At 41.2% G+C, this 278,811-nt stretch overlaps 2 protein-coding genes across 4 annotated transcripts; one reads left to right on the top strand and one right to left on the bottom strand.

The window, feature by feature from the left end:
• Positions 1-52,806: 52,806 nt before the first annotated feature.
• Positions 52,807-111,472, bottom strand: rnf126 (ring finger protein 126). Its single transcript, XM_059991153.1, has 9 exons — positions 111,388-111,472; positions 94,248-94,309; positions 91,125-91,188; positions 81,079-81,329; positions 78,732-78,800; positions 74,485-74,554; positions 71,292-71,385; positions 65,646-65,761; positions 52,807-56,518 (listed from the first exon to the last, which is right to left on the bottom strand). The coding sequence occupies exons 1-9, from the start codon at positions 111,457-111,459 to the stop codon at positions 56,369-56,371; spliced, it is 948 nt and encodes a 315-aa protein (XP_059847136.1). The 5' UTR covers positions 111,460-111,472; the 3' UTR covers positions 52,807-56,368.
• fstl3 (follistatin-like 3 (secreted glycoprotein)) lies at positions 111,169-204,546 on the top strand. 3 transcript variants are annotated; one of them, XM_059991156.1, is made up of 6 exons: positions 111,169-111,465; positions 115,062-115,217; positions 187,357-187,542; positions 196,032-196,250; positions 198,462-198,689; positions 200,474-204,546. In XM_059991156.1, the coding sequence occupies exons 2-6, from the start codon at positions 115,199-115,201 to the stop codon at positions 200,545-200,547; spliced, it is 726 nt and encodes a 241-aa protein (XP_059847139.1). In that variant the 5' UTR covers positions 111,169-111,465; positions 115,062-115,198; the 3' UTR covers positions 200,548-204,546. The 3 variants fall into 3 exon arrangements, with proteins under 3 accessions (XP_059847139.1, XP_059847140.1, XP_059847138.1); XM_059991157.1 differs by lacking the exon at positions 111,169-111,465 and adding an exon at positions 111,625-111,828; XM_059991155.1 differs by lacking the exons at positions 111,169-111,465; positions 115,062-115,217 and adding an exon at positions 172,910-173,065.
• The last annotated feature ends 74,265 nt before the right edge of the window (positions 204,547-278,811 follow it).

Raw genomic sequence — 278,811 nt, 5'->3', positions numbered from 1 at the left:
CCGCCTGTGAAGAGTTTGCACATCCTCTCAGTGACTACGGGGTTTCCTTCTGGTGCTCCGGTTTCCTCCCACAGATGCACCAGTTAGTAGGTTAATTGGTCACTGTAAATTGCCCTGTGATTAGGCTAAGGTTAAATAGTTGAGCTGCTGAGCAGTGAGGCTCGGTGGGCTGGAAGGATCTGATCTCTGCTGTATCTCTAAATAAATAAAAATAATAATAACAGGGCAGAAAAAGACCCTTCAGCCTATGATGTTGTACCAAAATAAGTAAATGAGTAATTAAATGCCTAACTAAATGAACCCCTTTGATCTACAAAGTCCATATACCTCCACTCTCTGCACACTCGCATGCTAATTTAAGAGCCTTTTAAATGTCACAGTCATATTCACCTCCATTACCACGCCAGACGTGCACTTCAGACTGGTAATTCCAATCCAGTTCCCTACTCACCATTCAATCAACAACAGGTTTTGAAATTTCATCATTTTACTATCCCTGCCTTCCCAGCACTTAAAGGATGTCTTCCAGCTGTGATCCAACATGATTGATGAGATTTGTGGTGTTTACTTGTAAAGGTTCTTTTTGCTTCATTGACTGCCTGACCATTGTACTCTACGAGTGAGATATGTTCTCAAGAAGCTTCGGGGATTTAATGTGACTTTACTGATTAAAAAATTCATAGTTAGCTTAATGTTAGAATTCCTGAAAATGTTCTTGCAGCCTCTCTTAACTGAACACAAACTATATGTGTAGCAAGGCTTCAGACACTTGAAGTTGCTGTCGTCCTTTGCTGAGTTGAATCACTGAACTACATACAAATTCAAGTTCAAGTTTAATTGTCATTCAACCATACATGAATCCCTATGAACACAGCCAAATGAAACAGCGTCACTTCGCTTCCGTTGGCTTCACAGCTGTGCCAGACTTTGAACTTCATCCACCCAGGAATTTCTTAAAGCTCTTTAGAATCCAAGGTTCAAACAGAAGACTAACCATCTGTTCAAAGATACAACACTTCCTTAAACTCCAGCATTAAATCTGTGCCCCAGAATGGAATCCTTTGACAGAAGTGTGGGGTCTTATTCTTTGAAACATTTGAGAATGACCGTAAGATATATAGGAGCCCCCTCTGTCTGCTCTGCATACTCAAGAGAATGGCTCGGGAAAGATGTACATATGAAAAATGAAGAAGAATTCCACTTGCAGTTTGGCTACAGCAATCAGAATAAAGTTGATTTTACAAAATTTGGTTTAGATGATTCCTCACTAATGGTACAAACAGCCTGATCTGTTTTCATTGAGTGAATGTGTGATCTTGAATGACAACTTGGATCAGCTGCTCAAACAGCTATATGCAAAAGCAAGATGTAATTATTTCAAATGCACCCATTGCTGTACTGGTGACCAGCAGTTTTGCTTTAATCATATTCCTGAGCAAAAAAATAAAGGTTATTGACTGCCGATCATAAAGAAAATGGGTCACATTTACAGCTAGCACCTTTCTGTATCACAGTCAACAGTCAGTGGGTTCAAGCCTAATGCTGGAGAGCTGAGGGCAAAATCTAGCCTGATGTTGCAGTGTGACACCATTACCACATTGCCAAAAATGCCATGTAGTGAGATATTAAGCAAAGGCCTCGCCTGTCCTCTCAGATGGACAAAAAGAAGATCCAATGGCACAGTCTCAAATAGTAGTACGAACTCTCCATGTGCTTCCTATAGAAGTAAGATTGTTTCTTATTGACTACAACTGTTGCCACATCTTAGGTTACTATGGTAGAGCCGTTCAGTTACTTGACCCAGGACCTAGACCCTTTGACTCATTGTCCAGAGTCCCAAGATCAAATTCCACTATGGAGTTTCATTTTTAATAGTTTGAAAAAAGCTTTGTTTTAAGCAATACTGATCACAAAAAAAACTGATCCAGACTCCTAAGATCAAACGCCATCACACACCTGTGGAATTTAATTTTTAATAATTTAAAAAGTAATATTTTTAGCAATATTGATCATAAAAATACTGCAGGATTGCCATTAAAATGGACTTATGGAAGAAATCTGCATATGTTACCCTGTATACCCCATGTACAAATCCAGACATTGGCAGTCTTTTCTTTAAGAAAAATGATCTAGGAGCCATCAAGTCACTTAGTTACCATAGCATCATTTTAAAGGGTAATTCAAGATGGGAAAGAAATGCTGACCTTGCCAACAATGCCTCAGTCCTGAAAAATAAATAAGTAAATAAAACCCTGTCACTCTGGTACCATTCAGTCTTTCTGGCAGGCTTTGCCTCCGATTCATGCACAACTGGATGGTAGAATCGGGTCAGTCATCGGGGAGATCAGACTATGGTGCAATACAAACTTACAACCAATTAAAAAAATAGTTTTTAATCCCTGTCATAGGAAGGACAGGAACATCCTCTGGTACTCCCCCAAAACCTCCATGTCTGAGTTCGAACAACACGCACAAAATGCTGGTGGAACACAGCAGGCCAGGCAGCATCTATAGAGAGAAGCGCTGTCGACGTTTTGGGCTGAGACCCTTGGTCAGGACTAACTGAAAGAAGAGATACTAAGAGATTTGTAAGTAGTGAGGAGAGGGGGAAATGCGAAATGATAGGAGAAGACCGGAGGGGGTGGGATGAAGCTAAGAGCTGAATTCATTTATGATTCATCCCAAGAAATCCGGCAGCACATCACCCTATGGTCTTGTTGCGTGGTGAATCTGTGGAATTCATTGCCACAGATACTATGGAGGTCAAGTCTTTGAATATATCTAAAGCAGAGGTTGATTAAGTTCTTAATTAGTAAGGGTATCAAAGGTTATGAGAGAAGGTGGGAAGGATAATAAATCAGCTATGATGGAATGGTGGCGCAGAGTCGATTGGTCAAATGGCCTAATTCTGCTCCTATATCTTATAGTCTAAAACTTAACAAGTAAGGCTTCTGAACTACACATTTTCAAGGTTTTTTTGATGAGCAAAAAGTGACCAGGTCACAGGAGTTCAACGATCAATGGCAACTTGTCTGCCATTAAGCAGGAAACATTTGCAGTTGAATTTGCAACCAAGATATATTTAGCACCTATTGTCCCTTTCATGACTGTCACTTCTTTGAGACAGGTGAATCCCATGCAGTAAATTTACGAAAACATCCTTCTCTTGATGAGAGTTAAAAATCCTGCAATAATTGCAGTACTGACGGAACCCTGCTCATTCTGCTTGCAACCCTTTAAGTGGGTAGGAAACCGTCCATACATTGCAGTCCATTAAAATACATTAAACACTTTGATATTGCCGATCATCAACATGAAAAGTTAACTTGGTTTCATTCTCCACAGAAGTTCCACGACTTCTGAGTGTTTCCACCAATTTCTCTCAGATATGCAACATTTGACATTTTTAAAAAATCCTGATTGCTTAATCTACTGTTTCAGAGATTGGAGGACTGGACAGCAAAATAAACACTGTCCCCATGGAAGTGAATAAGTCCAACATGGACTAATCAATTCTTCCCATTTCCTTTAGATTATCAACAAGTATCTATGTTAAAGGGGCAAAGAAGAAACAGACCTTTTAGGGGGAGACCAGTGAATTTCTTTGTAGATATACATGTATGTTCTTGACCTTCTGCTGATGTACCCATCCACTTCAAGATTTGATGTGTTGTGCATCCTGAGATGCTCTTCTGCACACAACTATTGAAACAGTTTGAAACATTCTGGCCATTCTCCTTATCCTCTTCTCATTAACAAGGTGTTTTTTTTCCCTAATAGAACTGCCACTCACTTATGTTTTTTTTTGTTCTTCACACTGCTCTCTGTGAACTCTAGAGATGATTGTGCATGAAATTCCCAAGAGATTAGTAGTTTCTGAGATACTCAAGTCACACTATCTGGCACCAACAAACCATTCCATGGTCAAAGTCATATAGATCATATTTCAGTCCCATTCTGACATTTGGCTTGAACAACAACTGAACTTCTTGACCATGCCTGCATGCTTTTATGCATTGAGTTGCTGCCACATGATTGGCTGATTTGCATTAACAAGCAGGTGTACAGGTGTACCCCTTGAAGTGGCCACTGAATGTAAGTTCATGACATGAAGTTCCAATTATGCCAAAGCATTAAAATTGATGTATTGGAGGTTGCAGGTGATACTCCTGAACAATTTATCTTTGTGTGGAAATGCATTTACATACTTTGGAAAATGTTACACAGCAATGCAAATGGGTCTTCTTGCCAGTAGCTTGATGGAATCAGCAACAAGTTCATTTTATGACAGAAAATAACATCAATCACATACCTACGCAATAACTTGTCAGTAAAAGATATTTAATTTACTTAGTAGGAGTTATAAAGCAGCACCATTTCCTCTTCATTGTCCATCTGGTTATTTTCCACACAACCAGGAAGGCCGCATTTATGAAGAGCAAAGCAGAACATATTCCCATTAGCCTCAATGATCAGACTGAGAGCAAAAGAATACAGGGTGATGATCCAGTATAGTTCTGAGGGTGCGTGGCACAGCTGGCTCTGTCTCAGAACAGCAAGTCCAATATGGACTATCAATCTACTGCCCGCTACACTGCTGGCATTTAGGGCACCAGGTCTGCCATCTCTGGTGGCGTGCTTTCCACTATTGTCAGTCATGCAAGTCCCAGGTGGAGAGTCAGGAGTACCATCGTGCAAGATGTAGAAGGATTCTTCATTGTTGCTTCCGTAACAGATTTGTTTTCCCAGTCTTGGCTGTTAGACCTGAGCTGAATCCCCGAGCCTGGGGGACTGGTGGACCACTTTTAGTCTGTCCTCCACCCTTTTTCCTATTCGGCATGGGTGATGCTACCAAGAGTTACAGCATAAAGCGCTGACTCCAGCCTCCATAGCTCTCTGGGTCGATGAGGCACACAAGCCTCCAAACCCTATAACAAGTTTGCGTCCCTCTTGGCAGCCAATATGCACTGGCATATGTAAAATATCCAGTCATGTTTCATCAAAGAAGGGGAGCTATTTGCTGCATGCTATCTATAACAAATCTTCTTACAATGCCACATTACCAGATTATTAATCATTAAATCAATTTTGTGGGAACTTGGATAAATTTGCTGCTGCATTCCTTGCCCTGCCACAATGACTACACTCCAAAAGACCTTGATTAGATTTAAAGAACTTTGAAATACCTTGATTGACAGATCAAGAAATTAATGTTACTTCTTCTTCTGATTATTTTACTTTATTTTATTTAAAAATACACCATGGTAACAGGCCCTTCTGGCCCTATGATCTTGCACTGCCCAATTAGGATTCAAAGATTCAAGTTACATTTATTATCAAAGTGCATATGCTGAATACAACCCTGAGATTTGTCTTTCCACAGACAGCCAGAAAAAAATCAAAATTTACACAATTTACAATTATATCCAAGTGACCAATTAGCCAACTAATCTGTACATCTTTGGAATGTGGGAGGAAACTGGAGCACCCGGAAGAAATCCATGTGGCCACGGAGAGAACGTCCAAACTCCTTACAGACAGCAGTAGGAATGGAACCCGTGTTGCAGGCACTGTAATAGCATTACACTTACCATTACGCTACCATGCCATGCATAACTTCCGTGTAACTCCCCTAGATTGTAAATGCAATTGTAAATTTCTGCTAAGAAAGAAGTCCCTTAAGTGCAGTCACTTCCATGTCAGTGTGTAGCCCCAGCAAGGTAAGGTAAATGCAAACCAGGTATGCATTCAATGGACTTCATCATCAGTGAACAACAGGCTATAAGGAAAGCTTATCTGTTGCCTTGCTTTGGATTTTCAAGTCCTGGAACTTGGTGTGATTTAAGGTTAATTTCGTCATCGTCGTGGCTATCCCTCGAGGTCAAGGATGATGGTCTTTGTTCTGTTGATTGTGTCCCACAGAGCGAAGACGCCTGTGCGTGTATTTGTTTAACATGTACTTGATGTTGCACTCCAAGAAACACACGATACTTCACAAATCAACCAACTGATTCCAATGGCATGGAAACCACGACGATTGGAGCTGATGGATTTGTTGCAGCCTTCATCTGTCTTCACAGCTGTTGAGTTCGAAGTAACTTTGTCCACCTGTTCCACCATTGAGGTCTTGGCTGGATTGGTTAATTTATCAAATGGGTGATTCCATTATTCATCAGAACAGAACATTTTTATTCCTCAACTTGTGCATAAATGTCTCTTGCTTAATTTTTGAATTTGATATTCAGCCTTTCCCTTCTCTGTAAATCTTATTGCCTTTCAATACTTTCAATAGATCCGTTTAATATAAGAGAATGAATCCAATATACAACCTGAAATTCTTGCTCTTCACAAACATCCACAAAACCAGAAGAGTGCCTCAAAGAACGGGTGACAGTAAAAACATTAGAACCCCAAAGCCCCTCCTCCCCCTCCCCTGCACAAGCAGCAGCAAAGCATCAACCCTCCCCCACTTATTTCAGCAAAAAGCATCGGAAGCAAAGACAAAGCCCCCAAAGACAGAGCATGATCTGCAGTACTAGGAAAACTAATTGTTCGCCCAACAATTCTTCATACCACAGGCTCCCTTTCTCCCTAATAATGGGGCAGAGAGGTGTCACACAGTGAGGGGGAGACAAATAAAAACAAAACAAATCGCTAATTACGATGTTAAAGCCTGTGCATCGCTTTTTTGCGAATGATAAATAGCATCTGGAAATTTATTGCAAAAACTATATCCAGTTCCAATGAAAACTTTGTAAAGAATCACATAAATCTTTTACTATTATATTAACCTTACACATGTAGAGAAAGCTGATTGTTTATTGAAAATACTGGCAATCTATTTTATAAACATATTGGCTTTGTCTCCATTTTGTGTGTTTCTTAAATCTGGGTGCACACGTTTAGGATAATGCATCAGAGCTGGAGGGGTTACTCTTAACCACAACAGAAAGGCAAAAAGCTTTTCGACATCAGTGAGAAACAGGAAATTTATTGGCCCACCATTCATGAAATGCAAAGGCAGAGTCCAATTTTCCTTTGCAATTCCTCTTTCAATCAATATTACCAAAGTGATGCTACAGCTTATTGTTGCCTGTGAGACTAGGATGCATAAAACATAGTCTCTGCAGGCTTCCCAATAGATGAGGTACAAGGCTTGGACATTCCCTAGATTTCCAATTTTATTCCTCATTCCTTCCATGGTCACACTACAAAGATCAACCTGAGGAAGATCTTCAAGAATGAGTTGCAATTGCATTACCAAAATAGTTCTTCCTCCAACCCTCTCAAAGTTTCACGCCAGTGTGTAATAGAAGTTAGAATGATCTGCTCTATTTGAAGTCCTGAAAGTTATCTTCCCCACTACCTGTGGGTTTGCCTGCAATTTTTGAGAATGTAACCAACTCAAAGACAGAATATTTTGATAAACCTTGCAGCCTCCAATAATGTATAATTATTTTGTTTACAATGACTTTGCATTTCAGTCAGCAGCATATAAAATAGAATTCTACACTTAGCACTTAGCAGATCAAAGTGGCTCTTTTGATGTAAGTTATTTTTTTAAAACTGCAGTCGGTACACCAGTCTAAATCAAAAGGGATGTTCAGATGGTATGCTCAACCAAACATACACAACTTAACAAGTGCAGGTGCTTTCTGTGGTTTTACATAGGGATAAACACAAGACCATTATACTAGGATGTTCTGCCTACTGTGTATTAAGTAGTCATTATTCATTTTATTGGATTGTATTTATAAGGCAGATGTGGCCAGTGTTGGAATTGTAACTTAGGTATTTAGTAAACTGTAAAGTTTGTGCTGCTTTGTTCCCAGTGGCAGATGTTTAGTTTCATGACCTGACTGAATGAATAAATCGAACAAACCCTTAAAAACCACATTCTTTTTTTAAGAGTACTGAAGGGTTGAACCACTCTATACCCACAGGGTCTATGAGAGTGACAGAGTGCCACAAATTTAATTCCCCAGCCATCACAAGCACAAAAAAAATTCTAAATCCCTCGTCTATGGTCTGCAGTTGTTCCTGCTTTTCAAAGCACAAGAACTTGGGATTAGGCTTGTTTTGTTTAAAGAAAACAGTTCTATGGTACTTTGTGAATGAACCTTTGGACTCCCAAGCATAAAACGCTCTTTAACCACTGTGCGGTTTCTTTCTACAAAATATACAAGTCACTGTTCTACAGCCAGTATTGTGTGTGTGTGTGTGTGTGTGTGTGTGTGTGTGTGTGTGTGTGTGTGTGTGTGTGTGTGTGTGTGTGTGTGTGTGTGTGTGTGTGTGTGTGTGTGTGTGTGTGTGTGTGATATTTCAAAATAATACCTTTTCAATTTAAAATCTTAACATATCTTAACTTCTAAGTATTTACAAGTACTGCCAATGTCTTGTCTTCGTGAAGTTTGTATTTACATTTAGTTCAGTGATACTGGAAATCCATTCTGAATGTTTCTTAACATGTTCATTCAAATTACTTTTTCTGCAGCAGGTTCCTTGTGCTTTGTTAATTTTTATTAAACATAGATGTGCAGGAATTTAAATTGCATGTTAATCTCATCTTCCCTCTTTTTGTAATTTTCATTGGTAATTTCAATCTTCTGCATTCAATAGAGCAAAAATATTATTTTTCATATTTCCTCATGTCAAAGAGAATGGCTATTCAGTCCATCAAGTCCACAATGGCTCTTTGTTCAATACAAACAATCGCATTCCTCCTCTCCTTTCCTCGTCGTCATCATCATTATTATGTGCCATGGCATATGATGCAGGCAATCGTAGTCTTTGACCATAGTCTTTGACTGTTCTTGGCAATTTTGTCTACACTCCCTTCTTCTGGGCAGTGTCTTTACAAGATGGGTGACCCCAGCCATTATCAATACTCTTCTGAGATTGATTGCCTGGCATCAGTGATCACATAACCAGGAATTGTGATATGCTCATACGACCATCCACCACCTGCTCCCATGACTTTGCCTGACCCTGATTAGGGGAGTGAGGTCCAAGCATTTGCTACGCCTTGCCCGAGGGTGATATGCAGGCTAGCAGAGGGAAGGAGGGTCTTTCACATCCTTTGGTAGAGATGTATCTCCACCCCACCACCTAACCTTTCCCTGTAGAAAGTGGAATGAATGATTCCAGGACTTGAGGGCTGAGAGTTTAGTCAGACCAGGACTTTATTCATTGCAATGTGGAAGACAATGTGTTGAATTTCCAGGGATCTATAAAATCATGAGGGACATAGCTAGGGTGTACAGTCTTTTTCCCAGGGAAAGAGAGCCTAGAAGTAGAGGGCATAGGTTTAAGGTGAGAAGGGAAAGATTTAAAAGGGATGTGAGGGGTACTTTCTTAGATGGAGTGAGCTGCTGTAGGAAGTAGCTGAGGCAAGAACAATAACAACATTTAAAAGACATTTAGACAGGTACATGGATAGAAAAGCTTCAGAGGGATACGGGCCAGTGACTGGGAGAAGGTGCAAACTCCATTAAGATAGTGGGAGGATTATCCATTACAACAAAATTTATCAATCCCATCTCAGAGATAAGCCTACACCAATTACTTCATTTACCCCGTTTACCAATACTTGAGTGTCTCTAGCATTTTCTGTTTTCAGTTCCAAACTCTGCCAGAATCAGGTTTTAATATCATCGGCATATGTTGTGATATCTGTTGTTATGTGGCAGTGCAATGCAAAACATAGAAAGACTGTAAATTATAGGAAGAAATATATTATATATATATATATAGTACGTAAGTTAAATTAAATAAGTTGTGCAGAAAGAGAGGCAAAAAAAGGTAGAGAGGTAGTATTATAAAACAAAAAACACAAAATGCTGGCAGAACTCAGCAGGCCAGACAGCATCTATGGGAGGAGGTAGTGACGACGTTTCGGGCCAAAACCCTTCATCAGGAGAGGTAGCATTCATGTGTTCAATGCCCATTCAGAAATCTGATAGCAGAGGGGGAGAAGCTGTTCCTGAATCGTTGGCTCTATTCATTTTAGAAGCCCGGTAGCATACTGGTCAGCATTTTGCTATTACAGTGACAGTGACCCAGGTTCAATTCCACCTTTGTCTGTAAGGAGTTTGGATATTTCCCCATAACCTCATGGGTTTCCTCTTGGTGTTCAATTTCTTCCGACATTCCAAAGATATAAGGGTTTATAGGTTAATGGGTCACATGATGTAATTGGGTGGTGTGGGCTCGTTTGGGACAGAAAGGCCTGGTACAGTGCCGTGTCTCTAAATAACAGAACAAACACAAAGTGATTCTTTAACAAAATCCCAGTGCCTCCTTTCTGTAATACGTAAATGATCTCTCCCAGGCTGGAAATGGGATCTCCCTGCTTCTGCAACAGACATCCATCTGTGTTACTTCTGGTAAACTGACCTGACTGCTGGTATGGATAATAAATGGACTCCCTCCTCCCACCACTGTCGGCGCATGTTGGGCCAGAAGGACCTGTTACCAAGCTGTATTTCAAATTCTGTAAAAAAAAATACACTGAAAGGAGATTTGATAGCAATGTACAAGATCATGGCTGACTTAGGAAGGATCAAATAAAATGTAGTTGTTCCCAATAGTGGATAGCTCAAAAACCAGAAGGCATAGATTTAAAAGATGGGCAAACAACCGAAGGACGGGGATGAGGGAAAACAGGAGAAGACATTATCTTCTGATGCAGAAAAGAGGTCTTGAATTCAGTGTCTTATGGTTGGTTGAAACAGACGATCTGGGGTTTCACAAGGTTGTGTGAACCTTTGTGGATAGCAAGAGGTTTTTTCCCAGGGCTGAAATGGCTAACACGAGGGGGCCATAGTTTCAAGGTGCTTGGAAATTGGCACAAGGGGGATGTCAGTAAGTTTTTCCACACAGAGTGGTGGGTGCATGAAAAGGACTGTCAGCGATGGTGGTAGAGGTGGATGTGATAGGATCCTTTAAGAGACTCTTAGATAGGTACGTGGAGCTTAGACAAACAGAGGGCCATGCAGTAGGGAAATTCTAGGCAGTTTCTAGAGTAGGTTACATGTTCACCACAGAATTGTGGGCCGAAGGGCCTGTAATTTGGTGTAGACTTCTATGTTCTATGTTCTCTGAAAGTAGGTAGGCATATTAGAAAAAAGTAATTTGCTGGGCCTCAGGGAAAGAATTGAGTGCATTCTTTGAATAGGCAAAGCCATTCTTCACAGAATGGAGTGAAGTCATGTAGGATTGGCATGGATAATATCTGATCAATGGTTTCCATTCTATTTTGTAACTGGCTAAAAATGAGGTCACAAGAGTCAAAAAGACAGCATCTATCATTAAGGACCCCTATCACCTAGGACATTCCCTCTTCTCTTTGCTACCATCAAGGACAAGGTACAGGAGCCTGAAGACACACAATCAACATGTTACGAACAGCTTCTTCCCTTTTGCCATCAGGTTTCTGAATGGACAATGAATCTGTGAACACTTGCTCACTCTTTTCATTTTGTTTTGCTCTTTGTTTGTACTACTTTCTTTGGTTTCTTTGGTAACAGCGATGACCATTCATATGTAATCCATAAACTCTGTAAGGCTTCATAAGATACTTCCCAGGATGGGAAGAGATTCTATATAAATGCAGATGTTTTCTTTGCCAACTTACATCTCAACACAACTTCTTTTTAACAATGTGAACAGATTTGAAGCTAGACCAGAATAACAAGATCACTAAATAGAAATGATCACGAGAAAAGAAAAGAAAATGTTATTATGACAATGAGAAACAATTCTGAATTGCAATTTGAGTTAAGTTTGAAGTTCAAAGTACATTTATTATCAAACTTTGAGAGCCGTCTCCTGACAGGCAGCCACAAAACAAAGAAACCCAGAAGAACCCATTAAAATCGAAGACCATCAAGCGTCCAAAGTGAAAAGAGAAAAAAAAACAAATCATGCTAACAATAAACACAAGCAAATAGTAAAAAGCAATGAATAAAAATAAATATTTAAAAATTATAAATCACATAATGTGTGACCTTGGACTAAAAAGAATATATAAAACAACATCTCTTTTCCAATGAATTCTTCTGCCAAGATAAGAAACTCATTCACAAAGAAATACTTTTCTTGTATTTTTTTAGTATCAGCATATGTCATCTAATGAAATTCAAACTCTGCAGTTCCACAACTTATATGTAGAAAGTAGAGGCATTATTGTGCCTTTTTTGTAATAACATTTATGTGCTGGTCCCAGGACAATTTGGGGCAATAGAATATCTTCCCCAATATACATTCAGTGGCCACTTTATTAGGGTACACCTGTACACCTGCTCATTAATGTAATTGTCTAAAGAGCCAATTGTTGTAGACATAGTCAAGAGGTTCAATTGTTCCAATCAAGCATCAGAATGGGAAAGAAATACGATCTAAATGACTTTGATCATGGAATTATTGTTGGTGCTTAATGGGGTGGTTTGAGTATCTCAGAAACTTCTGATCCCCTGGGGTTTTCATGCACAACAGTATCTAGAGTTTTCAAAGAGTGGTGAAAACAACAACAAAAAATCCAGTGACCAGTGACAGCAGTTCTGTGGACAAACAAAACCTTGTTAATGCGAGAGGTCAGAAGATAATGGCCAGACTGGTACAAGCTGACAGGAAAGCTACAGTAACTTAAATAACCATGCATTACACAGTGTGTGCAGAAGAGGATCTCTGAACATACAATACATTGAACCTTGAAGTGGACGGGCTACAACAGCAGAAGACCACGAACATATGTATAGAAATATATTCACTGACCTCTATTTCCTAATAAAGTGACCTCTGAGTGTATGTAAATACCCTGCATAAAATGGGAACCTTCTTTCCTTCCTATGTCATCCCTGCCTTCCCATGCCCATGGTCCTTCACCCATAATTATTCCCCTTTCCTCTTGTCCTTATTCCTCAAGAACATCCATGCCAATGGCTTATTCAGCTTATGTGAGCTCAGACATGGAATTAGATGCAACAGATGAAATACATACCGAGCCTAGTACTGCCTTCAGCCAATGTCCTCTTTTCTCTGGAGATCACTAAAAACTGAATTGGAACAGGAGCCCTGGCTGAGATGCTGTCAGTTCCAAGGCTACCGTGCAGGCTTATTAGAGCCTAGCATATCAGCAAAGATGGCATAAACACACAAAAGAGTGCTGATGCTGGAATATGGAGTGAAAAGCAAAACACTGGAGCCACTGAGTTCATCCATCAAATTGTTTGTTGCTCCAGGTTCCAGCACCTGCAGTCTCGTGTCGCAAAAGGCTGGAGGAACTTATAAAGTCAATCAGGTAGTATCTACAGAAGGAAATGGATGGCCAATATTTCAGGTCGAGATGTTTCATCGGAAACTGATCTCCTGAATGTTTCAGTATTGCAACTACTTTAAAGGTAAAGATTTAAAGATTATTTAATTCATCAACATGAGGAAGTCTGCAGATGCTGGAAATCCAAAATGCTGGAGGAAATCAACAGGTCAGGCAGCATCCATGGAAGTGAATAAACAGTCAACGTTTTGGGCCAAGACCCTTATCAGGACTGGAAAGGAAGGGGGAAGATGCCAGAATTAAAAAGTAGGGAGACGGGAGGGAGTGTGGCTGGGTGGGTGGGAAAGGTCAAGGCCTGGAGAGGAAGGAATCTGATAGGAGAGGAGAATGGACCACAGGGGAAAGGGAAGGAGGAGGGTCACCGGGGAGGTGATGGGTGGGAAAGGTCAAGGCCTAGAGAGGAAGGAATCTGATAGGAGAGGAGAGTGGACCGTGGGAGAAAGGGAAGGAGGAGGGTCACCGGGGAGGTGATGGGTGGGAAAGGTCAAGGCCTAGAGAGGAAGGAATCTGATAGGAGAGGAGAGTGGACCACAGGGGAAAGGGAAGGAGGAGGGGACCCGGGGGGAGGTGATAGGCAGGTGAGAAGAGGTAAAAGGCCAGAGTGGGGAATAAAAGAAGAGAGGAAGGGGAGGAATTTCTTTGACCGGAAGGGGAAATTAACATTCATACCATCAGGTGGAAGTTCTGTTTTTGGAGGATGGAGCGAAGGTGCTCAACGAAGTGGTGTCCCTCTTCAGGACGGGTCTCACTAATGTAGAGGAGGCTGCATCAGGAGCACTGGACACAGTAGATGACAACAGACACAATTGGCTTTTACTGTCACACGTACACGTACATCCAAATGTGTACGGTGTACAGTGAAGTGTGTTGTTTGCGTTAAGGCTGTGCTGATAGTCGTCACCTGGCTCCGCACTTCCACTGCCAACCTAGCTTGCAAATTTCACTTGCGTGTTTCAATGTACATGCAACAAAGAGAGACAATCCTTATCTTATCTTTCTTTAAATCTTCCTTGGCGGTGAATAGAACCATTGCTTAACCACTGACCACAGATTGTTGGCCAAAGGTGAATGCATTTTCTTTCGTGAAGTGAAGATGGCAAGTATTACTCAATAGACCACTTTGGAGCAGAGACTGCAAATACAAGATCTAAGAAGCCAAGGCACACCAATAAGGCAGATTTTTGGACGTACTTATCTTTGCCTTTATCAGAGCCTCTCCCCGGCACACTTACACATCAATAACACAAAGCAAGATAGATAATAAAACATTTTTAATAGATACTTGTTTCAATTATGTTAGACAACAGCAAGATCCCACTATTTAAAGTTCAAAGTAAATTTATTGTCAAAATATATAGTATATGTTACCATATACTACACTGAAATTCATTTCTTGTGGGTGTTCACAGTTAATACTGAGAAATACAATAAAATCTATGAAAAACTACAAACAAACAAAGATGGGCTATATCCAATGTGCAAGAGACATCAAATGTGCGTAAATAAATAAGAAAAATAATGATAAACACATAGGCAAAAAAATTGAGAACAAGCGTTATAAAGTCTTTCAGAGTGAGTCTATAGGTTGTGGAATCAGCTTGGTGATGGGGTGAGTGAAGGAAGCCACACTGGTTCAGAAGCCTGATGGCTGTAGAGTAATAACTGTTCCCGAATCTGGCGGTGTGGAACATAAGGCTCCTGCACTTCTTTCCTGATGGCAGCAGTGAGAAGAGAGCATAGCCTGGATGGTGGGGTCCTTGATAATGGATGCTGCTTTCCTGTGAAAGCACTCCTTGTATTCAGCCTTACTGATGTGTTTCTGGCTTATTGCCAGTGTGAGGATCTTCATCACTTCCGAACTAAAAATTTTTGACCATATCTACGTCCGCCTGGTAGAAACTGAGCTACGTTCCCATCTTACGAGGAGAAGTAGAGGACTGCACCCTCTCAGCACCTGTGCTGAATGGAAGCCAAGGTTCCAGAGGTGAACGTCGTGAGCTCTGAGTCATCAGGGTATGTCTCCTCAGAACTAAATCTAAAACTAATCACACCCAACGCAATTCCATTACTCTGGAATCATTTCACAGATGTGACAGCAGCATTTCTGCATGTTAAATAAAAAGATTAATATGGAACTTATTCTAAAAGAACAATAATAGATAAACTATGTTAATAAGAGGGACGGAGTGTAGTGTAGTACGATAGTGTTGCGGCTAGCGTAACACTTTACAGCATCAGTGATTTGGGTTCAAATGCCAGCACGGTCTGTAAGGAGTTTGCATGTTCTAATAGTGACTGTGAGAGATTCCTCCAGGTGCTCTGGTTTCCTCCCATAGTCCAAAGATCGGTGTGCTAGTAAGTTGTGGGCATGGTATGTTTGTGCTGGAAGCATGGCAACACATGTGGACTGCCACCAGCATATGCTTGGATTATCTTGTTCGTTGACGCAAATGGTGCATTTCACCGCACGTTTTGATGATTAAAAATTAATCTTTATAGAACTTGTCATTGTTATGCCATCCCACAGCTGAAAGACAGTGGACAGATTTCCAGCCAAAGCTTTGGAGTAATTGAAATTTGCTGCAGGATTCACAGTGACATTCCTCTGCCTGAATACACTGACTACCATGCTCCCTGTTTTCATAAACCACATGAGCAGGGTATAACAACAGCCAACGTGTTCTTGAGACTGAGATGCCATTACATTAGCAGGTAAAATGGACTCCGATTCAAATGAGGGAACTCCACTGACACCCTAGCAATCAATGCCCCATCATCGTACTGTGGTAACATGGGGTCCCCAGTGTAAGGGTCTCAAATTATGATACAGCATTCTTATGGGGGGGGGGGTCTTTAGACCATAAGTCATAGGAGCAAAATTCAGCTTATTGAGTCTGCTCTGCCATTCCATCATGGCTGATTTATTATCCCTCTCAACCTCATTCTCCTGCCTTCTCCCCTAAACTTTGATGCCCTTACTAATCAAGAACCTATCAACCTCCAATTTAAATATACCCAATGGCATGGCCTCCACAGCCATTTGCGGAGATGAATTCCATAGATTGGCTAAAAAAAGAATTCCTCATCATCTCTCTTCTAAAGGGACGTCCTTGTATTCTGAGGCTATGTGCTCTGGTCCTAGATTCCCCCAATATAGGAAACATACGTCCACTCCACACTAGGCCTTTCGATAGATTTCAATGTAACCCCCCACATTCTTCTAAACTCCAGCAAATATAGGCTTAGAGCCACCAAACACTCCTCAAATATGAACACTTTCATTCTGAGGATCATTCCTGTGAACCTACTCTGCACTGCCTCCAACACCAGCACGTCCTTTCTTAGGATGGGTCTTTCCTTGAATGGGTCTGTGGGCAATGAAAGTGCCGCTACATGGCACTGCTCTGATCAGATCATTAATTCACCGTTTAATTTACTCTGATCAGTTAATTCACACAATTTTAGAAAATGGGCAATAACTGTTTGAATTTCAAAGCACAAATGAGCATTTTCACAAAACGTGATTTATACAAACTGCTTCTCGATTATAGCTGTTCAGACGGTAAATTTGACTTAAGACTGCTGCATAAAAAAGGTCCTTATTTGCCGCTGTAAATTATGTTACTGTAGTGATTAGTGTAACACAATCACAACAGCAGTAACTGGGGGTCAATTCCCATTACTGCCTGTATGGAGTTTGAATGTCCTCCTCGTGACTGTGAGTGTTTCTTCTGGTTTTGTCCCACATTCAAAAATGAATGGGGTAGTAGATTAATTGGTGACATGGGTGTAGTCGGACGGCATGGGCTCTTCAGACCAAAAGAACCTGTTACCATGCAGTTTTATCATGTGTAGTGAAGATGATCATTTATGTTGTAACATTCTTAGAGCACATGTCCATTTTTAAAAATAAGTTGCAGTGGTGTAAATTAAACACCTATCTGATCGGGGCAGTAGCATGTTACCTCTCGGTTGGGATCGACCATGGATGTTGCGTCCTAGCTGTCTAGATACGCAAGGCAGGGCAGTACAATACGGAGAGCAAGCTGTTGCCCATGTCGCAAGCTCCCCCTCTCCACGCATCTGATGAATCCAAAGCAACATCAGAGACCGACACAGATGGCCACCAACAGCATCACAGGATTTGCCAGTCAGCGTTGAACTCAACACAGGCCTGCCTTAGGGATTCCCATTCCAGATGCTCCCTCTGGGACGTTAGCATCCCTCCAAGAGGACCACAACCTTGTTTTTTTGGGTTTGGAGGCTTGAGTGCCTCAACGATCTGGAGCGCGATGCTGGCTGGAGTCAGGACTTTACGCTTTGATTCTTGGTTGGGTCACCCAGGTCAAAGGGCCAGACTACCAGCGGTCCATCAGTCCTCCACATTCGGGGGGTTCAGCTCAGGGCTAACAACTCGAACTGGGAAAACAAAACTATTGTGGAAAAAGCAATGAAGAATCCGGTATGCCTGAGTCTGCGGGACTGACAGCAGTGAAAGCTGCAAGAAAGTTACTGTCATGATGAAAGAAACCCTGAACATGGCCAGAGAGGGAAGACCAAAGACCTTCATCGCTGCCTTAAACACAACTGGTGTTTTTTATATATATAAAAATATATATAAAATATATATTTATATATATAAAACTGTAGTATAATGCCAAAGAAACAGAAATAAAATTAAAATAACTAACTGTGATCTCTTGATTTGTCCAATTTTGCCCCGGAATAAAACACATTGGAAGAAATACAAATAAAATACATTGGCCAAGATTCAACATGGTTTAAGTTAAATACCTGCTAAAGTTGCAAAAGTTAAATGTGACCATCTGGCCTCAGACTCAAAACACCTGTGTTGGTATCTGTAAGCACCTGAATCATTAATATAAAACACTGGATAACGTGAAAGCACCTACACTCCAGAAGATCATGTTTACTCCCTTTAACGGTATGTTTTCATTATAACAAATCATTCTCTATTCACTAATGATAAAAGCACTCATATACACAGTACACCCTCATGGTGGAGTACTCCTGTTTGATCCACCTAAGGTTTTACAAACCATCGTCTTCTCCAGACAGATTTTAAAAAAAAATGAGGTTCCTAAAACATCTGTGTGATCAGTGTCACACGCGAGCCTTTTGACTGCTCATCAAAATAATGTGTTATCACTTTGTTCATAGTGAATGTCAGTTTAATGTGGCCATCCTTTCAATACCACCAGTACATTCTATTTTACCGCTGCAGAAGGTTTTAATCAGATTGCGTCAATCCCACTTAAGTGAATTTTGTGCAAATATTTCTGCCGTTCAGTTTGAGAGGCATCTGAGAGATGGCATAAAGATACATTAAACAAAGAGGAGCACGCGAAAGGCAATTTTGTTTTAAATCATGTTTTGAGAGGGTGGTCGAGAGCACGAATGTTCAATCTGAGAAAAGTTTTTCTTATGAACAAATGCTATTGGGTTGTAACTATTAGGCAACTGGAATGGAAAATCACAGAAAGCCCTGAAGATCAAAATTGACAGCAACTTGTACTTGAAAGTGTCCTAAAGCATTTTGAAAATATGAATCAAAATTTTAATCAATCAAATTTTATACCGAGTACGATAAGAGAAATCAGTGGTAGATGACAAATTGCTTGGCCAAAGAAGGGAAAATCCCTGTAAAATTTGAAAGAGAGACATTATAGAGTGATTTAGAAGACCATAAGACATAGAAGTTGAATTAGGCCATTCAGCCCATCACATATGCTGATTCCATCGACTGATTTATTATTTCTCTCAACCCCATTCTCCTGACTTCACCATGTAACCTTTGATGGCCTTTCTAATCAAGAACCAATCAAACTCCACTTTAAATATACCTAATGACTCAGCTTAGCCATCTGTGGCAATGAATTCCACAGATTCACCACCCTCTGTCTAAAGAAATTCCTGCTCATCTCTGTTCCAAAGAGACATCTTTCTATCCTAAATCTGTGCACTCTGGTCCTAGACTCCTATATTACAAAAAACACGTTCTTCACGCTCAGTAATGGTCTTTCAACATCCAATATATTTCAATGAGATTCACCTTCATTCTTCTAAACTCCAGTGAATACAGGCCCAGAGCCATCAAATGTTCCTCAAAGGTTAATCTTTTCATTCCCAAAGTCATTCTCATAAATATCCTCTGGACTTTCTCCAATACCACTACAACCTTTCTAAGATAAGGGGTCCAAAACTGTTCACAATACTCCAAGTGCGATCTGACCAATGGCTTATAAAGCTTCAGCATGACATCCTTGTTTTTATACCCTAGTCCTCTTGAAACAAATGCTAACATTGCATTTGCCTTCGTTACCACTGATTCAACCTTTAGGGTATCCTGCAAGAGGACTTCTAAGTCCCTTTGCACCTCTGATTACTGAATTTGCTCCCTGATTAGAAAATAGTTAATGTCTTTATTCCTTCTACTAAAGGGCATGACTATACACTTCCCTACAAGTGCATAGAACAGTACACTATAGTACAGGCCCTTCAGCCCACGATGGTGTGCTAACCTTTTAAACCATTCTAAGAAAATCCTAACTCTGTCCCCCCCACAAAGCCTAACGTTTCTTCCATCTTACACAAAGTACACTGCAGATGCTGTGGTAAAATCAACATGTACAAACAAGCTGGATGAACTCAGCAGGTCGGGCAGCATCTGTTGAAATGAGCAGTCAAGGACTGAAGGACAGACTCCCTGCTTCCCCTCACCACCCCTTGATCTGTCCTCTGATTGGTTTTCCACCCTCCCCCCACCTTCTTTATGGGGCCCCTGCCCCCTCCTTCTTCAGTCCCGACGAAGGGTCTCGGCCTGAAACGTTGACTGCTCATTTCAACGGATGCTGCCCGACCTGCTGAGTTCATCCAGCTTGTTTGTATGTGTTGTTTCTTCCATCTATGTGCCTGTCTAAAACTCTCTTCAATGTTCCTAACATATCTGACGCTACCACCATCTCTGACAGTGTGTTCTATGCATTCACCAGTCTCTGTGTAAGCAACCTTCCTCTGATATCCCCCCTATACTTTACCCCAATCACCTTAAAATTATGCTCCCACCCCTTCATTTCTGCCCTGAGATACTGTATCAGCAGCTGCATATACGCCCACCAAATATCAGAGCAATTAGTTATCAGCAGCACAGTCTGAAAGTGGCTGCCAAGCAAGAAAGACAGTGAAGTCTTTTCATAGTAACATTTCTTCCTTAAGTTTATTGTCAAGTGGTCTCTTGCATGGTTAAAAACTTGAAATTGATTACCCAAAGGTTCATCAGAACTGATGAAGTGTCACTGTCCATTTCCCTCCATAGATACTGCCTAACCCACTGAACTCCTTTGTGTGTCCATTACAAATGGTTTTGCTGATTGTAATGGAATCCATGCATATCTTGTCTCATTAGTGTTTACATCAATTCAGGATTGACACCTTTCCTTAGAGTTTATTCGCATGGTGTGCAATGTTCCCTCTAACTTTTAGTAGTCAGTGTGCGCAAAACTCTTATGTTGTGCAATTTTTTCCCCGTGACAAAAGTATGTGCGTACTGAATTCCACACATGGCATAGTTTATGTAGGTTTACAAACTATTTGACATAAAACTCCACAGATTAACAACAAAATAACATACACATTTAAGTCACTCAGTTTTTTTTTCTCTCTCTCTCTCTCCTGTCTTTGGCATTTAGCCATTCTTCGTAAACTCTGTCTAGGCTATTAGATCTTTTGTGCGCACATTAATTTCCTTTGTGCGCTGGTGGAGAGATGTGTGCACGTGCACAGCTTAGAGGGAACATAGGTGGTATTCACAGTCTTATTCCAGTCACCACATCTCAGAGCTGGTTGGAACAGGAAGTTTTCAAACAGTTAATAACAGCAGGTTCCAACTCTCATCACCAGGACAGTTTCTACCAGTTGTTACACTTATCACTGCCTGCTACGCTGCTGGTGTTTAGGATGGTAATGAAGGTCCTCCATCTCTGGCAGTGTTCAGAGCTTTCCTCATCGTGTCAGTAGCTTGGTTTTCACCACTGTCAGTCATGTAAGTCACATATGGAGAGTAGTATTGCACGCCAATGTAGAACGATTTTTCATTGCTACTTCCATAACAATTTTGTTTTACCAGTCTGGATTGGTAGACCTGAGCTGAACCCCCAAACCTGGAGGACCGGTGGATCACTCTTAGTCTGACCTCTACCCTTTGACCCTACCAAGAGCCAAAGCATAAAGCTCTGATCCAGCATGCAACCCTCCAAACCATGACAAGTTTATGGTCCTCTTGGAGGGTCAGATGTTATGGCCCGTTTTGTTTACCAAAGAGGAACATGAGGGGAAACTTCTTCACTCAGAGGGTCACGAGAGTGTGGAACAAGCTGCCAGCACAAGTGGTGTGTGCGAGCTCAAATTCAAAGTTTAAGAGAGGTTTGCATAGGTACATGGATGGTAGGAATATGGAAACATAGAAACATAGAAAATAGGTGCAGGAGTAGGCCATTCGGCCCTTCGAGCCTGCACCACCATTCAATATGATCATGGCAGATCATCCAACTCAGATACGTTTCAAAAAGATCCCCCTCTCAATCTTCTAGTATGGCTATAGTCCCAGCGTAGGTCAACGGGAGCAGGCAGCTTAAATCGTTTGGCACAGACGAGATGGGCCAAAGGGTCTGTTTCTGTGCTGTCCCTTTCTATAACTCTGTAACATTTTGTGCTACATTAACTGAGAGCCAAAAAAACGAACCAGCTCCCAAATCTCAAGTCTGCCTGGCATGTCTGAGTGAGTTTCACAGCGAACAGAGAATTTACCACCTACAACACACTGGTGAGTAAAATTGGGTTAGTGAGGGTTGGTCTTTCATCAATACCACAAATAAAATAAGGCAAAGTTGCAAAAATCCAAACACTGGAAATTAAAACCAAATAACTGGAGACTCTGCTATTATTTAAAAGCATTGTTGTTATATGACACCATGTCTTTGTGAAAAGCATCTACAGACTCATCAATTCCACCTCTCTCTATTGCTTATCGATCTGCTGTATCTTAAAGACTTGACCTCTAAATATATTTCAGACCCAAAGAAAGCCTTCAAAGGGATCTTTAATCATCTTAAACTTATTTATCTCTTTTAAAACTTTTTTTCAAAATGCCCTGAGCAGACAGCCCCTCCTCCCCGTGCATAATTAGCCACCACGTCAGTTGCTCTGAGACACAGTGACCCAGACCGTCTTGTTTCTTCAGACACTATTCTTGCCGTTTCTTTTGTCTCGTTTTCTTCAGAGCGCTCGGGTCCCCGAGCGTAACAGTGCCCTGAAATATCGTACATTCGGGCCCATGCTCTGCCGCTCAGGGAGGCACCTTCCTTTCACCCATACCTGTCTTTTCAACCTGGCACTGAGACATTTAGCCTGTTCAGGGAAGAGAGTGGGTGAACTGATGAATGGCTGGTTCTAATGTTATGTGTCTGGATTAAGGGTTACAGGTCTCTGGCCTGTTTGTGTCGCTTTGAACTTTCAACAGAGACACAGATTTCACCCCCTGTCCAACCGTGTGCGCTTTCTTCCATGTCTTCAGCATAAAGCTGTTTTCAAAACAAAATCACTTTCTTTGAATTAAATAGTAACCCACAGCTAATGTTTAAGCAATGTAGAATTACCATAAGGAAAAATTATGAAAGATTTAATAATGCTTATTATTTATATTTTTACTATTTCTGTTGCCTTCCATAGCTTCATACAGCTTAGAAGCAGGCCATTCAGCCCACCCAGTATATGCCAACCATCAGTCACCTTAGTTCATCTTAGTTTTTATTCTCCCCAACACATTCCAGATTCTACCTGTCACCTATACACTCAGTGCAATCATCTCCATCATGAGCACTATCCAGGATATCTTCATGGAGCAATGCCTCAAAAAGGCAGCATATATCATTAAGGACCCTCACCATCCAGGACATGCACTCTTCACACTTCTACCGTTGAGTTGGAGATGCTCAGCATCCAAGTCATCTTCAAGGAGCGATGCCTCAGAAAAAAATGGCATCCATCATTAAGGACCCCCTTCACCCAGTACAAGCCCTCTTCTCAGTGCTACTATCAGGAGGTACAGGAGTCCGAAGGTACACACTCAATGATTCAGGAATAGCTTCTTCCCCTCTGCCACCCAATGTCTGAATGGACATTGAAGACATGAACACCACCTCACTACTTTTTATTTCTATTTTTGCACTACTTATTTAACTATTTAATACATATACATACCTACTATAATTCAGTTTTTTTCTGTTATTATATATTGCAGTCTTCAGCTGCTGCAAAAACGACTAATTTCATGACGTATGAGGTGATATTAAACCTGATTCTGATTTACCTATCAGATTGCATACTTTTGAGATTTATTTAGAGAACAAGGAATGAGAGAGGGAGAGAGAGAGAGAGAGAGAGAGAGAGAGCTAAAGCTTGCACAGTTCTGTATTTGTCAACGTGGAGTGCGAGTTTGTAAATCTGGCAGGAGCAAAGGACATTGGGAATGGTGAGGGTGGAGTGGTGTGGGACAGGTGGCAGAGGAGTGCCAGGGCTGGGTCTGGCACCAGTGCTGATGCACCCAGCCCTGAGACACCAGGCAAGGTGATTTGATTTATTGGTCATTACAGAATGTCTCTCTTGCCTCTCCCTTGATGTTTTCTCAACCATGATTCCCCTTTCTCTGCCCCCTTCCTACTTTCAGTCCACAATAGAGACCCATATCAGAATCAGGTTTATCATTGCTCACATATGTCATGAAATTTGTTTTATTTTTGTGGCAGCAGTACAGTGCAATACATAAAATTACCGCAGAATTGTGTAAAAGTCTTAGGCACCCCAACTGCATATATGTGCCTAAGACTTTTGCTCAGTACTTGTTAAGGAGTGAAGTGCTACCGTAAAATGGCAGTGCATGAGGGTGATGAAGGGTATTGAGAAGAGGGGCTGATGTGTATGTAGTGGAGGTGGGGCAGGTTAATTGGTGAAGGGGTTGATCAGCCTGCTGGCTTGGGTGAGCACAGGGTACACAATCCAATCTTGTTAAATATACAGTGGATTCCGGTTAATTAGGCCTTTGGTTAATTGAGGCAGCCCTTTATCTGGGACAATCCTTAAACTAAGTTGATAAAATAGCTGGGATTCCTTTTGTTTATTTAGGACAGAATGCTGCTTAACTGGGACGGGAGCCTATTGTCAATCGCGTGCACTTGTGAGGTCACTGTGCTTAGAACAAATGGTTTTTAAATAGCAACAGTTGCATGCATCTAAGTTCAAAAAGCAGTGATTTTTGTTACTAATGGCAAGAAGTAAGCAGTAAGAGAATTCAGAACTGTTTTGCTCAACACAGTTTCAAGTATTCAGGTTTGGAAATGCCAGAAACGGGCAGGAGTGAAAATGAAATGTTTTCGCTACTTCAACAAGTTAGGAATTAAGGAGAGTTTGAAGGTATCATGAATATTGCAATGAAAATAAAGATTTAGGGGATTCAATTGTCTAAAGCATTGTATGAAGGCTTCCATTATCTGCATTAGGTGTCTGCATTGACTTTGTTCATTTACAGTCAATCAAAAGAACATGGCGGATGACTTCGTCCGTCGATAATTATTAGGAACTAATACACAGTTTTCTAGTACTGTAGAGGAATTGGTAGGACTCTAATTTGTTCTGTGTTTCATTTAAATGCATAATTTGTCACTCAGTTAAATGGTAGTTTGTCTTTTTTCTACCTTTTAACTATTTCCATGAAGCTTCGGTTAATTGGGGCAGCACTTAATTGGGCCACAATGTACAGGTCCCATTGCGTCCCAGTTAACCAGAATCCAATGCACTTAAATAAAACTTTGTTATAATTGCAATTAAAGATTGCAATTAAATTAAATTGCAATTAAGATTGCAATCAAAATCACAGGGATGTTGAGGAAAAATATCTCCCTTACTCTGGAATAAGGGAGAACAGAAATACAATTAAATGGGTATAGAGAACCAGATGTTTTAAAGGGAGGTTTCCTATTATGTTCTCTTTATAGGATATGAATAAGATTGAAAGAGTGCAGAGAGAATTTACAAGGTTATTGCTGGGACTTGAGGACCTGAGTTATAGGGAAAGGTTGAATAGGTTAGAACTTTATTCCCTAGAGTCTAGGAGAAAGAGAGAAAATTTGATACAAAATTATGAGGGGTATAAGTAGGATAAATGCAAGCAGGCTTTTTCCACTGAGGTTGGTTGAGACTTGAACTAGAGGTCATGGGTTGAGGGTGAAAGGTGAAATGTTTAAGGGGAACATGAGGGGGAGCTTTTTCACTCAGAGGCTTGAGAGAGAATGGAACGAGCTGCCAGCAGAAGTAGTGAATGCGGGTTTAAGAGAAATTTGGAAACGTACATGGATGGGAGGGTTATGGCCAGGGTGATTGAAGTAGACAGAATAATAGTTCAGCACAGACTAGGTGAGCAGAGAGGCCTGTTTCTGTGCTGTACTGTTCTATGACTCTCTGACTATTTAGATGAATTCATGGAGAGGTGTTCCTGGTGCCTTGTATACACATAGAAATCTGACTTCACATAATGAGCATTCAACATCCCGGCAACGATACATCAAAATGATTCAGAATTTAAACCAGACAGCATCACTTAACTGAAAATATTTTACAAAATTGAAACTTTCTTTTCTCTTTCTAAACATTTGAACATTTCTACAGAGGTTGCCTGACTTGCTGAGTTCCTCCAGCATTTTGTGTGTGTTGCTCTGGAGTCCCAGCATCGTCAGATCTCTTCGTGCATGTTGATATATTTGCATAATTGCTGCCTTCAATTCTGGAGACAGACCAGCTCTCAGGGCAGCTAGGAGAAACCTCATGTTAGGCACCAAGAGGGCGAAGACCGCCTACACACAAAAAAAAAACAGGGTCACTGGTTCGATAACAAACCCTGGCGTATGTGGCTAGGCACGAAGGACATTACTGACTATGCGAGGAAATCCAGTGTTGACTGCACCAATGATGCCTCCTTCACCAATGCTCTAAACACTTCAAGGCTTCCAACACAACGTCAGTCCCCTCCCAGGTGAGCGGCCACCGTAAGAGAAGCAGAGAGTCAATCCCTGCAAGGCTCTGTGCCAGGCAACATCCCAGAAGTGTGCACACCAGCTCACTGGCATCATCATGGACATCTTCAATATTTCACCTGCCCAGGCTACTGTCCCCACATGCTTCAAATCAGCCATCACCATTCCTGTACCAAAGAACTCTAAAGCCTCAGAACTAAATGACTACCGTCCAGTGGCATCGGTGCCAACCATCAAGAAGTGCTTTGCTGGTAATGGCACATAACAAAATCTCAGTACCTGCCACACTGGACACTCACCAATACGCTTACCGACAGAACTGCTCTACAACGAACGTGGCATCTGTCACACGTCTGGCCCTGACACACCTAGAAATCAAGGGCACTTATGTCAGAATGCTGTTACTGGATTTCAGTTTGGCACTCAACAATATTGTCCAACAGACCTTGCTGAACAAACCCCTACTGTTCGGTCTAAATACACCACTGTGCAACTGGGTGTTGGACCTCCTAGCGAACGGGCATCAGATAGTCAGGATATGCAACCACTCCTCCCTCCCCATCATCCTCAACATGGGTGCCCTCCCCCCCCCCCCAGGGCTGTGTGCTGAGCCCATTCCCGTTCACTCTGCTCACACCTGACTGCACGGCCAAACACTCGAGCAGTCACATTGTCAATTTTGCCGATGACACGACAGTGGTGAGGCTCATCCCCAACGATGATGAGACGGCCTGCAGAGAGGAGATGAAAGAGCTCGAGCCCTGGTGCCGGGCAAATCACCCCTTCCTCAGTGTTAACAAGACGCGGGAGATGGCAATCGGCCTCGGGAGGACTCAGGTCACTCGCACCCCACATTACATCGGCGGCTCAGCAGTGGAAACCGCGAGAAGATTCAAACGCCTGGGAGTACACACATCTTGCGCAACCTCTCATGATCAATGGGCATGTTATACACTATCAGGAAAGCTCATCAATACCTCTGCTTTCTGAGGAGGCCGGAGAGTGCTGGACCATGCACATCTATACGTATGTCCTCCTACAGTTGTACAATAGAGAGCATCCTAAATGCTTCATCACTGCACTGTATAGAAACCGCATTGCGGCAAACAGGAAGCATCTACACCGGGTAGTCTGAACTGCCCAGTGAATCACTGACACATCATCAAGGACATATATACAGAAAGGTACTGGAAAAGGCCAATAACATCATGAGGGATGGCACCTACCCTGCTCATGGACTGTTTGTCCCACTCCCATCAGGGAGGAGACTGTGTACCATCCACACCAGGACTACCTGATTCAAAAACACCTACTTTCCCCAAGCAGTGAGGCTGACCAACACCTCCCTCCAGGATCACACCCTACTACACCTTCTATCGTCACTATGTCATCATTTCCTGTCAGAGTCACCTCATGTACAGATACACCTGTGCCTAGTGTCAACTATCTATGTTATAAGCTACTTTAGGAACTTATGGTTGGGTTGAGTCGTTCTCCGATCTTGGCAATCCATTTGAAATGCTTTGTCACCATGCGAGGAGACATTATCAGTGCACTGTTCACTTGTGGTCTGCCCTCCAAATGCTTGGCCTTTAAACTTATCAATCAGTTGTTTGGTCGTCATTACGGAAATTCAGTTGTGACATAGGGAGAGTCTCGTTGCCGATTGGGTGTGTGGCGAGCTCTGTGCGTTGTCTGGAATTTTGCCCACATTGGCTTATAAATGGGATTGAGGTCTACGTGTCTGTTTATAGAATAGTTTGTGAAAAATCATGCTCCTAGGAATTAATATTTATTGTTTTCTTTCTATCTTTATTGTATTGTGTATTATTTTGTGCTGCATTGGATCCAGCATAGCAATTATATCATTCTCCTTTACACTTGTGTACTGGAAATGGCATTAAACAATCTTGAATCTTGATCAGAAAATAATGCACATTGAAATTTTTACAGAGCTTGCTGAAAAGGATACAGACCACTCCATGAACAAACAGGCACCATTTATGCAGACTTTCCTATGTCAATTCTGTCTATAAGATGGAAAATACTCAAAGATCACTCAATATGGTAACCATATCTCCACAGTATTATGATGACTGGCATTAAAAACATATTAAACTGATAAGAAAGAACAATTACTAAAAGGAGAGAGAGAGAGAGAAGAAACTAATTTTGGCATTCATAGGAACAGAGATACATATATCAATCTAACTTTTAAACTTATTAACATTCTGAAAATGTAATTGTACATAAGGGACATCGATAAGTTAACCATTCTTAACCCAAGAGACCTGTGAATTTTTCATATTAGCTATTTGGTCACTGCCTGAAGTATTTATCACTGCTTGTGGTATACTGCCATCTGCTGGCAAGGAAGACAGCAGCTTGAATCTGCACTTCACCAACCTAATTCTACCTCATAACACACAAGTTAATTCCTGCAAATCTTCCTTCAATTCAAAAAGTGTTTGGAAAATACTTAGATATTTTAGTTGCTTTTCTAACCTAATTGAGATAGGTTCAAGCTGCCTAAACACTTCATAAATGCTAATTTAACATGCTAACAATTGTAGAAGTAGAAATTCAAAATGGTGGAAGTACTCAACAATTCAGGCAGCATGGAAACAGAAATAAAAGATAAATGCTGATTCAGCAAGAAAGTTCTAACTAAATTGAAGTTTACAGCTGTGCTCCAGCTGCCTCTGGTGCTGTCTATGTGGAGTTTGCCTGAATTTCCTCCAGGTTTCCTGCCTACCTCCCACATGCCATTTGGTGTGCGGATTGATAAATTAGTTAGCTGCTGGGAATTGCTTTGTGTTCACAGTGAAGATGCAGAACCTGTAGAATAAATGGGAATGCTGGGAAAATAAAGTGGCATTGCAGTAAATGGGTTCTCAATAAGATGGGGACCTTTATCTACATTGTATCATTAGGCGAGCCTCTATGTGTTATGTTATCCTGATTTTATTTGGTGGTGTGGTGGAGATATGTCTTTTCCAGAGGAGGTGTAAGGTGCTTCTTCCCTCTGCTCGCCTGCAGGTCATCCTTAAGCAAGGTGTAGCACCTGCTTAGCTTGATCCTCTCAATCAGGGTCAAATGAAGCCATGGAGCAGCTGGTGCATATCGTAAGTCCTGGGTATGCAACAACTGACACCAGGCTGATAGTCTCGGAAGAAAATTGATAATGGCTGGCATCACCCATCTCGTAAAGACACTGCCCAGAAGGAAGCAATGGCAAACCACTTCTGTAGAAAAAATCTGTCAAGAACAATCATGGTCATGGAAAGACCATAACAGACAGACAGACAGACATACTTTATTGATCCCGAGGGAAATTGGGTTTCATTACAGCCGCACCTACCAAGAATAATGAAGAAATATAGTGACATAAACCATAAATAATTAAATAGTAATAAGTTAATCATGCCAAGTGGAAATAAGTCCAGGACCAGCCTGTTGGCTCAGGGTGTCTGACACTCCGAGGGAAGAGTTGTAAAGTTTGATGGCCACAGGCAGGAATGACTTCCTATGACGCTCAGTGTTACATCTCAGTGGAATGAGTCTCTGGCTGATTGTACTCCTGTGCCTAACCAGTATATTATGCAGTGGATGGGAGTCATTGTCCAAGATGGCATGTAACTTGGACAGCATCCTCTTTTCAGACACCACCGTCAGAGAGTCCGGTTCCACCCCCACAACATCACTGGCCTTACGAATGAGTTGCCATGATTGCCCTTGTCATACAAGATGGCACAAAACGAATGAACAATCTTAATCCAGATTTCCTCTAGTAATTGAGCTTTCAACCAACCACATCTGCTTACAAATTCTACCTGAGTGTTAAAATAAGCAATAATATTAGCGCATGGATTAAATGGTCATGTGACAATAGCAGTCATTGGAAATTATGCCTCTTGCTCATTGGCTGAAAAGTTGGTAGATGGAAGAAAAGATCACAGCTGACCAAGCTTGCCACTTCAGAAAAGTTCTCCAACAGGGCAGCGAGACCCTGCTGCTGCCTATAAAGAGTTTATATGTTCTTCCTGTGACCGCACGGATTTCCTTTAGGTGCTCCAGGTTCTCCTCCCACAGTCCAAAGGCAAACCAGCTGGTAGGTTAATTGGTCAATGTAAATTGTCCCATGGTTAGACTAGGATTAAATCGGTGGATTACTGGGCAGTGCGGCTCGAAGGGCATGAGGGCCTATTCCAAGCTGTATCTCAATAAATCAATCAATCAATCAATCGGAAAATTTAATTGGAGTAATATGCTTATACTTGGCAAACTGGTGCTGATACATGACAGTGACTTCAACATTGCAAGATACAATACACAATAGATTCTGCAACCTCTTTGGGCAACACACACAAAACACTGGAGGAACTCAGGCAGGACCTGTGGAGGGGAATACATAGTTGGCGTTTCAAGCCAAGACCCTTCATTGAGAGGAATTCAGATTCTGTATTTATACACAGTGCTGAATTAAAAGCATGAAAGAAGTCAAGAACAGCACTTATTTTCAATTTACTTCAATCGGTCTCTCACAAAATAGAACAAAAGTACACACCTCCCTCACAATCTGTACTTCCCCTTAAGTGGGTATGTATCCCACTGGTGTACAATCACCCTAACACTTGCAGCTGGATGGAGGAACAAACTTATGAGCCCAAGTAGCTGGAGTCAGCAGGCTACTCAAAACACGCAAAGCATCACCACCCACACATGTCTTTGCCACCAAGTCAATGCAGCAGGAGCCCGAGATCTGGAGAACAAGCTGTGATCAAGCTTCTCCTTATTGACCTAGGGGTCAATATGAATTTTTTTTAAAACCATTGCTTCAAATGCAGCCAGCCACCTCTAGCAGACTGGGAATCAAACCAGGAAACTACTGTTCAGCATTACTAGGCATATTCATAGATTATCCATTCTTGATTTTGTTTTTAAGATCACCATTGTAAACCATGCTGGTAATTCAATGATATGCTTCAGTGAGAGTTAATGGGTTGCAAAAGTTTACCCAACATTCCCTGTGTTATATATTAATACTTCTCTAAATTGTCCAGTGCACGTTAAAGGTTGTGATTGGTCCTTAAAGGGACAGCCGATGTCTCATGATGTCTGACTCATCAGAAAGAGGAAAGCCAACCAACTGGTGACTGAGGATCTGATATCACAGTATCTTGGCCGACTGGAGCACCGGTGATAATGAGGTAGTCTGTAATGCAAAATTTTGAGCTGGAGATGAAACTCAAAGGCATTGCAGTCATTGTCACAAATTACAGTGGGATAGAACCTTTTTATCATTAAAGGTTTCAGATTCAAGTTTATTTGCTGTACATCGAAACATGCAGTGAAATGCATCATTTGCGTAAACGACTGGGTTGCAGGGGGCGGTGTGTGGGGAACACACAAGTGGCATCACACATTCTGGCGCCAACATAGCATGCCCAGAAAAGACTGGGAAGAACACAGCAGCGTAGTGGTTAGCACAACGTTTTACAGTACAGATGACGAGGGTTCAATTCCCACTGCCACCTGTAAGGGGTTTGTACGTTCTCCCCGTGACTGCGTGGGTTTCGTCCAGGTGTTCCGGTTTCCTCCTACAGTCCAAAGACCTGCTGGTTCCTTGGTTAATTGGTCATTGTAAATTGTCCCTGTGATTAGGATAGAGTTAAATTGTTCTGCACTGTATCTCAATAAAATTTTTAAAAAGAACACAAAAGCAGACAACACAACTACACAGAACATAACAAGTAAAAAAACTACAACTGCAAAACAAGCTTCAACACTCCCTCCCACCCATGCATGTACGCAGTCCTCTACCTCCAAGAATTCCATATTCTTTGGCCTCCAGCCTCAAACTTTGGATTGTAGATGTGCTAACATTGGGCCTTCAACTACCCCTCTGGATTTGCGGACCCAGGACTTGCGTCAAGAGGCCTTGATGTCTAGACTTTGGATTTGATCATAGCCTGGGACAAACTGGTCTTTTGAGATACGTAGTTACCTTCTGCTGTTCTGCTATTGATCAGTACGAAGTCAGAGAGCACAGAATAAGACCCTTGTGCCCATTGAGTCCATGCCAGCCCTCTTACATAAATTACACAAGGCCCAGACTACAATTCAGATTTAGAGTCATTAATTTGTCATATGCACATTGAAATGTTAACATGCAACACAACCTAAGGATGAACTGGGCACAGCGACTCCCACTTGCTCTCCACACATTGGCCTTATCTCAAATAATAACGAGGCTGCCTCCAGAGAAGAAGTCCTCACCCTGACGCAGTAGTGTCAAGAAAACACCCTCTCCCTCAAAAACAAAGGAGATGGTTGTGGACTACAGGAGGAATGAAGACAGGCTCAACCCTATTGACGTCAATGGATCTGAGGTTGAGAAGGTGAACAGCATATATACAGATGTATACACGTCACCGAGGACCTCACTTGATCTGTACACACTGGCTGTGTGGTGAAAAAAGCACAACAGCTCCTCTTTCACTTCAGATGGTTGAAGAAGTTCAGCATGTGTTTCCAAATCCTAGGGACTTTCTACAGGGGAACAATTGAGAGCATCCTGACTGGCTGTATCACTGCCTGTTATGAGAACTGTACTTCCCTTAATTGCTGGACTCTGCAGAGAGTGATGCGGACAGCCCAGCACATCTGTGGGTGTGAACTTCCCATTATTCAGGACATTTACAGTGACAGGTGCATAAAAAGGGCCCGAAGGATCATTGGGGAACCTGAGTCACCCCAACCACAACCTGTTCCAGCTGCTACCATCTGGGAAATGGTACTGCAGCATTAAAGCCAGGACCAACAGCCTCCAGGACAGCTTCTTCTACCAGACCATCAGACTGATTAATTCCCAGCTGACACAATTGTATTTCTAAGCTATGTTAACTATTCTATTGTGTATCTTACTGCACATACAATTTATTACAAATTACTATAATTTGCAAATTGCACATTCAAGTGGAGAAGTGAAGATTTTTACTCCTCACATGTGTGAAGAATGTAAGAAATAAAGTCAATTCAAAAATCAAATTCAAATTCATTTCCAACAACCATCTCAGTTTCAACCACCCACCTACACCAGGGATCAGGGGTCTATTAATCTATTAACCTGCAAACCTTTGAGGAAACCATTCACCTGGAGGAAATCTGCTGGCTCATGGGGAGAGCAGGTAAACCTCACGCAGACACTTCCTGAATTGAGGCTTGGAACTGGGTTACTGGAGGTGTGGGCCAGCCGTTGAACTTGCTGCAACATTCTGCCGCCCTTCCCGTACACTTTGCCAAGTGCTCCTGCTGCTGTGGCTGTCAGTGTCGCCCTATCCTGCCGATGGTCAGTTACCAAGACTACTGCAAGCGGATTTGGGCCCTTTATCTGCGAAAAAATGTGCTGACATTGGGCAAAAGAGACAGGATTCCCTAAAGGTCAACTTGCAAGTTGAATCAGTGGAGAGAAAGGCAAATGCAATATTAACATTCATTTCAAGAGGACTAGAATACACTGTAAAAGGAAGGATGTAATGCTGAGGCTTTATAAGGCATTGTTCAGACCACACAAGTACTGTGAGCAGTTTTGAGCCTCTTATCTAAGGAAAGATGTTTTGGCATTGGAGAAGGCCCAGAGGAGTTTTACGAGAATTATTCTTGGGAAGAATGAGGAGTGTTTGATAGCTCTGGCTCTGTACTCACTGGAATTTAGAAGAGGGGAGATCTCATTGAAATCTATCCAATATTGAAAGGTCTGGATAGAGTGTCTGTGGAGAGGGTTTTTCCTATACTGGAGGAGTCTAGGACCAGAAGGCACAGCCTCAGAATATAAGGATGTTCCTTTAGGAGGAACTTCCTTAGCTAGAGGGTAGTGAAGCTGTGGAATTCCTTGCCACAGATGGCTATGAAGGGCAAGTTATTAGGTATATCTAACATAAAGATTGATAGGTTTTGATTAGTAAGGGTGTCAAAGGTTACCGAGAGAAGGTAGGAGAACGGGGTTGAAGGATAATAAATCAGCCATGATGGAATGGCAGAGTGGGCTTGATGAACTGAATGGCCTAGCTACATTGCTCCTATGACTTATGGCGCACACAAACCATGCAACATCCCTCTCTATCAAATTCATTTTCTCCCTGTGGAGAACTACGTGTGCCTGTCTGGACACGCCCCCTGCAGACTGCTCCTGTGGCTCCTCCCACAGGCCCCGGTATAAAGGCGATTGAGGCCTATGCTCTGCCTCAGTCTCCAGGATGTAGTATGATGGTCACTCACTTCTGGTTTCTTCTTCCAGTCAATAAAAGCCAATATCTCGCCTTACTTCTCAGAATGAGTTATTGATGTGCATCACTCCCCCTCTCCTACACTGCTTTATAGAGTTATTATGAATGGCAATCAGTCACAATTAGAAAATGCAAACAGACAATGGAACAGTCAGCACCTGAACACATGAAATAACGTGAAATAATCCTAGTTACATTATATGAAGGATCACTCCTGACATAATCTTAATTCACTAACTCTAAATTTGATTTTTGCCTTTGTTAGAAACCACTGTTTTTTAAAAAAACATACATTTTAAAAGATTTGTACTTTTTAACAAACCCATGCATTTTTCACACTCACTGGCCGAAAACGGTATAGCAGCTAAACTAATGGTTTATCACCTTTCTCATTTTTAATTGGCTAAGTATTAGCATATTACCCACATGATGCAATTGTTTTAACTATGTAGCCTATTAACTAATTTATCACTATCTAAGGAATTTTCATTATCTAATCTATAAAAGCGGTAAATTTTTCTGAAGTGCCATCTTTTATTTCTTTTTATTCCTTTGTCTTACACCCCAAAGCACTAATTTCCCTCTTAACATTGTTTTTCAGCTCTTTATCTGGTTGGCTTGGTATTTGTGTGTTTGCTTGTACACTAAGATAAACTGAAATCTTGAAATTCAGACTACTTGTGGCGACCCACTTTCTATGCAGGCGAACCAGCTCACAAAATGGCGCACGCGTCGGCAAAGAGGCCAGCCCCAAAATGGTGCTGGGCCGCCTTCTTCACCAGCAAGGGGAGAAAGCCCGAGCACAGGAAGAGACTTCTGTAATGCACCTCTGACATCATTTCCGCTCGGGGAGAGCGGGAACGGAACTGTGTAAGAACCAGTGCCGCGAAGTTTGAATAAACTAGTCTGTAGTGCAACTTACAGACTGTGCGCCATTATTTCTAGCTCTGCGTGTAGCACATCGCTACGTACTCATCTTTCCTGACCACCAGGAGAACCCTAGTATCAAAAATTAAACAGAAACCCAACAAGTTCATTATTCCTAGCTTTGAGCAGTTTCCCTCATGCCATTAGGAAAATACAAGTAAAGTCAATTTTTGCTGCACACACAATTTGTGCTTAAAATTTTAAGCAATTTAGAAAGATCCACGCCATGAGCTCACTGCAGGTATGATGATAGAAATCTGCCTTGTTAAATTCTCGATGAAATTCAAAAGGATGGAGAAATCTGTTGTAGATACACAGAAGCCACAAAGACCAGCACAGCACAGATCATTTTAGTCTGAAGATTCTCACCACACCTGTCTCGGAGTTGCCTTCATGCTGAAGCCCTGATCGGATGTTCTCTGAAAGGGAAGCCTGTTCATCTTGCTTGTGGGTGGTGATATTGACTGCAAAGACAGATGGAAAGAAATCCTTATTCAAGAGATTCCAGCCTCAAAAAAAAATCAAGATGCAGCTTTAATTACTGCTGAAAGATCTGCAGAACCTGAACAACAAGGACACTTCAACCCCAGAGATCTACCCTCAGATCAAGCAAATACTCCTTTCCAAAACTGTCAGAGGGCAAAAAAAAAATTCAGCACCGTGTGCCATAAAATCCCATTAATTTCATATCAGTGAATCTATTGTTTTGGGTTTTTTTTCCGCTGCTTTTGAATCCGGTAAAAAAAAAGGGTTTGCTACAAAAAAGCATGACCATGTCATCGGGTACCCCCATTAAAGTGTCTGTGGAGCTGTCAGTGAGCCTGAGCTGGTTGCTTTTACCAGCATGCTTCTGACAGCAAGAGCAGATGCTGAACATTCTTTTAAATCAACAGCGTTTATCCCCTTCAGATAGAATGGTGCTGATATGATTTTAAAGTTTCAACCTCCTTCACTTTCCACCCCCTCTGCAGATGAAAGCTATTACTTAGAACTTCCAATGCAGCAACCCAGTTTTAATCATCTTCCCCGGTCTTGTTGAAATTTCTATCGAAGACATTTTTTTTTTCATTTTAGAGCACATTCGGCCCAGCAAGTCAGCTCTGCCATTCCATCAAGGCTGATTTATTATACCTTTCAACCCCATTCTACTGCCTTCATAGCCTTTGATGCCATTACTTATCAAGAACCTATCAACCTCAGTATATTTAAAGCTTAAAAGGAAAAAAAAGGGAAAATAAACTTGATGTTCTATTTAGAACTTTCGTAAGACTTGGAAACATATTGACACTGGCCTTCTGGTCCTTCTGCATTAGAATGTCTCCACTCTACCGAGAATAACAAGCTGCCGAGATAAGGAAACTCAAATATTTCAAATACAAAATGAAATATTAATATATTTTGACAAACAACAAAGAGCTTGAGACCTCCAAGAGAACCACAACATTGTTGTGGCTTGGAGGCTTGCATGCCTCAATGACCCGGAGAGTTGTGTTGGCTGGAGTCAGGGTTTTATGCTTTGGCTCTTGGTAGGGTCACCCATGCCAAATGTCAAAGAGTAGAAGGGTTCACCAGTCCTGCAGGTTCGGGGCTTCAGCTCAGGGCTAACGACCCTGACTGGTAAAGTAATGTTGCTATGGAAACCGCAATAAAGAATCCTTCTACAGTGGCATGCGAAAGTTTGGGCACCCCTGGTCAAAATTTCTGTTACTGTGAATAGTTAAGTGAGAAGAAGATGAACTGATCTCCAAAAGTCATAAAGTTAAAGATGAAACATTCTTTTTAACATTTTAAGCAAGATTAGCGTATTATTTTTTGTTTTGTACAATTTTAGATTGAAAAAAAGGAAAGGAGCACCATGAAAAAGTTTGGGCAACCCAAGAGATTTGAGCTCTCAGATAACTTTTACCAAGGTCTATGTCTTGTTCACACTCATCGTTAGGAAACATAGAACATAGAATAGTACAGCACATTACAGGCCTTTTGGCCCACAATGTTGTGCCGACCCTCAAACCCTGCATCCCATATAACCCTCCCACCTTGAATTCCTCCAAATACCTGTCTAGTAGTCTCTTAAACTTCACTAGTGTATCTGCCTCCACCACTGACCCAGGCAGTGCATTCCACGCACCAATCACTCTCTGAGTAAAAAACCTTCCTTTAATATCCCCCTTGAACTTCCCTCCCCTTACCTTAAAGCCATGTTCTCTTGTACTCAGCAGTGGTGCCCTGGGGAAGAGGCACTGGATGTCCACTCTGTCTGTTCCTCTTAATATCTTGTACACCTCTATCATGTCTCCTCTCATCCTCCTTCTCTCCAAAGAGTGAAGCCCCAGCTCCCGTAATCTCTGATTATAATCCATACTCTCTAAACCAGGCAGCATCCTGGTAAATCTCCTCTGTACCCTTTCTGTACAAGGTTGTTCTCTGTACAAGAAAGGCCAGGTGATGCAAATTTCAAAGCTTTATAAATGCCCTGATTCCTCAAACCTTGTCCCAACAATCAGCAGCCATGGGCTCCACTAAGCAGCTACCTAGCACTCTGAAAATTAAAATAAATGATGCCCACAAAGCAGGAGAAGGCTATAAGAAGATAGCAAAGCATTTTCAGGTAGCTGTTTCCTCGGTTTGTAATGTAATTAAGAAATGGCAGTTAACAGGAACGGTGGAGGTCAGATTGAGGTCTGGAAGACCAAGAAAACTTTCCGCGAGAACTGCTCGTAGGATTGCTAGAAAGGCAAATCAAAACCCCCATTTGACTGCAAAAGACCTTCAGGAAGATTTAGCGGACTCTGGAGTGGGGGTGGACTGTTCTACTGTGCTCAAATATGACCTTCATGGAAGAGTCATCAGAAGAAAACCTTTCCTGCGTCCTCACCACAAAATTCAGTGTCAGAAGTTTGCAAAGGAACATCTAAACAAACTGGTTGCATTTTGGAAACAAGTTCTGTGGACTGATGAAGTTAAAATAGAACTTTTTGGCTGCAATGAGCAAAGATACATTTGGAGAAAAAAAGGTGCAGAATTTCATGAAAAGAACACCTCTCCAACTGTTAAGCACAGGGGTGGATGCTTTGGGCTTGTATTGCAGCCAGTGGCACGGGAACCATTTCACTGGTAGAGGGAAGAATGAATTCAATTAAATACCAGCAAATTCTGGAAGCAAACATCACACTGTCTGTAATAAAAATGAAGATGAAAAGAGAATGGCTTCTACAACAGGATAATGATCCTAAACACAACTCAAAATCCACAATGGACTACCTCAAGAGACGCAAGCTGAAGGCTTTGCCATGGCCCTCACAGTCCCCTGACCTAAACATCATCAAAAATCTGTGGATAGACGCCAAAAGAGCAGTGCATGCAAGATGGCCCAAGAATCTCACAGAACTAGAAGCCTTTTGCAAGTAAGTGTTCAGCACGGACTAGAAGAACCGAGATGGCCTGTTTCCGTGCTATAATTGTTATATGGTTATATGGTTAAGAATAGATGAAAATCCCCCAAACAAGAATTGAAAGACTCTTAGCTGGTTACAGAAAGCTGTGATACTTGCCAAAGGGGATGTTACTAAGTACTGACCATGCAGGGTGCCCAAACTATTGCTTTGGGCCCTTTTCCATTTTTTGTTGTTTTGAAACTGTAAAAGATGGAAATAAAGAAGAAATCTTGCTTAAAATATTAAAGAAATGTATCATCTTTAACTTTATGCCTTTTGGAAATTAGGTCCCACGTTCCAAAGATGTACTGGGTAGGCTAATTGGTCATTGTAAATTGTCCCGCGATTTGCTAGGATTAATTGGGGCTGTGGGATTGCTGGGGTGGCATGGCTCGAAGGGCCAGAAAAGCCTATTCCTTGTTGTATCACTAAATGAAAACTACAGGTCAGTACAATGTAACTGAATGGAGTGACAGCACATCAAAGGGCTGAATCAGTGTGGACATAGTGGAGGATTACAAATACCTGGGGATACTGAGGCTGTCTACAGGAAGGATTAGAACTGTCTCTATTTCCTGAAGAGACTGAGGTCCTTTAACATCCGCCGGATGATGCTGAGGATGTTCTACGAGGCTGTGGTGGCCAGAGATATCATGTTTGCTGTTGTGTGCTGGGGCAGCAGGCTGAGGGTAGCAGACACCAACAGAATCAACAGACTCATTTGTAAGGCCAGTGATGTTGTGAGGGTGGAACTGGACTCTTTGACAGTGGTGTCTGAAAAGAGGATGCTGTCCAAGTTGCATGCTATCTTGGACAATGACTCCCATCCACTCCATAATGTACTGGTTAGGCACAGGAGTACATTCAGCCAGAGACTCATTCCACCGAGATGCAACACTGAGCGTCATAGGAAGTCATTCCTACCTGTGGCCATCAAACTTTACAACTCCTTAGACACCCTGAGCCAATAGGCTGGTCCTGGACTTATTTCCACTTGGCATGATTAACTTATTACTATTTAATTATTTATGGTTTTCTATTGCTATATTTCTTCACTATTCTTGGTTGATGCGGCTGTAACAAAACCCAATTTCCCTCGGGATCAATAAGGTATGTCAGTCTGTCTGTCTGAATAACCTTCTCATGTTCCAATGTTTCAAAGAACATAGAGCAATACAGCACAGTACAGGCCCTTCGGCCCAGAATACTGGGCTGACCCTTAATCCCTGCCTCCCACATAACCCCCCACCTTAAATTCCTCCATATACCTGTTTAGTAGTCTCTTAAAATTCACCAGTGTATCTGCCTCCACTACTGACCCAGGCAGTGCAGTCCACGCAACAACCACTCTCTGAGTAAAAAACCTTCTTCTAATATCCCCCTTGAACTTTCCACCCCTTACCTTAAAGCTATGTCCTCTTGTATTGAGCAGTGGTGCCCTGGGGAAGAGGCGCTGGCTGTCCACTCTATCTATTCCTCTTAATATCTTGTATATCTCTATCATGTCTCCTCGCATCCTCCTTCTCTCCATAAAGCGCTAGCTCCCTCAATCTCTGATCATAATGCATACTCTCTAAACCAGATCAATTAAATTTATTTTACTGAGAAACAGTTACTTAATTGAGAGCAGTTACCCCTCAACCATCAGGCTTTTGAATAACTACATTCAATTTCACTTTTCCCTTCATTGAAATGGTCCCCCTACCAATGAGCTCACTTTCAAGGACTCTATCTCATGTTCTCTTTTTTTTTATTGCAATTTATTTATATTTGCATTTGCACAGCTCATTGTCTTCTGCACTCTGGTTGATCTTTCATTGAACCTGTTACAGTTACCATTCTATTAGTTTATTGAGTAGGCCCACAAGAAGATGAATCTCAGGGTTGTCTATGGTGACATATATTTTATGTCCTTGTCAAATTAATATATACTTTGAACTTGAAAATGCATTTTTCAATTTAACATTTCTAGTTGCACCTCTAGATGAATGTCAAAGATAGCACTCCTAACACAAGAGATTATGGTTCATGTCAATTTTTACATATCTGAGCATAAGATCAAGTGCAGGACTGAGGGAGTTCTGTGCTGATGGAAACGTCTTTGGATGAGATGTTAAACTTGATTACTCTCTCACTTGTACATATGTAGTGCCACTAATTTTGAAGAGAACAGGGACCCTGGCCAGCATTCATTCATCAACCAACATTATTAAAAACAAACTAGAACATCATCTGTCAAAATCTACACTGAATTGCCAGCACAATTACCCGGAACTGGAGAGAGCAGAGGAGATAATACAAATTTCAACCCAGCGGAGTATCAACCTGTTGATGACTCCTAATGGGACTTCTGTAAATGTCTGCAGTCAGGAGAAAGATGAATGAGATGTTTCAAAGTTCAAAGTTAAATTTCTTATCTAATCACGTATATGTCACCACATACTAACCCGAGATACATTTCTTGCAGGCATTCAGAATAGAAAATAGAAATACAACTGAATCAATGAAATGCTACACACAATGAATGACAACCAATGTGCAAAAGAAGAAAAATGGTTTAATGGTTCAACTTAATATCAATGCATACGGTACACACGCCTGAAATTCTCACTCTTTGCAGACAATCACGAAACAGAAACCCCCCCCCCAGAACAAATGACAGAAGAATGTTAGAACTCCAAAGCCACCCTCCCCATCTCCCCCGCATAAAACTGTGCAAATACAAAAATGAGCAATAAATAAATACATATATACATACAGAAAACACGAGTTGTACTGAGAAAGTGGATTGGAGAGTCTTTGAAAGTGAGTCCATAGGTTGAGGAATCTGTTCAGAGTTGTGGTGAGTGAAGTTACCCACACTGGTTCAGGAGCCTGATGGTTGACAGGTAATAGTTGCTCCTGAAACTGGTGGTTTGGGACCAAAGGCTTCTGTTCCTCCTTCCCAATGGCAGCAGCGAGAAGAAAGCATGACCTGGATGATGGGGTTCCTTGATAATAGACGCTATTGCTTTGTGGCAGTACTTACGACAGTTTCGTTAAATTAGTTTAAATCTTTTCAGTAGTTTTTAAATTAGTGTGCATTTAAGTTAAAATGTTATACAAGTTATTTAACATTTCTGTTCTTTTAAATAGGTCTTAAGTGATCTCGAATGTTGTGACTACGATATTCACAAACATTCAATGTAAGCAACCCACTCATAACACTGGAGGAACTCAGCAGGCCCAAAATGTTGACTGTACTTTTTTCCAATAGGTGCTGCCTGGCCTGCTGAGTTCCTCCAGCATTTTGCGTGTGTTGCTTTGATTTCTAGCATCTGCAGATTTGCTCTTGCTTGTGATTCAGTGTAAGCAGAAGCTTTGATGGTTGGTGAATCAGATCCTGGGCGTAGCCACACATCCCAGTGTTGTTCTGTCTGTTGGTTCTGTGAGCTAGCAGCAGCCCTTGGAAGGCTGATGAGCTGGGAGCTCATCCTCTAAGTGGGATCATGCTGGAAGAACCAGATTCGATTAAGGCAAGGCAACAGGTTACCAAAGATGATGTCACATGTCAAAGTTGAAATTTTAAAGTAAAGTTATTATCAAGGTACATATATGTTAACATATACAGTACTATCTTGAGATTTATTTTCTTGCAGGTATTTACAGGGAAAAATAAATACAATAGAATTTATGAAAATTGTACAGGAACAAAGATTGACAAACAACCAATATGCAAAAGACAAACTGCAAATAAAATAAATTACTGAGAACATGAATTGTAAACAGTCCTTCAAAATGAGTCTGTAGGTCATAGAATCAGTTCAGAGTAGTGGTGATTGAAGTTATTCGCAGTGGTTAAGGAGCCTGATGGCTAAGGGCAATAACTCTTCCTGAACCTGGTGGGTGGGGAGCTAAGGCTTCTGCACCATATATCTGATGGTGTCGGTGATATCAATGGAAGATTCAAAGCAATCTGGTCATTATTACATTACTGATATTCCCCATATCAGTGACGACATGTTGAAAGTATATAGCCAATTGTAGAACACTGAGGCATCGTGAAACTCAGTATCTTCTTTAATGGAGCTTAGATTGTGCAGCTCTTTAACACAAATGGTCTTGTTTTGATATAGATTAGTTTGAAGGAATTTTAGACTAGGACCATGTATTACACAACCAGTATGAGGGAAATGAAGAATGTGTAAGGTAAAGCATGTATTAAGAGAAGGACTAGTTTATCAATGTTCATTCGTTATATGCCATGTCACATGACATGGGCAAGCATGGTCTTTCCATGACCATGATTATTCTAGGCAAATTTTTCTACAGAAGTGGTTTTCCATTGCCTTCTTCAGGGCAGTGTCTTTACAAGCCGGGTGACCCCAGCCATGATCAATGCTCTTCAGAGATTGTCTGCCTGGCATCAGGGGTCACATAACCAGGACTTGTGATATGTACCAATTGTTCATACGACCATCCGTCACCTGCTCCCATGGCTTCAAGTGACGCTGATTCGGTTGGGGGGGTTGTGGCTAAGCAGGTGCTACACCTTACCCAAGGGTGACCTACAGCACAAATGTAAACACGAGAGATTCTGCAGATGCTGGAAATCCAGATTAACACACACAAAATGCTGGAGGAACTTAGCAGGTCAGGTCAGGTCAGGCAGCATCAATGGAGAGGAATAAACAGTCGATATTTTGGGCTGAGACCCTTCATCAGGGCTGGAAAGCAAGAGAGAAGAACACAGAAAAAGGTGGTGGTGAATACAAGCTGGAAGGTGATAGGAGAAGCCAAGTAAGAGGAAGGTAGATGAGTGGGGAGGGGAATGAAGTGAGAAGCTGGGAAGTGATAGGTGGAAGAGGTAAAGAGCTGAAGAAGGAGGAATCTGATAGGAGAGAACAGGGGACCATGGCAGGAAAGGAAGGAGAAGGGGTGACAGTGAGGAGAAGAGAAGGAGTAAGAGGTGAGCCAGAATAGGGAATGTGGAATGGAAAAAGTGAGAAGGAGAAATGACCAGAAGTTAAGGAAATTGATATTCATGCTGTCAGGTTGGAGGCTACTGGGAGGCTAAAACATAATTGGCTTTTTTGCAGCAGCAGCAGCTAAGGATATTACAAATGTAAGTTAACATAAACTTAAATTAATAAATGATGCATAGATTACATGACAAAATAAACATAACGATGTTAGTGCAAGTTGTGAGAGGGGGCAAAGAAATATACTCCAAGACAGCATGAGGGTTTTGCATTGCAGTTCAGAATCAGGAAGAACATTTCCTTTGTTTGTAAAATCCAGTATTAAGGGGGCAGAGTTCAAATTCAAGTTCAAGTTTAATTGTCATTCAGATAGCAAGCACCTACAAGATATCAGTAAAATGTAGTCATACAAAAAATATATAGTCCAAGACCCTGACTCCATGAACGTTGCCACAATTTGCAATCAGACACCATATGGCTTGTCTTCTGCCCATAGAAAACTGGGACCAGCATTGAATCCAACTTCACGCCACAGCACTCTGCCTATGGTGTCCAAGGACTAACAATGTCCAAGAGGATCTGGCGATCAGCCGATGTTATACTGCATGCCTCCTTCATGCACCAACTCCTCTCTGATGCAGACAGCAGCACAATCCGTTCCTTCAGTTTCTTTGCCAACAAGCAATTCGCTGACAGTGTAGGCCTGCAGTACTCTAAGCTCTTAATACCCAGCAGGGTCTTGTAATCATAAAAAGCATGTTTAACAATGACAATAATGGCTTTGATTGACCTGGTAGAAGCTGCGACTCCACCACCTTACTGGAAGAGTTTGAAAATCAGATGTTTTAACAGTGGTATTAAGAAACACTTCTACAAACAAAAGGTAGCAGAAATTTGGAACCTATTTCTATAAACAACCATCAATGCTTTGTTATTTGTTAATTCTAAACATGAGTTTGTAGATCATTCACATTAAAGAAAGATGAGGAAAGACTCACATAATTTTAGTTCAGTACTCCTCTGTTACTGCATTGCACGGTACATTTTAAACCACATTTTAATGAAGTTTGTATTGTACATACATACTGTGCTATACATATGTGCCTCAGACTTTAGCAGAGTACTGCATTTGCCAACATGGAGTGCCACAGGAGGGTGTGGGACAGGGGGGACGAGTGCCGGAGCAGAGGGCGGCACAGTTGCAGACACACCCAGCCCTGAGACAACAGGCAAGGTCACTTTAATTCCAAACAATTGCTTTATTGATCATTACAGAATGTCTCTCTGATGCTTCCCGCTCTTCCCCTCTCTCAACTGTGATTCCTCTCTCCCTGCCCTCATCTCATTCCCAATCCACAACAGAGACCCATATCAGAATCGGATTTATCTTCACATAAAATGAAATGAGTTTTTTTTTTGCGGCAGCAGTACAGTACATAAAATTATTACAGTATTGTGCAGAAGTCTTAGGCACCCTAACTATATATATGTGCTTAAAACTTTGCAGTTCTGTGCATGCTGTTATTTATTGTTTTATGCACATTTATTCCATATCGGTCCTTTAACCTCTGACTTTATTTTATTATATAATTCCTAATTGTTAAATATTGCTTGTCACACCCTGACCAGCACACCACTGCAAATCTCTAATACATACAAATGTAGATAGCCAATAAAGTTGATCCTTGACCTCGCTGAAGGTGCAAGATACTGCAAATGCTGCAGTCTGGAGAAAGACACAACAATCCCTGGAGGAACTCAACAGATCGGACAGCAACTGTAGAGGGGAATGGCCAGTCAAGACCCTTCATCTGGACTGAAAGGTAGAGTGGAAAAGATGGAGCAAGAGCTGGCATGAGATCGGAAAATCGGGGCAAGGGTGTGCGATGGACCTTGGGGGAGGGGAGAGTGGAAATAGCGCCAGAGAGGGTAAAAGTGAAAAAGGACTGAAATCTGACATGAAATCTGACGGGGAAGGAAGGGGAAAGGGTGAGAATAGTGGGGGAAGGGAACCAGTATGAGGAATGTGCATGTAAGGAGCAGGTGAAGAGGCTGGAGGAGGAAAAAGATATAGGGTGATGGCTGTTGCTGCAGAGTGTAGGAGGGACTGGGTAGATATAGAGGAGAAATAAAAGAGACGGTACACTTTTAAGGGTAAGATCCTTATAAGTGTTGATGAGCAGACAGATTTCAGGAGTGCAGGTTCATAGCTCCCTGTGGTGAACTACATATACCTGTCTGGACACTCCCCCCCGCCCCGCCCCCCCCCCGCTGACTGCTGCTGTGGCTCCTCCTGCAGATCCCTGTATAAAGGTGATTGGAGGCACTGCTCCTCCCTCAGTCTCCAGGATGTTGTGTGATGGTCTCTTGCTGCTGACAGTGCTTTCTTCCAGCTAATAAAAGCCTATCTCTCGCCTCACGTCTCCAAGAGTTATTGACGGTGCATCACTCCCTAAAAGTTGTTATACAGATTTATAGAGTGGTTAAGAAAGTATATGGCAAACGTGCCTTTATTAGTCGAGGCACTGAATTCAAAAGTCAGTAAGTTATTTTGCAGTTTTATAAAACTCTAATTAGTCCTCATCTTGAATATTGCATGCAGTTCTGGTTGCCATGTTGAAGCTTTGGAGAGGACACAGAAGTGGTTTATTTACCAGAATGTTGCTTGAATTAGAGGGCATGTACTATCATAAGTGGCTGTGTTTTCTCCAAAGCGGTGGAGGCTCAAGGGAGAACTAACAGAGGTTCATGGTATTATGAGAGGCATAAATAGAGCAGACAGATGATACCTTTTTCCAAGAGTTGATATGTCTTATACCAGAAGGCATGCATTTAAGGTGAGCGAAAGTAATTTTAAAGGAGATATGAAGGACAAGATAATTTTGTTTTTTTAAAAACTCAAGAGAGTGCCTGGAACACGTTTGCTGGAGTGGTGGCAGAGATAGAAGCATTAGAAACTTTTAAAAGGTGTTTAGACAGAGGTATGGATGTGAGCAAAATGGAAGGATATGGACATTATGTAGGTAGAAGAGAATAATTTAGTGTGTGTAGGCCTGTTAGTCTTGATAGACCATGGATTTGCACCTTGGAAAGTTTCCAGGGCGCAAGCCTGGGCAGGGGTTTTTTTTAATGGAAGACCAGCAGTTGTCCAAGCTGCAAGTCTCCCCTCTCCACGCCACCGATGTTGTCCAAGGGAAGGGCATTAGGACCCATACAGCTTGGCATCAGTGTTGTCACAGATAACGTGTGGTTAAGTGCCTTGCTCAGGGACACACACACAGCCTCAGCCTAGCGACATTCAGATTACTAGACGAGCGCCTTACTTACTTGGCCAACACAATTAGTTAACTAATTGATTACTAATTTAATTGGTTCAGCACAATATTATGGGCCAAAGGTCCTGTTCCTGTGCTGTACTGTTCTATGTCCTAAAAAGGGACAGAAGGGGAGTAATTTATTAGAAGTTGGATAATTCAATGTTCATGACATCTGTTATAGATTACCCAAGTGAGATACGAGGTACTTTTTCTCTAGTTTGTGTTTTTCCTCACTCAGGAAGCACAGGAGGCCAAGGACTGACATGTTTTAAAATGTCCTAACCCAGGAGATCCAGCCTGCCACAGCAGACAGGTGCTCAATGGAGGGGTCGTCCAGTCTGCATCCACTCTCACTGTAGATGAGGCCACGCTTTATACACCAGATGCATTAAATAAGGCCAGAGGATATGCAGTTGTGCGACTTATCTCCCCTGGAGGGCTGTTTAGGGTCCTGGAGGCAGGAGGTGTAGGCACAATTTTTACACATCTTATAGTCATCATCTACCACCACACTAGCCTAAATATCCAGCACATCATTCTTCACAATTTCTGCCTGCTACAAAGTGATCCCAACTGCATCTACATCTTCCCCTCCCCACCTCTTTCTGCTTTCCACAGGATAACTCCCTCCATAAATCCTTGGTCCACTCATCCTTCCACATTTACCCCTCTCCCTCCCAACGTATTTTCCCCTGCAACCACAAGAGGTATATCAAAGGAAATATTTTATCTTTGGAACACTTTAACTGGGTATAACTAGACCGAGAATATATTATACCTCATCTTTTTAACTAACTCAAGGTCACTGCAATCATTATAAAACCACTTCTGTAGACACACCCTGCCAGTCAGTATTCACATTAGAAACTCTTTAGTTGGCAACTCTACATAGTTTTGAACCTACCACCTGCTAGCTTATCGTTCTCCCTCTCTCTCCACCTTCTTAATCTGGCTTCCTTTCCAGTTCTGATGAAGGGTCTCAGCCTGAAACATATAGACTGTTTATTCGTCTCCATAGATGTTGCCTGACCTGCTGAGTTGGTCCAACATTTTGTGTGGGTTACTCAAGATTTCTCCAGAACCTCATGCCTCAGCTTTGAATCAATGTTCTTTATTGGCAATGCCATCTTGCAAGTCTATTGCATATCCCAGGTGTACGGGACATTCCGCAAACTGCATCCTTAGCACCATCTGTTGGATCAATTTTAGACTGCGATATAATGAGACTCTCATTACACAGAGGAATGCTTTCATCAATATTATCAGTGCCATCTGTCGAAATAGATAGGATCAGCATCCTGTGAACTGAAGCACTGTGCAACTGGTAACAGTAGCAATTGATGCAATTGCTAAAATAGGTCAACCAAAAAGTGACACTGGTTACACTCCTACTACAGAAGTATCAACAGCAGTATCAAAGGATGCTTTCATTTACTAAAGAACTACAATATGATCCTGCAGGGTCTGTTGAGCTTGTATCACTGAAGCTGAAATTCTCAAAGCTCATTACAATGAACAGAAAGGTCACACTATCACATTTCAAAATATTGTGACATTCAAATACCTGTCAGTTTTTACCGTGACAAAGTGGATCTGTGCGCAGTGAGCATTCAGTCTAATCTCTGCAATGATTTTTGTTTAATTGCTATTTTAATTACAACAAAGAAAACAAAAGAACTTTATCTTAAACGCTTTGGATGCCTAACAACTCATAGAGAGCATGGGAAATACAGGGCACAATTACAAAGTTGCATTTTATCAGTTTCTCATAATGAGTAATTAAAATAAATAGCTTATCTTTTAGAGAATAAAATTTTCTGCAATTTACTGATAAATCTTTTCCTTTCAAACAGAACTTGCATTTATATAATCCACACACTTCATATAATATTGGAATATTAAACTGTTACTTCAACCGCAAAAAGATTCTACTACATTATTTCAAATAGCTGTCGAGTTACCCCTGGGTCCACTATTTGTTCCTCTACCAATATCAAAACTAAGAAGTATATGGTTATTATTACAATAGTAATTATGGTTGAATGGTTTATGAGAACTTGTGTGAAAATTGGCTTTAATAGTCTCAATGGGTTGTTATTACTGTACGTCCTGTGGTTGGGCCCAAATCAACAAATTTCTGATTTACTGGGATGAAAAAGGTTGAAGTCAATGTGGTGATGCTTCATTTCCAAATGAAACACTGATCTACAGATCAGGAGCTGGTAGCAAAGCTGGTTTCTACTTATTTTGAGATACAGTGCAGAAAAGGCCATTTCCAGCTTAACGAGCCATATCCAGCAAACCCACCTATGAACCCTGCCTAATCACAGGACAAGTTACAATGGCCAATTAATCTACTAACCAGAGGCAACACGAGTGAATCTGCAGATGCTGGAAATAAATAAAAACACAAAACGCTGGCAGAACTCAGCAGGCCAGACAGCATCTATCTACCTCCTCCCATAGATGCTGTTTGGCCTGCTGAGTTCTGCCAGCATTTTGTGTTTTTAACCTACTAACCAGTATGTCTTTGGAACTTGGAAGGAAACCAGAGCACTCAGAGGAAGGATGAACAAACTTCTTACAGACGGTATTGGTGTCGATCTCTGAACTCCCACACCCCAAGCTGTAATAATGTCAAGCTAACTGCTTTGGCTTCTGGACCCCCTTGACAATGGTGTGACACACAGTCTTCTCTGCCACATAACTACAAATGCAGATCAACAATGAAGCAGCATATTTTTTTTTATTTGATGCAGTGATTTAGTTGTAATTTATGATTACAAATCAGATCTGTCCTTTTCAATGCTCACTCAACCAATGACCCTAACTAACTACAGCACACAACTACAGTCTGACATGGAATCAATCCTGGAATTTCTACTTTTTATAATTCATTTTTTTTTGTTTTTAATGTACTGCTTTGCAATAATACTAAGCCAGTAAGGTCTAAATTGTGACATTTCATTATATTTAGATTCCCCAAATTTAAAAAAAGCTAATTAAACAGACATGCACTGATGTGCATGAACTTTGGGAGTGCTAACAATACAACTGACTTGGTCACATAACTTTTTGAAGCATATAGTAATCTGTATGTAAAAGGAGAGAAAAAGATTAACGGCTTCTGAACAAAGCTAAGTTTTAGCAGCTCCTGCTGAGTCATTTTCTCTCCTGCCAAAATAGCACATGATCAGGCAATATGCAAACAAAATTATTTTCCCCTACATTGGAAATGGTAAAACTCATAAAATAGTTAAACTATTAACCATCCACTTAATTTTTAAAGTCGTATGATGAAACTAAAAGCAAGTTAAAATGCAGCTGAAACATTTGCTCCCTTTTCTTAGTATGCAGAATTAATGTGGCTTTCATTTGCTATTTGTTACCAGGTCAATAAGAGTGTTGCAACAACAGAAAATGCTGGGAAAACTCAGTAGGTCTGGCAGCATCTGTGGAAAGGCACTCAACATTGCAGGTCCATGCATACAAAATACTGGAGGAGTTCAGTAGGTTGGGCAGCATTTATGGAAAGGAATAAACAAAGTTTTGGGCCAAGACCCTTTAGCAGGACCTGTTGTTTATTGAGTTTAGACTGTTTCAGGTCTGAGAATCTGAAGTTCACAGTGATGTATGATAGGGAATAATAAAATAAGTATTATATCTACAAGTTTTATCAAAACTAGCAAATACCTGGTAGTTAATTTATAATAGGAAATACTATCAGTGACTTGTCCATCATTTTGTAAGATACCTATACTGTATATAATCTTTCTAGCAATAAAATCTATGGGGCTGAGAAGTGCCAGATGGAGTTCAGTCTGGAAAAGTATGAAGTGATACATTGAAGGACACAATTGTAAGATTGAATTTGAAAGCAGAGTACATGTGTTAATAGCAGGATTCTTTGCAGTGTGCAGGAAAAGAGGGAGTTTGAAGTCCAAGTCCATAGACTGCAAAGTTGACACACAGGTTGTTAGGGTGTTTAAGGTGTATGGTGTGTTGGTCTTCATTAGTTGGAGAATTGAGTTAAAAGCCACAAAGTAATGTGCAGCTCAACAAAACCCTGGTTAGACCACATTTGGAGTACTGCGTTCAGTTCCGGATATGGAAGTTTTAGAGAGGGTGTGTAGAGATTTACCAGGATGCTGCCTGGATTAAATAACATGTCTTACCAGGAAAGGTTGAGCAAGCTATGCCTTTTCTCTTTGGAGCAAGAGAATGAGAGGCAGTTTGACGGAAGTGTATGATTGTCAGAGGAATAGATACGAGTGGATAACCAGTGAAATTTACCCAGAACGGCAATGACCAATACCAGAGGTTATCTTTTTAAGGTGAGTGGAGGAAAGTTTAACAGAGATATCAGAGGTAAGTTTTTGTTTTAAACCCAAACTGGTTGGTGTTAGAGGCTGACACAATAGGAACATTTAAGAGGCTCTTAGATAAACTCATGAATATATAAAAAACATGAACAGTTATGGGTCATGTGGAGGTGAAGGCCTAGAGTGATACAGAATAGGTTTAAATAGGTCAGCACATTACGGGCTACATTTTGAAAGGATTAGGAAACATAATTGCCGGACTTTCTCAGCAGATTTGTGTTATTGTGCACTTGCATGGCACAGAATGCCTCCACTTGAGAAGTCATATATTGAATAGAAAATGTTTAAATTTGATAGAAGTGCTGTCTGAAATATAGTTTAATTCAAAGTCACAAGGCTACCTAAGAAGTGAAAAAAAATTAAAACTCATTATAAATCATGTGGTATGATATAATTTACCTTTACACAAGGTGGTGCTGTTGGGCTGATCTGACAGCATACTTTAGACCTGAAAACTATCCACCCCTTCAGGAATAAAATGTATTCCAAATACTTTACTACCAAAGAAAATTGGGTGGCACAGTAGGCCAGCAGCTAGCGTAATGCTATTATAGCGCCAGCAACCCGGGTTCAATTCCACGCTGTCTGATAGGAGTTTATACATTCTCCCGGTGACTGCGTGGGTTTCTGCCTACATTCCAAAGGTGAACGGGTTAGGTTGTTAATTGGTCACATGGGTGTAATTCAGGAGCACATGCTCATTGGGCTGGAATGGCCTATTAATGGCATCTCCAAATAAAATAAAATGTCTGGCTATTAAGTTTAGCCTTAATGCTTAAAATTCAAAGTTAGTTCTTCAACGGGTCAATACCACTGAGCCAAAGAGCTGAGGAAGCACCAAACCATTTGAGGGCTATATTTGCTCTAGCTCAGCTCCATCTGCTATGGCCACATCTATTCTTCAGGTTGGTACTGGGCAATAAATACTAGATGACCTAAAGTCCATGAGCATGTCTTAATGAGGAAGCAGGGAAAGCATTATTGGTAGAAGCAAAGTTGCATTAGCAGTTACACTGCAGTAACCATTGTTGGAAAAAAAAACAAAATAATTTCCTTAGGAAAGTTAAATTTTGACCATTTTATTAATTAAAACGGTTGTATTTATAATACATTTACAAGCATTGCAGTTACTTCAACTGCAATAGGAGTGTTGAGTACTGGACTTGCTAACAGTTTAGTGATAATTTAATGCACCCAAGTCCTGAAAACACCCTTACATTGTCCGTGGATATTTACATATACAGTAAAAAATGCTAGCAAGTCAGTTCAACCCATTAGATCATAGAATTGAAGAATTTCTGGTTTCCCTTTACTTCCTACAGAAGTTCCTCTCATTAAACCACAGCTCTATTTGCATGAAATAGATGTGTTACACTTCAATAGAAAACACTTCATGATTTAAAATGGAAAGTTAAAAAAGGCAAGAAAATTCCAGAGATTCTTCCAAAGGAAAGCTTTAAATATATTGATGCAGTGAAAACAAGAAATAAATATCATTGCATCTGAGTTCAAATATTGCAAATCACTGAAGAATGCCTTTCAAAAACAAAAGGTTTTGGGCAATTGAGCAATCGGTGCCACAAATCCATTTACTTTATTGGGTCTTAATGACAATTTCAATTATAAAAAGCAGCATGCAAGCTGATGTACTTTTATAGGAATCAGGAGCATCAATATGCAGGCTTCCACATAAATGCAGGTGGTTGACAATTGATCTCTGTCCAAAATGATGTGATAAAAAATGTTTACATCTTTGTAATGTCTACTTGTTGATTATCTAGGAGGAGATCATATAATTCATATGACACCCTCTTAACACTAAAATAAACCCCAATAGAAGACAATTCCTCCACTTCAGAAATTTCAGAATAAATTAGTGTTTCCTTACATGAACTGAACAACTTCAGGTCTTCCAATCCCACAAGATCACCCTTAACATTCAGGATCAAGCAGAGACCTGTATTTAATGCATTTACTATTGAGATGTTGCTTCTTAAGAACAATATGAAAATTGGAATTTAAGGAGGTAGCTAAAGACAACATGCAGAAGTTGGAATGCATTGTTATGTAAATTAATCGGGGTTCATTATCATTTTTGTTTCACTGAACATTAAACAGGCAAAATGAAAAGAAAGCATCTCCTTTTTCAGGAAAGAAAGAACACAAAGTGGAAAAGTCTTTATTTTGCTTTAACTTATATCATCCTTAAAATAGCCAACCCAATGCCATTTTGCAATGTATTTTTTAAAAATCTTAAAATCTTGCCCAATATCTTAAGGGAAACATTTTCTGTTTCATGTTCCATATTGCAATGATACAATGATACAAACAAAGGATACCAAATGCAGAATATAAAAATTTAAAATATATTCCCAAAATACCTAGAGAAGTTTCAATGGTGTTAAAAACATCTTTCAGATGCTAGGTAACCATATATTTCTGTTCCCTATTAAAGAGACATTCATCTGTTGATATGCATTGATATACTTGTCAGTGGGTAATGCAACAGAAGAGAAATGATGCAAAATTCAAAAGTCAAATCAAAAATGAAATGCTTAAATCTGATAGAGACCTTCCCCATTTGTGTGGAACACCTATTATCCTACGAGATGAAGATTGATAGAAGTAACATGGGTTTATTTTTGGAAAGTGAGGGTGGGCACAAAACTTATTTTGAATTAAAAAAACAACTTCCTTTTATGCTCATAGAGGTTACCAAAAACAAAATTCTTTTACATTCTGAAAAGTGACCCCCCCCCCACCAACCCACAAACCCCAGAGATCACTTTAAAACTTAGAAATGGAGAGTCAAGCTCTTAAACATTATAAATTAGTAATAATCAGGTGTATTCACATATATTCATATACACAGTTTTTAGGTATATTTATACATACATGCTGCAAGTTTATCAAGGTTGCCCAGTGAAGTGTGGGTTATATGCAAACTACCGCTTTGTTATAATCAAAACTTTAAAAAAAAATTCTCTACAAGGCCATTTAAAATTTCATACAATTTCACCATCTTTACCAAGTCTCACCATTCAGGTCCCAGTATTCTTGTTCAGGGATCTTAAGCATTCAGACGCAGATGCTTCCTTACACTAATATACAACTGAAAAATAAGTGCATCTTGTGGAAGTTTGATACCCTTTAAGATTCTGTTGTCAGTTTGGGACTTGCAGTCTGAATCATCAAAGTGCATGGTAAAAATTTTAGAGCTTCTCCCAATATTGATTTTAATTAAGCAGCAGACAAGTTTAAGAGGCATAGAATTGTAAACTACCAATACATTTCCCTTTAATCTCATCTTATTTTACACTAAGTGTATACCCTTCTCGACTAACAGACACTTCAAATCACCTAGATACTTACAAAATATACACAAAAATTTCATTGACAATGTATCACTGAAGTATACAGGCTTTGTTATAAAAACTGTCAATGAAAATATCTAATTTTCTATGATTTTAATGATTATAGCTGGAGCTTATAGTCATTGATCAATAATGTTGGTGTCTTAGAAGTGCTGCTCAGATACCAATTGTCATTACATTTATAAAAATTGCAATGATTGTTCAATGACGTATACAGTTGGTGGTGATACAATATTAACAAACTTAGCGAATGCCACAAGTTTGCTCAGTATTTGTTTGCATCCCATTCTTGTATATTGTGGTGTTACCTACTGACAAGCATACCATTGGGCTTATCTTTTGATTTCATATCTTCCTAGGACATACCTAGGAATGGTGACAAAGTAAGCCATTCCATTTTTTTTTAGTACATATACAAAGTGATAGATGGTCAACAGGCCAGACGCTGATTAATTAATGTTATTGGACTGCACCTTAAATCATTTCAGGTAAGTTAGCAGAGACATTGCAGTTAGTCCATGATTCAAATATTTTCAGATTTCAAGACAGCGAGAACTGGTTAAAAATCATTTAGCAGATATGCAATCACCATTTCAATGTGTTACAATAGATTTTCATTCTCCAGAACCATACAGCCTTTGATTTGACTTGAAGCAAGCAATGACCCACTTTCTATTGGGGCAATGTTGGGTCTCACTGAGGCTTTCACAGCAACTATAAAATGGCTATCCAATAAAAAAACATTTTCGAAAAAATAATCCCTTTTTAGTATGAGAAAAACAAAGTTAAGGACTATAAAAGTGAATGAAAAGATCACGAGATCCAACAGCTGCGTTAACCTTAAAATGCATATCAATGGTTAAAGCATCAAATAAGTTTGCAAAGTAACAGCAGAAATCTTCCACTGCTTAAAATAATTCACAGCAGTATGATCACAGCAATGTGCACACAGGGCTTGTCGACCCACAGTGAGATGAAATAAAATAAACATAGCAGCTTGTCAATAAATGTTCTAAATCGGTCCCGTAAGTTAGATCTATAAATCTATGGAAAAAAGGTGGGTATTCATGTTTGAGTTGACATTTTTTTTTAGAAAAGAGTCCTTGGTTAAGAACCTCTATTTACTCTGGCTTTCTTTGTGCCATGCATAATACAATAATTTAAATTATAAAATGTATCACGGTAGTCATAGAACACTGTTGCATTATGAAAACAGTAGCCTTGGACACTGTCTTTAAAAAATAATTCAGGAATTGTTTGTTGAATTCTCATTACTTGGTGAACTTGAGGCTGAGGATGATGATGAAGAGGAAAAGTTCATCCTTGATACATCAGGAGGATTTGTTGCTGTGTTTTGTCCACTTAAGCTTTTTCGACAGACTGGACAAGTGTCATGCTAGGGTAGAAGAAATAATGAAACATGCATTAACATTTCCAGTGAAGCAGGCACATCCAAAATATTTTAATACTATTTTCCCCAATACCACACTCATAGATGTTGTTGAGATCTCAAATTTTCTCATTCTTACAGATTTACAACATATATTCGATTGTAACATTTTACACCAGCCCATCTTCATTTCAGTAATTCAAAACACAAATTTTATTACAATTATTCAGGATCACCATGATTCTTCTAACTTGCAAAATATATCTGAATTGGTAAAATGAACACAGGGGATAGGAGGAGGAAACAAAAAATAATAAGAGGCATTAGCGAGGTATCAAAAAACCAAAAGGAATTCTGAGCAACATACAAAATGCTGGAGGAACTCTGAAGGCCAGGTAGTTGAAGAGTAGATTTAAAAGGTGGGCGGGGAGAGAAACACCAGATGATAGGTGAAACCTGGAAGGGGAAGGATGAAGCAAAGAGCTGGGAAGTTGACTGATGACAGACACAGAAGGCCATGGAAGAAAGAAAAAGAGTGGAGGAACACTAGATGGAGGCGATGGGTGGGCAAGGAGGGAAGATGAGAGAGGGAAAAGGGGATGCAAAATGGTGAAGTGGGGGGAGGCATTACCGGAAGTTTGAGAATTCGATGTTCATGCCATCAGGTTGGAGGCTACCTCAACAGAATATAAGATGCTGTTTCTCTAACCTAAATGTGGCCTCATCATGACAGTGGAGGAGGCCACGGATGGACATATTGGAATCAGAATGGGAAGTGGAATTAAAATGGGTGGAATCCTGCTTGTCCTGGTGGATGGAGCATAGATGCTCGGTGAAGCGGACTCCCAGTCTACGTCGGGTCTCACCAATATACAGGAGGCTACACCAGGAGCACCGAACACTGTAAATGACCCCAAAAGAATCACGGATGAAGTGTCACCTCACCTGGAAGGACTGTTTAGTGCCTTGAATGGTAGTCCGGTAATGCCTCCCACACTCCCCCTTCACCATTTCCCATTCACTTTTTCCTCTCTCACCTTGCCCCCCGCCAATTGCCTCCCTCTGGTGTTCCTTCCCCCCACCTTTTCTTTCGTTCATGGCCTTCTGTCCCTTTCACCAATCAACTTCCTATCTATTTACTTCATTCCTCTCCCTTTAGGTTTCACTTATCACCTGATGTTTCTCTCTCTCCCCTCCCCCTACCTTTTAAATCTACTCCTCAGCATTTTTCTCCAATCCTGCTGAAGGATTTCGGCCCTAAATGCCAACTGTACTATTTTTTTCCATAGATGCTACCTGACCTATGGAGTTCCTCCAGCATTTTGTTTGTGTTGCTCGGACTTCCAGCATCTGCACATTTTCTCTTGTTTGTGAAAAGGAATTCTGAGTAAGTTTTTGAATGCAGGGAGTGAAGTATCCAAGATAAAGAAATGAAATATAAATGTTTCAGCCACTGAGCTCATTTAATTGATTAATGTGTAGATAGAGAAGGAAGAGCAGCAGTTTGGCATTTATGAAGCATGCAGAGACTCCCGACTGTCCTCACAGCACATGTTGCTACCTCATCTATCCTACCAACCCGTGCCTCAACTACGCATTCATATCTGCATTTACCTAAGCACCTTCCATCCATCTCATTTCCTCAGCTTTATTCCTATTTCAACTACCCATACTTCACCCTGAATTAATGTTTGCCGGATTACTCCAGATTTTCCCATTAAGGTGGTCCTCTCCAAGACCTATCCTTGGCCTTAACCATATTTCAACTTTCCCTATTTCATCCAGTATGGAAGCTATCTACCTCTCTTAATGATAGGCCCATCTCTCAATATCACTATGTGTGGTTTCTCATTAGGCTGCTTTATCTGCTTCAAATATTTATGCTTTTGCAAAAAATGACAATGTTGTTCTCCTTCCAACAAACTCAAATAGCTACCTAGCTTTTCAATCCTCCTCCTCTTCCTAATTGCTAACAAGACATCAACCATCTCGACCACCACTCCTCTCTCCAATTCCAACCTCACTCCACTCTCTCCATACTAATCATAACCTCATCATCAAACTGGCAGATAAGGTGGGTGCTGTAGTAGTCTAGTGGACTGACTTCTACCTTGCTGAGGCCAGGTGACAACAGTCAGACACCTCCTTTTATTTACCTCTATTTACCTCTCTAACAGGACCCCACTACGGTGCACCAGGCCATTGCCCCCATACCATTAACAGTCTTATTAACTCTGGGCATTGCCCATCCACTGCTTTCAACCTCACTCTCCCGTTTCTACCTCCTACCCAAGATCCACAAACTTGCCTGTCCAGGTAGACCTATTGATTCTGCTTGCTTCTACCCCTCTGAACTTAAATCTGCATACCTTGATTCAGGTTTATTCTACCCCCCCCCCCACCCCATTCAGCCCCTTCCTATCTATATTCATGACACTTCATACACTCTTGATCTTTTCAATGATTTGAAATCCCCCAGCCACTATCATCTGATTTTCACTATGGATGTCCAGTCCCTAAATACATCAGGGAGGCCTCAAAGCTCTCAGTTTCTTTTCTGAACAACCAGTTCCCCTCCGCCACCACTCTTCTCCTTCTGGCAGAGCTGGTCCACACTCTCAATAATTTCTCCTTTGGCTCCTCCCACTTCCTTCAAACAAAAGTTGTAGCCATGGGAACTCACATGGGTCCCAGCTATGTCTGCCTGTTTGTTGGCTACGTGGAAATCTATGTTCCAATCCTACACTGGTAGCCCTCCCAAACTTTTCCTATGCTACATCAATGACCGCATTGATGCTGCTTCCTGCACCCACGTGGAGCTTGTCGACCATTAATTTTGCCTCCAACATCCCCTCTGCCCTTAAATTTACCTTGTTTATTTCCAATACCTCTCTCCCCTTTCTTGATCTCTCTGTCTCTATCTCTGGAGACAGCTTATCTACTGATATCTTTTACAAACCCACTGATTCGCACAGCTATCTGGACTTTTCCTCTTCCCACCTTGTTACTTGTAAAAAAAAATGCCATCCCCTTCTCTCAATTCCTTCATCTCTGCTATATCTGCTCTCAGGATGAGGCTTACATTCCAGAACTAAGACGACATCCTCCCCCTTCAAAGAAAAGGGTTTCCCTTCCTGCACCATCCCACCTCTCTTTCATTTCACACATATCTGCCCTCACCACATCCTCCTACCACTCCATCAGGGATAGGGTTCCTCTTGTCTTCATCTACCACTCCACCAGCCTCTGCGTCCAGCACATGATTCTCTGTAAGTTCCACCATCTCCAACGGGATCCCACCACCAGTTTTTCTGCATTCTGTACTGATCGCTCCTTATGCTCCTTCCCTTGTCCATCCATCCCTCCCCAATGATCTCCATCCTGGCACTTATCCTTGCAAGCAGAATAAGTGCTACAGCTACCCCTACACTTCCTCTCTTACTACCATTCAAGACCCCAAAAGTCCTTCTAGGACCTATGAGTCCGCTGGGGTCATATACTGTGTCTACTGCTCCCAGTGTGGCCTCCTGTATATCAGTAATACCCAACTTAGATTGGGGGACCGCTTTGCTGAGCACCTATGCTCCGTCCGCCACAAAAAAGCAGTATCCCCCAGTGGCCATCCATTTTAATTCTACATTCCATTCCAACACGTCAGTCCATGGCCTCCTCTACTGCCGTGATGAGGCCATGCGCAGGTTGGAGGAGCAACATCTTATATTCCATCCAGGAAGCCTCCAACCTGATGGCATGAATATTGATTTCTCAAATTTCCGATAATGGTACCCTTCCCCCCTTCACCATTCCCATTTCCCTCTCTCACCTTATCTCCTTACCTGCCCATCACCTCCGTCTCCTCCCCATCTCCAGCCTTTTAGCTCTTTCACCAATCAACTCCCCAGCTCTTTTCTTCCCCTCTCCCAGTTTCACCTATCACCTACTACCTTGTATTTCTTCCTTCCTTTCTTACTCTAGCTTCTCATCTTTTTCTCCCAGTCTCGATGAAGGGTCCTGACCCGAAACATCAACTATTTATTCTTTTCCAGCCTGGCCTGCTGAGTTCCTCCAGCATTTTGTGTGTTGATTGGATTTCCAGCATCTGCAGATTTTCTTGTTTGCTAACTAGTTCTGCTGAAATATTCTATAAACCTTAATTCATCTGCTTCACTACGTTTTATAGACCTGTTACATCCAAACAGAGAGGTTTTTGGTGTCTGTAGTGATGCCATGTTCCTGTCTAATCTGATTTGCACCATTCTATTTGTACAATTCTCATCAACACATGGTTTTAAGCATACTTGGTGCATGTCTGTTCTGGTTTTTCTTTACTGATCAATGCTATGTGTGAACTTATTGCTTTAATTAACAAGGACCAAGAAAATTTTTACCCTCTCCTGTGACAAACATGTGAGAACATGTACCACATGCTGACTGATGACCAAACAAGCCTTTAATTAAAAACCAACAAACTGACTATTCTAGGTTCTCCTGCAGATCTGTGCTTGATGGCATAATTAAGATGCATTGATGTTTGCATATATAGTGAATTTTGATTAACTGGGACACATCGGGACCAGTACATTTTAGTTCAATTAAGTGGCTCCCACAATTATCCAAGGTTTCAAAGAAATTGTTAAAAAGGCTTTAAAAGGTAAAAAAAAAATTCAGTAAAATCCTATCAAATATCTCATTAAATTAACAAAATTCTACCCTAATCAAAAAAAGTGAGAGCCACATTCAGGAGGAGGAAATGATTCGAAGGTAAACTATGTGAAATCAGATTAAACTGAAAACAGAGCTACACCATCACTGTACACAGATGCAAGCTATTAGTTTTCAAAGAGCATTCAATAAAGCTACATTTATGAGGGCATTATACATAAAAATGGGCTTGTGAAATTTATATGTGGTTATCACCATCACTTTTGGCAGAAGGGAAAAATCTACCTTCTACAATTCAGATGCACCCCGAATAACAGTGAAGACAAAAGCAAAATATATTATTCTTGAAACTTACATCTCCCATAACTCCTGACATTAAAACTACTATAATGCAGAACAGCACACACAAAATGCAAGAGGAACTCAGCAGGTCAGGTAGCAGCTATGGGAGGAAATAAGAAGTTAAAGTTTCAATCTGAGATGCTTCAGGACGGATGCTCTAATGGAACTAGTTGTAATCATAAAGATGTCAACCAAAGAATGCCAAGAGATAGATGGAAGCACCCCCACAAGCAATTCAATCCCAACAGCCGATAAATGTATGCACAAGATGCTGTCGTGGCAAAAGGCAAAATCAATTGAAATGAGTCATTGAACTGGATCATGTATTTGACAAGGTACCCCATTGCAAGGTTTATTGAGAAAGTAAGGAGGCATGGGATCCAAGGGGAAATTACTTTGTGGATCCAGAACTGGCTTGCCCACAGAAGGCAAGGAATGATTGTAGACAGGTCATATTCTGCAAGGAGGTCAGTCACCAGTGGAGTGCCTCAGGGATCTATTCTGGGTTAGTAAATTTGCTGATGTCACAAAGGTTGGAGGTGTTGTGGATAGTGTGGAGGGCTGTCAGAAGTTAAAGTTAGAATGCAAAAATGGGCTGATAAGGGGCAGATGGTGTTCAACCCAGATAAGTGTGAGGTGGTTCATTTTGGTAGGTCAAATATGATGACACAACATAGTATTAATGGTAAGACTCTTGGCAGTGTGGAGGATCAGAGGGGTGTTGGGGTCAGAGTCCATAGGATACTCAAGGCTTCTGCGCAGGTGAGAAAGCACATGGTGCTTTCATGACCTTCATCAATCATGGGATTGAGTTTAGGAGCAGAGAGGTAATTTTGCAGCTATTTAGGACCCTGGTCAGACCGCAATTGGGAGTACTGTGCTCAGTTCTAGTCGCCTCACTATAGGAAGGATGAAGAAACCATAGAAAGGATGCAGAGGAGATTTACAAGGATGTTGCCTGGATTGGGGAGCATGCCTTATTGGAATAGGTTGAGTGAACTCAGCCTTTTTTCCTTGGAGCGACAGAGGATGAGAGGTGACCTCATAGAGGTGTACAAGATGATGAGAGGCATTGATCGTGTGGAAAGTTAGAGGCTTTCTCCCCAGGGCTGAAAAGGCTAGCACGAAAGGGCACAATTTTAAGGTGTTTGGAAGTAGGTACAGAGGAGATATCAGGGGCAAGTTTCTTTTTAAAAACGCAGAGAGTGGTGAGTGCATGGAATGGGCTGCCAGTGACGGTGGTAGAGTTGGATACGATAGGGTCTTTTAAGAGACTCCTGGACAGGTATATGGAGCTCAGAAAAATAGAGGGCTATGGGTAACTCTAGGTAATTTCTCAGGTAAGGACATGTTCGACACAGCTTTATGGGCCAAAGGGCCTGTATTGTGCTGTAGGTTTTCTATGTTCTATGTGAAGAAATACTAACAAAAGAGCTGTCAACAACAGTCTCTTGACTCTGGACAAAATGTTTTATCTGTTAAAAAATGTGAGCATACATCAGTGTCACACTAAAAGTCAATAATTACTGAAGCTACAATAGGACACTAACCCAAAAAGATGCAGAAGAGAAGCAATATTGTAGAATTCAATTTAAAATAGTATAACATGTGAGCAGTAGATTCTTTAAACAAAACTATTCCACAGAAGTGGGTAAATCCTTTAGGGTTTATTCTGAAGTTCACAGCCAAGTTAAAACATTTGGATTATACATTCAGTGACCACTTTATTAGGTACACCTGCTCATTAATGCAAAATTCTAATCAGCCAATCATATGGCAGCAACTCAATGCATAAAAGCATGCTAACATAGTCAAGAAGTTCATTTGTTGTTAGACCGAACATCAGAATGGAGAAGAAATGTGATTTTGATCATGGGAATATTGTAGTTCCAGTGTCTCGGGAACTGCTTATCTCCTGGGGTTTACAGAGGATGGCGTGATAAACAAAAAACATCCAGGAGCAGCAGTTCTGTGTGTAGAAATGCCTTGTTAATGAGAGAGGTCAGAAGAGAATGGCCAGACTAGTTTAAGCTGAGAGGAAGGCGATAGTAACTTAAATAACCACGCATTATAACTGTGGTGTGTAAAAGAACATCTCTGAATGTCCAACACTTCAAAACCTGAAGTGGATGGACTACAGCAGTAGGAGTCTACAAACATACACTCAGTGTCCATTTTATTAGGTACCTATATTAGATATTATACAAATGCTTAGCTTATGAAATTAGTATGAATTAAGGATGAACAAAAAAGAAAGAAATGGGTTGACTTAAATACATTTGGAAATTCAGTAGTGCTAGATTAACGGGAAAAAGAAGACATATTTCCCCAAGCAAGAATCAAGAAACAGGGGTACAGATTTATACTGGTAGATTCCTAGGGGTAATGAAAAACATTTTCATACAGAGAACACCATGGGTCTTGAACTCATTTCCTTTAAGGGTCGTATAGTCAGCAACTATCAACGCATTTACAAAGTACCAGGAGGTGTATTTAATAAGCCATGAAACTACAGGGCAGCAGCTGCCAGCAAGTAGTGGAACTGAGCTGCACAGGGCTTTATTGAGCCACGCTGACACTGCCTTCTTGATGGGAAGAACAGAGGTCTCAAAAGAAGACTAAAAGATTAAGTAGCAGTGGAAACTTATGGGCAAAAATGTGAAAACTAAACATAATACATAATACATAATACTTTTAAATTACAAGAGAATATTATGTAGGTGTATAAAAACAAAGAAAATGTAGGAAAATGTAGTGAAAGCTTGTCAATTGCAGTGATCTGTGTGTGGGAGATACAAGTAGAAGATGAGATGAATGAAGGCACAGGAGATTTTTAAAAAGCTGGAACTGTGAGATATAAGCACTGCAATTGCTGAAAATCTGAACGTAAAAGAGAATGCTGAAATACCCAGCAGATCAGGAAGCATTTAAGTTAAAATTGCAGGCCGACTACTGCTCATCAGTTCTGATACCAATTGGAAGGATTCAATATCTAATATTATTGAATTCAGTATTGTGGCTATCAAGACTCAATATTTCCAGTCAGAAGATACACTTGCAATCTGACATCAAGAGATAGAACAAGAAACAGGTTAATTATTTTTTCTTCCCAATATCAAGCAAAAACAAGCAAGATATCAGAATGCTGAAACAAGAGCAGTTCATTCAGCCAGTACAACTGATTTTTTCTGTATTCCAGTTCCTTTAAACAAATTTAGTCCAGAACCTTTGATTGTAGTCAATCTCACTTTTGAAAAATTATAACGTATTGTATCTTTCATGTTTCCTTCATTCATGTTTTTAAAACTTGTTTCCAACTTTACTACTAAATGGAGATCATATTTTATGATGTCTTCAGTTGGGTACTTTCACTAGAAGAGCATTTCTTCCAAATTTTGCCAGTCAAAGAATGCTTTATCTATACAACAAGCAATTCTACAAATGGTGGAAGTCTTGAGGAAGACAAAGAAAATGCTGGAAGTACTCTGCAGCTTAGGCAACATTGGCAGAGGAGAATAGACAGGTTAACATTTCAGACAAGGGTCTTGGCCCAAAATGTTTATTGATTATTCCACTCCCTAGCTGCTCTCTGACTTATCCAATTCCTCCAGCATTTTGTGTGTGCTGCTCCTTTTATCTATATTGTTTCCTAAACCAGCAAGTTACAAACCATTTCCATTTCTGCAGGCTTTTGTTTTTAACAGTGGTCTCTGAGTTCATGCAAAGGAATGGTCCATAGACAAGGCACTGAATTACATCAGCCCAATCAAAATCCTCAGCCAGGTACTGAAGATGTTAGAAGAATTGGAAGAAAATAAGCATACAAAGTGCAAATAAAAACCCTAAACTAATATAATGCTGCTGATTAATGACAAGGATACACATATAATGCTCTTTGAACATGTATTTAAAACTACATTTATGGAGGCTACAAATTCTTCAGCTTATTAATAATGTATCCTGCTGTTTGACTACATTACAGCTCAGTGCATAAAAATGTGTAGAATAATGTAACCTATTATGAAGGTAAACAGATCAAAACCAACAGTCAGTTTACTTCCATGCAGATCACAATTATACAAATTTGTTACCAATTTTTAAAAAATCTTGAACTAACATTGCTACTTACCATTTCTAGCCAAGGTATTATACAATCATTGTGAAATAAATGGTTGCATGGGAGTTGCCTAACTGTTTCTCCAACACTGTAGTCTTCTTTACACACAGGGCATTCTACACCAGAACCTATCATCAAAGGAAAAAAAAGACATTCAATTTGCTTATAATCCATGACACAATGAAAACCACACTAAAGCAAATTAGCTGTCTAACTGAATCTGCGTTTATAAACTTGATCACATTCCTCAGGTATCACTTCAGGGGCTGTTTATGAAGCAGTTTTGGCTAAAGTAGATATTTAGTGACCTCAACATACATTAAAAAAAAAATCACTGGAGGAATTTGCAATTTAAAGATATGCAAAAAAAAACTGAGGTGGAAGTAGATGGTGATAGGTGCGTGAGAAAAATATAGGTGCTTTTAGAACTTGAACTCAAAACTTTTTTGTTAATTACAAATAACATTTTGAATGAGGGCAGCTTTTTCCCATTTCCCCCAGTCAAAGGAATAACAGATTAAAAATAGATCAAATAGATTAAAATCATGACATTAAGATCCTAAGCAGAACTACATTTAATATAACCCATTTATGTCATTCAATTCAGGAAAGCCTAGCTTATTCACACATAGTGTTCAAAGGCAAAACAAGTACTGAAAAACCTAAATTATACAAGAACAAAACAAAAAGTAGGCCGATCAAACCCACTGCCTGCTCCAATGTTCAAAATGGTCAGGACTGACTGACCCTTCCAGAACTAACCTCAAATCCCTAAATTCTCTTAATATCTAAACATTATATTCAAAGTAGATACCAACCAAGCCTTCATGACTCTCTGGGTGAAATGTCTCCTCAGACCTGCCCTTAGATTCTGTCACCCAGCCAGAGGATGCATCAACTCTGCCTCTACAAAATCATAACTGCTTTAAGAATTCTGTACCTTTCAGGATTTATTTTTCTAAACTCAAAATATGGGCCAAGCCTGGTTAAACTCTCCTCATATGTCTGGTAATCTTTGTAATCATTTTTGCTGCACTCCCTCCATATAACCAGTTTCTAGTTGAGAAATCAGAACTGTACACAGTATTTGAGATGCAGTTTCAACAGAGCTCTGTATAAATGCAACAAGACATCTTTGTTAGTGAACTCTAATCTTCTTGCAACTAAGGCCAACATAGTCTTTGCTTTCCCAATTGCTTGCTGAATCTACATGTTAGCAGTCAGTTACTGCGTACAAGAACACCCAGGACAAACACTATCACATAGCTTTCAGTCAGTTAGCAATTAAAAAGTTACTTCAGTTCTCTACTAAACTGCATGACTTCATATTTTACTGCATTATATTCCATCATCCCTCTGATTGATATAATAAACCATTCACCTAACCTGTTTATGTTCTGAATTTCACCTGCATCAAGGGCAATATAGTGGTGTAGCTAGAGGAGCTACAGTCTCATAGCTCCAGTGACCAGGTTCAATCCTGACCTCAGGTTCAGTCTGCATGGAATTCACATGTTCTCCCTTTTATTGCCTGAGAATCCATGTGGTCCAGTTTCAACCAAATCCCCAAGACATGAGGGTCAATAGGTTAATTCACTACTACAAAATTGCTCCTAATGTTTAGGTGAATGGTGGAACCTGGGATTGATGGGAATAGGGGAGAATATACAGGACGAGTGTAAAATAGTTGCTTAGTGGCTCAAAGAATTTGTTTTCATGATTCTCTCTCCAAGGTTAAGTTTGGATCATTTGAAAACTCAAATATTTTACATTTGATTCTTTCATCCAAAATACTGATAAAGTTTGTGAACAGCTAGAAGCCCAGCACAGATACCTACAGCACCCAATAGCCATAGCCTTGCATCCCAAAAGTGATCCATTCTCTTAGATATCTTCTGTTCCATTAACCAATTTTCCATATTCTTCCACAATATATGCTATCATACGGCATGGTAGCATAGTGGTTAGCACAATGTTTTACTACGCCAGTGACACGGATTCAATTTCTGCTGCTGCCTGTAAGGAGTTTGTACATTCTCCCCATGACAAAGTGGGATTTCTCCGGGTGCTACGGTTTGCTTTCACATTCCAAAGATGTACCCATTGCTAGGATAATTGGGCCATTACAAATTATCCCATGGCTAGGCTAGGATTAAATAGGGCTATTGCTGGGAGGCACAGCTTGAAGGGCCGGAAAGGCCTATTCCAACCTGTATATCCATACAAAAAAAATTGTTCAGTAATTTCTTTCATGGAATCTTTAAATACCTTCTCAAAGTTCAAATACACATCTACTAGTCTACCCTTGCCATTCCATTATAATTTTTTTTTAAGATTTATAAAACATGACTTCCTTTTCATTAATACATTTGACCTATTGTTATTTTCCCAGTGCCTTTTAATCATTTTCCTTACAAGTGATACCATGCTAATTGGTCTATTGCTCCTGGTTTTCTCTTGATCCATTTGTAAAAAAGAGGAGTGAAGTTAGCTATCATTATGTGGAATTGTTCTCAAATTTATAGGAACTTTTAACAAGCAGTTTTTACATTTCTCCTTGGCCTACTTTTGTATTTTATCTTTCCTTCATTATCATTACCTTGACTCTCCCTTGCTGAATTCTTAAAACTTCCCATTCCTCATAATATTTCCAGAAAAAAGTAGCAGGTCTAAGTGAATTCCTGCTATCAAAGATGAACTTTAACTTCTCTATGTTACCACTACCAATCACTTTATGCCTGTTCAGACTAGAAAGTAAAATAATTGCTGAATCAACATTAGGTGTTTTGGAATTATACCTGGGCTATTACCTAATCAGTCATCCAATGACTAATTTGTCAATCTCATATCAAATGTATCCCTGTTGCAGAGTGTTTAGTTTTCAGGGACGGAATCACAAAGGATATACTCCCTAATTAAAGGAAATTATCTTGAACTATGTGGCTGCAGAATTCCACACCTGTTAAAAGTCACACATACACTCAGTGGCCATTTTATTAGGTCAGCTTGAACCAATCTGGCCATTCTCCTCAGACCTTTCTCATTAACAACATGCTTTCACTCATTGAACTGCTACTCACTGGATTTTTGAGAGTTTTCTTTTGCAGCATTCTCTATAAACTCTAGAAAATGTGCATGAAAATCCCAGGAGATCAAGTTTACAGTTTAGTCTGAAAACTGCACCTCTTGACCTCTTGCATGATCTTACGCAGAGTTCCTGCCACATGATTGGCTGATTACATATTTGCATTAACAAGCCGGCATACCTAATAAAATGGCCACTTAATGTCTATGTGACACTATATGTCAGCATTATCTCAATATGCATCAAGCGGCAAATATTTCACCCTAGAAATCATGCTTTATTACTGACCACTCGAGTAATTTCACATTCCATCTTGCCACTTCAGGGCACCCTTAATATCAATCAGTCTGCTCACATCGTTTTATCAGTAATACAGAAGCATATGAGCATGAAAAGGAAAGAGTATCTGGAATGTCGATTTTAAATTTCTGTGTGCAAATTGACAGTTTTAATCGATCTGGCTACACATACAAATGCTGTCCTTCGACCTGTCAAGATTCATTTATGAAACCCAGTCAAAAATTCAAGGCAGACATCTAGTTTTTCAAGGGATTTGCTTTACATACAAAGTGGAAATTCTTCATCATTAAGTGGAATGAGTTGGGCGGCCTGAATACATTATTTTTGGGGTCAAACATACTCCAGGAGTAATTAATTGCCACAGATCTGTTTTCAATGAGTAATAGGAAAATTCGTATCATTTCAATAGTGGCGACAATTTAGGTGAATCACAATATGTCTTGCAGAGAAAAGGAAAAGGAGAAAAAACTTCGGCAGTACACAGAATTGGCCTGTTCTTTGTTCTACATCTGGCTGTTCTGCAGCCGACCATCATCATGCCAATACAATTCTTCCCAGTTCCATCTCTTCCGATATTGCTGCTACAATAGGTATTGCACACTATTTGCAATTTTCAGACATCAACGAGAGCACTAGTTACAGCCAATTCCACCAGACCCAATTATTGATGAGTAATAAGCATCTTAATAAGGCACAGCTGTATCATGTTACATAACTTCACATGGATCCATTACAGCCTGAAAGAGACTCACCTAACAAAATGTTCTCCTTCGAAAGAAAAATGTAAAACTAGTTATCAGATTTGCACAAATCTCCCTCTGCATCGATTTCAGAGCCCAGAGGCAAAACCCATCCCCCATTCCATTTTGTGAACAGAAATAAAAATAAAATTGTATGACCTACTTGTATACCAAGTGGAACATTGAATTCACACTGAGCATTACCTTTTGGGATTTCAGCAATAGGCCACCATCACAGACCAGCAGAAGATAACTGTACAAACTTCAATTCAAAAAAAAAATCGGAAGCTTTGCTCATAGTTAGATGGTGTTCTTCTCTTGGACAGAATGCTTTCAATACTTATCAGTGCAGAAATAGGCCCTTTGCCTCACTAGCTGTAGCTTACCATCAAGAATCCATCATAAACTAAACCTACAGTAATCCAATTTTTTTTTCTCTCCGCATTCCCATCAATGCCTTCCAGATTGGGGATATTTAACCTACCAACCTGAATATTTCTAGGATGAGGATGAAATCAAGGGAATGCACTTGCTCACTCAACAAAGATTGCAGAAGTCAGAAACGGAATGCAAGCTGGTGTTGCCTGGCAACAAATCGAGCACTTTCTTAACTGGTTTTAGTGATACACGTTTCCACATGGTCACAAGGCACATTCATCAAAGAGAAAGGTTGATGGCCAACTAGTTCTAGTCTCAGTGTCTCTGTTTTCTCCTTTCAAAAAATTATATTCTTAAACAATATCTGAAACAAATAGCTAAATGACTTACAAATATACCAAGGTCAAAAATGTATTTAATCCATTGCATGCACAGCATTCAAGTACTAATCATTTAACACTGTATTCGGTTCCAAAAAGTACTACCACTGGGAGCAAGTAATAATGTGACACCTTAAAAGGAAGCTTATATTGCTTATATTGCTTATATTGCACTTTTTCTCTACATCTCATCCAAGCCACTTAAGATTGTGGTGGTGAGTTCAGATTTCTATAGGTTAAATTTCATTAATTACCATGGTGAAGTTCACTAAATAGAACTCAAATACATATCTGAACTTCCATTTACCACAGCAATGTTCATTTGCCTTCAGCAGTTTTCCCTATAGGCTATGCTAGATTCATAAATCAAAATCTGTCAGGTAATTGAAATGCAGTGACATGAAGAATGCATGCTCATGGGCTGAGGAGTCACAAGTATTCAGCAGTTGTTGCATATTCTAAAGGCTGGCTTAAGCAAAACACAGAAACAATGTGCAAAATGCTGAAATGAAGGATAAAAATCACTAATGCCCTAATAAATCAATACATATTTTATGGAAAGCAGCTATTTTTCCCCCAAAGATTTCATTCTTCTCAACCAGCAAGCAACCTAATATGATCTGAAGCAAGAAAAGAAAAATCAACTAATATCCAATTCAAAATTTTAAATCACTATGTTTATATTTTTCACTAGATTTCATGGTGCATTCCTGACAAACTTAAACTAGAGGAGGAAATACAATGAGATGATGGAACTAATTAGAAGTATACCCACCTACATGTTCATCTGTTATTTGTACTGTGGGAAGTGTCTTGATTTTCTCTTTGTCTGCAGGAGGTGGGCCGGTATTTTCAAATTGATTCAACAACTGGAAGGAAACAGTTAATTTTAAGTGTGCAGTAAGTTTTATTTTAGTTATATATTAATTTTCTAACAGCAAAATCTAATTACTTCATAACAGCTGATTTTAGAAATCAGAATAGCTGAAACAAGAATTGAAACCACAACAAAATTTTAGGCTGCAAACAGGCATTGCATTCCTGGCTAGTCACACCTTGCTACTATTGCTACTATCGTTCACAGCTACTCTACCTGTCTACCATTTTCTTTTGTGATTCATGCATAAGAACTAGATCATCTCTATTTCATTAATTTGTCATCTCCCTCTATTAAATGATAGTGACTTAATTCAGACCCTTCTTCCCAAAGTGCATTACCTCAGACTTTTACAAATCAACTTGTATTTGTCAAGCTTTCACTCAATGACTCAGCCTATCTATTTCCTGCTGCAGAGTATAAACATCATCATCACAGCATGTCCCCCACCTCAATCCCTTCTATTTTTGTGTCTCAGCAAGGTTAGATACTTTAGACACTGGCTGCAAGGTATCTTGTGCAACAGCCTATGATATAGCTCAATTACCCTCTGGAAGCCCCAAATGCAATACATCAATCAGTTCCCCTATATCAGCTCTGATTGTTAAATCCTCAAAGGACTCTAGCAATGATAGACTTTTTCTTTCATAAGATTTGGTTTGATACTCGAATGACTTCCTATTTTTTTCTGGAGTCAAGACCCTAGGCACTTTGCCAACACATTGAGCTATATTACCTATTGCTTCCTGCTTTTTTTTTTAAAACACTTCTTGATCAAGGAGTTCACTTAAGCAGTGTATCATTCCACTGGAACCCATGAAGAACTTGGTGAGTTTTTGGTTTTGGTCCAAAATGTTGACTGTACCTCTTTTCCTCATATATGCTGCCTGGCCTGCTGAGTTTCTCCAGCATTTTGTGTGTGTTGCTTGAATTTCCAGCATCTGCAGATTTCCTCTTGTTTGTGACTCTTGCCTTTGGTCCCATTAGGTTCTGCAAAGCCTTGTCCTCATGATAGAGATTGCTACAAGTTCTTCCAAATCATTTGAAAATTAGCCTATTATCTTTAGGGTGTTTGCAGTATCCTCCACAGCTGAGATTGACATTAAGTACTCATTTAAATCATCTGTAATTTTCCCATGATTAATACCGCATATTCCACATTCTCACCCTTGGCTATACCAGACATACCCAGATACCCTCTTTAATAACAAACTCTCGCTCTATCCTTTGATGTTTCTTCTCTCCTTATCAATGTTTTTTCTCTTAGCTTTTTAATTACACATTGTTGATTCTTGAAGAGTTCCCCAACCTTCTGTTTTATTACATTTTTGCCACTTTGCACGCTCCAGTTCTTGTTTAAATGCTTTCTTTGATTTTGACAACACATCTTTTTCCTCATTGAGTCTCTCCTTCTAACCGGGATAAATTTCTGCTGAGTATTATGGATTTACCACATTATCTTCCATTGCTTCTCCTGACCTTTCCTTTAGCCTATCTTCCCAATTCACTCAAATTGGATCTAATCTCATACCTTCTTAATTGTGCTTATTTAAAGTAAGGACATTGTTTTGGACCATAGTTGTTCTCCCTCAAATTGCACCTGGAATTCTATGATTTTATAATCATGATTCCTAGGGGATCCTTAATAATAATATTGTTTATTAGCAAGATAGGATCTGTAGATGCTGGAAATCAGAATACACACACAAAATGCTGGAGGAACTCAGCAGGCCAGGCAGCATCTGTGGAAAAGAATAAACCGTTGACGTTTCAGGTAGAGCCCCTTCATCAGGACAGATAATCTTTTCCATAGATGCTCCGTAGCCTGCTAACTTCCTTCAGCATTGTGTGTGCGTTGCTTACTAATCTCATTTTACAGATGACTAGAAGTAATATGCTCTGATTACACTTTACAACATACCGCTTGAAGAAACAATTCCTGATCCACACAACAATTTCTTCCATATCTTTGCCAGTTTAGTTAAATATTTATTTATTTATTAAGATTAAAGTGCTGAGTAGGTCCTTCTGGCCCTTCGAGCCACTCTGCCCAGCAATTCTCCAGTTTAATCCTAGCCTACTCACGGGACAATTGACAATGACTAATTAACCTATTACCCAGTATGTCTTTGGACTATGGGAGGAAAATGGAGCAACCAGAGGAAACCCACACAATCACAGGGAGAATGTACAAACAATTTACAGGCAGTGACAGGAATTGAACATCAGGTCGCCTGTACTGTAAACTTTAGTGCTAAACACTACATTGCCGTGCCTCCCAATATGCAGATTAAAATTATCCCTTCTTATGTGACCTTGATATTTCCTCATTATGCCTTTTCCTATCAAGAGACAAAACATTCAGTGCTCATACCCTAATCTCACTCGTGTCTTCTTTCCCCTGCTCTTTATTTCCACGTAAACTGACTCCATATCACAATCAACTACATCTATTTCATGACTCATCTTGCTTGATTACAACACTGCCTTCCCCTTTCTGCCCATTATTTTACACCATTAAGTTCCCACTCCTGGTCACCTTGCAACCACATCACTGCAACAGCTATTAGATAAAGTAAATTTATTAGTACTATGCCATAAACATCTATTTTATTACCTGAATGATAGTAACTTTTGTAAAAACCTTGAGCTTTGGCTTTTTACAATTTACTCTACCTACTCTCAAGTTCCAATTCTACCATTCACTTTTAATTTCTGGCCCTTGTCATTATGCTTTCATTTTCATTTTACACTTCATCAGCCTCTACCAATGGACATTCTTACTTCTTTTTAAATTATTAAGTTTCCTTTCATGAGAACCCTACATCCCAAATTAGTTTAAACTCCTGTTGATTAAACTATTTATGTAACAGTTCTGGGTTTGTGTTGGCATGGACGTAGGTTTGTGGAATGGTAGTAGCAGGTAGAAGGTGAGCAGATAAAAATAATTTTACAATTTGTTGTACTACTTCAGTTAGAAGCTAGGCCAAAAATGCATGCTTTTTTTCAAAAAACCGTATTTTTGATTTAATCTCAAAGTCAGTCATTATAGTTTCTAAGTGAATAGTATCACATTAACCAAATTAACTACCTGTGTAATGATTGTGTCCAAACCATTGGCGCCCCATGCATAATCCATTGGATTTGAGTGCAAGACACCCCTTTAAAGTACAGAAAACAACATTAAATATATACATAAATAAGAAACAATAAGCAATGGTGTTATCTTTAGTCAGTAGGTTTCAAACTATTCAAGATGCAAAATAAATGGGTAACTGAATTTTGAACATTAGAGTCCACTGTAGTGAGTTTAAATTGCTGCATTAAATGTAATCCAATAACAAGTTCCTTCCCATTCCTTTATCCACCATTTCTGGAACTAAGTTCCAAGCTTCTCTGTAAATAAATCTTCTTATCTTAGCCAAGTAACCACTTCACAAGAGCCAGATCAAAGTACTGTTTTCATATAAAATTCACATGCAACATGTCAGCAAAAGATCACTGGACAGGAACAAGTGACTAATCTACACATATGGAAGCAGATTCAGGTACAGGTGGCCCCCGTTTGTTGAATGCTCAATTTACGACAGCTCGCTGTTATGAAAGACCTACATTAATACCTGTTTTCACTAACCAGAGGATTTTCGCTTTTACGAGAAAAAGATGCCCACTTTATACGTGTGTTACCCCGAGAAAGACCACCATGACCGTGAAGCCCTGTGCGGGCAGTTGTGCACACATGCATATGCGTGCGTTTGTGCGTAGGCATGTACGTGCCAATTTTTTTTCTCCACATCGATTTTGGCTCACTGTCTTCCCGATTTTGATAAGTGAAACTACACCGTACATACAGTATTTCTATTTTATATAGGCTGTGTATTTATCATATCATTCCTGCTTTTACTATATATGTTCATGTTATTTGGTTTGATTTGGTAGGTTATTTTTTGGGTCTGGGACACTCAAAAATTTTTCCCATATAAATTAATGGTAATTGTTCCTTCGCTTTATGACTCCTTGGCTTACAAATGGTTTCATAGGAATGCTCTACCTTCGGATAGCGGGGGAAACCTGTACTCCAGCTCAAACAACGATTAAAGTAGAGAACTTCCCAAGTTTGTAAGGTTAAATACAATTCACCAGATTTATCTACTGAAGCATTTGAAGTTTCTCTTTACATTTTAGTGTACATTTAAGATCAATTTATCGCAGGAGACCAACTATTTGGATGAACAATAGCATGCAAGATTTACAAGTTAAAACACATGACTTTAGTATCCAGGGCAAGAAGATCCAAACATATGATGCAGAGGGCATGGAGTAGTAAAAACTAGAGGACAAGCTCAGACTGTGGACTGATGGAATTGTTGATATAGAGGTGGATATCAATGCTGATCGGGAATCAGACTTCTGTGCATTTTACCAGCAACAGCAGTTTACTTTCTCAAAATCAGGCTTGGTAGCTGACTGAGTAGTGTTACGTACTCGTGGCACATGACAGTGGAGCCCTTGTCAAGTGACTGGGGTTGAAGCTGTACTGGACTTGAGGTGATGGTCTTGTGATGGTGGAATGACGTCATTTTCCCGCCAGTAGAGATCATGTGACGGGTTTTTTTTTTTTTTACAGGTTATAAAAGATAGACCCCACCCTGTGAGGGGGGGCAGTTCGTGGCTGGATTTGCCAGGTTGACTTCATGCCATTGCGTGCTTTAAGTGATAACGCAGTTTAATTGAAGGATGAAGTTTTTATTTAATGCCTAAAGTTTAAAAGGTCATTGCCAGCAGGTTCTTTATGATTCTGTTAGTTCGAAACAGTGGAGAGTGAAGATTGGAAGTTCGGAAGGTAAAGATCGAGGAGAATTGCTTTCTACGGTGAAACGGGGGCAACCTTTGTTTGATCCTTATTTGGAAGGATTTCATTGACTATCTTCGTGTTAATCCCTGGGTTTAACCAGAAAGGATTGAGGATAGTGAGGAAGGAAAGGTCAGTGCCTTTAAGCTGTTCTGTTTCGTAAATTCTTCGTGGGAAGTTCGACGTCGGGGATCGAAGCAAGCGATGTGAAAGAGAATTTAAATCATCTTATAAAGTCTCTCCTTTTAGATGGACTGTGAGCATATCGAACTTTTGGCATTAAGACTTTAAAGAACTGTTTTTGCAATATCATTTAAAGAACTGTTTTTGCAATATCACTTTAAGAACTGTTTGGGCTGCCGCTCAGCAGCTGTTTCCAGTTACGGTAGTGTTTGTTTACTTTTGGGGGGTTTGTTTTCGGTGTTTAATAAACGTGTTGTTTGTTATAAGAAACCCTTGCCGAACTCATATATTTATTGTTGCCTGAGTACATAACAGTAGATAGAGAAGGTGTACACTATACTGTCAAAATAACAGGAATGTAGATGATGGGAGATGATGGCTATATGATGGATTGTGAGTTATTATCAGAACAAAGTTTGAATGCACCAGGTCAAATTCAGTCTTCTTCAAGGTGCTGCATTTCCCAGTTAATGGATATTTCTACATACCATTCGGAAATATTAAGCCAGATTAGTCAAGCTAACATTTAAAGAGGGTGCAAAGGGAGTCTTCATCAACCCCCCCTCCAGCTTCATGAAAGAAAATAGTCAGAGTTACATGATGTACTTCAGTGCATTATCAATGTGGCTGGATGTTCCAGAAAAGCAAACAGCTTATCACCTCCTTCGGTCAAGGACAGAAATTTGTGACATCTTCAGTAACTCTACAGATGGAACAACATGACCATACACCTTATCATGACCAGATCCTGTACATCAGTCATCAGATCTCATATAAACTTATTGCTCACATCCCAAGTACTCACAGTGAGACCCTTCAAAGTCACACTTGTGTTCCCCCAACCACTACCTCTTACTGGCTATCACCTATGAGAAGACCATAAGGCCAGAAACAGTGTTTAAAACTGGTGATCCCAGACTCAAGTGGGTTAGAGAACCAGGGTGCCACACTTTGATTTCCCCAATGCACTGATAGAGAGCAAACAAAGCAAATATCAACAGGAGCTTAATCCTCTAAAAATACTCAGAGAGCAAGAGGGAGTAGAGGGTACATACACCAGCTCCAGAAAAGAATGTAAGCTGTATCCAAGAGTTGCAGATCTGAAATACTAACCATTTCTCATTACACATGTTGTCTGACCTGTTGAGCTTTTCTGCTTTTGATGCAGATTCTACTCTTGCAATCAATGGAAGTGGGCACTAAGTAGGAACTTACACTGTTACCTGTGGATAGTATCTCAGAATTTAAGACATGCATCATCACCCTAAGCTACATACAAGTGGGAGAAGACAACGTAAAAAATTAGCTATCGATCTCACTGCTTAATCTGGATTATGAAATTTGGTGAAATGATCACTGTCAGTCAATTTAAAGGTGTTCTGAACAAAGTGGTTTACCAGGATCAACCCTGTGCAGTAAATGGAAATTTTCCAGATCATTCCTAGTGTTAAGCAAGGCTTTTTTTCTCCTCTCCCTGCCCTCCTCTATTTTGTATCATTGCTTTCATTGAGCCCATCAAGAAGGATGGAGGAATCAAAAGGATGTGGTTGTATCAAATAGTACATAGGTTCTGGGCAAATAAACTCCAAATGATAATGTGCTGATGTTCCATCGGCTATGGCTTTGTCAGGATTGGAACTGGTAGTCGTCTGCACCAACTGACTTCAAGACAATGAAGGAAAAGGAGATGGTGGATGCTTGTATGATTATTCTCCAAGAGGATAAAGTTGTTTGCAAAATACTCCAGCAATATGTTTGTAAATGTCCCATCACCACAGTTTTTGAACTAATGCCTTGCTGGCCTTATTGTCCTTTGCAAGCTGCCAAAGATTGAGGTTGGCTGAAGCTCATTCTTAAGAAATCATGGGAATGTACATTTTACCGGTTGCTCACAGGAACGAACACACACACACAGCTGCTAGAAGAAAACTCTGGAAAATAACAGAAGTAGGTCATCTGTCTCTGCAAGCTTGTCCTGTCATTCAATAAGAACATGGCTGAGGTACCTCAGGCCTCATCTTCTCTTCGAGACTAGTTCCCTATAGCCACCTATTTTCAGACTTTCAATAAGTCTAATTATTTTCAGGAATTTATTGTTTTCTAGAAAACATGTCCTTGAATCTCAGAAAGCCATGGATCAAGTATTGGCTATAATCACAAAGAAACTGACTAAAATTTAAAATACTTTTGAGTTCTTCATTTTAGATGAGAAGGTTTCAAAAAAAAGGTCTTAAAATGCTCCTTAATGAAACACTTCAAGCTTCAATACAAAACTAATCAGTAGCTTTTGCAATATGTCTTACCATGGACCCAATCCTAAATGTGGCACTGCTGTAGGTGCAATGATTCCATTAACCAATTGCTGGATAATTCTGAAATAAAAAGGCAAGTTTGAGTAGTCTGTTATTACCAACTATTCACAAGCATGTACAAGCCTCCATTGATGAAAATACTACATGGAAACTATGATAATGCATTATACACAGTTATCAGAATAGTTAACCTTTTGTATGAAAAAGATGAACTCTTGGCATAATCCACCTCACTATGACCTCACACTTTCATTTATCTGTACTGTACTTTTTTTTGGTAGCATTTACACTTTATTCTGCATTGTTATTTTTTTTACCTTATCTCCCTCGATGCACCGTGCAATGATTTGACTTGTGTGAAGAGTATGCAGAACACAATTTTCACTGCATTTTGGTACATGTGACAATACTAAAGCATACAACACCATATGCATCAAAAATTTTCAATTTACTGCAAGTTAAATCTAAAATAGTCACAAATGTTCAAAATGTATACTATTTTTTTATTTCATTCAAGTGCACTTGCTTCTTTTGGAGCAATTTTTCCCAATACAATTATATTGGACATCATAGAAATACCACTAATAGACAGTGGAGTAAAATAAATGACAAATGACAGCCAAAGGGAACGTAGGGGACACTTGTACTTGGTGACAGAAATCTGTTCGTACAGAATTCACAAATCACTATCCAAAAATCCAAAGATATAGAAAATAATTCACTCTCACAGAATAGGGAAAACAATAAAGAGCATTAAACATAAGAATAGAATTAGGCCAGTTGACCCATCGCGCCTGTTCCACCATTTGACCATGACTAATCTTTCACACTGAGCCCCATTCATTTGCTTTCAATTAGTAACCACTGATACACTTATTTACCAAGGACTTATCAACCTCCACTTTTTAAATAAAAGATTAGTTTTATTTGTTACATGTACATTGTAACATACAGTGAAACAATCATTCAATAAATTGGCCTTGCCAACCATCTGCGACCATGAATTTCAAATTGATCAACCTCTGGTTAAAGGAGTTCCTCCTCATCTCCGTCCCATAGGGACATCCCTTCAATCCCCCCACTTTCCACCTGAGGCTGTGCCTTCTGGTCCAATCCTCTCCCACCACTGTAAACATCCTCTTCACATCCATTCTATCCAGGTCTTTTAATATTTGGTGAGTTTCAATTAGATCACTCCTCCTACTTTTAAACTCCAGCAAGTAAAGGCCTAAAGCAATCCTCATGCATTAACGTTTCATTGCAAAGATCAGTCTTGCAAACTTGGACCCTCTCCAACATCAGCACACTCTTCTTTGGATATGGGCACAAAACTGCTGACAACCAACACAGATTTTTTTTCCCAATTCATCTTTCTTGAATCATGCACAGATGATGTGACGTGATTATTGACTACAGGAGGAAAAAAAAAGGTCCTTGAGCCACTCCTCGCTAGGACAAGGGAGGTGCAGGGTATCAGCAACTTTAAATTCCTTGGTGCTATCATATCAGAGGACCTGTCCTGGGACCAGCATGTAAGTGCCATCACAAAGATGGCACAATGCTTCTACTGTTTTAGAAATTTGCACAGATTTAGCATCCCATCTAAAACTTTGACAAAGTTCTATTGATGCACAGAGGAGAGTATCTTGACTGGTTGCATCACTGCCTGGCATGAAAGTACCAAATGCCCATGAACAGAAAAGCTTACAAAAAGTGGTGGAGCCAGTCCAGTCAGTCACAGGCAGAGCCCTACCCACCTACCACTGAGTACAGCTACAAGAAGAACGGTCACAAAAAAAAGCAGCATCCATCAAAGATTTCCATCATACAGATCATGCGCTCTTCTCACTGCTGCCATTGGGAAGGAGGTACAGGAGCCTTATAACCCACACCAGCAGGTTCAGGAACAGTTACCATCAATTATCAAACTCCTGAACCAGCATAGATAACTTCACTCAACTCAATGGCCTCACTTTCAAGGCTTCTACAACTCATATTCTTTTTTATTGATTTATGCAGTTTGTCTTCTTTTCAACATTGGTTGTTTAGCATGTGTTTGTTACAAGTTTTTCCACTGATTCTATTGTATTTTTCTGTTCTACCATAAATCCTGCAAGAAAATGAATCTTAAGGTAGTATATGGTGACATTTACTTACTTGGATAATAAATTTACTTTGAACAATGTCGCATTATAGAAAATCACGATACTGCCCATCTTCCAAGAATGCAAACCAATGCCCCCCACCGTTTGCCCTGCAAAGTGGGGACTACCTTTAATATAGAGTCAACAGCATTTAAGTTAGTTGACAAACACTGAACTCTGAGGAGTACACTTACCCTTCTAGAGTTGGCACTCCTTCATTCCGTGTCGTAGGCCGCCGTGATGGGAAACGGGGTGCTCTGGGTTGCCTAGAACTATATCGTGGACGTGATTGGTGCTCCCGCTCTCTCCTGTTTTCAGAGTCTCTGTTTTCATCTGGTGTTTGGTTTGCCCCAAAGGAAAAGGGATCAAAGGGATCATCCAAAATACCAAATGTAAACTGTCCATAGCTTCCTTGCGGTAAGGTAAGTAGGTGCTGGTCTAAACCCTAAAGTAAGCAGAATTTTAGACAATTAGGAATAAAGGTTCAACTACCTTATTAAAAAAATCATTTTTCATTTGGCTCCTTTTTATCCTTTTTGTAAGGCAATTTACCCTTGGGCCAGTATGAAGGTTTAGGTATTCTTTTTTCTCTCTCTCCACACATTTCTGTACAAGAGCCAAATTAGCTTAATGTAGAAGTGACAGAAGCAGAAATAGGAAATAAAAATAAAATAATTTCTACTTGACAAAATCGGCAACAATAGGAACACAAATCTGATTCCACAAGTCTGTTCCATCATTCAATATGATCTTGGCTGACCTGCCCCAAACTCAACTCTTCTCTGAGATTGCCCTTTAGCAAAAGGGCAATATTGTTGATACAAAAAAAAGCCAGGATACCAGGCTAATTTGTTCAACATGCATATAAAATTATTAATTATTAAGACATCAATAGGTATTCAGAAACAAGGCAAGAGCACACCTGTACAAAGTAGCGATAATATTTGGTTCATATTCTTTCATATTCTCCTGTAATCTATAATTGCAATGGAAAATCTTAACTTTATTGTAAGTGACATGCTTCATTCATGTAGAACATCACTTTTGGTGAACAGCAGTTCAAGAAATACACCCCAAAAAAAGGGGTAGTTTAACCATTTATGGAGCAACTGAAATTCAATTTTTAATTCAATATTTGTAACATCATTTGGCTTGTGGATAATTTACCAGAGAAAATCTATTCTGCTAAATTCAGCCACACATTGGTCCAACAGAGACACATTTTATGGGTTTCAACTCCCATAAGGACCATAAAATAATGTTGGATATCCAACACATTCTTCAATGATTCATATATTTGAGCTAGATCTTAGCTGTTAATCTAAAATACAATTAATCTTTGACAAGCAGACAGAAAGGATGTTGAACTTGGATCAAAAACAGATTAGTCAAAATATGAATGTTTTAATCAGTAGAATAAATAATAACTTCTGTCAATAGAAGTTAAAGCATAATTTACAGAATTATTCCTCATATATGCTTAGTTGTGCGCATCAGTCTTTGGGTTTATTTCTATTTGTCTTTTTAAAATGTGGAAGCATACTTTTTCTATCTACATTTCTGAGATCCAAAGCAAGGAGCAATATATTTTCTGTTTTTTTTAAACCTAAGAGTAACACTTAGCTCCCATCTGTGTTAAATGATACTAAGTCCAATATGATATTCCTTTTCTTGCTCTAAGCATAATACATGCTGTTTGACAACCAAATGGTTATAATTCAAAAGTGAACGTTAATTTGTATTTCAAACAATTTAACAGTAAGTCCTAGGTGTTCACTATCCTGTCCTTACCAGATGATCATGCACAAATATACTTTAAACTGAAATCCCTTTATTCTATTTTTTCTCTGCCACTGGATTTCAATGGTTGACACTTTATACCGACAGAGTAACAAATTGCCTCGACAGTGTTTACTTCATTTACAGTATTGTATGGAAGAAATACTCTTCAGCTGTTTCCCTTATATGTTCAGCTCCCCACAATAACAGCCCAAATACAGCAGTTCTATTTATACAATGAGATGATACTAAAATAGAAAAGCAGAAAATTCTACAAGTACTCAGCAGCTCAGTTGCTGACTTTGGAAACAAATAGTGAATATTTCAGGTCAATTACCAAATAACAGACCTAACATCTAGAATTATCTGATTTTTTTTTCAACTTGAACACTGTCAGAACTAGCAAATGAGGAAAGTATTAAATGCAATGTTTTTTTTTTAATTTTCGAACACAACTCAGCGCCAAACCACTGCAAATCTAGGTCTTGGATTTTTAAGAGTCTCCAAACAAAAAGAGTTTCTGTAATAAGCCAATAAGGCATAGGAGCAGAATTAGAACAAATGACCCATTGAGTCTGCTTTCCCATGGTTGATTTATTTTCTCTTCAAACCCATTCTCCTGCCTTCTGCCTGTAAACTTTGATGCCCTTCCTAATCAAGAACCTATTAACCTCCATTTCAAATATGCCAAATGACAAGGCCTCCACAGGTATCTAGATTCCCCCACTACTGGAAACAGTCTTTTCACATGTACTTTGTCTGGGCTTTTCAATGAAGTTTCAGTGAGATCAGCCCTAAAGCTCCAGAGAGTACTGGCCCATATGTTAACCGGTTCATTCCCAGGATTATTCCTGTAAGCCTCCCCTGAACCCCCTCCAATGCCAGTATATCTTTTCTTAGATATGGAGCCTAAAACCACTCACAATACACCAAATGCAGTTAGACCATTGGTATACAAGTATTATATTTGTTATTGAGGACTAAGGCCACAGGAATATTTGGCACTATCTGTCTATTGCCTTTCCCTCTCCTGACTGTTACCCAACTTCCTGGCTCTGCAATCAAGGTATGAGTATCTTCCCGCAGCTCTTATCTATTACCTCCTCATTCTCGTGAATGAGCCAAAGGTCATTCAGCACCAGTTCCAGGTCCCTAACACAGTCTGTAAGGAGATGCACCCAGATGCATTTGTCACAGATGTAGCAATCAGAAAGACTGGAGATCTCCCAGATCTTACATTAGGAGTACATCACTGACCTGGAATCCATTTTCACTACTCTAGCTGGGCACTAATAGACAAAAAGAGAAACTTGACAGAAACCTCAACCTTGTCTCCACCTCTCCTTGCCAAAATCAACTGAGTCAAAACCTCTGTTCCCTACTCTTCCGTTGACTCACTCTAACAATGTCTGCTCTGCTTAAACCTAAATTCTTTTTATTGCCCCAAACTATCTCAAACATCACAGGAAGTCCCAACATATCCCACTCACTTTTAAAAATCTGATGCTTAAATTGATGCTAGAGATTCTATAAGAAACTTCAGTAGGTGGTTGAAGATGGAAGAAAAGTAAGAGGAGTAGTCATTCTGTGGCACTGTATTAATAATGAAATCTTAAGTATTTCTTTAAAAAATTCTATCACATTTTTTGTAATTGGCCCACAAATTATTGTCTCAATCAATTAGTAACCTGCTGTTAAGCTGCAGGCATTTCTAGAAATTAAAGCCATTAAACATAATGGATTAAACAATTACTTTGGGAAATATACAATTAATTTGAGATGTGCTGCAAATGCAAACATTAAATAGCTGTACCAACTACAATTACACTGGACAGCAAATTTTTTCAAAAGTGTTGCTTCCTCAGAAATTTTTTGCAGTTATGATGGACCGGTTGAAGCCGGACACAAATATAATTTCAGACTACTTGCATCACGTAGGAATTTTGAGAAACATGAAATTGACTTTCATTGAATATAACGCATGTAATTACATAACAGTGCTGATGCTTTGCAATAGTTTAACTATGCTAAAAATGTTCTGTTTATGATTTTTGTTTGCACTCAGCATCTGAGGCTTCTCGCTTAAATGTCCAACAATAATCAGTCGGCATTGTAGGGTTCTAGTTGCCCTGGTACCGTTTCTCCATGACTGCAATGTACTGGTGAAACCTTTCACCATGCTCATTACTGATGGCACCACTAATGAACAAAATGAACCTTTAGTGACATGATGCACTTCATGGTTTTATATGCTCAAAACATGTTCTCAACTAGCTGCAAATAGCTGCAAGAAAAACTTCATGAACCCTTTGCAGTTACTTGATTTTCTACATTAGTTACTCATAAAATGTGATCTGATCTTCATCTACGTCACAATAATAGACCAACACAAATACACAAACAACTGTCATTCTTCTTGGTATACTGAGTATACTATTTAAACAATCATAGACTAGGTTAAAAAAAATGTGAATCTCTGGGGTGATGCCTTCTACAAAATCTATTTGAAGTCAGGTGTTGCAATCAATGAGATTGGAGGTGTGGGTTTCTAGAGATGACCTGCCCAATAGACACACAAAATTACTGACAAAGCCTATTCTTCTCAAGAAAGATCTCTTTATGTGCATCAAGCCTTGATCAAAACAACTTTCAGAGAAGTTTAGAAGAATTGTAGAGATGCATGAAATTGGAAAAGGCTACAAAAGCATGACTTGAGTGTTCATCAGTCTACAGTAAAAAACAATTACCTTCAAACAGAGGAAATTCAGTACTTTTGCTTCTTTCCCTAGGAGTGGGCTTCCTGCAAAGTTAACGCCAAGATCACAATGTGCAATGCTGAAGGAGGTGAAAAAGAACCCAAGGGTATCAGCAAAAGACCTGCAGAAAACTCTAGAGCTTGCTAAAGTCTCTGTTCACGTGTCCACTATAAGAAAAACACTGAACAAGAATGATGTTCATTTTGTCCACAGAGGAAACTGACACTCTCCAAAACCCACCTGTATGTTCCATAACATTTCTGGGGCAACATTCTGTGGACAGATGAGACAAAAGTTTTACTTTTTGGCAGAAATGCACACCAATATGTTTGGAGGAAAAAGAGCACTGCACACCTACACCAAAACCTCATCCCAACTGTGAAGCATGGTGGAAGAAGCTTCATGGTTTGGGCTAATTTGCTGCCTCAGGGCCTGGATAGCTTTACAATCGTCAAGGGGACAATGAATCCAAAATTGTATACAAACATTTTACAGGAGAATGTCAACGTAACTGTCCGTCATCTGAAGCTTAATAGAAGTTGGATGATGAAACAAGACAATGATCCAAAACACAAGATTAAACTAACAGAATGGTTTAAAAAGAAGAAAATTTGTGTTTTGGAATGGCCAAGACAGTCCAGACCTTAACCCAATTGAAATGCTGTGGCATGACCTGAAGAGGGCTGCTCATGCAAGGTATCCATATATAACCATATAAGAATTACAGCATGGAAACAAGCCATCTCAGTCCTTCTAGTCCATACCGAAAACTTACTCTCACCTAGTCCCACCGACCTGCACTCAGCCCATAACCCTCCATTCCTTTCCTGTCCACATACCTATCCAATTTTACTTTAACTTACAATACCGAACCTATTTCTACCACTTCTACTGGAAGCTCGTTCCACACAGCTACTACTCTCTGAGTAAAGAAATTCCCCCTCGTGTTACCCCTAAACTTTTGCCCCCTATCTCTCAACTCCCAGAAATATTGATGAACTGAAGTAGTTTTGTATGGAGAAATCGTCTAAAATTCCTCCTCATCATTGTGCAAATCTGATAAGCAGATGTAGGAAAATTGGTGGAGGTTATTGCTGCTGAAGGAGGTTCTACCGGTAATTAAATACAAGGATTCCCATAGTTTTTTCAGCCTGGACTGTGAATGATTAAACAACAGGTTCAATTAAGATATGAAAGTACAATTATTTGTGTGTTATTAGCTTAAACAGATTGTGTCTGATTATTATTGTGACTTAGATGAAGATCAGACCACATGAATAATTAATGCAGAAAACCAGGTAATTGCTTAGTATTCACAAAGTTTTTCTTGCAACTGTAGTTTGGCGCTCTGTGGTTGTGAACAGAATTTTCAACAACAGCCTGGAAGACCTTCCATGTGATATTCTCCACTCTTTCTAATTGCCTGACACTGACGACCTATTTGATTTGTGAACCAACAAAAATGCCTTCTTTAGTCATGGCATCAGTTATTCTGGGATCCTTGCTGACAATCAACACTGGCGCACTTCAGGGGTGTGTGCTTAGCCCACTGCTCTACTCTCCATATACACATGACTGTGTGGCTAGGCATAGCTCAAATACCATTATAAATTTGCTAACAATACAACTATTGTTGGTAGAATCTCAGGTGGCGACAAGAGGGCGTACAGGAGTGAGATATGCCAACTAGTGGAGTGGTTCCTTAGCAAAAACCTGGCAGTCAACGTCAGTAAGACGAACGAGCTGATTGTGGACTTCAGAAAGGGTAAGACAAAGGAACACATATCAATTCTCATAGAGGGATCAGAAGTGGACGAGTGTAAGCAGCTTCAAGTTCCTGGGTGTCAAGATCTCTGAGGATCTAACCAGGTCCCAACATATCAACGTCTATAGTTGTACTGTGGAGAGCATTCTGACAGGCTGCATCACTGTCTGGTATGGAGGGACTATTGCACAGGGCCAAAAAAAGCTGCAGAAGGTTGTGAATCTAGTCAGCTCCATCTTGGGTAACTGCCTACAAAGTACCCAGGACATCTTTAGAGAGCGGTGTCTCAGAAAGGCAGCGTCCATTATTAAAGACCTTCAGCACCCAGGGCATGCCCTTTTCTCATTGTTACCATCAGGTGGGAGGTACAGAAGCCTGAAGGCACACACTCAATAATTAAGGAACAGTTTCTTCCTCTCTGCCATCCAATTCCTAAATGGACATTGAATCTTTGGACACTACCTCGCTTTTAAAAAAAAATTTACAGTATTTCTGTTTTTGCACTTTTAAAAATCTATTCAATATTCATTATTGATTTACTTATTTATTATCATTACTTTTATTTTTTTTTTCCTCCCTGCTAGATTAGGTATTGCATTGAACTACTGCTACTAAGTTAACAAATTTCACATCACATGCCGGTGATAATAAACCTGATTCTGATTCTGAAAATCCTTCACTGAAATATTTGTGCCCGGTGACAGCAGATTCCACCCATGCAGTCTTGAACCCAGTAATTCTGCTTTTGCCTTTGATGAAACCAAGTCTCTGACTCAGACTGAGTTATCAGATGAGGCCCACTTGACATTAAAGGTTCAAAATCTGTATCAGCTTCAGTGTCATTTTCCATTCCTGGCTCATGCTTCTTGGTCTCTTTGTCTGCCTCCTCCAGACTCCATGCCTCTGGTGGCTTCGGTACTGGAAGACTATTGTCAATAGGCACAGGTCTCATGGCTGAAAAGAGGTTAGGCTATTCAGAGGATTTCTTACGCATGTAGGAACACCAAATGTAAGGAGCTCATGCTTCGTCTTGGTCACCAATTTTACACTTATAGTAGAGCTCATCTGCTTTCTTAATAAGAGGAGTCATGCTCGGTCTTTGAGACTTAAGTGTATACTCATCACAAATATAACAGAAAATATCACAGCTGTTGCAACATTGGCAAGATATTTTTCTATCACAAGTACTTCCGAAAACACAATTATTTTATTATAATGAGTACACACAATATGCTATGCTCGTAGAACAGGTACATCAATGTGCCTGCAAACTGATATGGATGTAAATGCAATGCATTGAACAGTGTGTGTGTGTGTGTGATGTTTTTAATTGCTTTCTGACACTTGTCTTGACATGCAGCATCCACCTTGCCTAAGCATACCCAGTAATACCTGAACAAGATAAAAAAAACTTTTCAGTTTACATTGTGGTTAACATTTTAGTTGACTTGAATTATGAAATGAAATAATAAATGTTGATGATTTCAATATAATAGTGCATGATAAGTAAATTTCACAGTGATCTTCATGATCAGCTGCGCAAAATCCATAAAATACACCTAAAACTATTCAGTAAGCAAAACCCTTGTTGTCCAGTGATATTAATCTTTTTCAATGAACATTCAAGTATAGGCAGAGAGAAAAAAAAATCAAGATATCTTCCTTACTTTCTCCCTCAAGTGAATTCTCATCCTCAGAGACGTCAATTCTTATCACAATTTACATCAATCCTTTCTGCTTCAATTCATCCTGTTCTCTTCATTCATTTTATTTGCACTATTATCCTCCCTTCGTTTCTCCCAAAACATATTAATACCACTTCCTTGACCTTGTAATCACACATGGGCATGTTATCTATTTTGGCTTGATCAGAGAAAAGATCAACCCTGATCAGTGTCCCCAGCCTTTCCCAAGGCGTTCTGGCCCCAGGAATAGACATGTGAGTAAGTAGCACTAAGCAAGTAGAGGGAGAGGAGGTAAACAAAGTTTTTATAATTCACTCATATCTTACTTTCAATATCACAACTGCTTTGTTTTTGGCTGTCATGAACCACAATGTTTTTATAACCATTCATCAGCCAAACCTCTTACACCTCCAATTTGATAACCCAGCCCCAGTAAAACCCATACTTTCTCTCACGTTGATCTTTTCACTGGTATAACTCTTGCTCTCCTCCTTAAATCTAAGGGATAAATTCTTGAACAAAATTGACAAACAATTTGCTTAGCCACTCAAATTCAGATCTGTCTGGACTACAAAGCAACAGCAGGACCTGCTCATTTTATTGTGTTTCAAACACAACACATGGGTAATGTTTGATACTTGTGCTGGTGTCATGTATCAACATTTTCATGTTTACTATAAAGTATAACACAGAAACAGGCCACTCAGACAAAGTTGGTGTTTATCTTTGCAATGGGCAGTATTATGCCCACAATACAGTATGCACATATTGGTGTGAAATTCTAAGTTCACATCTTATTACAGAAAGGAATGTAACAATTGGACTAAGGAAAAAAAATAGATTAAATCAAGCATAACATCTAAGAGATTTACCAAGAGGGTTAGTGGCAAATAGCCAACAGCTTATGGTGTTTAATAAACATTGCACATAGCTACATCTTGGAATGTGAACAAAGATATAACTCTTGATTGGTCTTCATTGCCATGTTACATTATTTATTGACATTAATACATGATCTGCCATTCTATACAAAATGTCACTAAGATTACATGCTCATTAATGATCATCAAGATAGCAAATTTCAGTTATGATCAATTCATTTTTGATTACCTTAAGCAGCTGTTTAGAACAAGATGATTGACTACAAGATAGAAGTCAAGTGTCATTGCCATAGTGGTGAAAGAAACAGCATCACTCTCTGGTTGGCAAAAAGATTCTTGGCTATTACAAAATGGAATCATATCCATTTCCACTACAGCATGGTAGCCAGTGAACGCTGAAGAAAAAAGATAATTTGGCCCTAATATCTTGTAACAAACTGCAACTGTATACACAGTTAACATATCGAAGTGTACAAGGCACTGAAAGGGTAACCAGAAAAGATTTTGGAAGGGTTTACTTGGTGGATTTCAAAGGATGTCTTACAAAGTGGGGATGCTGAGAGTTTCTGCAGGTAACTCTATTAAACCTAAAACCTACACGCTGGCTTACTACATTAAATTTTATATAAAATGCTCATTTCTTCATGCTTCAGTGGTGATAAAGGTTCATAGATTTTATAACAGATCGTCCAACATTGAATGACAAATGTGTGATTTTCTATGTTGACTATACTGCTAGAATGTATCCTATGACAACTTTTCCAAAGAGCATTGCTGTGTTCAGCCACATTTTGGAAGGGCTCCTATTCAGGCATAAGAGCCCATCAGTTGAGCAACTACCACTGGACTTCACTGCAGGCATTATCCATCCGATGCCACTATACTTGCCCATCTGCCAGTTTCAGCTCGTGTGCGTTCTATCCTGGCCCACCAGTGCAGAGGGCCCTCTCATCAATGAGGCCAAACAGTGCTGAATGCCCAAATTCCGTCAAAGCCTAAAGCCTTCTTTCCCCAAAATGCCGACGCTCTCTTTGAACAAAAGTTACTAACCAGATTTCAAAGCGCAGATCTCTACACAAGGGTCAGCCTATGATCAATTAAGCTTCTTACAGGAAATTCAATCACCAAGTGTTTCCAAATAAGATCCACAGTTGGCACTACTGCATTTTAAAAACATTTTTAAAACACATTTTAATGAATTCTATTGTATTTTCTAGAGTTAAACACAACAAACTGATAACATTGGACACTAAAAAAATAACTATTCGTTGAAAATGTTGTTCTCTCAGAAACCAGAGTACATTCATTTGAACATTACTATGCATGGCAAGGTCATTAAATACACTTGAAACCCTGGAAAATCATGCTACCAACCTCAAATAACTGTCGAGTCTGGTCACTTGTGGAAGCTGTTGAATTCGAGCCATTTTCAGCATTTCTACAAGAATTCCAAATATTGCATAATTAACAATGTCATAAAGTATAGATGCCATAAGAATTTCCAACTAGCTATAATGCACAGCAAGACGGATGGCTTCATCTGTATCATTTGCTGTATTAAACCCAGCATCCATCTCAAAAGATAAATATAGTAATATAGTAATACTATTCCCTAATGGACCCTAATATACTGTGCATCTAATGCTATTGGATCCAAGGACACCTACATTTTTCTTTCATATCTTTCCTTGGAACACTACAGACTGCTTACTCTAAACAGAAGTTTACTGATCATTAATGGCTCATTTCATTAAATCACATATTAATAGAAGCAGCAATCAAACAAATGAACTGGCCTATTCTCAGCTGTGTGCTGTTATTTAACAGGATAAAGCTTGGGTAAACCTTCAGTCAAGTATTTAATACTCCTTTCCTTATATCAACTCAGAGTTTAGTTAAACAGAAATTTAGTTTAGTTTTTTTAAAAGCAGAATTAATTCTACCATGCTCCCTATAAACTTATTCTCCACTCATCAGGAAGCTGATTAGGTGGCAGCAGGATATCTGAAGTAGTTCTATAGAAGTCATTACAATAGAAACCAACATGGAGGGAAGAAAGACAAATCAGTGATACACTTAAAAATCTTGTTGGTTTGGGTGCAAAATCACTATGTAGATATGATGGGTACAGGTAGGGTAAATGCAACTTGGCTTTATTTGCAGAGTTTGGGTGGGACTACAACTAGAGGGTATGGGTTAAGGGTGAAAGGTGACAAGCTTAGGCAAACATGAGGGGAAGCTTCTTCAGTCAGAGGGCTGTAAGAAAGTGAAATGAGCTGCTAGAACGAGTGGTGAATGCAAGCTTGATTTTAGTGTTTAAGAGAAGTTTGGATAGGTACATGGATGGTAAGAGTATACAGGATTACGGTCCTGGTGCAGATTCATGGAAGTAGGCATTTTAAATAGTTTGGCATGGAGTAGATGGGCTGAAAGGCCTGTTTCGCTGCTGTGCGTTTCTGTGACTCTGAGTTTCTATTGTCAGATAACATTCAAAATTACATTGGAAGCTATATATACAACTAATCTTTTTCAAAACATACAACATCCTAAGCCAAATAACACAAATACAACAGCACAACAATTTCTATTCAGCCCTATTCTAACAAGTCCATGAGATAGCAGTTACTCTTTCCACCTCCCTTCATTACAAAGATAGAAAACTCGTGCTTGAATTAAAGTTAGATATGCAGTAGTAGGTTTCCACTTGTTACCCCAAGGAGCCTCTCCTGTTTTTACAGGACTTTTACCCTGAGGTGAAGAAAAGACAAAACAAGTGGAAAATCAAACAACACATGAGACACTTTTAGATCTTACAACTCATTTCAATTCATAAGCTCTTAGTGACTGAACATTTTTTGTTCTCCAGGCACTTAGGCCATCAACTTGGTCATTCAGACACCAAGAATTAGCAGAGTTATTAATATGCTATCACACATGAAAAATGTGCATCTTATTTATCCTGTTGAACTGTTCCTTCTGGAAATATTCATTTTCAATTCATCAGGACAGAAAAATTATGTTATCTTTCAGGCTTTCAACTGCTTAGCACAATTTGCAGAGGGCATGTTAGATTAAGACGAATTCTTAGTTTAAATGCATCAAATTACAATAACAAGATATAAAGATGGGTTTAACACAGCCTACAAAAGAAATAACATACATCTTCATTCAATTTAGTATATATTATGTAGATACAGAGGCCAATTCTTTTGTGTGCCTAAATACAACATTGAAGAATATTCAGTAACAGAAATGCACAATAAACAAGAACCACATTTATTCAGTCTAAGACTTTCAAAAGATATTGTAAATAAACAGTATCCTAATTCCAAATAATAATGTTATTAGAGGGGAAAGTTTGTTGATAAAAAAGCAGAGAGAAAGTAGAGGAGCCTGAAGATCTACAGTCAAAAATTCAGAAATAACTCCTTCCCTTCCACCTTCAGATTTCTGAGTGGTCAAACCTTGTAACTCCTTTTTTGGAACTATTTAATCATTTTTGTAATTTTAAGTCTTTGTTACTGCTGCTGCAAAACAACAAATTTTATGTCATATATCAATGCTACTAAATCTGATTCTGGAATAAAAGCATAAGGTATTCCTTAAAAGCTTGCATATTATCCAACTCATCTGGTTCCAACTTGTTTTAACCTATTCCGGCCATTGTCACCAACAAAGACCTCTTATTGGCACCATACAATTATCATTTCTCAAATTTCCACCAAGCCCTCCCCTTCTCCACTGTTTCTTATCTACAGGTTGCTTCTCAGCATATCACCCAAACCAACTTGAGTATGTATTCCTAAGTGGAATTCAACTTCTCCATCTCATCCACCTAATGTTCAAATGGCTTCACTAAATGAGCAGAAATTTTCCTAAATATTACACTAACTAAAGCCATCACAATTCCATTCCCCAGCCACAAATTTGACTTGATATAACATTAGACCACCTTCACATGTAGTATGTCTGACAGCTTTTTCTCAGCTCATTTGCTGCTTACACCCTTATGCACATCTTTGTTACTGCATGACTGGTTCATTTTAAATTTTTCTCCATAAACTTGGTCATCCAAACATTTTAAATGCAAGTTCCTCTCTTGCTCAATTTTATTTGCAAGTTCTCCCTTTTAATCACAAACAGGAAGTGTTCTAGAAGATCACCACAATTACAAAGCCAGTAATTAAAATAGTACCTCAATAAAATATAATATTTTGCCGATATCTTGCTTATCATCATTTATGGGGCAAATGGGAAAATTATAAAGTAGGGTTTTCAAGTAAATTTAACTAAAATCCATAAATAGAAAGTGTTATCTGACTAAATCTCTGTAGTCAATTTATAATTTTCCACATAATTCAAAATTATTATTCTAGATCAACACCCATTTTGGGGGGCTTTTGTTATGTCACAGAATTTCTTGTCCAATTATAAAAACATATTGAAAATTAAGAATAAAACTAATTGGAATATTTTTGAGCAACTATACTGTTTTACCTTGGTGTTTGTTCGAGTAATTCTTCTATAAAACCAGAGTCACATCTTGGACATGTGTATTCCTGGGGGCAGAACACAATAGCATCAGACTTATTACAAATAACATCATGAAATCATCAGCAGACAACTTTCTTCTGGTGCTACTCTTTAATTATGATAGATGAGGAAGTGAACAGATGATTGTTCAACGTGGTCATGATTTTATGGTGAATTTTTTTGCCGTCATCTCAAATACTATAATGGCAGCAAAATACAAATAAATAAACTGCTTTTAGAACAAAACTCAAGAGTGTCCATTCAGCTGGCATCAAAATTTAATTACTTGTTTTTGAAAATAGTTTTCTTCGGGAAGGGTGGGTATCATATTTTCAACATCCTCACCAAGCAACATAAAATGCTGTAAAGACTTTATACCAATTTTCCAACATTTTCAGATAACTAAATAATTTAGATGTGAATATAGTTTGTAATTTTATATAAGACACTTTTAGAATAATTCTCTATATTCTTTGCATATTAATTTAGATAAACAAATTATTCCTGCCAGGAGAGATAACAGATGGCATATGGTTTGCCGCTAGTATTCCAGAATGTTCAAACATAGCCACAGACTGAATTATCAATTTGCTAGTTAACCAATCTAAGATTAAATATTTTTTTTGAAATTTATGAAATAATTTTTAATTATAACATTTTATCAACAAGCAGAGTTGGCTACAAAGTAATGGCTTAAAATTCACATGATTCTGCACTGTCATTTTTTCTACCTGAAGTAACAACAATCACTCCCTTTAGATTTGAGAAACAGCATTAAATTCATAGCACATTAATTAAAATTACAAAGTATATAATTATTACTCAACAATAAAAAATGTGATTGAGTAATATGCTTTAAACACAAAATCCCTTTAGCATAAAAAACAAATCTGAGAATTAAATGCAAATAAATGCAGAAAAAAATAGTAGTGATCTCAGAACAATGTCAGCAACATTTCAAAATTAGCAGACTTAAAGAAATCGTTCTCTTTCCTATATGCACCTTGAATAGATTTTTGTTTTTGAAGATATGGCGAAGTATAGTCACTTTAGCCTCTGTATGTCAATCACTCACTCCTTCCCTGTACGTTAGAGTTACTGCACTATTTCCCGGTGATTTCACCTAGTCTCTACATTTCTGTATATGTAACACTGCAAAAGTTTCCATCTATTGAAATAAATTATTTTCATACTTAATCAATTAGAATCAAAATGCCATTCTATTCTTCAACAAACCAGTCAAGGTAAATGTTATAGATGCAGAAAGTGCAATTGTTCATTGGATTGCAATGAAATTCAAACTTATGGAGAACCATTAAAACAATACAATTTGGCTCATCTAACATAAAATGTACTAATCCAATAACCATAGTAAATCTGTCTCTTTGCTAAATATTAACAGTAAATTTCTTATTGCCATTTATTTAAAGATCTTCTGAATTAAAACATATAGCTGGTACAACTTATTATATTACAATTTCTGGAAAACCAAGACTTCTCAGCTAGAAATAACCTAGTTGCCAATTGGAGTTCGGAGGCAAAAAGCAAAGGTGACTTCATCCAGGTTGAGAAGGGAACTTTAAAAATCAACGCTTCATAGCTGGGTTTTTTTTTTCGGAGTTTCAACAGTGGTCAATCAGATTTTTGGGATTATTTAGCAAGGTGAAATAAAAACAAGGAAGGGCAAGCAGAGCAGCCATTATTGGAGTGCAACAATGTTAGAGTGGGGAAACTTTTGGATTTAGCTTAACAGGCTTGGCTGATAACAGGCATGGGCAACGCAAATATCTGGTAAGCTTTTTCTTGTTCATTCAGTATACAATATAAAGTATATGATCTTGTAAGACAGTTATAGAGATTGGCAAGGATGACATTGTGGTTATGGTTGAAAGACGATTGTAGTTGAGAGCCTAATATCCAAGGATATACAATCTATCAAAAGGACAGGCAGGTAGGCACAGGAGGAGGAGTGTAAATAAAAATGAAATAAAACCTTTATAAGGAGGTGCCATAGGATCGGAAGATGTAGAATCCTTTTGGGTAGAGTTAAGAAACTGCAAGGGTAAGAGACCCTTAGTAGCCAGGATGTGATCTATAAATTACAGCAGAAGATAGAAAAAACATGTCAAATAGGCAATGTTATGTTAGTCGGTGGGGGGGGGGGGGGGGTGGACTTCAATATGCAGATAGATTGGACAAATCAAGTTGATGCTGTACCCCAAGAGAAAGAATTTGTGGAATGCATCCAAGATGATGCAACTTTTGATTGAACCCACTAGGGCAAGGGTCGGCAACCTGTGGCTCCAGAGCCGCATGCGACTCTTTGATCTCTGTGCTGCGGCTCCTCGTAGTTTGTTAGTTTTTGAAATGTAATTCGAAATTTGAAGATTATGGTGATCTTGTACAATCTAAAAACGTTGTGGAGACCCCATTTCCTGGCACATCCGAACCGGCTCACAATTAGCCACCGTTCCAGCTAAGGGAGATAGCCTACGGGGGGTTGTGAGTACGTGTCTTTTGGAGCATCCGCGCCCATGGGGACGGGTTGAGGGAGGCTTTAAATCAAGGCTGTTTAGTTCGAATAAAGTTACCTTTGACTGCAGTGTCTTTATTTTAGCGCTGCGTGTAGCGCTACACCGCTACAACTTGTTTTTTATCGCTATTAATATACATCACCACTGCCAATGCCTGACACCCGCCAGTGCGCGCTTTCTTTTAATCCTTCGATCCAAGGTAGGCTACCTATGGAGTAACCTTCAACCCAACGTCTTTTTTTCGGAGTTCAAAATGTTTTTGTTGCATGCAGAAATGTAATTTTGTTTTCTCTGCAGGAGTTCATCAATTTCATAAATGCAACACATTATAGTTTGTTTATACATAGCATAAAGGCAAAAAAAACCGTTGTATGCAGTGTCATTTCATTTTAAATGTCAAAAGGGTTTTGTGGCTCCCAGTGTTTTCTTTTCTGTGGGAAATGGGTCCCTATTGGCTCTTTCAGTGGTAAACGTTGCCGACCCCTGCACTAGGGGATCAACAATCTTGGATTGGGTATTGTGTAATGAACCAGGTATGATTAGGGAGTTTAATGTAAAGGAACCCGTAAGAAACAGTGATCATAATATTATATAATTTACCCTGCAGTTGTAAAAGTCAGATGTGTCGGTACTACAGTGGAGTAAAGGGAATTACAGAGGCATGAAAGGGGAGCTGGCCGAAGTTGATTGAAGAGTACACTGGCAGGGATGACAGCAGAGTTTCTGGGAACAATTTGGAAGGTGCAGGATAGATACATCCTAAATAAGAGAAAGTATTCTAAAGGTAGGATGACGTTACATGGCTGTGGCTGACAAAAGAAATTAAAGCAACACAGTGGCTATATAACATAGCAAAAATTAGTAGGAAGTTAGAGGATTGGTTATTTTTAGAAACCAACAGAAGGCAACCAAAAAAAACCATTGGGGGAGGGGGAAGAGTTGTAATATAAAGCTAAGCTAGCCAATAATATCAAAAGTGATACCAAAAGCCTTTACAGATATACAAAGAGTAAAAGAGAACTGATAAAAGAACTGATATGTAAAAGAGTAGATATTGGACAGCTGGAAGATGATGTTGGAGAGACAGTAACAAGGAAATGGCAGATGAGTTGAGTAAGTATTTTGCACCAGTCTTCACTGCATGCCAGAAGTTCAAAGATGTTGGGGGCAGAAGTTAATGCAGTTGCTATTACTAGGGAGATGGTGCTTGGGAAACTGAAAGGTCTGAAGGTAAATAAGTCACCTGGACCAGATGGACTATATCCCAGAGTTCCAAAAGAGGTTGCTGAAGTGATTGTGGAGACATTAGTAATGATCTTCCAAGAATCAATAGATTTTGGCATAGCTCCTGGTGACTGGGAAATTACAAATGTCACTCCACTCTTCAAGAGGGGAGGAAGGCAGAAGAAATGAAATTATAGGCCAGTTAGCCTGACCATGGTGGTTGGAAAGCTGTCGGGAGTCAATTGTTAAGGATGTGGTTTCAGGTTACTTGAAGGCACATGGCAAAGTAGGCCATGGTTTCCTTAAGGGAATATTTTGTCTAACAAATCTGTCGGAATTATTTGAAGAAATAACATGCAGGATAGACAAAGGAGAATCGGCGGATGTCATATACTTAGATTTTCAGAAGGCCATTGACAAGGTGCCTCACATAGGCTGCTAAACAAGGGCCAAGGGTATCACAGAAAATAAACCAAACATGGATAGAACATTGGCTGATACACAGGAGGCAAAGAGTGGGAATAAAAGGATCCTTTTTGGTTTGGCTGCCAGTGATTAGTGGTGATCCACAAAGGTCTGTGGTGGACTGCTTCTGTTTACGTTGTATGACTTGGATGAAATTGATGGCTTTGTGGCCAAGTTTGTTTAATGATGTGAAGATAAGCAAAGGGGTAGGTAGTGCTGAGGAAGCAGAGGCTGTAGAAGGATTTGGACAGATTAGAAGAATGGGCAAAGAAGTGGCAGATGGAATACAGTGTCAGGAAGTGTATGGTCATGCACTTTGGTATAAAAAATAAAAGCACAGACTATTTTCTAAACTGAAAGAAATGTCAGAAATCTGAGGTGCAAAGGGATTTGAGAGTCCTTGTGCAGGATACCCTAAAAGGTTAATTTGTAGGTTGAATACAATGGATGGAAAATACAATATTAGCATTTATTTCAAGAGGATTAGAATATAAAAGCAAGGATGTAATGCTGAGTCTGTACAAGGTTCTGGTAAGGCCTCAACTGGAGTATTGAGAGTAGCTTGGGGCCCATTCTTTGAGAAGGAACTCCAGGAATAAAAGGTTATCACTTGAGCAGCAATTGCAAGCTCCAGGTCTGCACTCTCTGGAATTTAGAAACATTATGCGGAGAAGGTACAAGAATTGGGTTGAGAGGGAAATGGATCAGCCATGATGAAATGGTGGAGAAGACTCAATGGGCTGAATGGCCTAATTGTACTCTTATGTCTTATGGTCCTATGGTGTACATAGACATTAAGAATGCAGTAGTTTGGAAAAAATAAAATATACAATTGGAGTATCTCTTGAATTGAATAATTTCAGGCAACCAGCCAAAGAAATCTGGCTGCAATTTTTTGGTTCAATTTGCTATTTTTCTTTACTGTCTCCTGTTTTAAATAATTGCCACCTTAACAACTTTAAGCTAGAATACTGTTACGTATAGTATATTGCTTTCTCATTTTTATAGTTCTGCAAGGTCCTTGACCTGAAATATTGACCTGGTTTCTCTCTCCACAGCTGCTGCTTAATTTACTGTTTTCAACATTTTCTAGCAACTGCAGTCTCATCTCAGTCTTTGAGTTTACCTATCTCGTTTCTCACATATACCTATTCAGTTTACATTTGAAAGCATGAAAATCTCACATTCCATCTACTTGTTAAAGAAAAGCAGTCTCCCTTTATTTTCAAAGTTCAAAAGTTCAAAGTAAATTTATTATAGTTGGAAAAGTTTGTGAACCCTTTACAATTACCTGGTTTTCTGCATTAATTACTCATGAAATGTAGTCTGATCTTGACTCAAGTCACAATAATAGACAAACACAATCTGTTTAAACTAATAACATACAAAGAACTGTCTAATTTCTTGTACATGAACCTCTGGGGGTAATGCCCTCTAGAAAAGCTATGTGGAGTCAGTTTTCCAATCAATGAGATTGGAGGTTTGGGTTCTACAGATGACCTGCCTTATCAAAAAAAGACACACAAAGTCAGGTTACTGACAGAGCCTGCTCTTCTCAAGAAAGACCTGTTCATGAGTGCCATACCTCGATCAAAACAACTTTCAGAGGACGTTAGAAGAAGCATTGTAGAGATGCATGAAGTTGGACAAGGCTAAAAGAGCATTTCTAAAGACTTGAGTGTTCATCAGTGCACAGTAAAGAGAAATTGTCTGCAAATGGAGGAAATTCAGTAATGTTGCTATTCTCCCTAGGAGTGGGCATCCTGCGAAGATCACACCAAGAGCACAATGTGCAGTGCTGAAGGAGGTGAAAAAGAACCCAGCAAAAGACTTGCAGAAATCTCTAGAGCTTGCTAAGGTCTCTGTTCACATGACCACTTCTAGAAAAACTCTGAAGAATGGTGCTCATGGAAGGACACCACGGAGGCAATCACTACTCTCCAAAAGACATTGATACACATTTCAAGTTTGCAAAAGACCACTTGAATGTTCCACAACACTTCTGGGACAACATTCTATGGACAGATGAGACAAAAGTTGAATATCAGGCAGAAATGCACATTGCTATGTTTGGAAGAAAAAGAGCACTGCACACCAACACCAAAACGTCATCCCAACTGTGAAGCATGGTGGAAGGAGCATCGTGGTTTAGCCCTGATTTGCTGCCTCAGGGCCTGGCCAGCTTACAACCATTGAGGGAACAATTAATTCAAAATTGTATCAAGACATTTTACAGGAGAATGTCAAGGTGGCTGTCCAGTCATCTGAAGCTTAATAGAAGTTGGATGATACAACAAGACAATGATTCAAAACACAAGAGTAAATCAACAGCAAAATGTTTTAAAAAGAAAAAAAAAATGCAATTTGGAATGGAGTCAGGACGTTAACCCAATTGAGATGGTGCGGCATGACCTGAAGAGGGCTGCTCATGGAAGGCATCCCAGAAATAATGATGAACTGAAACAGTTTTGAATGGAGGAATGGACTAAAATTTCACTTTGCCATTGTGCAACTCTGATCAGCAGCTACAGGAAACATTTGACGGAGGTTATTGCTGCTAAAGGAGGTACTACCATTTATTAAACAGAAGGATTCACATACTTTTTTCCAGCCTGGACTATGAATGGCTAAACAATGTGTTCAATAAAGATAGGAAAATAACAATGTGTGTTATTAGCTTAGGCAGATTGTGTTTGATTATTATTATGACTTAGATGAAGATCACACTACATTTTATGAGTAACTAATGCAGAAAAGCAGGTAATTGCAAAACAGTTCACAAACTCTTTCTTGCAACTGTATGTGTCGCCATATCCAATGCTGAGATTTGTTTTTGCAGGCATCCTCAGTAAATCCAAGCAACTTAATAGAATCAATGAAAGGCCACCTCCAGCAGGACCGACAAACAACCAATATGCAAAAGAAACAAACTATGCAAATACAAAATAAAAATAATACATGAATAAACAAGCAATAGATATTGAGAATATGAGATGAAAAGACTTTGAAAGTGAGTCCATAGGTTGTAGGAACAATTCTGTACTGGAGTGAGTCAGAGGAGTGAAGCTATCCCTATTGGTTCAAGAGCCTGGTGTTTGAGGAGTAATTAATACCGTCCTTGAACCTGGTGGTGTGAGTCCTGAGGCTCCTGTACCTTCTTGATGGCAGCAGGAAGAAAGGAGCATGTCCTGGGTATTGAAAGTCCTTGATGACGGATGCTGATTTCCTGCGATAGGGTTCTATGTAGTAGATGTGCTCAATGGTGGGAGAGCATTAGGGTTAGACTGGGCTGAACCACTACTTTTGGAGGACTTTCCATTCCATTGTAGGACTTTCCATAGGCACTCCTTCTAGATTCTCCTCCCAGATTAACTTAGCAATCACTGTAGGTTTGGATGCTCTGTAACAGGAATATTCTATATATCTTGAACATATCCAACACAATTACCTCGATTTACTCATTAACAAATCAGGTGTTGCTGCCATCAATTTCAATAAAATGTGTCTTTAGAAATTGAATTTTTAATATTTGTAATGTCACTAGATAAGTGCTGCATAAAGTACACAAAACTGTGACATGCTTCAATCTCTTAAAACGCAGCTCATTTCATAGTCTACTGTTCTCTATCAGATTTCTTCTTCTTCAACCCTCTTCTATAATGCCCCTGCTTCTTATTTCACCCACTCACACCTTTCACCTCACCTAATTTTACCTGTCACCTGCCATCTCGTACTCCTTCCCCTTCTCCATCTTCTTATTCTGGTTTCTATCCTGTTCTCAGGCTACCCTGTTTCTTCAGCAATTTGTGTGTTGCTCAACTATCTTTTGATTTGGTTTGTTACTTCTACCTGTCTAGATTCAAGGCACGTCACAATTTCACATGAAATAACATCTTGACACGTAATTACTTAAGCTATATATTTTTTCCAAATACTCTTCTCGGGCTTCCAGCTGGGTACAGGTATTGATCATAACTGACGTTTCGCTGACAAACTCTGCCACCTTCATCAGAGATGAGGCTGGTTTCATCTGTTGATAGCTGTACCCGGCTCAAAGTCCAAGAAAAGTTTATTTGTCATAAATGCCAGGGAAGTATTAGATCCTTTTTCCACTATATTTTTTCCTTGAATTCTTTTGTCATATTTGGTCCATCTGTGGAATTCTATTAGAGTAATCATTTTCCAATCCTTTAAACTTCTTGATTATAGTGCAAATTACAAACTTAACCAAATTAGATTACAATTTTTAACCATTAGTTAGTGCATGTAATAGCCTACATCAGAGGGCAAAAGAGTCAACCAGGTTAACATAGGTCTGGAGTCAAATAGACCAGTCATTTTATAAAGATTACCTTTTGCAATCACCAGTTGTTATTTCTCACTAGTTTTATGCCAACTTTAATTGGGCCATTTTTTTAAAAGTTAAAATAAACTGAGTTTCTCCAAACTGTCTGAATTTTCAACTTGTATTTTAGATCGTCTCACATAGCACATTCATGTTTTTGCAGTATCACCTTTTTGTAAAATTATATCCCAAACTGTACCAACTATTTCAAATGTTGTATGCATCATTTGCCACCTAATATCTTAATTCAATATTCACAGACATCAGTTGAGAAGCAACACAAATACATTACCAATCCAATTCTCAACATGTCACAAATCAAAAAGATTTAATAAAAGAGACCCAACACTAGAAAACACAAAAATGATTCCTTCTTCTCCAGCCTTTGACCCTTCCCACCCACCTGGTTTCACCTATCACCTTGCAGTTAGCCTCCTTCCCCTCCCTCCATCTTCATATTCTGGCATTTTTCCCCTCCCTTCTCAGTCTTGAAGAAGGGTTTCAGCCCAAAATGTCAACTATCTATTCACTTCCATAGATGCTGCCTGACTTGCTGAATTCCTCCAGCGTTTTGTGTGTGTTGCTTTGGATTTCCAGCATCTGCAGACTTTCTCACATTAATGAAAGCAGTACCTGGAACATCACTTCCTCCTCTGTTTAAGATAGACTAATCAATTCTAGTATGCCAAAGGGTATATAAGCATCATTATGCTTGCTAAAAACACAGACCAACTGACTGAAGCTAAATTCCACGTCTCTATTCATGTTAAACATTTGAGCCAGCAATCTAAATAATGTACAAAATCATTTAACGTCAAATTTCTGCAATGTGTTTATACCCAGATGTGATTAGTGATTAACCATTCACTAATTGTCCAGGTGGCTTCACAGAAGTTTCATCCTAGTTGATGGCAGAGCAAATCAATATAAGCTAAGTTTGAAGCAATTGAGAGCATCTTTAGCTTGTTTCCAAATGAATGACCTGCCATGATTACCTTAAGGTTTCTGCCAAAATAGATGCCCGAATTCAATCAATTCATACTCACAGAAAGTCATCTTCCTGACATGTTAAATTTTTCCTTTTAAACTGTTTCCTGTTTATTGTCCAATTTTGTGTGGTTTTCAGGAATCAACTGGTTTAATTTTAGTTCGTGCTTTCTAATAAACAAGCTCTAAAAATATTTCATTGTGAGACCCATAGTTCTAGCAACACATCTTACATTGGACAACTTATACAGACAATACATAAAAGATCAAATTTACTAGATTTCAAATTGTTGTTCCAATTGAAATGAACACAAGAAAAAAAGCTTACATTGTCTTCATCATGCTCTGACTAAACAGTAATAACATTACACTTTGATATGGTGCAGTGTTTTGAACAGTGTCCACATAAGTCTAGTAACTTTGAAATGACAATTCAAAAAGATGTCTGCCAAAAATAAATTTAAAAAAAGATCATTGCAAACATTCACTATACTTAGCTCCATCTATGTAAATTTTGAACAACTAATAATGTTTTTCCCCTTGGTTTAAGTCAATGTAATAAATTGCCTTTATTAAGGGGATACAATATGGACATTAACAATAAAGTCTGATGTCCTTGCTGGCACCAGATTTTCTACTTTATTCGAATAAACAGCTAAAATACAAGACTGGCAGGAGCACAGAATATTAGCTATTCTGAAAGTACTTTCCACTGTCAGCATAAAATCATCTTTCAGAGCATAAACAATTTCCAAATTATCTATAGATTTTCACACCCACTAAAATGCGGATTGACCTTGCCCCAATTCAGTTCAGAGAGAACCACACACATAGTCAGAGAAGAAAATTAAATCCCAGCTGCCAACTCTTCACAAATCATCTTACCTCCCAGAAGTCCCTTCTGTATCATTTTTATAATTTTTTTTAAATGGAAAACCTCACACTAGAGCAGGAGTTCCCAACCTGCAGTACATGGCATAAAATAGATTGGGAACCACTGAGCCAGAGGGAAAAAAACCATCAAAGAAAGATCTGATGAGCTCTTTCAACTAAAACTAAATAGGCCATGAAATGGTGAGTAACTTAATTAAAAAAGGTGATTTGCTGCAATATAATCACCCTAAGCAGAAATAACAGAAATTCAAACATAACATGAATCACAGCTAATAATACATTAAATTAGTTCATTACTAATCCAAGTATTCTATAACAGTCATTAAACTTAAAGTATATGATCTAAATTAATCAAAGAATGTGGCCAAGTGGTTAAGGCGTTTGTCTAGTGATCTGAAGGTCACTAGTTCGAGCCTTGGCTGAGGCTGCGTGTGTGTCCTTGAGCAAGGCACTTAACCACACATTGCTCTGCGATGACACCGGTGCCAAGCTCTATGGGTCCTAATGCCCTTCCCATGGACAACATTGGTGGCGTGGACAGGGGAGACTTGCAACTTGGGCAACTGCTGCTCTTCTATAAAATAAAACCTTGCCGAGGTTTGCGCCCAGGAAACTTTCCAAGGCGTAAATCCATGGTCTATCAAGACTAACGAAGGCCTACATACATACTTGGGTTCTTAGATCATTAAGATATCCATTTTAAAATTCTCATCATGATTTTCAAACGCAACTCTCCCTCCCCCCAAGTTTCTGCTACAATGGTAACTGAACTGTACCAGTGTCTTCCTCTCACCATGCAAAAATTGTTTTTGATATAACTGCACAAATGACACAGGAACTTTAGTCATATTTGTGTGGGATACTGATAATTTAAGGGAAAAAGATCAGCAGGTGAGATTGCTTCAGTGTGGACAGAATTCAAATTAACTTTAAGACTTTAAGATTTTAATGCACTATCTTCTACAGAGTAAAAAAAATACTCAACAGTTCAAAAGAATTTCAACCATGGCACACACACATAGTCATGTATTAAGTACATTGGCACAACACACACAAAATGCTGGTGGAACACAGCAGGCCAGGCAGCATCTATAAGGAGAAGCACTGTCGACGTTTCGGGCCGAGACCCTACATTGTTGATGTTTTGACACCCTGTGAATGCTATTCTGCAAGTGAAAATAATGCTCACTGTTCCAGTCACAAGGTTTACTGTTAAAAGCACAGTACAAATATACATTTCACAAAAGCAAAAGAACCATCCGCATATAGACATAGTTTAAACAATAAAATACAATGAAATAATAGGATTTAAAGCTAATTGGCATACAAAGTGTATGGAATAAATACAAAAATATTCAAATTACATTTTCCAGAGTAAAAATGATTTTAAGACATCAGCAAGCATAATGCATGGACATTGCTACAGTATTAATATAATTAATTCACTTGGGGATAGAACATCATTTCGCCTACACCTGCAGCCTTGCCAATCAAGATATTTCATACCTACGACATCATTAACATGGTAATTCTGTATGTTTAAGCATAGTAATAAATTTTAAAAATCAAAATGTACAAAAACAAACTTAAATAAGATTACAATGCATGCTTATAGCTAGCTCTATAGGGAATAGAAATGGATGAAAATACAAATTTTAGGGCAATGTGGGAAAAAATTGTTGCAGATGAAGGGCTCAACCGCTTTCAAAACAAGCTGACTTTTATTCTATGGATCAGAGATTTGTTGAACTAGTATAATTGGCTTGTGTCATTTGTTTTAGTGCTTTACATGAACATCTTCCCATCCTACATTGTCAAAGACCAACTGCAGATACTTCCATTTGTTACTTCCTCACATCCCTCAAGGTTATGATCGTTAGAAGTGAAACCAAAGATGCATTGAAAGAAACTCTAATCAGCTCTGATTTGAATAGAATTTGTTTTCAAATGTGCAAGAAATGCACTGAAAGTAATTGCAAAGAACAAGAAGGCATTCAATGAACTGCAGCACACTACTGTCAGGAACAAAACACAGACTTGAACAAAAGCAACCAGACCAAAAGGTCACATGCTATGAGCTGGCACTTTCCAGAGAGCAGCATGTAAACTCCCATGAGATCACCCGTGAATATTTCACAAGCACTACCTACAGTACAAAAAAAGTTACTTTGCACACCTTTCTTAACCACACTTCCTTTCAAAGCTCATTACCACTTTATGAATATCAAAGGCCCACATAATAGTGTCTTATAACCAAATATTCTGCTCTCCACCATATTAGTAGAACTGTTTCAAGCTACCACACTTTTTACAAATATTATTTTTCCATCTAATTCAGAGATTGACCAGCGAGTTCAGTGGTGTCACAACAAACTTGCAGTCAACATCAGTAAGACCAAGATACTGATAGTGGATTTCAGAAAGGGTAAAATGAGGGAAAACACACCAGTCCGCATAGGGGGATCAAAAGTGGAGAGAGAGTGAGCAATTTCAAGTTGTTGGGTGTTAGAATCTTCAAGGACCCAACCTGTACTCAACATATGGATGCAGTTATAAAGAAAGCAAGAGAGTAGTTATATTTCATTAGGAGTCTGAGGAGATTTTGTATGTCACCTGAAATACTCGCAAATTTCTAAAGATGTACTGTGTAGAGCATTCTAACCGGCTGCATCACCATCTGGTATGGGGGTGGTGGGGTTACTGCACGGGATTGAAGTAAGCTGCAGAGAGTTGTAAAATTAATCAGCTCCATCATGGCACTAGCCTCCGTAGTATCCAGGACATCTTCCAGGAGCGATGCCTCAAAAAGGTGACATTCATCATTAAGGTTCCCCATCACCTCTGTCATGCATTGTTCTAGTCGTTACCATCAGGAAGGAAGTACTGGAGCACACTCAATGATCCATGAACAGCTTCTTCCCCTCTGAAATCCGATTTCTGAATGGCCATTGATTTTTTTGCACTACTTATTTAATTTACATATTTGATACAAATATACGCTTACTGTAGTTCAGTGTCTTTTTCTCTATATTAACATGTATTACATTGTACTGCTGCCGCAAAGTTAACAAATTTATGCCAGTGATATTAAAACTGACTCCGATTCTGAGATCAGATGGGGCCCCAATATAACATTTAATCAGATTCCTTCCTTCTCCAATATATTATGCAGTACCATACTAAAATGCAAGCTTACAATAATTATTTACATTTCTGAAAATAAACTTCATCCCACCACCTAGAAAGTGAGACCAAGAAATCAGTAGAACTAGATTGATTTGAATATTTTAAGTCACTGTTTGAACCGACTGCAGTGATTACTCATTAGTCATTGAGACAGAACATTCCAGAAAGTAGAAAACAAGTGAAAATTCAAACTGAAATAGAGAAAAAAAACTTTGGCAATGACTGTTCACTGCCTGGGTCAACAGTCACTTTATTAAAAAAAAGGTATTGATTTCAGTAATATGAAACAGATCATTCACAGCAAATTAGTTTCAGTTTTCAGTTGATGTCCTGTGTTGTGCCTTTTTACATTTAACCAAGGACTGAATCTCATGATAGTTTCACACTAAGTATCACCCTCTCAGTCACAAAAGATTCTTTTAAGTTCCTCTGGTTTTTCCAAGAACCCGAAAGAAATGTTCATGTTTGCCTTTTGTAAGAAAAGATACAAATTAGTTAAGGAATTTACTTCTGCAGGTCCTAAGTTGACTGCTACTTCCTTGATTTAGTTTCAGGAACACTAGGTGGCATTTCAGTGAAGTTGTGAACACAGACAGTTACCAGATTCTGCTCCGATTAAATAGTGGCACAAATTCCCAAAAATAGAAAATAAAAATGTCTTTCCATACAAAATTCTTACCAAACAATGTCAACTTCACAGATAAAATGGTGCACTTGAGTCATAGATACAATACAAACAGACTTTTTGGTCCAAAGTTAACTCCAGCCGTCAGAATCAGGTTTAATATCATGAAATTTGTTGTCTTTGTGGCAGAAGTACAATGCAATACATAATAGAAAAAATATGAATTATAGTAAATATACATATTAATTAAACAGTTGAATTAAATAAACAGCACAAACATAGAACTAAAGAAGAAGTAAGGTCGTATTCTTGGGTTCAATGTCCATTCAGAAATTGGATGGCAGAGGGGAAGCTGTTCCTGAATCACTGAGTATGTACCACCTCCTTGATGGTAACAATGAGAACAAGGCATGACCTGGGTGATAGGGGTCCTTAATAATGACCCACATCCTCAACAACTCCCACCAGAAGCGACCACTCACCCAGACATGGAGAGAATTTGGACTGGTTAATTAAACTGCAAACTTTGAAACAACGTGCTGCTGGTCTCCCCACTCATTGTTGAAGGAGGTGTGTGTGTGTGTGTGTGTGTGTGTGTGTGTGTGTGTGTGTGTGTGTGTGTGTGTGTGTGTGTGTGTGTGTGTGTGTGTGTGTGTGTGTGTGTGTGTGAGAGAGAGAGAGAGAGAGAGAGAGAGAGTGACAGAGAGACTGTTTGAGATGTCAAAGTGCTGGGATTGACAGCAGTTATTGATGGACTTTAGATCATCACTCTTTGGGTGCTTCTGCTTGTGCATGGGGGGGGGGTGGTGGAGTGGCTTTCGGGTTCTAATGTTTTCTGTCTTTCAGTCTGGTTTTTCTCCCCCCTGTTCCCGATCTGCGAAGAGTAAGAATTTCAGCTTGTATACATTCTCTGATATTAAATTGAACAATTAAACCTGAATATCTTTGGAATGTTGGTAAGAACCTGAGCATCCAAAGAAAATTCACCAGTCACAGGAAGTACATGCAAATTTCACACTGACAGTACCCGAGGTCAAATCTGAACCCAAATTTCTGTCGCCGCAAAGCAGCAACCCTACTAACTGCACCACTATATCTATTCATGGTCTTTAGCACAGACGAGAATTAATTGAAGTCATGTGAAAATGTAATAAATTTACATGAAACCAATCCAAATTATCCAAACTTGTAATTCTGCTGAAAATATACACATACAACATGCAAATTTCATGATTTAAGTTGATTGTAATTGTAACTAAGGAAGGTAGTTTTATATTTAAAAAACATTTAGTTACAGCAAACTGAATCCACAAAATGCTGCTATTTCAATTATTTTTAAAATCATAACATAATTGAAGTGTTACAGCATAAAGTTGAGTTTGTGTCTACTTCTAATGGAGCAAGTAAAAACAAAATTAAACAACAACTGGGGATCCAAAGGAACACACACAAAATGTTGAAGCAACCCAGCAGGTCAGGCAGCATCTATGGAAATGAATTGATGGTCGATATTTCAGGCCAAGACCTTCTTCAGAACAGAGAAGGGGTGAGATGCCAAAATAAAAAAGTGGAGGGGAAGGTGACAGGTGAAGTTAGGTGGGTGAGAAAGGTCAAGGGCTGGAGAAGAAAGAATCTAATAGGAGAGGAGAGTGGACAAGAGAAGAAAGGGAAGGAGGACGGGACCCGGGGGAAATAATAGGCAGGTGAGAAGTAAAAGGTCAGAATGGGAAATAGAGGAGGGGGCGGGGAAATTTATTTACCAGTAAATACATTTCCCTATCTTTTATTCATTCAAGGGATGTGGATTTTGCAGGCTAAGCCATCATTTATTTTCACCATCCCTAATTGCCCTTAAGAAGGGATGATGAGCTTCCTTCTTGAACTGTTGTAGTTCTTGAGGTGTAGTAAATCAACAGGGTTTCGGCTCGATAGGCCAACTATACTTTTTTCCATAGATGCTGCCTGGCATGCTGAGTTCCTCCAGCATTTTGTGTGTGATGCTAGTAATTTTTCTATATGAGATTTCCAATACAGTAATTTGCTTCCCCTCTCCCTCCCCCCCCCCACTCAATCCGGGGAAAGTAGAGGATGAAATATTGACAAATAGCAAACTAGACAGTTATATGTACCAAGATACAGTGAAAATAACTTGGTTTTACTTGTCATCCATCCATACTGATCATTTCGCAACATCGGTCTATCGAGGTAACGCAAGGGAAGGACAACAATGTAATCCAAAATATAATATTACAAAAAATGTGTGTTGCAGTTAGACAATAAAGTGCAAAGTGGAGGGGAAGGTGACAGGTGAAGTTAGGTGGGTGAGAAAGTCAGACTGTGAGACTGAGTCCATCGTATTGTACAAGAGGCCACTCCACAGCCTTTTAACAGCACGATGCAAACTGTCCTTCAGCCTTTCAATCAAATGTGATGTGCCCACACGCGTGGAAAGAGAAACGTTAACATTTTAGGTCGTTAGCTTTTCAACGTAAATTTAGTACTGTGTGTTGTTTTTTATATATATATAGTTTTAAATAAAGTACTCCGGCAAGTAGTTTGTCTCGTTTGGCAGGTGACGCGTGCGCAGACCAAAGAAAGAGGACACTTTGTGGCAGCAGGGCCGGTCGCGCTTGCGCAATGGACGAGGGCTCACTATGTGGCAGGCGGGCGGACGCTATTGGGCAGCGACTCGGGGCCCGGCTCGTGTTACCCGGGAACGAAGGCGCTAGCTACAAGGGCTCGGTGCGTACCGGCCCGACCCCCTGCCAGCAATCGGCCGCCCAGCAGGCTCGCTCTTCTGACACCTACCCGGCGGCGCTTTCGTCTGGGGGAAGGTTTACTCACCGGCAGCCTGGGGAGAATCTCGGCCGAACAGCGGTGACAGAAATAGCGAGGCTGTGAGGAAGCCTCCGCCATACTCACGTAAGTCGGCCAGAGTGACGTACGATACGGGTGCCCAGGCGTGACAAAATATTACCTCATACGCCAATTGTGACGTGCCTTAAATCTATCAATCACGGGCTCTTTCTACAAAGTGTGACTTTCCCTGCATTGTGTCCCCCCCCCCCCTTTCGCTGCTATTGTAATTTAATCCGTCTGTCGTGTCCCATACTTGGTGTGTGAGTTTTCATTTCGAAAATAATGCTGGTCATGCGGCATCTGGGGAAAGAAAAGCAGAAATAGGGTTGCTAAGTGACTGGCTGTTCAGCGGAACCGAGATGGGGGAAAACAATGCAGTCTGAATTTGCAGAAACGAAAGTTGAAAATGCCGGAAATATTTGACGAGTGAGACAACATTTTTTTTCCCCGTGGGAAGTCGACCATGCAATTCAACCGGGAAAGTTTGGGCATCACGAAGAGAGAATGTGCAGATGCTGAACTTCCAGTGCAACGCAATGAAATTGCTGGAGGAACAGCAGACCAGGAGCATCTATGGGAAAAAGTACGGTTGACGTTTCGGGCCGAAACCCTTCGGTAGGACTGAAGGGGAAGGACTACCGAAGGGTCTTAGCCCAAAACGTCGTATACCTTTTTTGCATAGTTGCTATGCCTGGCCTGCTGAGTTCCTCCAGCAGTTTGTGTTTGAAGTTGCAAAGAATGTAGGGGGAGGGGCGGGAAGAAGAGAGAGTACGAAGGAGTTGTCTAAGATGGGTTGGAGACCAAAAGAGTGCCATGGTGGTAGAGCCAGATGAGATAGATTGAATTCAAGTTGGAGGAGGAGAGGACAGGCAGAGGAACAACGGAGAGTCGTAAAGGCACGAGTGAATAACAGCTTTCACCCAGGCTGTCAAATGACAGCTGCCTAAAGTGGTGACCAGGAGGCAAGTGGATCAGAAACAGTTTTAATAAGTTTCCACAAATTGTTCTGTAAACTGCAGATGCTGGAATCTGGAAGAATGAAGTAGATCGAGCAGTATTTGTGGGAGGAAAGGGTTTGTCAATATTTCGGGTCCAAATCTGCCATCAGGATATAGTTGTCCACTATTCTTCTATCAGCCTTTCAGAATGTTTGTTTTACTTTCTTGATCGTCTGATATTTCACACTGCTAACTCCTTTGGAAAGATGGTTGCTGGTTCGCATCAGCAGCGGAAAGGATGAACAACTTTAAGTTCTAGGCCTTAACATCTCAGAGGATCCATCCTGAAACCAGCTCATTGATGTAATCACGAAGAGTGCCTGCCAGTGGCTCTGCTTCATTAGGAGTTGGAGGAGACTTGGTATGTCACTAAAGACTTTTATAAATTTCAATGGATGTACTGTGGAGAGCACACGGACAGGAGCCTCCATAGCAGTTGATGACGCAACCAATGTGCAAGGTCGAAAGAGGCTGTATAAGGTGGTTGCAAACTCAACCGGCCCCACCACAGCACAACCCTCCCCTTCAAAAGGTGGTGCCTCAAGGACACAGCGCCCATCATTATAAACCCTTGCCACCCAGGTTGTGCCCTCATTACTCACATCAGCGAGGAGGCATGGGTCCCTGTAGACCTGTATTCAATGTATCAGGAAGGAACAGATTCTCCCCCTCTACCATCAGATTTCTGAACAGTCTATGAACATTATCTCAATTTTCCTCCTTTATGCTCTTTATTTTTTGAAACGTAGTAATTTTTATCTCTTGTACTGCTGCTGGCAAACAACAAATATGACAGCCTATGTCAGTGATAATTAGGCAGCATAGGTCAGATGGTGCTGCGACCATGCTGTATCAATAACTAGCTGATTCTGATTCTGAGATCAGCCTTCTCCCAATTTAGGACCTTAACTTGAGAACCTTAACTTTCATAACTACCTTGCCTAGCCCCTGCTTTACTCACTTTACGCTTGAGACTGTGTGGCTAAGCACAGCTCCAATGCCATATTTACATTTGCTGACCACACCACTGTTGTTGGCTGAATCAAAGGTGGTGACGAATCTGCACAGAGGAGGGAGATTGAAAATCTGGCTGAGTGGTGCCACAGCAAATACCTCTCACTCAATGTCAGCGTGGCCAAAGAGCTGATTATTTACTACAAGAGAAGGAAACCAGAGGTCCATGAGCAGGCTGTCACAGGCAGAGAGGGTCAGCAACTTTAAATTCCTCAGCATTATCATTTCAGAGGGTCTGGCTTGGGTCCCACACGTTAGTGACACTACAAAGAAGGCACAACAGTGCCTCTGCTTCCTTAGAAGTTTGAGAAGATTCAGCATATCATCTAAAACTTTGACAAACTTCGATAGATGTGCAGTGGAGGGTGTGCTGACTGGTTGTATCACGTTCTGGAATGGAAACACGAATGGCCATGAACAGATAAGCCCACGAAAAGTAGTGGATACAACCCCGTCCATCAAGGGTAAAGCCCTCCCCACCATTGAGCACATCCACAAGGAGCACTGCCCTACTACCGGACAATATTATGGGCATACTCAGGTATTTTCAAATAGAATGAACTAAACTCATGAAGTTATAAAGCTGAATTCAGTTAAAAATAACATTAAACAGATCTTAAAAAAACACACACAAAATGCTGGTGGAACACAGCAGGCCAGGCAGCATCTATAGGAAGAAGCACTGTTGATGTTTTGGGCCGAGACCCTTCATCAGTCCTGTCAAAGGGTCTCAGCCCGAAACGTCAACAGTGCTTCTTCCTATAGATGCTTCCTGGCCTGCTGTGTTCCACCAGCATTTTGAGTGTGTTGCTTGAATTTCCAGCATCTGCAGATTTCCTCATGTTAGATCTTAAAGAAACTGTTCAGAATCTAATCAGTCAGGAGATTGAAGGGTTTTGATTGGTGAGGGGGTTAAGGGTTTTGGGGAGAAAGTGGCATTAATAAAATTATCCATGATTGACTGATAGACTCTGGGCTGATTGGCCTAATTCGTTCCTATATCTTATGGTCTTAGACGCTTTGCACCCATTTTAGATGTAAATCAATGAGTGTAAAACACATGTATGGATAAACCAACACCTCTAGATACAACAAAGTTCAATTTATTTTACAAAACTGGTCATATTTTTCCAATGTTTGAGCTGAGACCATCTTCCTCAGCTCAAACACATTTGACGCCACTACTTTCTGAGAAGGCTGAAGAGAGGACTACGCATATTAATACTCACGCCCTTCTACATGTATGCAGTAGAGAGCATCCAACATTGCTGCTCGAGAAGGCTCTCCAACAGATAGCCAAAACTGCCAAGGCAACTCTGACACCAGCCAACCTGCATCAAGGACATGTATACTGAAAGGTGCCGGATAAAGGCCAGCAGTATGATGAAAGATCCCACCCACCCTGCACATGGATTGTTTTGTCTCACTCCCATCAGAGAGGAAGCTACAGAGCATCTATGCCAGGGCCTCCAGACTCAAAAGCAGTTACTTTCCCCAAGAAGAAAGGCTGATCAATGCCTGCACCCACCAACCCACCCCTCCACAGCCCTCACTTATCACTTCCTGTCAGAGTTACAGTAGCTTATGTACAGGCACAAGAAATTTTTAAGGCAATATATTAAACAAACTTGAATCTTTTACTTACAGTTACAACTACCACCTGCTCAGATGACAATGGTTCCGGACAGGGCATCACCCTGCACATCACACAGTGCGCACTGAGTCTGCTCTATCACACAAATGGAGGTTCCGGGACACAAAACCTGCGTGCAAGACTCTGAAAGATGTTTGTAGTATACAGTGGTGAGTAGTACGAGTAAAGTATATTCTCCATCAGTGAAATGTAACTTATGGATGCAGCAGCAACTAATGAGGCCTTCTAAGGCATTGGTCAGGCCATCTTTGGAATATTGTGAGTAATTTTGGACCCTGTATCTAAGGAGAGATGTGCTGGCTCAGGAGAGGATCCAAAGGAGCTTCATGAGAATGATTAGCAACACAAAAGGCCTGTGTGTGCCAGTCTAACCCAGTGACTACAGTAACATAAATCCTAAGATCTCTTCTTATAATTACTGCAATAATCTCATTTTGTAGCACCAGTGATGGGGCATGTGAAGCTAAGTGATGTAACCCCCTCTGGTTCAAGAGCCTGTAAGAAAATAAATTTCAATGTTGTATGGTGACATTTCTGTACCTTGATTATAAAGTCACTTTGACTCTTTTGATCTTGAGACATGCTGAGCAAATTGAAGCTATCTTTGGGTCCTGATAGATGTTGCCCTGCAGTCTTAGAAATGGCTGGTGAGGTAGCTGATGTATTTGGTTTTACTTTTCCAAAATTCCTAAACTCTATGTAGGTTCCACTAGTTTGGAAATGGCAAATATAACTCCATTATACCAAAAGGCAGGATACCACAGGCATGGGGAAAATGAGGCATTTTGAAAACTTTACAAATAATTAGGCAAAGTCACCCTGATAATCGGAAATCATGTTTGGCCAACAATTTATTTTTGGTTTTATTGATAAATTAACATTTTGCATTTAAAGGGAAAACCAGTGGATATGCTGCAGTTTGAATCGAAGAAGTCATATTAAGTGTGCCACTGCTGAGGTTATTAAGAAAAAGAAAGCTCACGATTGGGAAGAGGGGATATGGAAGAGGCAGGTTTTGCGCAGAGAGTGGTGGGTACATGAGGTGTGATGGTAAAAGCAGATAGATAAGAGACATTTAGGACTCTCTCAGGCACATGGATGAATGAAAGATGGAGGGAGGGAGGGTTTGATTGATCTTAGTGTAGGATAAAAGGTTTGCACAACATGGAGGGCCAAAGGGCCTGCAATGTGCTGTAATGGTCTGTGAGACAATATATGTCATGCATAGAATATTAACTGGCTAAAGGAAGCAGATGGTAAGCATAAAAGGGTATGCTTCAGTGCTGGGTCCTCAACTGCGTACAATTTTCATAAATGACTCGAATGAAAGCAGCCAAAGTGTGGTTGTTAAATTACCTCATGACACACGGCCTCGCCACATCCTGGTGGTGTGGAGCCTCGGGACTCTCACCACCAGGTTCAGGAACAGCTATAGCGCCTCAACCATCAGGCTCTTGAACCAGAGGCGATAACTTCACTTCCCCCAACACTGAACTGTTCCTAGAGCCTATGGATTCGCTTTGAAGGACGTTTCATCATGGTAGCATAATGCTTTACTGTACCTATGACCCAGCTTCATTTCCTGCTGCTGTCTGCAAGGAAGTTGTACGTTCTGACCAAGACCACATGCGTTTGCTCCGGTTTCCTCACACAGTCCAAAGACATACCAGTTAGTAGTTTAATTGGTCATTGTTAATCGTCCCATAATTAGACTGTGGTTTCATCAAGGATTGTAGGCGGCATGGCTCGGAGAGCCGGACGGGTCTGTAGTGTGCTATATCTCAATAAAAATGAATAAATAACTTCACTCAGCCCATCACTGAACTGTTCCCACAATCTATGGACTCACTTTCAAGAATTCTTCATCTTTTGTTCTCAATGTTTATTCCTTATTTATTAATAATTGATATTATGTTTTTCTTTCTGTATTTGACAATTTGTTCATCCTCTTAGGTGTGGTCTTTTATTGATTCAATTGTACGCCCATAAGAAAATGAATCTGAGTTGTATATGCTAACTAACGTATATGTATTTTGATAATAAATTTACTTTGAACTTCAAAAAATAGGCAAGGCAGTAAATAAGAGGGCATCAGGCTACTGATGGACACAGATGAGAGAGTGAAGGCCTGGAAAATAGAGTCTAATGTGGGGAAAATGGACTATTTTGGCAAGAAATATAGAAAAAGCTGATAAGAGATTTTGAAGTTGTGTGATACAGGGATATCTAGTTTCCCTGGTGGGTGATTTACAAAAGGCCTTAATGTAGGTGCAGCAAGTAATTAGAGCTATCAGAATATTATTTTTTATTGTTAAGGGACTTCAATACAAAAACAGTGAGGTTGTGGCGGCTCATTTCCTAGCGTATGCGAACCGACTCACAATTAGATAGCCTACGGGGGTTTGCGAGCACAGAGCTTTGGAGCCTCTTCGCCATGGGGGGCCGGTTGACAGAGGCTTAAAAGTGAGGCTGAAGTTTTCGAATAAAGTTTTTCCTTCGACTGCAGTTACCGACTCCGTGTCGTAATTTTAGCGCTGTTTGTAGCACACCGCTACAATTGGTGACCCCGACGGTCCAAACGATTTTTGGACCAGAAATGACCGACGCCGCCTCTGTTCATGCGGTTTCGTTGAAACTGCCGGGTTTCTGGACACAGCGCCCGGACCTATGGTTCCAGCAAGCCGAAGCCCAATTCCACGTTCGCCGGATCACCTCAGAAGACACCCGCTACTACTACGTGGTGGGCTCCCTCGACCAGGACACAGCTGCCCAGGTCGCGGAGTTCGTACAGTCGCCCCCGGCAGACGGCAAGTACACGGAATTCAAAGCCCTGCTCCTCAGGATTTTCGGACTCTCACGGCGCGAGCGGGCTGCCCGTTTACTGCACCTGGATGGCTTGGGCGACAGACCTCCATCGGCTTTAATGAACGAGATGTTGTCTCTGGCCGAGGGACACACAGGCCTCATGTTTGAGCAGGCATTCCTGGAGCAGCTGCCCGAGGACATACGCCTGCTGCTGTCCGACGCGGATTTCAGTGACCCCCGGAAGGTGGCAGCCTGGGCGGACTTGCTGTGGAACGCCAAAAAGGTGAGCGGGGCGTCCATCGCACAGATCTCCCAGCCACGCTCCCGGCAGCAAACCAGTCCAGGCCCGGCCGCAGAGCCCACTAACCCCCGGCCCAATGACCACTGGTGCTTCTACCACCAGCGGTGGGGCGCAGAAGCCCGCCGTTGCCGCCCGCCCTGCAAGTTCCCGGGAAACGCCAGGGCCAGCCGCCGCTGATGGCTACGGCGGCTGGCCATCGGGATAGCCTCCTGTATGTGTGGGATAGCAGGTCGGGACGCCGCTTTTTGGTCGATACTGGGGCTGAGGTCAGCGTTTTACCTCCGACAAGTTACGACACTCGCAGCAGGGCACCGGGTCCCCCCCTGAGGGCCGTGAATGGCAGCACAGTAAGGACCTATGGCACCCGTCAGGTGCAGCTACAGTTCGGCCCCAGCCAGTTCACGTGGGACTTCACACTGGCCGCCGTAGCCCAACCGCTTCTGGGTGCGGATTTTTTGCGAGCTCACAGCCTGCTGGTTGACCTGCCCAGGAAGAGACTGGTACACGCCAAGACCTTTCAGACGTTCTCCCTGGGCGCGGCCCAGTTGCCAGCCCCTCACCTCGGCTCCATCACGCTGTCCGACAACGACTTCACCAGGGTCCTGGCGGAGTTCCCATCGGTTCTGGCACCGCAGTTCACAGCAGCCATGCCCAGGCACGGCGTACAGCACCACATCCCGACACAGGGACCACCCCTCCATGCCCGTGCTCGGCGGCTTCCCCCGGACAAGCTCCGACTGGCGAAGGAGGAGTTCCAGAGAATGGAGGAATTGGGGATCATCTGGTGGTCCGACAGCCCCTGGGCTTCCCCCCTGCACATGGTGCCCAAAGCGACGGGGGGCTGGAGACCGTGCGGCGACTACCGCAGGCTGAACGAGGCTACCACACCGGACCGCTACCCTGTGCCGCACATTCAGGACTTTGCGGCAAACCTGCACGGCGCCCGGATCTTCTCCAAGGTCGACCTTGTCCGAGGGTACCATCAAATCCCGATGCATCCTGACGACGTCCCCAAGACGGCTCTCATCACCCCGTTTGGCCTCTTCGAGTTCCTCCGCATGCCGTTCGGCCTGAAGAATGCCACACAGACGTTCCAGCGGTTAATGGACGCGGTGGGACGGGACCTGGACTTCGCGTTCATCTATTTGGATGACATCCTCATAGCCAGCGGCAGTCGTCAGGAGCATCTGTCCCACCTCCGTCAACTCTGCGCCCGACTGAGTGAGTACGGTCTTACAATCAACCCTGCCAAATGCCAGTTCGGACTTGATACCATTGACTTCCTGGGCCACAGGATTACTAAAGACGGGGCAACCCCTCTGCCCGCTAAGGTAGATGCGGTCCGCCACTTCCCCCGACCCACCACGGTCAAAGGCCTTCAGGAATTCGTAGGTATGGTCAATTTCTACCGCCGCTTCCTCCCTTCAGCTGCCCGGATCATGCGCCCCCTGTTCGCCCTGATGTCGGGTCCGAGCAAGGACATTACCTGGGACGAGGAGTCCGCCGCCGCTTTCGTTCAAACGAAGGAAGCTTTGGCTGACGCCGCAATGCTAGTACATCCCAGAATGGACACCCCTACCGCCCTCACAGTGGACGCATCAAACACGGCAGTCGGTGGGGTGCTGGAGCAGCTCATCGCAGGTCGCTGGCAACCCCTGGCGTTTTTCAGCAAACACCTGCGGCCACCCGAGCTCAAGTACAGTGCTTTTGACCGGGAACTGTTGGCGCTCTACCTGGCAATCCGGCATTTCAGGTACTTCCTAGAAGGTCGGCCCTTCACCGCGTTCACGGACCACAAACCGCTTACCTTTGCGTTTACGAAAGCATCCGACCCCTGGTCATCCCGCCAGCAACGCCACCTGTCCTACATCTCTGAATACACAACGGATGTCCGGCACGTCTCGGGTAAGGACAATGTCGTGGCGGATGCGCTCTCTCGCCCTACCGTTCATGCCCTTTCCCAAGGGGTAGACTTTGAGGCACTGGCAGAGGCACAGCAGGTAGATGAGGAGATTCCGAGTTACAGGACTGCAGTCTCTGGTTTGCAGCTCCAGGACTTCCCCGTGGGCCCAGGTGAGAGGACCCTACTCTGTGACGTCGCCACCAACCAGCCCCGTCCGGTCGTCCCCGCAGCCTGGCGGCGACGTGTTTTCGACTCCATTCATAACTTGGCGCATCCCTCCATCCGGACAACTGTCCGGATGGTTTCCAGCAGGTTCGTTTGGCACGGACTCCGCAAACAGGTCAGTGAATGGGCCAGGACGTGCATGCACTGCCAGACGGCCAAGGTTCAGCGGCACACCAAAGCCCCACCGCAGCAGTTCCATCCCGCCCACCGGCGTTTCGACCACATTCATGTGGATATCGTGGGCCCCCTGCCAGTGTCGCGCGGAGCGCGTTACCTCCTGACTATCGTGGACCGGTTCACAAGATGGCCAGAGGCGGTCCCGCTCACCGACACCACCTCCGAATCTTGCGCCCGAGCCCTGATCGCCACCTGGATATCCCGCTTTGGTGTACCAGCCCACATTACCTCCGACAGAGGCGCCCAGTTCACCTCCAGCCTGTGGTCAGCTATGGCCAGCCTTTTGGGGACTCAGCTGCACCACACCACTGCCTACCACCCACAGTCGAACGGGCTAGTGGAGCGTTTCCACCGTCACCTGAAGTCGGCCCTCATGGCCCGCCTGCGAGGAGCCAACTGGGCGGACGAGCTTCCCTGGGTCCTTCTCGGCATCCGCACAGCGCCCAAGGACGACCTGCACGCCTCGTCGGCCGAGTTGGTATACGGCGCGCCCCTGGCCGTCCCCGGGGAGTTCCTACCAGCCCCGAGGGGGCAAGAGGAAGAACCCGCTGCAGTCCTGGGCAGACTTCGCGAGAAGCTCGGTAACCTGGCCCCCATACCCACTTCACAGCATGGGCGGCACCCGACCTGCGTACCCAAAGACCTACGGAACTGTAAGTTTGTGTTTGTACGAAGGGGCGGGCATCGGCCACCGCTGCAGCGGCCATACGAGGGGCCGTTTACGGTGCTCCGGAACAACGGGTCCACGTTCGTGCTGGACGTTGGGGGGAAGGAGGAGGTTTTCACGGTGGACCGCCTCAAGCCGGCCCATGTGGACCTGGCGCAACCGGCCGAGTTTCCGGCGCCTCGGCGCAGAGGCCGACCTCCCAAGCAGGTTCTGGCCCAGGCTGTGGACATTGGGGGGTGTATCGCCGGTTCTGGGGGGGGGGTTATGTGGCGGCTCATTTCCTAGCGTATGCGAACCGACTCACAATTAGATAGCCTACGGGGGTTTGCGAGCACAGAGCTTTGGAGCCTCTTCGCCATGGGGGGCCGGTTGACAGAGGCTTAAAAGTGAGGCTGAAGTTTTCGAATAAAGTTTTTCCTTCGACTGCAGTTACCGACTCCGTGTCGTAATTTTAGCGCTGTTTGTAGCACACCGCTACAAGGTTATTCTACAATTAAGTAGAGAATTGGTAAGACCACCTCTGGAATATTGTGTCCAATATCAGCTTCCTCATTTAAGAAAGGATTTTAATGCATCAGGAGCAATTCGGAAATGTTTATGAATGTAACAGCTGGAGTTATTTTATTAAGACATGTTGGACAGGCTGGGCTTGTAATCTGCTGGCATTTAGAAGAGTAAAAATTGTATTGGTTGAAACATTACAAGATCCTGAATTAGTGGATTTGGAGAGGATTTAGCTACTTCTGCAAGAATTTAGATGTAGAAGTTACTGTTTAAATTTAAAGGGTCACATTTAAAACATGATACAAAATTACTTTCTTCAGTTGGACAAGATCCTTTGAATGCATTGTGGGTGCAGAGTATTTGAAGATTTTTTGGAGGTTCCCAAGAATGATTCCAAGAATGAAAGACTTAACGTTTGATGAGTCTTTGATGTCTCTGGGCCTGTACTCAATGGAGTTCAGAAGGGTGAGGGAGAATCTCGTTGAAACTTACCGTATACTTTAAAGCCTTTATAGAGTGGATGTGCAGGCAATGTTTCCATTAGCAGAAGAGTCTGAGATCCAAGGGCACGGCCTCAGAGTAAAAGAATGTCCTTTTAAATTGAGATGAGCTGTAATTTCCTCAGCTGGAATTCAGCGAATCCGTCGAATTCATTGCTACAAAGGGCTTTGTGGGTCAAGTCATTGCATGTACTTAAGGCAGAGATAGGTTCTTGATTGGTAAGGGGGTTAAGAATTATGGGGAGAAGACAGGAGAATGAGGATGAAAAAAATACCGGCCATGATTGAATTGTGAAGCTGATTCGATGGTCTAAATGGACTAATTCTGCTAGTTTTTAAAGCCAAGATAATCAAAAAGGTGACCAGTTACCTTGAGTAGTCGAGAGCCTAGAGCTGAGGTTTCAATTCAACTACTGATGACCTTGCTATAACAGAGCAGTCTTGAGTGAGCAGTGACTTTGAGTGATCCTGATCCTGATTTACAGTAAATGCTAATGATGTGGTTTTCAGTGAGAATTCTGCCACTTTCTGATTTCAGTGGAAACTAGGGAGCAGTTATTTAAAAGTAGACATACAATGAAGGATGAGGCAGAAGAATTGAATTGAATTTTATTTGGAAGGTCAACTCTGCTCCCTCAGTTGGAGATTATTCCTTCAATTGCCCAGACCCTACCTTCTGGAATTCTCTCCTTATATCTCATCACCTCTTTTATGGAATGTGTCTCTACACCCAAGATTCCAGCCTTCGTTACTGGGGCATAGAATACATGAGCAGGGAAGTTATGATGATTATGTGCCTTATTATATGACATAGGCGATCATGGTCTCATGACCATGACAGTTGTTGGCAAATCTTTCTGCAGAAATAGTTTGCTATTGCTGTCTTCTGGGCAGTGTCTTTACAAGAGAGGTGATCCCAGCCATTATCAACAATCTTAAGAGATTGCCTGGCGTTCGTGGTCACTTAACCAGTACTTGTGCTATGCACCAGCTACTCATACAACCATCCACCACCTGCTTCCTTGGCTTCACGTGACCCTGATCGGGGCTCTGAACAGGTACTGCACCATGCCCAAAGGGGAGCTGCAGACTAGCAGAGGAAAGGAGCGCCATACACCTCCTTTGGTAGAAATGTGTCTCTACCTTGCCACTCTGAAGTTATTATACAGCTTTAATGAGGCACATTTGGAGTATTGTGTACTGTTATGGTCACCACAGTATAGGAAGGATGTGATTGCTCTATAGTGGATGCAGAGGAAATTCACCAGAATATTGACTAAGATGATCTCAGTTATGAGGAGAGACTGGATAAGCTGCCTTTACTTTCCTTGAAGCAGAGAAGGCTGAGATGCGACAAGATAGAAATGAACAAAATAATGAAGAGCATAGAGAGGGTAACCAGTAGGAACCTTTTCCCCACAGGAGAGATATTCCTTCTACTGGCACAAGTATAAAGGCACAAGTTTAAGGGAAGGGGTAAGAGGTTTAGAGGGTATACTGTATAAAAATGCACTTTTCCACCTGGAAGTTGTTAGAGGGGAAGAGCCTCAACGGAAGTATTTGATAAGCACTGAATCACCAAGACATAGAAGCCAACAGGTCTAGTGCTGGTTAATAGTATAAATGCATTCACCTATTCACCTGCTCATTAATGCAAATATCTAATCAGCCAATCTTCTGGCAACATCTCAATGCATAAAAGCATGCAAACATAGGCAAGCAGTTCACTTGTTCAGACCAAACAGCAGAACGTAGAGGAAATGTGACTTTGAGCGTGGAATGATTCCTGGTGCCTGACTGGGTGGTTTGAGTACCTCAGAAAATGCTGATCTACTGGGATTTTCATGCACAACAATCTCTGGAGTTTACAGAGAATGGTACTAAAAACATCTGCAGGCAAAAATGCCTTGTTAATGCTAGAGGTGAGGGGAGAATGGTCAAAGTAATTCAAGCTGACAGGAACTCAGACAACCACATTACAACAGTGGTGTGCAGAAGAGCATGTCTAAGCATACAATACGTCAAACCTTGAAGTGGATGGGTACAGCAGCAGAAGACCATGAACAATGCACTCAGTTGCTACTTCAGTTAGGTACAGGATATGAGTACCTAATAAAGTGGCCACTGAATACTTGATGGAAAATATGGACAGCTGGACTGAGAGTCCTATTTCAGTCCTCTATGCCTCTAGTTTGTCATTAAATGTCATCAGTGGATGCCTGATTGCCCAAGGATAAACCATGCAAATGGTTATTACTATCAACAATGTGGTTGTACCAAACTCTGTGGAAACTAGGGTCTATTCTCAGATTTTCCTCTTGATCATAGTTTGTGCAAAGTCCTAGAGGGAACTGAAAAAGGGAACTTGCACTCGCATGTAACTGCACATGTAGAGAAACACCTGGAATGATGAAGCTGTTTTGCAATGGGCTGGAAAAAAAATTATGCAATTGTAAGCACAAGAGATTCTTCAGATGCTGGGAATCCAGAGCATCACGCACAAAATGCTGGACGAAATTAGCAGGTCAGGCAACACCTTTGGCGGGGAATACAGAGTCGCCTTTTCTGGCCGAGACCCTTCTTCAGGACTGGAAATGAAGGGGGAAGAAGAAGCCAGAATAAAATGGGGGGAGGAGGAGTACAAGTTGATGATTTTGTATCTCTACAATGCAACTTGGTTGTGTTACCTATCATCATTGTAGTTCTTAAATGTGATTGATTTAAGTGATACAGCTTATTAATGCCACTTCAAAAATGCTTAACGTGGACCATCAATATGCAGTGGCTCATTTTAAAACAAAGCAGAGTTTTTAAAATCAAAATGCTGAGAATCTGGTGCTTTTAATATGTATCATTCATTCATAGACCTCCAAGAGGACCACAATCTTGTCGTGGTTTGGAGGCTTGCATGCCTCAATGACCTGGAGAGCTATGTTGGCTGGAGTCAGGGCTTTGTGCTTTGGCTCTTGGTAGGGTCACCTGTGCCAAACAGGGGAAAGGGTGGAGGACGGACTAAGAGTGGTCCACCAGTTCTCTGGGTTCAGCTCAGGGCTAACAACCTTACTGAGAAAACAAAATTGTTGCGGAAACAGCAATGGAGATTCATTCATAGAATGCATTTTTTTTTTACCTTTCAACAATTAAAGTTTAGTCATAAAAATCTGTGGGATGAAATTCAATACAAGAGGTGTTTTCCTTTGTAATCATGGGTTCATAAAGGCAATACAGTTATCATGTTGTCAAACCAATGTAGCCCATTTAAAAATCACTAATGCCACACTTTTTTTATTGGTCCTTGCTAATTGCTACTGTACTGAAGACACTGTTGAGTCAACCCATCATTGAAAATCACACTGGGGAAGGGAGACAGATTTACTTCCCAGTAATTTCATGTTACTTTTTATTGAGCTGCATCACACTCTGGTACAGAAACACCAAATTCCCTTGAACGGGAAATCTACAATGAGTAGTGGATGCAATCGTCCATCACAGGTAACACAATAGTGTAGTGGTTAACACAATGCTTTACAGTTCCAGCAACTCAGGTTCAATTCCTGCAACTGCCTCGAAGTAGTTTGTACGTTCTCCCTGTGTCTACGTAGGTTTTTTTTCCCTGTTTCCTCCCACAGTCCAAAGACATGCCAGTTGGTAGGTTAACTGGTCATTATAAATTGTTCCGTGTTTAGGCTGGGATTAAATTGGGGCTTACTGGTAGGCATGGCTCAAAGGGCTGGAAGACCTCATTCTGTGCTGTACATCAATATATTTTAAAAAAATCTCCCCACTATTGATCACTCGTAAACAAAACACTCACAGGAGAGCAGCATCTATCAACAGGGACCTCCACCACCCAGGCCATGCTCTCTTCTCACTGCTGCCATCGGACAGAAAGTACAGGAGCCTTGGGTCCCACACTACCAAATTCAGGAATGGTTATTACCCTTCAAACATCAGGCTCCTGAACCGGTGAGGATAACTTCACTCACCCCAACACTGATCTGATTCCACAGCCTATGGACTCACATTCAAGGACTCAACCACTCATGTTCTCAGTATTATCGATTTATAATTTTTTGGTATTTGCACAATTTGTTTCCTTTTGCATATTGGTTGCTTGTCTGTCTTTTTGTGTAGTTTTTGCATGGATTCTATTGTATTTCTCTGTTCTACTGTGAATGCCTATAAGAAGATGAATCCGAAAGTTAATATATAGTGATATATACTGCTTTGGTAATAAATTTACTTTGAATTTTGAAGTATTTGGAGGAAGATTTGCATCTTATGTGTGTGCACACAGCCCAATTCAACAAGATAAAAGCTGGCAATCAGCCAGCTGCTGCAATATCCAGGAGACCTTCCCTTCTTTGAATTAAAAAGAAAGAATGGAAGATCATTTCTGCTCTCAGCATAAGGTCATTCAGCACAGCCAATAATAAATATTCAGAAAGTAAACCTGCCCCATAGAGGCCATGTACTCGTATTCTCAACAATGTCATTGCAAGCCCTGGCTCTGCCTTTCTTGAATAAATATTTTCTTTTGGAAAAGATTGTTAGTGATTCTGGAGTTGTAGACTTATGTAAATATAGCAGATGTGAGATAGTCTTCAGGAAAGTGGTTCTGAAGTACATTGTACGCAGTAATCAATCTGAACAAATAGTGCTGTCAGCAGAGCACAGGCTACCTCGAGGAATGGTTTGCAAACCCACATACCCATGTCAAAAACAAGACAATGAAGTTATGTTAACCAAACCGATTAAGAGCTAATTTATTTTGCACAACCCACACAAACAAGTTAAGGTGTGTCTGTGGAGGAGAATGAACAGTCAATATATCAGGTGCGACCCCTCATCAGGACCAGAACGGAAGGGGATAGAAGCCAGAATGAGGTTGGAGGAAGGCAAGGAGTACAATCTGGTAGATGATGGGTGGACCAGGTGAGGGAGAGGGGATGAAGTGAGAAGCTGGGAGGTGATAGGTGGAAGAGGTAAAGTGCTGAAAAAGGAATCTAATAAGAGAGGACAGTAAACCATGGAACAAAGGGTAAGATGAGGGTAAAGGTAACCCTTTACCTCATCCACCTATCACCTCTAGGTTTCTTACTTTATTCCCCTTACCAGGTCTCACCTGTAACTTCCAAGAGAAAATCTGCAGATGCTGGAAATCCAAGCAATGCACAAAAAATGCTGGCGGAACTCAGCAGGCCAGGCAGCATCTGTGGAAAAGAGTAAACAGTCGATGTTTCAAGCCGAGACATTCAGCAGGACTGCCGAAGGGCCTCGGCCCGAAAGATCGACAGTACTTTTTTCAGCAGCCTGACCTGCTGAATTCCTCCAGCATTTTGTGTGCGTTGCTCTGGATTTCTAGCATCCACGAAATCTCTTTATTTTAAGATCTTTGGCACCATTGTGACTGAGTTCAAGGAAGCTTACGCATAGACTGTTACCTTAACATGTACAAACACACTGGAGGAACTCAGCAGGTCAGGCAGCATCCGTAGAAATGAGCAGTCAATGTTTTGGGCCAAGCCCCTTCATCAGGACACAGCCGAAACATTGACTGCTCATTTCCATGGATGGTGCCTGACCTGCTGAGCTCCTCCAGCATGTTGTATGTGTTGATTTGACCACAGCATCTGCAGTGTACTTTGTGTGTAGACTGTTATTTTGCTACTTAGCACATGAGGCATATTTGCACTTTCTATTAAAAATATTTATTTGTGAACTCGGAGATTGGGTGTCTGTATTCTCTATCCTCATACCCTCCATGTGAATTATTTGATCCTGGAAAAGTGTTTGAACATTCTCTGGTGTTTTGTCAGTTAGTGTGTTCCAATTGTAATGTGTAATTCAATGTAATCATTTATCAGAGGGAAAAATAATAAATAGGCAATGTCATTGTATCTATTAAGATTGTACTGAAACACCTGCAGTTGTCTTTATCCTTGAGAGATGCACCGTGGAGAGCATTCTAACTGGCTGCATCACTGTCTGATATGGGGGGGGGGGGGGTGTGGATGGGAGGGTGGCTAGTTCGCAAGATCAAAAAAAGGTGCAGAGAACTGTAAACTGAGCTCCATCGAGGACACTGGCGTCCAGAGTTTTAGGACATCTTCCAGGAGTGATGCGTCAAAAAGGCGGTGTCCATCATTAAAGACACCCATTACACTGGTCATGCCTTCCTCTCACTGCTGCCGTCAGGAAGGAGGTACAGAAGGCCTGAAGGCACTCGATTTCTGAATGGTCATTGAACCCATGAACAGTACCTCAGTACTTTGTTTCTATCTTTGCACTACTTATTTGATTTAATGTAAATTCTTACTGTAATTCATGATTATTTTCCTGTTATTATGTATTGCATTGTACTGCTGCCACAAAGTCAATGATTTTTAAGACATAGGCCAGTGATATTAAACCTGATTAAGAAGAGTATAAGAACATGATGTACTTTGAACTCGGGAAGAATTTGCTGGGAGGATCTTTAAGAGAATACCTGCGTTGTGATGAATAAAGACTTGCAACCAGCTTCAGTGTCCAAGTGACTTTCTCTGTCACTATCAAAATAAACCACATCTAAGCCCCTAAACAGCCTACGCATTGACAGAATCAGGATATGGTTTATTATCACTGACATTTATAATGAAGTTTGTTTTTTGTGCAGCAGTAGTACAGTAAATTAGCATTTACTTGAATCTCACCAACACCTCCTGAGGAGGCTGAACTGAGCTGGTCCATGCACACTAGCACTCATGATCTTTTACAGATGACAGCATCTTAACATGCTGTGTGGCATAGAAAGAGCACTGATGTGGACAGAAAGGCTTTACAACAGGTAGTTAAAACTTCCCAACATATCACCTGCACCGGCTTACTGGCATCAAGGATGTATATACAGAGAGGTGCCGGAACACTGCCAGCAATATCACGAAGGATCACACGCACCCTGTGTGTGGACTGTTTGTCCCACTCCCATCAGGAAAGAGGCTATGCAGCATTGATGCCAGGACCACTAGACTCAAAAAACAGTTACTTCCCCAAACCATCAGGCTGATTCACACCACCACCCATAAACCCACCCCTCCACCACTACATACACATCGAGTAGTGTCACTTTACAATCAGTCTATGTATGTAACAGTTACTTGTACGTGATGTTTTGTAAGACTTTTTATAATTATACTTTTTTTTGTGTTCATTATTTTGTTCTTTATGCTGCATTGGGTCTGGAGTAACAATCATTTTGTTATCCTTTACACTTATGTACTGTAGTATGACGAACAATTTTGAATCATGAATAGGGGATTAAATTGACCTTAATTAAGTGCTTTGTGACAAATTATTTTATGTTGCAAATTATTGGTTTTGTACAAGTATGAGCATCTCTCAATGTCGTATTAAAATAAGTCTGAAGTTAGGTATTTAATGTCTACACGAGTTGTTTTCTTCTTTATCAGGTGATTAATGTTCTATTTAATCACCTGAATTTGAAATACCATTGTGAAAATTTGTTATTACCTCAATCTTAACATCAAAGGCATTAAAATAAATTTTGAGTAATAAAGCAAACATAAGAATGGTAGGCAAAAGATAAATTAATCTCTAAATGTTGTTATAAAGTCTTAAATGTGGCCATTTTCATTTGGTGAGGGATTCTGCTATCACATTTGTTAATCTGCCTGTAGGGGGCACTTTAAGCATGCTGAATAGTATTTCTGTGAGTATAAATGAATCAGAATCAGGTTTCATATCACCGGCATACGTCACGAAACGTGTTAACATCACCGTAGCAGCAGAATGCAATGCATCATAATAGTGAGAAAAAACTGAATATATATTAAATAAATAGTGCAAAAAAGTAGTGAGATAGTGTTTGTGGATTCAATGTACATTAAGAAATCAAATGGCTGAGGGGTAAAAGCTGTTTCTGAATCATTAAGTGTGTGTGACTTTAAGCTTCTGTACCTCTTGCTGATGGTAGTAATGAGAAGAGGGCTTGTCCTGGGTGATGGCAGTCCTTAATAATGGACACCACCTGTTTGAGGATTTGTTCATTGAAGATGTCCTGGATACTGCAGAGGTAAGCGCCCATGATGGAACTAACTAATTTTACAACTCTCTGCAGTTTACTTCGATCATGTGCAGGAGCTCCCACCCACCCCCCATACCAGAAGGTGATGCAGCCAGCTCTCCATGGCACATCTGTAGAAATGGCGAATGTTTTTGGTGACATACCAAATCTCCTCAAACTCTTGGTGAAATACATCCGCTGTCTTCCCTTCTTTATAGCTGCATTGATATGTTGGGACCAGGTTGGGTCCTCAAAGATATTGACTCCCAGGAACTTGAAACTGCTCATTCTCTCCACTTCTAATCCCTCTATGAGGACTGGAATGTGTTCCCTCGTTTTACCCTTTCTGAAGTGCATAATCAGTTCTTTGGTCTTACTGGTGTTGAGTGCAAGGTTGTTGCTGCGACACCACTCAACTAGCTGTATTAACTGGAAGTTTTTCTATGTTTTAATCTCATAGCAGCGAAGTGACAAAGAACACTTTCAAAATCAAGTTGATTGTCATATTCAGAATACAATTACCCACAGGTACAATGGAAGTCTTCACATAGCATCAGAGCTATAACATTCACAAGAAAAGTTGGAATTCATTTATTATTGTCACATGCTAATTATTGACAGATTGGAATGTTTGTCCATTACTGTTCTGATCATTGCACAGAGCACTGAGGTGGTATGATAAGAGAATGCAGAATAAAGAGGTTTGATGGTTCAGTGATTCCATTTAATATCAGATCATGCATACAGTATACAACCTGAAATTCTTACTCTTCACAGACATCCATGAAACAAAAGAAAAACCCCAGAGAATGAATAGCAGAAAAAAACGCAAGAACCCCGAAGTCCCCCTCCCCACTCCTATGCACAAGCAGCTGCAAAAGCATCAACCCTCCCCCACTTATTCCAGCAGAAAGCATCAGCCCCCCCCCACCATCCACCATGCAAGCAACAGCAAAGCCCCCAAGGAGAGACCCATGAGGTGCAATGAAGTAGATTGTGAGATTGCGAGGCCACACATAAATTTTAAAAGAATGAACCAAGTTAAAACAGAAAGTCCATTGTAGTACATCGTGCTGCTAAATTGGGTTTATTTCTGTGAACACAAGGATGATAAATGATTGCCACAGGTGGCAGTAGATGCCAAGTGGTTAGGTATCTTTAAAGCAGAGATTGTTAGGTTCTTGATGAGTAAGGGCATCAAAGGATATGGGGCAAAGGCAGGAGTTTGGGGTTGAGAGGGAAAATAAATCAGCCATGATCAAATCATGGAGCAGGTTCAATAGGTTGCATGGCCTAATTCTGCTCCTATGCCTTGTGGTTATGCAAGTTGGTGCAAGAAACAAATGGTTCAAAGGAAGTAGCTGCTCTTGAACCTAATGGCATAGCACTTCAAACTTTATGATGAATAAAAACTAGAAATATGCTCTATCAGTCTAGTAATTCATTTGAAAAAGATATCTATGTTAAAAATAATGTATCTGTGATTATCTGATTAATCTCATAAGTTTGAACATTACTGATCCATGTTGCTCTTACTCTCTTAAATTTCTTCAGCCCATGTCAAGCTTCACCTAGGGAAATATTTATCATGTTGGTGCTGCATATTCATTGGGTGTCCTTAGTTAACTCTGCATTTCATTGTGGCCAGTGCTATGCTACCCAGTAGCAGTGTGTCATTTCAGGACAGCTACTCAAATTCATTGCAAAATTCCTCATTTAATGTTAGGCTTAGGTTCAAGTTCAAGTTTGTTGTCATTTGCCTGTTCATATATACAATCAAATGAAACAATGTTCCACACAAACACGAGGAAATCTGCAGATGCTGGAAATTCAAGCAACACACACAAAATGCTGGTGGAACGCAGCAGGCCAGGCAGCATCTGTAGGAAGAAGTACAGTTGATGTTTCAGGCCGAGACCCTTCTTCCTATAGAAACAATGTTCCTCTGGTCCGCGCTGTACCTTCAAAACATATATCACACACAGCATATACAGTACTGCTTAAAAGTCTTAAGCACATATAAAAAAATTCTAAGTGAAGATGCTTTCAAAATAATGAAATAAGTTTCTAATTATCAAATAGTTTACTATAAAGAGCAGCAAACAGTAAAAATCTAAATTAGATCAAAATTTGGTGTGACCACCCTTTGCCTTTAAAAGTGCATCAATTCTCTTCTGGCTGGTAGATTGTTCCAAGCGTCTTGGAGAACTTGCCACAGTTCTTTTGCAGACTTTGGCTGTCTTGCTTGCTTCTGTCTCTCCAGGTATTCACAGAGAGCCTTGATGATATTGAAATCAGGGCTCTGTAGAGGTCATACCTTCTGAAACCATATAAAAACCTAGGGTGCCTAAGACTTTTACACAGTACTGGAAAACAAAATATTTCAATAAATAAGTTAATAAAATATAACTTAATGTGTGTAGTGCGTAGCACAGGTAAACAGTAAACAGCTCGCTACACTAGTGACAAGACCTCGGTGGTGGCCGGGTATTTATTAGTCTCACAGCCTGAGGGAAGAAGCTGTTACCCAGTCTGGCAGTCCTAGTTCAGATGCTCCTGTAGATCCCTCCAAATCGTAATGCATCAAAGAGTTCATGGGATGTGTGGTAGGGATGTTCAGCAATGCTTTGGGCCCTTTGTCTACAACACTCCCAGTAAATGTCACAAATAAGGGGGAAAAAAGACCCCAGTGATCCTCTCAGCAGTTTTTACTACTATATAGAAATACCTCACTCTCCTAAGACCATAAGAAATAGGAGCAGAATTAAGCCTTTTGTCCCATCAAGTCTGCTCCACCATGAGTAAAGGATTCCATGTGATTCATTTTTGTCTTACTGAACCGGAGATCATATTGTCCTTGGTCCACAGTAGACAATGTGTCTTGCTTGACTTGCTAATAAGCATTGGAGAGAAGAGAAAATTGTTGACGTAAATAGTAAAATACAGGTCTGGATTAAAGAAGAAATCATTAAAGATTATTTTTATTTGTCACATGTATACCAAAATATCAAAACATATGGTGAAACAGTAGAGATGCATACTTAGCCCCCCTGCTTTACACACTTTACACCTATGACTATGTGGCTAACTACAGCTCCAATACCATATACAGGTTTGCTGATGACACAACTGTTGTGGGCTGTATCAAAGGGGATGGGTGATGAATTTAAGTACAGGACAGAGATTGAAAACATGGATGACTGGTGTAATAACAACTTCTCATTCAATGTCAATAACACCAAGGAGCTGATTGTAGACTTCAGGAGGGGGGGGATCCAGAGGTCCATGAGCCAGTAATCTTTGGAAGTTAGGAGGTGGAGAGGGTCAGTAACTTTAAATTCTTGGGTGTCACTATCTCAGAGTACCTGTTCCAGACCCATCATATAAATATTATTGCGAAGAAAGCACAACAGTGCCTGTACTGTCATCGGAGTCTGCGAGGATTTGGCATGTCATCAGAAACTGGCAAACTTCTATAGATGTGTGGTGGAAAGTGTCCTATCTGGTTGCATTATGGCCTTGCATGGAAACACCAATGCCTTTGAGTGGAAAGTCCTACAAAGATAGTGGATTCAGCCCAGTACATCATAGCTAAAGCCCTCCCAAACTTTGAGCACATCAACATGAATTGTTGTCGTAAAGAGGTAGCGTCCATCATCAAAGATCATCACCACCCAGCACATTTTCTTTTCTCACTGTTACCGTCGGGTAGAAGGTACAGATGCCTCAGGATTCGCACCACCAGAATCAAGAACAGTTACTACCTCTCAACCATCAGGCTCTTGAACAAAAAGGGGTCAGCTACACATTCAAAGACTATAATGTTGCTTCATGCTTCTTATTTGTTGCTATTTATTTATATCTGCATTTGTACAGTTTGTTTACAGTTAGCAGTTATTCTATAGATTTGCTAAGTATGTCTGCAGGAAAAAGTATCTTAGGGTTGAATGTGGTGACATGTATGTACTCTGATAATAAATTTTACTTTGAACTTTGAAATGCATCATTTCCATCAATGACCAACACAATCCAACTATGAGCTGGGGGAAACCCACAGGTGCCACCATGCTTCTAACATCCACATAGCATGCCCACAACTTACTAACCCTAATCCATACACCTTTGAAATGTAGAAGAAAACCAGAGCACATGAGGAAAGGCACATGGTCAAAGGGAGAATGTCCAAAATCCTTTCAGCAGCAGTGGTAATTGAACCCGGATCACTGGAACGGTAAAGCATCACACTAGCCACTACACTACCATGCCATGCACACAATTTATTAGCTCATACTAATCTGTGCAGGTTTGGAATCTGGATGGAAACCGGAGCACCCATGGGAAATCCACACGGTCATGCGGAGAATGTACAACATCTTACAGACAGAGGTGAGAATTGAACCTCTGATCATCGGTGCTGTAAAATGGATGCTAACCCCCATGTTACTCCGCTGCCTGCTATGCCGATTAATGATGTCTTAGTTATAAGAGCAGTATGAAATTATGATGATTGGTAGAATAAATAGGATGGAGACATGGATTTAAAGCTATTGGTAGAAGGACTATAAAAAAGGAAAATCCTATTCATTCACTGGGTAGATTGGTAATAAGACGTACCAGTTGGTAGGTTAATTGGTTACCGTAAGTTGGCCCATGATTAGGCTAGGGTTAAATCGGGGGTTGCTGGGCTGGCCATAAGGGTCTATTCCTCATTTTATCTCAATAAATAAACAAATTACCTCACTGCCTGGACTGACACAAATAATTACAAATTAATTTAGGAAAAAATAACTGTTTATTGCCAACTGACTATACATATATACAACCAAACGAAACAACATTCCTCCAAGGACAGTGACAATGCAAGGAGAAATCTACTTGTGATGGGATTAGTAGCTTTTAAGTCAATCAACTGATATCAAACTGCTGGAAAGAGGTGGTGATTTATCTCGATTAAAATATTTTGATCCTCCAATCACTCAGCTATATTGTGCATTATTTTATGCAACATTGCTGTAACAGACCTATACAATTATAGACTATCCCCAGGTTACCCTGACATCCTCTACATCAAAGTTCAAAGTAAATTTATGATCACAGTCTATATGTTACCACCTACTAACTTGAGATTAATTTTATTGTACACGTTTATAGGGGGATAAAGGAAATGTAAAATAGAATTTTTGAAAACCCATATATAAACAAAGACTGACGAATGAACAATGTACAAAAGAAGATAAACTGTTGCAAAAAAAAACTGTGACCATAAGTTGTAAAGAGTCCTTGAAAGCGAGTCTGTAGGTCATAAAATCAGTTCAGTGTTTAAGTGAGTGAAGTTATCCACACTCAATCAGGAGCCTACTAGTTGCAGGTATTAAATATTCTTGAACCTGGTGGTGAGGGACATGCAAGTGAGCTCTGAGAATATTATTCATAAGTCCAACATGCTTAGATACTGTACATTCATTCCTACAAATGCCAGAAATATGTCTTCCTCCCTCCCCCTCTCCTCCTCTTCTCCTCCCCTCCCCTCCCTCTCATCCTCACTCCCCCCCCAACCCCCACACACACACCCACACACTATCACCACTTTTAGTAACTTTTTTTCTTATCAGTTTTACATGCTTTTGAGTCCCTTTATTACAATACTGTGGATGTATGGTTAACACATCAAGTGCTTTCTAACTGAAGGACAAAAATCCAATTATGGGCATCTGTAAAAATTAAGCCCGTTCATTCCCCCGAGCCAGTCTACTCTCTTGCAGTAAATAATGTCTAAATCAGCATGTGACATAATTAGTTTGTTTCAAAGGTGCCTGGATATGTGTTTTAAACTAAACCACGAGATGCAGAGCTATAATTTGGCTTTGAGTTGATTAGCTCATTTTTTGATGACATGGGCACTGTGGGCTGAACGTCCCCCTTCAGTGACTTGGAAGAGTAAGTCCTGAATCCAGTGACAAAAAGGGAAGATCAGCTGTACTGGCAAGTACAAAAAGAAGGAATATTTTTGACCCACCAAAGGGCCCCCTTGATTGATTCTATTCCCAGTCAACAAGGAATAAGTACATCTCAGCCAGTGCAATCTTTAATGGCAGTTAATTCTTTGCTAGTGAACGGTCTATGGTCTATGGTTCCTTAAGATTTTTATAGCTGGGGTTTGGTGGAAGAGATAAGCTGCCACTACCCATTATATACTCCCAATAGCATGCATCTCAAATAGCCTTTGACAACCAAGTCCAACTCCTGGCTTTCATATGTGGCTTAGCTACAAAGCTCAGCGGAACCAGAAGAAGGGGCAATGACTGGCTGCTGGTGCCTTAAATGCAGTTGCTTTGGGCAGATGGGGCTCGTCAACTAACTGTGGATGGCAGGTCATCTAGGAGAAGGAGAACTCTGAACTCAAACCTCCACTGCCCTGCAGCTACACCAACTCATGGGAAATTCGGGGTTGAAGTCCCTAAGTTAGTCATACGTTGAGTTCAACGCTGAGTGGCAACTCTCACGGTGCTGCTAGTGTCAAACTGTTATCAATCTCTGCCATTCCTTTGGATTCATCAGCTGCGTAGAGAGGAGGAGCCTGCCACATGGGCAACAGCTTACCCTTCATACTATGCTGCCCTGGCATGCATATCACATAGACAACTGGGACACAACATCTGTGGTCGACCCCAACCAACACAGGGCCTCAGAATAGTCGATGTTTTCATTTCCAACCTTTACAATAATAATGTTCCCTTATAAAAGTTTGGCTAAACTTCGGAATTTGAGTAATGATGTACTTTTATTATGTGTTACTTTAAACAATTTGGAACAGGCTATAATATCAAAGCAGCCCAACACCTAATAGCTTTGTGTACATATGCTTTTATATAAAAGGTAAAGTATCGGAAAACTTTGTAAATTACTTCCCGGGAGTTGGCCTTGTATTACAGGGTAAATTCTGATTGGAAAGTTGCCGACTGTATATAGATTGTCTTTGCATGTTTCTAACACTGAAGTCATACTGTCATGTGTCCTTTATACTGCTTAATTCAAACTGCAGGATTATTTTTAAATGAGTTAATTATCAAAGTATCTGTAATCCTGCTACTTTCACTATTTAATCAGTAAGTTAGTTTTTACTGTTTAATTTAAAGTAACCTTCATTTCATATTAAAATGGGGAAAAAAACACTTACTGAATTTTGAGTAGTCTATCTGTCATTTTCTGCACAGCATTATGTAACTTAATAAAGATTGTTCATCAGCTGTGGTTGGCAGCTCATAAGACCATATGACATAGGAGCAGAATTAGACCGTTTGTCCCACTAAGTCTGCTCCGCCATTTCATCATAGCTGATCCAATTTTCCTCTCAGCCACAATCTCCCGCCTTCTCCCTTCATGCCCTGACTAATTAGAATCTGTCAACCTCCACCTTAAATATACATAAAGACTTGACCTCTACAGCTGCCTGTGGCAAAGTATTCTACAGATTCACCACTCTCTGGCTAAAGAAATTCCTCATTTCTGTTCTAAAAGGATGCCCCTCTATTTTGAGGCTGTGTCCTCTGGTCTTAGACTTCAACTCTCCCACCACAGGAAACATCCTAACTACATCCACTCTACCAAGGCTTTCACCATTCAATAAATCTAGCAGAAGGAAAACATCTCAAAGATTGTTTAATAAAGATTGTATATAAGATGCACAATGCAAGTAGTCATGAGAAAATTAAGATATTTTCATACTGGTATGTAACCATGTATTTTCATTCTTTAAGATGCTGGCTGTCAACATCTCTGAGGAACTATCCTGGGCCCGACGTATCGATGCAGTTATAAAAGGGCACGACAGTGGCTATATTTTGTTACCAGGTTGAGGAGGTTTGGTATGTCACCAAAGACACTCTTAACTTTCTACAGATGTATTGTGAAGAACGTTCTAACTGGCTGAATCACCATCTGGTATGGGTGGGCTACTGCAAACGATCAAAGGAAGCTGCAGAAAGTTGTGAACTATGTCAGCTGTATCATGGGCAGTAGCCTCCGTCACATCCAGGACATCTTCAAGGAGTGATGCTCAAAAAGGAGGCATCCATCATTAAGGACCCCCATCACCCAGAACAAGCCCTCTTTTCATTGCTACCATTAGGAAGGAGGTACAGGAGCCTGAAGGCACACACTCAATAATTCAAGAACAGCTTCTTCCCCTCTGCCATCCGATTTCTTAATGGACATTGAACCCATGAACACCACCTCACTACTTTTTTTTTAACACTACCTTCAGTATTTAATTATTTTATACATGTGTGAACAAAGTCATCAGAGAGAAGCACTGGTAGATATAAAGCTGTTTCTTTATTCGATAAAATGAGATACAACAGGCATCAAATAGAGACCCTTTCGGAGGAAGCTGGCCTGCCTGACCCCAAACTATATGGCATTTTATATGCTAAAGATCAAAGGACAATTGAGGCTAAAGATCAAAGGGCAATTCCTTTGAACTACACACCTCCCTCTTCGCACCTTCATGACAGACACCCAAAATATCGAATTTAATCAGCATTGTCTGGCCTTCCAGTTCACTGTGGTTCATGGTTCTTGGGAACCCATTGTTCAGAGCTGTCTGTTCGACTTAATCCACAGTTCATATTCGAATTTGAAGACTGGTGGCTGAAGTCAGTTGCTGAAATTTTTAGTTATATGTGCTGACCTTAAAAAATGCTCCAACACATATATATTGCAATTCACAGTTTTTTATTATTATGTGCTGCTGCCGCAGAAACAAGAAATTTCACAACATATGCCAGTAATATTAAAACTGATTCTGAGCTAGTTGCTATTTAAAAGTCACTAGATCTATAGATTGCTGTTTGCAGACTTTTTATTGCATTAGTGCATGATCTTCCAGAACTTCTGCAGGATATTTTTGATCAATTCAGGGTTAAAGGGGATATCTAAATTTTAATTTTACTTCTAAATTGCTTTGCAATTAGTCTTAACTGTCTAGGAGACTGGCTGGTTGTGATTTTGTATGAAATTGAATGAGATGGTGTGCACAATTGGATGTAATGGTGTAAAGAAGTGGATGTGACGGTGTACACTATTGGATGTGACAGTGTGCGAAATTGAAAGCGACACTGTGGAATTGGATGTGATGGTACACAGAAATGGATATGGCAGTGTATAAAATTGAATGCAATGGTGTACAGTGCACAGCATCACACATGGAGATGTACAGATGTTACAAAATAATGGAATTTTATCAGTTTAATGGTATGACTAGTCATTGCATCTGTTTACGTTCCCCCTGCCAGGCCCCAGCCAACCCACCACCAGCCTGCAACCCCCAGCATAATCTGTATTCTGTGCAAACCCGTGAAGCAATGCATCACTGGCACTAGCCTAATTACCAGCAAGGACATATAAGACCATAAGATATAGGAGTAGATGTAGGCCATTCAGTCCATTGAGCCTGCTCCACCATATCTGGAAAGGCATCCATTAGTCTCGAAAGACCGTGTATTTGCACCTAGGAAAGTTTCCAGGGCTTAGGCCTGGACAGAGTTTGTATGGGAGACTGGCAGTTGCCCATGCTGCAAGTGCAAGTCTCCCCTCTCCACGCCACCGATGTCTTCCAAGGGAAGGGCAAGGGCCGATACAGTTTGGCACCAGTGTCGTCGCAGAGCAATGTGTGGTTAAATGCCTTGCTCAAGGACACAACACACTGCCTTAACTGAGGCTTGAACTAGCGACCTTCTGATCACTAGATCAATGCCTTAACAATCTGGCCACACATTGGAAAAGGCCAGCAGTATCATGAAGGATCCCACCCACACTGCTCATGGACTGTTTGTTTCACTCCCATCAGAGAGGAGGCCTCATCACATCCATGCCAGGACCACCAGACTCAAAAAACAGCTACTTTCCCAAGCAGGAAGGCTGATTAACAACTCCACCCACTAACTCACCCACCACATCATCATTCCATCATGTCTGATCCCAGATCCCACTCAACCACATACACCTGCCTTCTCCCAATATCCTTTGATGCCCTGACCAATCAGGAAATGGATCAACTTCCTGTCAGAGTCACCTTATGCATAGACACTCCTTTATCTAGTGTCACGTTATGTACATATAATCAATCTATCTGTGGGAGCCACGTCTCTATTTTCTGTCTGTTTTGTATTTTGTGTTGCCCAATTATTATAGATAATTTGTCACATGGGTTGGGGTGTTGAAGTGAAGGAGTATAGTTACATATTCATGCTTTGTCTAAGTTCACTTTAGTCTGGTTACAGTCAGCGAGTGGGCCAGGAGTTATATCTTTTTGTTGAATGCTAACATTAGCATGAGACTGATATATCATTATCAGACCTCTCACTTCATTAATTTGCTGGTTTTAGTTTTGTTAGTTTTTTTATCACTAAAAAGATTGCTCGTCTTTGCTGATTTATTAATAAAGTATCAAATGTACTCTTTTGAACTTTTGAAACTTTGTTATTGTGAAGCATGTCTTAGAGTGTCAACCCTGTGCTCAGTATCTGAGTGGTTATGGTTTGCTTTTAAGTAATCACTACACTATCTCTGAAAGATATCTTAAGTATTTATATTTATTATGTTTTTTAATTATTGTGTTCTTTATCTTATTGTGTTTTTCTTTTCTGTGCTGCATTGGATCTGGAGTAACAACTATTTTGTTCTCCTTTACACTTTTGAACTGGAAATAACAAACAATCTTGAATCTAAAGTCACTTTATATTGTCAGCTCCTGGTATATTTTGGGCAGCTGCTTCCAACATCAAGGTAAATTTGCCAGAGATTTGATTAAGTGGAGGGTGGTAGAATTCCCAATGCATTGTGACATTATCAATTATCACCTGCTCACTGTGATGTCACTACATAAGAGCCTTGGTTACGGGATCTACGGCCAATCCAAACATGACTTATTCCTGGTGCTGACCAATGGCCAATGAACTATGGTAGCACTGAATGCCATCACAAAGTGTACTGGAATTACTCCAGATCTCATCTAACACTACCACCAAGAAGGAAAGGGAATTAGTGAAACTGCAGAATTCATTGCCACAGGCGGCTGTGGAGGCCAAGTCTTTGGGTATATTTAAGGCAGAGGTTGATAGATTCCTGATTAGTCAGGGCATGAAGAAATATGGGGAGATAGGGGCTGAGAGGGAAATGGACTAGCCATGATGAATTGGCTTACTTCTGCTCCAATATCTTATAGTCTTATTGTCTCATGGAGAAGCAGGTTCATGGGAGCACCACTATCTGAGGATTCCTTTCCATATCCAACAGCATTTTGATTTGGTATTTTTTCATCAATCTTTTGTCATTGCTGGATCTAAGTTCAGGACTCTCTACCTAATGCAATTCCCTAAGGGATTGTAGAGGTTCAGCTGGGTGACTCACCACCATCATGGGCTATCAAAGAAGGGCAATATCCACACTGGGATGCTGGGATAAAGATACGTCTTTACCAAAGGAAGTATAAGGTGTTTCTTACCTCTGCTAGTCTGAAGATCACCCTTGGGCAAGGTGTAGTACCTACTTAGCCCCCCAGTCAGGGTCATGTGAAGCCATGGGTGAAGGTGGTGGATGGTCATATGAGTAGCTGGTCCACATCACACATCTTGGTTATACAACCACTCATGCCAGGCAGATAATCTCAGTAGAGTATTGGTAATGGTTGGACTCACCCATCTTGTAAAGACACTGCCCAGAAGAAGGCAATGGCAAAACACTAAAGTCAAAAAAGTTGCCAAGAACAATCTCGAACATGGAAAGAAATTGATCTCCTACATCATACAAATTAGCACATAACGAACAAAAAAAAGAGTAAAATATCCACACTATTTCAGCAGCTTAACAATTATTACTCGACAACCATCAGGCTCCTAAACCAGTATGGATAATTTCACTCACCTCAACTCCAAATTGATTCCGCAACCTACTGACTCACTTTCAAGAACTTTGCAAATCAAGTTTTCTGTATTATATATTTGTTTGTTTATTTTGCATAATTTCTCTTGCACACTGGTTGTTTGTCAGTCTTTGTTTATGTATAGTTTATTGTATTTCCTTATTTTATTGTAAATTCCAGCAAGAAAACACATCTCGGGGTAGTATATGTGTGACATAGACGTACTTTGATAATAAACTGACTTTGACTTGACCGTAAATTGTACTTTGACCCAGAGCCTCCAACAGCTCATTAAAAATAAAACTTAATGGGCTCTAGGGTTCAGAGCAAACTCCCAATTCAGTGCAGACATGTGACACATCCTCCAGAAATGTACATTCATGTCTTACTTTGGGACAAATGTACCTACTTAGAGTCCGTTATGTGAATGTTCACAGAAGTTCAAATGAACTTTGAAAGTTCCCCATTGTATCACTGGTGACTTTTTTTTTAAGATCCTGGTTATATTGTGAAGGACTCTGAAAGGAACAGTTCTGACAAATGATGAGAAATTACCAATCATTTCTGTTTACTTTCAAACCTCCAGTTTCATAACTGGCAGTACTTCTACACCAAAGTTTATGCCGGTATAGTGGACATAAAAAGGGTTATCTAAGTTTACAAAGGACGTACAGACTCCTTACAGAATGGCGTTGGAATTGAACTCTGAACTCTGGAACGCCCTGATCTGTAGAAGTGTTATGCTACCATAGCAGCCATCAGAAAACTGTACGTGGACATTCTAAACCCATGTACCAGGGCAAAAGCCTCCACAGGGTTTGTCTATACTGCCACAGGCCAAGAGATTAGTCTGGGTGAGAGGCACAGTAAAGAAGGCCAGCCCTGTCATGTCAAATATCTGACCTGTTTTCACTAAAGTTGAACGTTAATGTTTTGGAACTCTTCCCAAGGTCTTGCCTATTTTAAAATTCACTGAAGTGTGAATAACACTTCACCGCCTGTAGGAGTTTGTATGTTCTTCCTGTGATCGCATGGGTTTCCTCTGGGTGCTCTAGTTTCTTCTCGCAGTCCAAAGACATACCAGTTGGTAGGTTAATTGGTCATTGTAAATTGTCCTGTGATTAGGCTAGGGTTAAATTGAGGATTGCTCAGTGGTGCAGCTCGTAGGGCCAGAAGTGCCTGTCCCACACTGAATCTCAATAAATAACTAAATATTCTGTCATGTTTGACCTCTTTATTTCTCAGAAATATTTTGTCTCAAGACATGAGTCTAACAATTCATTTATTTATCTAGGTTGTGCACCAGTTGACACGCATGTTTGTACTTAAATAAAATGGTGAATCATCCTAAGGCAAGCTGTGATGTTTAGAATCTGTTTATTAAGGGTTGAGTTGTAATCAGTGGATAGCTAAACATCAGGTCACAGGTTAAACTTGGAACCCATTTTTGAGTTGGTGGCCAATCTCTTTAGAATGATAATGCTGTACATTTAACTATTGAAATGAGATGGCCTGTCTTCATTTTTTAAGAATGATTATTCAAATCATATGGCTTGGAAAAATCCACCAGTGAGAAAGGTGAGGAGGTTGAATCAAGGCACTGATCGTGAATCTCACAAGGCCCACAGTCTTCTTAGTAAGCAACAGCCCCCCCCCCCCCCATCATGATCTGCTCTCCCCAACCAACCTCCCTGTCCTCCTCAGTTCAGAAATGGCTAATACAAAGGTACATAATTTTAAGGTGATTAAAGGAAAGTATGGGGGGATGTCAGAGGTAAGACTTTCATACAGAGAGGGGTGGGTGTGTGAGAGGGGTGGTGGTAGAGGCAGATACATTAGGAGCATTTAAGAAACTCCTGTATAGGCAAAATACATGACAGAAACATGGAGGAGCGAAGGGGTAGATTGATCTTAGAGTAGGTTAAAAGGCAGGCTGAAGGGCTGGCACTGTGCTGTAATGTTCTATGTCATTATTGAGTAGAACACACTTTAATACTCTTGTATGCTTCTGTCAATCCATGTTTTTATGTGTCAGTATATTTCATCAATTGTTAATTTATTTCCATATCTTTTTGGTGTTGTGTGACAAGTGTTGTCAGCATTTCTGGGCCCTTTATTTAAAAAAGGATGTGCTGATGTTGGAGAGGGTTCAGAGGAGGTTCATGAGAATGATTTTGTGAATGAAGACTTAACATTTGAGGAGCAATTGATGGCTCTGGGCTTTACTCACTGGAATTTAGAAAAATGAGGGTGAGGGATCTCATTGAAACCTATCGAATGTTGAAAAGCCTCAGTAGGGTGGATGTGGAGAGGATGTTTCCTATGGTGGAGGGGTCTGGGACCTGAGGGCATAGCCTCAGAATATAGCAACATCCATTTAGAACAGAAATGAGGAGGAATTTCTTTAGCCAGAGGGCGGTGAATCTGTGCAATTTATTGCCACAGGTGGCTGTGGAGGACTGGCCATTGGGTATATGTAAAATGGAGGTTGATAAGTTCTTGATTAGTGAGGGCATGAAAGGTAACAGGGAGAAGGTAGGAATGGGGTTGAGAGGAAAATGGATCAGGCAGAGCAGACTTGATGGGCCAAATGGCCTAATTCTGCTCCTATGCCTTATGGTCTTATGCTCTAAAAAGAACCCAAACTAGCTTTGGCTAGTGGTCTAAAGGTTATAATTTTGCCATATTTATGGAATCTTCCTCCTTTATATAATGATTCATAATCATGATTTCCCACAATTCCGTATATATTTCCCCACATTGGGGGTAAATTTCTTCGGAATAAATAAAGTTTTATCTTGTCTCAATAACAGTCTTTACTGACTAGACAGACTAGTCAATAGTCAATGCTAAACATGAGGAGAGAGGGAAAACAACACACACAAAATGCTGGTGGAACACAGCAGGCCAGGCAGCATCTATAGGGAGAAGCGATGTCAACATTTCGGGCCGAGACCCTTTGTCAGGAGAGAGGGAAATATGTTTTTCCTTTAACTCTTCCCACATTATTAATCTTTGTTTTATGCTTGATGCCCTCCCATCCAACAGCTTCTATGTAACAATGATGTGTCTCTCCTGCAGTTTTTACTAAGTGTACTTCATCATTAATTCTGACAGTGTGATGAGAAGGGAGATGAATTGTAGCTGTCTAATGTCAAGAGATTTTAACTGGATCATCAGTCAGGATTTTCATTGCACTGAAGATCAGTCTTCTGGACCATTAATTCTTCTGCCATGCATTTTCCTGGTGATAGTTTAATGAAGATTGCTGGATATATTTGTTTTTGCCCGTGGTCCACTCGATCTGTGGTGACAATCTGGTGTGTGCAGTTATTCATGTGGAAGTTAGTCAATCAGAGAAGCACGAGAAAATTGCCCAACATCACGTGTTGAGATGTACTTGGGATTAGTTATAGTAGGAGATTAAAAAGGAAAAAACTTTGACACTGTCTTGGGCTGCAAAATTCACAGTCAGATTAGTTTATCATCATATACACCTTTCAGTCCCTCAATTGGAATGTAAAATTTAACCTGCTATGATTACATTTTCCCTGTGATATCCTCTTCTGTGAATGCATTGTTTATCCTTGATTGAAAATAATCTGGTCGATGGCGCCAAGATATTTTTCCAAGAAATTATCCTTAATAGCTCTATGAACTCATCTTTAAATTGCCTTTGATAAATTGATTTGTCTAATCTATATGAAGATTACAATTAAGCAGTACCTTTTTTCCACCTGTGTCCCTTTTCCTTTGCTGTTTCTTATCAAACACTGATTTTACATCTTTTTTACCTGAACCAAGATCAATTTCTCAATTAGTCATCAATCACTAATTGCGATGTCTCATCTGTTTTCTTTTCTGCCAATCCTTCTAGCTTATTTCTCCAACAAACTTGGTCATCTTGCTATAATACAGGTACAAGGGCTATCATATCCATTTATTTCAATCTATGCTTGTGATTCATCTATCTTGCTGCATAAACTACATTTAGACACAAAGAAAGTTTAATTTGGTCTTTTTCTGGTTTTCACTCTGATGAACTGCTGAAGCATGCCTTATGAGGATAGGATGAGCGAGCTAAGATTTTTCTCTTTGGAGCAAACAGGGAAGAGAGGCGACGAGAGAGGTATACAAGATGATAAGAGGCATAGATTGAGTGTCTGTCAGCAGACGTTTTTCCCAGCATGAAAATGGCTGATAGTAGGGGTAATAAGTTTAAGGTGAGTTATAGGAAAGTATAGTTCAAAGTTCAAAGTAAATTTATTATCAAAGTACATATATGTCACTAACACTACCCTGAGATTTGTTCACAGAGAGGGTGTCAGAGGTAAGTGTTTTAAAAAAAAGTGTGATGGGTGCATCGACCAGCCTGCCAGGGGTGGTGTTAAAAGCTGATGTATTAGGGACATTTAAGAAACTCAGATAGGTACACAGACAAGACAAAATGGAGGGTTATGTAGAAGGGAAGGGTTAGGTTGGTCTGAAAGTAGATTAAAAGATTAGCACAACATCATGGGCCAAAGGGCTTATACTGTACTGTGCTGTTTTATTCATTAGGATGTGAAAGGTTATGGGGAGAAAGCAGGAGAATGGGATTGAGAGAGAAATGCATCAGCTATGATGAAATGGCAGAGTAGACTTAATGGGGCAAATGGCCCAAGTCTTATGGTCTTATAGTTACACTTCTCGCCATCACAATTTGCTTATCATTATTCATTTTGGTTCATTCATTATTACTCTATCCTTTTTCTTTCTAAACTACACCTCATCACAACTCTCCTGCTACTATCTAGCTAAAAGCCCTTTCCCCCTTATCCTAATGCAGTGGAATTATTTTTATGACATTCATCCTCCTCCTTTTCCCTCCTTAAAGCCCCCATGTTTGTAACAACTCTGTTGATACTTTGATTGAAAGTCAAACTGATGGTCGCTCAAAATCAGGTTTATTATCACTGGCATATTCCATGAAATGTCTTCTTTGCAGCAACTGTACAGTGCAATACAGTACTGTGCAAGAATCTGAGGGACGTGTATATATCAGCATGGAGCAGAGAGCAAATTTATAGGTCTGACGGGAGCAAAGGATGTTGGGAATGGTGAGGGTGGAGCACCGCAGGAGGGGTGTGGAACTGGTGTCAAAGAAGGACTGCCAGGGGAGTGGAGTGGTGTGGGTGCAGACACATCCAGGTCTGAGATAATAGGCAAGATCGTTTAATTCCAAACAATTGGTTTATTGATAATTTCAGGATGTCTCTCTGGTGTTTCCCACTCCCTCCCATCTTCCTTCCTCGTTTTCCAACCATGCTTCCCCTCCCCCTGCCCCTTTCCCATTCTCAGTTCACAATAGAGACCCATGTTGGAAATCATGTTTATCATCACACAAACATGTCATGAAGTTTGTTTTTTTTTTGCTGTAGCAATACAGTGCAGTACATAAAATTACCACAGTGCTGTGCAAAAACCTTAAGCACCATAAAAAATTTACTACAAATGCAATAAAAATATCAAGCAACAGTAAATCAAGGCAACTGGGTTCGCTGTGTTGTCTAGAAGACATTTTGCCACTCATCCGAGAGGCTTCTTCAGTTCTGATCGATGGTGGGTAGTTTTCCGGTTTATAAACTCTGTGAGTTATTTAAAGATACAGGTTTAAAGAAACGTAGAGGTAAGCAGAAGGTCATTTGTCTTATCTTTGCATGAATGGAGGTGGGAAATGTTGTGGAGTAGCTGGGGTAGAGATGTTAGAAATGTATTGTAAGTAGCTGATACAGTAGTTACATCTACGAGTCTTAATGACCCTCAAGTGAGTGCTATACCTTTAAATAACTCTCAGAATTTATTAACCGGAAAACTACCCACATTGGATTAGACCTGAGGAAGCCTCTCGGATGAGTGGCGAAACATCTTCGAGACAACACAACAAATCCAGCTGCCTTGAGATACCATGGCTGGATATACAGTGACCTAGTTGACTGAGAACCTTCATAGACATACAATAAGAAATATTAAAAAACATAAATAATTGCAAAAGGAGAGCAAAATAGTGAGATAATATCTATGGGTTTAGAAATCTGGTGGTGGTGGGGAAAGAAACTGTTCCTAAAACGTTGGATGCATGTTTTCAGGCTCCTATACCCTCTCCCTTATGGTAGTAATGAGAAGAGGGTAGTGAGGGATCTTAATGAGGAATGCCCCCCCCCACCCCTGCTTGGCACACCACCTTTCAGTGCTGGGGAGGCTAATCCCTGTAATGGAGTTAGCTGAATTTACAACCCTCTGCAGCTTTTTCCAATCCTGGGCAGTGGACCCTTCATAGCAGACGGTAATACAACCTGTCAGAATGCTCTCCAAAGTACATCTGCAGAAATTTGACTGTCTTCCATGACATACCAAATCTCCTCAAACTCCTAATAATAGTGACAGGTAAGCATTCTTTATAATTGCATCAAGATGTTGGGCCGAGCAGAGATCTTCGGAGATGTTGATACCCAGGAACTTGAGGCACTCTCAGCTCCCTTGGCTCTGGATCATCCCGAGCTGCTGCTGCTGATCTCTGCCACATCTCAAACCTTGTTGTTCATCGTTGTGTTTGGGAGGTTGTCTGAAGGAGTAAGCATGTGAGCTTTCAATTGAGTGAAACTGGCTGAACGAGCACAAATGTTTGTCAGCACTGCCTCCCCCAAAGAATTATCATTGACATAACTTTGTTAGTTTGTGGCAATACATAATAATACTATAATTTACAATAAGAAATATATCTTAAAAATTTAATTGAATAAGTAGTGCAACAAGAGAGCAAAAATACATTGATTGCACTTACAGATCCTTGCCAGAATTTCTCTGGTCTGTTGCCATGGTTCTCTCTCAAATTGATTAGGGTTCCTATTGCTTGATTGTGCTATGACACTTTAAGACCTAGCAGCAAGGATCACATCTGTGAAGCTAAATGCAGGCAGCTGCAAGAACTTGGAATAGATCAATGGACAATGTTACAGTGAAACGGATCCAAAGGATAACAGATTGAAAAATGACAATGCTGCTCTGAGAACCTTGTGGTTGAAAACCTTGATCTTTACAGGACTTTCACAGTCATAGGATTTAGTTATTCAAATGGAAATAGGCTCTTCAGCCCAACTTGTCCATGCCAACCAAGGTATCAATTTGAACTAGTTCCATTTTGCCTGAGTTTGGTTCATATCCCTCTAAATTTGATAGCAGAGTCGAGGGATATGGGGAGAAGGCAGGAACAGGGTACTGATTGTGGACGATCAGCCATGATCACAGTGAATGGCAGTACTGGCTCAAATGGCCTACTCCTGCACCTATTGTCTATCGTCTATAAATGTAATTAATATTAGGATGTTGTGGATAGGCTAGAGGCTGTAATAGGTTACAATGGAACATTGATGGGATGCAGCAATGAGCTGAGAAGTGGTGGATGGATTTCTATACGGAAAGATGTGGTGATTGACTATGGAAGGTCAGATTTGAAGGCAGAATACAGGGTTAATGGTGGGATTCTTAACAGTGTGGTGATATGGCGGATCTAGGGGTCCACATCCACAAGTTGATAGGGCAGTTAAGCTGATGCACAAGTTAATACGGCGGTTAAGTGGCATATATTACATTGGCCTTTATTAGGCGGGGGATTGAGTACAAGAGCTACAAGATAATTTACAGCTCTATAAAACCCTGGTTAACCCACACTTGGAATATTGTGGTTAGTTCTGGTTGCCTCATTATAGGAAGGATGTGGAAGCTTTAGAAAGGGTGCAGAGGAGATTAACCAGGATGCTGCCTGGATTAGAGAGCCTGTCTTTTGAGTGAGGTGGGACTTTTCACTTTCGAGTGAAGTAGGATGAGAGATGACTTTGTAGAGCTGTACAAGATGAGAGAGACATAGTGGGTAGCCAGAAACTTTCTCCCAGGGTGGTAATAGGTAAAATGAGCATGCACAATTTTAAGGTGATTGGAGGAAAGCATTTTTCTTTTAACAAAGTGTTGTGGGTGCATAGAATGCCCCAGCCAGGGGTGATGGTAGAGGCAGATACATTAGAGGCATTTAAGAAATTTAGATAGATAGATGGATGATCAAAAAAAATTGAGGGTAAGAATCCAGAGGACTGGAAAATTGTAAATGTCACTCTACTTTTTAAGAAAGGAGGAGGAAAAGAAGAAAGAAAATCACAGTTATCCTGACCTCAGTGGCTGGGAAGATTTTGGAGCCCATTATTAAGGATGAGGATTCGGGGTACATGGAGGCATGTGATAAAATAAATCAAAGTCACCATAGTTTCCTTAAGGGGACATCTTGCCTGACTAATTTATTGGAATTATTTGAGAAAATAACAGGAAGAATAGATAAAGAGACAGTGTTTACTTGGATTTTCAGAATGCTTTTGACAAGGTGCCGCACATGAGGCTGCTAAGCAAGATAAGAGCCCATGGTATTACAGGAAAGATACTAGCATGGGTCATAGATTGGCTAACCTGGTAGGAGGCAGAGAGTGGGAATAAAGGGAGCCTTTACTGTTTGGCCGCTGATACCTGGTAGTATGCTGCAGAGGTCAGTGTTGGGACCGCAACTTTTTTATGTTATACATGTCAATGATTTGGATGATAGAATTGATGGCTTTGTGGGCAGGTTTGCAGATGATAGGAAGATAGGTGGAGGGGCAGGATGTGTTGAGGAAGCAGGGAGTCTGCATAAGGACTTTTGGGCAGATTTGGAGATCGGGCTAAGAAGTGGCAGATGGAATATAATGCAGGGAAGTGCATGTTCACGTACTTTGGTAAAAGGAATAAAGGTGTAGACTATTTTATAAACAGGGAGAAATTTCAAAAATATGACATCCAAAGAGACTACGGAGACCTCATGCGGGATCCACTAAAGGTTAATATGCAGGTTGACTCAGTGGTCAGGAGGGCAAACAGAACGTAAGCATTTGTTTTGGGAGGACTAGAATATAACAGCAAGGATTTAATGCTGAGGATTTATAAGGCATTGGTCAGACCACACCTGGAGTATTGTGAGCAGTTTTGGCCTCCTTACCTACAAAAAGATGTGCTGGCATTGGACGGTATCTAGTGGAGGTTCATGAGAACGATTCTGAGAATGAAAGGTTTAACATATCAGAAGCGTTTGATGACTCTGGGCCTGTACATACACACCGGAGTTTAGAAAAATGAGGGGAAATTCTCATTGAAATCTATCGAATATTGAAAGGCCTAGATAGAGTGGATGCAGAGGGGATGTTTCCTATAGTGGATGAGTTTAGGACCAGAGGGCACAGCTTCAGAAAAGAGAGCCATCTATTTAGAATAGAAATGAGGAGGAATCTCTGTAGCCAAAAGGTAGTGAATCTGTGGAATTCAAAGACAAGTCATCGGGTATACTTAAAGCAGAGCTTAATAGGTTTTTGATAAATAAGGGTGTCAAAGATTACGGGTAGAAGGCAGGAGAATGGGGTTGAGAGGGATAATAATCAGCCATGATGGAAAGGTGGAGCAGTCTTGATAGGCTGAATTGCCTAATTCTGCTACTGTGTCTTATGACCTAGATTGATCTTGAAGTATATTAAAAGGTCCGCAAGTGTCATGGGCTGAAGGAACTGTGCTGTGCCATTATGTTCTATGTATGGCCTACAAAATATAGAAAAGCATTTTCCAGGACTGTCTTTTGTTCCAGTGTTACTGTGACAGTGTTGTCTAAGCACCAAGGGTCAGCAGGAACTTATTGGATAGCTAAGCAAGTAAGAGGGTCAACTAGCCTACAGCAACTATTTCCCATGTAAATATGTGTGAAGAAATGAAAGGAAATTTTACTGTGAGAGAGAAGAGAAATAGCTATGAGATTGAGATGCCAAATTAAGCATGCAAAATGGTACAGAGTCCTCAGTAACTGGGAGGGGGACATTGCAGGGGAAATATGATGGAAGAAATTAGAAAAGAAAGATGAGAATCTTAAAGGTTATTCTGGCTGGAAAAACTAAGATGTGAGGAACAGATTTTCTCAACCACAATAACCTTGTTAACAGAGGGAAATGCACACAACTTTACACCAAGTTACTTTACACGAATGCTATCTAGCAAATATTATTATATGACACTGTGCCACATTTCTTAAAAAATTTATTCAAATTCTCCATGATGACCTTTGCAATATTGTGCCTTTTCAACAATGGGATGTGATCAAGTAGCAAAAATGGTAAGAAGGTGAAACAGGAATAAAATACAAGAGGAAATAAAATATTATGTTGATAATCTTCTGTCAGCAATTGGCTTTTCAGTATGTATGTCCTTGGAAACAGCAAAGAGTCCAATGCTACAAGTCTACTTGGCATGAACCAATATACAAGCATTACATTTCTTTCCAAACCTCATGGCAAATATGCATTCCAGAAGGAGACAGATAGCTGTCTTGTTCGCAGTGTTTCAACTCCATGAAATTGGAGACAAATTCTCCCTTCTCCACCTGAAACCTACTGGTCGCCAGTGCAAGGAGCAGTCTGTGACAGAATGTCGCAGATTGGCACATTTTAGGTTCCAGGACCATATGCTGAGAGATGCATCTGAAGCTTAGTGTCATTAGACAATAGACAGTAGGTACAGGAGTAGGCTCAGCCCTTCTAGCCAGCACCGCCATTCACTGTGATCATGGCTGATCATACACAATCAGTACCCCGTTCCTGCTTCTCCCCATATCCCTTGACCCCGCTATCTATAAGAGCTCTATCTAACTCTCTCTTGAATGCATCCAGAGACTTGGCCTCCACTGCCTTCTGGGGGCAGAGCATTCCACATATCCACCAATCTCTGGGTGAAAAAGTTTTTCTGCATCTCTGTTCTAAATGGCCTACCCCTTATTCTTAAACTGTGGTCTCTAGTTCTGGACTCGCCCATCAGCCCAAGCTTCCTGCCTCCAGCGTGTCCAATCCCTTAATAATCTTATATGTTTCAATCAGATCCCCTCTCATCCTTCTAAATTCCAGTGTATACAAGCCCAGTCGCTTCAATCTTTCAACGTATGACAGTCCCGCCATTCCAGGAATTAACCTTGTGAATCTACGCTGCACTCCCTCAATAGCAAGAATGTCCTTCCTCAAATTTAGAGACCAAAACTGCACACAATACTCCAGCTGGGGTCTCACCAGGGCCCTGTACAGCTGCAGAAGGACCCCTTTATTCCTTTTACTTAATTCCTCTTATTATAAAGGCCAGCATGCCATTGGCTTTCTTCACTGCCTGCTGTACCTGCATGCTTGCTTTCATTGACTGATGTACAGGAACACCTAGATCTCGTTGTACTTCCCCTTTTCCTAACTTGACTCCATTTAGATAGTAATCTGCCTTCCTGTTCTTGCCACCAAAGTGGATAACCTCACATTTATCCACATTAAACTGCATCTGCCATACACTTGCCCACTCACCCAACCTGTCCAAGTCACCCTGCATTCTCATAACATACTCCTGACATTTCACACTGCCACCCAGCTTTGTGTCATCAGCAAATTTGCTAATGTTACTTTTAATCCCTTCATCTAAGTCATTAATGTATATTGTAAACAGCTGCGGTCCCAGCACCGAACTTTGCGGTACCCCACTGGTCACAGCCTGCCATTCCAAAAGGGACCCATAATCGCTACTCTTTGTTTCCTGTCAGCCAGCCAATTTTCAATCCATGTTAGTACTCTGCCCCCAATACCATGTGCCCTAATTTTGCCCACTAATCTCCTATGTGGGACTTTATCAAAAGCTTTCTGGAAGTCCAGGTACACTAGGTCGTTGCTGCAGAGTCATAGATTAAGGCCTTCCATGCATTGGAAAACTTATACTTACTTACTATTGTTGTGCTTTGTAACTCCAGAAACTGATTGAAAGAAAAACACAGGAGCCCGGGATAATTTGTCTACTTCATTTTTCTTTAGTGAGGCACTCACATATGACATGATGGCATAATGACGTATGCCATTCACGTACTTCTTGCATACAACCCATAATAAGTTATCTAAACAACAATGGATGGTTAATCAAACAATGTATTTACAATATTACTCAAATATTACTGAAGTATTAGATACAATACTCCCTGCTTGGTTACATATCTGCAAGCTTCAATTCAGTATCTTTACAATACTGTTCAAACTAATTTTCTGAAATGACTGAAATAGCCGAGCTAGTGTCCAATTTCATTTTAATTAATTTATCATTCACTGCTGGTGTAAGTCATATTGATCATCTATTGCTAGTTTTCATGTATTTTTTATCAAAGCTACACAATCCTACGTCACTCTCATTATTATCAATTTTTTCATCAACAGTTTGCAGGTTCGTGCTTTTTTCTCTTCCTTTTATTTATTTACATATTCCATTTATTTTTGTCTGCATACATGTACGTGTCCTACTTTGCTGCATTTCCTGCAAGTGTTGCCTTTAAACCTGCCTTGGTATGGAGTATATGAGACTCTGCCACAACAATTTTCCTGACAAGCCAGATTCCGTTCAGACACTGTGATTTTGTTTACACTCACTTTTATTCCTGTTGCATCTCTGCTGTTTACATTTTATTTATTGATTGATTTATTGAGCTCCAACACGGAATAAGCCCCTCCGGTTCTTCAAACCATGCCACCCAGCAACCCCTGATTGAACCCGAGCTTAATCATGGGACGATTTACAATGACCAATTAACTTACCAACCGTTATATCTTTGGTCTGTGGGAAGAAACCCAAGCACCCGGAGGAATCTCACGCAGTCACAAGGAGAACATACAAACTCCTTTCAGACAGCGGCAGGAATTGAACCCGAGTCGCTAGTGCCATGCTTTTTTTTAAAACTCAGCAAATTCTCTCGTCTTCCGAAGAAAATGAGTTGTGCTTCAATAGGTAGTGTGGTGAACTACATATACCTGTCTGGACACGCCCCCCCCTCCCCTGCTGACTGCTCCTGTGGCTCCTCCCACAGACCCCGGTATAAAGGCGATTGGGGCCTGAGCCTGGCCTTTCAGTCTCCAGGATGTAGCATGGTGGTCAATTGCTGCTTGTTCTTTCTTCCAGTCAATAAAAGCTAATACCTCGCCTCATGTCTCGGAGAGTTATTGATGGTGCATCAGGTAGGTAGTTATCTTGAGTTAGTTTTTAAACTTACTCATCGCCACTGTTATGTTTTGTAATTCCAGAAACTAATCAAAAGGAAAACAGAGGAGCCCGGGCTAATTTGTCCACTTAATTTTTCTTGAGTGAGGTGCGCACATATGTTGCCATAATGACATATGCCATTCACATACTCCTTACACATAACCCATAATGAATTATGTAAACAACGAAGAATACTTAATCGAACAGTAACAATTTACAATATTTTTGAAATAATAAATACACTACAAAGCCCATCACTCCTACTGGGGTATAGGCCACTGACAGCAGCTTGCCAGAATCCTGTGCTAGTCTGTCCAGTTGTTCCCTGGTGTAATCCATTTAATATCTTCTAGGTGAATATCTTTCATCTCCTAGGGATGAGGTCTTTGGAACTTCTGTTGACCTTTCTGTAGCTCTGAACTTTTACGGGATGGGGTTGTTAGCCCCGAGCCCAACCCTACATGGTGGAGTCGCACTGGAAGACTGAATCCCATGTATTTAAGAAAAGACTTGGAGTCTTTTCTCATGATATATATACAAACAAAAATTGACATTATGATGAAATAATAATTTGGATAGTTTGACATGGCTTGTACTAAATATGAAACATGAAAATACAGTACTGTATTATATATGTTCAAATTTTATGAATTATTTTTTATAAATAAAGATAAATGACATTCTCTTTTTTATAGTAAAATTGAGACGTAGACGCTATTAACATGACTTGAAAATAACCAGACCCAGAAATAGTTTTTTTTTGTGGCAGGCATAAAATATGATTAGATCTTGAATGCCAAAAAAATGTTTTGAGATGCATGATTACTTAAAATTGGCTTTTAGGCAGTGTCTGCAGAACACAATATTTTTAGAGTTATGAGTTGTAGAATTTTGTGGCTTCAGCTTTCTTCAATTTAATCAAGTAAGAAACATAAGGCGTAAGACATAAGAGCAGAATTAGGCCATTCAGTCCATTGAGTCTGCTCTGCAAAGCTTTTCAAATATAAAGTGATTAAAATGAAGTTGAACAAGCATTATTTGATAAATATGGGAACTGTCAAACCTCATATTAAAAAGAGAAACAGGCCAAATCATTCTAAAAATAATGCATGAAATATCAGTCTAAGTTAACTTTATGAAGAATAACTGATGGATTTTTATTAATTTAATATTAATAATATTTAATAGGTGTAACTAATGGATAATGATTACAATTTCAGAAGCATGAAAAGCATTGAGAAGATTTTGAATTGGTTTTCAGTACTTTTCACTTAAGCACACTAAAAGCTGCAGAAACCCGTTAACCCGCTCTAACACCACCAGTACTTTATCATTTCTGGTTAGAGACACCTTATGTACAGACACTCCTGTCCATAAAATGTCTTAGCATCTCTTTCTGGGCATACAATCAATCTACATATATAAGCTATCTTATATACAGTACTGTGCGAAAGTGTCAGCACATATACATAGCTAGAGTGCCTAAGACAGTGCTGTACTTGTCAATATGGAGCTGAGAGCGAGTTTGTAAATCTGGCAGGAGCAAAGGATGTTGGGAATGGCAAAAGTGCAGCACCATAGAGGGGTGGGACAGGTGGCAAAAAAGGAGTGCCAGGGGCAGGAGGTGGCATGAGTGTAGACACACCCAACCCTGAAATACCAGGCAAGGTCATTTGACTCTACAATCGGTTTATTTATCATTTCAGAATGTCTCCCTGGTGCTTCCTGCTTCCTCCGTTCTCCTTTCTCCTTTTCCCAACCATGATTCCCCTCTCCCTGCCCCCTTCCCATTTTCAGTCCACCATAGAGACTTGTATCAGAATCAGGTTAAACTTCACTCTCATGTCAGGAAATTTGTTTTTTTTTTGCAGCAGTACAGTATATAACACCCGGATTAAGAACATGTTTAGTTTTATTTCTACTGCTATGCTGTGAGGTATTTTTACTTTAACAGTTCTTCTGCAAACACAGTGTGCTCTGTTAGTTAATCTTCATAGACTAATGTTTGGGCTTTGGTTGAGATAAGGAGAGTTTGTTCATCTTAAGAATGTTGTGGCAGCCATATGGGGGGGATGCCTTGGAACATTCAGGGGAACTGGATGGGATCAGATTTCTGAAGGACAGGTTCTGGCTTTGGGTCTTAGTTGGCAGGAGGTGCAGAGCGTAACACAACGGAGGAATGTAGCTGGAAGGAGAGACCCCATTGTAGGAAGCGCTTTGTGCACATGAATGGTTTTGAGGAGGTAGTGCCAATAGTCCTAAGTTAACCAGTTTGTTCGAAATGGTTTTCGAGAGAAGTTCAAACTGAAGCTGGTATCTTCCATGCAGAGCATGGGTTCTGCATGTTCCACATGAACTCCAGAGCACTTTTATATATATAGAATAGATTAAAAATAGTGCAAAAACAGAAATAATATATATTTTTTTAAAAGTGAGGTAGTGTTCATGGGTTCAATGTCCATTTAGGAATCATATAGTAGAGGGGAAAAAGCTGTTCCTGAATTACTGAGTGTGTGCCTTCAGGCTTCTGTACCTCCTTCCTGACGGTAACAATGAGAAGAGGGCATGCCCTGGGTGAAGGGGGAGCATGATAATGGATGTCGCCTTTCTGAGGCACCACTCCTTGAAGATGTCTAGGGTACTAAGGAGGGTAGTACTCAAGATGGAGCTGACTAATTTTACAACTTTCAGTAGTTTCTTTTAGTCCTGTGTAGAAGACTCCCCCCACCCCGATACCAGAGAGTAATGTTGCCTGTCAGAATGCTCTCTACAGTACATCTATAGAAGCTTTCAAGTGATTTAGTTAACAATCCAAATATCTGCAAACTCCCAATGAAATATAGCTGCTGTCTTGCCTTTTTTGCATTGATCTATTGGGACCAGGTTAGATCCACAGAGGTCTTGACATACAGGAACCTGAAATTGCTCACTCTCTCCACTTCCAATCCCTCTATAACGATTGGTTCGTGTTCTCTTGTCTTACTTTTCCTGAAGTCCACAATCAGCTCTTTGGTCTTACTGACATTGAGTGCCAGGTTGATGCCACAACACCACTCATCTAGCTGGTATATCTCACTCCTGCATGCCCTCTCACTTCCATCTGAGACTCTACCAATAATGGTTGTATCATCAGCAAATTTATAGATGGTACTTGAGCTATGCTTAGCCACACAGTCATAAGTAGAGCAGTGGGCTAAGCACACACCCCTGTTGGTTGTCAGCGAGGAGGAGGTATAATCACCAATCTGCACAGATTGTAGTCTTCTGGTTAGGAAGTCGACAATCCAATTGCAGAAAAAGGTACAGAGGCTCAAGTTCTGTAACTTACTGATCAGGATTATCAGAATGATGGTATTAAATGCTGAGCTATGGTCAATGAACAGCATCCTGACATAGGTATTTGTATTGTCCCGGTGATCTAAGGCCACGTGAAGAGCCATTGAGATTGCGTTTGCCTTTGACCTATTGTGGCAATAGGCAAATTGCAGTGGATCCAGGTCCTTGCTGAGGCAGGAGTTAATTCTAACCACGAGCAACCTCTCAAAGCATTTTATCACTGTAGATGTGAGTGCTACTGAGCAATAGTCATTAAGGCAGTTCACAATATGTTCTTAGGCACTGGTATAACTATTGCCTTTTTGAAGCAGGTGGGAAGTTCCAACTATAGCAGGGAGAGGTTGAAAATGTCCTTGAATGCTCCTGGCAGTTGATTGGCACAGGTTTTCAGAGCCTTACCAGGTACTCCATTGGGGCCTGCCACCCTGCAAGGGTTCACCCTCCTTAAAGACAGCCTAACATTGTCCTCCAAAACAACGATCACAGGGTCACCAGGTGCAGCTGGGATCTTCACAGCTTTAGTTATATCCTCCCTTTCAAAGTAGGCGTAGAAGGCGTTGAGCTCATCTGGTAGTGAAGCATCGCTGTCATTCGTTTTGCTTTGTAGGAGGTAATGTCCTGCAAACCCTGTCAGAGTTGTTGACATTCGACGTCACCTCCCACCTGGCACAGAATTTTCTCTTTGCCCTTGAAGTAGCCATCCACAAGCAATACCTATTTTTCTTGAACAGAACTTCTTTTGGTCTTCTTGCCATTACCCATGCAATGCTGAGTCACGTGGCTCTTAACCAGAGTAAGTTAACAAGACAAGTTTGTTACCAGCCGTGGTGAGAGGGTTGCATATATGTGTCTAAGACTTTTACACAGTTCTGTATTGTACTTGTTGTGTTTTTAATTATTGTGTTCTTTATCTTATCGTGTTTTTTTGTGTTGAATTGGATCTGGAAGCACAATTATTTTGTTCTCCTTTACACTCATCTACTGGAAATGATATTAAGCAATCTTGAATCTAAAGGAAATTGAACGTTCTAATAATATTTTGACCAAAAACAATGTGTGTTAAATTGAATTATCATATCAATCTCACAAGGGAAAGTTGTTGACAAGTTCTTGCTTCAGATTAACTACAGTCCATAATCTGTGGGTCAACAGTACATCTACTCTTTATAAAGAATACTAAAACATGAATAACTGTAGGTGTTTTGCTTTCAAAAAGCGAGAGAAATATATTTTATCTATGATTCAGTCATAAAATTGGCTCATTTAAAAGCAAATGTGTGTAAAAATTATTTCCCCTAGACTAAATGCTTAACTAAAAATGTGATGATAATACTTACTATATGTTTATATAGGCAACCTTGAATTAAAATTGGCAAGATTGTCAAAATACAGACATCAACAAGCAAAATTCATGTCTCAAAATATGATCTGGAGCATTGAGATGGTCTCCTATATTGGACCATTATTGCTTAAATGGCATAAGATTAAGTAGAGGGTGCCTGGGATAATTTCCAAAAGTTTAAGAGACCTGAAATGACATTGCTTCAGAATAACGCCTAAGAGGAAACAAACAACTTCTGAAATTTGAGTAGCCAAGATTGTATCTTAAACACCACAAATTAAGCCAAGATCATATCGGAAACACCACAACTTAAGCCAAAATTATCATGTTGTAAAGTTATTACCTAGTTCTGTGAGTGTAGGTGGAGGGGGTTAGGGTGCAGATGAGCTTAAATTCAAACTTCAAAGTAAATTTATTGTCAGTGTACATACATATCACAACATACAACCCCAAGATTATTTTTCCTGCAGGCATAATCAGCAAATCTAAAGAACAGTAACTCTAGACAGGATCAATGAAAGAGCAAGAGCATAGAAGACAACAAAATGAAAATGCAAATATAAATAAATAGCAATAAATAACGAAAGCAAGAAATAACAAGATCAAGAGTCCTTAATGTGAGGTCATTGGTTGTGGAAACATCTCAATAGATGAGTGTTATTATTCCCTGTTGATCAAGAGCCTAATGGTTGAGGAGTAGTAACTGTTCTTGAACTTGGTGGAGTGAGTCCTGAGGCACCTGTACCTTCTATCTGATGGCAACAGTGAGAAAAGAGCATGGTCTGGGCAGTGAAGATCTTTGATAATGAAATGATGGATGCTGATTTTCCAAGACAGCATATCATGTAGATATTTCGTGCACTTGTGTACATCATAGGATTTATCCATGAAGAACAGGAAGTACTGTGCAATACAAAGAGAAGACTAAAACTGTTAAGTTTGGCTCTTGCCCAATTACTGCCATATTCGGCCTCCTCTGCAGGATCTCCTGTTAGGGCGCTATAATAGCATAATGGTTAATGTGATGCTATTACAGCTCGGGTTGTCAGAGTTCGGAGTTCAATTCCGTAATCCTCTGTAAGCTTTTTTGTGCATATGTTCCTTCCCATGTGCGCACATGTTTCCTCCGGGTGCTCTGGTTTCCTCCCAGAGTCCAAAGACATACCAGATAGTAGGTTAATTGGTCATTGTAAATTATCCAATGATTAGGCTAGGGGTTAAATCAGTAGATTGCTGGGTGGTGTCGCTCAAAGGGTTGGAAGGGCCTCTCTGTGTAACTCTAAATAAGTACATACATCTCCCTATTAAGTCTCATATCTCTTCTTCTCATGAATTTAGAATCCCTGAGAAACTTGGTTGCCAAAGGTTGCTAAATATACAGTATGTGTATTTTCCTTTCGGAAAAAGAGAAAGTAGTTTTGTGAGGAAATGAGAATCATGAGCTTGACCTTCATGGGACTATGCATGATAACGTATTAGGAAACAACATATCTTGTCCTTTAAATTCAGACCTTGAGCATTGCCAAGGGCTTTGAGAAGCTAAAGTGAGTTCTAAATATGGTTTAGAGTGAAAAATCTGCTTGAATATTTGAAGAAGTTGTTGGATTCTTTGAGAAAGACTAGATGTTAGATAAGGAAGTGAGTGAAACTGTAGCCACCAAACAATCATCTGAAGGAACTCTGCGGGTCAAGTAACATCAACGGGGAGAAAGGAATTGTTAATTCTTTTGGTCAAATCCCTATATTGGGATGCGTAAAACTATGTTGGTGTGGAAGCTTATTGGCTGGAACCATTCTTCTGAGGTTACCGGACCATTTTTCAGCTTTTTGAGTTAGTTCTCAGAAGTATTAAATGTGTACTCTAACAACTTGCACCATTAGTTTCTGGCAGAACACACAAAAAGCAGGAGGATCTCAGCGGATCAGGCAGCATCTATGGAGTGAAATGGACAGTCGATGCTTCATCAGGACTCAGATTCTAGTGCCTCGTTATTTTCTATGGTTTCCCCACCCACCATGACCATCCTACAAGTGGGATCTTTAAGGATCTGGATGACCCTTCTCCTGTGTCCTCCAATTTGAAAATACTTTCCATATGACGATAAAACCATAAGACATATGAGCAGAATTAAACGATTTGGCCCATTGTGTCTGCTCTGCAATCGCATTGTGGCTGATTTATTAGCTTAACTACATAAGAAATAGGAGCAAGAGTAGGCAGGATTAATGTCATCCTCATTGATTAATCAGATGTGAATTGGCTCTTGGCTCTGGACTGATGACGACTCTGAAGTGGGATATAAACTGGGTTCATTTCCATGTGCTTGTTGATAGAATTCAGTGTGGAGAACAGAGCCTCTAAGAATTCTCCAACATCTTATAAACATCAGTGATTGTTGGGATCACTCTAATGCTAAACCATCACAACAGGACAAAAAAAAAGATAGTCAAATGGGAAACTATTTCTGTAGCTAATTTATGGCAGAGATATGCTATAGGTTGAAATGAAGAAACCTTTCCATTTTTTTGTCATAGTTCTCATTTTCAATTAATGTTTTATATTTCAGTACATTTGATAGTTGTTCATCATATCTGACAATGATAGGAAACCTGTGCAGGAGAGTTTTTGAAGTGGAAATGCCATTGCACTGCGGCAGTTCTGCCGTCATGACCTCAGAAGTCCGGGTCCAGTGGTACATGTAGTCACCTCAACAGCGATCTTCCAGTGTTGCAGTGGATGCCCATGACTTCTTTCATGCCTCGTCATACCCTTTGCTGTCCACCGAATGTTGTAGAACTGCCCTCTTGGCCATTGGATCTCGCTGTAGATCTCATCCATTCAGTCCGCCAGAGCAGACTTTGCATGCTAGGACAGAATGTCTTTATCTTGCACGTCTTTATCTTACTGGGCTGCGAGGCCCATGCAAACAGCTACTTGGACCCATAGGTGAGAGCTGAGGGGATCCCATGGAGACCAAAGGTGAGTTGGCTTTAGATTAGACACACCAAGCCCCTTCACCAGAGGTGCTACCCCTCCTTAGACATCCCATACACACCGTACATTTAGTACATAGTTAAACGTAGCCCTCCTAAGAAACTTTCTTTTATTAGTCTTGCTTGTAACTGGAGTGCACATAATGTGCAGATTCATCTGATCTGCTCTCATTGGAGAACTCAGCTCAAGAACATGGATCACAGAATCAGCACAACAGGATTGTAGCCCTGTTTCTGGCTGACTGTTCCTCAACTTCAGACATCTGCTGGTAAAGCTGAAGTGCTGAGTTTACCTTATATAGTCAAATTAAGTGCTAAACAAATTTGAAGCAATGAGACTAAAATCCAGATCTGATAAAATAATGTCAGATCATAGAATGTTCTTTAATCAGTCTTGTATTGCAAAACATTTGGTGGTTGTTTTCAGCAGACACTAGACAGAAAATCTATGATGATTTTACAGGGCCACCATTTTGATGAAATAAAACAAAAAAAATTACATGGTAAAGATAGGCAGATTGTCTCCAAATTAATGTTCTCATGAGGGGCAATTACTATAATTAGTCAATTTTTCTCCTTTTAACAGGTAATATGAAAAGGAACACAGAATTAAATCTTTAAAATTCTTTATTCTCGGATGGTGTTCCCTGAGTATCAGAGGCTGAGGGGAGACTTGATAAAAGTTCATAAAATTATGAGGGGCATAGATAGCACAAACAGTCAGGCACTTTTGCCCAGGGTGAAGATGTAAAGTACTAGAAAACAAGCATTTTAAGGTGAGAGGGGTAAATCTAAAGGAGCTGTGCAGTATTTTTTTCACAGAGCGGTGGGTGACTGGAATATGCCACTAGAGACAATGGTGGAAGAACCTATCATATATGTGGAGCATCACAGGAGGGGAGTGTGACAGGTGGCAAAGGTGTGCCGGGGTGGGGGGTGGTGGTCGCAGGATCAGCAGTTTATGAGATATTCAGACAACCCTGTCTGGCACCAACAATCATTATATGGTCAAAGCCACTCAGATCACATTTCTTCCCTGTTCTGGTATTTGGTCTGAACAACAACTGAACCTCTTGATCATGTCTGTATATAAGTTGCTGCCACATGATTAGCTAATTAGATATTTGCATTAACGAGCACTTGTACCTAATTAGGTGGTCACTAAGTGTGTGTTGCACAAAGCAGTAACATGTTTATGGAGTGAAGTACAGTTACATAATAGAAATTTAAAATGTCTGAGATTGCCCAGTTACTATATAATGTTTTTGAGTCTGTTTCTGTTCCACAAAAGAGATTTATGAAAGGTTTGGCTCTAGATGTTTTAAAATATTCAACCAAAGATTTAACAATTTGAAGTGCTTTATATCATAGATGATGAAAAGTTACGTCAAAATCAGAAGACTGTTTAATTCAAGAGGATTTAGTAGGCCAAATACAACTTGGAAATGAAATGCATATCATGTCCTAAGGAATCAAAAAGAGATATTAACACTGAACTTGTAAAATCCTTGAGTATAATTGTCAGAAGACTTTTCAAAATACCAGATAGTGTTTTGAGTATACAACAGTCAGTACATAAAAGAAACTTTTCAAGATGTATTGATGTATATGTGATAAATAAATGTACCTGAATCTAAATCTGAAGTCAAAAATTATAGGACTAAAATGTTTGCAGAATTAAAAGAAATAGAAGGGAAAATTCCAGTCGTATGATGTATTTTTCCATGGAGTTGATTATGGACTTCAGGAGGGAAAGTTGAAGGAACACACACAAGTCCTCATCGAGGAATCAGTAGTGGAAAGGGTGAACAGTTTCAAAGCTCAACATGCATTTGATATCAAAGTTTGTATACTATATACAACCTTGAGATTCCTCTCCTTACAGGCAGCCACAAAACAAAACAAAATAGAACCCATTTTATAAAAAGAACTGTCAAACACCCAATATTCAGGGGGGAAAAACCAAATCATGCGCACAATAAAAGTAAGAACATTCAAGTTCCTAGGTGTTAGCATCCCTGAAGATCTATCCTGGGTCTAACATATTAATGTAATGACAAAGAAAGCATGGTAGCAGCTATATTTCACTAGGAGTTTGAGGACACTTGGTATGGCATCAAAGATTCCAGCATATTTCTTCAGATGTACTGTGGAGAGTATTCTAACTGGTTGCATCACCATCTGGTATGGAGTGGCCACTGCACAGGATCAGAAAAAAGCTGCAGAATGTTTCAAACTCAGCCAGCTCAATCATGGGCACTAGCATCCCCAGCATCGCGAACATATTCAAAAGGTGATGCCTCAAAAAGGCGGCATCGGTCATTAAGGTCCCTCATCATCTAAATCATGCCCTCTTCTCACTGTTCCATCAAGGAGAAGATACAGGAGCACAAAGACACATACTCAATGTTTTAGGAATAGTTTCTTCCTCTCTGCCATCAGGTTTCTGAATGGACGATGAACCCATGTACACTACCTCACTATTTTTTTCTTTTTTTCCTTTCTTTTTGCACTACTTATTTAATATATATAGTTTTAATTGTTATTTATAGTTTTTATGTATTGCAATGTACTGCTGCTGCAAAGCAAAGAATTTCACAATGTATGCCAGTGCTATTAAACCTGATTCTTATTCTGAAATCTCTGGTGTTTTAGAATTATAAAGTTGTAGCACCAGGGAAAGGGTGATTTGCCCATTTAGACCATGCAAACCTTGTGAAAGAGCAATCAATTCAGTTTTATTTTCTTCTGATTTTCCAGTACCCCCACACTTGTTCTTGTTTCAAACATTCACCTAAATGATTTGCAACATTCACCTTATCTGTTTCCACCAGCCTTTTATGCAGTGCCCTCCAGAACAAAGTTTCATGCATGAAAAAGTTTTCTTCATGCTCACTTTGATTCTTCTGTCAGTCTGTTTAACCCTGCGGTCATTAGTTCAGAATCAGGTTTATTATCACTGACATAATATTGAGCAATTTGTTGTTTGTGGCAGTATTGCAGTTCAAGACAAAAGATAATTATAAGTTACAAATAAATGAAAAAATAAGTAATGCAAAGTGGAGTAGTGAGGCGTTATTCACGGGTTCATGAACCATTCAAAAATCTGATAGTGGAGAGGAAGAAGCTGTTTTTAAATCATTGATGGGGTGTCTTCAGACTTCTGTGACTCCTCACTGGTGGTAGTTATGAGAAGAGATCTGGGCTGGTTGGAAAGTATCCTTAATGATAGATGCCACTTCCTAAGGGATTGCATTTAGAAGATGTCGTCGATGGTGGGAGGGTTATCCCCATAATAGAGTTTATAACCCCCTGCAGCCTCTTTCAATCCTGTATGTTGGAGCCTCGTAATCAGGTGGTGATGCAAGTCAATATGTTCTCCACTGTATATCTGTAGGAATTTGCGCAGAGTCCTTGGTGACGTACCAAATTTCCTCAAACTCCTAATGAAGTACAGCCGCTGATGTGCCTTCTTCATGATTGCATCAATGTGTTGGGCTCCGAATAGATCCTTTGAGAAGTTGACGCCCAGCATTCTGATCTGTTAAGTTCATCCAAGAATCTACTACCCTTTTAATATCTCCTTTGGTTTACACTTTTTAAAAAATGATTTCACCATTTTCAAAATTGTGAACAGAATTTTGTAATCTTTATTCTTCTCATGCTTTCTTCATTGCCTTGTGAGTGAAACCAGCACAACTTAAAGTACCATCTTACCAGAGAGGTGGATTTATTTAAAGTTTGAGACTGTAGCACTTTTTTCTTTTATTTTATCCACACAGTCCTTCTCACTATAACTTTACAGACATCCTAAAGATGGTCTTAATTAAGAAGGGCCTTCTTTAGAAACACAGACCCCAGACTGAGATGGTGGCAGCCCTTTAGAAGTTTGGTATTAAAAATGTAATACTACCATTGGAAACAGAATACTTGCCAATTCATTTTCTTTCAGCTATAATTGCTTTCATATGCAGCAATTTGTTTGAGACAAACTGTATAAACCTGACCTTAACATATAATAACAGGTTTGAGTAGCAGACCATATCTGGTGCCTACAATGTAAAGAAGTGAATGATTCAGTGAGCATTTTATGTGTCACTGACCAACCTTAGGGTGAACTTGTTTTTGTTCAGTTTTCTTTAACAAACACCATCTGCTCCAATGAATTTATTTAATATCTATATTAACTGAAGTTACAAAATGGGAAACTTGACTGAATGCCAATACACAACTGTATGTTACACGGTAAACATGTGAGTTTATTGACCCCACACAATTGTAGCAATCACACATTCACTACCTAAATACATTACTCAGAGGAATTTAATGAAAAGATGCAGATGTATCTGTGAACTGCCCAAGTTCAACCATTTAGTCATCAGAATGGCAATATGTGATCATTATTATGTCCTGATGTTCCACTTTTTCTAATACATGGAGTATTACAGACTGTAGCACTTCACGGATCAGGGTTCAGTTCCTGCCACTGTGTGTGGGAGTTTGTACATTCTCCCTGTGGGTTTCCTCCAGATGCTCTGGTCTCCTCCTATATTCCAAAGAAATACGGTTAGGGTTAGTAGTGGACATGCTATATTGGAGCAAGGAATGTGGCGACACGTGCAGGCTGACCAGCACAATCCTCGCTGATTTGCTTTGACACAAACAACGCATTTCACTGAATATTTTGTTATATTTGGCTGTACATGTGAAAGGTAAAGCCAATTTTCCTTATTACTGCTGAAGGGTCTCAGCCCAAAATATCAACTTACTCTTTTCCAGAGATGCTGCCTGGCCTGCTGAGTTGCTCCAGCATTTTGTGTCTGTTGCTTTCTTATTACTCTTCATGTGCTTAGATGAATCCAGTTCCAGTAATGTAGAAAGCTCCCCACCCTTCATAAAACAAGCTTGACAGGGAATCTCTCAAAAATCCTTAACACTTCTTTCTTCCGCCAGAATTCTACAATGTTCATAGTAGGCATTATCTACAAAATGCACCCAGGCAAGTCCAGCACCAGCTCTTAAACCTGCCTCCCCCAGTGTCAAAGAGGCTTCAGATTTCCCCTCCAGGTTACATACCATTGGCAACATATAGTCATGCGGGCGCCATAGTAGCAAAGCAGTTAACACGATGCTATCACAGCTTGAAGTGTTGAATTTTAGAGTTCATTTCCGGCTCCATCTGTAAGGAGTTTGTACATTCTGTCCATGACCAAGTGGGTTTCCTCCAGGTGCTCCAGATTCCTTCCAAAATTCTAAGACATACCGGTTAGTAGGTTAATTGGTTATTGTAAATTGTCCTGTGATTAGTTGACTGGTGTTAAAAATTGGTACATCCTTCCCATGAGCACATGGATTTCCTGTGGGTGCTCCAGTTTCCTCCCACATTCCACAGACCTACTGGTTCATTGGTCATTGTAAATTGTCCTATGATGAGGCTAGGATTAAATAGGTGGGTTGAAGAGCAGTGCAGCCAGTTGGACCAGAAGGTCGCATGCTGGGTATCTCTAAATAAATAAATTCATTCAAAATCCTGCAAATCACTATTAACTGCGGCAGTACCTACATCAGGCGAAGGGCGGTGGTTCAAAACATTGTTTCATGGCTCTCTTCCTGAGATCAATTAGGGATGGACAATAAATACTGGGGAATGGCAAAGGAGCAACATCTGCTGCTGCCATTTCTGGTCTGTCTCTTGTTTGTGAAAAAGATAGCATTAGATCTCGCAGAATGTCAAGTTATTAGAGAAGTGGGGATCACAGAGAATCCAATTTCATGGAAGGGGCCTGTTGAAAGGGGGGGGGGTTTATAGAACTTGAACTTAATGAGAGTCCAAAATATTACATGGATGAGAGAAGCTAGTGGAATAACATGACGTGGGTTGGAGGGTCAATGAGTTTTAATTCTCTAAAGGTATCAGGTTGACCAAGGCGATTCTCAAACCCAGTACTCCATAAAATATCCATAAAAATAAATTACAAGAATCATAAAGAAATACATGGTTTATTTTGTAGAAGGGCTCATTAGAACTACAGGCACCTCGCACGTTTGAAAAGCCATTCAATGTTCTTGTATAAATGAGATTTTTTTTCCATAAATCTTATGGGGATATGATTAACTGCGTTAAATTGAATGCGTATGCATATAATTTTTTGCAGATGTGTGTCCAACCATATCCTTCGTAGACGTTTGCAGTTAATCGTAGTAATTTACGTTGTATGAAAACACACTAGGAATTAAGCCGTTCTCCGTGACGGGGCATGTGGCGGGGGCGGGGATACGCAAACCTCCAATTTTGCAACAGCTTCCCCCACAAACGCTAACTGATTTCTAATCCTGCCTAATAAAGAAAATGCGTTTAGCACAATTATCGTACTCGTTTCCGAAGTCTGATCTTATTATCCAGATACAGTAAATAGCAGCGAAAAGCGCATTCAGACAAGTTTGCTATTTTAGCAATTTCCGCTGTAACTAATGTCACGCCGAGTATTTATAGACTTAGATTGAGACCTTATTTTAACATATTTGCTTTGTTTGAGAACTCGGGGACACTTTTCAATATTTAAACGGAGTAATGTGTTCAGGTATTTAAAAAGTTGAATTTTTCAATAGGATCTTGAACTAATGTAGAAAGACAAAACAAGAAATTAAAAAAAAATTACTCGTAACCTTTACTGCCACATTAGATTCCGACGTGTGATTAAACGTCTATTGGATAATTGCTAAATAACAGTAATAACAGTGCTACTCAACATTAGCATCAAAATCAACTGCTGATAACTCTTGGCGATTTAGTTGTGGAATTTGTGGAGATTCAATAGGAAAGAGATTGTGAAGCGCGCTAGGACTATAAGTAACTCTGCCGCGGTTTAAAAAACAAAATCCAAGGTTCTTTTCCAGAACGAGAATCATTTGGAGCGGATATTTGACTCGGGCAAGATGAGCCGAGCGGTCAATTCCAACTGTTTTAACAACAACCCCTCACTTAACGTCAGCAAAACTAAAGAGCTGATTATTGAGTACAGGAGGATGAAACCGAAGATCTTTGAGCCAGTTCTCATGGGGGGGATCGGAGATGGAGAGGGTCAGTAACTTTAAATTTCTTGGCGTTGTAATCTCAGCGGATCTATCCTAGGACTTGAGCGTTAAGTGCCATTACAAAATAGGCACGGTGCCTCTTCTACTTTCTTAAAAGTTTGCGCAGGTTCGGCATATCATCTAAAACTTTTTAACAAACTTCTACAGATCGGTGAGTCTACTGACTGGTTGCATCTTTGCCGGGTATGGAAATGACCATGTAAGGAAAAGCCTACAAAAAGTAATGGATGCAGCCCAGTCCGTCACAGGAAAATTTTCTTATCAAAAGAGATATAGGTTACTATCCGCAAGCCAGAGATTCATTTTCTTGTGGATGCACTTAGCAGGATCAATGAAAGATCAATCAGAGTGCAGAAGACAACAAACTGTGCAAATAAATATCAATGAATAAGGAGAACATGAAATAATGCAGTAGTCCCCAAAATGGTAACATTGGTTTAGAAACATCGCAATGAAGGGGCAAATGAGTTTAGTTATCCCATTTTATTCAAGACCTGATGGTTGAGGGATAGTTACTGTTCTTGAACCTCATGGTGTGAGTCCTGAGGCTCTTGTGCCTCCTACCTGATGGCAGCAGTGAGAAGAGAACATGGCCTGGATGATGAGGATCCCTGACGATGGATGCTGCTTTCCTATAACAGCATTTCACGTGGATGTGCTCAGTTGTTGGGAGGGTTTTACAGTGATGTACTAGGCCAAATCCATTGTCTTCTCTAGGAATTTATATTCAAAGGCATTGGTATATCCACGCCAGGCCATGATGCAGCCAGTCAATATACTCTCAACCATATGTCATTGAAAGCCCTCCCATCATAAAATATTAATTCAAAACTACCACTGAGCACATGTACAAGGACAACTGCCACAAGAAAGCAGTGTCATGAAGGATCCCACCATCTTGGCCACACACTCTTCTTGCTGCTACCATCCAACGGGGGTAAAGGAGCCTTAGGTCCCACACCACCAGGTTCATAAACAGTTAATACCCTTCAACTATCAAGCTCATGAAGCAGCACGGATAACTTCACTCACTTCAAACCTAAACTGTTTCTATAGCCTATGGACTCACTTTCTCTTGCTGTCCGTTATGCCTTTTTGCCGGCGTTTAGGGCAGTAACGAAGGTTCTCCATCTCTATTGCAATGATTGGGGCTTTCTTCATTGTGTCATTAACTTCCTCTCGGTTTTCACCACTGTCAGCCATGCAAGTGCCGGCTGGAGAGTCAAGAATACCTTCGTACACAGATATGGAAGGATTCTTTATTGCTGTTTCCATAACAGTTTTGTTTGTCCAGTCAGGGTTGTTAGCCCTGAGCTGAACACCCTGGAGGGTCTGTAGACCACTCTTTGTCTGGCCTCTAACCTTCATCCTGTTTGCAATGGGTGACCCTACCAAGAGCCAAAGCATAAGACCCTGACTCCAGTCAACATAGCTCTCGGGGTCATTAAGGCACAGAAGCCCCCAAACTATGAAAGGTTGTGGTCCTCTTGGAAGTGACTCACTTTCAGTGACTCTTCAAATCAGGGTCTCGATATTATTTATGTATGTATGTATGTATGTATGTATTTATTTATGTATCTATCTATCTATCTATATATCTATTTATTTATTTATTTATTAATTATGTGGGGTTTTTTTCCTGTGCGTATGTGCACATTTTATCTTCTTTTGCATATTGGCCGTTATCAGTCTTTCTGCATATTTTTTATTGATCTTTTTTTTGTATCTACTGTGAATGCCCGCAAGAACATGAATCTCTCGGGACATATATGTACTTCAATAATACATTTATTTTGAAATTTGAACTGTTAAGTGCTGATGACTCTTCGATCTCAATTATTGCTTCTGCCTCTCTCTCCTTGGCTACCGTCTGATCCGCTGACAAGTAATTCAATGAAATTCTAAGAAATTCTGGTCCAATCATAAAATTGGCTATTTATTAATTTCTAAACCCATTGAAATTTTCAACATAAGACTTTCCGGGTGCTTGATACTGTACAGATGCACTGCAAAAGGAAACAATGCTCTGTGGCCACTTTATTAGGTACACTTGAACACATGCTGGTTAATGCAAAAGCCTAATCAGCCAATCATGTGTCAGCCACTCAAAGCATGCAGACACCGTCAAGAGGTTCGGTTGTTGTTCAGGCCAAACATCAGAATGGGTGATGAAATGTGATTAAGTAACTTTGACGGTCAACTGATCGTTGTGCCAGTCAGGGTGGCTTGAATATCTTAGAAACAGCTGAGCTGGGATTTTCACACCCAACAGCCTCTAACGTTTACCGAGAAAGGTACAAAAATCCAATAAGCAGCGATTCTGTGGGGGGGGGAAATGCCTTGTTAATGAGAACGATCAGAAGAGCATGGCCAGTCTAGTTCAAGCTGACAGAAAGGCGACAGTAACTCAAATAACCAACAGTGGTGTGCAGAAGAACATGTTTGAAAGCACAATGTGTTTCACCTTGAAGTGCATGGGCTACAGTTGCAGAAGACCACTGGTGGCACCTCATAAAATGGCCACCGAGTTTCTGTCCTTACAAAATCAGTAAACTACTTGTAAATATTGGAAAATTACAGTTGTAAACATGACCGAGTAATCCTCAGCAATCACCCACACGAGTATTGTTTGAACGACTAATGGTCAGAACTTAGTAAAAATTACCTCCTGGCCTGGATGCGTACTTTTGGTTGATGTTCTCTGGGGGCGGGAGAGGGTGGAATCGGCCAGTTTTGAGGTAACATTAAAGACTGACAGCAAAAAAAGATCACAACTTCATATCTTACTGGCTGCTGTCAACCCGCCCACAACGACGCGTTTGTTTCACAAGCCTACCCGGCCCAATTATTTAAGGAGGGGTTGAAAATTCGCAGCCCATATTCAATGTGAGAAGTGCAGGAAAGTCCAGGGACTGTGATTTGAGAATTAATCCTAACTCTCTCCGTAATGGACAAGAACGTCTTCGTGACACCCTTTGTTTTCGCCATACTGTGTCATTTCATCGGCGGCAACCCCACTTATGGTAAGTAAGGTGGCCAGTACAGCCCTTCAGTACTTAGTACGAAGCAGCCGCAACACGGGTTACTCGCAAACAATTGGTTTCATACCAAAGGCGAGGCTTAAACTTGTTGTAAGTAACTCGATATGTGAAGGAATACGAGATACCTTTAGCAAAACAGCAAAATAATGAAATTATGAGACTTGGAAATAATGTTCGGTGTGCGAAGTGCTCTCTGCTATGTTTTAAAAACAAATTTCATTTGATGTATTCCGCAGCTATCAGTAGCAACCTGTGCTAGAAATTGGCGACTTACTTCTGTGTGCTTATCCTCATGATGTACCCGTTAAAGCCCATGTATTAAATATGCACAAACATTTTGGGTGAATTCAATGATAAATCGTTGCATAGATAAAAAACAGAGTGGTCTTTTCGATAGGTTCATTCTATTCTCACAGAGGACTCCGCCCCAAGCGCCAACCTGTTCAGATTCTGGTTAGCCTGCTCTGGTTTGAGATAAAAATGATTTTTTTTAAACTTTTAAAATTATCGTTTGATATATTGTTTTGATTTCTTAAAAGATAACTCAACTTTCCGTGTCAAAAGTCAGACTGGGGAGAGGGACACTCTAAACGAAAACAACTCGTGCACAGCTCCAAGTGTGTGTGTGTATGTGTGTGTGTGTGTGTGTGTGTGTGTGTGTGTGTGTGTGTGTGTGTGTGTGTGTGTGTGTGTGTGTGTGTGTGTGTGAAGGATGAAGGAGGGTATGAAGTGCGTGGAGGAGAAAGGAGTGACAGTGTAAAGAGGTGAGGGCGCTACAGAGGCGGTGATTCAAGAAGCGCAAACAAGGAATCTAAATCCATAAACTGAAAGCCAAGTGTTTGTTTTGGCTTGCGAGTCAGGGTGGAAGCGCAGATGGGGCCGTTGATGAAGGGGGGGGGGAGGGTGCGAAGAGAGGAGTGGAAAGTTGATGGAAACGGTTTACTTACAGCGCTCAGTTTAACGGCATCCCGCATTCCTTCTCATAGCGCGCTAAAACGCAGAGACTGGGATTTCAGTGAGCCATGTTGAAGAAGTTAAAGGGACTTCATCCGAAGGTTAACGATCACTGACAGAACCGTGTGGCACTGCCGGATCTGTGAGTTTTCACAGCGCCGTCCAATCTCAGCTAGTTTGCTGGTTGCTGATAGGACTGGGCGGGGAGGCAGCCGGCTGTTCGTTTGCGCCGCGGCCGCCTCCACTTGCTGGGACCGCGATGTAGAGCCGCGGGGCGTCCCGGGACAACTCTCCCAGAAAGTGGAGGTTGGGTCGCTTAACTCGCACCGCGGCTTTAAACAATCTTAAAATACGCCAAATTACTGCCAAGTAAACGGGTTCACCGAAAGTATGTTAAATAAGAAATCGAAGTTGACTGTAGTGTCTGCATTTTGATTCGCGATTGGCTCCTCAAAAATTGGTCCCAATCCGACCAGCTTGATTAAAACAAAGGTACGAATAGTATCAGCTCTGGGGACTCGTCGTCGAGGGTTTCGGTTTTGTGACTGAGCGGCAAAGACCGCTCCCAGGCATGGAAGTAAGACAATGCCAATAACGATCATCGTCCTGCGGGATGAGTTCCGCCCACCGCAAGACTTTATTTGTGCTTTAATGTTCCATCACTGCAAACATTCCTTGAATCGCAGATTAACGTTAGTAAATGCCATGCAAGCATTTCTCGCAAATATATTAGTTCTTAACAAAAGCCTTGCTTGACATACTACGACCTCCGATGTAAACCATTTTTGTAGATTATTTTCCCACAGACAGAATGTATAATCTCTTCCATTGGTATGCGATTGAGCATTTAGATGCACCAGGTATGATTGCACAGGTAAACATAAATGCAAAAACAAAATGCCCACCTTATAAGAGAAAGTTTTGTTTTGTCTGCGTTGCCTTGTTGGAAACGACAGCGGTGGCTGAACCGGTTGCTGTCTTGTATCTGGGCCCCGAAAGTTACCCTCCAGAACCGCCTCAAATACAAAAATCTCAGCTGAACCTCCAGTCTGGTGTTGAAACACTGACTGAAGTGCCACTCTGCCGATGTGATGCCCAATGGAGTCTTGCTGTATGTCCTCATAAGATAAAGATGAACTCTTAGATCTCCCAAACTATCTTATCATGACCCTTGCACCTTCTGTTTGTCTATGTACAGTGCACTTTCTCTGTACAGTAACTGTTGCAATAAATCCTGTATCCCTGTAGATGGATAGGGTTAGAACCACTGACCAAAGGACCTGGTCAGACCCCACTGTGCTCAGATCTGGTCGCCTCACTACAGGAAGGATGTGGAAGCCATAGAAAGGGTGCAGAGGAGATTTACAAGGATGTTGCCTGGATTGGGGAGCATGCCTTATGAGAATAGGTTGAGTGAACTCGGCCTTATCTCCTTGGAGCGACAGAGGATGAGAAGTGACCTGATAGCGTATAAGATGAAGAGAGGCATTGATCGTGTGGATGGTCAGAGGCTTTTTCCCAGGGCCAAAATGGCTGCCACAAGAGGACACAGGTTTAAGGTGCTGGGGAGTAGGTACAGAGGAGATGTCAGGGATAAGTTTTTTACTCAAGAGAGTGGTGAGTGTGTGGAATGGGCTGCTGGCAACGGTGGTGGAGGCGAATATGATAGGGTCTTTTAAGAGGCTTTTGGATAGAAGGGCTATAGATAAGCCTAGTAATTTCTAAGGTAGGGACATGTTCGGCACAACTTTGTGGGTTGAAGGACCTGTATTGTGCTGTAGGTTTTCTATGTTCCTATGACCTGTACAGTGTTGTAGTGTTCTGATATTCTCTATTCTGATACTGTTTTCCTTTTGTACTACATTGAGCTTGGAATGATCCACCTGGAAGGCAGGCAAACAAAGGATTTTCACTGTATCTTGGTAACAATAAACCAATTACCAATGTGTGGCAGATGATGTAAAAGGTTCATGATGGATTCTGTGCTTTAATGATATTTGTTTAACTTTGCTCAGGTGGCCTTGTTTCCTGCAGTGTGGCAGAGGGCACTGTTCCAAACTGCTTCATTGCTTGTAAACGCCAGGTAACATCATTTCAGATTCCTGGGCCATTGGAACCGGTCCTGGGGGCAGTAGGACAGGTGACAACTTAACAGTCAGTGGGCACCTGGGCACGACCACAACCAATGTCCTGGGGCAGAGGTTCCTAACCTGGGGTTCATGGCTTTATTTCATTAGGAGTTTGAGAAGGTTTGGCTTGTCACCTAAAACATTCAAAAACTTCTACAGGTGTGCTGAGGAGAGCACTCTGACAGGCTGCATCACCTTCAATTATGGGGGCGCTACGGCACAGGACCGAAAGAAGCAACAGAAAGTTGTAAAATGAGTCTGCTCCATCATGGGTACTAGCCTCCATAGGAGCGATGCCTCAGAAAAGTGGTGTCCATTATTGAGGACCCTCATCACCCAGGATCTGCTCTCTTCTCATTGTTACCATCAGGAAGGAGGTACACCCCTGAAGGCACACACTCAGTGATTCAGGAACAGCTTCTTGGCTTCTGTCATCCAAATTTTAAATGGATATTTGAACCCATGAGCACTACCTCACTTTTGTCTGTTTTTGAACTATTTTCAACTAATTTGACATTTCCATGTATATGTATAAACTTACGGTAATTTATTTATTTTTTTGTATTTATCATGTATTACATTATACTGGTGCCAGTGAGTTAACAAATTTCACAAGATATGCTGGTGATATTAAACCTGATTCTGATTTTGGTAAGGCTCCACAGCATAAAACAGGCTGGGAACCCCTGTCCTCAGGGGATTGTTTGCTAGTGATATTGGGGAGGGTTTAAACTAATAATGTAGGGGGATGAGAATGAAGACAGAAAGATAGCGAGTAACAACACAGAGACCAGAGCAGAAATTAGAAAAGAAAAAAAAAGGTCAGAGTGGAGTACAGCAATGTCAAATATAAAAGACATAAAGTTACTAGATTCTAAAAGGACAACGAGTATAAGGGCACCTTATCTGAATGCACATAGTATTTGAAACAAGGCCACTGAGCTGGTGACTCAAGTGGGGGATGATTTAGTGCAGGAGTCACCAACCTTTTTCTGCACCGCAGACCAGTTTAATATTGACAATATTCTTGCGGACTGGCTGACGGTGGGGGGGGGGGGGGGGGGGGGGGGTGAGGGCGTGTGGGTGTTAATCACGACCGGAATATAGGTGATAAGTCAACTATAAGTCACTTATAAGTGGCTAATACACTCAATTTTGTTTCTAAAAGGGGTTATCTAATGAATTTAATATTACACACACAGTACATATTTTCCTCGCATGGATATAGTGGTAAGTTAATTATAACTCACATATAAGTCAATAGCATCATAACGTTTTAAGTAATGTTTGGATATTAAACACACAGCACATATTTTCCTTGTTTGAACATATAAAATCATTGCAACACACCAGTGAGAGGACAAGGTATGGGCTGGAGGTCTCTGTACTGGGGCTGAGGAGGTTGCAGTCCAGAGAGAGCGACCGACCGAGCGAGGGGTGCAACAGGGTGCATGCCCACCTCCCTAGGATCTGTCGGCCGACAAAAGTTTGGCTGGAGGGATGAATTTCAGTAGATCGCAGCGAGGTAGCTGCTCTGCTATTTACGAAACCCTGAGCCCGAATTAGGTTGTCTGCGAATATTTTAGCACCGGGTTCCCCATGAACATTTGGTGTGCTAAACAAATTTAAAGGTGGTGCCCATCTGCCCGCTCTCCAGGCCAGTAGCAATGGCATTTCTCGCCTGCCGTGCAAGGCGGCCGGTTACCCGAGGCCAACAAGTGATCCCTGGCGCGAGGGTATCACTGCGTTTAGGCGACTGATGACCTCGCGTATGTTCAAGTTCAACAGTGAGCGTGACGGAATGAGGAAAGGTGCAGCTGACTCATATTGTTTCATATCGCCAAATCATATAATTTCCTTGCGGCCTGGTAGCACATGCTTTGCGGCCCAGCGGTTGGGGACCACTGATTTAGTGGCTATTACAGAAACATGTTTTGCAAATTACAAATGATGGGAATTAAATATCCAAGGGCATCAAGTAATATGGAAGGATAGGCAAGTAGGTATGGGAGATGGGGTAGTGCTCCTCACCAAGGATGAGATATGAGTGATGGTGAGAGAGGATAGACAACCTAAGAAGCAGAATGTTGAGCCCATTTGGGTAGAGATTAGGAATAGTAAACAGGAAGAAGATCACTGGTGGAGATGACCGCCGAATAGCACCGCTGCAGTGGCACAGGCAATAAACAAAGAGGTATCCAGTGTATGTAAGAATGGAATAGTAGTTAGCATTGGGGGTCTCTAGCTTGCACATGGATTGGGCGAATCAAGTTAGTCAAGGCAGTCTTGAAAAGGACTTCATAGAATGCATTTGTAGTAGCATTTTAGTGAACCTACAAGGGAAAATGCTGTCCGAGGTCTGGCCCTGTGCAATGAGACAGGTAAGGTTAGTGATTTTGTAGCTAGGGATCCTCTTGGAAAGAGTGATCACATTATGATTGAATACCTCATACAAATGGAGGGAGATCTAAAACCAGTGTATTACGCCTAAATAAGGGAGACTACTGCAGAGTGAGGGAGGATCTGGCTACCGTAGACTGGGAACACAGGCTACGTGGTGAGACAGTTGAAGTATTTTCCAGTTGAAAGCAAGGACAGGGAAGGCGGGGAGAGCCAGCCTTGGATAACTAAACATACAAAAGAAGGCATCAAAATAAAAGCTCATGCTCACAAAGTCTCCAAGAGTAGTAAGAAACTGGAAAATTGGAAAAACATTAAAAAGCAATGAAGAATCACTAAGCAAGCAAGAAGGAAAGGGAAGATATATTATGAAGGTAAACTAATACAAAATATAAAAATATATACTTAAAGTATCTACAATTATATAAAGCAGAAAAGGTTGGCTAAAGTGAACATAGATGCCTAGACAATGAGAAGAGGGAATGAATATTGGGTAATTTGGAAGTGGCTGAGGCATTGAAAGTCTATTTTATGTCAGTGTTCACAGTGGAGGACACACCTAACTTGTCAAAGAGAGATATTATGGATACAATGGGGGGGGCGGGGAGGGGGGAGGACCTCAATACAATTGCTTTCATTGAATATTAATGAGCAAACTAGTGGGCCTCAGGTTCTGATTGGATGGATTCTAAACTATTGAAAGAAATGGTGGAAGTTACAGTGGATGTGTTTGTGATAATTCACCAATATTCTCTAGAACCTGGGCAGGTCTCAACAGATTGGAAGAGGGTAAATATCATACCACAGTTTATAGAAGATTGTAGGCAAAAGGTAGGTAACTATTGGCCCAGTTGCCTTAACATTTGTACTTAGGGAAATGCTTGAAGCTATCTTTAAGAAAGAAATAGCAAGACATTTGTATAGAAGTGGTTCTGTCAGGCAGGTTCATAAAGGAGGAGGTCCTGTTTAACAAACTTCCTGGAGTTCTTTGAAGATATAGAGGGGAACAGATGAATGTTGTATATTTGGATTTTCAGAAGGCATTCAATAAGGTGTTGCAAAGAAGACCTATTCTTAAAATAAAGATGTATGGAGTTGGAGGCAATGTATTAGTATGGAGAGAGGACTGGTTAACCAATAGAAAGCAGACTACTACTACTACTACGTCGAATCAGGCCTAGGGGGCCGGTGTCGAGCACAATGATGGACTGTCTACTCCTCCCTCTCTCTCATCAGTGTGTTCAGTTCATCTACATAATCCGTGCCGCTATCTTCTAGGAGCGTGTTGACCCTAGTCCTGGGAAGGTTCCCAGGGTTCATCCTCCCATGCTTGGGCTCCCATGTGATGACTAGGCTGGCAGGTAGCTCAGGGTGGCGTAGACAGTGCCCCGCTAGTTGCAGTCTTCTTGCCTCGATTTTAGTAGTGAGCATCGGTAGGTTGTCATAGAGCTTAACATTCATCATCTGCTGTTGCCAACTCACATCAAGAGCCGCCCGGAGCATTCATGTACAGCAATCATCTAGTGACTTTTGCATGGTCTTAGTGAGTGTCCACGTCTCGCATCCATATGTGAGAATGGACTTTATGACTGCTATGAATAGAAAGCAGAGACTTGGGATAAATGGTTGTTTCTCTGGTTGGCTGTCAATAGTAAGAGGACTGCTACAGGCATGGGTGCTGGATGTGCAGCTGTTCATGATATACATTAACAGTTTGGAAGAGGGAACCGAGTGTAGCATATCTAAATTTTGAATGACACTAAATTAAGTATAAAAGCAAATGTGCAGAGGATGCACAAAATCTGCGGAGAGATATAGATAGATTTAATGAATGGGCAGGTGTCTGGCAGATGGATTACAATTTTGGTAAAAGTGAGGTCTTGCACTTTGAAAGGAAAAAAATTCAAGATCAGATCACCATTGAAATGCTGTAAGATTGCAGCATGCTGTTGAGCAGAGGACTTGGAGTGCTTGTGCATGAATCAGAGAAGGTTGGTTTGCAGATCTAACAGGTTATCAAGAAGGCAAATGGAATGCTGGCCTTCATTCCCTGAGGGACTGAATTTAAAAATTGGGAGGTTATGTTGCAACAGTATAGGTAGTGGTGGGGCTGCACCTGGAACACTGCATTGAGTTCTGGTCTCCTTACTTGAGGAAAGATTCCCTGGCTTTGGAGGAGGTGTAGAGAAGGTTCACCTGGTTGAATCTAGAGATGAGAGGGTTAGCCTATGAGGAAAGATGAAGTAACCTGAGACTATATTTGCTGGAATTCTGAATGAGAATTATAGAAACATATAAAAATATATCAGATAGAGACAGGAAAATTGTTTCCACTGGTAAGCGAGACTAGATCTAGGGGACAAAGCCTCAAGATTCGTGGGAATAGATTTAAGATGGAGATGAGGAGAAAATGCTTTTCCCAGAGAGTAGTGAATCTGTGAAAATCTCTTCCAAGGAAAGCAATAGAGGCTAACTCTTTTAGTATATTAAAGACACAACTAGATAGATGTTTGCATAGCAGGGGAATTAAGAGTTAGGGGCCAAAGGTGGGTAGGTGGAGCTGAGACTCCTTCCAGATCAGCCATGATCATATGGAATAGTGGAACAGATTGGATGGGTGAGATGGCCTACTCCTGTTTATATTTCTCATGTTATTACTATGTTCTTTCTGTGAAAGGGACATGAAAGATGCAAGGTTGTCTTTAATTTAAACGCAGTTTGTCATGGGGGAGGTAAATGGAAGTGAAAACCTGAATATATTTACAATACTAATTGTTTGGACCATGAGGTCACTGATCCGACCTGCAGAACACTCGTACTCAACACTCCTCAGCAATGGAACAGTGCGGACCACCTCTTACACTACCATGAACTTGTCTCTGATTTTGTTGCACTAATGTCTCATTATTTTTTGATGTTAGTATCCATCACTAAGGACCCCCATAAGCCAGGTCATGCCTTATTCCCATTGCTACCATCAGGTAGGGGGTACAGAAGTCTGAAGGCACACACTCAGCGATTCAGTAACAGCTTCTTCCCCGCTGCCATCTGCTTTCTGAATGGACATTGTACCCATGGACACTACCTCACTACTTTTTTATTTCTATTTTTGCAGAACTTTTAATTTAACATTATATATAAATATATACTTCATACACACACACACACATATATATACATACTTACTGTAATTCACGCTTTTTTCTTTATTATTATGTATTGCATTGTATTGCTGCTGTAAAATCAACAAATTTCATGACATACGCCGATGATATTAAACCTGATTCTTTCTTCACTGCCCTGTATAATTTATGTATACCATATGTTCTATGTATTGTTTGAATCTGCAAACCTGTGATGCTGCAGCAAAGACAAGTTTTTGTTTGTCTCCATAAACCACTATACTTGTGCACGTGACAATAAACTTGACTTGACAAATTTTTGGACGGCCTTTGAGCAGTTTTGTGAATGTATTTAAATGTTCCTTCATCATTCACTTCATACTTGAACAGTGAACAATACTACAGTATATTCTACTTGCTGTATATTTGGCCCTTAACTTTCTTCCTACAGCTATTTTTAGACTCATCTTCCTCACAACACAATTTTCCATCTTGTTTGTATCGTCACAAACTTGGATACAATGCATTCTTTTCTTTCAGCCAAGCCATTAAAATCAGTTGTAGACATCAAAAATCTTAGCTAGCACTGATCCCCATGATATCTCAATTGTTACAACTTGCCAACCTCAACTGGAGCCACTTATGACTAAGAGAATGTCCTTTTGAGGTATAAGCACAGTATCAGAATTCCATCTTGTTGCTGTCAAGATGATTAAAAATATCTTTGACTATCAGATGAAGTTAAGAGACTACTAGAGATTTGCCGTACTCACCAGATTGCATTCGAATGGTCTCTCTCCCTCGAAGCTGTTGGAGGATGGTGCTGTATTTCTGGCCTTGGGCAAGGTTTAATCAATGTGGTTTGTGGATTGGACTCTCTAGTTCCTGTTATGATGTGTTTCTGGTTTCTTGGCACTCCCTTTCTGCTGTTATTTTGGGTGATTTTTATTGGGGTAGCCTGCAGATAGTGAACTGAACTGAACTGAATATGCCTGTACTCTTTAGATTTTGTCTTTTATGTTCTATGTTTTTTGCTTGGTTTTTTTGTTGCCGTTTTCCGTGATTTGTTTTTTTTTGTGCATGGGGGTTTAATATTTTTTCTTTAAATTGGTTCCACGGTTTTCTTTGGTTTTCTTTGTTTTGTGGTAGTCTGCGGGGATTACGAATCTCAGGGTTGTATACTGCATACATACTTTGATAATAAATGAACTTTGAAATTTGATGAAGTGGGTCAATGCATCACCCAATGAATGTTTAATGCCAATGCAAAGCAATCTCTACTTCCTGTCATGGGATTATAATTTCAAAACAACATTTTAGATAAAGTCAGACAACTATGATCAAGGTTATTAAATGGTCAGTTTCCCTATAGAATCCAGACATCAGCATAAAGTACAGTTCTATTGTTTCTACCTTGCATGGAAATCTTGGCAGAAATTGTAGCATTATCAGTTTCAGTGGATGTAAATGTGGAGCTAATAAACTGAATTTCGTAGTTTGGACCTCTCCCAAGGTGTATCAGTCCTCTGTGTGGTTGGATCACAACTTTCTTAAGCTATCTCAGTTGGCACCTCCAGTCTAATACATAATGGGTGCAGGCTGGCATGCCGAGGTTCAATAAGTAATTCTAGTCTTAGTAAATCAGAGGGAAGTATATTTTTACTTTATTTAGAAATGCAGTGTGAAGTAGGCCCTATCGGCCCTTCATGCCATGCAGCCCTAGCAGCACCCAGCAACTCTGACTTAACCCTAACCTAATCGCAGGACAATTTACCATGACCAATTAACCTACCTAGTATGTGTTTGGACTGTGGGAGGAAGCCGGAGCGCCCCAGGAAAAGTTACGCATTCCACAGGGGGAACGTACAGATGACGATGGAATTGAACTTTGAACTGCGTAACGCCATAAGCAGTAACAGAACCTTGCTGCGCTACCGTTCTGCCAGGAACATTGGTTATTCTCACTTTCTCCCACTGATGAAAAACAATATACTCATTCCTAATGCATATTGACTAATGCTACTTGAGGTTAAAGGTGTAATATAATTATACCATATGCATAATGAAAGAACCCAGGCATGCCACAATTTTCCACCCTCCCATCGGGCAGGAGGTACAAAATCCTGAAAGCATGTACCACCAGCTTCTACCCACTGTTGTAAGACTATTAAACTAATAGTCTGTTGTAAGACTATTAAACTATTGAAAATTCCCAGAAGTGTGGTTTTCCACAAACAATTCCGTAAACAAACACGCAGACCTTGATCCTACTTAAGTGCCGATGCGGGCAAAATTCCAGACCACAACGGGCGAACTTTGCCACACTACCAATTGGCAATGAGATTCCCCCCCACCCCCCCCCCCCCCCACATCTCAACTGAGTTTCCAAAATGACATCCAATCAGCTGATTGCCAAGCACGTGGAGGACATACCGCAATCACTGCGCACTGACAACGTCTCCTCGCATGGTGATGAAACGTTTGAAAGTTAATTGCCAAGATCAGAGAGCAACTCAAGTCCACCAGTCCCCTTGTATAAGAAAGTGGACTTTTGTCCTCACAATCTACCTCATTTTGGCCTTACACCTTACTGCCTGTCCATACTACACTTTCCCTGTAAAAGTAACATGTTTTCCTGCATTCTGGTATTTCTTTCCTCTTGTTCTACCTCAATGTACCGATGAAATGATCTGTGTAGATGGCATGAAAACTGTTTTTCACTGTACCTCAAGGCATGTGGCAATAATAACCAATTTACCAAAATTTATATTATGACAGATCCCTGGCACTGCACTTAAATCATGTCTTGTGAGTTGTGCAACTTATCCTTGGTCCAGTGTGGTCTGATCCTAAATGAAACCATTACTATTCTGAAGTAAAATTATCCCGTGAGAGAGATCAAGGTACTTCTGTCTGAGTGGTACTTTCCCTTCAGGATATCCATTTTCCAAAAAGTTGCCTTCATCTCGTCCAAGGATGAGCAAAGCATTCCCTTCTTCTAGGTTTTATCCCACAGAATGGCGACGTTGAACTTGTCCTTGGAGGTTAACGCGGTCACATTGCCGGATTTTCATAACCTGAGGTGAAACATGTTCGACTATCATGAGTCATGCTGCCCTTTGACTTGATGAAAAATGGGGGCAAAAACTGGAATCATGGGCATGGTCAGTCACATATGCATATAAATCCAATCAAACCATGGGCAGAGGGTAGCACTGCAGTTAGTGTGACATTATTATATCATCAACAACAAAGGTTCAGTTCTGATGTTGTCTAGAAGGAGTTTATACATTCTCCCTGTGATCGCATGGATTTCCCCAGGTGCTTCAATTCCTTCCCTCATTATGAACATGCACTGGTTAGTAGTTAATTGGTCACATGGGTGTAATTGGGCGGTGCAGATTCATTGGGCTAATAGGGCCTGTTTCCATGCTCTATCTCTCAATAGAACTAAAATCAAGTCATAAGTATGCGGTAGAAATTGAAAGCTAACTATTACTGTATATATACCCAGTCAAGAATTATTATCATGGCATCTACAGTGCTGTGCAAAAGTGTTGGGAAAATACATATGGCTAGGATGCCTAAAACTTTTGCACAGTACTGCAGTAATTTTATGTATTGCACTGTACTGCTGCCGCAAAAAATAACCAAATTTCATGACATATTTGTGTGAAGATAAACTTGATTGTGATGTGGGTTGCTGTTGTGGATTGAGAGTGGGAAGGGGGCTGGGAGAGGGAAATCATGGTTGGAAAAGGGGGTAGGGAGAGGAGAGGGAGTAGAAAATACCAGCGAGACATTCTGTAATGATCAAAAAACCAGTTGTCTGGAATCATATCAGCTTGCCTGTTGTCTCAGGGCTGGGTGTGTCTGCACCCTCCACCCCGCCCCTAGCACTCCTCTGCCACATATCCTGCACCCCTCCCATGGTGCTCCACCCTTGCCATTCCCAACAGCCTTTGAAAACTCACTCTCTGTCCCATGTTGACAAATACAGTACTACGTATAAGTCTTAGACACATTAGCTATATATATATATATATATATATATGTGTGCCTAAGTCTTTTGAACAGTACTGTATGTTCAAAACTCATAAGGATTAAAGGGCTGAACAGAATTATGTTTGTCTACTCTATAGGATGGATGAGATCCCACTCAAGAGGGAACAGGTAAGAATCACCAGCACATTGCCTGAGGTGGACACTTTCAATAAGAGGAGAGACTGGATAGGGTGACTTTGTACTCTTTGAGTGGAGAAAGGTCCTGATAAAATTGTAAAATATTCTGAAGGGCATAGACAGAGTAGATAGCAGGAAGCTACACTTCATAGAGCTATCTAAAACTAGAGGGTATAGGTGTAAGGTAAGCGATTTAGAGGAAATATGAGGATGAACTTTTCTCACCTGATCTGGAAAATGCAGATGAGGCAGGTACTCCCATTACACTTAAAGAAATAGCTGGATAAGTCCCTGAATTACCAAGACGTAGAAAGTTACAGACCATATGGTGTAGGTAGGTACCTGATGGTCGATGTGGACATAGTGGGCCAAGGGAACTGTGTCTGCTGTGGATTAATAATGTTGTATCTCTGTTTACTTTCTGATACTTAGGGTTCTTCTGGGAGTCAGGAATGACGAGCAGCCTTAATTCCAGCTATCGTTTAGTTTAGAGTACAAACAAACATATAAATACTAAGCAAACTAAATATAGAGCTAAGAAAAGATGCTAAGAGGTGAATGAATGGTAAAGAATGTGAAGACAAAGTAATATGGGCAACACTGAAAAATTAATTCTGTTTCTAGATAAGATAAGGAAGACTCCTTAGATATAGATAAACTAATTAATTGGCTACATAATTTTAAAAAATTACATCATGTGGGCAATGTGCTAATACTTAGTCAATGAAAGATAAAAAAGGTGACAAACTGTTATTATAACTGCTATAATGCTTTCTGCCAATGAGTGGGGATGAACTAACAAATACTGTAAAAAATACACAAGTTTCTTAAAAAGTGCAAGTCATAAAATGTATTATTAATAAAGCAGTGGTTATAACACCAAGATGTACAAAGTTACAGTCTAAGTGGTATTGCTAGTTACCCGATGGTTGATATAGACATGGTGGCCCAATGTCTGTTGTAATCCACTAGAGCTACCTTGAACTCAATGATATCTGAACACAGATATTTGCTTCCATTCCATTAATACGTCTTTCAACTTCCATTTTCAATCTTAGTGTAAAGAGGCCCTTCCTATATTTTAACTCCCTTTACAACAAATTATGGTTCAGGAGTTAACAGCCCTGTTTTGCAAATTCCAACTTATTTAGTGTAAGCCTTTTATAAGTAAGTAATTGAGAAAATGTGATTTTTCATGAGAACACAATTCTAAAATTTTTTGGAATTATTCTTGCAGAAATAATTATCCAATATAGTTTAATAGATAAAAATATACACTGATTGTTTTCAACATCACCTGACCAGCTGAACCAATGGGACTCCTAAATATATAGGTGTTGAAGTTCTGTAGATTGATACTGTAGATAGTGAAGCGTTGTTGAATGTTAGATTGTTGTATTACAATCTAATTCTATGGTTCAAAAATGTTTTGACAGGAGTTATTTACAAAGAACTAATTTTTGTTCTCTGCATCATGTCTCTTCAGCTGGAGTATGTTGGCTGCAGCAAGGAAGAAATGGAAAATGCCAGGCTTTGTCCATGACTCGGATCGATCGAGAGGAATGTTGCACGAGTGGAAGTGCTCAGGCTGCATGGACAAATCAGGACATACCAGAAAGTGATATTTTAAAACTTATAATTCTTGGCGGAGTGAATTGCTACCCATGTCACAGTAAGTAGAGTAATCATGGAAGACTAGGGACAGCTCTAAAAGTATATGGGTGTGCAATATTTAGAAATGGATTGGTGTGAAAATGTAACATATGTATTTGCCAAGCCTTAATAGATTTGTCCCATGACTCCAAGCTAATTGGGATTAGACTTGCCATGGAGATGCGTCACTAATCCTGGCTAACCCTTCTAGCTCAGGGTATTTTATAATGAGGGTGCCAACTCATTGTGAGCTGGCCTATAGATGAGATCATTTTCAGAAACTTGCCACAGTATATTACAATCGATCTTAGTCCAGAAAGTAGTATTTTAATGAGGTCATTCTCATTAAGTGTTTGCCTCAAGCCAGGAGATGTGATAGATGTAGGCAAAATTATGAGGGATATAAATGCAAGCAGTCTTTTTCCACTGAGGTGTATGAGACTAGAACTAAAAGTCATTGATTAAGGGTGAAATGTGAAATGTTTAAGGGGTACATGAAGGGTAACATCTTCACTCAGAGGGTGGTAGGAGTGTGGAACAAGCTGCCAGTGGAAATGGTAGATGCAGGTTCAATTTCAACATTTAAGAGAAGCTTGGATAACTACCTGGATGGGGGTGGGGGTGGCGAGGGTGGGTTTGTAAGGAGGGCTATGGTCCAGTTACAGATTGATGCGACTAGGTAGTAAAACAGTGGATGAGCCAAAGCATTTGTGTCTATACTGTAGTTCTCTCTGACTGTATGACACAAAATCATTTGTCAGGCATCTGCACCTATCAGTTTTTAATGGTGACATTAGGTGGACAATGCAACAGTGGACAGCTTTTCTCTTAGCTTTACAGTTCTAAAGTTTTACCCATGATATGTATTATACTCCATTGACCACCAAAAATTTTCAAGTATCGTCTATCTCTAACAGTAGGAATTGGTAGAATATCTGCACCAACGTGTCTTAAATAAAAATGAGTCTATAGGGTTGTACATCACAGAAACAACCCCTTCATGCAGACCAAAGAATTTATCTGAGCCAGTCCTTTTGCCTGCATTTGGCCTATATCCCTGTAAGCTTTGTCCCTCCAAGTACCCATCCATGTGTCTTTTAAACGTTGTAATTGTACCCACTTATACAGATTTCTCTGGCAGTTTATCCCACATACCCTGCACCCTCTGTCTGGAAAAATGTTAACTTATTCACCTACTTACCTTAATTTTAAAGAAGATTGTACTCCAAGGAACGTTGATCATAGAAGAGATAGTGGAACGTTGCCCCAAATTTTGACCAGCATCTTCATCTAAGGCAGGGGTTCCCAACCTGAGGTCCATGGTTCCCGTGCTTGATGGTATTGGTCCATGCCATAAAATAGAATGGGAAATCCTGATCTAAAGGAGCAAAGCAAATACTGAAATACATTTGAATTACTAACAGGTGGGAGATTCAGGTTGAGAGGAAAAATACTTCAGCCATCATTGAACGACGCTGCAGTCTCGATGGGCTGAATGACCTAACACTTGTCTTGAAGTTTTATGGTTTTGAGAAGGAGCTCAATATAAAGCAAGTTTACAACAGTGCCAATATACAATCAATTATAAAGTGACTTCACCAGCTCCAAGGTATACTTGAAGAGAAATGGAAATGCTAACAAAGATTGGGGAGCAGCAGTTAGCATATATGTGTTTTAAATCACAGTTAAATATTACGCTTTGGAATGATAAGTCACCTCCTTTTAACTATCTTTTTTCTCTTCTGATGTACTGATTGCCGATTTTGTCAACTTGTCAGTAAAATACTCCCTTGGACTCATTCCACAGATTACATGGGTGATGTTGCTTCATCAGTGAAACTTGATTCAAGGCCCAGAATTCTTAGAAATCTTGATAAATCCCTTTTTATCCTACTAGTCTCTGCATTAGTTTTATTCCCCAGGAGGTCTGGCTTTGGATCTTGAGACATATTGCATCCTAACAACTTTACCAGAACTTTGTTGATCTTGGCAACTGTTAACGATTTACCATTTTATCACTTTTAAGACCGACTGCTGCCATATATAAATACTAGTTGTTTTTGTAGCGTAGCGTGCTGATGCCTTATTTGTTCGATGGGTTTATCATCAGAAGTGCTGTTTCAATACTTACTACTTTAGTGAAATTGTCTTTCTTAAAAAAGCAATGAAGCTGAATAAATATTAAGACCATATACTGTTTGACCAGAACTACATATCACATTGCTTGATGTAGGCTGCATCTCTGGTGACTTAAACCTGTGTGCTCTACTCACATAATGTTAGAATCATAGAGCATTACAGTACAGAAACAGGCCCTTCGCCCCAGCTCGTCCATGCTGGACTATCTAAGAGGGTCGTATTTGCTCGTATTTGGTCCATGTCCCTCTAAATTTAGGGCTAGGATGTTATACAGTATCTCAATGCAAGCTACATTGTTAGAGAAATCCCCAATAAGCATTACACTTACCTCAGAAAATGAGAATATAAAAATAAACTACAGATGCTGGGAATCTAGAACAAAAAACAGAACATACTGGATTCACTTAGCATGTCAGGCAGCATCTGTGGAAAGGGAAACAGAGTTAATGTTTGGGTTAATAATACCGACCTAAAATGTTGGCTCTGTTTCTCTTGTCACAGATTCTGCCTGACCCACTGATCCCTTCCTTCACCTACCTTTCCCAAGGCCAGCTAGTCTGGCTGCTGCCCGTGTAGGATATGGTCTTCATTACATAAATCATAAAGAGCGTGATTTGCTGAGTGTGAATTAATGGAAGTCCTAAGCAGTTTGCATTACTTTCAAAGTCAAACTTAAGCTTATTGCCATATGCACAAGTACATCAGCTGTAGAGAAAAGCTTACTTGCAGCATCACAGACACAAGTAGCAGCATTCAAATTAAAATCAAATAGTTCAAGTGGTTCAAGTTTTTATCTGGGAATGTATACAGTATACAACCTGAAACTGTTACTCTTCGCAGCCATCGACAAAACAAGAAATCCCATAGAATGAATGATAGAAACATCAGAACCTTGAAGCCCCCACAAGAAAAGCATAAATTAAGCACTTTTCACAAGAATGAGCACAATAAGAATAAAAGGAATAAGATACTAATAAATAGATAAAAGTTAAAGATTAGCTTTATTTGTCATATTTACATTGAAACATCAAAACATGCAGTGAAATGCATTGTTTCCTTCAATGACCAGCATATTCGAGATGTTCTGGGGACAGCCCGCAAGTATCGCCATGTTTCCGGCACCAACATTGCATGTCCCCTCACCCGTACGTCTTTGGAATGCAGAATGAGGAAACCAAGACACCTGGTGTAAACCCATGTGGTTACGGGAACAAATGTGCACACTCCACATGCAAACAGTGGCAAGAATTGAACCCTGTGTCTTTCACAGCTAGCACTGTAAAGCATTGCACTAACTGCTACACTACCCTGCCACCCACATTTGCTACTGCAGCACTCACCAAGTAAGAACCATTGCTACGACACAGGACTCAGCAACTTGGCCAGTGTAATTACACATTAACTATTGGAAAAATGGAAGTTATACTTATTATCATCCATTTACATTCACCCTCACCACTCAACATGTGACCTCTCAAAATCTTGGGAAGGTTAAGCCAACTTCATCATTCACTTTGCTCTATTTAAAGTGATGAGAGCTCTCTTCCATTATAAAATGACTAAAAATAAAGAGAATCTGTACCCCCTGAGAGGGCATCACAAATAAAGACCCAGAAGGGGGATGAATGTGATTTGATCCCCTCAGAAATTTTCCTGATGTACTTTTGCCCTATGCTGGTGATTGCTAAATCTACTTGATTTCCAAAGAGAAGGCTGCCTTTAGTTTCTATTTTCCTTTAGAAGTACTGGTAAAGTTTTCCAAAGTGCCTTTGGAATTACTCATCTTTAAGCTCCTTACTTTCCATTATCTGATACTTTATGAGTGCCAGTGGCTCAGTCATCACTGCTTTACTAACTACATAAAGATCAGCTTGAAAGGCCTCAGTTGAATATTGTCATTGAATATAAGTTTTTTTAAAGCTGGATGGATGTCTTAAACTTGCAGCATTTTTGGATTAGAAGGCAAACTTCAAATAAAGTTTGAACAACTAATTTTGTATCCATTGATTCAGTCCCTACTTAAAATATTATATTTCTCTTATTCATAACTTGGCATTTTAAAAAATATGTTCCCTTTAACCTTTTCTCCATGTAAGCAAATATAATACTCTTGAATTTTTCTTGAAATCTTGAGTTCCAATTTGTAGAATTCAAAGTTCCAAGTAAATTTATGATCAAATTATTATCCTTGCTAATCCACCCTAAGCCCTATTCAATGCTTAGCTGAAATTGCAAGGCCCTTTCCTTCATTGACAAAAAATTATGTTGAGAACGAGGGCCACTGCTTTGGCCCACCTACACTAAATGCTCGTAAGATGTTCCACTGCAGAATTCTGCCACCTCACTTGTAGATTTACAACAGAAGATACTTGGTTAATGTTTGACCTAAAATTGTTGAAATAATGTGTATTCATGTCAAAGTTAAAGCTAAGGCTCGAGTACCTCCTTTCCAATGGCTGCAGTGAGAAGAGACCATGGCCTGGATGATGAGGGTCCTTGATGATTGATGCTTTTTTGTGGTAATTACTGAAGGTAGCCTATCAACTTGAAGCTATTATCATGACACAGCAGAGCTCAGGGAGATGAACCTATAAATTAAACAACTATTCATATTTGAAGAGCAAACACGAGGAAATCTGTAGCTGCTGGAAATTCAAACAACAACACATACAAAATGCTGGTGGAACTCAGCAGGCCAGGCAGCATCTATAGTGAAAAGCGCTGTCAATGTTTCGGGCCGAGACCTTTCAACCTGACAGCGCTTCTCACTATAGATGCTGCCTGGCCTGCTGTGTTCCATCAGCATTTTGTGTGTGTTGTTGTTATTCATATTTGAACTGCTTCTGGTTTTATCAGCTATTGCCTCACAGATATTATTCATTTAACCATATTTTGCAAGATTTCAGTACATTAATTTAATTTGCCACTTTTTCAATAAATATTCATTTTGCATGAATATTTTGAATTTGTTTTTTATGAACTTCAAATTGTTTTATCATATTTAACTTGATACAGTGAATAGTTTATCTTGCACACTGGTCCATTACACTGTGCATTTTAGCAGAAGAAGGTAAGACAATAACACCACAGAACAGAGTGTAACAGCTACAGAGAAACTGCAATGCAGGTAAACGATAAGGTGCAAGATCATACCAAGGTAAATTGTGAGGTCAATAGCCCACCTTAGTGTCCTTCCAGAAAACATTCAGGAGTCTTATCACGGTAGAACAGTAGCTGTCTTTGAACCTGGTGGTACACGCTTTAGGCTTGTGTATCCTCTGTCTGATGGGAGTGGGAAGAAGAATTTCCGGGGTGTTTGGGGCCTTTGATTATGCTGGCAGCTTTACTGAGGTATAGGCACAGTTTGTAGAGGCTGGTTTGCGTGATGTTGCTGAGCCGTCTCCATAAATGTCTGTCAAAGGGTTTTGGCCCGCAATGTCGACTGTACTCTTTTCATAGATGCTGCCTGGCCTGCTGAGTTCCTTCAGCATTTTGTGTGCATTTTCTTCAAGTCATGTTCAGAGCAGTTGCCATATCAAACCATTATGCATCCAGATAGGATGCTTTCTATAAAAAAATTCTTAGGAATTGATGGGCATATGCCAAACTTATTTAGCTTCCTGAGGAAGTAGAGATGTTGGTGAGTTTTCATAGCTTTAATGTCCAAGTAAATGACATCCAATGAGCAGGTCCTGTGTTGGAAGTTGGTCCATCGTGGCTTGGCACATTATGATTAGGTGTAAATCCTCCATGACAATAATGGGCTACATTTGTTAGGTGAACTATTTACTGTGTATGTAGGATGTCCCCTGTCTGATTTTAGACAGACCAGTTAAGCAAGTGACAACTTAACACACTGGCAAAGTGTTCAGCTTGCATTTAAGACAATTTTTCAAAGAAATATATCTTGTTGCTTTGGAATTGTTATAACTGCTCTTCTAATTTACACAAATAAAGACAGAGACTAGTAGTTTCATGCTGTTGCCCAAGAGAGCAACTCCCAAGCCCCTTCTTTTTATTTCCCAGAACCTCTGCAACCTACTCTCTCATATATGTCCATCAAGTCCTTTGATTCTTTTCACCATTAAAGTACACTCAAGAGCAAAGAACAGTGGCCTGTTAACCTCCGAGAACGTCATTGGGATGAGGGAGAAATTCTGAGCAGCCACAAGACAACCTACGTGGTCATGGAGAGGATATGCAATCTCCAGTAACAAAGTTCAGAACTGAATGTGTGGCTGTGGAGCACCAATTACTGTACCGTTGTGTCACTCTGACTTACTGGCATTCGGCATAGGGTTCACCAGCTCTCTGTTTTGGACAGGACACAATATGGCAGCCTTCACTTTGCTTCTTACTCCTTGGGCTATCACATCCTTAATTCAAAGAAGTTTGAACAAAATCCCTATGGTTTTCTAATGCCTTACCTGATTATTTAAGATCTAACGATCTTGCACTCACAGCTAGCTGTTATATTTTTAAAATGAGCAATTGGTATGACACAAGGAAATCTGCAGATGCTAGAAATTCAAACAACAACACACACAAAATGCTGGTGGAACACAGCAGGCCAGGCAGCATCTATAGGGAGAAGCGCTGTCGACATTTCGGGCCGAGGCCCTTCGTCAGGGTGCTGCTTGGCCTGCTGTGTTCCACCAGCATGTGTTTGTAATTGGTATGACAGTTTTATTTCTCTTGGTTATGAGATTAATTGATAATCTTTAACAGTTTGTTTTATTTTACTCCTGTTTTCAGCACCTGCAATCTCTGTGTCTCCCTCAAGAAAACACCTTGTTACAGATTAAGGTTAACTTTTGGTTAAATTTCCCTGCAGTTATTTCCAAAATAATTTTGTGAATGCCAGCAGCGATAACTTTGGACAACTGTTTGCCTCTGCGATGAAGCTATAGATTCTTTTTAAAGGAACGATATGTTGAGACTTATTTATTTTTAAAGACAACTTGTGTGCCTTTTAAGTGTTGGATATAGTCTTGTGGCATGAAAATTATGTGGCATCATGTAGATTGGGCAGTGGTTATCCTTTATTTAATAAAGATCATTAAATGCGTATGTGCATAATAAAATGTCAGCCCTACTTTGGTGGTGTATTTTAATGTTTCACTTTGAGATTTAAAGAATACTGAGTGCCAAAAGCAGGATGAACTTGTGTGTCTCAAGACACCTTGTTAAAAGCATCAAGGTAGAACGTTGTGCCGTGCTGTCAAGCTCCATCCCTTCTAAAAATGTACAGATAACTTAGCAACTATTCAAGATTCAGGAGTCAAGATGCAAAATTGCTTCATTCTTCAGTACACGAGCGTAAAGGAGAACGAAATGACTGTCGGATCCAATGCAGCATAAAAAAAACACTATGTATACGCTAATTAAATCGGAGAATTTTAAAAGTGGAGGCATTTGCAACCCTGACAGTAACAGGACCGACCAGCTTAAAGTAAGAAATGTGCAGTGATCAAATCTGAATCACTGAACACTACTGGGGTTTTTCCTTAAGGAAGTCCTGAAGAAGGGTCTCAGTCTGAAATGTTGACCACAGACTCTTTTCCATAGACGCTGCCTGGCCTGCTGAGTCTCCAGCATTTTGTGTGCGTTGCTTTGGATTTCCAGTAGCTGCAGATTTTCTCGTGTTTGTTTTTCCTAAATTTACAAGTTTTGCTATCATCAAGTTTATATATGATTCTAGAAGGTCTTGAATGAGCTCCTTCCTGTACATGTGGCTGCATAATGGTGAGTGGGCTCACTACACAGACACTTACGGACATTGGACATAGGGCATAAAATGGGATAAACACGAGTAAGTCCATTGGTGCTAGAAATCCAAAACAGCTCACACTGGAGGAACCCGGTAGGTCAGGCAGCATATATGGACATGAATAAACAGTAGAAGTTTCAGGCTGAGACCCTTCTTCGGGATTCTGGAACATAGAACACAGGACAATGACGGTACAGCACAGAATGGGCCCTTGTGTCACACAATGTTGTGCTGACTAGTATAAACCCCTATGATCAATAGATGCCTGCCTTCTACACATCTCACAACCTTCCATCTTTCATACATCCATGTGTGTCTAACTCAGAGTTTCTTAATTGTCCCGATTGTGTCAGCCTCATCCATCACGCCCATTATAATGGATAATGGGGCACTGCTGGATATAGTATTGGTGAAATTTATGGGTGTGTACAATCTTGTGTTTCAATATTTCTTTCAAAGGGATCAGTTCAAGGTTTTCCAATGACATATTTCATCTTAAATTATTAATAGCAGTGCAAAGTTCTTTTGCTTTTGTTGTGAAATTTTATCTTCTCTATAGTTCAGTGTTTGCAATTGATTATTTTTGTCTGTGACTTTAGAAACCTGTGAGGGTGTGGACTGTGGACCGGGGAAGATCTGCAAAATGAACAAACATAATAAGCCAACATGCATCTGTGCGCCTGACTGCTCAAATGTCACAAAGAGGGTACCTGTATGCGGGACTGACGGTAAAATCTACAGGGATGAATGCAGCCTCCTTTTGGCAAAATGCAGAGGGTTGCCAGAATTGGAAGTGCAGTATCAGGGAGAATGCAAAAGTGAGTTTTTATTCAACTTTCCTGGCATGTTAGGTGTTTCCCGTCATCATTTTAGATTTCTCACTATTTCTTCATGCTATCAAAGGGATTTCAAAGTTCAAAGTAAATTTATTATCAAAGTACATGTGTCACCATATACCACCCTAAGATTCATTTCCTTGCACAGCAGAACAGAGAAGTACAACAGAATCAATGAAAGACAGCACACAAACAAAGACTGACAGTCAATGTGCAAAAGAGGACAGTCTGTGTAAATACAATAAATAAATAATACTGAGAATATAAGCTGCAGGTCCCTTGAAAGTGAGCCCGTAAGTTGTGGGAGTATTTCAGAGTTGAGGTGAGTGAAGTTATCCACACTGGTTCAGGAGTCAAATGGTTGAAGGGTAATGACTGTTCCTGAAGCTGGTGGTGTAGGACCTCCTTCCTGAAGACGGCATGGCCTTGATGGTGGAGTTTCTTGATGAATGACTGCTTCTTTCTTGTGGTGGCACTCCTCGTAGATGTGCTCATTGGTGGGGAGGAGTCTTCCTGTGATGGACTGGGCTGTATCCACCACTTTTTGTAGTTTTTCCTGTTCTTGCACTGATGTCTTGATACACCCATGATGCACCAGTCAACATGCTCTCTCCACTGTGCATCTACTGAAGTTTGTTGAAGTTTTAGGTGTTTCTACTAATGGGGCTTCTTTATCACCAAGTTTCTTTGGACAATGATTGGAACAAGAAAGGGTTGTGCTTTCTCTCTGCATACATCAACTGAGGTTTTCTGGGCTCCTTCAATGTACCCATGGAATTAACTATCTATACAATTCTGTATAATCAGAAATAGAGATCACACTCAGGGTTTTGTGCTTTTATTTTATGAATTGAATTAAATTGACTTCATTTCTTACATCCTTCACATACATGAGGAGTAAAAATCTTTATGTTACGTCTCCATCTAAATGTGCAATTTGCAATCATAGTAATTTATAATAAATAGAACAGTCAATGTAACATAGAAATACACTCAACTCAGTCTGATGGCCTGGTTGAAGAAGCTTTCCCAGAGCCTGTTGGTCCTGGCTTTTATGCTGCGGTACCATTTCCCGGATAGCAGCAACTGGAGTAGATTGTGTTTGGGGTGACTCGGGTCCATTAGTGCAATTATATTACAAAATCACTATACTTCAAAAATACTTATTTGGCCGAAAATCACTTTGCTCTCTTCAGCAAGGGATGTGGAAGCAGCCAAATAAATGGAGATCATCGTTTCAGTTGGTGGAGAGCAAACCCAAATTCCATAAAACCTTAATTAGAAAGCTGCTATAAAATGAGAAGATTGCAACAGTAGATATAAGAGGAGGTCTTATGACTTGTGTTGCTGCAGTCTCTGGATTAGACCGGCACAAAGAGGCCTTTCATTTTCAGGAATCTCCTTGGACCCCTCCTCAGAGCCAACACATCTTTCCTTAGATACAGGGTCCAAATTTACTCAACATATTCCAAAGGTACTGTGACTAGTGCCTTGCAAACCCTGAGCAAAATAAGTGTTTAACTTAAATAGAATAAGTTTCACTTAAGGTATGATTGGTTTTTCACATAATCTTTGTGTCTATCAGTACATGTAGATCATATTTTCCTCTACTGTCAAAATGAATCCAAACTCAGGTTGGAGGAACAACACCTTATATACCGGCTGGGTAGCCTCCAACCTGATGGCATGAACATTGACTTCTCTAACTTCCGTTAATGCCCCTCCTCCCCTTCTTACCCCATCCCTGACATATTTAGTTGTTTGCCTGTTCTCCATCTCCCTCTGGTGCTTCCCCCCCCCCCCCCCTTTCTTTTCCCGAGGCCTCCCGTCCCATGATCCTTTCCCTTCTCCAGCTCGGTATCACTTTTGCCAATCACCTTTCCAGCTTTCCAGCTCTTAGCTTCATCCCACCCCCTCCGGTCTTCTCCTATCATTTCGCATTTCCCCCTCCCCCCTCTACTTTCAAATCTCTTACTATCTTTCCTTTCAGTTAGTTCTGACGAAGGGTCTCGGCCCGAAACGTCGACAGCGCTTCTCCTTATAGATGCTGCCTGGCCTGCTGTGTTCTGCCAGCATTTTGTGTGTGATATTTTCTATTAAGGTGCTGTTGCATCCATTATAAGTTGCACTTCACTGACAGAGAATATACTTTCCTTGTATTACTCACCACTGTATACTACAAATGTCTTCCAGAGTCTTGCACACAGGTTTCGTGTCCGGGAACCTCCATGTGTGTGATAGACCAGACTCACAGTGCACACTGTGTGATGTGCAGGGTGATGCCCTGCCCGGATCCATTGTCGTCTGAGCAGGCGCTCTGTGGCAACAACGGTGCCACCTACCACAGCGTCTGCCACCTGAGACGTGCCACTTGTTTGCTGGGAAAATCCATTGGTGTTGCCCACTATGGTCGATGTAACTGTAAGTAAAAGGTTCCAAGATTTAAGCTTGTTTAGTGTTATTTCCTGTACGTTTCTTGTGTTCATAAAGTACTGTAATCCTGACAGGAAATGATAAAGTAGTGGGGGGTGGAGCGGGCGGTGGGATGGTGTTGTGGGGTAGATTAGTGGGTGGAGGTGTTGATTAGCCTTACTGCTTGGAGAAAGTAACTGTTGTGGCCCTGGTGTGGATGCTACATAGCCTCCTCCTTGATGGGAGTGAGACAAACAGTCCATATGAAGAAGGACGGTATCCTTTTTGATGTTACTGGCCATTTCCCAGCACCATTCTGTATATACTGTGTGCCCTTGACGGTGAGTAGGCTGGTGCCGGTGATGCGTTAGGCAGTTTGGACTTCCTGTGGTAGAGCCTGCTTGTCTGCCGCAGTGCAGTTCCCAGACCAAGTGATGCAGCGCATTGGGACGCTGTCTGCTGTGCGTCTGTAGAATAGTCGTCTCTTCCGCTTCCTCTGAAAGTAGAGCTGTAAAATATGTTTGAGCTGAGGAAGATGGTTTCAGCTTGGACACATGAGAAAATATGACCTGTTTTGTAAAATAAATTAAATTTTGTTGTATCTGGAGTTGTTAGTTTATACATCTGTGTGCTTTACACCCATTGACTTATATTTAAAATTGATGCAAAGCGTATGAGACCGTAAGATATAGAGCAGAATTAGGCCAAACAGCCCATCGGGCCTATCCTGCCGTTCAATAATGACGATTTTATTAATGCCATTCTTCCCATAACATTTAATCCCCTTACCAATCAAAACCTATCAAGCTCTTGACTAACTGGCCACAGATCTATTAAGATCTAATGTTGTTTTTAAAGGAATTTAAACTTGTAACTTGATTTCTTTAGAATCCCCCATAACATGAACCACCAAGTTTTTTGGTCTTCAACATCCCTTTGTGTTCAAGTATTTTCCATTCAAAAGGCAACCGTGTTTAAATGATACGTTCTTCTTTTCTCTCCCCTCCTTCTCCAACTAGCCCCCATCACCCTCCCACTTTCCTCTCCCCTACCCCCTCCATCTGCCTGTCACCCACACTCTCTTCCCACTTCCTAACTCCTTTGCCTTATTCATGCTCCACCTTCATCTACTATCACATTCCATTATTTTCAGCTGTTTGCTACACCCAGATATTGTCTCCCAGCTTCAGGCGCCATCCCTACTCTCCCTACCTCTCACCTGCCTCTCACCCCTCTCACTGGATCCTCCAATCGCCTGCCAGCACTTTCCGCCAACATTTTTGTACTGGCTGTCTTCTCTCTGTCAAGATGAAGTGTCTTGACTGAAAACATTGACCATAAGACATAGGAGCAGAATTAGGCCATTTGGCCCATTGAGTCTACTCCACCATTTCATCATGGCTGATTTATTATCCTTCTCAACCCCATTCTCCTGCCTTCTCCCCAAGTTCTATTATGAGTGTACTAATCAAGAACCTATAAACCTTCACTTTAAGTATATCCAATTACTTGACCTCCATAGCCATCCGTGGCAATGAATTCCATAGATTCACCACCCTCTGGCTGAAGAAATTACTCCTCATCTATATTCTAAAGGGATGTCCTTGTACTCTGAGGCATTACCCTCTGGTCCTAGACTCTTCCAATATAGGAAGCGTCCTCTCTACATCCATTCTACTGCAAATTTCCCTCTACAGATACTGCCTGACTTGCTGAGTTTCTCTAGCTCTTTGTTTCTTGCATCTGCAGCCTCTTGTGTCTCTCGTGTTTGAAGATTATCTTTTTGTTTGCAGCCTCAGAAGAAGGAATGAAGCAGAAAGGATACAATCAAGAAAACACGGTGTTTTCAAAACTCCTCGGATGGTAGTTCATAAGTGAATAAAGATATTATTAGCAGAGAAGAAAAAGACATTGGGTAAAAATTCCTCTGATTATTAGGGTAGTCCCTTTGCTACCTAAGTGTGAATACAAGGTCAGAAACAAAGCAACCATTCACTTCTTTCCACTGATTATGCATCTAATTTGTTGGTGCATGCATCCACAGACCTAGGGCTTGTGAGTTTTTATTTACATTCTAACATCACAGTAATTAAAGTAGCTTCAGGTTGGACATCATATTTGCATTCTTATAATGATGTAAGCAGAGCAGAAAGAATCACACAGTACCTGGGAAGAAAGAGTATTACAGTGAACTCCTCTACATTAAAGTCTAGAGCAGGAGTTCCCAACATTTTTAAGCCATCGACCAATACCGTAAGCAGGGGGTCCGTGGACTCCAGTTGGGAGCCCCTGGTCTAGTGTGACATGAATGGAGATGTTTGAGTCATTGACTTGTATGGCACAAATCTATGATTCTAATATTAGCATCAGTGTCACGTCAGGCATTGAGGATGGGTGTAGATAGGCAAAAAAGGTCATTATGGATCCTTTAGCCCATCATGTCAGTTCTGAGTGTTTTGCCCTTCCACATCCACCCCACTTGCCTACGTCCGTTCAAACCACTCTGGCCTTTTACCTCTTCTCACTTGCCAATCACTTCCCTCTGGATCCCCTCTTCCTTCCCTTGCTCCTACAGTCCATTCTCCTTTCCTTTCAGATTCCTTCTTCTCCAGCCCTTTACCTTTCCTACACACCTGGCTTCACCTATCACCTTCCAGTAAGCCTCCTTCCCCTCCCCACCTTCTTATTCTGGTGTCTTCCCCTTCACTCTCAGTTCTGAAGAAGGGTTTTGGCCCAAAATGCCAATTGTTTATTCATTTCCATTGATGCTGCCTGACCTGCAGAGTTCCTCTAGCATTTTGTGTGTGTTACATTAGGAGCATATCTGTTTATACCTTAGGAGCAACACACAAAATGCTGGAAAAATTCAAGGAGTCAGCCAGCATCCATGGTGGGAAATGGACAGTCTACATTTTCAGCTGCTAAGCTCTTCAAGCTTTTTGTGTGTTTCTGCAGATTTCTGCATTGCATCTTCCTGTGACATCTCTCTTACACCTTTCCTATATAGTCATTATCATCATTATTATGTGCCATGCCATATAATATGGGCGACCGTAGTTTATCTTTGACCATGATTGTTCTTGGCAAAGTTTTCTACAGAAGTGAATTGCCATTGCCTTCTTCTGGGCAGTGTCTTCACAAGACAGGTGACCGCAGTCATTATCAATACTCTTCCAAACATTGTCTGCCTGGCGTCCATTATTGCATCACCAGGACTTGCGATATGCACCAACTACTCATACGACCATCTACCACTGGAACACATGGCTTTGCATGGCCCTGATGGGGGGGCTAAGCAGATGCTATACCTTGCTCAAGGGGACCTGCAGGATAGCAGAGGGAAAGAGCACCTTACATTGGCAGAGATGTATCTCCACCCCGGCACCCATCCTTTGTCTGTCTAAATACCCCTTAATAAGCCACTTCTCTTATCTCCATCGCCTCCTGTGGCAGCACTCTTTGTAAGTGACTCCTTCATCTGGGAAGAGCAAGGGAGGATACCCAAGGGGATTAGAGAGCATGAGAAGCAGGCCACTGAGACCTTTTATGGCAGTGTGATACTGCAAACAAAGCCAAATGCCCATACCTTTTGAACGTTGTTAACAATGACTGGAGCCATTTCGTAGAATCAGGCCCAGAAAGAAGTGCAATAGGGAATTGAAGTGTACAAGATAACGATAGGCATAGATTAAGACTTTTTCGTAGGGCAGAAATGGCTAATACAAGAGAGCATGATTTTAAGGTGATTTGGAGGAAAATATTGGAGATAAGCTTTTTTACACAGAGTGGTAGGTGTATAGAATGCACTGCCAGGGGTAGTGGTAGAGGCAGGTACATTAGGGACATTTAAGAGACTCTTAGATAGGCAGATAGTTGATAGAATAATGGAAGCTATATAGAATGTTTAGATTGATCTTGTGCAGGTTAAAAGATTGGCACAATGTCTTGGGCTGAAGGGCACATAGTGTGTTGTAATGCAATTCTCTTCATTTACAATTCAAAACTAAATTAACAAGGTCATCAACAAGTTGTTTATATATCAATTTATCACAATCCTGATTTCAGCATCAGAATCTGATGCATTTTTACCGAATGTGTGGCATCAGCAAGCACGCAGTTCCACTGGCTGTTCATATTCAATCATTTGTGCAGCTGGGTCAAATAAAATTGTGTTTACAGCATGTTCAAATGGCAGAGTTAAGACAATCATTCTAAGGAATACAGGAGGATTGGGAGAGAAAACCGATGATCTCTGGCATGATCTCATTTACAAAGCATTTACAAAGCTTTAAACCTGGAGCTTTAAAGGGTTCCAGGGTCCACGTTGCTTCTATGCCTTACATAATTGTGGATAGTCTTTGTGAATAACATTGTATGTCTTTTGTCTTTCATCTATTCTTCTGCCTAGAGCTGCTGCCCTACTGTAGCCTTTAACTATCTGTAATCATTTCCAGAACTTCTCCCGTGACTGGATGTCACAGTCTTCCTTTTCCCTGTGGGAATGCTACTCTTTGCATACTGCACATTTGGAAAACCTCACTGTGCTCTATCGACGCCTATTAAGTGCCTATTTAGATCACTTAATGACTCAGGAACATTTTGTTTTTCCAAGTTTCCTCTGATAAGACTCACATGAAGAGACATTACAGAAGTCAGTAAGGTTCTTTCCTGAAAATTCATCATGTTCTCAGAGCAGCAAGAGGAATTTCAACCCTGCAATGTTTATATTGTACATACTAATACCATATATTTATTGTAAGAAAAGCAGCGAAGAAAATACTCCATTTTATTTATACATTATTATAAATGTTTTTATCAGATGTTTGTCATTACCATCTGATGTAATTATAATTATTTCTCACAAAATTTGCTATTTTTTGATCACATTTTCAACTGTATAAATGGAATTACAGTGGATTCCAGTTAATTGGGACACATTGGGACCAGTATATTTTGGCCCAGTTAAGCGGCTGCCCCAATTGGCCAAAGTTTCATGGAAACAGGTAAAAAGATATAAAGTAGATAAACTGCCATTTAACTAAGTAACAAATTTTGTATTTAAATGAAATACAGAACAAATTAGAATACTACTAATACTACTACAGTGCTATAAAAATGTGCATTAGTTTGTGATAGTTATCAGTGGAGGAATTCACCCAGTGTATGCTGCTGTCCTCTTTAGATCAACTGTAAATGAACAAAATCAGCGCAGACACTGAGGGTCATAAACACCAGGAATTGCCCTGCAGGCAGCTGGGGTAATTAGCATCTGTTGGCTCAAATGGTCAACATAACACAAGTGCACACATGCAATTTACACTTTAAAAACTGTTCACTCTTAACATGTCTAATGATCACAGAAGTGGACACAATTGACACTAGTTAGAAATTGTTCGGCAACAGTCTCCTGCCCCATTTAAGTGGCATGGTGTCCCAAATAAACAAAAGGAATCCCAGCTATTTTCTCAGTTAATTTTTGTTCTTTAAGGCTTGCCCCAAATAAGCTGCTGCCCCAATTAACCGAAAGCCCAATAAAGCGAATCCGCTGTATTTTGCATCTTACCACACTGTGTTAAGCTGTTTGAATCCAACAACTATCTTCATTTGGAATATATTATCAGTCATGTAAGATGAAAGATGTACATAATTAATAACACATTTGGGGATAAAACTACATTGTTTAGTATTAGCAACAAGGATTGGTTGGAAATTTGCTTATTGAACTGATCAATTAAAATAATGACCATGAGGAGGTCCCATGAATGTCTTTGTTGCTCATAACACACAATGCATTATCCCCCATTTTATAGCAAACTTCTGCATCTCAATTACATGCTTGCTGTTATATTGAATTGATATTCTCATGTAATACCAGTTTTGTAGAAAATAAATTGATTTATGAAAGTTGCTGTTTGAAAATTTTTTTCTACATGTCAATCATTATCAGAATGAAACCATGGTCTCTACTGTCAAGGGCTCATATGAATTTAGTTTGAGTACTAATCTAACAGATTAAGCTAGAAAAATACTGCTAGAGGTTTCCGTTCAAAATTATTGGGGTGGCATCGTGGTTGGCACTGTAGCGGTGTGCTACACACAGCGCTGAAATAACAACACGCAGTCGGTAAGTCATTTCGAGACTAGTTTATTCAAACTTCGCGGTGCTGGCACTTAATCCCTAGCACCTGCCCTCTCCGGGCGGAAAAGACATCAGAGGTGCATTACCAAAGTCTCCCCCCGCGCACTGGCTATTTGTGAGCCGGTTCGCCTGCGCAGAAAGTGGGTCGCCACATAACCCCCTCCCCAGAACCGGTGATACACTCCCCAATGTCCAGAGTCTGGATCGGCCTCTGTTTGGGAGGTCTGCCTCTGCGCCGCGGTGCCTGAACCTCGACCGGCTGCACCAAGTCCACATGGGCTGATTTGAATCGGTCCACCGTGAAAACCTCCTCTTTCCCCCCACTGTCCGGAATGTACGTGGACCCGTTGTTGTTGATCACCTTGTACGGCCACTGTAGCGGTGCCCGGTGTCTGCCCCTTTGCACAAACACAAACTTACAGTTCTGCAGGTCTTTGGGTACATGGGTTGGGGTCCGTCCGTGCTGTGATGTCAGTGCTGTGGGGTCCTCTCGCATAGTCTGCCCAGGACTGCTGTGGGTTCTTCCTCTTGCCCCCTTGGGGCTGGTATGAACTCTCCCGGGACGGCTAGGGGTGCGCCGTACACCAACTCGGCTGACGAGGCGTGCAGATCCTCTTTGGGCGCTGTGCGAATTCCAAGCAGGACCCAGGGAAGCTCGTCCACCCAGTTAGGTCCTCTCAGGTGGGGCATGAGAGCCGACTTCAAGTGACGGTGGAAGCGTTCCACTAGTCCGTTCGACTACAGCTGGCCACAGCTGACCACAGGCTAGAGATGAACTGGGCGCCTCTGTCGGAGGTAATATGGGCCAGTACCCCGAAGTGTGCTACCCAGGTTGCAATCAGTGCTCGGGCACAGGAATCAGCAGATGTGTCGGTGAGCGGGACCACCTCTGGCCACCTCGTGAACTGGTCTACCATAGTTAGGAGGTATCGCGCTCCTCGGGTCACTGGTAGGGGGCCCACGATATCCACATGAATGTGGTTGAACCTCCGGTGGGTGGGTTTGAACTGCTGCGGTGGGGCTTTAGTTTGGCACTGCACACACGTTCTAGCCCATTCACTGACCTGCTTGCGTAGTCCATGCCACGCGAACTTGCTGGAGACCAGCCGGACAGTTGTCCTGATAGATGGGTGCGTCAAACCATGTATGGAGTCGAAAACTCGCCGCCTCCAGGCTGCTGGGACGATGGGGCGAGGTTGGCCGGTAGCAATGTTGCACAGGAGGGTCCTCTCACCTGGGCCTACGAAAAAGTCCTGCAACTGCAAACCCAAGACTGCGGTCCTGTAGCTGGGCATCTCGTCATCTGCCTGCTGCGCCTCTGCCAGTGCTGCATAGTCCACCCCCAGGGACAGGGCCAGGATAGCTGGTCTGTAGATTGCGTCCGCCACGATGTTGTCCTTTCCCGAGACATGCTGGATGTCCGTTGTGTACTCGGAGACGTAGGACAGATGTCACTGCTGGCAAGCTGAGCAGGGATCGGACACCTTCGTGAACGTGAAGGTCAATGGTTTGTGGTCCGTGAACGCGGTGAACGGCCTGCCTTCTAAGAAGTACCTAAAATGCCAGATTGCCAGATACTGTGCCAACAGCTCCTGGTCGAAAGCACTGTACTTGAGTTCGGGTGGTCGTAGGTGCTTGCTGAAGAACGCCAGGGGTTGCCAGCGCCCCCGATGTGTTGCTCCAGCAGCCCACTGACTGCTGTGTCGGACGCTTCCTCTGTGAGGGCGGTCAGAACGTCCGTTCTGGGGTACACCAGCATCACGGCATCTGCCAAGGCTTCCTTGGCTTTAACAAAAGTGGCCGCGGCCTCCTCGTCCCACATAATGTCCTTGCCTTTACCCGTCATCAGGGTGTACAAAGGGTGCATGATACGGGCTGCTGAGGGGAGGAAACGGTGATAGCAGTTCACCATACCAACGAACTCCTGCAGGCTTTTGATCATGTTGGGCCAGGTGGAACGCATCTACCTTGGTGGGCAGAGGTGTTGCCCCGTCTGTGGTAATCCTGTGGCCCAGGAAATCGATGGTATCGAGACCAAACTGGCATTTGGCCAGGTTGATCGTGAGGCCGAAATCACGCAGGCGGGAGTAGAGCTGGCGGAGGTGGGACATATGCTCCTGATGACTACTGCTGGCTATAAGGATGTCATCCAAATAGATGAACACAAAATCCAGGTCACATCCCACCGTATCCATTACCCACTGGAACGTCTGTGCGGCATTCTTCAGGCTGAATGGCATTTGGAGGAACTCGAACAGGCCGAACGGGGTGATGAGAGCAGTTTTGGGGATGTCTTAAGGGTGCACTGGGACTTGATGGTACCCCCGGACGAGGTCTACTTTGGAAAAGATTCTTGCCCCATGCAGGTTTGCTGCAAAGTCCTGTATGTGTGGCACGGGGTAGCGGTCTGGAGTTGTAGCCTCGTTCAGTCTGCGGTAGTCGCCGCATGGTCTCCAACCCCCGACTGCTTTGGGCACCATGTGCAGGGGGAGGTCCATGGGCTGTCGGACCTCCATACGATCCCCAATTCCTCCATCCTCTTGAACTCCTCCTTCGCCAGGCGGAGCTTTTCCAGAGGGAGCCTTCGTGTGCGGGCATGGAGGGGTGTTCCCTGGGTCGGGATGTGGTGCTATACCCCATGTCTGGGCATGGCTGCCGTGAACTGCGATGCCAGAATCGATGGAAAGTCCGCCAGGATTCTGGTGAATTCATTGTCCGACAGCGTGATGAAGTCCAGGTGTGGGGCCGGCAACTTGGCTTCACCCAGGGAGAATGTCTGGAAAGTCTCGGCATGCACCAGTCTTTTCCTTTGCAAGTCGACCAGCAGGCTGTGAGATCACAAGAAGTCCACTCCCAGGAGTGGTTGGGCAACCGCGGCCAGTGTGAAGCCCCACGTGAACCAGCTGGCGCCAAACTGCAGCTGCATTGTGGGGGTGCTGTAGGTCCGTATCGTGCTGCCATTTGCAGCCCTCAGGGTGGGTCCTGGCTTCCTGTTGCGGGTGTTTACCCCGTCGGGGGCAAGACGCTGATTTCCATTCCAGTGTTGACCAAGAGGCAGCGTCCCAACTGTTTGTCCCAGACATACAAGAGGCTGTCCTGGTGGCCAGCCACCATAGTCATTAGTGGCAGCCGGCCCTGGCCCTGGCCCTTGCAGGGCGGGCGACAACGGCGGGCTTCTGTGCCCCACCGCTGGTGGTAGAAACACCACTGTTCACTGTCCTCCTCACTCCTGCCTCGGTGTTGTGTGCGCCCCCCTGCCGGGCCTGGTCTGGTCCGCTGTTGGGCGCGTGGCCTGGAAATCTGACCGACAGACGCCACGCTTTCCCTCTTAGCTTTCCACAGCCTGGACCGCCACCTTCCGGGGGTCGCTGAAATCTGCGTCGGCCAGCAGCAGATGTATGTCCTTGGGCAGTCGCTCTAGGAACGCTTGCTCGAACATAAGGCAGGGCTTGTGTCCGTCAGCCAGGGACAGCACTTGTTCATCAATGCTGATGGCAGCCTGTCTTCCAACTCGTCCAGGTGAAGCAGGCAGGCACCCTGCTCACGCCAAGAGAGGCCAAAGGTCTCAATGAGCAGTGCTTTGAATGCTTCATATTTGCCTTCTTCCGGAGGCGACTGTATGAAATCCGCAACCTGGGCGGCTGTCTCCTGGTCAAGGGTGCTCACCACGTGGTAGGAACACGTGGAATCAGAAGATATCTGCCGAATCTGGAACTGGGCTTCTGCTTGGCTAAACCACACACGTGGTCGCAGCATCCAGAAAGTTGGCAGTTTTAGCGAAACTTCATGAACAGATGAAGAGTCGGTCATCTTTGGTCCAAATCTCGTTTGGACTGTTGGAGTCACCAATGTAGCGATGTGCTACACACAGCGCTGAAAAAACGACAAGCAGTCGGTAAGTCGTTTTGAGACTAGTTCATTCAAACTTCGCGGTGCTGGCATTTAATCCCTGGCACCCGCCCTCTCTGGGTGGAAAAGATGCCAGAGTTCCTACAGATGCTCCCAGCTCTTTGAGTCACACCCCCCAGCAATTCCCCATTTTATCCGAGCCTAATCACAGGAAAATTTAGAATGACCGATTAACCTACCAACTGGTAAGTTTTTGGACTGTGGGAGGAAATCAGAGCACCTGGAGGAAACCCATGCATTCACAGGAAGAACGTACAAGTTCCTTACAAGTAGTGGTGGTATTTGAACCCTGGTTACTAGTACTGAAAAGCATTGCGCTGTGGCGACCCACTTTCTGCACAGGTGAACCACCTCACAAATAGCCAGGATTTAAGATTTTTAGGATTAGCTTTATGTGTCCCATGTACATTGAAACACGCAGTCAAACGCTTCATTTGCGTCAATGACCAATGTATTCTGAATATGCACTGGGACAGAATGCAGGTGTCGCCACACTTCTGGGGCCAACATAGCATGCCAACAATTTGCTCATCCTAATGAGGGTGGAATGGAGGAGGAATCCAGGGCACCCAAAGGAATGTAGCTCCAACTATAGGGATTGATGTTGGTATTAGCATTGTTTTATTATTGGTACATGAAGCAAGATACAGTGAAAAGCTTGACGTGCATTCCATTCATAGTAATCATCGTGGCAGTACAAGATAAAACACAAACAATGGAGAATAAAGTGTAAAAGCTACAGAGAAGGTGCATTGCAGGTAAACAATAAAGTGCAAGATTGTAATCAGATAGGCTGTGAGATCAAGGATCCATCTTATCATATAAGAGGTTCATTCAAGAGTCTGATATCAGTGGGATAAAAGTTGTCCTCGAGCCTGGTGATGCATTCTTTCAGGCTTTTGTATCTTCTCACAATGGAAGAAGAAAGAAGAGAGAATGTGGGAGGTTGGTGGGTCTTTGATTAGCTGGCTGCTTTACAGAGACTGTGTTAAATAATAGTGGCAATTTAAAGCAAGGATGTTCCAATGCTATGATATTGTTATGACCTCATCAATCAGACCTGGAATATCTAGTAGTAAAGAGTCATCCTTTTTACTTACCACAGGAGTTCTCTGGGGCCATTCTGGTAGCAGTTTACATTCCAGCTCAGGCCAATGTCAAGCAGGCTTTGGATGATCTGAGCAATGGGATCAACATGTACAAAACAGTGCACACTAATGCCTTCACCATTGTGCTGGGAGATTTTAACAAGGCCAATCTGAAAAAAATCACTAAGCTATTACCAGCAACAGATCACTTGCAGTACCAGCGGAAACAACACACTGGACCATTGTTACACTCCATTAAGAATGCCTACGGTGCTATTCCACGCCCTCACTTTGGGAAGTCTGATCACCTGGCTGTACTTCTATTCCCTGAGTATAGGCAGAGACCGCAGACTGCAGCACCAGTAGTGAGGACCTAGAAGCTTTTGGCAAGGGAAGCACAGGGGCACCTACAGGACTGCTTTGAATTGGTGGACTGGACTGTATTCAGGGATTCATCTTCAAACCTGGATGAGTATGCTGCAGTTGTTACCAATTTCATTAAAACCTGTGTGCATGAATGTGTGCCTGCAAAGACTTACTGTACATTCCCAAACCAAAAGCCATGGGTGAACCAGGAGGTACGTTGTCTGCTGAAGACTAGATCTGTGGCATTCAAGTCTGGCAATCCAGGACTTTACCAGAAAACCAGGTATGATTTGCGGAGGGCTATTTCAAGGACGAAGGGACAATTTTGAACAAGGTTGGAGGCAATATCAAATGCATGGCAACTCTGGCAGGGACTGCAAGACATTATTTCCTACAAAGCAAAACCCAATAGTATGAATGGCAGCAATACTTCACTATCAGATGAACTGAACGCCTTCTATGCACGCTTTGAAAGGGAGAATACAACTACAGCTGTGAAGATCCCTGCGGCACTTGATGACCTTGTGATCTCTGTCTCAGAGGCTGATGTTAGACGTTCTTTAAAGCGAGTGAACCCTCGCAAGGCAGAAGGTCCTGATGATAGATATGTATTGCATTAAACTGCTGCTAAGTTAACAAATTTCACATCACAAGCCGGTGATAATAAACCTGATTCTGATTCTGAGTCTGAGCACTTGTTTTGGTGTTCTTAGTCAGTCCCTGGGAAGGTAGAACAATGTCAGCTCTAGTTCTGGGTCTAAGGAGGTGGCCGATGAGGCCTGTGTGGGAACTGCAGCCCCTTCTCGGAGGTGACTGAAAGGACATTTGGGGGCTAGTTTGAGAGGTGATGATCTCCTACCATTTACACTTAGCTGCAGAGTGCTCCCACTGCAAGAACTCCAGGCGTTCTGCATCATTCCTGAATAATCCTCCTCCAGATTGAATCAATGGCGGGGAGGTTGCAAACGGGGGCTTTGGGAAGTTTCTTGAAATTTTCCTCTGTCTGTCCTTTCTTGAATTAAGTGTCTATTTTGAGGGTTTGGTGTTGGGTGTGTAAAATACTTGGCCAGCCCAGAGGACCCAACTGGATGTAACTAGGGCCTCAGTACTGGGATGTTGGCCTAATAGAGGACGCTGATGTTAACCAGCTTATCCTTCCAATAGATTTGAGGGAGTTTTTTTATTGGGCTGCATTGGTGGGATCAATTCAAGATCTTGAAGCAATGGCTGTTGACATTTCAAATCACAGATGGTAAATTGCTTGATTATTATCATGTGTGCTGGGATAGAGTGAAAATATTTGTTCTGTATGCCATCCACACAGATCACTTCATTACAAAGCGCATTGGGATAGTACAAGGGAATTTGCACAAAATGAAGTGTTACAGAGAAGAGTGCAGTGCATGCAGACAACAAGGTGCAAGGCCATAACAAAGTAGATTGTGAGGTCAGGAATTGTCTTATTGTACTATAAAACCATTCAACAGCAACACACACAAACTACTGGAGGAACTCAGCAGGTCTGGCAGCATCTCTGGAAATAAATCAACAGTCAACGTTTTGGGCCAAGCTCCTCCAATGGGTCTGGAAAGGAAGGGGGAAGATGCCAGAATAAGAAGGTAGGGGAGAGGCTGAGAAGGACAAGCTAAAAGGTGATAGTTGAAGTCAGGTGGGTGAGGGTGGGGCTGATGTAAGAAGCTGAGAGGTGGAAAAGGCAAAGCACTGGAGAAGAAGGAATCTGATAGGAGAGGAGAGTAGACCAAGGGAGAAAGGGAAGGAGGAGGGGCACTATGGGGAGGTTAAAGGCAGGTGAGGGGAAGAGGCAAGAAGCAGTATTGTAACAGCAGAATAGAAGTTGTCCTTAAACTGGTGGTACAAACTTTCAGGCTAATATACACAGTACCTCATCTATACATCTCATATATATTTATATATGAATGATGGAAGCCAAAACTGGAGAATGATAAGAAGATATGATGGCTCATATTAATTAATACTACATGAAAAAATTGTATAGAATGTCCTAGTGAAGAGCTCAATCTTCGACAGTATTTTACAATGCAAAATCCGTGACTTAGTGGCAGCTCTCATCAAGCACAAGTGTGGCTCCCTTAGGAATGCTGAAGTATGGTTGGAGATGTGGAAATGTGGCTATCTGGGATGTGGAAACTGGCGTATGGCCAGGATCTTACACGGCTGTGCAACCCAGGAGCCTGGAAAATAGGCAGGAGTGCTCAGGGAGGGAGGGATGGAGAAGCAGAAGGGAAGCGCTCTGTGTGAGGAGAGCAGGCTGAGGGAATTAGGTGATGGGAACAGGAACAACTGTGGAACTGAGAGGCCAATGGGAAATTATTGACAGACAGGAGAGAGAGAATTTGAGAAAGCCCTCAACTCCATGCATTGGGAGCACATGGAAGACCAGCGCAAATGGCAGTAGAAGCAAACTATCTCTCACCTCACCTATCTAGCTGACCCATCAGGAACCTCCAGCTCTATCTTTGGAAGGGTTTGAGATTCCCACTTTGGTCTTAGTGGCCACACCAGAATCCACAAAACTAAAGGTGGCTAGTCATCCTCACTCTTGTGGAATTGCCTCAAAAGAAGAAAAGAAAAAATGGGGAACCATAATTTACCTTACAGAGTCATGGTATTTATAATAGTGAATTGTTTGGGTATTGTTGAAGGACTCAAAGGATTCAAAGCACATTTTTTATCAAAGTATGTAAGCAGGATACAACCTGCGATTCATGTCCTCCAAAGAGAGCTACAAAACAAAGAAAAACATGGAACTCATTCAAAGAAAAACATCAATTGGGCATCAGATAATTATTAGATTCATGCAATTAAAATTTTTTACATGTGTACTAAATTAATTAAGAATATTCAGTCCAATTGTTTAATTTTCAATATTTTAATCTGTATTTCTATCAAGCATAAAATACATCTAGGACAATAAAACAATTTAATTCCTACCAGATTGGCTGAAGTAAATTGAATTTTCTGACAGGACTTCTCAATCCTATTTCTCAAGTTCATAGACCTTGGCAACGAATACACATGTGAAGACTTCTGCTCAACTTTTTCCCCTTTCCTCTTTCCTTCATTTTTTCTTCCCTGGCTAATGTCCATTTATGGTTCACATACTTAGCAGGTCATGTGCCTACTCAATATTGGATCTTTGCTTTTCGTATTTCTCACACAACGTCCGAACGTTAATGCATTCCTGTGTTCAATGACCCTACAGTGGCTTCATCAGAGCTGAGGCACTGATGTATCATCAATAACTCACTCTGAGACGTAAAGGCGAGATATCAGCTTTTATTGACTGGAAGAAGGAACCAGCAGTGAGTGATCATCATACTACATCCTGGAGACTGAGGCCGAGCATCAGGCCTCGATCACCTTTATACAGGGGCCTGTGGGAGGAGCCACAGGAGCAGTCAGCAGGGGCCGTGTCCAGACAGGCACACGTAGTTCACCACAGGCACCTTGTTGTTAATAAGATGCAATCAGTCATTGGCTTGTTGGCATTCCACCAGGAGCCTTCAATGTTATGTCTTCTTCAGTGATAAAGATAGTTGGCTGGATAGAAAACACAAATGCAAAGGATTCACAGGCCTGTGCAAACGTCAATTTTAGAAAACCTAGCACATTTATTTTTCAACATAGTCCCCTCCTACATTTACACACTTAGTCCAGTGGTCGTGGAGCATACGGATCTTGGACCTCCAGAAAGTGTCCACAGCAGGAGTGATTGACAAGTTCATGGCCTAAGGTAGAAGGAGATGAGTTATACAGCTCTCGTTACATGCACGTACAGCTCAACTCTTTGAGTTGAAAGATTGAAGTTAATAACTCATCTCCTTCTACCTTTGGTCACGAACTTATCAATCACCCCGGTGAGTTATTAACTGATGAGTAACTAACTTCAAACTTTATGCATAATCACTCAAAGAGTTGAGCTGTGTAAATGTAGGAGGGGACTCTGTTGAAAAATACATCTGCTAGGTTTTCTAAGATTGACTCCTTCTACCTTAGGCCACAAACTTATCAATCACCCCTCGAAGATTGATAGATAGATAGCTAGATAGCTAGGGTTCCTAAGGATTTTGCACAGTACTGTATTTGTTAACGTGGAGTGAAGAGTGAGTTTGTATAGCTGGCGGGTGTAGAGGATGTTGGGAATGATGAGGGTGTACTGCCGCAGGAGGTTTATGGGACAGTCTGCAGAGAGGAGTGCCAGGGGTAGCGGGTGGCGTGGGTGCAGACACACCCAACCCTGGGACACCAGGCAAGGTAATTTGATTCCAAACAATTGGTTTATTGATCATTACAGAATTTTTCTCTGATGCTTCCCTCTTTCTCCCCTTTCTCTACCCCCTTCCCACTCTCGGTCCGCAATAGAGACCCATATCAGAATCTACTGTAAATATACCCAGTGACTTGGCCTCCAGAGCCGTGGGTGGCAATGGATTTTACAAAAGGAACTATGGTAGCATCGTGGTTAGTACAATGTTATTACCACTCAGGGTGTCAGAGCTTGGTTTCAGCACCGTCTGTAACCATGTGGGTTTCCTCCGGGTGTTCCGGTTTCCACAGTCCAAAGATGTACTGATTAGTAGGTTAATTAGTTACTGTGAATTGTCCTGTGATTAGTCTAGGGTTAAATCGGTAGGTTGCTATGTAGGGCAGCTCGTTGGGCCAGAACGGCCTGTTCCATGCTGTACCTCTGAATAAAATAAAGTTTCACATATTCACCACTCTCTGTCTAAAGATATGTAAGTATAGCTTATAAAATATAGTGATATATGATTTTATTTTATGCCCTGTATTTTGAATTTGCAAACTTTACTTTCACTGAATTTGTATTTATTTTGCAAGCAAAATATTTCTGAAATGAAGAAGTCTTTGGTTTCCAGTGGAGATGGATAGTGAGGCAGGTCTCTAGAGAGTTGCTGGATCCACATCACTTTCCCCTTGCTGTCAATAGCAATACTGCTGTTAAATAGTCCCAGTTGTTCACTCTTCAAGAACATAGACCAGATAATTGAGGTAACAATACTCTACATCAAACTGAAAGTGTCTGCACGCGTGATCCCCTGCTGAGGATAGAGTACTGTACAATCCCAACAGAATGCATGTGAACTTTTCTCCCCCCTCCAATTACAACCAAACTTTGCATGGTTAAATTTCAAAGTAAATTCATAAAAAATGAAAATGAAACCCCTTATCCCGAACCCCCTCTGCTTTAAGTTGTTGAATTTTCACCTTTCCTACTTTCTGGTTGATAATTAGAGGGCATGAGTAAACTGACTATAATAGAATATGTTGGGTATAGAGTTAATAACTCACAATCTTGTCAGTGCTTACTCGATGCTGCAAATTAATTTTGGATTAGATTAGATTTATTTGTTGACATGTTCATACAGTGAGACGCATCCTTCTGTTCGCATCAGCAACCAGCACAGTTTGTCCAAGGATTGCGCTGGAGGTAGTTTGCAGGTGTTGCCACGCTTCCGGCACCAACATAGCGAGCCCACAGCTCACTGATCCTAACCCTAACCACATGTGTTTGGAATATGGGAGAAAACCAGAACACCCACACAGAACAAAACCATCTCCTTATAGACGGTGGCTGGAATCGAGCCCTCATTGATGACTGGTGGCACCGCAAAGTAATTGCGCTAACAACTACACAAACATATTGCACATTTAAAGAACACTTTACCCATTGCAACCTTACAAATCTTTAATTTGAAGCAAGATTTTAAGCATACTGATATGCAGCAACCAGTACTTGTATTATGGCAATACATGCAAATTGCTGGAGGAGATCAGCAGGTCAGACAGCATCAATGAATGGGAATAAACAGTTGATGTTTCAGGCTGAGACCCTTCAGCAGGGTTCAATGCTCCTGTATGGTCCTGTTGTTGCTCGGGGATCACTGTACGATATTGTCACAGCTCCTGTATGGTCCTGTTGTTGCTCGGGTATCACTGTACGATATTGTCACAGCTCCTGTATGGTCCTGTTGTTGCTCGGGAATCACTGTACGATATTGTCACAGCTCCTGTATGGTCCTGTTGTTGCTCGGGGATCACTGTACGATATTGTCACAGCTCCTGTATGGTCCTGTTGTTGCTCGGGGATCACTGTACGATATTGTCTCAGCTCCTGTATGGTCCTGTTGTAGCTCGGGTATCACTGTACAATATTGTCACAGCTCCTGTATGGTCCTGAGTTTCTCCAGCACATTATTTGCATTGCTCTCAATTTCCAGCACCTGCAGTACCTAAGTGTCTATGGTTTGTAGTATGGAATGAGGAGGCAAAGAAAAATGAGGAGATAAAATGTGAAGTAAAAGAAGAACCAGACGGCTAGACATAAGACAACAGATCCGTGATTCCAAACACAGCTTTTGAACAAACACCAGAAATTCCAATTGATTGGCATGTCTTTACCATTAAAATAATGATTAAAAAATTAAAAAAACGATTGTCCATCTCTCACCAATCTTGCTTATTAAAACACCGAGGAAGATTGATATCATCAAGGTGGGTACGGAAGGCGTGCGAGTGTTCAGCGCTGTCTCTTGCTCACTGCTGCTAGAGGAGGGTGTCTACGTGTGGCAGTCTCTGCCTCCCTCTCGCTTGCTGCTCTCGAGGGAAGGTCCTTGCGATCTCTCTCCCTCAATTCTGTCGGAGGGTGGTGCGGGAGCCTGGATTAATCGCTGCATTTTGTAGGTTTGGACTCTAATTCAGGTTTTTCAAGAGTTCTAGTTTTGGTCACTCCTTTTTTGTCGCTACTTTTGGGTGATTTTTAAATCGGTGTGGCCTGCAGACTGAGCAGAACCGAAGCATTCCTTTTGATTTTGTGTTTTATATTCTGTGTTTTTACTCTTTTTTTACTGCCTTTTGCACGATCTGTTTTTTCAGGTGGTGGAGCTGATGATTTTCTTTGAACAGGTTGGTTCCATAGATCTTTGTTTTGTGACTGTGGGAAACTCAAATTTCAGGATTGTATGCTGCATACATACTTTGATAATAAATGTATCTTAATTCTTTGAATCTTTGAAAAATCCAGTGTGTTTTATAAATGGATGTTAATACAACAATTTGATTGTATGCGGTACAACGGCATATAAATGTTAATACTGTTTAAGTAGACTGCTCCTCCCTGCCTCAGGACATTATAAAAGCCAGCATCAGAAAACATTGGTTACCATAAGCATTCCAAAACTACTTTTTACTCACAAGGTATTTTTACATTTTGAATTCTGATTATTTTTATTAGAAAGAAAATCTTTGTGTTGTGGCAGCATTCTCTTCATAACTTTCTTTGGTTCTTTGGCAAAAAGAAAGTCATCAAGTCCAGTTTTAACTTATTAATTTAAATTTTAGCCTTTTTGAGTAATATCCAGATGTATTTTGTCTGAAATAATTTTAGATTTATTCCCATCAACTTCAATAGAATTTTAAGCAAATTTCCTTTTTGTCTTCATATGAACTTTAATTTTACTGAATAATTCCATTAATTTCCTTTTAAGTGGCAGAGCTTCAGAGGGTGAGAGTATGATGAAACAGACTCATACAGGAAAAAGCAGAATGACTGCCAATATGGTGCAGTTCAATAGTTAATTTTGCAATGTTAAACATGTTGAATTTCAAATCCTACAAATGATTATTTCTCTGGGTGGAAAGTGGGGGGTGGAATCCTACCTTTAGCTCCCCCCATTCCAATTTCCAGATGGATCGCTCCCTCTGCAATTCACTTGCCTATTCGTGCCTCCCCATGAAGCTCCCTCCCAGCACTTATCCCTGCAAGTGGCTTCAGGGCTACATCTTACCATTCACCTCCATTCAGGGCCCCAAGCAGTCCTTCCAGGCAACAATTCACCTGCAAATCTGCTGGGGTTGTCTATTGTGTCTGGTGCTCCTGTTACGGCCTCCTCTATATTGGTGAGACACGTCCTAGATTGGGGAACTGCTTATGTGAGCACTTCTGCTCCAACAGCCAAAGTTGACCTTCCCAGTGTCCAAACACTTTAATTCCAATTCCCATTCCTGTTCCAATATGTTGGTCCGTGGCCTCCTCTTGTGCCAAGATGAGGCCACCTCAAGATGGAGGAGCAACACCTTATATTCTGGCTGGGTAGCCTCCAACCTGATCACAAGAATATCAATTTCTCTTTCTGGTAAGTTATTTCCTCTCCCCCCTTCCCATCTCCCATTACTAGCATGGGTGGAGCATTGACTGATCAGCTGAAAACAGAGAGTGGGAATAAAGGGATCCTATTCTGGCTGGCTGCTGGTTACCAGTGGAGTTCCACAGGAGTCAGTGTGGGGACCACTGTTTTTTACAATGTATTCCAATTATTTGGACTATAAGATTAATAGATAAGTGGCTAAGTTTGTCAATGATACAAAGATAGGTAGAGGAAACAGAGAGCCTGCAGAGAGACTTAGTTTAGGGGAATGGGCAAAGAAGTGGCAAATGAAATACAATGTTGGAAAGTGCATGGTCATGCACTTTGGTGGAAGAAATAAATGGGCAGACTATTATTTAGGTGGAGAGAGAATTCAAAATGCAGAGATGCAAAGGGACTTTGGAGTCCTTGTGCAGGGTAGCCTTAAAGGTTGACCTCCAGGTTAAGTCAGGGGTGAAGAAATCAAATACAATGTTGGCATTCATTTCTAGAGGTATAGAATATAAAAGCAGGGATGTGATATTGAGGCTTTGTAAGGCACTCATGAGACCACACTCGGAGTATTGTGTGTGGTTTTGGGCTCCACATTTTCGAAAGGATATACTGACATTGGAGAGGGTTCAGAGAAGATTCATGAGAATGGTTCCAGGAATGAAAGGGTTACCGTATGAGGAACATCTGGCATTTTTTGGGCTGTATTCCCTGGAGTTCAGGAGAATGAGGGAGGATCTCATAGAGACATTCTGAATGTTAAAAGCCCTGAACAGATTAGATATGGCAAAGTTATTTCCCGTGGTAGGGGAGTCTAGGACAAGAGGGCATGACTTCAGGATTGAAGGATGTCCATTTAGGACAGAGATGCGGAGAAATTATTTTAGTCAGAAGGTAGTAAATCTGTGGAATTTGTTATGGAGGCCAAGTAATTGGGTGAATTTAAGGCAGAGATAGATAGGTTCTTGATTAGCCAGGGCATCAAAGGGTATGGGGAGAAGGCAAGGGAGTGGGAATGACTGGAAGAATTGGATCAGCCCATGATTGAATAGTGGAGCAGACTCAAAGGGCCGAATGGCCTACTTTTGCTCCTATATCTTATAGTCTTATGGGTTTTCTTCTATTCCCCATTCTGGCCTTCTACCCCTTCTTACCTGCCCATCACTTTTCTTTGTGTCCTTTCCTCTGCCCCCTTTGCCTATGGTCCATTCTCCTCTCCTATCAGATTCCTTGCTCTCCAACCCTTTCCATTTCCCACCCCCCTGGCTTCACCTATTACCTTCCAGCTAGCCTGCTTCCCCTCCCTCCACCTTTTTATTCTGGTGTCTTCCCCCTTCCTTCTCAGTCCTGAAGAAGGGTCTCAGCTTGAAACGTCAACTGTCTATTCACTTCCATAGCTGCTGTCTGAGCTGTCGAATTCCTCCAGTATTTTAAGTGTGATGATTATTTCCTCTAACTTTAGTCAGACTTTGCAGATGTCAGATGCTATACCCATGATAAGTGTGTGTGTGGGTGCGCGCATGTACTGTACTTGTATGCGTGTACATGCATGTATTACTGTTTAGATTGCGTTGTGCCTATTCTTCCAAAACTAAACTAAACTTGCAGTTACACTGATAACTTGCATTCAACACACTTAGTCGGGGAGCTCAGCCATAGAGATAAGAACGATCCAGCCGATGATTCACTTGATGACAAATGACAATGAACTGTGAGAGTCTTTGTAGAGTTCACTATCTCATCTGCCCTGCCATCGATTTGATTTGCCATTCTACCATCCGAGAGAGAAGGGAGAGTATCTGTAGGGTTTTCACAGGATTTGCTAAGTCATTTCCTCTGCTTTCCTTGGGGGGTGGGGTGGGGTGGGGTGGGGTGGGCTGGGGGGTTGGTTGCATGGTAGCATAGCGGTTAATGTAATGCCATTGCAGCTCCAATGACCTTGGTTCAAATCCCGCCTCTGCCTGGAAGTTTTTACGTTCCCCCCATGCCCATGTGGCTTTCCTCTGGTGCTTTGGTTTCTTATCATACCTCAATGACGTATGGGTTAGTTGGTTAATTGTTCAGGTGGGTGTAATTAGGCAGTGTGGCTCATTGGGTTGGAAGGACCTGTGACTGCGCTGTATCGCTAAATAATAAATTAAAAATACTAACCCCTATTCAATTTTTACTTCACAACCGAAATGATCAATTTCCTTTTGATTAATTTACTGAGGTACAGCGCGGCACTTCAAACCGCAGCGCCTAGCAAACGCGCGATATAACCCTAGCCTAATCATGGAACAGTTTACAATGAAAAGTTAACTACCAATGGGAAAGTCCTTGGACGGTGGGAGGAAATGCCAGAGCACCAGGAGGAAACCCATGTGGACATGGAGAGTACTTATAAACTACTAAGGCAGTGGTGGGAATTGAACCTGGGTTGCCTGTAAAGCATTGTACCACCTTTGATTAGGGTACTTAACACCATGTTAATACCGTAAGACCATAAGCCAAAGGAGCAGAATTAGGTCCCTTGGCCCACCAAGTCTGTTCCACCATTCAATCGTGGCTGATTCTTTTTTCCCTTCCTCAGCCCCGCGTCCTGGCCTTTTCTCTGTAACCTTTGATGCCATGTCCAATGAAGAACCTACTAACTCTGCCTTAAAACACTCAACGACCTGGCCTCCACAGCTGCCTGTGGTAACAAATTCCACAAATTCACCACTTCTGACTGAAGAAATTTCTCTGCATCTCTGTTTTAAATGGATGCCCCTCTATCCTGAGGCTGAGCCCTCTTGTCCTAGACTCCCCACCATGGGAAACATCCTTTCTACATTTACTCTGTCTAGGGCTTTCAACATTCGAAAGGTTTCAGTGAGATCTCCCCTCATCCTCCTGAATTCCAGTGAGTACAGACCCAGAGCCATCAAACGTTCCTCGTATGATAACCCTTTCATTTGCAGAATCATTCTTGTGAACCTCCTCTGAACCCTCTCCAATGCCAGCACATCTTTTCTTAGATGAGGAGCCCAAAACTGTTCACAATACTCAAGGTGAGGCCTCACCAGTGCTTTATAAAGCCTCAGCATCACATCCTTGCTCTTGTATTCTAGACCTCTTGAAATGAATGCTAACATGGCATTTACCTTCCTCACCACTGACTCAACCTGCAAGTTAACCTTCAGAGTGTTCTGCACAAGGACTCCCAAGTCCCTTTGTGTCTCAGATTTTTGGATTTTCTCCCCATCTACACACTTATTTCTACTACCAAAGTGCATGACCATGCATTTTCCAACATTGTCTTTCATTTGCCATTTTCTTGCCGATTCTCCTAACCTGACTAAGTCCTTATGCAGCCTACCTGTTTCTTTAACACCACCTGCCCCTCCACCAATCTTCGTATCATCCGCAAACTTGGCAACAAAGCCACCTATTCCATCATCAAAATCAATGATAAACAGCATAAAAAGAAGTGGTCCCAACACTGATCCCTGTGGAACAGCACTAATCACCGGAGGTCAACCAGAAAAGGATCCTTTTATTCCCATTTGCTGCCTCCTACCAATCAGCCAATGCTATAACCATGCCAATAACTTTATTATGACACATGAAGAAGCTTCTCACATTGTTCTGAAATGTTGATTCTTTATTCCTCTCCATGGAAGATGCCTGAAAGGAGTTCATTTTGTACGTGTAGCTTCTCACATTGTTGCAGTTGCTTCCATCTTCACCAGGACTTTTGAGGTAATGCAGTAATTCATCTATAGTGAGGTACTGATTAGGAGTTGGTGTCCAACAGGTTGTAATTTCTTGCTTTGACTCACTCTGTTAGCCAGGGTTTGCAAATAGAAAACACAAAGTACACTGCAGATGCTGGGGTCAAAGCAACATGTACAACACACTGGAGGAACTCAACAGGACGGGCAGTATCCGTGGAAACGAGCAGTCAAATAGGGTTGCAAATAGAACCTTGTTTCCCTCACTGTACATATGTATTGAGGGCTTATTATTGGACATTATTGTGTGAAATGGATACGAATGCACTTATTTACTTCCAAGACCTGTCTCAGCTCCGTGGACTACAATCACACTGCAGTGCAGCTGAGGGGTTAAGATTGTGAATATTTGGACTATCTGAACACCCTCCACTCCAAACACCTTCCACCCTGCAGGACCAAACTGATCGCTCAAAGGAAAAATCTGTGCTGAGGTCTGTTAGCATTCTTATTTTATTTATTTGTTTAGAGATGCTGTGCAGAATAGGCCCATCCAGCCCTTCGAGCCTCACCATTCAGCAACCCATGACTTAACCCTAGCCTAATCATGGGACAATTAACAATGACCAATTAACCTACTAATCACTACATCTTTGGACTGTGGGAGGAAACCTGAGCACCTGGAGAAAACACACACGTTCCACGGGGAGAACGTACGAACTACTTACAGAGGACGCTGGAATTGAACTCCTAGCTCCAATGCCCTAAGTTGTAATAGCGTTGAACTAACCGCCGTGCTACCGTGGCGCCCCAAGTTGAAAATGTGTTGTAAAGACTGAGCTCAGTTAGCTCCAGATACAACCCTACACATTTGTGGTCAATCAACGAAAGGTCGCTGACCTGTAAAAAACTGTAAAGTTTGCTCTGTTCTCTCTCTATGGATGGAGAGTGCTTCAAGCCTCCTCTGATTTTCTTTTCTCTTATTTCAGAAAAACCTCTGCTGACTGCTATTTGGGTGCAGATGGGAGACCCCAGTGTGGCACAGGCAAACTCAGGAAAGTGAAAATCAACAAACTGTAGATTAAATTAGAAGCAAAAATAGTTGGAAACACTCAGCAGGTCAGGTAGCATCCTGATTCAAGGATTTCTCATTGTTGCTTGAGCTCTAAAATATATTAGGCCCTTGTTAATGGATAGGAAAGGTTGATTGCTTGTTTCAGGCACTTGGGCACTTATATCTACCTTTTGCAGTGCTCAAGACATTTCTGAGTCTCAATTGGGCCTAAACTTCTTGCCTGCTAATTATAGCATATGCTTATTGTCAAATAAACTGAAGAAATGCCATGAAATTTCTAAGAAAAGCCTCCTCAATGACATGGCCCAAACCAGTCCTTTCAGGTGAGGCAGCAACTCACCTACGAATCTGCTGTGGCCATCTATGGTGTTTGGTGCACTCGATGTGGCCTCTTCTACATTGGTGAGACCCATCATAAGCTGAAGCACCACTTTTTCAAGCAACTCCATTCCATCGGCCAAAAACAGGACTTTCCAGTGGCCTAACATTTTAATTGCAATTCTCTTTCCTGTTCTGACATGCTGTTTATGGCCTCCTCTTGTGCCTTCTATTCCATCTGAGTAGCTTCCAACCAGGTGGTATGAATATTGATTTCTTCTTCCAGTAAAAAAAATTACATCACACTCCCCTCTTCTTCTATTCCCCACTGTGGTCTCTTACCTCTTCTCACCTGCCTATCACCTCCCCTCCCCCCCCCCCCCCCCCCACTACCGGCTCTCCTGCTCCTTCCCTTTCTCCTATGGTCCACTCTCTTCTCCTATATCAGATTCTTTCCTCTCCAGCCCTTTACCTTTCCCACCCACCTAGCTTCACCTATCACCTTCTAGATATCTTCCTTCCACTTCCCTCCCCCACCTTTTTATTCTGGCATCTACCCCCTTCCTTTGCAGTCCCGAAGAAGGGTGTCAGCTATCTATTCATTTCTATAGCTGCTGCCTGACCTCCTAAGGTCCTCCAGCATTTTATGTATGTTGCTTTGGATTTCCAGCATCTACGGACTTTTTCATGTTTATAAAATGCAAAAGTTACCTACCTTCAAAAGCCAGTGCCTCAAAAAATTGGCAGCCATCACTAAGGATCCCCACCACCCAGGACAAGCCACCTTCTCACTACTATCATCACGGAAGAGGTGCAGGAGCCAGAAGACACACACTGTGTTTTAGGAACAGCGTCTTCCCCCTGCCATCAGAATTCTGAATGGTTAATGTACCCACGAACACTACCTCACTATTTTTGCATATATATAAATAATTAGTGCAAATACATGTACAAATGTGAAATGATGAAGAGTCTTGACCTAAAATGTCAACTGTTTATTCCTTTCCATAAATGCTGTCTGACCTGCTGAGTTACTTCAACATTTTGTCTTTTTCTGTGGATTTCTGGCATCTGCAGAATCTCTTGAGCTTATATATTCAAGTATTTCTTAATCGTAATTTATATTATAATTTATGCATTTCACTCTACTGCTGTTGCAAAACAACAAATTTCAGGACATATGTCAGTGATGATAAACCTGTTTCTGATTCTGATTCAGTTAGTTTCTAAAATAAATGATGTTGATATGCAGTTTATTATTTTCACTACATCCCCAAACTGACATATCCTCAATACATTATTCATCAACTGCTCTGGGCTACTTGTAGGAACTGTATATTTTAGACCTTGAGCAAAATGTAAATCAGAGATAAATTGCTCTGGTTTAAATTAGATTTTAAAATTATTCAAAGCAGTAAGTGCTCATGTGCAAACTTCAAACAGAGCAAAAGACTATGTTATTACAAAAGTACGTAATTATGAAAAAATGGAAATGAAAGCATAAGAAATCCTAGGCAATGTCTCAAAATATTTGAACAAAGAATCCCGATTAAGGGTCTCGTCCTGAAACGTCGACTGTTTCATTCCCCCCATAGCTGCCTGTCTTGCTGAGTTCCTTCAGCACTTTGTGGGTGTTTCTAAAGATTTCCAGCAGCTGCAGAATCTCCAGTGTCTTTGAACAAAGAAAGCACCTATGATAAAGTAATGATAATCATTGATCAGTAATTCATTATTTATAAAATAAGACAGGTGTTAAATGCATCGGAGGAGATCAATTGTTGCACTAAGTGTACAATCCAACACTAAAGGTTCAAATATTTATGAGTCATAGAGATTTTAATTTATTTAAGAGATTGGTATACTGTACATTGTGAAAGGCAAATCAAAGGCCATTTTTGCCAATAGTAATAATGATATTAGAATTAGAATCAGGTTTACTATCACTGACACGTGATGTGAAATTTGTTGTTGTACAGCAGCAATGCATTACAATACATAATAATAAATTATAAATTACAATAAGAAATATATATTGAAATTAAATTAAAATATTAGCACAAAGGGAGAGAAAAATAAGAAAAAAATAGTGAGGTGGTAAACATGAGTTCATTGTCTATTCAGGAATCTGATGGCAGAGGTACACAGGATTTTAAAAAAAAGTTCTTTTCTGAACAAGGTAGGAATATTAAAACACAATCAGAATCATTTCATTGCCAATACGTGAAACATAGCAGGATTGATTTTGGTTTTGTGCCAAGCACACAGTACTGTGCAGAAGTCTTAGGCACAAATACAGTATATAGATAGGGTGCTTAAGATTTTTGTACACTACTGTAGTAATATTATGTATTGCACTGTACCTCTGAAGCAAAAAAAAATCATATGATAAACCTGATTCTGATATGGGTCTCTATTGTGGACTGAGAGTGGGAAGGGGGGCAGGGAATAGGGATTCACAGTTGGGAGAAAGGGAAGGAGGACGGGAGGAAGCGGGGTGAATCAGAGAGACATTCTGTGATGATGAATAAACCAATTGTTTGGAATCAAATGACCTTGCCTGTTGTCTCAGGGATGGGTGTTTCTGCACTCCCACTGTCCACCCCCAACCCTGGCACTCCTTCTCTGCCACCTGTACTGCACCCCTCCCATGGAGAATCCACCCCTCTCTTTCCAGCAGATTTACGAACTTGCTCTCCAATCCATGTTGACAAATACAGTACTGTGCAAAAGTCTTATGCACCCTAGCTATATACAGTATACGTGTCTAAGACTTTTGCACAGTACTATAAAACACAGGACAATACCATAACGGACAACACAATAGAAACCAACAATTTACAAGCCAATAGCGCAAACAGCCATGAGTAATCAGCAATTAGCAGAACAGTCACATGTGCAAACATCAATAATCAAATTTAACTAAGCGTGAACATATGAACAGACAAAATATTTATCAACATAAAGGGAGCAGGATGAACCATTTAATGGATGTTCATGGATGGATTTACTATAATTCAGGTATGGCAATATTGGCAATGAATCAGTCCAACAAATTAAGTTATCCAATATTTCTTCATATATCTTTCAGTTCCATCTAAGAAATAACTGTCTGTCGTATTTGTTATGCTTTGCAACTTCAAAACATTAAACTAATTCAAAGGAATTCATGAGAGTCCAGAAACGTGGGTCTAACTTTCTGTTTACTTTAAGCAAGGCACACACATATCACTTGGTAGTGTGATGACGCATGCAATTCCAGTATTTATACATATAACCCGTAATGAATTATTTAAACGAACAAGAATGATTAATTAGCCAATATATATATGCTAGATTACTCAAATATTATTGAAATGTTGAATACACAACACTCCTTCCTGCTTAGCTATAAACTCCAACTCAATAGAGAATTTATCTCAACTATATACACAATATATTACATAATACAACTACTACATACAGACATCGACATCATAGTACATTTTAAATTCTCCCATTCAGGCCTAAAGATTTAATCGCTCACTCTTGCAGGATAACATCTTTTCTGACAAGGGGGATCACTCTGCTTGACGGGTGAGACTTGTGGTTCTGATGTGAAAACTATCTGTTTCTGTGGCCTCCTCTGTGGTAGTTGTAGGGACTGATTTTGAGACTGGAGGAAGTGGTTCTGACAGCGACCTTTCTTCTTCTATTTTGTGCCTCTTGATCTTGAGAAGGTGCACTTAGTTCACTGGATTATTCTTTTATTAAACCTTCTATTGCTCCCTTTACAATTGGATCTCCCCTCCTGGTTTTCTCATCCATATTATCTGACGAATCCTCTGTTTTCCTAGCTCAACTGACTCCTTTCTTTTTGGGCTTCCATTCATCCAAATCAGCTTTGGTCTTTGCATCTACTTTTAAAAACAACTTTTTTGCCTCCCTCTTGAAGTTCATATGCTTATCTTAATGCACGCCAAATAGATTCTGGTTCTTTCTAGTCACAAAAGCTGAGTGCTTGCATCTTTCCTGTAGCTCCTTGAACTCTCCCCCAGCTTAAACCCAAGCCACATTTTGCTTTCTTTTCTCTTTCAAGTGCAGTCCATCTATTTTTGTCTGCCTGACATACTCTTTGCATGCATCCTACTTTGTTACATTTTCTGCGAGCTTTGGTTTTAAATCTGCATTGATCTGGTGTATGCGAGCCCTTGCCACTAGAGTAACCCAATATGTTCGGCCAAGTTGGTTTCTGTTTAGACTTTACAATTTTGCTCGCGCTCACTCACATTCCTGAATGCCACTCAATTACATCTCTGTTGGTGATTTCCCTCGACATACCTATTTCAACTGCTCTTTTAAATGTAATTTGTGCTTCAAGTAGGGGCCATTTTTGAATGCTTTCTTGCAAGATTACTAAAACTAAGTGATCTCTCAGAGCATGGCTAAACCCACTGCTGAAATGACGATGCTTACACATTCCCTTCAATTCAGCCTTTTAGACTGAAATGAACTCTCCTTCCTTTTGATTTGGTTATGAAACCTGAAGCGTCTGCAATCAGCAATGGCTTCAGTTCTAAATGTTCCTGTATTACTTTGACAATATCAGCAAAGCTGATTTCGGCTGGTTTGGTTGGAGCAGTCAAACTTCTAAGCAAACTGTATGCCTTTAAACCAAATGAACTCAGCAAAGTTGGTACCTGCTTCTCATTGTTTATTTCATTTGCTTCAGAATATTGTTGAATTAACTCAGCACATATATTCTAGCTATCTCCTTGTAATCAAATATGTCAATATATCCTATGTAGCCACCCATTTCTGCTCTTTATTATGATTATTATCACTCAGTACTCACTCTTTATGAATTTATAAAACTTTCCATCTCCTGCCCTTCTTTAAATCTCCATCACATCTTCCCTTTTGAAGAACACGTGCTAGGCTGTGTTTTTTTCTCCTCATGATTTCTTAGTGCAAACAACTCGCTGCACTTTAACAAGTTGATAGCCTTCTCAGGCTCATTTTAAATATAGTTTGTCATCAATGTTACGTGCTGTAGCTTCGAAACATTAAATGGACTTAAAGGAAGATGTAGGAAGTCTGGGAATGTGGGTATATCTTTGTGTTTACTTTAAGTGAAGCATGCACGTAACACGTCATAGCTTGATGACGCATCCAATTCTCATATTTATACATATAACCCCTAATGATTTATTTAAATGAACACCAATGTTTAATCAACTAATACATAAAATTACACAAATATTATTGAAATATTAAACACACGGTAGTATTTTTGCAATCTCTTTGAGATGAGAAGTTTGATCACTCCTTTTATTTATTTTATTTAGAGGAACAGGTCCTCTGTTCTTCTAAATAAGCCCACCTATTTAATCCTAGTCTAATCACAGGGCGATTAACAATGACTAATTAATCTATTAACCAGTATATCTTTGGACCGTGGGAAGAAACCAGAGCACCGAAGGAAACCTATGCGTTTCACGAGGTAGACGTATAAATTTGCATTGGAAAAGAATTTTGTTTCATTTCATTGGTTTCAATCAAATTTGAAATTGTGCTCCCATCAGCCAACACCCCTGTCAAATACTCTGCCAAGTTATTCTTCTTTCATTGGCAGTGTTAAAGTTAAAGTCTGTCCTGAGTCTTACAGGCTCATCAGGCCGGTGCTTATGTCAGTTTCCATGGCGTGAAGTGACTGAGATACGAGACTCTCCCCCCACCCCCCCCTCCACTGGATAGGACACCGATGTGTGGCACGTGGCCAAGTGGTTAAAGTGTTGGACAAGCGATCTGAAGGTCGTGAGTTCGAGCCTCAGCTGAGGCAGCTTGAGCAAAGCACTTAACTAAACTCTGTCCACCCAGCTGAAAATGGGTACCGGCAAAATGCTGGGGGTTAACCTTGCAATAGACTGGCATCCTATCTGGGGGGGGGGGGGGGAATGAGTCTCATACTCTCAGTTGCTTCATGCCACAGAAACCAGCAATGAGCACTGGCCTGATGAGCCTATGAGGCTCGGGACAGACTTTGATTTTTTTAATCATCGGCAGTGTGATGTCTAACATAATCTATCAATCTTAAAGTCAATAGAAATGCATTTTTGGAGACAGAGTCTTGTGATTAGACAAATGGATTTTTAGGTATACTTCTTTAAACCAAGCTCTGTTCTGTCAGAATACAGTACTAAATCTCCAAACATCAAGTTAAGAAACATGTAAACTGATCTTCTAAAGATGAATGATTACTCAGTGCCAAGAATGTCCACCATCTCCAGCATTCTGCACCAGTGAGATGGTCCCATGTTGAGTCACTGATCACAGCTACCTCATTAAGTGGTGTCCAAATGAAGACTTAAAAATGCCATGACTACTTAAGTTGGCTAGAGGATTTAGTGAGTGACTCATCTCCTGATAGCCCCAAACCTTTTTTACAGGACACATCAGGAGAAGATGGAATTCTGTTCCCTTTTGCGTGGATGATTCCAACTCCAGCAATACTCAGGAACTGAACTCTATCCAGGGTAAATCTGCTCAATGATTGACAGCCACCCAAAATATTCATTTCCTCTACCACCATTGTACAGTGACTAAAATTGGAAATGGCAAGTCCTGGTGAGTGTTGTAGAACAGAGAGAACTAAGGGTGACAGTACATCATTCCTTGAACGAGGAGACACAGGCAGACAGAGTTGTGAAGAAAGTGTCTGGTACTTGCCCTCATCAGTTAGGGACATTGGGTACAGGAACTGTGTGTCATGTTACAACTGTACGTCATTTATGAGACTACAATATCATGTATAGTTCTGGTCACCAATCTATAGACTGGATGTCATTAAACTGGAAAGGATGTAGAAAAGATTCACAAAGCTGTTACCAGGATTGGAGGGTTGGAGTTATCAGGAGAATTGTCAGTGGAATTCCATGTGGTCAAGATGCATGGCAGGCAATGACTCCTCCAGGTACGCAAATTTATGAGACCGGAGCTTGAGGCCTAGCATTTGAGGTCCCATCATCAGAGAGTCCAGAGTCAAGACCTGGAGTTCAGTGTCCTCATTCGTTGTCATCAGTAAGCTCTGGGATCAATATTAAAGATGGAAAGCTGGCGGTCAATCAGAAGTCTGGAACTCGAACCCTTTTGGCTAGAGCCACGACCATGCGAGTCCACTGCTGTCATTGAAGGCCCAATGTCCACTTGAGGCTGGTGTTAGGCAGCAGCTTGTCTTGGGATTGAAGGACTGGGTATGTGTGCAGGATAGGTGGGTGTCTGTGAGGGAGGAACGGGACTTGTTTATCTGTTTTTGCTTTGTTGCTTGTTTTGTTCTGTGTTGTGCTGCCGAGTATTGTAGCCATGCTATGTTGGTACCAGAATGTGAGGTGACACTTGCGATTGCCCTCAGCACATCCTTAAACACAAACAACGCATTTCGCTCTATGCTTCAATGTACATGTGATAAATAAATCTGAATCTGAGAGGCTGGATAAGCTGGGGCATTTTTTCCTGGAGTGTAAGAGGATAAGAGTTGAGCTTATTTTGGCAGATAAAATCATAAGAGACATAGACAAGATAAATGGTCACAGCCATTTCCCCTGGGTAGGGTAGGTAGGTTTGAGTGGCAGGGTGGAGATACATCTCTACCAAAAGAGGTGTCAGGCACTCCTTCCATCTGCTAGCCTGCAGGTCACCCTTGGGCAAGGTGTAAACATCCGAGGTCACTTAGGGGTCCTCGTGCGAGACTCCCAAGGTTAATTTTCAGGCTGAATCTGTGGTAAAGGAGGCAAATGCAACACCAGCATTTATTTCAAGGGGAATCAAATATAAACGCAAGGAGATAAAGCTGAGCCTTTATAAGGCACTAGACATGCTACACTTAGAGTATTGTCAACAGTTCTGGGCTCGATATCTCAGCAAAGATGTGTTGTCATTGGAGAGAGTCCAGAGGAAGTTCACAAGGATGATTCCGGGAATGAAGGGGTTAACATATTAGTAGCATTTGGCAGCTTTGGGCCTGTACTCACTGGAATTTAGAAAAATGCAGGAGGGATCTCATTGAAACCTACCAAATATTGAAAGGATTAGACAGGGTGGATGTGTAGAAGATGTTTCCTATGGTAGGGATATCCAGAACTAGAGGGCACAGCCTCAAAATTGATGTGTAACCCTTTAGAATAGAGGTAAGGAGGAATTTTTTAGCCAGAAAGTAGTAAACCTGTGAAATACTCTGGCACAGACTATAGTGGAGGCCAAGTCTATGCATATATTTAAGGTGGAAGTTGATCGTTTACTGGGCATCAAAGGATATAGCAAGATGGCAGGTGTATGGGGTGAGTGGGATCTGGGATCAGCCATGATGGAATGGCAGAGCAGACTCAATGGGTTGATTGGCCTAATTCAGCTCCTATGTCTTATAGTGTAGCACCTGTTTAGCACAGCACCCCCCCCCCCCGCCCCCAGTGTTCAGGGTCACATGTAGTTATGGATGGTTGTACGAATGGTTGGTGCATATCACAAGTCCTGGTCATGCAACCACTAATGCCAGACAGGCAAGGACTGGTGAGTATACCGCCCAGAAGAAGGAAATGGCAAACCACTTCTGTAGAAAGACCATAATCGTCCATGTCATATGACACAGCACGTAATGATGATGTTGTCTAAAGCCATAGGGAATAGGTGTATAATGAGAGGAGAAGTATTTAAAATGGACCCAATTGGCAACTTTTTTCACATGTGGAGAATGTATGGAATGAGCTGCGGAAGGAAGTAGTAGAGGAAGACATTTAGACAGGGATCCATGTTATTTACCAAATGAATTGTGATTACTGGCCTTGTTTACTTCAACACATTGCTAGCCTATGACCTCAGTGCCAAGCAGGACAAGGTCAGCAGGTCAATGGGAGCACAACCACATACAGGTTTTCCCTAAGCTTCACACAATCAGAATCAGGTTTAGTATCACTGAAATGTCATGAAATTTGTTGCTTTGCAGCAGTAGTACAGCGCAAAAGGAAATAAATATGTTGTTTTTTAAATTACACTAAGTAAGAAGAGCAAAAGAGAAATTTATAGTGAGGTAGTGTTCATTGTCATTCAGAAATCTGATGGTGGAGGAGAAGATGCTGTTCCTGAAATGTTGAATGTGTGTCTTGTACCTCCTCCTTGATGGTACACATGAGAAGAGGACAGGTCCTAGGTGAGAGGGTTCCTTAATGATGGATGCTACCTTCCTGAAGCATTGCCTTTTGAAGATGTCCTTGATATTGGGGGCAGGGGGTGAGGGCTAGTATCCATGATGGAGCTGGTTGAGTTTGCAACCTTCAGCAGCTTTTTCTGATCCTGTGCAGTGGCCCCTCCAAATCAGACACCGATGCAACCAGTCAGAATACTCTCCAGGGTACATCTGTAGAAATTTGCAAGAGTTCTTGGTGACGTACCAAGTCTCCTCAAACTCCTAATGAAGTAAAGCCGTGGCTTTGCCTTCTTCGTAATTGCGTCAATATGTTGGGCCCAGGATAGATCTTCGGAGAAGTTAACACACAGGAACTTGAAACCGCTCACCCTTTCCATTGCTGATCCCTCCATGTGGACTAGTGTGTGTTCCCTCAACTTCTCCTTCCTGATGTCCACAATTAAATCCTTGGTCTTACTGACACCCTGATCTGAAAATAGTCTGCCGTCCCCACATCTTTGCTAATTCTAAGCCCTGGAAATGTCCACCTAATAGCTGTGAGAGTATGTTCAGCAGAAGGACCACAGCTGTTCAATAAAATACCTTGCCAATGACCCACACATTCCAAGAAATTAATTAAAATGGAAAAAGAGTAAAGAAACAGGCCGAGATCTCTCTTTCCAGAGCAACAATCTTTGGATTCAATTTCAAAGACTCTACAGCACACAGTCTTAATATTATATATATATATATATTTATTTATTTATTTACTTACTTACTTTTTGTATCTGCACAATTTATTTTCTTTTGCACTTTGATCATTTACCCATCTTTGTTCCTATGTAGTTTTCAATTGATTCTTTTGTGTTCATTGGTATCTACTGTGACCCTCAAGGAAATTAATCTCAGTGAGTGTATAGTGATATACAGGTATATGGACTATGATAATAAATTTACTTTGAACTTTTCTGTGTAACCACCTATCATGGAGCATACTCTGATGTGGCTCGCAGTAAAATTAAACATAATATGCATCTCAAAACTTTTGTATTATTTTTTCTCATATATATAATACAATGCTCTTCTCACGATGTTACTGCATGTTCTAGTGTAAGCACCTTCATGTGAGAAAGATAAAGACAGACAGACAGAGCCATAGACAGGAATTTCAGGTATGCCGTAGTCCTGCAGGGTGGAACAGTGGATTCTCTGGCTACCCTGCTATCACATGACCCAAAGCAGAAAACCTTTACTCTTGCTTGGTGCTGTCTGCTGTAGATTTAACATTGTTTAAGTGACCCGCACTCTGCAAGTTGCCCCTACTGGAAATATTTTTTTTCATTAGGAGCCATTTTATGCTTCTGAGTTGACTAGCCATGCGGGCAACATGATAGCATAGTGATACCATGCTTTACGGTGCTGGTAATCTCTTCTCAGTGTCCGCTGTATGAGAAGAGTTAGTACATTATCCCTGTGATGGTGTCTGTTTTCTCACACTTTCCAAAAGTCATACGGTTTAGGGTTACACACATGCACCTTGCTGGAGGAACTCAGCAGGTCAGGCAGCATCTATGGAAATGAATAAACAGTCGATGTTTCAGGCCGAGACCCTTCATCAGGACTGGAAAGGAAGGACAAACTAAGCCAGAGTAAGGGTGAAGGGAAGCAGTACAAGCTAGAAGATGAAACCAGGTGGGTGAGGGAGGAGGGATGAAGTAAAAAGCTGGAAGGTGATGGATGGAAAAGGTAAAGGGCTGGAGAAGAAGGAATCTGAAAGGAGAGGAGAGCGGACCGTGGGAGAAAGGAAAGGAGGAGCGACAGCATGGGGAGGTGATAGGCAAGTGAGGAGAGAAGAGGGAAGGGGGAGAAGGAGGAGGAGGAGGGGAATTACTGGAAATCTGAAAAATTGATGTTTCTACTGTTAGGTTGGTTGCTATCCAGATGGAATAAAGGATGCTGCTCCTTCAACCTGAGAATGGCCGCATTGTGGCAGAAGAAAAGGCCACGGAATGGGATTAGAGATAGGAATTGAATTTTCTGGCCACCGGAAAACATAAAAACATAAGAAATAGGAGCAGGAGTAGGCTATCTGGCCCACTGAGCCTGCTCCACCGTTCAATAAGATCATGGCTGATTTGGCCATGAACTCATCTCCACCAATTGCCTTTTCCCCATAACCCTTAATTCCCCTACTATGTAAAAGTCTATCCAACCTTGTCTTAAATATACAGCATTGTGCAGGTGGAACAAAGGTGCTTGACAAAGTAGTCTCTCAATCTATATTGGCTCTACCAATATGAAACGTGGAAGGATGTTTGAGGTCCTGAATGAAGGTGAGAGAGGAAGTGAATGGGCAGTCTTCCACTTGAAGAGCTAAGTTCCAGGGGGAGATTAGTGGGAAAGGACGAATGGACAGGGGAATCGCAAAGGGAGCAATCCCTGTAGAAAGTAGAGAGTGGGGCGGGGGGGAGGTAAAGATGTGTTTGGTGGTAGAATCTCATTGAAGATGGCAAAAGTTGCAGAGAATGATGCGCTGGATACAGAGGTTCAAAGGTTGATAGGTGAGGACGAGAGGAACTCTATCCCTGTTAAGGGATGGGAAGATGGGGTGAAGGCGAATGTCTGGAAAATTAAGGAGATGAGACTGAGAACAGCATAAAAAGTAGACAAAGAAGGAGGACATTTCTGATATTCTGGAAATTAAAGCCTCATCCTGGGAACCGGTGGAGTCCAAGGAACTGAGAAAGTGAAATGGAATTTTTGCAGGAGATAGGGTGGGAAGAATATAGTCATGATAGCTGCAGAAGTTAGCTGGTTTATAAAAGAAGTCAGTAGACAGTTTGTCTCCAGAGACGGAGACAGAGAGGTTGAAAAATGAGAGGGAGGTATCAGAAATGGACCAAGTGAATTTAAGGCCAGGGTGGAAGTTGGTGGCAAAGTTGATGAAATTGTGAGCTCAGCATGGATGCATGAAGCAGCACCAATGCAGTCGTCAATGTAGCGCAGAAAGAATTGGGGAGCAATACCAGGGACAGCTTGGAACTTGGACTTTTTGACATAAACAACAAAAAGGTAGGCGTAGGTGGGGCCATGCAGGTGTGCATGGCTGCACCTTCAGTTTGGGAAAAAATGGGAGGAGCCGAATGAGAAATTGTTGAGTGCGAGGACCAGTTTTGCCAGATGGAGGAGGGTGATGGTGGAGGGGAACTGGTTGAGTCTGTTATCAGGAAAGAAGTGGAGAGCATTTAGGTCTTCTTGATGGGGAATAAAAGTTGTTAGGGACTGAATATTCATGGTGAAATTCAGGCAATCAGGGCCAGGCAATTGAAAGTTGTGGAGGCAATCAAGACCACGTGAAGGGTCATGGATGTAGGTAGGAAAGGACAGAACCAAGGGGAATAAAATGGATTTGATGTATGTGGACACAAGTTCAATGGGGCAGGAAATGGCAGAACAATGGGCCTACCTAGATAGTCAGGTTTGTGCATATTGGGTAGGAAATAGAAATGAGCAGTGCAGGGTAAGAGGGTCTATGAGGTTGGTGGCAGTGAATGGGAGATCTCCAGAGTTGATGAGGTCAGTGATGGTTTGGGAGACAATGCTCTGATGGTTCTGAGTAAGTCCTTTTCAAGGGTAAGTAAGAGGAAGTGTCTGAGAGTTGCCAAATGACCTCAGCAAGGTAAAGGTTAGGCCACCAGACTACAACAGCACTCCCTTTGTCTGCAGCTTGGATGGTGAGGTTGAGATTGGTGAGGAGAGAGTGGAGAGCGGTGTGTTCTGAAGGAGTAATGTTCGAAGAGGAGAGAGGAGTGGTGAGGTCAAGATGGCTGATGTGTCATCAGCAATTAGAGGTGAAAAGATCCAGAGAAGGAAGAAGACCAAAGTGGGGTGTCTAAGAAGAGGAGGAGGGTTGGAGATGGGAGAAGGGTTCATCGATGTGGAGTGGGGAATCCTTGCCAAAGAAATGGGCTCAGAGATGGAGGTGATGGAAGAACTGAGATGCGGGTGAAGGGGGACAAAGGTAAGGTCCTTGCTGAGAAAAGAACATTTTGATTCAGGGAGGGGAGGGTTGGACAGAATGGTGAAAACACTGCAGAGATTAGAGGAGGTTAGGGTTAGTCGGTTGTGGACATGCTATGTTGGCACTGGAAGTGTGATGACACTCAGGGTTGCCCTCAGCACTTCCTTGGACTGTGTTTTATCGTTGATGTGAATGACAATTTTCACTGTATGCTTTGATGTGTAGTATATGTGGCAAATAATGCTAAACTCTTTATTCCTTAAATTAATTTGAATAATGCAATTAACAGTTGAATGGGAGTGCAAATAGCCTCATGATTTAAATAAAGTAATTTTGGTTTAAGAATAGATCATATTAACAAATAAGTACTATTAATAGGCAACACACACAAAATGCTGGTGGACCGCAGCAGGCCAGGCAGCACCTATAGGAAGAAGTACAGTCGACTTTTAAGGTCGAGACCCTTCGTCAGGACTAACGGAAAAAATAGATAGTAAGAAATTTGTAAGTGGGAGGGGAAGGGGGAGATATAAAATGATAGGAGAAGACAGGAGGGGGAGGGATGAAGCTAAGAGCTGGAAAGTTGATTGGCAAAAGTGATACAAGGCTAGAGAAGGGGGGAGTATCATAGGACAGAAGGCCTTGGAAGAAAGAGAGGGGGACGGGAGAACCAGAGGAAGATGGAGAACAGGCAAGGAGTTATTGTGAGAGGGAAAGAGAGAAAAAAAAATTAGGGATGGGGTAAGAAGGTAGATAAATCAATGTTCATGCCATCAGGTTGGAGGCTACCCAGACGGAATATAAGGTGTTGTTCCTCCAACTTGAGTGTGGCTTCATCTCCACACTTAATTGGACACAGTTAATTCTGAATTCAGGTAACTGACTTGCCTTTCTCATACACGCTGTGTAAGGACACTGAATATCCATTGTTAATGAAAACTCAAACTCTATTAAATGAGAGTAGCTCGCAGCTAATTATTCAGTATCAATACACCGCAAAAACTGGCATAGACAATCAAACATAATTAACTATAACCACGTCCAATTTTTACTGCTTGACAAGTAAGTATTTATAATCACAGCCCAAGCTCAAATAAAAGGTGTTACATCAAACCAATATGTAGCAATAAGTTATAACAAGCAGAGATGAAGTGGGTAGACTATGTTCACATACAGTTGATAACCTCAGCATGCTCCAAGATTTTGACAATAGCAGGCTCTGTGCCATCCTCTAGAGGACTGAATGTTATGCGATTCAGAATAGAGACTAACAAAAAATCAAATATCCTTGTAATTTGAATCTGAATCATTAATGGGTATTAGACTCATAGAACAATATAGCCCAGAAACAGGCCCTTCGGCCCATCTAGTTTATGTCGAAGTATTACTCTGCCTGGTCCCATCAAGCTACACCTGGACCATTGCGTACTTATTCAAACTTCTCTTAAATGTTGAAACGAAACCTACTTCCACCAATTCTGCTGGCAGCTAGTCCCACACTGAGAGAAGAAGTTCCTCCTCATGCTCCCCTTAAACAATTCACCTTTCACCCTTACTCCATGACCTTTCGTTCTAGTCTCATCCTCACTGGAGTTTGAAAACTCTCCTCAAAGTGTCTATATTCAACTAATGGATCATAAAAGTAAAAACTAGAAAATTGCTGCATCATATTCAAAGTGGTTAATCGGTTCCATACCTTACAATATTTAATATTAATGTACTTTAGTTTGTTATTTATGTGTGATTCATCTGTAGATTTTATCCTTACCTTCATAAGTTATCATGTGTTATGTGTATAATGTGTACTACTGTGCCTTACACCGAGGCTCAGAGAAACGTTGTCTCATTTCTATATATATTATATGGTTATATACGTTATGTACATGTATGTAGTTAAATGACAATAAACTTGACCTGATTACCAAAAATCTCAGTTTCTATGAGCTCACACTATACCAGATGGATTATGAACTTGCACTATTTAAGGAACAATGCAAATTGGATCTTCTTTATTTACTAAATCATTTAAAAAAAAATTAATCTATGAAGATCATTGTGTCCAGGTACGTAGTTTGGGAAAATTTAATTGTAATGATCTCAATCTCATACTAATTGACATTGCAAGGTGTTTCGCACTATCCCCATTAGCGAGTTTCCAAAGTATCTTTTAAAATTATGCAAAATTACATTCATAAGGATTAATATTTGTTTTAAAAATCTATTTTTAACTAATGAATTAACTGACTGTTAGAAGGGGGACAGCTCTTATTCTGAGCTGTCCCCTAATCTGAGGAAAGACATTCTTGCCATAGAGGGAGTACAGAGAAGGTTCACCAGATTGATTCCTGGGATGGCAGGACTTTCATATGAAGAAAGACTGGATCGACTAGGCTTATACTCACTGGAATTTAGAAGATTGAAGGGGGATCTTATTGAAACGTATAAAATTCTAAAGAGATTGGACAGGCTAGATGCAGGAAGATTGTTTCCGATGTTGGGAAAGTCCAGAACGAGGGGTCACAGTTCAAGGATTCCAGAATGAGGGGTCACAGTTTAAGGATAAAGGGGAAGCCTTTTAGGACTGAGTTGAGGAGAAACTTCTTCACACAGAGAGTGGTGAATCTGTGGAATTCTCTGCCACAGGAAACAGTTGAGGCTGGTTCATTGGCTATATTTAAGAGGAAGTTAGATATGGCCCTTGTGGCTAAAGGGATCGGGGGTATGGAGAGAAAGCAGGTACAGGGTTCTGAGTTGGATGATCAGCCATGATCATACTGAATGGCGGTGCAGGCTCTAAGGGCCAAATGGCCTACTCCTGCACCTATTTTCTATGTTTCTATGTTTCCGTTATTGGGGAGAGAGAAAGAGAGAATGTGGTATGTCAAATTACTGGGTGAATGAGTAGTCTGGTGTTCTGCAAGTCTGTGTCTTTATTGATGCTTTCTGCACGCTTGAGTGCTTGGTGGAGGGCGCTAATGCTTTTTGTTGGTGGGGTTGTGGGGGGTGCATTGCCTTGTTATTCATTCATTCTTTGGGGCACTCCTCTGTTTTTGTGGATGTTTGTGAAGAAAAAGAATTTCAGGGTATATATTGTATACATTTCTCTGACATTAAACATACCTATTGATACCTATTGAATATAGTGCATTAATATAGCCAATGAATGTTCCTGTAAACATTTCAAAGCAACTTCCAGTTACTTATGTAATGCCCTGGTTTAAGACCATGTGTTATCTTATTCTTACGGTTATACTGTTGAGCAAAGTATTTTCTGCAGATCTCCTCAAAATGCAAATCTATAAATAAAAAGTCTTCCTTTAATTAAATTATACACTTAGTAATATACAGTTTCAAGTGAGTATTTCATTTTGCTGTCAGTTTATTAATAAGTTGAATTAGCCAATTGGATTTGTCTTGTTAATACTTTGGCCAATAAGATGCCTGGCAAAAGAATGGGTAACCATTTTCTCCAGACAGCACAAGATCGAAGAAGTTTCGAGAAGGAAGGAGAAGAGGGAATGAACATCAAACAAGGTGGAAGAACATGGTTAAATGCTCACCAAACCCAATTTGGAAGGAACAATACAGCTGTCCGAAAATACTTGTGCAGACGATGGTCTCACAGCAAATGTGCAGATAACTTTCAGTTAGCCAGATAGCACATGGCAATTGGAGAAAGAGCAGGAGCAGACAGTTCAATGCTTTTTCCTTGAATGTTGTGTGGAAGTTTATTTATTTTTATATTTCTTGCTTGGACTGGATCTTCAGCACAGAACATTTTTGGTACCATGAATAAATAGACGGACACAATCTGGGTGTATTACATGATGATGAGCTTCAGTGGTTGTGTGCACACTATAGATTGATATATATGTTATGGCTCTTTTCTTTATTTTGTTTGTTATAGCCCAAAGTATTTTGTCAATACAATTTCAATCTATGTTTATACTGGTGTGAGCTAAATGTTTGCCTCCTGGCGAACAGTAAATTTGCGTGGGTGCCTGTCAGTATTCATACAGGTAATTCTTATTTTCCCTCAGAAACATTCAAAATTTAATGTCTTTTTTGTGTTTGCCCGAGTTATATCCTTCCTAGACCTGTTTATTTTCTAGAAATGATCTTTTTATTGTAATTTCCATGCATTGTAAAGTGATGTTGCTATTGATTTGTATTCACAGGAATAGCTAACTCATTGCAAGCCTAAGGCAGTAGGGTCATACTTCAAATCTGGTTACTCACAAATTTTAATACTCAGATTTAAAATGCCTTTTTGTGAGATTTTATTTGTATTTTCGTGTGTTATACTTTTAACTACAGTAAACAGAGTACTTAATTCAATCAAGGAACCAGTTATTTATTGAGATACAGTGCAGAATATGCCCTTCCTAGCCTCTGAGGCACATCGCCCAGCAATCTCCCGATTTAATCCTACCCTAATCACAATATACAATATACAATGATCAATTAACCTACCAAGTGGTACATCTTTGGACTGTGGGAGGAAACCGGAGCACCTGGAGGAAACACAGGCGGTCACAGGGAAAATGTACAAGCTCCTGAGAGGCGGCGATGGGAATTGAACCTAGTTTGCCTTTCTGTAGAGTGTTGTGCTAACCACATGCTACTGTGCCACCCATGTTTTAAAAGCAAGATCACAGGTGTAATCTGTTCAGGTATAAATAAAGTATAAATCATAATGAACATTTATCAAACACAAAAACCAAATGAATCTGATTCTAATGCCTGACTTAAATCCTATTCATTAATAGAGAATAGTAAAAAAAAATCCATAGAAAGTGTTGGAACACTCAGCAGCCCAGGCAGCATCTGTAGATTTAGAAAACTATCTTTTCAGACCTAGGACTTTTCATCAAGACATATTTAAAAGTAAAATTAGGGATACAGTCCATATGAGAATGATGGATATTTTGTTGAGTTGTGGCTGTGTAGAGCTCATATTTGATATATCCCATCATTACCCATTCGGTTGCCAACTATACAAGATTCACAGACAATTAAGTGTGTTATAAAAAGTAGAAAGAATGATAATCACATTCATCATTTAATTGTTGACAAAGAGAATAGAGCAGGTATGCATTTATATAGAGATGTGAGAGACTTCATATGCTGGCATCTGGAGCAGGTAACAGATTGCTGGTTGAACAGTATCTGCGAAGGCAAAAGGTGTGTTTTTTGTGTGTGTTGCCCTTTTATCTCTCTTTCAAAGTTCAAAGTAAATTTATTGTCAAAGTATGTATATGTCACTATATACTACCCTCCAATTCATTTTCTTGCAGGCATTCACAGTAGAAGAAAGAAAAACACCGGAATCAATGTAAAAATACACACGAAGTCTGACAACCAATGTGCAAAAGAAGACAAACTGTGCAAATACAATAAAAATAGATAATAAGCAAATGAATAAACAAACAAACAAACTGAGAACCTGAGTTGTAGGTTCCTTTAAGAGGAATCAGTTCAGTATTGAGGTGAGTGAAGTTATCCACACTGCATCAGGAGCCTGATATTTGAAGGGTAATAACTGTACTTGAACCTGGCAGTATGGGACCTAAGGCTTCTCTGCCTCCTTCCTGATGGCACCAGTGAGACGAGAGCATGGCCTGAGTGGTTGGGAGTCCTTAATGATGGATGCTACTTTGCTATGATAGTAACTCAAATAACCATGTGTTATAACAGTGGTGTGCAGAAGGACATCTCCAAACACACAACATGTTGACCTTTAAAATGGATGGGCTACAGCAGCAGAAGACCATGAACATGCACTTCACGGCCACTTTATTAGGTAAAAGAAGCTCCAAATAAACTGGCCACTGTGTATATGTGTCTCAGTACAGTACTGATGAATATTTTTCAATCTAACATAATCCAATGTTTCCCATTCACAACACTGTTGAAGGTTGATTGATTCATGAATGTAAAACATTTAACACAACTGAAACCAGCCTCAGCTGTTGATAAGTAATGTTCTTGTTAAGTCTTTAAGACATCTGGAAATGATTAATCTTTGTTAATAGTAGAAGTGACTTTTATTTACTCCTAAATTGGCAGGGAAAAAAAGGAAATTTTAAACTATTTAATCAGGATTGCCAATAATCTAGAATTAAGAGTATACGTCACAGTGAGCAAGACTCCTGTTTCAATGGTTCAATGGTGGTATTTAATATCAGAGGATGTATACATTATAGACCTGACATTCTTATTCTTTGCAGACATCCACAAAACAGAGCAAAACCCCAACAAATGAATGACAGAAAAATGCTAGAACCCCAAAGCCCCCACCCCTTCCCACCACAGCAAAGCATCAACCCTCCCCCTTCTCCCTCCCCCCACTTGTTCCAGCAGAAAATATCCACCAAGCAAGCAATAGTGCAGCCCCCAAAGAGAGACCGTGATCTGCCGTCCAACATAATACGAATATAAAAGAAAGGTTAGTGTTATGTGTCACGTATACATTAGAACATTGAAACATAACGAGTATCATTTTGCGTTAATGCCCAGCAAAGTCAGTCTGAGCATTATGCTGGGGCAGCCCTAACTATATGTCTTTGGCATGTGGGAGGAAACCAAAGCAGCAGGGGAAATCCATGTGGTCATCAGGAGAGCATACAACCTGTTTACAGACAGCAGCAGCAGTTTACAGCCCAATCAGTGATTGCTGGCACCATAAAATGATTGCAATAACAATGCTTCTAAATCACGCTAAAGTCTGATGGGTAGCTGACTGGATTTCAACCTGCACAGGAAGACAGTGGATTTCTAGTCTGTCACCTTAACCACTCTCCTATGGCTACCGACCACTGAAGTTTATATACAGGGGGCCATTTAACATTTGAACATGCTCAGTTAATGGAACCTTTGATTAAGGATAATCAGCTCCTGTGGTACTTGTGATGACCTACATATACTACTGGCTGGACATGCCCCCTGCTGACTGCTCCTGTGGCTCCTCCCACAGACCCCGGTATAAAGGCGATTGAGGTCTGAGCCCGGCCTCTCAGTCTCCAGGATGTAGTATGGTGGTCAACCACTGCTTGTTCCTTCTTCCAGTCAATAAAAGCCGATATCTTGCCTTTACGTCTCAGAGAGATTTATTGATGGTGCATCAGTACTGTTATACAGTATGTGTGACTTTGGAAATGTGTTTACAATGACCTCCCCTGCCTGTTGACCTAGAAAAACGGGAAATGATTCTAAAAGAACTTACCAGGAACTTACTAGGAATGACAAAAAAATATTTTGGCATGACAGAAGGCATGTGAATTACCAACTCATTAAGGTGCAATGAAAAATCAACTTTTTAACGCAAGAAAATGGAACTGCCACCTTATCAGAGTTCAATGCTCACTGAACATTTGAATGTTTCCAAAGCATATGGTTTATCAACAGAATTACTTCAAAGGTGGTGTGATGAAGAGATATATTGATGTTGTCTGATTTAATTTTTTTTAATCCTTTGTTTATTTTCTTCTTCAATGTCAGCTTGACACAATAGTCAAACACAAGAGGTTCTACGGATGCTGAAAATCTTGAGCGTCACAAACAAAATACTGGATGAACTCAGCAACTCAGGCAGATTCTATGGAGAGAAAATAACCGTCAACATTTCAGGTCAAAACCCTTCAACGGGATTGAAAAGGAACAGGCAGAAGCCAGAAGGATGTTGTTAGGAAGATAGGTGGATGGGGGAGGTGGAATGAAGTAGGAAACTGGGAGGTGATAGGTGGAAAAAGTAAAGGTCTGAATAAGAAGGGATCTGATAGGAGAGGAGAGTGGACCAAGAAGAAAGAGAAGGAGGTCAGGAGGCAGAGGGAAGTGTTGGGCAGGTGAGGATAAGACAAGTAGTGAGAGGGAATCCAGAATGGTGAATGGATAAAGAGAGAAGAGGGGGGGAGAGGAGGGAGTAATTAGAGTAATTGATATTTTTGTCATCAGGTTGGAGACTACCCATTCAGAATATGGTGTTGTTCCTCCAACCTGAGTTTAACCTCATTGTGGGATTCAGTTTATCTTCCAATTCCTATTCTGATATGTCATGGCCTTTGTTGCCATGACGTTGGAATCTGAAACAGCAGAAGACACTGGAAAAATCAGCAGATTGGCATCATCTATAGAGGGAAATGAACAGATACTTTGGGTCGAGGCCCTTCATCTGGACTGGATCTGTTCAATTAATTAATATTTTTCTTTGTTCTTAATGGTATTTACCCACTTACCGTAATAGTTTGAAGTATTTATTACTATGATCTAAAAATAACACAGCCAAACAAATTGAGAATTATTTAGGCAGATGTTCTGGCCTCTAGAGGTGCCGTTCATTTTGTATGAATATCACCTCCTATACATAAGCTGTTTTTTGTGTTATTTTCTGTGTGGGTTAGCTTGGATTCAACTTGAAATTAGCAGATCTCCATCCACTTTTTATTTTTCCTTGAAACAGCAATATCTGAGAATCTTAAGTTTTTGTGAACATTTAATAGATGTATTTTGAAGGATGAGTTATGTTTAACTTCATCACTGTGCCACAAGTTTACCCTTGTTTACATGGCGTACTTATGGAGTGTTGTGTATATGTATAACCTTGGTTGTCACTGATTGTGAGAATAATCAAGACTATTAGTATATACAAGTGTGCACTGATACTGTATTGAATTTTAAATGTATTTTACTTAACTTTCTGCAGTGTTGCAGTTAAGAAATCCTATTAAAACAACTGAAGAAAGCTTCTTCAGTTGGGTTATATTGAGAAGTTGTTTAGCTCTCTGCATAGCTGTGTACAGACATACAGTGAGCGCAGTAGAGTAGAGGTGTTGTACAAAAGCTAGCACATGCCAGAAGTTCAAAAAAGACATTAAACAATCCTGTAAGAACAAATCTAAAAAAGTTTTTATTCTCTTAGTTTTCCATATTAAAAAAGCCTCATCCAGAGTTGATGGTTTAAAAAAAATTAGAATAAATATTACTAGAGAGTAAAAAATTATTTAATTTGAAGAACTACGAAACTGGAACCAGATTTTTAAAGTATGTTTAACGATAGGGTTGAGAGCTTGTCTGCCTATTCTGGAGAATGAAAAAGGAAGGGGAACTCCTAATAAAGAAGCTAAAGAAAACCCCATTACTGAATTTTCCTCCAAATGTAACCATGGAGGGTGATCCTGGTTATCTATATCATAAATCCAAAAAGTAATATAATGAATATTAATTGCCCAATAATAAAATCTAAAGTTTGGTCGGACCAGTCCTCCATCCATTTTTGATTTTTTCAATAAAAGTTTATTCACTCTAGAGCTTTTGTTATTCCAAACATAAGACAAAATCATAGAATCTATTTTATCAAAAAATGTTTTTGGAACAAAAGTGGGAACTGCTTGAAATATATATAAAAATTTCAGTAAAATAACCATTTTTATAGCATTAATTCGACCTATCAATGACATTGACATAGGCAACCATTTAGAAAGTGCTTGTTGAGTATATTCAATTAGAGGGGAAAAATTATACTTATATAGGTCCTTAAAATTTTTAGTAATTTTGATACCGAGGTAAGTGAAATGGCTCCACCAGACCAATTGCTTGTGTAATGCCCTAGTTCATATATTTTTACTGCCCTGGTTCATATATTTTTTTACTGCTATGATGATCTGTATTTGACTTTTGTGCTGTTCTCTGCAAGCTGCTTGTTTGGGTTACTGTTGAAGATAAGAGATAGGAGAACTGTGTGCCATTCAGTTAGGATCGATGGATTAAAGGGAGGTTTCTCTGGTGAGGGACACTAAGGTGGGGCTTGACGTCTTTTGTTAAATGGATTAACAAACATGCTAATAAACAGCATGCAATTTTAAATAACTTGTGTTTGACAATTATTCCCTGGGTCTGAACCTAAAGTCCTCTGGTAGAAAGGCGGATCAGAAATGGAACCAAAGCGTTTCATTTATTCCAAAGCCTTCATGGTTTCCTCAGCTAGTTCGCTTGAGGTTCTGGTGATGACACCGTTTCCCTTGGCTCACAAAGACCTATGCCCATTATGAATGTACTTGTTGCCCCTTCTGTCCTGGAATTTCAGGTGCCTTGTTGCCTCCTGTACTCATTTCTCAAGGGATATCTTTTTTGTTCTACTTAGTCCAATAACCGAATGCATGGGTGTGAGGTGTACTGGAAAATTTAAATCTCAGTGAAAATATTTTCTACAACTTTAAGAGGATAGCTCATTTTGTTGGTCAGAACAATCTTTTCATGGATGCCTCATCCTATGTCCCTTTGGAGCAAGAAGGCTGCGAGTAAATGGCTAAGGATTTTTGGGGTAAAAGAGAGGCAAGACTGTGCAGGCAAGTGGCGTCTGTCAGTAGAGCAGGAAAAGTTTAAAAAGAAGACCGCCATATCCAGCAGGCAGCAGAGTGAGAGGTAGCAGAATGATAGGGCTTTGGCTCAACGGGCTTAGGTGGTAACGAGGCGAGGTAGGTTTGCCTGTGTTAATTGCGGAAAGGAAGTAGTATGTGTGTGAGGCCGGTTTTCTGTGCTCGGTGTCAGTTGTGGGAGGTCCTGGAGTCTCCCAGCCTCCCAGACAGCCATATCTGCACCTGGTGTGGCGAGCTGCATCTCCTAAGGGACCAAGTTAGGGAACTGGAGTTGCAGCTCAATGACCTCGTCTGGTCAGGGAGAACAAGGAGGTGATAGAAAGGAGTTATAAGCAAGTGGTCACACTGGGGCCACGGGAGGCAGACAAGTGGTAGCAGTCAGGAGAGGGAAGGGACGAGTCAGATACTAGAGAGTACCCCTGTGGCTGTATCCCTTGACAATAAGTACTCCTGTTTGAGTACTGTTGGGGGGGGGGGACACCCTACCTGGGTGAAGCAACAGTGGTCGTGCCTCTGGCACAGAGTCTGGTCCTGTGGTAGGGAAAGGAAGAGGAAGGCAGTAGTGATAGGGGACTCTATAGTTAGGGGGTCAGACAGGCAATTCTGTGGATGCAGGAAAGAAACTCAGATGGTAGTTTCCTTCCCAGGAGCCAGGGTTTGGGACGTTTCAGATCGCATCCAAGATATCCAGCAGTGGGAGGGAGAACAGCCAAAGGTCGTGGTACAAATTGGTACCAATGACATAGGTAGGAAAAGGGAAGAGGTCCTGAAAAAAGATTACAGGAAGGAAGTTGAGAAGCAGGACCTCAAAGATAGTAATCTCAGGATTACTGCCTGTGCCACGTGACAGTGAGTATAGGAATAGAGTGAGGTGGAGGATAAATGCGTGGCTGAGGGCTTGGAGCAGGGGGCAGGGATTCAGATTGCTGGATCATTGGGACCAGTTTTGTGGCAGGTGTGACCTGTACAAAATGGACAGGTTGCACTTGAATCTCGGGGGACAAATATCCTGGCGGGGAGGTTTGCTAAGGCTACTAGGGAGAGCTTAAACTAGTATTATTGGGGGGTGGGAACCAAACTGAAGAGACAGTTGGCTCACAAATAGAGAAAGCTTGTAGACAGTGTGTGAGGGACGATAGGCAGGTGATAGAGAAGGGTCGTGCTCAGACCAAAGGTTTGAGATGTGTCTATTTTAACGCAAGGAGTATTGTGAACAAAGCAGATGAGCTTAGAGCGTGGATCAGTACTTTGAGCTATGATGTGATGGCCATTACAGAGACTTGGATGGCTCAGGGACAGGAATGGCTACGTCAAGTGCCGGGTTTTAGATGTTTCAGTAAGGACAGGGAGGGAGGCAAAAGAGGTGGGGGCGTGGCACTGTTGATCAGAGATAGTGTCACGGCTGTAGAAAAGGTGGACGTCAAGGAGCGATTGTCTACGGAGTCTCTGTGGGTGGAGATTAGGAACAGGAAGGGGTCAATAACTTTACTGAGTGTTTTTTTATAGGCCACCAAATAGTAACAGGGATATCGAGGAGTAGATAGGGAAATAGATCCTGGAAAGGTGTAATAATAACAGAGTTGTCGTGATGGGAGATTTTAATTTCTCAAATATCGATTGGCATCTCCCTAGAGCGAGGGGTTTAGATGAGGTAGAGTTTGTAACGCAAGTTCAGGAAGGTTTCTTGACACAATATGTAGATAAGCGTAGAAGAGGATAGACTGTACTTGATTTGGTATTGGCAAATGAACCTGGTCAGGTGTCAGATCTCTCAGTGGGAGAGCATTTTGGAGACAGTGATCATAATTCTATCTCCTTTACAATAACATTGGTGAGAGATAGGAACAGACAAATTAGAAAAGCATTTAATTGGAGTAAGGGAAATTATGAGGCTATCAGGTAGGGAATTGGAAGCTTAAAATGGGAGCAGATGTTCTCAAGGAAAAGTATGGAAGAAATATGGCAAATGTTCAAGGGATATTTGTGTTCTACAAAGATACGTTCCAATGAGACAGGGAAGTTATGGTAGGATACTGAACCGTGATGTACAAAGGCTGTAATAAATCTAGTCAAGAAGTAAAGAAAAGCTTACAGAAGGTTCAGAGAGCTAAGTAATGTTAGAGATCTAGAAGATTATAAGGCTAACAGGAAGGAGCTTGAAAAGGAAATTAGGAGAGCCAGATGGGGCCATGAGAAGGCCTTGTTGGGCAAGATTAAGGAAAACCCCAAGGCATTCTACAAGTATGTGAAGAGCAAGAGGATAAGATGTGAAAGAATAGGACCTATCAAGTGTGACAGTGGGAAAGTGTGTATGGAACTGGAGGAAATAGCAGAGTTACTTAATGAATACTTTAATTCAGGATTCACTATGGAGAAGAATCTTGGTGATTGTAGTGCAGACTTACAACAGACTGAAAAGCTTGAGCATGTATATATTAAGAAAGAGGATGCGCTGGAGCTTTTGGAAAGCATTAAGATGGATAAGTCGCCAGGACTGGATGAGATGTACTCCAGGCTACTGTGGGAAATGAGGGAGGAGATTGCTGAGCCTCTGGCGATGACCTTTGCATCATCAACGGGGACAGAAGAGGTGCTGGAGGATTGGAGGGTTGTGGATGTTTTCCTTTATTCAAAAAAGGGAGTAGAGATAGCCCAGGAAGTTACAGACCAGTGAGTCTTACCTCAGTGGTTGGTAAGTTGATGAAGAAGATCCTGAGAGGCAGGATTTATGAACATTTGGAGAGGTATGATATAATAAGGAATAGTCAACATGGCTTTGCCAAGGGCAGGTCATGCCTTACAAGCCTGATTGAGTTTTTTGAGGATGTGACTAAGCACATTGATGGAGGAAGAGTAGTAGATGTAATATATATGGATTTCAGCAATGCATTTGATAAGGTACCCCATGCAAAGCTTATTGAGAAAGTAAGGAAGTATGGGGTCCAAGGCAACATTACTTTGTGGGTCAGAACTGGCTTGCCCACAGAAGGCAAAGAGTAGTTGTAGATGGGTCACGTTTTGCATAGAACTCGGTGACCAGTGGAGTGCCTCAGGGATCTGTTTTGGGACCCTTAGTCTTTGTGATTTTTATAAATAACCTGGATGAGGAAGTGGAGGGACGGGTTAGTAAGTTTGCTGATGATACAAAGGTTGGAGGTGTTGTGGATAGTGTGGAAGTTACAGAGGGACATTGATAGGATGCAAAACTGGGCTGAGAAGTGGCAAATGGAGTTCAACCCAGATAAGTGTGAGGTGGTTCATTTTGGTAGGTCAAATATGATGGCAGAATATAGTATTAATGGTAAGACTCTTGGCAGTGTGGAGGATCAGAGGGATCTTGGGGTCCGAGTCCATAGGACAGTCAAAGCTGCTGCGCAGGTTGACTCTGTGGTTAAGAAGGCATACGGTGTATTGGCCTTTGTTAATTGTGGAATTGAATTTAGGACCCGAGAGGTAATGTTGCAGCTACATAGGACCCTGGTCAGACCCCACTTGGAGTACTGTGCTCAGTTCTGGTCACCTCACTACAGAAAGGATGTGGAAGCCATAGAAAGGGTGCAGAGGAGATCTACTAGAATGTTGCCTAGATTGGGGAGCATGCCTTATGAAAACATGTTGAGTGAACTTGGCCTTTTCTCCTTGGAGCAACAGAGGATGAGAGGTGACCTGACAGAGGTGTATAAGATGATGAGAGGCATTGATCATGTGGATAGTCAGAGGCTTTTTCCCAGGGCTGAAATAGTTGCCTCAAGAGGACACAAGTTTAAGGTGCTGGGGAGTAGGTACAGAGGAGATGTCAAAAAACTCACAGAATGGTGAGTGTGTGGAATGGGCTGCTGGCAACAGTGGTGGAGGCCAGTATGATAGGGTCTTTTAAGAGACTTTTGGATAGGTACATGGAGCTTAGGAAAATAGAGGGCTATGTGTAAGCCCAGTAATTTCTAAGGTAGGGACATATTCAGCACAATTTTGAGGGCCGAAGGGCCTGTATTGTGCCTTAGGTTTTCTATATTTCTATCTAACTTCAGGGACAATTGTCAAAAGGACAAAGCCTCTGATGTTCCTTTGGACATCTAATTTTAATGGCCTGCTATTGCTACAGACCACATATTGCATTAACTTCCTGCCTGGGAGTTGAAAGTTACCTTTTTACATCATGGTATCATAAGAACAATTAGGGCAGACACAAGCAGAGAACAAACAGACCAGCATGGACAGAATTGTACAGCCATTGTTCAACACTCCAGAAGCTGATATTTCTCATAATGCTCCTGCTTCTTTTTAAATAACTGTGGATAATCTAACCAAAGTTGTTATGTTATTCACAACATCTGAGAGCTCCCAGTGAGTGGCACATTTATAACGGGTTGTGACATAGCACATACTTGTGTAGTTTCACAAGTAAATATTTGGTTCATGGTGTTGTTTTATACCTTCATCCTGCTGATGACACACTTTAACCACAACCTTTTAGTAGAAATGATTCATACAATACCAGTTCATTCATAACATACTGTATAAACATTCAGTAACAGATTGCTAAGACTATTGAGAAATAGTGATATAATAAAGATAGAACAAAAAATAACATTTTTCCTAAATGCCCAGGGAGAATTCTGGTTATAATTAAGTGTTGCTTTCTTCTTTATGTAACTCCTAATTATTCAATTGTAGTTTGATTGAACACATTTAAGTTCATAGCAACAACACACACAAAATGCTGGTGGAACACAGCAGGCCAGGCAGCATCTATAGTGAGAAGCACTTGTCGACGTTTCGGGCCGAGACCCTTCGTCAGGACTAACTGAAAGGAAAGATAGTAAGAGATTTGAAAGTAGTGGGGGGAGGGGGAAATGTGAAATGATAGGAGAAGACTGGAGGGGGTGGGATGAAGCTAAGAGCTGGAAAGGTGATTGGCGAAAGTGATACAGAGCTGGAGAAGGGAAAGGATCATGGGACGGGAGGCCTCAGGAGAAAGAAAGGAGGAGGGGGGAGCACCAGAGGGAGATGGAGATCAGGCAAACAACTAACTATGTCAGGGATGGGGTAAGAAGGGGAGGAGGGGCATTAACAGAAGTTAGAGAAGTCAATGTTCATGCCATCAGGTTGGAGGCTACCCAGCCGGTATATAAGGTGTTGTTCCTCCAACCTGAGTTTGGATTCATTTTGACAGTAGAGGAGGCCATGGATAGACATATCAGATTGGGAATGGGACGTGAAATTAAAATGTGTGGCCACTGGGAGATCCTGCTTTTTCTGGCGGACCGAGCGTAGGTGTTCAGCGAAACGGTCTCCCAGTCTGCGTCGGGTCTCACCAATATATAAAAGGCCACACCGGGAGCACCGGACGCAGTATATCACACCAGCCGACTCACAGGTGAAGTGTTGCCTCACCTGGAAGGACTGTCTGGGGCACCTTCCAGGTGAGGCGACACTTCACCTGTGAGTCAGCTGGTGTGGTATACTGCGTCTGGTGCTCCCGGTGTGGCCTTTTATATATTGGTGAGACCTGACGCAGACTGGGAGACCGTTTCGCTGAACACCTACGCTCGGTCCGCCAGAAAAAGCAGGATCTCCTAGTGGCCACACACTTTAATTCCACGTCCCATTCCCATTCTGATATGTCTATCCATGGCCTCCTCTACTGTCAAAATGAATCCAAACTCAGGTTGGAGGAACAACACCTTATATACCGGCTGGGTAGCCTCCAACCTGATGGCATGAACATTGACTTCTCTAACTTCCGTTAATGCCCCTCCTCCCCTTCTTACCCCATCCCTGACATATTTAGTTGTTTGCCTGATCTCCATCTCCTTCTGGTGCCCCCCCCTTTCTTTCTCCTGAGGCCTTCTGTCCCATGATCCGTTCCCTTCTCCAGCTCTGTATCACTTTTGCCAATCACCTTTCCAGCTCTTAGCTTCATCCCACCCCCTCCGGTCTTCTATCATTTCGCATTTCCCCCTCCCCCCACTACTTTCAAATCTCTTACTATCTTTCCTTTCGGTTAGTCCTGACGAAGGGTCTCGGCCCGAAACGTCGACAGCGCTTCTCACTATAGATGCTGCCTGGCCTGCTGTGTTCCACCAGCATTTTGTGTGTGTTGTTGTTTGAATTTCCAGCATCTGCAGATTTCCTCAAGTTTGCTCTTTAAGTTCATAGCACACAGTTTTCAATATACCACAACATACACCGAGTGACCACTTTATTAGGTAACTCCTGTACTTAATAAAAAGGCCACTGAAAGTATATTCATGGTCCTCTGCTTCAAAGTTTGACATGCTGTGTTTTTAGAGAAGCTTTTCTGCCCTCTACTTTTGTAATGTGTGGTTATTTGATTTACTGTTGTCTTCCTGGCAGCTTGAGCCAGTCTAGCCATTCTCCTCTGACCTCTCTCATAAACAGGACATTTTCACCCACGGAACTGCCAGTCACTGGATGTTATTTTTTTGATTTGTTTTTCACGCAATTCTTTGTAAATGTTTGTGGGTGAAAATCCCAGGAAATCAGCGGCTTCTGAGAAACTGAAACCACCCTGTCCAGCACCAACAATCACTCCACAAAATCACTTAGGTCGCATTTCTTCCCTATTCCGATGTTTGGTCTGAACAGCTGCTGAAATTCTTAGCCATGACTGCATGCTTTTATGCATTGTTGCCATGTGGTTGCCTGATTAGATATTTGCATTAATAAGCAGGTGTACAGGTCTAATTAATAAAGTGGCCACTGAGTGTTTGTGGACTGTGCAATGGATTCAAGCAGCAAATGGTGGTTGTCAATGAGAGTAGCTCTTCAATCTATTTAATGGACAGGGCTGATTGTATTCCTAGCAGACTGACACCATCCAAATTTGGGTTTAGGGGTACAGATTGCTCGGTTTAAGTGTTATTAATAATGGTTAAGAATCAGAAATCACATAATTTGGAAGAAAGCCAAGACACCTTTTCTATAGAAAGACCTTCGTTAGTTGGGGAAATGAGTTCAAGACCCACAAGGTAATGCTGATGTTCTATAAACCTCGGTTAAGCTACAGTTGGAATATCGTGTTCATTTCTGGTTGCCTCATTATAGGAAGGATGTGCAAGTTTTAGAGATGGTGCAGAGGAGATTTACCAGGATGTTGCCTGGATCAGAGAGCATGTCTTATGAGGAGAGGTAGAGTGAGCTGGTGCTTTGGAGTGAAGGAGGATGACAAGTGACTTGATAGACGTGTACAAGATGATAATAGGTATAGATCAAATGGATAGCCGGAGATGTTTCTCCAGGATAAATATGAGGAGGGATGATTTTAAGGTGATTGAAGGAAATTATAGGGAGAATATCAGAGTTAAGTTCTTAACATAGTGAGTGGTGAGTGCACTGCCTGGAATGGCAGAAGAGGGAGATACATTAGGGACATTTAAGAAATTCTTAGATTGCAACATGGTTGACAGAAAAATGGAAGGCTATATAGGAGGGAAGGATTAGATTGAAGTCAGAGTAGGTTAAAATGCTGACACAACATTGTGGGCTGAAGGGCCTGTACTGTGCTGTAATGTTCTATGTTCCACGTTGGACTGATTTATGTCATTGCTATTCCTTTTGAACCTCATGCCCTGATGATTTCCCATTATTTATTGATCTTTGTGTTGGTAATTCTTAAATCCATGTGGTTACTTTAATTCCCCCACAATAGATTTAAGATTGAACCAGTGAATTTATTTATTTATCTATCTGTATATCTATCTATCTATTTATTTATTTTAATGATACAGCACATAGTAGGCCCTTCCGACCCTTTGAGTGAAGCTGTCCTACCAACCCCACAATCCCAGTTAACCCAAATCTAATCATGGGACTATTTACAATGATCACTTAACCTACCCAGTACATCTGTGGACTGTGGGAGGAAACTGGAGGACCCAGGGAAACCCACATATTCCACAGAGACTCCTGAGAGAACAGCACCAGAATGAATCTCCAGTTTCCGGAATGCTCCCAGTTCTAATAATGCCATGCTAACTGCTATGCCACTGTGGTGCCCAATAGTGTTTACATTAACTTAGTGCGAGGTATCCCTGTGGCTGAGAGCATCCAAGTTCAAATGACAGCATCTTGCCTCAGGGCTGACATTCAGGTGAGTATTGAAAATAGCCTGTACAGTATTGGTTGTAGAAAATTCATTAGACTGGAAGAGAAGGCCATCAATGTAAAGGCTTCTGTTGAACTATTATGAGGAGTATTGGACATTTCCAAATGAAGGGTCTTGACTTGAAAGATTCTGACCTACCATGTTCCTTTGTTTTAGGGGTGGCATGGTGGCACCTGACAGGAACATTCAAGAAATTCTTAGATAAGCACGTGGATGAAAGAAATGTGGGTGAGCTATATCGGAGGAAAGAGTTAGATTGATCGTGGAGTGTGTTAGAAAGTTAGCCCAACGTCATAGGCCAAAGAGTGCGTGATGTGCCGTCCCAGCGACCCGGTTTCAATGTCCACCACTGTATGGAGTCTGTACATTCTCTTTGTGACCACACGGATTTCCTCCCACAGTCCAGAGATGTACTGGATAGTAGGTTATTTGGTCATTGTAAATTGTCCTGTGATTTGGCAAGGGTTATATGGGGGGGGGGGGGGGGGAATGTTGGGTGGGCACGGCCCAATGGCCAGAAGGCCCTATTCCATGCCGTATCTTATTACGTAAGTAAAATTATTTTGCTTAAGGAGAGAGTCCCCACTGACTGCAAATATTTACATCTCACTCGACAATTTTAAAACCAATCATGGCAACTTGTGTGTAAGATACTGTAACACTTGCACTTGCTGAGGTAACAATGAACTGGAACAAAGAACAATGCAGCACAGTATAGTCCTTTCGGCCCTTTAACCTACTACATGATCAATCTAACCCTTCCCTCCTATACAGCTCATAACCCGCCACTCTTCTTTCATCCATCTGCTTATCTAAGAATTTCTTATATGTTCCTAATTAAAGATAAAAGATTAGCTTCACAATGAAACATCAAAACATACAACCAACACAGTCCGAGGATGTGCTGGTGGCAGCCCGCAAGGGTCTCTGTGCTTCCAGCACCAACATTGCATGGCCACCACTTTCTAGCCCTGATTAACCTGGAGATGTGGGAGGGAACCAGGGCACCTGGAGGAAACCCTTGTGAGCATGGAGAGAATGTACAAAGCCCCCACGGAGCACAGTCGCAATCGAACCCCTATCTCTGGCACTGTAAAGCGTTACACTACCATGTTGCCCACAGGACTTAGCAAATTCCACACTTGTCATAACAATTTCACCAGTGGCATAACAGTAATCAAAGCAGTGTTTTCTGTGGTAATAAACACTTCTCTCAAAACTCTGTTTGATTCAAAAAATTTATTAAAAGCACATTTAATTTTTCTATAGAGGTCCGGGACAAATCCATACACGGAAGGTAGTTGGCTTACAATGAAAACACAACCAAGTTAAAACAGATGATGGTGAAAACAGTCTTCAAAATCTGAAGGCAGATGCAGAATCAAACTCAGAAATAGTTCTGGGCTGCAGAATGTTTACAGGCTTCTATCACAGGAATCTGCAGAAAGGAAAGCACAAATAACGTTTAGGAACTTCCATTACAACTTTTAGAATGTATTGTTTATTACCCCCTAATCAGTGATACATCGCAATCATAGCCCCAGATGTTTTTGTTTTCAAATTCTTTATTCTTGATCAGTAATATTCTTACTTTTCAAAGCGATGATGTGTCAAAATGAAAATATTTGACATGTATTGGTGCCAGTCACTGCAGGGCGGACATCAGACGCAGACAGTAATTAAGGCTCTTCCGTCCAAACCCACTAGCATTCATAGCTCCAAGGCAACTATTTTACTTCCCACACCAGCTGTCATCGACCGGACTCTGAAAGACCAGTCACTTGTGGCATTGTTGCTCGAAAAGTTCAAACTTCAAAATAAATTTATGATCAAAATACATGCGTGTTACCTTAAAATTCATTTGCTTTTTAATTTTTGTTAAATTAGTGATACAGTACAGAATAGGCTCTCTCAGCCTAACGGGCTACACTGCTCAGCATCCCACCTACTTAACCCTAGTCTGATCACAGGATCATTTACAATGACCAATTAACCCACAAATCGGAACATCTTTGGACTGTTGGCGGAAACTGCAGCACCAAGAGGAAACCCACGCTGTCACGGAGAGAACGTACAGACTCTTTACAGATAGCGTCAGATAATTCCAAACTCCGTAACACCCAGAACTGTAATAGCACAGCACTAACATCCTTTCAAGCATATACAGGGGAAAGGAAATACAACTTTATGAAAAATTGTACATAACCAGGCAAAGACTGACAGAGAGCCAATGGGCAAAGTAGGAGAAACTGTGCAAATAAAAATAATACTGACTTCAGCCTATTTTACCATGTACCTCCAAGTAATCTGAACCCTCATCCTTACTCTATGCATAAGTCTTTATGTGGCATCTTATTGAATGCCTTCTGGAAATGCAACATCCACCTGTCCCCCCCCTATCCACCGTACTCAGAATATTCTCAAAGAACTCCAGTAAGTTTGTCAGGCAGAACCTGCCCTTCATGAATCTTGATGGACCTGCAGATAGATAGATGTCTTGCTATTTCTTCTTTAATATTTCAAGCGTTTTCCCTGTAACAGATGTTAGTTAACTGACCTATAGTTACCTGTCTTTTTCCAACGTCAGTTTTTAAACAGTGTTATGATATTCACTGTCTTCCAGTGTGCCGGGACCTGCACGTAGTCCAGAGAATTTTAGTAAATTGTCACAAATGCAACTGCTGTAACTTCTACCATTTCTTTCTGTATTTGAGGATGGATTCCATCAGGACCAGAGGACCATTTTAGCCATTAGTTTGCTCGTCACTGTCTCTTTAGTGGCAGTAATTATATTGAGAAAATCACCTCCCATCACACCCAAAACATCTCTCTTTGGCATGTTAAACATGTCCTCCACCTTGAAGACCGACACAAAGAAATCATTCAAGGCCTTGCCCATTTCATTATTACCTAATATTAATTCCACCTTCACATCTTCCAAGGAACCTATGTTCACTTTAGTCACCCTTTTCTATTTCATACAATTATAAAAACTTTTATTATCTGTTTTGATATTTTGTGCTAGTTTACCAGAATACTGTATATCTTCTCTCCCATTATTGCTTGCTTTGTGGTTCTTCTTTGTTTTGTATTGTTTTTCCAATGTCTTCCAGTTTCCTACTACTCTTGGTGACTTTGTAAACACAAACTTTTTATTTTGATACCTTCTTTTCTCTGGCTATAATGAAAGGAATTACAAAGAATGAGAGGAGATCTTATAGAAGCATAAAATTGGGAAAGAGATCAATAAGATATAGGCAGGGAAGTTGTTTCCACTAGGTAAGACTAGGACTAGGGGACGTATTCAGGGGAGTAAATTTAGGACAGAGATGAGGAGGAACTGCTTTTCCCAGAGGGTGGTGAATATGTGGAATTCTCTGCCCAATGAAGCAATGGAAGCTATCTCAGTAAATATATTTAAGACAAGGTTGGATGGATTTCTGCACAGTAGGGGGATTCAGCGTTATGGAGAATAGGCAGGTAGGTGGAGATGAGTCCATGGTCAGATCAGCCGTGATCTTATTGAATGTTGGAGCAGGCTCGACGGGCCAGATGGCCTACTCCTGCTCCTATTTCTTATGTTCTTATGTTAGCTAATTATCCAAGTCCAGCTCTACCTATCTTTACTGCCCTTGCTTTTAATCAGAATACCTTTGTTGAGGATCATGAAAAGCATCTTTGAAAGTCTTCTTCTGTTTCTCAACTGCCTCAACATATAGCCTGTGTTCTAAGCCTACCCGAGCCATCTCCTCCTTCACCTCATTGTGGTCTTACTTGTTTAGGCAAAGTACACTGATTTTAGATCCAACTATTGCATCCTCCATTTGTATGAGGAATTCAATCATAATATGATCACTCTTTCCAAACGGAACCCTGCCTACAAGATCATTAATTTTATCTGTCTCATTGTACAGGACCACCAGATTTTAGACATCATTTTCCCTTGTAGGCTCTCTAACATTCCGTTCAAGAAAGCAATCATGGCTGCATTCTCTGCAGTTCTCTTCAATAATACTTTGACTGACTTGATTTGCCCAAACTACACTCAGAAACCACCTTATTAGGTACCTCCTATACCTAATAAAGTGGCCACTGAGTGCACGTTTGTGGTTTTCTGCTGCAGTATTCAATTCACTTCACGGTTTGATGTGTTGTGAGCTTAGAGATGCTCTTTTGCACACCACTGTTGTAACACATGCTTATTTAAGTTACTGTTGATTTCATGTCAGCTTGATCCATTCTGACCATTCTCCTCTGGCTTCTATCATTAACAAGGCATTTTCCCCCACAGACTGACACTCAATGGATGTTTTTTTTTGTTTTTCACAATATTCTCTAAATTCTAGAGGCTGCTTGCTGTGTGTGAAAATCCCAGGAGATTAGGAGTTTCTGAGATACTTAAACCACCCCGCCTGGTACCAACAGTTATTCCGTGGTCAAAGTAATTTAGATCACATTTCTTCCCTATTCTGATATTTGGTTCTCACCACCATTGAGCACATCTACATGGAGTGCTTCACAGTAAAGCAGTATCAATCATCAGGGACCCCTATCACCTAGGCCATGCTGCTGCCATCAGACAGGAAGGTACAGGAGCCTCAAGACTCACACCACCAGCTTTAGGAACAGTTATTACCCCTGAACCATCAGGCTTCTGAACCAGAGGGGATAACTTCACAACCTATGGACTCATTGTTAAAGGACCCTTCATCTCATGTTCTCAACATTTGTTGCTTATTTATATTATTATTAATAATAATATTATTACTATGTCTTTCTTGCTGTCTTTTGCAGAATGGCTGTTTGCCTTGTTGGTGCAGTCATTTATTGATTCTTTTATGGTTATTGGATTTATCAAGTTTGCCTGCAAGAAAACGAATCTCTTGGTTGTATATGGTAAGATATAAGTACTTTGATAATAAACTTTGAACTTTGGTCTGATCAGCAACAGAACCTGCTGACTATGTCTGCATGCTTTTGTGCACTGAGTTGTTGCCACATGATTGGCTGATTAGATACTTGCATCAATGACCAGTGTACCTAACAAAGTGCCCACTGAGAGTATGTCCAAGTTAAAGTCCCCCATGACAACTGCCATTCCACTCTCACATCCATCAGATATTTCTTGAGAGGAGAAAGAGGACAAGAGCTATCACTGGTAGTTTGGCAAATATTTATCCTTGAGTCATCCTTTACTTAAAGCCAGGTATTGTTTATGATTCCATTGCTCTGCGTGGGAGCTAATTCTCTATAAACTGTCTGGTACTTCTACGCTACCACAAGGTGTATGCTTTAACATATGCAGGAAGATTTACAGAAATGGCTGTATAAATCCAAATCTTTCTTGGAATAAAATCAAAGCTTCAAAACTTTCTGGAATACAGTTTTGAGTACACAGTCGCAATAATTCACATAATTCTTTTTATTATAAAAAAAGTCTCAAATAAAAACATTTGTTCTATGAGGAGTATAAGAATCCATTAATTTCCATAGAATCAAATGTGTAGGACCTAGCTCTATATTCCCATGCCTGTTCAGTTCTAGCGACCAAAGGCATATTCTCTCAAACATCTATAAATGGCTAAAATGCCCATATTGAGACAATAATAAGAGAGTTTTGATGTTGGATGGGACTGTATGATTGTTATTTCCTTGTCCTTTAACTTTTTTAGGTTTGTTTGTATTTTGATATAATGACTTATATATATCTAATTGTTCAGTGTGTTTTTTAATGGTTACTGGTGCCTTTGTATTTTGTCTGGGAACTTAGTTTCAGTGGTGGATATTACATTGCTTGACTGGGGGCTATCTTATTAGTTAATCAAGCAATGGAATTTGAATGGGCTTTATTTTTATCATAGTCTTCTATAAGAAGACCACACCTCCTTTGTTCACTCCTCCATGCTCCCCCATGGTTCTTCTTCCTTCATCTTCTTTGTTCTTGTAGCACTTAATAATTGAATTGAATTGAATTGAATTGACTTTATTACTTGCATCGTTCACATACATGAGGAGTAAAAATCTTTACGTTACGTCTCCATCTAAATGTGCAATGTGCAATCATAGTAATTTATAATAAATAGAACAGTCAATGTAACATAGAATACACTCAAGTCAGTGTGAGTTCATCAGTCTGATGGCCTGGTGGAAGAACCTGTTGGTCCTGGCTTTTATGCTGCGGTACTGTTTCCCGGATGATAGCATCTGGTCCCCAATGATTCTTCAGGCCCTTTTTTCACGACTGTCTTTGTAACTGTCCTGAATCATGGAGAGTTCACAACTGCAGATGTGCTGGGCTGTCTGCACCATTCTCTGCAGAGTCCTGTGATTAAGGGAGATACAGTTCCCATACCAGGCAGTGGTGCAGCCAGTCAGGATGCTCTCAATTGTCCCCCTGTAGAAAGTTCTTAGGATTTGAGGTCCCACACCAAACTTCTTCAACCACTGTTGTGACGTTTTCACCACACAGCTGGTGTGTACAGACCACATGAGTTCCTTAGTGATGGGGATGCTGAGGAACTTAAAGTTGTTTACCCTCTCAAACTCAGATCCATTGATGTTAATAGGGGTTAGCTCATCTCCATTCCTCCTGTAGTCCACAGCCAGCTCCTTTGTTTTTGCGACGTTAAGGGAGGGGTTGTTTTCTTGACACCACTGTGTCAGAGAGCTGACTTCTTCCCTGTAGGCCACCTCGTTACTGTTTAGGCCAATCAATGTAGTGTCCTTAGCAAAATTTAATTAGCAGATTAGAGCTGTGGGTGGCAACACAGTGATGGGTATCCAGGGAGTAAAGGAGGGGACTCAGTACACAGCCCTGAGGGGCTCCTGTATTGAGAGTCAGAGGATAGAGGTGAGGGAGCCCACTCTTACCACCTGCTGGCGATCTGACAGGAAGTCCAGGATCCAGCTGCACAAGGCAGGGTCAAGGCCAAGGTCTCTGAGCTTCCTGTCGAGCCTGGATGGAATTATGGTGTTGAGTGCTGAATTGTAGACCAAGAACAGCATTCTAACATAAACATCCTTCTTCTCCAGATGTGTAAAGACGGTATGTAAACCAGTGGCTATTGCATTGTCTGTCAATCGATTGTGTCGGTAGGCGAATAGTAGGGGGTCCAATAGCTGCGGATGTAGTCCTTGAGCAGCCTCTCAAAGTGTTTGCTTATTATTGAGGTGAGTGCAGCAGGATGCCTGTCATTCAGGCATGTCACCTTGGTCTTTTTTGGTACAGGGACAATGATGGATAATTTGAAGCAAGAGAGCACTCTACCCTGGTAAAGGGAGAGATTAAAACTGTCTGCAAACATGCCTGCCAGTGGCGCTATGCACATCCTGAGTACTCGCTCTGGAATGCCATCTGGTCCCGCAGCCTTGCGACTGTCCACTGGTTGGAAACATCTGCGTACCTCAGCCTCAGAGATGGCCAGGTTGCAGGTTGTAACGGTGGCTTTCCTCGGAGGCTCAGAGTTAGCAACCTCGAACCGAGCGTAAAAGCGATTGAGCTCATCTGGGAGAGAGGCCGCAATGTTGGTGGCACCGCTACGTTAGGGTTTGATGTCTGCGATGGTATACAACTCTCGCCACAAGTCACGTGTGCTGTTCATTGTGAATCTTGACCCAGTCTTGTCCCTGTATTGTTTTGCAGCCTTGATTGCCTTGCACAGATCATAGCTGCTTTTCTTGAGCTCCTGCTGATTGCGGGCAGCAGAAGCTCTGTGTCGCGTGGTAAGTGCTGCTCGGACAGAACTATTGATCCGGGGTTTCCAGTTCGGAAAGACCCTGACCGACTTCTGGGGGCAACATTGTCGATGCACTTCCGGACGGAGCACCAGACATCTACAAACTTGGAGACATCCTCATCGTGGAAGACATTCCAGTCAACATCATCGAAGCAGTCCTGCAGCATGGAGGCCGATCGGTCGGACCAACAGTGGACGGTTATAACTATGGCTGCCTCTTGTTTCGGCTTCTGCCTGTACGTCGGCAAAAGCAGGATTGAAGAGTGATCTGATTCTCCAAAAGCTAGGCCAGGTTAGTATCAGCCTGCAGTGGAATGTACACCGCTGTGATGATAGTGTAGTGGTTAGCACACAATATACAGTACAGTCGACGCGGGTTCAATTCCCGCCACTCTCTGTAAGCAGTTGATGCGTTCTCCACATGGCTGCTTGGCTTTCCTCCCACAGTCCAAAGATGTACTGGTTGGTAGGTTAATTGGCCATTGCAAATTGTCCCATGATTAGGCCAGGTTAAACTGGGGGTCGCTGGGCAGTGCGGTTCGAAGGACAGGAAAAGCCTACTCCCCGCTGTATCTTAGTAAATAAAAAAATCAATAAAACATCATTGTTGACTTCCAGTGAACCTTGGATCACCAACACCTCACCGTCCATCAAAAGGCAATGGGTGGCTATTCCATTCCATCTGGGATTCTGAGGTCTGCATTGGCTCCAGAACAGGGGTCGGGGGCACAGTTCACACTGTATAAAGATAAAAAGGAAGGCCATTTGGCCCATTAAGGCTAGCCGCTTCTTGGGGGATCAATCCCATTAGTTCCGACCCTTCTCTGCTTCTTCATGCAGGTCAGCTCCCCACCAACCCATCCCAGAGGTAACTCACAGCAGCCAATTAACCAGCCTTCAGCGTATAGCTGGAATCTAAAGTCCACATGTCCATGGAATGAAGGTGGAGGCTCCACCCACACCACATCAGAGGTCAGGATCGAACCTAGCTGCAAGGCAACAGCATTACGTACCATGGTACCATGAAAGGGAGATGATGATTAATATACAAGAATTATTTTTAGGGTTATTAGTGTAATGAACTTTACCTGCAATGGCTCAGACTGTTTTTCCACCTCAACACACACAAAATGCCAGTGGAACTCAGCCTGTCAGGCTGCATCTAAGGTAGTGAGTAAACAGTCGACATTTTAGACTGAAACCCTTCTTCAGGACTGAAAAGGGAGAGTGAAGATGCCAAAAAGAAGGAGGAAGGGGAAGGAGAATAGCTAGAAGGTGATAAGTGAAGCCAAGTGGATGGGAAAGAACAAAGGCTGGAGAAGAAGGAATCTGATTAGAGAGGAGAGGGGACCATAGGAGAAAATTAGGAGGAAGGGACCCAGGAGGAAGTGATAGGTAGCCTAGAAGATCAGAGGAGTGAATACAGGAAGGGGGGGCGAGAAATGCTTACTGGAAGGAGAAATCAACATTCAAGCCATCAGGTTGGAGGCTACCCAGACAGAATATAAAGTGTTGCTTCTCCACCCTGAAGGTGGCCTCATCTTGGCACACCAATATTCCAGCTCCAGAGAGCCTCTTTGGTACTGGGATTGGACGGTGAAATGTATATTCAACACAATAAAAATCACAGCCACCTCCATCGCTGACATGTCGCATTTACTCACCCAATGGCAGCCAGCAGCTTTCCCCTGGATCTGGCATCTCGGGCCTGATCATTCCGACGCTTGATCAATCTGAGTCAGGCTGCCAGAATTTTATGTGAACCAGCTGACTCTGCGAAGACTGGTGAGGGAACGGAGTCAACTTCCTTCTAATTTATGGCTAAGCAGTTTGAAGAGCCTGGCTGATCAGCTGCTCTACCATTAGCATTCCTAATCAGGCAACTATTGAACTTGTAAGCTAGCATTTTAGCCATCACCTCTCACCGGACTTTCTGTCGTTCAGTTTAATGGACTGACTGTCCAACAGTCCACACTGATCTCTTTGCTTCAATTCCCATTGTCCAGATTCACAGATCTTCCCTTCAAAATTTTAAGCTTCAGTGATGTGCGCTTGTCCGTGCATGAGATTGCTGTATACCTGTATATAAGACAATGTTTTAAATATGTATCTGCAACTCTTTGTGGTCAATGTTCTGCAAGCTTGGGACAGCATTACATTGCCTGAGAGATATGGTTGCATAAGATTCAAATTCATGCCTGTCATAGAACATAGAACACAATACAAGCCCTAAGGCCCTCAATGCTCTGCTAAACTTTTAACATATTTTGACATCAATCTAATCCTTTCCTTTTAATAACCCTTTATTGTGGCTGTACTATTCATGTGCCTATCTAAGAGTTTATTAAATGCCCCCAATGTACATGCTTCTGTCACCACCCCAGCAAGGCATTCCAGGCTTTCTCCAGCCTCTGTGTAAAGAACTTACCTCTGACAGCCCCCTGTACTTTCCTCCAATCGCCTTAAAATTATACCTCCTGGGGAAAAAAACCTCTCCTGGCTCTCCACTCTGTCTATGCCTCTTAACATCTTGTACACATCTATGAAGTTACCTTTGATCCTCCTTTCCAAATAGAAAAGCCCCAGCTTGCTCAAACTTTCCTCATAAGACATGCTCTCTAATCCACTCAACATCCTGGTAAATCTCCTCTGCACGCTCTCTAAAGCTTTCGCATCCTTCCTATAATGAGGCAATCAAAGCTGAGGTCAATATTTCAAGTGTGGTCAAGCCAGGGTTTTAAGCAACATTACCACAGAGCTCTTTAACTCAATCCCCCAATTAATGAAGGTCAAAACACCATATACTTCCTTAACCATCCTATCAACTTACATGACAACTTATTAGTCCGTTAGTTTACCTTATTCAATGTTTAGCCTTTGCAAACTGAAGTTTAGCACTAACCATATCTATTTCTGTCTCTTCCTTTACTCTCTTCAACCTTATTAATGGCTTTTGACCTGTTCTCACTATTCTATGGTTTTAAATGATTGGCAGTACAATAGAGTTGCGGTTAGCGTGATCAACGATTGAGTTCTAATTCCTGCCACTGTCTGAAAGGAGTTCTCTCTGTGATCGCCTGATTTTTCTCTGGGTGCTCCAGTTGCCTCCGACATTCCAAAGATGTCTGGTTAGAGTTCGTAACTTGTGGGCATTATATGTTGGTGCTGGAAGTGCAGCAATATTGCAGGCTGCCCACCACAATCCTCGCTGGATTTGATGCAAATTCTACACTTCACTGAATATTTCAATCTTTCGACGTACATGTGATAAAAATGCTGATTTTTCTTTCTTTCATTCATAGACCCACAGTCGGATGGAGGCATCCAACAGCAACTTTACTAAGAAGCTGTTATGGCCAGGTTGAATAAATGCATTTAGAAATTCATTTATAAATAAACCTTTAACTTTTCCACATGAAAATGCCAATGTTTGCATCATTGTGTTATTTTCTTCTCTTCTATCAATTCTATTAAGCATAATTAAATGGAAAAGTAATAGTAAATTAATAAGAAAGGTACATTGCATCCAGAGTTTCTCCGGTTAGCGGACTATTTCCCTCCACACCTCTCTGTCGTAGTGGGGAAACAGCAGTGGTTTGCCATTGCCTTCTGCTGGGTGAGTTTCCAAAAAAGATCACCAGCTTGTAATCCAGCACAGATGTAAAGCATTCAGGGGAGCCGGCTGGATTTGAACTCAGGAACTCTCATCCCAAAGTCCAGCACTTATGCTGCTACACCACCAGCCAGATCAGTAAGTTGATACTGCTTCTATAAAGCAGAGTTTCGTGATGACGTGAATTAAAATGCTTTGTTATTATTCACAGTGAATACGAAACAGAACGACGCACGGCACAGTAGTGGTAAGGAGTTTGTTCGTTTTTTCTGTGAGCACCTGGGTTTCCTCTGGGGCTCCAATTTCCTCCCACAGTCCAAAGATGCACTGATTGGTAGGATAATTGGTGGTTGTAAATTGTCCTGATTGGGCTCAGATTATATCAGGGGATTACTGGGTGGAATGGCAAAAGGGCTGGAAGGGCCTATTCTGTGCTGTATCTCAATAAATAAAATGAAATAAATAATATTAAAAAGCCTGGTGTAGTCACAAAAGGACTATTCTCTACCGATGAAAAGAACAACTCCCTCAGAGTGTTTCTTCTTCTTATTTGAAATAGATCAGATGGCACAGGTTACAGAATAAATGATATAAAGCTATACAATATGCTGACCACCTTTTGTTATTTGAAGGCTCTGATTATTAAGGAGACACAAGGAGGCTGCAGATGCTGGAATCTGGAGCAACAGATGTATTATTGGAGGGACTCGGTGGGTTGAGCAGCATCTGTGGAGGAGTGGGAAGGGGCAGATGGTGATGGATTTGTTGATGTTTTAATTGAAAACCTGCATCAGAACTGAGAATGGAGAGGTGAGATGGACAGTATAAAGAGAAGGAGATTGTCGAGAAAGGGGACAAGAGAAAATCTGCAGATGCTGGAAATCCAGAGCAACACATTCACAATGCTGGAGGAACTCAGCAGGCCAGGCAACTTCCACGGAAAGGAGTGTAGTTGACGTTTCGGGGCCGAGACCCTTCCTCAGGACTGGAGAAAAAAAGATGAGGAGTCAATGTTAGAAGGTAGGGGCGAAGGGAGGAAGAGGTAATAGGTGAAACCAGAAGGAGGGACGGTGAACTAAGGATCTGGGAAGTTGATTGGTGAAAAAGATACAAGACTGAAGAAGACTGGAGAAGGGGGAATCTAATAAGAGAGGACAGAAGGCCATAGAATGAACGAAAAGGGTGAAGAGCACCAGAGAGTACAATCACCAGAGCACCAGAAAGATAAGGTGAGAGAGGGAAAAGGGGATGAGGAATGGAGAAGCAAGGGGCTGGGAATGGTGGTGGCCATCACCGAAAGTTTGAGAAATCAATGTTCATGCCATCAAGTTGGAGTCTACCCAGATGGAATATTAGGTATGGCTTCTCCAACCTGAGTGTGGCCTCATGGCTGCAGTAGAGGAGGCCATGGATTGATATGTCAGAGTGGGGATGGGAAGTGGAGTTAAAATAGGTGGCCACTGGGAGGTCCCGCTTTTTCTGGCGGATGGAGCATAGGTGCTCGGTAAAGTGGTCTCCCAGTCTACATCGAGCCTCACCTGGAAGGACTGCTGGGGTCCTGAATGGTAGTGAGGGAGGAGGTGTGGGGCAAGTGTAGCACTCATTCAGCTGGCAAGGGTAGGTGCAAGGAGGGAGATCAGTGGGGAGGGATGAATGGACAAGGGAGTTGCGTAGGGAGCAATGCTTGCGCAAAGCAGAAAGCGGGAGGGTGGGTAAGATGTGCTTGGTGGTGGGATCCCGTTGGAGATGGCAGAAGTTACGGAGAATTATGAGCTGGACACTGAGGTTGATGGTGTAGTAGGTGAGGACAAGAGGAACCCCATCCCTGGTGGGGTGCCGGGAGGATGAGGTGAGGGCAGGCATGTGCGAAATGGAAGAGATGCAGCTGAGGGCAGCAGTGATAGTGGAGGGAGCCCCTTTCTTTGAAGAAGGAGGACATTGCCTTTGTTCTGAAATGAAAAACTTCATCCTGAGAACGGATGTGTTGGAGTTGGAGGAATTGAGAAAACTGGATGACATTTTTATGAGTAACAGGGTGTGATGAGGTATAGTTGAGCTGGCTGTGAGAGTCAATGGGTTTATAATAGTCATCAGTAAATAAGCTGTCTCTAGAGATAGGCAGATCAAGAAAGGAGAGGACCAAGTAAATTTCAGGGCAGGGCAGAAATTGAAGGCAAAGTCAACGAGCTCCACATGGGTTCAGGAAGCAGCACCAATGCATTTGTCAATGTAGCACAGGGAAAGTTGGGGTGTGATACGAGCGTAGGCTTGTAACGTAGACAGTTCCACGTAGCTGATAAAGAGGCCAGTACCCATGGTTACACTTTTTGTTTGAAGGAAGTGGGAGAAGTCAAAGGAGAAATTATTGAGAGTGAGGACAAGTTCCACCAGGCGGAGGAATGTGGCATTGGAGGGGAACTGTTTGGGTCTTGTGTCCAAAAAGAAACAGAGAGCTCCGAGGCTTCCTGGTGGGGGATGCAGGTGTATAGTCCAAGATGATAGGTGTAAGATTACAGGCAGGGGAGGGGAGTGTAAGATTACAGGCAGGTTTCACCATATCAGAGAGGAGAGCAAGGTTGGAGATGGGATACAGTGGCAGGGTATTGATAAATTGGGGGAGACCAGAAGAGGATGAGATCGAGGTGGTGGGAGAGAAGCGTGTAGGTCACCTCACACTCCTCAGTGCACCCGTTACTTCAGAATCTTTACTCATCTTTGTACTGGCCATCTCGCCTTTCCATGCTCACTCCCGATGTAGGGCTGCAACCCAAAACATTGCCAGCTCCTTCTCCCCCACAGATGCTGCATACACCAAGTTCCTCCAGCAGATTGTTTGTTGCCGATGATCATTAAGATGCGCTGGATCATTGCCAACTCCAGGAAATGCATTATTTTGCAGAGTGCGGCAAACATCTAGATTTCTCTTCCCCTCAGAGTGGCATGAAAGCTTGATTACTGGGACTATTTAAAGAGGAAGTAGGATGATCTTTGTTTTCTTAATGTTGTTATAACTGGAGCTGGCAGTGAGGATAAGCTTCCACTACCTACTAAATGCTCCCATTGGCGTGCACCCCAAATAGCCCATGACAAAAGCCAAGCCCAGCTTCAGGCTTCATGTGTGACTTAGCTGCTAAGCCCGGTGGAACCATTGCTGCTGACAGGATAAGGGGCAAAGGTGGGTTAATTGCACCTTAAAACCAGTCACTTTAGTCAGATGGGGTTCATCAGCTGTGGTTGGCAGTTCATCTAGGAGAAAGAAAACTCTGATCTCAAACCTCCACTGTCTTGTGGCTCTGTCCACTCATGGTAAAAGCTTCGGGAGTAAAACCCCAAGGAAAAATCCATAGCTGTAGTCCCTATGGACTACACAGTAGTTCAACACTGACTGGCAACTCCTGCGACTCTACGGGTACCAAATTATATCGGTTTCTGTTGTTTCTTTAGACCCATCAGCTGTGTGAAGAGGGGGAGCCTGCTGAATGGGCAACAGCTGGCCCTCCATATCGCATTGCCCTGGCTTGTGTATCATGTGGACTGGAACGCAAAATCTGTTCTCAACCTCGACCAACAGATGGCAGCAGGTAGATCTTTGAAAATTCAGTGAACTGTGGTCTGTGGAGAACTGACACCAAAGTGGTGATGAGGCCTCAGGCAGATCAGCATAGTGGAGAAGACCTGATGGGCTGAACAGACTACTCCTGCTTTTGTTTAGCCCTTAATTTGATAATGCTGTGGCTTGCTTGAACAAAACTTTTATTAGCTGGCAAATCTGCTAAGTGGGTGCTTAGTCAATAACCAGAAACAACTCTTCAAGTAACCTGGATTCACATCTTAACGCTGTTGAGAAATCAATATAATATTTTGCAACAATCTATTTTTTTAGAGATACAGTAACAGGCCATTCTGGGCCAATGAACTCATATCACTTAATTACACCCATGTGACCAATTAGCCTACTAGCCCATACATCTTTGGAATGTGGGAGGAAACCAGAGCACCCAGAGGAAATCCATGTGCTCAAAGGAAGAACATACAGTACAAACTCCTTATAGGAATTGAACCTGGGTTGTTGATGTTGTGAAGTTCTAAAGGCTTTGTTATTGTGTCACCTCAAAATTGTCATTATTTCATCACAGAACTGAAATGCCTGGTTTAATGAATGTCTATTTTGTTGATTCTCAATGAATCTAATAACATTTTCCAAATTCTGACCAAAAACCACCTTTATAATTCTGGAAGATGGACGCTGGTTACAATTTCTTGTGTGTTAGCTTTCCTCTCCTTTGTTGCCTTACAGTATGATTTCTTCTGGGTCATTGACAGCTAATATACCAATGAATAGAAAATGCATTTAAAAATGAATGAAGATGGTATTTTGACAAATTATTATTTTAGTTATTTCTTTTGTTTAGAGATACAGCACAGTATAGACCCTTCCAGTTTGACAAGTCGCATCACCTAGCATCCCACCTATTTAACCCAAGCCTAATCACAGGACAATTTACAATTAACTTACTAACTGGTACATCTTTGGAATGTGGGAGGAAACCCATCTGGTCACAGGACGGATGTACAAAATTCTTACAGATTTCCTGGGAATTGAATTCCAAACTCTGACTCCAGAACTGTAGTAGAATCCGTTTGTTTTGCACAGATAAAGAATTGCTCACCATTTGGCAAAGATGATTTTAGGAAGTTCCATACTACCAACAAGGTAAATAAGAATAAAATTTTAATTACAAACAAGTGTGGTTACAGTAAGACTACAGAGAGAGTGATCACTGGAAAAATTCCATTTATAAAGGTCATAGAGTTTGTGGGTTCTGAAATGGGTACGTCATCTTCAGTCATATCAAAAGTTTACACTGAGTAAAATTATAGACAGTTCCTTTCCTAATATTTAGTAAATATTCATAAATCAAATAGCCACAGATCTAAAACCAAAACAGAATACTTTGGAAATACTCTGGTCTCTGACCTGAAATGCCCTGATTGTGTAGATGTGGAGAGGATGTTCCCTATGGTGGGAGAGTCTAAGACCAGGGGACACAGCCTCAGAATAGAGGGGCATCCTTTTAGAACAGAGATGAGGAGGAATTTATTTTGCCAGAGAGTGGTGAATCTGTGAAATTTATTGCCACAGGCAGCTGTGGAGACAAAGTCTTTATGTATATTTAAAGCAAAGGTTGATGGATTAAGCTATTAACTGTTGCATCTTTGGAATGAGGAGGAAACCCATGGTTGTTCAGGGCATGAAGGGGTACAGGGAGAAAGCAGGAGACTGGGGCTGAGAGGGAAAGTGGATCAGCCATGATGAAATGGCAGAGCAGACTTGATGGGCCAAATGGCCTAATTCTGCTCTTATAGCTTATGGTTTTATGGTCTAACACTAAGACTATTTTGATAATATTGTATTAAAGTTGACTTGTTTCATTTTAATTGTGTCCTCACCTGTAAAAGTTGTATATAATTTATGTTCATTGTGTTGTTGTGAGTGCTGTTTATATGATACAATGAGACCGTGACGTCACTGTTGCATGATTTTCATTGTGGTTATACATATATGTAGTTCAAAGTTCAAGGTTTAAAGTAGATTTTATTATCAAAGTACATATATGTCACCATGTACAACTCAGAGATCCATTTTCTTGCAGGTATGCTCATTACATCCATAGAATAATACCCATAATAGAGTCAATAAAAAACCACCCAGCTAGGGTGGTCATACAGATTGCAGAAGTCAATAAACTGTGCAAATAAAAAAGATGAAATAATTAGTTAATAAATATCAGGAAATTGAGATGAAGAATCCTTGAAAGTGCATCCCTAGGTTGGGAAGCATTTCAATGATGGGGAAAGTGAAGTTGAGTGAAGTTATACCCTATAATTCAAGAGCCTGATGGTTGAAGGTTAGTAACTGTTTCTGAACCTGGTGATGTGGTCCTGATGCTGTTGGGCCTTCTTACTGATGGTAACAGTGATAGGAAAGCATGTCTTGGGTGGTGGGGGTCTCTGATGATGGATACTGCTCTCCTGCAACAACATTTCATGTAGATGTGCTCAATGTTTGAGAGAGCTTTACCCATAACGGACTAGGCCGTATCCACTACTTTTTATGAGATTTTCCATTCAAAGGCATTGGTGTTTCCATACCAGGCTTTGATGCAGCCAGTCAAGATACTACCCACTGCACATGTTTAGAAGTTTGTCACGGTTTTAAATGTCATGCCAGAGCTCTTGTGAATGTACATGTGCTTATGACAATAAACTCTACTTTAGAGTTTCTTCTATTTTCCCATCAGCAGTTTCTTCAATGTTTTATGGTCCTCGACCTCTTATTATTGTTTCATCCCCTTCTGAAATTTAACTTTTCATTTATTCAGAGACAACAGTTGTTGAGCAAAGTCTTAAGGCACATAGATATGACTAGAGAGCCTAGGACCTTTGCACAGTATGCCGTATTTGTCAATGTGGAGCAGAATGTGAGTTTGTAAATCTGATGGGAGCAAAGGGTGTTGGGAAAGGTAACGGTGCACACTGCAGGACTTGTGGGACAGGTGGCAGAAGAGGAGTCCTAGCGAGGGAGGTGTGGCATGGGTGCAGACACATCTAGCCCTGAGACACCAGGCAAGGTCATTCTAAACAATTGGTTTATTGATCATTACAGAATGTCTCTCTGGTGCTTCCCACTCCCTCCCCTCTCCCTTCCCCTTTTCCCAACCATGATTCCCCTCTCCCTGCCCCCTTCCCACTCCCAGACCACAATAGAGACCCACTTCAGAATTCAGGTTTATCATTACTCACGTGGCATAATTTTCTCTTGTTGGTAGCAGTACAGAGCAATACATAAAACTACTACAGTACTGTGTAAAAACAGACACCCTGGCTATATATAGTTGCCTCACAGTACTGCATAATGTACTAAGAGACTATTTAGTCTATCATGCTCATGGCAGTCAAAGGAAATCCTACCTTATGTTACAGTGCTTGGTCCATAAATACCTTGTAGATCCTGTTTCTTCAAGCACAACTCAAGATACTTTTTAAGCACAATGCAGATTTCTGTTTCTACCTTATCTCCTTCCACGGTTGCTGCCTACCACTGAGTTCTGCCAGCAGCTTGGTTTCCTCTATGAACCATGGAATATCAGAATCAAAGTTTGAATCAGATTTACTCTCACTGACATAACACTCAGTGGCCACTTTCTTGGGTGCACCATTACATCTGCCTGTTAATGCAAATATCTAATCAGCCAATCATGTGGCAGCAACACAGAAATGCATGTCGAGGTTCAGTTATCGTTCAGACCAGACATTAGAATGGGGAAGAATGAAATCTAAGTGATTTTGACTGTTGAATGATTGTTGGTGCCAGATGGGGTGGCTTGAGTACTCAGAAACTGTATATCTCCTGGGATTTTCAAACGCAACAGTCTCTAGAGTTTACAGAAAATGATGTGAAAAGCAAAAAAAAAAAAATCCAGTGAATAACCGTTCTGTGAGCAAAAATGCCTTGTTAATGAGGGAGGCCAGAGGGGAAAACCCAGACTGGTTCAAGCTGACAGGAAGCTGGCGATAACTCAAATAACCACGAGTTGCAACAGTGGTGTGCAACAGCATCTCTGAACACACATCCAACCTTGAAGTGGATGGCTTACAGCAGCAGAAAACCACAGATATACACTCAGTGGCCACAGGATCTGTACTGGTTGTAAAGCCTGCCAATGCACTGTTCAGAGCTGTATATGAATGCCAGTCACTTGGACCAGAGCCTTCTGTCCTACATCCCGCTGAGATGGAAAATCCTTCCAGAGGTGAGGGAGAACATTCGAAAAGCAATAAAGGGCAATAGGGTCCACTTTGCAATCTGATGTCAGTGGTTTGAAGTTGTTATTCAGGGTTTTCCAACCTGGGCTCCATGGATGTCACAACCACAGATTCAGCAGCACAGCAGATTTGGCAATTACATTCGTGTATATGCATGTGTCTTTATTATTATTTAATTGTGATAGTATTTAACTCCATTCATTCTGTCGTAGCTTTTGTCGAGACTAGGACGTGGACATAGCTATGCTTCGTTATCTGCATTTGGCCTTACCTGAGAAATTGGACTGTCATGTCAACTGACTCTGAAGACTAGTGGTATTCGTTTTATTCTTAGTTGTTCTTTCCAGCCTCAGTGTGGGCTTCGTTTTCGATTTGAGCGTTTCAGTCAATGGCCCTGTTTGGCCTAACGTTTATTGTTTTCTTTTTCCCTTTAACATTGTTCGCATTAAAATCTGTGAAATACCAACCCACTTCGGTGTTTCTCACTCCGTACTTGGGCCATGTCCGTACTTGGTGATAATGGATTCCTCAGTTAATGACAAGGCTCCATGACATAGAAAAGGTTGGAATGCCCTGTAGTAAGTGAAGTGGAGTGGAAACATTGTTCATACAGGAACTGTCAAAATGAGGAGAAGAGGGCTGTTAAATATACGTTTGTACATGTATGATAAAGCAGGTAACTGAATCCGTGAAATTTAGAAATTTGAAAGGACGCAAGGATTGTAATGAAGTGTGGAAAGAATGTTCAAGTGCAATTTTACACCATCTACAGCTTGTAAATTAGAAGAGATTTCAGGATAAAGGATGAACGTAAAATGTTTATCCCTCTGAAACTGAGTCCAGATGAAGGGTCACAGCTCGAAACAGCGACAGTTTACTCTTTCCCATAGATGCTGGCTGATCTGCTGCGTTCCTCCAGCACTTTGTATGTGTTGCTTTGGATTTCCAACATCTGTAGATTTTCTAGTGTTTTTGATTATTCCTCTTTTGCACTATTTACTTACTTATTTTTTGTAACTTATAGTAATTTTTTGTAACTTCTGCTGTTACCTTCATGATATATGTCAGAGATAATGAATCGAATTCTGATCTGCATTGGGGTGATTGTACAATGTTACTTTCAACAGTTAGGGCTTAGTTGCTTCTCATAGCCATTCCAGTTACAGACAATGCTCCACCTCCATCTAGGGAGACGCAACAGTGTAACGGTTAGCATAACGCTATGACAGCACCACCAATCCAGGTTCAATTCCACTGCTATCTGATGTTCTCCCCATGACCATGTGTGCTTATTCTGGGCGCACCGGTTTCCTGCTGTTTCGTTTTTTAACTCCAAAATATTATAGTTGCAATGGTTATATGCCGCCTTGTTCCTACAAGAGAGAATCAGGCATGTACATTTGCATGATCTACCATCAAGCTCTATTTTTCTATGCTAATCCTACTCTTGATTGTCCATTGTTGAGCAATGGAAGGGTGGGAAGCATCTTTTGAATATGATGTGTTTTAACAATTTCGAAAAGTTGTGCAAGATTCTTGAACTTTTAGTTCCACTGTAACCAGATCCCTGATGCTTCAAATTTATCATTCATCTCCTGAGGGCTCTTTTCGCACCCATGATACACGCTCAGGTTTCCCCCTCGACCTCTTTCACTGAGGTCACCAGAGAACCGAAGCTGCACTGCACTTTATGAGCTGTGGGCCGGGTTTCAGCTATGCTGCCCACAACAGCATGCAGCTTTAAGTTCAGTCATGAGATGTGGGCATCTTGAACCGTTCACAGTGGTTTGTGATAACGTATTGGTTTGGTCAACAATCTTAGCGGCTAGTTAAAGGTCAGCCACATTGTCGTGGGTTGGAGTCCTACAGATATTTCTTAACTCAGGACATTCAGCATGAAACAGTGCAGCAAGGACCAGGCCCTTCTGTCCATGAAGTCTTTGCCAAACGTGATGATAAATTCAACTAACCTTTCTGCCCATTTATGATCCATATCATAGCCTCAGGACTCACTCCACCAGGTTCAGGAACAGTTACTACCCCTCAGCCATAAGACTCTTGCACTAAATGTTTCTGATTGAAACATAAAAGATTATTAAGGGATTGGACACACTGGCGGCAGGAAGCATGTTCACGCTGATGGGTGAGTCCGGAACTAGAGGCCCCAGTTTAAGAATAAGGGGTAGGCCATTTAGAACTGGGATGGGGAAAAAGTTTTTTACTGAGAGAGTGGTGGATATGTGGAATGCTCTGCCCCAGAAGGCAGTGGAGGCCAAGTTTCTGGATGCATTCAAGAGAGAGTTAGATAGAGCTCTTATAGATAGCAGGGTTAAAGGATATGGGGAGAGGGCAGGAACGGGTACTGATAGTGTATGATCAGCCATGATCACGGTGAATGGCAGTGCTGGCTAGAAGGGCCGAATGGCCTACTCCTGCAACTGCTGTCCATTGACTATTGTCTATAAAGTGGATAACTTCACTCATCTTCACTTGCCCCATCACTGAAATGTTCCCACAACCTATGGACTCACATTCAAGGACTCTTCATCTTGTATTCTCCATATTTATTGCTTATTTATTATTATTATTATTATTTCTTACTTTTCTATTTGCACAGTTTACTGTCTTCTGCACTCTGGATAAACTCTGGGCGGTCTTTCATTGATTCTCTTATGATTATTATTCTAGAGAGTTATTGAGTATGCCCACAAGAAAGTGAATCTCAGGATTGTATATGGTGACATATATGTACCTTAAAAATAAATTTATTTTTAACTTTTGAACTTTTTTTACCATTCCTTGTATATTCACATGTCTGCCTAATAGTCTCTTAAACATCACTATCTGCCTCTACCCCTTCCCTGGTTGCATGTTCTAGGCACCTACTACTATCCATGTAAAAATCTTGTCCAGGATCCCAAAGAACTAGTGGATTAATACCATCCGCAAACTGAAAAGGAAGCTCAAATCACAGTTTAAGTAGATCAAAGGCGACCTGGGACTCTCAACGACTGATGATTACAGGATTCTCTGTGAATTCGGAGCAGTGTATGTTGGCCAGACAGAACACATGGTGGAAACCTGCATCAAGGAGCACAGAAGGTGTACCCATTTGGGTTACCCGGAGAAATTGGCTGCAGGTAGCAGAACATTGCTTTTATAATGGCCATAGGATTGACTTCAGTGGCACTTTGGGAGTAAGAACAGGAAGGCAGATTATTATCTGAACAGTGTAGAGTTAGGTAAGGGAGAAATACAAAGAAATCTAAGAGTCCTTGTTCATCAGTCACTGAAGGTGAATGAGCAAGTGCAGCAGGAAGTGAAGAAAGCTAATGGAATGTTGGCCTTTATTACAAAGGGAATTGAGTACAAGAGCAAGGAAATCCTCTTGCATTTGTACAGAGCCCTGGTGAGACCACACTTGGAGTATTGTATACAGTTTTGGTCTCCAGGGTTAAGGAAGGACATCCTGGCTGTAGAGGAAGTGCAGCGTAGATTCACGAGATTAATTCCTGGGATGTCTGGACTGTCTTACGCAGAGAGGTTAGAGAGACTGGACTTGTACACGCTGGAATTAAGGAGATTGAGAGGGGATCTGATTGAAACATATAAGATTATTAAGGGATTGGACAAGATAGAGGCAGGAAATATGTTCCAGATGCTGAGAGAGTCCAGTACCAGAGGGCATGGTTTGAGAATAAGGGGTAGGTCAATTAGGACAGAGTTAAGGAATAACTTCTCCCAGAGAGTTGTGGGGGTCTGGAATGCACTGCCTCGGAAGGTAGTGGAGGCCAATTCTCTGGATGCTTTCAAGAAGGAGCTAGATAGTTATCTTATGGATAGGGGAATCAAGGGATATGGGGACAAGGCAGGAACAGGGTATTGATAGTAGATGATCAGCCATGATCTCAAAATGGTGGTGCAGACTCGAAGGGCCGAATGGTCTACTTCTGCACCTATTAAAAGAAAAAAAAAGAAAGAAAGAAAAAACTACTGTGCCATGCCAATGGCTTTTGGGACTGCCTGGTGGAGGAAGCCATTGAAATAATTCCTGAGTAAAAAATTTTTAACAAAGATGAAGGTCTCGCTCTAAGTAAGAACTGAAATTTGACTGTAAACAAGATGGGACAGTAGACACCCGATTGGTCAAGGACTAACCAATCAGGAGGGACAGATGATGGGGGTATATATACCACCAGACAAGACATGCCTAGGCATCATTTCTGATGAAGATAGCAGAGTTTGTTATCGAAACATCGGTTATAAATTGATACCTGTACCTGCCTGGAAGCCCAACAAGAATTTATCCATTAAACATGTTTTCCACTTTACTAGAAGTGAATGAGATTGATTTAAATACTCGTTGTTTATGTATAACGTTCCTTGACTCGGCACAGTTTTCTAAGGAAAAACTTATGCTTTTACGCCATTCACAGAATACATTGTGAGCTTTGTAAAGAGCAGTCCCCGCACAGGTGGCCTTCACATTAT

Source organism: Hypanus sabinus, chromosome 16 (genome assembly GCF_030144855.1).
Source record: "Hypanus sabinus isolate sHypSab1 chromosome 16, sHypSab1.hap1, whole genome shotgun sequence".
Classification (NCBI taxonomy): Eukaryota; Metazoa; Chordata; class Chondrichthyes; order Myliobatiformes; family Dasyatidae; genus Hypanus; species Hypanus sabinus.
Note: the sequence above shows the minus strand (reverse complement) of the source record. Positions and strands in the feature narration are given on the sequence as shown.

Bases quoted from the DNA above. Each gene is read 5' to 3' on its own strand.
- fstl3 (XM_059991155.1), top strand. From the start codon at position 172,990: ATGGACAAGAACGTCTTCGTGACACCCTTTGTTTTCGCCATACTGTGT. The intron at 173,066-187,356 runs GTAAGTAAGGTG...ATGTCTCTTCAG, and splicing joins CGGCGGCAACCCCACTTATG to CTGGAGTATGTTGGCTGCAG. The intron at 196,251-198,461 runs GTGAGTTTTTAT...AATGTCTTCCAG, and splicing joins GTATCAGGGAGAATGCAAAA to AGTCTTGCACACAGGTTTCG.
- rnf126 (XM_059991153.1), bottom strand. From the start codon at position 111,459: ATGGCGGAGGCTTCCTCACAGCCTCGCTATTTCTGTCACCGCTGTTCG. The intron at 71,386-74,484 runs GTAGTTAATTTG...GTTTCCTTCCAG, and splicing joins TGGACACAATCATTACACAG to TTGTTGAATCAATTTGAAAA. The intron at 65,762-71,291 runs GTGGGTATACTT...CTTTGATGATAG, and splicing joins AATAACAGATGAACATGTAG to GTTCTGGTGTAGAATGCCCT.